Genomic DNA, 288,358 nt, shown 5'->3' with positions numbered 1-288,358 from the left:
GAGAGAGAGAGAGAGAGAGACAATAGGCCAAACAGTACACGTGGGACATGGAGAATGACCGTGTATTGTTTGGGCTATTCAGTGCGTTACCCAACGTTAGACGTTTCGGGTCTGTGTTAGGATGTAGAAAGCATGCAGTTTTGGGACAGAAGAGCATTAGATCAGGTACAAAAAGGTCGTGCATTGGGTAGGGCGTCCTTTTTGTGTCGTCTTGCAGCGCTAGTCCATTTTCATGCATCGGGCGTGACGTGGTTCCAGATCCCTTACGATACTCTAATCGGTATTCTAATGTAACCTGCAGAGGGAAAAAGGAGGGAAAGGGGGAGGTGGGGGGACAACATTCGAACACATCAAATGTACGGGCGCGAAAGTCCTTTACTTACCGCATACTCGTACTTATCTCTTCGGGATATAATCCCTTAGGGTTTTGGTTTCCGAAAGTCAAGGGGGCGGGCAATGTGATAGGTGGTTCATGGGGAGGTTCGAGGATGGCATTAAGGATCGTGTGTAGAGAAACGCTTAAAAAGGAATCAGAGGTGCCTAGCGTGAGGTACCCGGTTTTGTAGATGTATCCGGCCTTCGGGATCCTTAAATCATTCCCAAAGCTGTGAGGTTCTAAGGCATATCAGTTCTTCGTTTAACCCGGTACCTTAGTACCTTCGACCACCATATCTTAATAACATTTTATCAATCACCCCGCTTTACTTTACCCATTCTCAGAAGTCGTGGTCCTTCTTCATACGTTAGTTCCTGAGCTTAGTCGCATATTTTGGAGGCAACGTATCATACCTGGGATCCGATCATCAATCCGGGGCCGAACAACCATTTCTCGGATAACCTTAAAAAAGAGCAGAACGGTTGCGCACAGAAAAACCCTCCCTCCGATACCCGCATTTACAAAAGTATGCGATGCCTATTCATAGTTTTTAAGACCTTTATTTGTATAATCATTCAGTACGTAAAATGTGAGAGCACAATCATAATTTGGCCTGACATGTCGTCGATGGAAGCACATACAGTAGGGGATTATTTTGTAGCACAAGAACATGTAAAAAGGCCTAATTTATTATTTGCAAGTAACTAAAAACATTTCATTGCGTGACGAGGGAATCAGGGGCATTTTAGTTCATAAATGGAAACACAGTCAAGCTCATCGGAATCACATTTCCTAGATGTAAACCGTGGGTGTGCATCATAAGCGACGTTATGTACCAGTTACAATAAATATCAAAAATAAATCGTTCATTGAAATCAACATTTTTACGGAACCCCTCTCAAACGTTCGCCAAGTGAACCCTCCTCCCTTTCTCATCGAGTGCACAATGGTTCGTATATATATCTTAGTACATCAAGTTTCATTAGCTAAGGAATACCACGAGGCATCCGTTAGTTTCCATTGATACCGGCGCCATTTTGGGCGGGGCCGGTTTAGTTCGGAAGTAGCATCAGAGGAAAAAATGTCCCCGACGATTGGCGGTTGGACCAGAGTCCCTTTCGGCAGTTCAAAAAGAAACTGTGCTAACAGAGGGGCCGGTGGCGTGGACCGTCAATCAAGAGAGGGAGGGGGTAGAGCCTTTCTTACCGGGTCATGTTGATGCTCAGCCGGAACTTACTCGAGTTCGTTAGCCCATAATGTTCCTGGGTGGTTCAGACGGAAGCTGATGCAGACACGAGAGCACCGCCATCTTGTTGCTGTGCCGTGGTCTTTTCATTTGAGATGAATGCAGCTGTTCCTCACCGGAAGCCTGAAGGGGCTGAGGGCTCTCGGGACTTTGGTAGAATCTTCAAAGTCGAGGGGACGTTTGTCGATGGTGGGGGCTTGCGCCCAGGTGGGCAAGTGCCCGAGTTGCAATTTCGGACAAAGTTACTCCAGCGGCCTAGACCCGCCTTTCGAGGGCCCAGACGCCATTTTTAGACCCTGCGGCAGCCACCCTTTGTCGTATCCATCAGGAGTGGAAGAAACTTCTTGTGATGGCGAAGGACAGAGCATCATGCTGCTGGAGCAGGACATTTTGGTTCGGGGCGCCAGGGTGCAGCAGTGGAGCCTTCATCTGGGGAGGTGAGGGGGGCTCGCCCGTGCCGTCTCCCTCTCCCGGCGCATCCCACGCCGCCCCTTTGAATCAGGGGTGCACATGATGACCACCCTACACCCCTGATTCCGACTCTTGGGGGACCACTGTACATCCGGTGCTCCGTAAATATGCCCGTCGGACATTGTATGTCCTGTACTATGCAAGTATACCAGTCGGGCATTGTATGTCCTGTGTTGCGGAAATATACCAGTCGGGCATTATATTTTCCTGTGCAGCGTAGGTATATGGCCGTCGTCCGGCTGGAGGACATTGGCGCCGGACCAGGGCAGGGAAGCCTCCTACCTGTGGAGGTGGAAGAGGCTCGTCCGCGTCGCCTCTTCCTCCCTGCCCACCCTGCATCCGTTCGATGGAGGAATTCGTGATGGCCGGACCAGGAGATACGAGGGAGGGGGTCATTTGCAGCCGCCCCCTCCCTACTCGCGGCCCGGGGGACGCCATCCCTGGAAGGGTAGTATGGGAAGACCATTTCACTGCCTGCTTTGTGGAGCCTCCAGTACCTTCTCGCCAGCGATCTCTTTTTGGCCCATGGTTGCTGGCAGGCCCCGCCCCACACGTGCTATGTGTTTCGGATGGGCGGGACCATCGAACTGTTACATCTCGAGGACTTCCGGAGTGAGCATAATATGTTTTGTATTTTTCCTATTAGTAAAGTTTGTTTTAGAGAGAGTTCTACTAGTTATTCTATTTACCGTTGGTTGTGTGTTTTCTTTATCGTAATTAAATCCTAAGTTATATAATAGACGCTTGGCTTCCTTGAGTCCTTTCTCTAACGGGGGTTGTTTACACTGATCTGTAATTGTGTTTGGTTTTCAGAGTGGGGGAGCAACAGAGAGCAATTAGTCCCAGAACTCTAACATGTCGTTAAAATTGGTCTGACGAAATCTGTGCCATCGAGCATAATCAAACGGGGTGGTCCTGTCTGTTCTGTCTGCACTAGTCTGGTTGGTTTTTATCTCGCGCCTTTTTCCTTTCTGTCGGCCTGTCCTTTCTGTCGACCCTCCGTTCTTACCTATGCTCTGCAGAGTCGGGCATTGGGCTTTCCAGTGCCCGAGGCATTTACAGAAAGCACATTGGTTCTGTTTTAAATCTATTCGTCCTGTGCGCAGTGTCGGGGGGTTACCTTCGGGTCGTTGTGTTCCGGGGTTGACTTGTCGGCACACCCCTTTACACCGCTCTCTTTTCATATCTACTCCTCGGGACTGTGCCATCGCTGGCCCTTCCCTTTGCCTACTAGACGTTTGGAGGGTTGTCCGTCGTGTCCCTTCACCTTTTCTAAATTCGTCGCCTTCCCTTCGTCGTGTGGCTTCTTTGCGCCACATACCGAGACTATCGAGCATAATAGGTGTTGTTTCATTCCTACGAAGGGCTATTTCTACCGTTTCTATTTTGTCAAGATCAAAGGATCCTCTCAGTGGCCACTGACTTTCTCGATCCTTTTTCGTATATTTATGCCACAGCTCACTATAGGCTATAGCGATTAATCCATGCTTCATGAACATGTCCTTATTAGGGGTGCCTTCCAGCGGAGCCGGATGGTTCATCTCTAATAAGCGGTCCGGGCTAAACAGGCTACTAACCAGTGGGGAGAAGACAGGCATGACGGATCACAATGGGATAATAGTCAGCACTACCTATCTTATCACTGCGCGCAAAGACTAGACAGAATATTTCTATTCTACGTTGTTTGCACGTAGTGAATACCTCATGAACCAATCTTGAGCAATCAATGTTAGGTCAAAAATAAAAAATCAATATGGTCAATGGGAAGAATAAGTAGGCTCGCAAAGGTTCGCGTCACCTACCCTTTCACTATCTGCAAAGAGGGGACCTATTCTTCCCTGTTTGCAGACAGAGAATCTCCAGAAAACAATCTATAACAGTTAATCAATGTTAGGTCAAAAATAAAAAATCAATATGGTCAATGGGGAGAATAAGTAGGCTCGCAAAGGTTCGCGTCACCTACCCTTTCACTATCTGCAAAGAGGGGACCTATTCTTCCCTGTTTGCAGACAGAGAATCTCCAGAAAACAATCTATAACAGTTAATCAATGTGGGGTGGGGGGCAATTGTTCAATGGGGGAGAAAGATAGGTCCGACGGGTGCGTACCTATCCTTCGCTGTTTATAAAGGGAGAGCCTGTTGTTTCTCCGTTTGCAGACAGCGAATCTCCAAATAAATTAACAAAAAGTAATACTAGTATTTTCTCAACAATTATCAATCACTTTCAATTATCTATCACTTTCGCAATTCATCGTGTTTACACGACCTTACCCGGACCGCATGGACAGTTTCCTGTCTTCCGAATCCAGCGCCCGATCGTCCTCTTCTCTTCGTACTTCTCGTGGCACTCCTGATGGTTCCCAGTCAGGACCGCAGATCACTCGAGAGAGGTCTGTTCGGAACCAGTGAAGTTCGGATGATCGGCTGTCAGACGAGGGTCTATCGGACAGGGTACCTTCCGATCGTTGCAGTCGTTCACTCTGTCGTCAGGACCTCTCCCACTGGATCCACGAGTCGCTGATGGGCCCCACGTTTGGGACGCCAATTGTTAAAAAGGGGTTCCAAAGACAACCAGTAACCAAAGACCCTTTTTGTTGCCCGGCGGTATCGCCTCTATGACCCACCAATGTTAATCAATGAAGAAGCAGGCGCTGGAGACTGGAAGGCAGGAAACGAGGATTTTATTCTCTCCGGAGGAGAACACATCAATTCAGACAGCAAGTATCGTCACGAGGTGCTCTAACCACATCTCTGAGGCCTGGCCTCTTATACTAGGGTTTATGACCTTTATTGCACATAACACATTCTCGCAACACGTTGATAGTTGAAAGAACATCCTCGGAATCTCCCCTTCAGGCCCGTTCCCACATACATTTACAGTTGGATTCCCCACCCCGGTCACAACAGGTGATGGTTGCCGCACAGCAGGGCATTCCGCCGATTCACGGAATGCATGGGGTTGATCGGATCTCATAGGGTGGGGGCTTTGATCGGCTCGAGGGTCTTTTGATGGGGAGGGGAAGCTTCCTACTGTACGGGGTAATAAACGGTATCCGCAGGGCCAGGTGGCGGCCTGGGAACAAGGAAGACAAACGGGGACACAGGAAAAGGGGGTTTGCATCAAAAGGATCTGTGGCCATGAAAGGAATGAGGGGAGGTGTCGCGCTGGGAACAGGATGGGATTCTGTGGTGAAGCTGCGCTGAAGGGGGGTTTATGACCCAAGGCATGAGAGAGAGCGGGGGTTGCCAATGTGCGGGGGGATGCTTGCGAGGTTAAGAGGGAGAGACGCACTGGCTATCAGCGAGGGGCAGGGAGGCCATGGTGTTCAAAATGGCTGCCGCTTACGCGCACGAATGGGCTTGAAAAGGGGCAAGATGGCGCCGATAATGTTCACCAAGTTTGTGTTAATTTTCCACAGTTGAACAGGACTTTCTCTTGCTCCTGGGTCGTTGGGGACTATTTAAATTATTGAGGCTATACAAACAATATTGTGTCTCTGCCTACATTTACTAGAAGCAAGAAGTCAAATTCTGAACTCTTCATGCTGGGATAGTGCTTAATTTAAGTCAACCGTAGCCTTCATTTACTTGGAATTTTATGTTATCAGCATTCATATGGTGACGGTGTCAGATGTACTCATTGAATAGGGTTCATGACAAGTGTGTAGGTAGTTTGCATGCCATCATTCCTGTTGAGGGCGCACTAATTCATTGGTAATGACCAGTGGAGATTGAATGGATCACTTCAAGGCACAGTCCTGATGCTCCCAGCCCTGACTTCGAGAAGTAAAAGTAGAACCGGAGTGGTGGTACCTCAACACATCACACCACTGTGTTCTGGGATGCCTTATCAATGACCCCTAAACAATAGCCCGGAACCAAAGCCAGGGGTATAACACAAGTTCACCCACTCCCACTACACTGATCATAATGTCCACCTGGACACTTTCCTTGTGCCAGAGAATGTTGGACTGAACAGTAATGCTCTGGTGTGCTGATTCACAAGATGTATATCTAAAAGTGACCACAGGCTCTCTGGAAAACTCTTAATTTATTCACGGCCAGAGTTCAGTGCTCTTTTGTCACCGCACTCAAGGTCTATTTCATTTAAGAGATTGTGACTCACAAAAATCTACCTAGAGCAAGAACTAAAAGGCATCTCTAGAATTTGGCACAGGCCTGTAGAAGGAGGAATTCCCTTATGGTACTCTCTGCAGGGAGATCAAAGTTAATGAAAATATATTGGCTTGTGTCTCAGAATTAGGTTTCATAGGAAATGAAAACTGCTCCTTTACTCCAGAAAGGAGGTAAAGGTAAGCCACACATTGCTGTTACTAACTTCCATTTACAAGGTCAAATCAGCAGTGGGTCCTTGAGGGAGTGCTGCCAGTCAGTGAGGAGGGGCAGTGGAGGGGCAGGGTGGGGAGTAGTAGACTCCGGCATACGTCAGAACAGAGGTAAGCAAATAAATAAATAAATAAAACTAATTACATTGCGCACGCTGCATCGCCATTACTGTCCCTCCCCCGCCCCGCCCCACCGCCCGCAGCACTCTCTCGAGAAACCGCTGCTGGGTCAAATGATTGAGCAAGATGCTTTGGGGACACAAAGAGAGGGCCACCAGGATACCAAATGCAGCATCCATAACAATTCCTTGTCACGTTTTGGGTGTTGTTTCTTTCACATATGAAAGAATTCATCCATGCTCCCAGTTTTCATACTAGTAACACAGGATGAATTAAAAAAACATACAAAAAGAAAGCCCCTGTAGGAACGAATACCAAGGCAGGAAAACAGGGGATACAAAGCAAAAATCCTGCCTGATCTATTTATTATACGGAATATCTCACCATATCTGGGAGTCACAATATATATAACAAATTGGTAAATTAGGAAAAACATCAACATTTATATCAATATATTGGTTTCTATCAAATACTTTATTTCTTATACTAATATTCTTTAAAACTTAGTTTTAGTCAGTAACATCAAAAACACATATTTAAGAATCAATAAAATATGTGGACTATTATGTACTAAACTTTGTGATTGCACGGCGCCACACATTTTATCACTGTACTTAGAGGCATTTCAAATGATCAGTAGACGCTGTGTTTCCCGTTGCATTGTGGAAGCGCCTGTGTTAAACTTTAGTAAATAAGGGCACTATGTTGCCAATGGAAGAATTGATTGTTTTTGTAATGGTAATGCAGAAACTGTATCGCTGTAAAGCTAAGAAAAAGAGTCAACGTTATAATAAAGGACTATCTGGAGATTGAGGGCCTGATTCTGATGTAGTTAGGAAAGCATTCGTACCTAGGGTCTGATTCTGATGCGGTTAGGAAGGCCTCCTAATTGCATTTGCTCCTTCCAAATTGGATCGGGAACGTGTCTTCCCTACCCAGGGCCCAATTATGATGCGGTTATGAACATATGCTCCTATTGAAGTCAATGGGAGTCCAACCAAATCGTATCTGGAAGCATCCAGACGCATCATACTCTGTCGGTCGAACTCTCCCAATCTGAGGGGGTCGGAAACCATTTCCAAACCGATTGAGTCAGGAAGCTTTTCCAACCCACATCAGAATGAGGCCCTTAGTAGGGATCGGGGATTTGGAATGAATTGCAGTAGCTCAAATTTTCAATAAAGACTGATGAAAATGTCCTGAATTCCAATAGCATAAATGCAGTTTAAACTCTATATGAGGATGAAGACACCTAGGCTCTCATTCCATGTAGGCCCCAAATATTGATTCGACCAGTACCGGCCAAATCTGGAAATACCACTACTACTGGAAAACGATGGCTCCTGTTAGGCAGTATTCCACCATCCCACTAGTTCCAAAACCCATGGTATCGCTAACAAAAGGTATAGGAATAACAATGAGAACCTCCGCATATTGTATAATCAGACCACAAGAGAGACGTAAAGTGATTGGAAACTGAGGGGTCACGATGGAAGCTTTTTTACACTATGGTCAGATGTGTGACTACATGACAACATCTTTCTCATATTCATGGAAATTGAGTCATTCTGACTACTATTTCCGTAGAAGTTCGACCCCTTTTGAGAAGAATTAAGATGACTGACACAAGTTGGGGGCACAATGAATTCAACTCTTCTCGACTGTGTAATCAAACTGACATTGCTTGCAAAGATCTTGTAGGTCTGCATCTCTACTACAGAAAGGGTTTGGAATCTATACTAATGATCGTTTCTCTGAACCGGAAGTCCACGATTTACTGAAATGTCTGGTGTAATTTAGGGCCTGATTTAGATCTTGGCGGACTGTTTACTCCGTCACAACGGTGATGGATACCCTATCCGCCAAAATATAAATCCCATTATATCCTACGAGATTTATATTTCTGCATAAGTGATATCCATCACAGTTGTAACGGAGTAACCCGTCCCTCAAGATCAATATCAAGTCTGAAGTGTCAAAAAAGCACCGCAAGTATTAAGGAGGGATCGGTGTCAGTATTAAATATGGAAAGGAACCACAGCAAAATCGAACCCGTGCCTCTACTGACATACAGAATATAAATGACCCAGAGCCAGGGTTAAAAGATTTGCTTCTCTACAAACATAATGAATGGAATCGACCCAATACAGGCATTAGTGATCTGTTCTAATAGGGGCATGATGAAAATCCATCTGTGTGCACGGCTGAGAGGTGTATGTAATGGAATACGCCCTAGGGTAGGGCTGAGGGATCAGCGCCTCTCCTATATGTGGTAAGTAATACACCAAGGGCAAGGTCCAGGGGTCTGATCTCAATTGCAAATGGGATGGATTACACTCTGTGGTAGGAGTGAATCTGTATCTCTCATAAGAGAAGGGATGCAATCTTCCACCCTAGGGAATGGACAAGGGATCACTACACGTCCCACACAATGAATGGTGCTCACTCGGTTTCCGGGCAAGTGAACTCTGTCTCTTTTACTTGTGGAAGGGAACCCCCATCGGACAGGTCGTTCAATCTAATCCTCTAGTCAGTGAATAGAATGGACCTAGGGAGAGGAGCGAGGTAGCTGTGAACCTCTTGCAACAGAGAAAGGAATTTATTTATGTTAAGGCTGAGTTAGCTTTGTTTCATCTAAAGGACAGCAACACGGCGTGCTTTTCCTCTGAACTAGGAAGTGCTGTTTACTCCAGGTCACGGAATAGTGATTATAATGGAATTAGGAGCCATTTAGTCATTTGATTTCCACTCTCTCGATCCTTATGGTTTGGCTTGGAGGCATTTAATAGAGGCCCTGCTTAACGTACAGCGTAGAGATGTATGAGGTACTGCTTCGGCTGCTACCCACCCCCCACCTTCCCAGCAGTATGCAATTTCCTATTTTTATAGCAACCTTTCAGCATGATAAGGTATCTGCCGGTACGTTAGTTATTAAAGGTGGTCCTTATCGGCCTGTGGAAGCAAGCAGCCAGTCACACCATGCCCTGTGCGCGGAAATGTGAAACATTGTTTATTTCCGGCTGGGTGGTCCTGAGATGGCTGAGCAGGCCAGCAGAAGCGCCTCTGGACACATGCCACATCTGCTCTGCTTGCTCGGCGTATAAAGTTGGCATCTAGCCTGAGTGAAGTAGGTAGAGGTGGTTGAGCTTACAGGGACTCTGTCTGAAAGAAGACATTGTGTCTTAATCTTATTAGCACCTTCTAGAAATAGCCTGTAAAGGTGCCATTGCAGAGTGAAATTTAGTGACAGGGCAGTAACTAGGAAGCAGAACAGTTACTTCAGTCTTAATGCTTTTTAAAAAACTAAAGACCACCTCTTCTGGCGCTGAGTGCAATAGATCACTGACCCAAATCAAACATTTTAAGTTGTTACACATTCCACCAGATCCACTGGCACTCATCTTAGAAAAATAAAACAACTTTGTCTAATTTTGTGAGTTATTTTCTTTTCAAACATATGTCAATTTTGCAACATTACTTAATGGAAATAACCCCCTTACACACTGCATCTCACTTTACTCAAAGTGAACACGTCCCAGCATTGCAGCATTAATCGTGTTCAACTGGAAATGTGTAACTCTTGTACCCAGTGGTAACCAGGCGAATATTTTACTATCGTGCTTTCGATGATTAATGGGTTGATTGTTTCATCGTGAAGTGAAATTTGCACATTCACAGCTATGTGATTTTTTTTTTAGAGTGCTTCCACCTACGACATCAAGGGAAACCCTACTACATTTTTTTGCTAGGCAGCTGAAAGAAATATTCCATATGCACAGCAAAATGTTTAAACAAATTGCTCCTGCTAGCTTTTCTGGCAAGGGAAAAACGCCAAGGAAAATAGCCCCTCCATTGCCAGAACTTCTCACACCAGCGGAAAGCATAAGAGCCCCTCGGACCCTACGCTGCATAGCAAACCTTGCCCCCGGACCCCTGCAACGCGAGACTTTTCATCTCCCACTGGCACTCCCACGTATCCTGTTCCCTCCCAGGCACCGATGCTTACCACCTCTCCCCCAGGCCCTCCTGCTTTCTCTAAGTTTCTCTCAGACACTCTAGCTGGAATTGGTATCATCTTCAGAGAGAAGCTGGGTCTTTTTCAGCTTAAAATTGGTGAGGTGTCAGGTTTTGAACTGATGGGGTTCTCCATTAGAGTGCTGGAGAGAACGCTGCTCTCAGGTGTGCTCTGCTATCGCCCACCGGGCTCGGCACCCTCCCTATCAGATTTTCTTGACCTAATATACGACCTATCCAACACTCACTCTAAGCTGCTGGTCCTGGGAGACTTCAACTTATGGCAGGGGGGTCCATTGGATGGGGCGTTTACAACACTTTGCCAGGCCTTTGGTGACATTCAGCTGCAGCAACTGGTTTGCTCAGCTACTCATAAGGGAGGTCATATCCTGGACTTGATTTTTGATGACGCTCAATTAGCTGTGGTCACCGATATCTTATGCCAATGCTGGACGGACCACGCACTTGTGGCCTTCTCTCTTCGTTTAGGTGATTACTCCTCTGAGACAGCCGGGGTAGGAGTGGCGAAAATGGGTAGACCTTGGTCTCGACTACTCAGCCTATCTCCGCTGCCTTCTCTATTACCAGACAATTATTGTCTGAGTAACTCAGTGGAGGAAAGCTACTTGACTTTGTGCCGGTCGTTTACTAACACGCTGGACAAGGTTGCTCCTTTTCGGAAGTCTCGGGGGAGAGTGAACCGGGCTTCTCCCTGGTACACGGAAGAGCTTCGACAGCTGAAGCTGAGCTGTAAACGCGCTGACAGGGCTTGGAGGAAGCAATATTCACCATCAGCAAAGGCCGCGTTTAGACTCGCATTGCAAGGCTATAAAGTGCAGATTAAGCTTGCTAAGGCGACTTTTTTGGAATCCACCTTGAATCAGGCGCCTAATAAATCGCAAGCACTGTTCAAAATCGTCAGGGACATGTCCCATCCTATATGTGTGGCTAATACGGTCCCCGCATCGCAAGCCCTGTGCGATTCCTTGGCGGATGCTTTTGAAGAGAAGACTGCTAAGATTTTAGAGGGCTTAAAACACCCCCTGCCCGCTGCGCTCGGTTTGGGAGCTCCGGTTAGCCCGCTCAGTCGACCCCGGCCAGTTGGCTCTAGTCCTGGCTTGGGAGCTCCGAACAGACTATCCAGTCGACCCCAGCCGACCGAACTGCGTCTTCCAATAGCAGCTCTTGAGCTGGGAGCTCCGGTTGACCTGTCCAGTCGACCCCAGACAGGTGCCTTTGGCCCTGGTCTGGGAGCTCCGGACGGCTCACCCAGTCGACCCCAGTTGAGTAACCCAGTTTTTAGCTTGGGAGCTCCGGACTTTCTCTCCAGTCGACCCCAACTAAAATCTTTTCCTCGTCCCTCTTTTGAGGAATTCTGCAGTTTGGCAAACACGGTGTCCTCTGGGTCTCCGCGTGACCCACTGCCTCCCAAATTTTGGAAGGCTTTTCAGGCGGAACTTTTTCAACCGTTGCATTCCATCTGCCTCCAGTCTCTGGAGTTGGCATCTGTCCCCGAGTGTTGGAAGCTAGCAGTAGTGTCACCTCTGCTCAAGAAACCAATGCTGGACCCGACCTGTCTTTCTAATTATCGGCCAATCTCCTTGCTCCCTTTTCCTATTAAGATTATGGAAAAATGGGTGACCCGCTCGCTCTCAGGTTTCCTGGAAAACATCGGTTGGTTCGACGAGGCACAGTTTGGCTTCCGCCCCGGGCACGGGACGGAGTCCGCGCTTGTAACCATATTGGACAACCTTCGTTCGCGTGTCGACAGTGGTCGGGCAGCCGTTTTAGTGCTGCTTGACATGTCGGCCGCGTTCGATACGGTCTGCCACCGGACCCTTATCAGGAGACTTGAAGAGTGTGGGGTCACAGAGGATGCAGGAGACTGGCTCATATCCTATCTTGGCAGTCGGCAACAGCTGGTCTCGCTCCCTCCATTTTGTTCTCAGCCAAGGAAAGTAGGTCAGGGGGTGCCACAGGGCTCGGCCATCAGCCCAATACTTTTTAATCTGTACCTCCACCACTTGGTCCAGCTTATAAAATCTTTTGGTGTCTCTGCTTTTAACTACGCTGACGACACCCAGCTGGTCTTTTCCTTGGAGGGCAATAATGCGGTCTCGCTGGAGACATTCCATCGCTGCATGGCAGCCACAGCAGACTGGTTGCGGGCCAACTCCTTACAATTTAACAGCGCTAAGACGGAGGTCCTCTACTGTTCCACAGATCGGATCTCACGGGCACTTCCAGAAAACTTTTGGCCTGCCTCCTTCCCGAGCCAGTATCGGCTGCAGGATCTGCTCGCACCTTGGGGGTGATGTTTGGCCCAAATTTACAGCTTGACCTGCACGTCAATAAAACCACGTCTACGTGCATGATGCTGTTACGCATGCTGCATAAAGTTCTGCCCCTTCTCCCCGCCCAAGCCAGGCCGGAAGTAGTTCGCGGCACCATACTTAGTCGCTTAGACTATTGTAATGCGCTACTTCTGGAGGCCCCAAAAAATCTGGTGGGGAAGCTACAACGAGTGCAGAACATGGCCGCCAAGTTGGCTCTCTCACGCCCTAGGTCCAGTTCTTCTACCCTAGCTTTGAGAGAGTTACACTGGCTCCCGGTACATCTAAGAGTGCTGTACAAAGCCGCCTGTTTGGTGTTCAAAGCAGTACATCAGCTGGGCCCAATACCTCTGCAGAATATGTTCACCTGGTACTCTGCCCCACGGCTTCTCCGTTCCTCTTCGGCGCACTTGCTGGTAGTCCCGAGGTTTCAGAGAGTCAGGATGGGTGGCTGCTGATTCAGTGTGGCAGCGGCCAAACTTTGGAATTCTCTGCCACTCTCCTTGAGAAGCCACAGTGACTACCTTCCGTTCAGGAAAGCGTTAAAAACGCATTTGTTCCCTAAAATTGCTGTATAAGTGAAGAGTGCCTCCGCTCAAGTTCAAGCGCCAGGATGCCCTCTGGGTGACAGGACTGCGCTTTATAAATATACTAAATAAATAAATAAATAAATGACCATCCCTCCCCCAGGCACTGCAGCTTGTTATTTCTACCCCAGGCACTCCTGCTTGCACTCTTCCCTTTCAGGCACTCCCGCTGGTCTGTTCCCTCTCAAGCACTGCTGCATGCTATATCTCCCCCAGGCACTCCTGCTTTCTCTGGTTTCTCTAACACTCTAGCTTACCATCCCTCCCCCAGGCACTACAGCATGGTATCTCTCCCCCATGCACTCCTGCTTGCTCTGTTCCCTCTCAGGCACTCCCGCTGGTCTGTTCCCTCTCAAGCACTGCTGCATGGTATATCTCCCCCAGGCACTTCTGCTTGCTCTGTTCCCTCTCAGGCACTCCTGCTGGTCTGTTCCCTCTGAAGCACTCCTGCTTACTATCGCTCCTCCAGGTACTCCTAGTTGCACTCTTCCCTTTCAGGCACTCCCGCTGGTCTGTTCCCTCTCAAGCACTCCTGCTTACTATCTCTCCCCCAGGCACTTCTGCTTGCTCTGTTCCCTCTCAGGCACTCCCACTGGTCTGTTCCCTCTCAAGCACTTCTGCCTACTATCTCTCCCCCAGGCACTCTTGCTTGCTCTGTTCCCTCTCAGGCACCCCCGCTGGTCTGTTCCATCTCAAGCACAGCTGCATGCTATATCTCCCCCAGGCCCTCCTGCTTTCTCTGGTTTCTCTAACACTCTAACTTACCATCCCTCCCCCAGGCACTGCAGCATGGTATCTCTCCCTCGTGCACTCCTGCTTGCAGTGTTCCCTTTCAGTCACCCCGCTGGTCTGTTCCCTCTCAAGCGCTGCTGCATGCTATATCTCCCCCAGGCACTTCTGCTTGCTCTGTTTCCTCTCAGGCACTCCCGATGTTCTGTTCCCTCTCAAGCACTCCTGCTTACCATCCCTCCCCCAGGCACTACAGCATGTTATCTCTCCCCCAGGCACTCCTGCTTGCTCTGTTCCCTCTCAGGCACTCCTGCTGGTCTGTTCCCTCCCAAGCACTCCTGCTTACTATCTCTCCCCCAGGCACTCCTGCTTGCTCTGTTCCCTTTTAGTCACCCCGCTGGTCTGTTCGCTCTCAAGCACTGCTGCATGCTATATCTCCCCCAGGGACTTCTGCTTGCTCTGTTCCCTCTCAGGCACTCCCGCTAGTCTGTTCCCTCTCAAGCACTCCTGCTTACTATCTCTCCCCCAGGCACTCCGGCTTTCTCTGTTCCCTCTCAGGCACTCCCGATGGTCTGTTCCCTCTCAAGCACTCCTGCTTACTATCTCTCCCCCAGGCACTCCGGCTTGCTCTGTTCCCTCTCAGGCACCCCCGCTGGTCTGTTCCCTCTCAAGCACAGCTGCATGCTATATCTCCCCCAGGCCCTCCTGCTTTCTCTGGTTTCTCTAACACTCTAACTTACCATCCCTCCCCCAGGCACTGCAGCATGGTATCTCTCCCTCGTGCACTCCTGCTTGCAGTGTTCCCTTTCAGTCACCCCGCTGGTCTGTTCCCTCTCAAGCGCTGCTGCATGCTATATCTCCCCCAGGCACTTCTGCTTGCTCTGGTTCCTCTCAGGCACTCCCGATGTTCTGTTCCCTCTCAAGCACTCCTGCTTACCATCCCTCCCCCAGGCACTACAGCATGTTATCTCTCCCCCAGGCACTCCTGCTTGCTCTGTTCCCTCTCAGGCACTCCTGCTGGTCTGTTCCCTCCCAAGCACTCCTGCTTACTATCTCTCCCCCAGGCACTCCTGCTTGCTCTGTTCCCTTTTAGTCACCCCGCTGGTCTGTTCCCTCTCAAGCACTGCTGCATGCTATATCTCCCCCAGGGACTTCTGCTTGCTCTGTTCCCTCTCAGGCACTCCCGCTAGTCTGTTCCCTCTCAAGCACTCCTGCTTACTATCTCTCCCCCAGGCACTCCGGCTTTCTCTGTTCCCTCTCAGGCACTCCCGATGGTCTGTTCCCTCTCAAGCACTCCTGCTTACTATCTCTCCCCCAGGCACTCCGGCTTGCTCTGTTCCCTCTCAGGCACTCCCGATGGTCTGTTCCCTCTCAAGCACTCCTGCTTACTATCTCTCCCCCAGGCACTCCGGCTTGCTCTGTTCCCTCTCAGACACTCCCGCTGGTCTGTTCCCTCTCAAGCACTCCTGCTTACTATCTCTCCCCCAGGCACTCCTGCTTACTCTGTTTCCTCTCAGGCACTCTCGCTGGTCTGTTCCCTCTCAAGCACTCCTGCTTACTATCTCTCCCCCATGCACTCCGGCTTGCTCTGTTCCCTCTCAGGCACCCCCACTGGTCTGTTCCCTCTCAAGCACTGCTGCATGCTATATCTCCCCCAGGCCCTCCTGCTTTCTCTGGTTTCTCTAACACTCTAACTTACCATCCCTCCCCCAGGCACTACAGCATGGTATCTCTCCCCCATGCACTCCTGCTTGCACTGTTCCCTTTCAGTCACCCCGCTGGTCTGTTCCCTCTCAAGCACTGCTGCATGCTATATCTCCCCCAGGCACTTCTGCTTGCTCTGTTTCCTCTCAGGCACTCCCGATGTTCTGTTCCCTCTCAAGCACTCCTGCTTACCATCCCTCCCAGAGGCACTACAGCATGTTATCTCTCCCCCAGGCACTCCTGCTTGCTCTGTTCCCTCTCAGGCACTCCCGCTGGGCTGTTCCCTCCCAAGCACTCCTGCTTACTATCTCTCCCCCAGGCACTCCTTCTTGCACTGTTCCCTTTCAGTCACCCCGCTGGTCTGTTCCCTCTCAAGCACTGCTGCATGCTATATCTCACCAAGGCACTTCTGCTTGCTCTGTTCCCTCTCAGGCACTCCCGCTGGTCTGTTCCCTCTCAAGCACTCCTGCTTACTATCTCTCCCCCAGGCACTCCGGCTTGCTCTGTTCCCTCTCAGGCACCCACGCTGGTCTGTTCTCTCTCAAGCACTCCTGCTTACTATCTCTCCCCCAGGCACTCCGGCTTGCTCTGTTCCCTCTCAGGCACCCCCGCTGGTCTGTTCCTCTCAAGCACTCCTGCTTACTATCTCTCCCCCAGGCACTCCGGCTTGCTCTGTTCCCACTCAGACACTCCCGCTGGTCTGTTCCCTCTCAAGCACTCCTGCTTACTATCTCTCCCCCAGGCACTCCGGCTTGCTCTGTTCCCTCTCAGGCACCCCCGCTGGTCTGTTCCCTCTCAAGCACTCCTGCTTACTATCTCTCCCCCAGGCATTCCTGCTTGCTCTGTTTCCTCTCAGGCACTCTCGCTGGTCTGTTCCCTCTCAGGCACTCCAGCTGTACTGTTCCCTCTAAGAAACTCCTGCTTACTATCTCTCCCCCAGGCAGTACGGCTTGCTCTGTTCCCTCTCAGGCACTCCCGCTGGTCTGTTCCCTCTCAAGCACTCCTGCTTACTATCTCTCCCCCAGGCACTCCGGCTTGCTCTGTTCCCTCTCAGACACTGCCGCTGGTCTGTTCCCTCTCAAGCACTCCTGCTTACTATCTCTCCTCCAGGCACTCCTGCTTACTCTGTTTCCTCTCAGGCACTCTCGCTGGTCTGTTCCCTCTCAAGCACTCCTGCTTACTATCTCTCCCCCATGCACTCCCGCTTGCTCTGTTCCCTCTCAGGCACCCCCACTGGTCTGTTCCCTCTCAAGCACTGCTGCATGCTATATCTCCCCCAGGCCCTCCTGCTTTCTCTGGTTTCTCTAACACTCTAACTTACCATCCCTCCCCCAGGCACTACAGCATGGTATCTCTCCCCCATGCACTCCTGCTTGCACTGTTCCCTTTCAGTCACCCCGCTGGTCTGTTCCCTCTCAAGCACTGCTGCATGCTATATCTCCCCCAGGCACTTCTGCTTGCTCTGTTTCCTCTCAGGCACTCCCGATGTTCTGTTCCCTCTCAAGCACTCCTGCTTACCATCCCTCCCAGAGGCACTACAGCATGTTATCTCTCCCCCAGGCACTCCTGCTTGCTCTGTTCCCTCTCAGGCACTCCCGCTGGGCTGTTCCCTCCCAAGCACTCCTGCTTACTATCTCTCCCCCAGGCACTCCTTCTTGCACTGTTCCCTTTCAGTCACCCCGCTGGTCTGTTCCCTCTCAAGCACTGCTGCATGCTATATCTCCCCCAGGCACTTCTGCTTGCTCTGTTCCCTCTCAGGCACTCCCGCTGGTCTGTTCCCTCTCAAGCACTCCTGCTTACTATCTCTCCCCCAGGCACTCCGGCTTGCTCTGTTCCCTCTCAGGCACCCCCGCTGGTCTGTTCCCTCTCAAGCACTGCTGCATGCTATATCTCCCCCAGGCACTTCTGCTTGCTCTGTTCCCTCTCAGGCACTCCCGCTGGTCTGTTCCCTCTCATGCACTCCTGCTTACCATCTCTCCCCCAGGCACTCCGGCTTGCTCTGTTCCCTCTCAGGCACCCACGCTGGTCTGTTCTCTCTCAAGCACTCCTGCTTACTATCTCTCCCCCAGGCACTCCGGCTTGCTCTGTTCCCTCTCAGGCACCCCCGCTGGTCTGTTCCTCTCAAGCACTCCTGCTTACTATCTCTCCCCCAGGCACTCCGGCTTGCTCTGTTCCCACTCAGACACTCCCGCTGGTCTGTTCCCTCTCAAGCACTCCTGCTTACTATCTCTCCCCCAGGCACTCCTGCTTGCTCTGTTTCCTCTCAGGCACTCTCGCTGGTCTGTTCCCTCTCAGGCAGTCCAGCTGTACTGTTCCTTCTAAGACACTCCTGCTTACTATCTCTCCCCCAGGCACTCCGGCTTGCTCTGTTCCCTCTCAGGCACCCCCGCTGGTCTGTTCCCTCTCAAGCACTCCTGCTTACTATCTCTCCCCCAGGCACTCCGGCTTGCTCTGTTCCCTCTCAGACACTCCCGCTGGTCTGTTCCCTCTCAAGCACTCCTGCTTACTATCTCTCCCCCAGGCATTCCTGCTTGCTCTGTTTCCTCTCAGGCACTCTCGCTGGTCTGTTCCCTCTCAGGCACTCCAGCTGTACTGTTCCCTCTAAGACACTCCTGCTTACTATCTCTCCTCCAGGCAGTACGGCTTGCTCTGTTCCCTCTCAGGCACTCCCGCTGGTCTGTTCCCTCTCAAGCACTCCTGCTTACTATCTCTCCCCCAGGCACTCCGGCTTGCTCTGTTCCCTCTCAGACACTGCCGCTGGTCTGTTCCCTCTCAAGCACTCCTGCTTACTATCTCTCCTCCAGGCACTCCTGCTTACTCTGTTTCCTCTCAGGCACTCTCGCTGGTCTGTTCCCTCTCAAGCACTCCTGCTTACTATCTCTCCCCCATGCACTCCGGCTTGCTCTGTTCCCTCTCAGGCACCCCCACTGGTCTGTTCCCTCTCAAGCACTGCTGCATGCTATATCTCCCCCAGGCCCTCCTGCTTTCTCTGGTTTCTCTAACACTCTAACTTACCATCCCTCCCCCAGGCACTACAGCATGGTATCTCTCCCCCATGCACTCCTGCTTGCACTGTTCCCTTTCAGTCACCCCGCTGGTCTGTTCCCTCTCAAGCACTGCTGCATGCTATATCTCCCCCAGGCACTTCTGCTTGCTCTGTTTCCTATCAGGCACTCCCGATATTCTGTTCCCTCTCAAGCACTCCTGCTTACCATCCCTCCCAGAGGCACTACAGCATGTTATCTCTCCCCCAGGCACTCCTGCTTGCTCTGTTCCCTCTCAGGCACTCCCGCTGGGCTGTTCCCTCCCAAGCACTCCTGCTTACTATCTCTCCCCCAGGCACTCCTTCTTGCACTGTTCCCTTTCAGTCACCCCGCTGGTCTGTTCCCTCTCAAGCACTGCTGCATGCTATATCTCCCCCAGGCACTTCTGCTTGCTCTGTTCCCTCTCAGGCACTCCCGCTGGTCTGTTCCCTCTCAAGCACTCCTGCTTACTATCTCTCCCCCAGGCACTCCGGCTTGCTCTGTTCCCTCTCAGGCACCCCCGCTGGTCTGTTCCTCTCAAGCACTCCTGCTTACTATCTCTCCCCCAGGCACTCCCGCTTGCTCTGTTCCCTCTCAGACACTCCCGCTGGTCTGTTCCCTTTCAAGCACTCCTGCTTACTATCTCTCCCCCAGGCACTCCTGCTTGCTCTGTTTCCTCTCAGGCACTCTCGCTGGTCTGTTCCCTCTCAGGCACTCCAGCTGTACTGTTCCCTCTAAGACACTCCTGCTTACTATCTCTCCCCCAGGCACTCCGGCTTGCTCTGTTCCCTCTCAGGCACCCCCGCTGGTCTGTTCCCTCTCAAGCACTCCTGCTTACTATCTCTCCCCCAGGCACTCCGGCTTGCTCTGTTTCCTCTCAGACACTCCCGCTGGTCTGTTCCCTCTCAAGCACTCCTGCTTACTATCTCTCCCCCAGGCACTCCTGCTTGCTCTGTTTCCTCTCAGGCACTCTCGCTGGTCTGTTCCCTCTCAGGCACTCCAGCTGTACTGTTCCCTCTAAGACACTCCTGCTTACTATCTCTCCCTCAGGCAGTACGGCTTGCTCTGTTCCCTCTCAGGCACTCCCGCTGGTCTGTTCCCTCTCAAGCACTCCTGCTTACTAGCTCTCCCCAGGCACTCGCGCTGCTCAGCTCTCTCTCAGGCACTCCAGCTTGCTAACTCTCCCCCAGTCTTTCCCGCTTTCTCTTTTCCCTCTCAGGCACACCCAATTACAATTTTTCCCCCAGGCGTACACTCTTGCTCTGTTCCCTTTTAGCCACTCTCGTTTTCTACCTCTTCCCCAGGCACTCGCTCTTGCTCAGCTCTCTCTCAGGCACTCTTCTTGCTAACTCTTCCCCAGGCTTTCTCGCTTTCTCTTTGCCTCTCAAGCACACCCTCTTGCTCTGTTCCCTTTTAGGGACTCTCACTTGCTACCTCTCCCCCAGGCGCTCCCACAGACCACAAGGGGTCCTTCTATCCACCCCACCCACCTGGTAGAAGCAATGATCAGGAGCAGTGGCAGGCCGTGTGTGGTAGAGAACTGCTGATTCTGAGCAGCAGCAAGAGTCAAGGCGCAGAGCAGATGGTACTATAGACAAGCATTTGCAATGCAATTGGTCTCGCCATTGGAACATGCATTTAGCTATGCAGCACATTAGCCTGGGAGCTGAAATATCTACTGTTCTTTAACATGGAGGGAAAGTAAGCACCAAACTGAGTGACACACCAGGTGTGGGAACACATGGAGAGAAATATTGCCTTTCAGCGGGAAATGGTATAGTCCGAAACTCTGTTTTTAATATAGAATCAGGGCTTTTGGAGGTCATATCACTGAAAACACAAGATTTGAAAAAAATATTATTGTCTACCGGTGCTCGTGGAGGACAATTTCTATGGACTGGAATCTAGAGAATGCTAAAGTGATTATGGTATTTTACTGACCTCTGCTGGTCGTTTTTTAACAAGAAACTTAAATAGAGGCAGTTGCAAGAAAAATTAAACAAGCATTTGCAATGCAATAGGTGTCGCGTTAGGAAAGTTTGAGGTATTGGTATTGTAAATGACAAATTTTGTATTTATGGGTTGGTTTGAAAATAGTGAAATTAATAGCTTTGTCATTTACAATGCCAATTGTTATAACTTTCGCAAATGTGACACCTATAGCATTTGTAATGCAACATGTGTTGTATTTACGTGACTTAGATGTATTGATATTACAAATAACAATGGCTTTTAATTTTTTTAAATAATTAATACTTAAATAAAAGTTATTGTAATTTATAATGGCAATAGCTGAAACTTTTGTAAATAACTTTTGTGAAGATTATGTTCAGTGTATTTTATTGTGACGAAAATCCAAGAACAGAAGTGAAATATTAACATCTTTTTGTGACATTTGTAATAAAGCTTGAAACATTGAGAGAACATATTTGAACCAGTTGTTGTTGAATGGTTGCACAGATTGATGCTGTCGTGGCGCTGAGTGATGTTGTGGTGGCGACGAGTGATGCTGTGGCGTTCAGTGATGCTGTGGTAGCGCGTTGTGGTGCCCCTGAGGGATGCTGTGGTGGTGCTGAGTGATGCCGTGTGATGCGATAGATAGATAGAGTGAGGGCGATAGATAGATAGAGGCAGGGCGAAAGATAGAGGGAGGGAGGGAGATAGATAGATAGATAGATAGATAGATAGATAGATAGATAGATAGATAGATAGATAGATAGATAGATAGATAGATAGATAGATAGATAGACAGACAGATAGATAGATAGATCGATAGATAGATAGATAGATAGATAGACAGACAGACAGACAGACAGACAGACAGACAGACAGACAGACAGACAGACAGATAGACAGACAGACAGACAGACAGACAGACAGACAGACAGACAGACAGACAGACAGACAGACAGACAGATAGACAGACAGACAGACAGATAGATAGATAGATAGATAGATAGATAGATAGATAGATAGATAGATAGATAGATAGATAGATAGATAGATAGATAGATAGATAGATAGATAGATAGATAGATAGATAGATAGATAGATAGATAGATAGATAGATAGATAGAGTGATGGCTATAGATAGATAGACAGATAGATAGAGTCAGGGCGATAGATAGATAGATAGATAGATAGATAGATAGATAGATAGATAGATAGATAGATAGATAGATAGATAGATAGATAGATAGATAGATAGATAGATAGATAGATAGATAGATAGATAGATAGATAGATAGATAGATAGATAGATAGATAGATAGACAGACAGATAGATAGAGTGAGGGCGATAGATAGATAGATAGATAGATAGATAGATAGATAGATAGATAGATAGATAGATAGATAGATAGATAGATAGATAGATAGATAGATAGATAGATAGATAGATAGAGTGAGGGCGTTAGATAGATAGATTGAGTGAGGGCGTTACATAGATAGATAGAGTGAAGGCGATAGATAGAGTGAGGGCGATAGATAGATAGATTGATAGAGTGAGGGCAAAAGATAGATAGAGGGTGATAGATAGATAGATAGATAGATAGATAGATAGATAGATAGATAGATAGATAGATAGATAGATAGATAGATAGATAGATAGATAGATAGATAGATAGATAGATAGAGTGAGGGCGTTAGATAGATAGATAGAGTGAGGGCGTTACATAGATAGATAGAGTGAAGGCAATAGATAGAGTGAGGGCGATAGATAGATAGATTGATAGAGTGAGGGCAAAAGATAGATAGAGGGTGATAGATAGAATGAGGGCGATAGATAGATGGATAGATAGATAGTGTGAGGGCGATAGATAGAGTAAGGGCGATAGACAGATAGATAGAGTGAGGGCGATAGATAGATAGATAGATTGATAGAGTGAGGGGCAATAGAGTGAGGGCAATAGATAGATAGAGTGAGGGCGATAGATAGATAGAGTGAGGGCGATAGATAGATGGATAGATAGATAGTGTGAGGGAGATAGATAGATAGATAGATAGATAGATAGATAGATAGATAGATAGATAGATAGATAGATAGATAGATAGATAGATAGATAGATAGATAGATGTGTGTGTGTGTGGTTGTGTGTGTGGGGTTGTGTTTGTGTGGGGTTGTGTGTATGTGGGGGCATTGGGTGTGTGTGTGGGGTTGTGTGTGTGTGGGGTTGTGTGTGTGGGTTGTGTGTGTGGTTGTGTGTGGGGTTGTGTGTGTGTTTCACCTGGGATACCTACTGGCCAAAAGATAAACTGTGCGGAAATGGGAAAATACTGACAGACCAAGAGTGTACGGCTGGGCGAAGGAAATGTAGAGGTGTCAAGCCCTGGAAAAACTGGTGTACAAAGGCTGGGGATGCCCCAGGAATTTGTGAAGATGTGGGATGTCTGGTGCACGGTGGAATGCCAGTGAACGCAGCTGAGGGGGGTGCAGACCAATAAGGGATGGGGGGGGCGAACACGCGGACGACCGGAGATGTGTGCTGGGGGAAGATAGTGCACAGTTAGTGCCAGACAGGCAGGGGGTGTTAATTAAGTCCCTTGTGAGAAGAGCCTGTTGAGGGCACTCAGTGTGGCATCCCACGGGAGGGAAGAAAACACAGGAACATTATTGATTGCAACTAACCCCCTCCCCCATTCAGCTTGTCCCCTCCCCAATCTCTCCCTGCCCCCGTGGCTTCTGCTTCACAAAGGAAGAAAGACAAAAGCAAGAGTGTGGGAGGGGGCAAGGGGTGCGCTTTACAGATGGGTGCAGTAAAGGGTGAGCGCTCGGAATAAGTGAACAAGAAGGGAATCAGATGAGAAAGGGGGGACACAGGAGGGGCACAAGAAACAGAACTAGAAAATGGAATTTAAAGTGTGAAATGGTATAAAATAAAGGAAGGGAAAGAGAAACACAGTAGTAAGCAAACAGATAAACTGACATAGAATGAAATAGAATGAGAGATTGGATGAAGTCAGGTACGAGAAATATAAATAGTTGGGGAGAAACACAGAGGAGGAAAAAATGTCAAGAGAAGTAGAGATGGGGGAAGGAACAGAAGGGGATCGACTGAAAACGAGAACGCTACGAGCCAAACAGTTTAAGTAAATATCTTTAAAAAATGTAAATCACAGTGCGACAATACCCATACCAAATAGAACGACGGGCAGGGGGGTGTGGGGGGATGGAGACGGCACACACGAGTGAGGGCGCAGGACATGGCTGATGGAAACATCTATTATATCAAGTAAAACCTCCCAAAAAATGTTGATGAAAATGTGCAAAGGGATGTATTGATTAAGTGCCATGCAGAGGGTTAATAATCATAGAAGACATCATAAATTAAGTGTAGTCCATAATACCTATGTACAATGTTGAACATTCACTTGTATATTTCCTTTCATAGTAGGCCAATTTGGCGTTCAGTGAAATTTCTGTTTTCAGAGAACTTCAACAAAGCCTTGCTGTGTTGTTGTGAATGCATGTAGCCTGTGATGTAATGTATTTACCAGAGTTTGCACCCCCTTCCACTCCCCCTCCTCCACACGCTAAGCGTGCTTGCCTACTGGAATGGGAAAAAAATCAGGAAATCAGAGAGAAATAGTATAAGTATGTCTATATCGATTTAGGACGGTATAGTGATAACTTTTATGCTTCGCTGGATGGAAGACAATTACTAAAATGCCTTTACAACCTAGAAGGTAGTAACTAGGGCAGGGAGGCACGGGAGGCAGAGATTCATAGGAGAGAAAAGACATAGCATAGATGCACAGGAGACAGGTGGAAGAAAGAGATGCACAGGAGATGTATGGAATAGAAACACGGGAGACAGAGACAGATCGATGAAGGAAAGATAAATAAAGTGAGGACGATAGATAGATAGATAGACAGAGTGAGGGCGATCGATAGATAGATAGAGTGATGGCAACAGATAGAGTGAGTGCGATAGATAGACAGATAGAGTGAGGGCGCTAGATAGATAGACAGATAGATAAAGTGTATTTATGTTGCATTGAGTAGAGTGTAAGTATTAGGTATGTAATTATATGGCACTGAGTGGTATTCTGTGGAGTGCATTTACGTTGCATTGAGAAGAGTGTAATTATGTGGCGTATAATTATGTGGCACTGAGTGGTAATATGGGGAGTGTATGTTGTATTCAGTAGAGTGTAATTTTGTGGTGTGTAATTATGTGGCACTGAGTGGTATTTGGTGTGTATGTTGCATTGAGTGCAGTGAATTTATGTAGCATATATTTATATGGCATTTAGTGGTATTGTTTGGAGTGTATGTTGCATTGAGTGCAGTGTAATTATGTAGCATATAATTATGTGGCACTGAGTGGTATTGTGTGGAGTGTGTGTTGCATTCAGTAGAGTGTAATTATGTGGTGTGTAATTATCTGGCACTGAGTGGTATTTGGAGTGTCTGTTGCATTGAGTGCAGTGTAATTATGTTGCATATAATTAAGTGGCACTGAGTGGGATTATGGGAAGGATATGTTGTATTCAGTAGAGTGCAATTGTGTGGCGTGTAATTATGTGGCACTGAGTGTTATTATTTGGAGTGTATGTTGCATTGGGTGCAGTGTAATTATGTAGCATAGTATTATGTGGCACAGTTTGGTATTATGTGGAGTGTATTTATGTTGCATTGAGTAGAGTGTAATTATGTAGTGTGTAATTATGTGGCACTGGGTGGTATTATGAGAAGTGTATGTTGTATTCAGTAGAGTGTAATTGTGTGGCGTCTAATTATGTGGCACTGAGTGGTATTGTTTGGAGTGTATGTTGTATTGAGTGCAGTATAATTATGTAGCATATAATTATGTGGCACTGAGTGGTATTGTGTGGAGTGTGTGTTGCATTCAGTAGAGTGTAATTATGTGGTGTGTAATTATGTGGCACTGAGTGGTATTTGGAGTGTATGCTGCATTGAGTGCAGTGTAATTATGTTGCATATAACTATGTGGCACTGAGTGGTATTTGGAGTGTATGTTGCATTGAATGCAGTGTAATTATGTGGTGTGTAATTATGTGGCACTGAGTGGTATTTGGAGTGTATGTTGCATTGAGTGCTGTGTAATTATGTGGTGTGTAATTATGTGGCACTGAGTTGGATTTGGAGTGTATGTTGCTTTGAGTGCAGTGTAATTATGTGGCGTGTAATTATGTGGCACTGAGTGGTATTTGGAGTGTGTGTTGCTTTGAGTGCAGTGTAATTATGTGGCGTGTAATTATGTGGCACTGAGTGGTATTTGGAGTCTATGTTGCATTGAGTGCAGTGTAATTATGTGTTGTGTAATTATGTGGCACTGAGTGGTATTTGGAGTGTATGTTGCATTGGGTGCTGTGTAATTATGTGGCGTGCAATTATGTGGCACTGAGTGGTATTTGGAGTGTATGTTGCTTTGAGTGCAGTGTAATTATGTGGCGTGTAATTATGTGGCACTGAGTGGTATTTGGAGTGTGTGTTGCTTTGAGTGCAGTGTAATTATGTGGCCTGTATTTATGTGACACTGAGTGGTATTTGGAATGTATGTTGCATTGATTGCAGTGTAATTATGTGTTGTGTAATTATGTGGCACTGAGTGATATTTGGAGTGTATGTGGCATTGAGTGCAGTGTAATTATGTGTTGTGTAATTATGTGGCACTGAGTGGTATTTGGAGTGTATGTTGCATTGGGTGCTGTGTAATTATGTGGCGTGCAATTATGTGGCACTGAGTGGTATTTGGAGTGTATGTTGCATTGAGTGCTGTGTAATTATGTGGCGTGTAATTGTGTGGCACTGAGTGGGATTTGGAGTGTATGTTGCATTGAGTGCAGTGTAATTATGTGGCATGTAATTATGCGGCACTGAGTGGTATTTGGAGTGTATGTTGCATTGGGTGCTGTGTAATTATGTGGCGTGCAATTATGTGGCACTGAGTGGTATTTGGAGTGTATGTTGCATTGTGTGCAGTGTAATTATGTGGCGTGTATATATGTGACACTGAGTTGTATTTGGAATGTATGTTGCATTGATTGCAGTGTAATTATGTGGCACTGAGTGGTATTTGGAGTGTATGTGGCATTGACTGCAGTGTAATTATGTGGTGTGTAATTATGTGGCACTAAGTGGTATTTGGAGTGTATGTTGCATTGAGTGCTGTGTAATTATGTGACGTGCAATTATGTGGCACTGAGTGGGATTTGGAGTGTATGTTGCATTGAGTGCAGTGTAAATATGTAGCGGCAATTATGTGGCACTGAGTGGGATTTGGAGTGTGTGTTGCATTGAGTGCAGTGCAATTATGTGGCGTGTAATTATGTGGCACATTGAGTGGTATTTGAAATGTATGTTGCATTGAGTGCAGTGTAATTATGTGGAGTGTAATTATGTGGTACTGAGTGGTATTTGGAGTGTATGTTGCATTGAGTGCAGTGTAATTATTTGGCATGTAATTATGTGGCACTGAGTGGTATCCTATCAGTATTTATCCATATTTGTTTTGTGAATAAATGAAGTTGTAATTTGTATATTTCTGCACTTATTTATTCAATAAATGTGCACCTATACGTTCCTGCATGCTGGGTTTAGCTTCTTACAAAGCCCCAAAAAATAGCACCCACATGAAAATATTAGCATTATAGCATAGGTTTATATTGAAGCATGCAAACATTTAAGGAAATCACATACTGTTTTTTTTAACTCCCCCATGCTGTCAAACCGAATAGCTAATGACATAGAATTAGTGAATGACAGCAATGGAGTCAATCCAAAGATACACAATTTTCTGTATTTTTCCACTTTAAAAAAAATACAGATAGGAAACACAACGATTTCTGTCAGTATTTTACGGTAAAAATCAGTAAAAACGGAAAACTGGGAGCCTTTTGCATAACGATGCGAACCGTCATAGCATTGCAAAAGTGACAGTGGAAATGCGTGTCAAGCTATATGCCATCGAGCTTTTAAGCGTGTTGTTCAAATTGTCATTAGCGTCTGCTGTTATTATCCTCATTCAAGATGGCGGCCTTTTCTAACCTGTTTGAACGGAGTGCTTTCACAAATGTCTTCCGACTAAAGTATGGTAATACTTCCATCTCAGTAAGGGAACTCAGCCCGTTCCAAGATGGCCCCATTTGGCAAGACTGGCGGCTGTGACCTGAGTGTTAAAACGGTCACTGAGCGAGTGCACGGGCATCTGAATAGTGCTTTCAGGATGATTTGCTGAGCCCGTCCCACCTGTGCAGCTATGTTTGAGTCATGGACGTATTCTCTGTGTATGAAGGACTTTTCTTGTAGTGTTACAACTTGATGGAAACCGGAACCTTTGTTTCCGGGGGATTTTTGTGTGAGTCGCACTGCTTCCTGTCCAAGCAACCACATGTGTTAGGACAGGAGAAGGCAACCGTTCTCATTAAGGAATAAAAGTCTACTTTTGTCAGTAAGAGGTGACTATTTGGAACGCCTTGTTGGTGTCTATCAAAACAAGCTCTCGGCATTGCATGGCAAGGGGGGAGCGGTATGGGTGCTTGTTGCCGGTCGCGTTAGGAACAAGCTCTTGGCATTGCGTGGCGGAGTAGCGGTATGGGTGCTTGTTGTGGGTTGCGTTAGGAACAAGCTCCTGCATTGCGTGGTGGGGGGGGGTAGCGGTAGGGGTGCTTGTACACGAGAGCGAGGCCAGCAAGTTCGGGAGCGCATTCCTTTGAAGTCTGATGGGGACATCAAAGGAAAGGTGGGAGGGAACGAGCAGACCTGCAGAGCGCGTGAATGGGAAGAGCGGTTGTGGGAGGTGGGAGGGGATGTAGGAGAGTGGTGGTGTGCGATGTGCACGCGGGGGCGGGGAGCGGCAGCCTTTGAAGTGTGATTGGGGGGAGCAGCAGCCTTTGAAGTCTGATGCGAGGCACAAACTAATGGTGGTGTATGAGGTGGCTGGCCTCGTGCTCGCGCCTGTCTCACATGAACTGTGTCTAATCCGCCGGTTTGGTAGACTGTTCTTTTGCCCTTACTATAATATAATCTCGCCAGCAAAGCGCAAGAGCATTGTCAGGCGAGACCTAAAAAAGAAAGTCGCTCAGCAGAAAACAATTCTGGTATTTTACTGACCTCTGCTGGACGTTTTTGAGCAAGACTGTTAAATACAGGCAGTTGAACAGAAAAAAGTCCCTTAGCGGACGCAGACAAGTCCTATGGCTGATCTTCAGAGCCCACATAGTACAGTCACATATAAGTATATACTAAAGTATGTACAAGAGGTTTCAAATGCTCGACCTAAAAATGTAGTTGGTGTGTGCTCGAGTGCATATCTGCAGTGGCGGTTAGCACAGGTAAGAGCATGGGCAGGGCAACGTGGGGGTGGTGGAAGTCAACAGACGATGGGGTAAGTAATGTTAAATAAATAAAACCACTTACTTACGCTCGTCACATCGCCGACACGGCGAGAACAAAATAAGTGGTTTTATTTATTTATTTAATCTTACTTATCCTGTCGTCTGTCGACTTCCACCCCCCGGACCCCATTGCTCCACCTCTGTTACCTGTGCGAGCTACTACTGCATATCTGTCTGTGTGCATGCCGAGCTTGTCTGTCTACAAGTGTGCGCGTGTGATTCCCAATAACCACCCATGGTAAAATATTGGTCCTCATTTAATATTGGCAACTTGATGACATTCATCTGATGATCTGTGGAACTGCCCAAAAATCACTTAAAATCACTAAGCAGCTGACAACATAGTGATTCAGCTATTTTTATGATGATTTTCTATTGTGACCGTATTATACATAATCGATTCTGATCTCTCTCTTCCACATTTCAGCCTCACCCTCGAACTTGGTGCGTCTAAGTGAGGATTTATGAATGACTAGTTCTGCGTCTGGTAGATCACGTTTCTTGTATGTTTTTCGAGGTCCTGTTTTTTTGTTCTTCTCATTAGTAAGCTATTCATCTGCTAATCTGTTTTTCCTTCCTGCCATATATACTCTCATTTGAAGTAATGCTCGAAGAAAACCTATAAAAGTCGTGCAGATTTGGGAGAGGTTAGCATTAGATGCTCACTACTATGGAGGGGAGGTCATCTCTTCAAATTGCAATATTGCATTTGCTGTGTATGTATTTTTGCCACATCTCTGACACCCCCTTAAAAACAATCTCCCTGGCACAATGTGATAATTCTTTTGAATCTTGTAGACATCTAGGGACTGATGCCCGTTTGCACTCTGATAATATGCTGTCCATCAAAACAATCTAGCGATTTCAAATGTCTTTATCTCTGAACTAGTTACCTGGATACTCTGAAAGGGCCGGCGGTAATTCAATCAGACTTCAGTCCTAGATTCTAGTTTTTAGATTACGTTGAGCTAAAGAGATCACAAATAGTGCCACAAGAGACAAAAGTATTTCATCCAGACCAGTTTATTACTCTGCATTCTTAGCACCGTGGTCTTGCACCTATAAAAGGAAAAATAAATTTACAGAACTGAAAATGCAAAGAATAAATTCAGGACTGGCTAAACTGCTGACACCAAACAAGAAAAACATAAGAGCTTTTCTGCTTTGATATGGTAATAATGGGAAACGGCCTTTATAACCACACCTGCCTTTTCCCCGCTAGCCGAACCACTCTTGCCGTAACCAAGCATATGCTTTAACCACGCATGTGCATTGTTGTGGCAGTGCGCTGCCTAGATGCTAGAATGGGCGGGCAGGAAGAGGAGGGATCGGGAGAGGACGCGGTCAGGTAAGTGGGGCTGACTTTTGGTGGGGTGGGGGTTGTTTACGGGGGAGTGGGCTGGGATTTAGGGCTCAGGGCAGGGGGATCAGAAAGTTTTCAGGGGTAGGGGTCAGTTTTTAGGGCTCAATCGGGGGGCTGTGGTCCGGGTAGTTTTTAGGGCATGGGTCAGTTTGTAGGACTCATGGAGGGGCAGGGGGAAGAGATAGTTTTCAGGACTGGAGACAGCTTTAGGCAGGGGGGCTGGGGCTGGGTCTGGGTAGTTTCTTTACAGGGATAAAGATCAGTTTTAGGGGTCAGGGCCGGGCAATGGGGCCTGGGTAGTTTTTAGGTCTTGGCCTGCGTATGCTGTGCTTCCGCAGTCTCTCTGCCGAGATTTTATGTTTTCTAGAGTAGGGAGGTAAACAAACTAGCTTCACTCCATTGGCTGGCTTCCTAAACGGTGTCCAGCCATTGGAGAAGAGCTGTGTCAGTCACTTTAAGCCCCATCAGTTGTGGATTGAGGGGCGTGTTTTTTGCTATCCTTTCTCTCCATGACGTCTTCAGTCATTCAACAAAAAACACGCCCCCCAGTCTGAAAAGGACGGGGCTTATCCGCAGCTGCTGCCACCATTTTGCTTGTTATTTTCAGCCAGTGCTTGTTGTAACATTTCTCTCATGTAACGTAACTGGTTCTGTTGTACAGTGCTCTGACACCTTTGGGTAAAGTCTGCACTATATAAAAATGTATTAAATAAGAATAAATGCTACCAGGTCTGAGATTTGCAATGACGTATATTGTTGTCTCTGATTCTATGCTCCTCCTAGGAACCTCTGTTTCCAGAACTAGATGTGCTCGGCTCAAGTGGAGGGAGGAGTAGCAGACCGAGCACTCCTGCACTTCCTGTCTCCCATGCCGAGGCCTGTGCAGAGGTGAACGGGCAGAAGATCGAAGGGGACGGCCTGGTCACCGTGCAGGATGAATGCGGCCAAGGCGGCAGTAAGGATGAGGACCCAGGCGAGTGGAATGTGGGAGAGATGCGGCATGTGAAGGCAGCTAGGCAGGCAGGCGCGTGCTGTGCGGGCTCTCAGTGGGATTTGGAGAGCGGTAACTTCTGCTTAGGAGGCAGACCTCGAGTGAACATGGATGACAGCAATTGGGGTTCTGTAGCAGATCTTCACATCCATGTTATTGTAAAATGCATGAGAAGCTGCCGCCGGTGCCTCATCGACAAACCTGCGACACCTAGCATGAGGGTAAACTTGGTGGGGGTGACTTAAACTAGGCATCCCGTGTTAGGTGTGAGTACTCACCCAGTCCTATTTGTGTTTTTTTTTTAAATTCTGTAAAACCTATAGGCGCTATTCAGGAATGCACAACTGGTAAAAAAAAACGGCAGGCCCACGCAGCGTGCACTTAAGGACACACACCGGGATTAGCCTGTCCCCGAAGGACATGCTGCTCGCCCACGGGATGTCTGAGAGTTGCCTGTCTCTGAAGAGCCCGCTCCCGCTTTAAGCTTGACTCAGGAGGGCACTCCGAAGCCGCGACTCCTCACATGTGTGAGGTGAGGAACCGACGGACACCCTCTCTCGAGAGGTGCCACTGCCCTTGGGACCATCTCCACGTGGGAGCCCGAGTCGGGGCTGCCATCTGCCGCCGGATAGTTGGCGCACTCTCGTGCCAAAGTTCCGTTGCCTTCTGCCCTCTCCTAGTGGTGCTGTCTACTGTGGATGTTGGAAGAACCGCTGCATTGTCTGAGGAGAATAGGGAAGGGTGTCCAGAGAGTGTGAGGTAAGTCGGGGCTCGGTGGGAACACTCTTAATTTGTAAAGTTTTCTACAGAATACCGGGCTTGCTGAATACCAAAGCGGTTGGTCTTGATTTCTAATCGTGTCCTTTTCTTCCATCAAATTCCTCTTCATGTCTCTATCTCTCTCCAGCATGTTATTTTTTTTCATTTGTTTTGTGGCTCTGTCTGTGTGTGTGTGTGGTTTTGTCTGTGTGTGTGTGTGCGGTCCTGTGGGTGTGTGTGTGTGTGTGTGTGTGTGTGTGTGTGTGTGGCTCTGTGTGTGTGTGTGGCTCTGTCTGTGTGTGGCTCTGTCTGTGTGTGTGTGGCTCTGTGTGTGTGTGTGTGGCTCTGTGTGTGTGTGTGTGGCTGTGTGTGTGTGTGTGTGGCTGTGTGTGTGTGTGTGTGGCTCTGTGTGTGTGTGGCTCGTGTGTGTGTGTGGTTCTGTCTGTGTGTGTGTGGCTCTGTCTGTGTGTGTGGCTCTGTGTGTGTGTGTGCGGCTCTGTGTGTGTGTGTGCGGCTCTGTCTGTGTGTGTGCGCCTCTGTCTCTGTGTGTGTGGCTCTGTGTGTGTGGCTCTGTGTGTGGGTGTGTGTGGCTCTATGGGTGTGTGTGGCTCTGTGTGTGGCTCTGTGTGTGTGTGTGGGTGCAAATGCATTAGGTCTTGTATTTGCGAGAGATTAAGCTATTGGCATTGTAAATGACAATGCCATTGATTTATATGTTTTAAAAACAAAAATAGTGTCATGAGCGAGCCAATAGCTCTAACTTTAACAAAGACGAGACCATTGCATTGTAAATGCTTGTTAGGGTGAGGGGACAGCCTTTAGGGCTCAGCGCGGGGTGGTGGAATAGGGACAGCTTTCAGTGCTGGGGCAGTTTCAGACCTGGTGGGCTGGGTCAGAGTCGTTTACAGGGGTAGGGGTCATTTCTTCGGAGTCAGGGTGGAGGGCTGAGGTCAGAGTAGCATTTAAGGCGTGGGGACAGATTTTTGGGCTCAGGGTGGGGTGTGGGAAAGGGACAGTTTGCAGAGCTCGGGCAGTTTGAGACCTCAGGGTGGAGGGATCATGGTAGTTTACAGGTGTAAGGGACAGTTTGTAGCGTTCCGGGCGGGGGGCTGTGGTCAAGGTATTTTATAAGGAGCAAGGACAATTTTGTTGGCTCATGGTGGGGCCGGAAAAGAGACCGTTTTCAGGGCTGGGGGTAGGGGTGTGATCTTTATCACACATGTCCCTTTACCAATCATGTCTTTACCACTAAATTGTGTGGTAAAGGCATGCGTGGAAAAGATGTTGCTGTGGTTGAGACCGCGCAGTTCAAGCATGCGTTGTTGTGGCATGCGTTGTACCATCATACAACCGGTGATAATGATATTGCCCTCCAAGGTCAATCAGGCCACAGTATTGTTATAGGTTTGCATGAATATGGTCTGTAACAGGCTGACATATTTTTACAGGAGCCCGTCTACTGGGCAGTAACTAAGCCTGGATCCCACACACCCAGGGTGGCAACTGTTTACTCTTGATTTTACATTAGGAATACCTATTTTAGAAGAGCATGTCCTTACTTTGGATGTTCTCAAATGTCAGCCTTGGATACTTTTTCCGCTGCAAGGACACTTCAGAAAGCTTACTGTGGAAATAAATGATTCATACTGTGCGACGGTGCAGGCCACCGAGCAGTCGTGTACCCCTCTGAGGGTTATCCCATCCTTTAACCTGGACTTTGACAGACGGGGAACCCTGGAAGAAAGTGGCCTGCACACCTTAGTGAGAGTTGGCCTCTGTGTTCACTCTTTGACCTGGCTCTGCCCTAAAACAGCACAGGGAGAAGTTCAGACGTGGCATAGCGGCCATCGCTGCTGCAGTTTTAATAATGTGATGGCTGCTTTAAGCCCACCAAGTTTTAAAGCTCCATTCGGCTCGGTGCTACAGTTCAGGTTTACTCCTTGCATTTCGGGGGCTTTCAGTCCAGATTTTATTCCGGGATAATCAAGACTAGAAGTAAGACTCAGAATTCAAACAAAACCTTTACCGGAGCAGCTACTCATGCACGGACCCTCGAAACTGGGAAGGACTGAAACAGTAGCCACATTACTAAAACGTCAGCATGAGAATCCCTCTCTGATGAATGGATTGTGTCAACACTTTATTGGAGCCATTTGTCAGTATTTCAACAAGTGTCTTCATAATGATGAAATGTGCATACTTTATTCAATCATTTATTGTAGCAAGACGTTCTTATCTTACTTTGAATTCATCTATTAAATTGCAATTGTATTGGAATTGGGAACACGTGGAAAGCCACATTGTCCTTTTACAGTCCTGAAAAGATCAAACTCAAGGCAAATTTAATAATCAACTTTTTTGCAGGGGAAGCTTGGTGGAATCAAGATATAGTAAAATAAATTGTGTAGATCGGATTATGTCTATTTACCGTTTCCATAAAGTTCAATTAATGTCATGCTGCCCTTCACCGAAGACACCTGCTGCTGAGAACGGATTCTGGAGGGGTTCCAACCATCCGTAAATAGATGGAGGTCTTTGTGTCAATAGCCCTATGTCCGAGACTAGGCCTCTGTCAATTCTGGCATTTGCTGTAGGCCTTGAAGTGTTCCTCCTGTGTCCACCTTTTCCCTGGCAAGCAGTGACAACTTACAGGAGGCAATACGACTACGATCAATCCATCCACTGCACAGGGTACCAGTGCCGCGAAGGAGAGAGTCAGTGTGGAGGGGAAGAGGAATAGCTCTGTGGCGTCAGGGAGGCTCATGGGGCTTCTGGGAAGCTTTGGGAGGGCAACGCCGAAGTTGGCAGCGCATAACATGTGAGGAGGCAGGAATCGTGGGCTTTGCCTCTGGTAAACTGAGAGATCAGCACAGGAGGTGGTAGCCAAGCATCAACCAACTACCTGCAGCCTTTTCTGCGAGTAGAAAAGGTCGACCACACTGTGGAAGTATTCCTATTGGAGTAGATATTTAATTTTCCATAGGAGAATATGTTCACCATGAGATACTTTCACGTTTCCATTAACATTCTGGATCAAGCTGTGATAGATAGTAATAAGTCACAAATTATTTTTACAAGGTTGGTTTTGAAATCCCCAGTATGATTCTATTCCGTGCCTATGCTGCACTCAGGTCCGCATGAAAAACTACATTTTTTTGCTTTGTATTTATTTATTTATGTTAAAGCTGTTTTATGAAGTGTCTAATGTGCCATGGAGCATTTCAGTAATTAACATAAATACTGCACAACTTATACAAAGTTCAATCAAGCCGTCAAAGGAAAGCAAACTGAGCAAAATAGAAATGGGGGTAGTAATACGGTAGAAGTTCAAGACCACTGACAAGTTACTCATACAACAGGTACCAACACCTGAGAACAAAGTACAACAAATAAGTACGTAATAGGGAGCAGTACCATGTGAACAATAAAGTCTGCAAACATCGGAAAAAAGACGATACACAGCTTGGCATGCCTATATAGCCATGTACAGGAACTCTGTCCTCAAGGCTCTTTCTGGACATGACTGGACATCCCATTTACCAAGGCTTTAATCTGAAAGCCAATGGAGGTCAAACTTGCCACCACAGAGGACTGCAGCTTCTATCATCTGAAGGCAAATGACTATTCAGACTCCCACCTTGTGCATAGAAGATAATCCTACTTCATGTAAAAAGATAAAGTCAACATTAGTTTGTAATAAGAAAGTTATCCAGCAAATTTTTTTACCTACATTATAGGCTGAGGCTTAATTGAAAGAAATAGGGTGATGATGCCAAGGAGTGAGTGCGCTCCAACATGAACACTGAGGGCATGCTGTGCAGACACGTTAGTTTCTTGAGGAATATCAGGCAGTTATTTATTTATTTTTTCACCTCCAATCAGTATATCAACTCGAATTTATTTTACAATAGCATTCACAAAATGAAACATAATTTGACTTACATCACATAATCAATTTACTTTTTTTTTAGTTTAGTATTTTGCAGGGTAGGTGTTTTGCCGCCCTAGGCAAGAATTGAAAAATGCTTCCCTCCCTTTCACTAGCATCACTCTCTCCCCCGTCATTCAGGCTAGAAGATTGAATGCATTAGATATAAAAAGAACTTGTATTCAACATTAAACAATAAAACACATCAACAATAGTATTGAAGTAGAACAGGTTTACATATGTACAATGGGATTTTTTTCATCAGACCTAGGCAAGCTCTGTGTATAATAGCACTTAAACATATTCCATGGCTTCAGCTCGACGCAGCCCTTTATTTCCCTAGCAGCTTGGCCTCTGAGAGCAGAGTCTAAAAATGGTGCCACATTGTGCCAAACTTCGGTATGGCGGTGGCATGTGAACGTGTACCCACGGGGACAAGCTCGGACCACAAATTAATTTTTACCGGGGACAGCCGATATTGTAAAGGCTCACATTATCTTTCGGTTCAAGGATGTTATCATTTTTTGCACATTCCAACTGAGGGGTGGCAAGGAGAATGTCTGATGTAAAATTATGGCGTCTCCTGACAAGACGAAACATGTGAGAGGTGCAAGGTGAGAGCAGGTGATTTATTTTATGAAACGGATAGTGATAGAATGCCGTAGATTCTTGGCTGTTTAAGCATCTAAGTGGCAAAGAGTATTGCATACTGCCAAACTGCTTCCTTTACCTAACCCACATATGGTAGTAGCTTTACCTCAGATAGGTGTGATTCTTTGTTATTGCAGTATCACACTCACTAGTATTCATTTGAATATTTTTTAGTTATGGGAGCGTCCTATCTGATCTATCCACATCAGAGCCACGATATCACGTTGAAATCTTCGACCACAATATTTAGAAAACCATGGGGCATATTTACAAGCCCCTATTGCCACAGGCACATCACTTTTTATGACGTTCCTGTGGCAATAGGGGCTTTACCTTATTTGCAAAGCAGCTTTATGCAACTTAACGCTGCCTTGTAAATAAGGCCTCTCTTACAGTGTGAGGGGCTGGGCAGACGTATCCCCCTCTGAAATGTTGGTTCCTTTCTCTGCAATTTTGTCATGTGTACTTATCTCCGGCCATAGGGTCTGCTTATGAATTGCACTCCAGCAATTTCCACTGTCAGCCTCTACTCCACTCTCAGCACTACCTGGGGTCAACACTTGAAATTGCAGTGAGCGGGATGGACGGAGATCCCCTGGAACTTAGAGCTGAATAAATCGGAGCGGACATTTGTGTAGGCCTCACATCGCCTCATATCTTCATTTTTTTCTAATTAGACACTCTCTATTTAGGTGTTATTTCTCGGTGAATCCAATATTTGGTTTAAAAACTATCTATGTGTGGCACAGACGGAAAGCCTTCCAATTGGTAGTAAACTGCCCTGAAATGTGAGGCTATCTGAAGAATGTGAGCAGCCGGAAATGAAAAGTGTACATTCGTTTTTTCACGGTGGACAGACACTGCTTTGGTCTTTTTTTTCATACATTACTCCAGATTTATTCCTTACGACAGAATCCTTAGCTATTGATTGTTATTAAGGGGATTCCCAAACTCGTGTTTTTTGCCGCCCTCCCCCTTTTGGCGCCCTAGGCCGCCGCCTAGGCTTGCCTAATGATAGAAACGGCCTATTTTGTAGTGCACTCAGTTACCCTCAAGGGCATCCTGGCATAGCAGCCTACATGGAGAACATGGCCATCCCATTAGCCCCTGGCTGGGCCAACGTCCCGACCAATCACAACGCTGCTTAAGGCATTGTGATTGGCTTAGGGGAAGGTCCGGAGGGAGCCTGCCTGCCTGCTTCCTGTTCCTGTTGGAGGCAGGAGAGCAGGAGCTGAGAAGACACGGGACCCAGCGGAAAGGAAGGTACGTTTAATTGATTAAAAAAAAATTACCCACAACCCCCACCCAGGACACCCCCTCTAATTCCCCTCCACCCGTGACCCCTCGCACCTATCCCCCCAATCGCAAGAAATGCCGGACGCGACTGCGTTGTGTTTCATGTGTGTTCTGTTCTGCAATATGTGCTAATTGAAAAACAAAAGAGGGACCCTGAATCTAAGGATTAGTAAAAAAAGGGGAAACAACCCGCCAGGGCGAGAATACTAGGGAGAAACATGGAAATGGGTGTTCCCTAAATACAAAAGGAACCAAGTCCTAATCAAACATTCAGTTAACCCACACAACCACAAAGAAGATTTATTTATTCAAAAAAGCTTAATTTTTGTATTTTAAAAAAATATATATATATACACATTGCTTTCATAGAAAAATGGTTTCATTGAGACAGTGAAATAGTATCTAGAAAACTTTTTATAATCATATACAGAAAATCAGAATTATAATATAAAAACTAGGACACGCAAATATAATTCAAAAAAGGGCACAAAGTACATGCACTCATACAATCAAACACACCTTTTGTACAATCAAATACATACACAGACATTCACATACATATCACCACACACAAAAGCGCCGACGCGCGTTTCGGACAAGTGCCAATACAGGCTTCCTTCATCAGGGCGCACTTGGAGTAGAAAACAGGCAGACACAATAAATGACGTCTGGCACAAGGTCCTGAGGAGCGGTCCTAGTAGCAGCAAGGGCTGAGAGTGGGTATTCTAGGGGCCCTCGAGAATGGGGCCACTGAGATGTTTCAGAGGAATAGCAGGTAGTTGACAACAACAAGAATAAACGGAATCCAGTAGGTGCAAGCGCTCGCTGGTTAGTCGAGATTCAGAGCAGCACAATTTCAGGGGCCTGTAGAGAATCCAGGCAAGATTCAGGGAGGGAGCAGAGGTACCACTGCGGGTCAGGGGGGCACAATAGACCAGCCCAAAAATCTTTTAAACGGGTTCCAGAAGAGCCTAGTAGAAACTCCCCAGATAGAAAACTATAAAATAATAATAAGGGCCATTCATCAATGTTCGGTGGACCTCAGTAAGACGGTCGGCTCATATCCTTTAAAACGGGAAGGTAGCATCGATGGGCACAAACTTCAGGCGGAGTTAGGACAACAAAGCAGAGAGCCTGAGACGACCCGAAAGTCCGCAGTAGATAAAGGACCACAATGGAGGCAGCGGTAAGACTCCTTCTCCCTGCTGCGGTAGGATTCACAATTCTGCAATATGTGCTAAACATATTATTTGTGGGTAGGATAAATATGGCCTCAAAGCATTGGGCCCTGGAAAGTTCTGGACAAAGAATTTGCTAACAGAAGCAGACAGTCAAACTGTTTTGGAGAGAAGGTTGTCGTCTGTCAGTGCTGATGCTCGTCCGTTCTATTTAGAGACACTTGAATTATTGATAAAAAAATTCAGCTTCTGGGCATTGTGTCGTTATGGATACCTCCTAAAGATTCTCATGTAGCAAAGGGAACCATTGTCCTAAGGAAGGACACCCAGATGTTGCACTAAAAATTACCAACGATTGAGGAGGAGGAAGAGAGGTTGCGATAAAGAATTGCACAGCAGGAAATGTCCACTGATACTCTTATCTACCAACCTTCTGCGCAATCCTAATATTTAGACTGCAATATCAAGTTCTCAAACAACACAGTACGTAGACAGTGTTGAAAAATAATTGATTAAATATAGATTCCACACTTTCCAAATATTACTTCATATCCAATTGCATTATAAAATATGCCTCTCAGACTACTGCTCAAAAAAATACTTCTATTACCTTAATAGAGGTCTCCTTTATTCCCCTCTTCTCCCTTAAAGGCATTATATGCTCAGTCTGCCACTCAACCTCTAGAATATTTACAGTTAGCATAATGGTTTGCAGGATGTTTTGGAAGCACCTGTTGGCCTTCTGAAAACTCCCCCAACCTCCCCACATGCCATCTCCCAGGGGCAACAGCCTGCTCACTCTGGCTCTGAAGGGGCCCTACGCTCTCACCAACCAAATAGTGGTCTGTACCTAGCCTGCCAAGCTCTCTGGTGCATCATGCCACTACCACTCCTTCTCCCTCCTGTGTGAGTCCTGGATATACGATGCATGACTAGTATATACAGCCAGGGGCAAGCCAAAAAGGTAATTGGGATCTGTGATGTTAACATAGGGATCAGGGAACACATCACAATTTTTCCAGCTTCATGCCATGTTGATGTGGGTTACCTAGAGAGGAAATACATGTTACCTTGAAGTTACCCTGACTTGTGAACTACATCAAATGAGAAGGGTTTCAGAGGTCAGAACAATCGATAGACTTTTTCATATTTTTATTGTGAGACCACCATGTCAATTGAGTGGGGTCAGAGAAAAGGTTGCTTTTTTGGACTAGCGGAAGAGAAGTCTCAAGAGACCACTTAATTGCCATATATTTCTGTTGAATTATTGTACAGTGTTATTTTTGTGGCAATTGTTTGTGGCTTATTAAAAGGACAGGATCTGCTGCCAAGACTGTTTGCAGAGATGTGAAAGCTCTCACAGCATCAGATGAACATTGAACTTGATTCAGGATGTTTTCTTTACCAACACTGTTAATGGGGCAGAGTTTCTGTGAAGTAGGGACTGGGCCTACGATAATATCTCAGATGGCCAAAAAAAGCTCTTTTTCCTCAGTTGGTTGTTAGGCTAGCACTTTCAGTAGGGCTGCAATTTTGCCAGATTGTGGTCAAAGAACTACCATTGCCCAATGTATATCCCACCCATTCAGCCCAGCCTAGGTTACTGCAGGGTATATTTTGATGGGCTGACTGTAAGACTAACTTCCTCCAAGGTGGTGGGTTCAGCACCTAGAATTTGATTTTGTAAGAGTCAATCAAGTCTTGAAAAACAATGTTATCTAACTATGCTGCTGCATAGTCGACAAGAGGTGTTAATTACCTAGTCATCAGTCTCTGTTAGGTGGTGGTCATTCTGTGAAGCTCAAAAGTCAAAATACTGAATTGTAATAATCCATTAGTAGTGGGAAAGACTGTCTTGTGCTGAATGTGGATCTTCCTTTGTTGGAAATGGCCCATTTGCAGGGTTGCTCCCAAACATTTTGCTTCTTCCTCCTATTTTTTCTGAACTGTTTTTGTTGGCTTTAGGACTCTCGGCACTTTACCACTGCTTATCAGTGCTAGAGTGCATATGCTCTCTGTGTAAATTATGAACAAAATTGGTTATCCATGATTGGCAGATATGATTTACTGGTAAGCCCCTAGTAAAGTGCACTGAGTGTGCCAGGTCCTGTAAATCAAATACTACTAGTGGGCCTGGAGCACTGATTGTGCCACCCACATGAGTAGCCTTGAAAAGGTATCTCAGACCTTCCAATGCAGGGTCTACGCGCAGTTGTGTCGACCTGGCAAATGCACCCACTTGCCTGGCCCTAGCCTTCCCTTTTATTACATGTAAGGCACCCCTCAGGTAGGCCCAAGTTACCCCATGGTAAGGGTGCAGCGTATGTGAAAGATAGGATATGTACTGGTGCACGTGACATGTCCTGATAGTGAAATGCTGCCAATTTCGTTTTCACTATTGAAAGGCTATCTGTCCCATGAGATAGAATGGGAGACACTTTGCAACATCTTACAAGTATAACTTGCCATTGGGATGAGATACAAAATTAAAGTTTAGGCTCCCTGCACTCATGATTTAACAACAAATCTATTAGTAAAGATGTTTTTTAAATTGTACATTTGAAAATGCAGCTTTGAGAAAGTAGGCATTTTCTTGTTTAACCATTGAGTCTGCCTTTGCCTGTTTGTGGATTGACTGTCTGGTTTTGGAGTGACAGGGGCTAGGCGTTTACATTCACTGTAGACAACCACTAAGGGGGTGGTGTTAAGGTATACCTGGCCCTTCCTGGATGACTCAGAGCTGAGCAGAATAGAACTTGGCTGCATTTAAACTAGTGGAGGGAGGGAGTTTTCCTTGTACAATGCTGTCTCCACCCACTGTGGTCATGCTGCACCAGTGAGTAAAGACTTTGGTGGTTTGTACTGGGCTTAGAGACCCTTGCACAAAGAAGAACAAAGATAAAATGGGGTATAAGTAGTGGACCTTAAACCCCAGAACTTTAGATTACTTCTGGACTCAAGAGGAACCTTTACCAAGGAGACGAGCTTGAGAGCTACGTGGAGGAGTATTGCCCCTTTGCTGTGTGCTGTGTGGGGTTGGCATTCAGTTGCTGATTCTGTCAAGGAAAAGACAAAGACTGGAACTTTGCTGAAAAACCTGCTTGAAGAAGAATATCCAAGGGTTTGTGTGTGCTGGCTTCCTGTTCTGAAGTCTCAGCGACACAAAAACTTTACCGCCAGCTCCCCTGAACTCAATTGCTGAGAGTTCTGACCTGCCAGCAGTGCCTGTTCCAGTTTAGTAATCAACAAGAAACAAGTGCCAATACTGATCATATATTCATGATATTATTCTAACAACCAGAACAAAGACAGTTTTTCAAAGCTGGGATATACTAATTAATAGCTTTTTATTACAACTAAGTCATCAAGAGAGTACATTTGTTTTAATCATATACTGTCAAAAGAAACAGAACATTTTTAACAATAACAAAAACAGTTTTGGACACAAACAGTGAAGCATTAAGATCAAACATGCATGCCATACTCAATCATATCTCAATCATACCATTCATTCATACACAAACGACATACAAATACTCAGCCCTATTGAATATGAATAGACAAGCGGGTTGAGTATTAGGTCTGCTGCAATATATACAATTATTTACATAAAATTATAATGTGAACTCTTATTTATAGGTCTGCATCAGATAAGTCATGAAAATCAAATCGAGCAATCAAACAATGTAAATAAAGCAATTCTAAACCAATAGTGTAACAGTATATTAACACTAAGGGAGAAACAAGAGGAGCAGACACTGGACATGAAAGGGCCTACGCGTTTCGAATCCCTAAGGGTTGGCAGGGATTCTCATCAGGGCCGGGTAGCTCTGAAAAAAGAAAAGGAAGAAAACTTTGTGTACATCCGTTTAAAAGGGAGAATCTAATGAGCACTATAGCACCCAAAGTTACCTATGCTTACCACTATGAAGAATATCCAGAGATAAATGTCACCTGTGTTGACAAGGAAAAGAATATATACAAAATTAAAAAGTGTATATCTAGCCTACTAGTCTCGATTTTATGTAAAGCCTACGTCATGATCATGTACACAAAATTACCTTAGGTGTACACGGAACAGAAGCCAAGCCTGTCTTAGTTGGGGCAAGTAAAGCTGGGTGGCCTGAAAAAGATATAGGCTATTTAGTATCTAGAGAGTTCCATGGAAATGCCCTAACGGTAAAATACAGGGTCATTCTTCTTACCGGAAGATCGTGAACATCCACGTCCAGAGAAGGGGATCGATGAAGGATCAGCTCGAGTAATAATTTCAACCAGCCTCTATTGAAAGGAAGGGGGAGGAAGAGTGTCAGACCTTGACTGGGGACGCAAACGTTATCGGTCTCTGAAATGCGGGATCCAGTGAAGGCTTACCGGCTGGGGAATACTGTTGTTGAAAGGTAGTCGCCGGCGTCTCCAGTAGCACTAATCTCTCGCGCATGCGTAGAGTGCAATACGGCTGTGTCTTTTGACAGTATATGACTAAAACAAATGTACTCTCTTGATGACTTAGTTGTAATAAAAAGCTATTAATTAGTATATCCCAGCCTTGATAAACTGTCTTTGTTCTGGTTGTTAGAATAATATCATGAATATATGATCAGTATTGGCACTTGTTTCTTGTTGATTAATAATTACGCCTTACTGATTACGAGCCAACCCCAGTTGTTCTCATGTTCCAGTTTAGGGCATCTGGAGGTTGTCTCTGCTATTGGAAGCTGGAAGAAACCTAAGAGAAGCAAGGAAAATGTCTCTGACACCACTGTGACCTGCATTGAGGCTAGGGGCACTGTTCGTGAAGTGCACATCACACTGCCTTGCCTGCACCGCAGCACCTACGTCCTTCAACGCCTGGAGTTATTGGCATTCTGGATGCCAGTGCTCACACCAACCTGGTCACCGCCAGCGCCTGCATCCTGTTATCAGGCGCCAATAACCACCAAGGTTGTCTCCACGCACGCGCCAACTGAGCATCGCCTCACCGGAACCAGAACCAACACCTTACTGCAGATGGAAGCGACTTCCCCTGTCCTGGATTCGACATGTTGCCTCCTCGCTGACAAGACGCCTTGCCTCCCCCATGGCAACCAGGGAGCCAACCTCAGCACCAACGCCTCACCTCCATGATGCGGCGCATCGTCATAGACTATGCTTTCCAAGGGATAAGCCTGTCTGCTCATGCCAAGCTACCAAGAGGGTGAGCAGGGGTTATCTAGATCTTACCCCGACTAGAAGCAAGGGTCCCTACTTGCAGAAAGGTGCCTATCTCTGCTAATTAGAGACCCCCAGTTCTAACATCCTTGCATAAAGGTATTTGCCAAGTAGCCTTTATTTAGATCAAGTGCAATTGTATGTTTAGCCTTCAACAAGCACTCTACAATCTCATTCATGTGAGTCACAGGATAGGCATCAAAGACATTGGTTGCAATGGTCCCCTTGATACTTTTTGAAGGTTCCCTAGTTGTCAAACAACACACTCTTTTGACAGTACTTCACTATTTTCACATAAATGCGAGAAAATGGAATTTGCTTAATTACCTTATCTTGAGTCTTTTTTTAACTTATGTGACTGCCTGTAAGGTAACTATGAGGCAACAATAAAACAGTATTGGTTTGGATATTATTAGTTGCTTGACACTGGGTTTTCCTTTTTGGTAATTTTTCCTTTGGAAACTATGTTCACCCAGGGATAGGATCCTGGGTATTAGCTGGATAACCTATCAAGCAAGCCTTTTGAAGAGTCTCGTCCCTTTCCAAGGCTGAAACTGAGGCTGTCTTTTGGGGTCAAGTCCATCGTTAGGTAATGACCCTGGAATACCAATTACTAGGAGTACTTTGGTAGTCCTGGAATTAATTACTCCATTTGGGGAAAAGGAGCTTGCTTCTATCACTTTGTTAACGACTGAAAACCATATAGAAATTGATAAAAGTTAGGGATGTCTGTATCCAGGCCTTCAGGCTCCGGTACCTAAAAGAAAATTCCTGCTCTGATGGGAAACAACTTGTCTCCTATTTGCAGATTCACTAAACAAGAATGGCGTGGCATAGTGCCTCCATGAGTAAATGTACTATGTTCTACCTGTACTGCTAGCATATGTACTGTACACATACTGCAGAAGTAATCACAGTTTCTAGGCAGCCATTACCAACTAACACCTTTTACATCACATAGATGGTGACTGGGAGAACACCCTGGCAGTGTTAACTCCCTCTTCTAAAATTCTCATGGGTTCTCCTTTCGGTTTTGAGGACACTGCCTAGCGTGTGATCCCAGTGTCTGCATTTCAAGTACCTTAGGGATGATACCTCTTTTTACACTGCTTCCAAGCTCATGCCCCACCTTCATGAAAGTCTCCCTTCTCCATAAGCCTTTTGATGGTTGCCTGAATCTACTGTCACTTTTTGTAGGTATTGGAAATAAGTGATTTTCCCACATCAGCATGACAAAAGGCAGGAGCCAGATCCACAGACCCTTGTAAGTCTGGTCAAGGGTTTATTGCACCCACCACTGCATGGGATGAGGCGGTGCCTCCAAGAACCTTTCAAAGATGTTGCGACTTATCTCTGCATGAGAGCTTTATTCACCTAAAGCCACGTGTCTGTTAGGTCTTAAATTCTGAAGTATAATTGTCTAGGAGTCTCAGGTATGCACACGCTGGAGTAAAATAGTTATTGGTGATAGGCCTCTTAGTCCTGTCCGAGACATTCTAAAATTGCTTTGTTAATATCCACATAAGAGGCTTGGCAGCTTTATATACCAAGTGCATCTCAAAGTCAGTAGACAAGTCATTTTTTAGTTTCTGTTTTTTTTCTCTCGTTTTTACCTCTTTCCCTTGTACCTTTGTTTCTTTGTTTTTTTTCTCTCTTGTATTTGCTTCCTTCTCTCTGCCTTTTTCTCTACTATGCCTCTATTTATCTACCTCTTTTCCTCTGTTGTATCTCTGTTCGCTTTCTGTCTCTTTTTCTCCCTATTTCCTCTTGCCCTCCCCGCTCCCTCTTCCCACACTCCCAGCTGCAGCTGCTCCTGCAGCCCCTCCCCCCAGTGTGTCATTCCCGCTCCTCCTCCCAGCTGACCGCCCTCCCTCATCCCCTACTTAATGACAGCCGCATGTAGCGGTTGCGCCGGCGGCGCACCAAATGTAAGCCCATCTGCGACCAGCGCCAGGAACCCGGGTCCCCCGACGCTAGGACCCCAGCACTCTCCACGCACTTAACCCCAGGTGCAACAACAAGTGCCAGCTCTCTACGCCAATCAGCACTCAAGGCACAATCTCCTGCTGACACTGCTGCACACCTTCACCCACCTCTGGACCCCAACAGTAGCCTCCAGCCCATCGGACGCCAGTGGACACAAACCACTGGACTGTATACTCCTCAACTTACACTTCCTGCACAGACACCTTGTAAAAATCTGGGACCTCCTCAACACCCACACGCCCAACGTCACCTTCCTCACAGAGACCTGGAACAATGCCAGCTTCACACCCTACATCGCAACTGCCATCCCAGATGGATATAAGATCCTGAGGAAAGACCCCCCCCAACTGCCCTGGAGCGGGCCTCGCCTTTGTCCACAAAAGCTCCCTCCGACTGACAATCACCAACTCGGACAACGGATCGCCCCCATGGAACACATCCACTTCAGATCCAACCACAGAATGACGCTCTGCAGAACACTCGCCTACAGATCACCTATAACCCGCACCCCCTTCACCAATGTCATCCTGACCACATCGTACCCATGCCCTCACCTGCACTGACTACTTACTAGTAGGATACCTGAACTTCAACCTGAACAACCACAGCGATCCCAATACCACTGCCTTCCTGGAGAACCTCACCAACATAGGACTGTAGCAACTTGTCTCCACCCCCACTCACACAGCAGGACACACACTCTACCCCATCTTAGCCAGAGGAAACAAATTACGCATCAGCCACACCACAGAACTACCTTGGACCGACCAACACTGCATCCATTTCTCCCTCATGAAAACCATTGCACCTAAGACCATGCGACGCCTCCCACGCAGAAGCTGAAACGAAGTCTCCAAACAACTCCTCACCTCTGCCCTCACCTGCACTCCACCCCCTACTACAACAGACACCAACACAGCAGCAAGCAACCTCCACCAATGGATCAACAACTGCGCCAACACTCTCACCTGCCGTAAGAACACCACAAGATGACACAACAAGAAAGCCAAGTGGTTCCCCACAGAACTCCAAGAATCCAAGCGCTCCTACCGATGACTGGAGAGGACGTGGATAAACAGTGGAACCCCGGAAGCACGCGCCCCCGCCTACGAAACAGCGATCACAGCTTACCACCAACTCATCAACTCAACAGAGAAAAACAGAATCCAAAACAGAATCCTCGCCAATGCCCATAACTCCATGGAACTCTTTGCCATCATACAGGAATTCACCAAGCTTAACAGGGACACAACCAACATCCCTCCCTCTAAAGACCTCTGCCACAAACTCAGCTCCTTCCTTTTTCTCAAGACACTCTACAACAACTTTGATGATCGAATAGGCCATGGCACCGCCTCAACCCCCAGCCCCAACGATCCCACGCAGCAGTCCCATCATACCTGGACCACTCTCACCACATAAGACACCTTAAACACAATAAAGAGCATTCACCCTAGAGCACCTTCTGACCACTGCCTGCCACACATCTTCCACTGCCATTGCACCCGAGCTACGCTGCACTATCAACTGCTCCCTCGACACAGCCACAATCCCCAACAACTGGAAGCACGCCAAGGTAAGCCCTCTTCTAAAGAACCCCTCCGCAGACCCATCGGACCTCAAGAATTTCAGGCCCAACTCACTGCTTCCTTTTGCCGCCAAAGTCATCGAAAGGGCCGTCAACACCCAGCCAGCACGCTTCATAGAAACTCACAGCAACCCAGTCCGGATTTCACAGCAACCACAGCACTGAGACTGCCCTCCTTGCTGTCACCGATGACATCCACACCCTCCTCGACCAAGGCCACACGGCAGCCCTCATCCTCCTGGACCTATCAGAAGCAGCAGCCTTCAACACAGTCTCCCACTGCACATTAGCCACCAGAGTCCACAACACAGATATCCAAGGAAAAGCCTTAGGCTGGATAAGTTCCTCTCTATCAGGCAGAACACAGACAATTAGATTCCCGCCCTTCCTCTCAGAGCCGAAAGAGATCAGATGCGGAGAACCCCAAGGATCCTCCCTCAGCCCCACACTGCTCAACATCTACATGGCTCCCTCGCAATAATCGTCAGAAACCACACTCTCAATATCTTCTCCACATCCTCGGCTCCACCCCCTCCACATGGAACAACACCTAGTGGCCCTGGGACACCCACCCCAACAGACCATGCACACAACCTTGACATCATACTCAATTCTTCACTCACCATGAACCACCTAATTAACACCATATCTTCCATATGCTTCAACACCCTCCGCTTACTTCGAAAGACATTCAAGTGGATCCCATTGACTCCAGGAAAACCACCACTCATGCACTCATCACCAGCAGACTGGTCTACAGCAATGCCCTCTATGACGGAATCAACAGAAACCTCCGGCGCAAACTCCAGACCCTCCAGAATGCCGTAGCCACGATACGACCACATCACCCAACAACTCCATGACCTCCACTGGCTCACCGTAAAAAAAAAGAATCACATTCAAGCTGCTCACACACGCCTACAAAGCCATCCACAACACCGGACCCCAATACCTCAAAGATAGAATCTCCTTCCACTCCCCCAAGAGAAACCACCGCTCAGCCGACCCCGCCCTATCCACCGTCCCTTGTTTCTACAGGACCAGAGCTGGTGGAAGATCCTTCTCCTACCTTGCCGCCAAGACCTGGTACAAACTCCCACTTCACCTCAGATGGAGCCCAACACTGCACCAATTCAGAAGTAACCGCAAGAACTGGCTCTTTGAATGACCCTAAAGGAGCTGCTCACTCCCCCCACTCCCCAACCCCTTGCACCCTTGCGGGTGAGTAGTGCACTTTACAGAAACCCTGATTGATTGTGCAAAAATGAAACTGCGGTGAACCTCTAAGAAACATTTCTGAAGAACTGCTGCCAGCATGCTGGGTTGTGCCCTTGAAGAGGCTATCATGTCTTCCACTGTTGCAGGGTCTCAACCAGGTGTTTTTATTGAGCCAATACTTGTTAGGTCCTCTGTAATTAAACAGCCTATTGGAATACCCTGTGATTCGCTTGGGCTTGCTGTTGTTGAATTTGTATTGCTTGTTACAATTGTTATTATCCTTTTTTTATTTTATTTTTTATTTGGCAAGCATGTCATAGAAAAAACAATAACAATATACAAAAACTTACATTTTTAGAGTAATATCAGGGAAAAGGTCATATAGTCAGAGTGTCAAAATGTTCATCATATAATACAGCTTCGGCCTGAAAAGAAAAAAAGAAAAACAACGAAAAGCATTCCATCTTTAAACTTCAAAATCAAAAGGTTCATCTTGTATCTTTTAGAAATTATACAAAATGAATCCATATCTTTTCCATATCTTTTCCATTTTAACTACAGACTTTCGACTTCTATTCTTAGCAAGGGCCTTTTCCATGGTATATATTTCATGTAATAAAGTTAGCCACTCTGTCCTACAGGGTGGGTTCCGTCAGATCCAGGCTCTAGCTACCACCAATCTAGCACAGGACAACGCTATGTTTAGCCAGCTTGTATTGTTGTTGCCCGTCGTATGTGAAGAAAGTAAGACCATAGGTGCTGTGAGTGGAGTAAAAATCAGTTGTTTTTGAAGTAAGGTATTTTCTATTTCTTGCCAATACTTTACCTGCCTAGGGCATGAGTAAATCATATGAATGAGATCTGCTGCCACCAGATCGCATTTGGGACATTTAGTACGGTCGTTGTTTAAATAGAGCTTTCAGGGGGAAACAGCCCAGCTAGGAGTGCCAGAGAACTGCTGAAACCACCCAATTTTCAGCAGAAGAAAACCTATGACAGAGCTTTCTCCGGAGCTGCCCCCAGAATCTGGAATTCACTCCCTTCAAACATTAGAAAAATTCCAAACATAGCAACATTCAAGAAGGAAGCGAAGAGCTTCCTGATGAGCAAGTTCCTTCCATAAGACTAGACTTCTCTTTAGCTGTTTAATACCAAACGTCGATCAGGAACCGGTCCTGTGGTAGGACTCACAGAAAGCACTACAGACCCTTGTGTACAAAAATACTTTTATTTTTACTGAAACGGATAAGAATGTCTTTTACATGAATATTATATATAATAATACTGCAGTTTTTTGCTGAAACTGATAAGAAAATCTTGTACAGGAATTTTATATAAATGAAGTGGGTGGGTGAGAGGAGCACCCACCCACTTCATTTTGAGATTTTGTCTATACGGAGTGAGCACCCAACCATGTCTTTTGATCAAATTTCAAGTATTACTGAAAATAGAGCCACCACTCTAGCATATACCAGCGAACAAGCAACTGATATTTATTCTCTAATCCAGGATGTCAGGTCTTCGGACATACTAGGCAATACTATCATACAACAACTAAAACAGCTGGAATACTTGGCAAAACGAGAAGTAAACCAAAAACTGCATGCGTCAACTTTGGTGCAGTACCACAGAGTGAAAAGGATCCCACGAGGATTGAGAATGTCAATCAAACCCATGTTGTATAGATTCCACCTCAACAAGGAGTTTATGGAGAAGTGGTACTCAATTCTTAATAAATGCTCCTTGGATTTGATCCTACTACTGATTGAAGAGTTAGCCAAAGTAATCAATGAGCTTTCTCATGAAATTGATGAAATAAAACACAACCTTGAATCAAGAATGGACAAAACAGATTGGGAAAAATCCTTGAATGATATCAACATCAAGCTCGAAAAATATTCTAAAGAGTTGCTAGAAGGAAAACTGAGGAAGTTCAAAAGGGACACCTTGGACTATGAACTTAATGAAGTATATACGTGGGCGGGAGTTTATGCCCAAAGGAAGGTATATCCAAAGAAAAAAGCTCCCACCACCTCAGAGGAGAGTCTTGTTTCAGATACAGATTTAAACATTACTAGACCATCTGCTCAAACTCACATAGATTGTGCTTTACAACCAGCTCAAGCAACTATATCAGAAGCTGCAAGGACAACAGGACCAAACCAGCCTTTTTTAGCCCAGGTAGGGGATCTCAGCCAACCACCAGGAAAGCAACCTCCAAAAAAACCCGCAGAGGACACAGAAGGAGCACGTACAAGAAGCAAGAGGCAAACATAGTTCTCAACATTTCAAAAACTCAGTTAACTCAGGATGAGATTAAAGTCCTAAATAAAGGTCTTGGATTCGTGCCCACTTATGACACTAACAAACTGGAATGTGAAATCTCTTTCTTCAGATTCATGCGAGTCCTGAAACTCAAACACTTTTTCACAAATATTGTTCCACCTCAGTCCAACAAAGAGGAACCAGAGTTCCTAGAATTCAAACCAAAATCTAAATTTCAAGCACCGGTCACCCATAAAATTTTGGATGCTTTTGAAAAAGCGGTACTGAATGACCTTGAACGATTGAATTTAAGTAAGTCTAAAAAGAAAAACCTATCAGTTTATGATATAAACATTCTTAAGAGCTTACAGGAGTACACCGAAATTCAAATACAGAAGGCGGATAAAGGAGGAGCAATCATTGTCATGGATGCTTCCATGTACAAACAGAAAGGTGATGAGCACGTAGCAGACACATCCACTTACTATCTACTTGATAAAGACCCGACAGAGGACCTTAAAGCAACTCTCCAAGACATCTTGATACAAGCACTTAAGTCAGGTCATATTTCCAACACGACCAAAGCATTTCTTACAGTGCAGTACCCTAAGAGACCACTCCTCTATATGCTCCCAAAGGTGCATAAGAATTTACAAGACCCTCCTATGCATCCAATTGTGACCGGGTGTGGCACTATTTTTGAGCCACTCGGTCAGTATATTGACACATTTCTCCAGCCATTTGTACAACAGTGGCCCTCGTACATTAAAGACACCAACGACTTTTTGAGAAAATTGCAGGACACACAAATCAGTGATCAAGTACTTCTGTGTACAATCGACGTCAAGGCGTTGTACACTTCTATACCTCACCAGTCCGGCATGGAAGCCGTAGAATGGGCATTGTTGCAACAACCATCAATTAAAGCAGATAAAGTTTTTGTCCTTGAGTTGTTACATTTTTGTCTGTATCACAGTTATTTTCAGTGGTCTTCAAAATTCTTCCTCCAACAGAATGGAACATCCATGGGATTTGCGGGTGCTCCCGCGTATGCAAACACCTTCATGGCGAAATTTGAAGCCGATTTTGTTTTTGGAAAAGAATCTTGGAAGAAACATGCCATCATTTACCACCGCTTTATTGGCGATATCTTTGTACTTTGGTCTGGCACTAAAGAAAGTCTAGAATTTGAAATTGGAGAACTTAACAACTGTTTAGAACAGATCGAATTTACTCATACCATCAGTGAAAAAGAGATTTCTTTCCTGGATGTTAAGATCAATATTCAAGATCAAGAAATGTTCACTACTCTATATCGCAAAGATACCGATGTTAATAATGCACTATCCTACAACAGTTTTCATCCGCTGAATTTGAAGAACAACTTACCTGTGTCTCAGTACATGAGAATTAAGAGAATATGTTCTACGAATGAACAACTTGAAATGAAATTGACATCCCAGCATCAGAGGTACAAAGAAAGAGGGTATCCTGATGAGATACTGGATAAAGCCAAATCGAGGATCCAAACTACCAATAGGGACAACCTGCTTATGTTGAAGCCCAAAAAATTTAACGAGAGGCATGTTTTTGTCTCAAAATTTTCTACATTATCACAGAAAATCAAGAATTTAGTTAAAAGACACTGGGAACTACTACAGAACGAATCAGATTTCAATGGCATCTTTATTCACAAACCAATCTTCGCTTATACCAGATCCAAAAATATTAAGGAACTCCTGACCACACCAACAAGAAATACCGATGGTCAACATAGAGGAATGAAAAAATGCCATAATTGTGTTCATTGTTCTAATGTGATTGTAGGAAATAAGTTGCATCATCCTTTAAATGGCAGAGAAATCTCTTTACATTATGACGGTGATTGTAACTCCAAAAATCTGATTTACTACATCAAATGCCCCTGTGGTAAATTATACACAGGTAAAACTGAGAGAAAACTTAAAACCAGAATTTCTGAACATAAAAGCATGATAAGGAATAAAAACTTCAAGAGCAATCTTGCTAAACACTGGGCAGACAATAGTCACAACATTTCCCAGCTTAGGTTTTCCATACTGGAACTTATAAAAATCCATGAGGGGGTTGATCTCACTAGATCCCTCCTCCAGAGAGAGATCCACTGGATAACATTTCTTAAAACACAGGAACCTGCTGGTCTTAATGAAAAAATAGATCTTTCATGTTTCTTGTGATCCCTCTCAGCACTGTGGTCTGTAATCACGGTTGTGCCTGCAAATTATAAAATGTCGTCTATTTCCTATGTTTGTATGAAATGTTAATGTGCATTATCCTTCCATTATTTCTCTCACTTTCTCACAGTCCTGCCAACTCACCCTATTTTTTTCTTGTTCACCCTCCTGTTAGTGTATACATGGTCCCCATTTCAAGATGGCGTCGGTTTTTTCATTGGCTCTGTTCACCTTTTTGTTTGTGTATACATGGTCCCCACTTATAGATGACGTCGTTTTTTTCCGATCGGCAAGTTCATTGTTGAGTGATTCATACAGTATTAGGGTGCTTTGCATTGTCAGCGCGCGCCTAGATTTTTGTCTAGTTGTGTTTCAGTCCGTCGTTATTCCCCTTGAGTTAGAGTCGAGGTTTACATTAGTCCGTTATTAGTTTCTGCAGTTCTTCTGTTTATATCCGCAAGAGGTATTGCCGAGTACAGCTGCTTCCGGCTAACACTCGAACGCAGTCAGCCCGTGAGCTTTAGCAGTCCTTCGTTGCGACGCGCCGTAGATAGAGGTAAGGTTTTAGAAACGATGAGTTTTATTCCCTAAACTCACCAACCGTTTGAGTTCGGCGCTCACAGTTGGTTTTTGTTTCACAGATTGAGGCTGCCGTTTGGTCCAGCATTAACTTCTCCAGTTGTTACGAACCTTGAGCACTTTGAGAAGCATTCAGCGTGCCAGGTACTTGGATTTCTCATCCCCTGTAATCAGTTGCGTTCTCTTGTCCTGTTGAACCCTCCCCAACCGTCACATGTTTTGTTCTGCAGGTCCTGATTTTTAGGATTCTTGCCCACAATCGTTTTGGGATTGTGAGTATGTTCTACGTTCTCTTTCAAACACCATGGTGTGGGCTAAGGTTATCACTATGACTTTTCACGTTCTTTACCACATTTTTTTAAGTGAACTTAATGCACTAAACTGTTTGCCATGTAGAGTCTGAATCGTTGTACATCCTGTATTCGAGTTAGTTGACACCATGTTTATTTCAGTTTCAGGCCCCTGATGAAGAGCTTGTTAAGCTCGAAATGCATTGGGCACAAGAGAAGATGCAAGAATGTGATTTTTTGTTTTACTAATGTTTTTGAAAATTCGCCTTAAAATGTATCAGAATGTTGAGATGCTGTTTATATTTTTGTGAAGTGAAAAACTTGATAACTTTCGTTCTTTGCTAAACATAGAAGTTTATTCATTTATTTGTGTGAAAATTGTAGAGCATGTAGTGTTGTTCAATTTGTGAACCACCTATAGCAACAGTGCAACGAGGTTGAGTGTGTTGCACGCTCAAGTTAGGACAGGAATTTTATATAGCCATTCGCACTGTATCTCAAATGTTCCATATGTAACTTTGAAGCGCTCTGATACCCAAGGATCAAGTCCTCGCTATATCAAACTATATAAATAAAAACTAAAAAATGAATGCAGTGGGGATCTCCTGGGAATCCACAAAACTCAAATCTACTTTTACCTCATGGAACTGCCACCCAAATGCTTTATGATGGAGACAGATAGACAAAGCCTTTAGTTAATAGATAACAAATGCATAGCATCGAGCTCAGTGAATCACCCAAAAAAAAACAATTTAAGTGCACTACATTAGTTACATTTGCTATTTCATGGATAAGGGATACCAATCAGAGTGGGAGGTAAAATGCACACAGCTTCTAGTCCCTGTGGTTAAGTAACTGGATCCATGTGAGATCAGAATATCCTCATGAAATAAATTACATGAAGCAAATCTAAATGCCAATCATTTACACAGTTAGCAGTTTTTCTTAAAGCCTTTCGTGGATCCCACCCATGATAACAAAAATTGGACATCTTACTCTATGGAGAAAAAATCATGGTATCGTCTGGATATCTAGCACTTTCCGTGTTTTTTTTCTCTGGTCGTGTATACATCCATAAATAAGGGGCGAGGTTAGCATGCACAGTATGTGAAGACTCCATGGGTGTCACTGGGTAGAGGTGGATCAAGTATCCTCTACTTTTGATTATGCGCTTCCATCCTCCATGACGTAGTGTCAGCAGGGTGTTGTAGGCAGTAATGAAATTAATGTTTTTCAAAGTTGTATTTAGGCATGCAGCCCCTGTGCCCCCATTTCCTCACTTGACACAATCCTACACTTCAAGTGATGGCCATCGAAGGATGCATTTTTTCTTGTCCTTTTCACCAAAGAAGCCTGAAAAAATCTTCACTTCTAAAGCTGTAGCAAAACAGGTCTTTTGAGCAAAAATGCTACATGTAATGAACTAGGAGGAGGAGTGTTAGCAGTTTCACCAAATTGTACTAAGCATACGAACCAAAACCTCAAGGGAAGTCCAAGGGAAACCACACACCTGGGAGAAAAGTTTGGGGAAAATTATGCATAATTATGCAAAATGTAAATCTGTCACTTTGCGCTATATTTTACCGCAAGATGCATCCTTGCATCTATTTTTGGCACAAGGATGCACTTAAACAAGCTTTCTGTGAACAACTGTCAGTCGCGTTCTCTTGGTCCTGTTTGTTAGCTGTAAATTTTTAATTTTTACCACAAATTACTGAAAATTGCAGCATTCGGGATACATTTTTTGTGTGATTGGCGTGCAGTTACACAAAGTGGCGTAATGTATAATTTTGGGAATTTTAATTAACATGCGTACAAACAATTTACAAGAATTATGTAAATTACACCGGCATAATTTAAATTTCACCAAGACCTAGTGGGAAGTCTTTTGGCGCCCCTCATGTACTGCAGAGGATGCAGCTGTGTAAACGTGTGAGAATAGATGTGGACATGCTTGCATGGAATCCTTACCTTATTTGGACTGCTCCGTATTATACGTTAAAACCACCTTGACTATGAAGCATAGTATAAGGACGTATGTGAGATATGCTACCCTTTTGAAATACATGTTTCCATTTCAGTCTCCATTCTGGAGTCCACACAGTAGCATCAGAGGATTGACCCATCATGATAGGCATTGTGCACCCAGTTGTTGTCTGTGCTCTGGATGTATACCCAGAAGCAACAGAGGAGCAACCCATATGATTTGGCATTATGTAACCAGGCATTGCATGTGCTTAGAGGAGTCCAGTCAGGCACTGAGGTGGTACAAACCATGTGAATGTAGATTATACAACCACGGATAGCATAAACTCCAGCGGGTTCACTCAGAAGTGGAGAGGAACAATCCACAGGAGTAGAGAATACAGGATCAGCCACAATGTGTGATCCAAGTTTTTGGTGCTCCCAAAAGAACTTGTGACTGTTGCCAACAGCTGTGGAGAAAATAGTTGGGCTGGATTGGAAGATAAAGAAATAGGGAAGAAAAGACGTTGAAGGATAGAAAATTGGACTATAGGCTCAGTGGCTTAGGCTCTTTTCAGATTTTATGTACACCTAGGGTACCAACCAATAACGGGAATTCCCACTGGTTTATCTTAAGGTATTTTTAATATATGGATCCCTGCTCTATCCAGCTGCCATACTTTATCTAAGAACTCCCTCACAAAATGGAGGTTGAGTTCCCTGGCTGTATCATCTTACCAAGGTGGGGTAGGAAACCAACGAGGAAGCATGCCAAATGATGTGGATGAGGCTTCTTTATCCAGATCCACTGGATCTATTTTCATAGCCCGGGGTAGCCAATACGGAACAACAATTATTGTTTTGTGTCGTCACTGGGCCTCGTATTTTGTGTTTCAATGAACAGACTGGTGCAGCTCACACAAGTAGGTGGTGCTAGGGCTGAATTGTGGCATTAGTTGGAGACTATCTCTATTGTAGAATGTAGTTAGGTTAGCAGGCTGAGAGGGCGAGATGAGAGCAGGTGAGCGAAAGAAGGGGCATAGAGAAACTAGGGCAGGGTTTACTTAACCCATGACACGATGGAACTCTTGCTGGAACAAACAGGAAAAATGATGTTAATCTCCCCACCCCTCACTTGGACATATGGACAGTGTGCACTGGTGGGAAATCTAAGAAGGGTGAGATGGAAGAAGTTTAAAATCGATTACTCCAAGATGGAGTGCCCAATGCAATGAAGATCAAGGATTAGGTGGTGGAAAAGAGCAGGAGTGACAAAGCCATTCTCAGGTGGGGGTCCACAGATTGTAGAAACAGAAAAAACAGAGGATGCAGGCATTAAACAGTTAGACGAAACTTGCACAATTCGGAGACCTGACTCAGTTCTGCACCAGCGAAATGGTAAACATAATCACTTTATGTAAAATCAAAACATGAAAAACCAAGGGGCATATTAGCAAGCTGAAGTATCGCCGCTTTTTCAGCGAATTGTGCAGAGAAAGCGGCGATACTTCCAGCACCCTATTAACAAGGGCATGCTAACGCCTGCCTCAAGCCCACTTTGCATGTCAGCGAGAAACATCACTACTGACATGCAAAGTGGGCGTTACCACGTCCAACCACATGTAAAATGTGGTTGGAGGTGGGAACACCTTATTACCATGGCAGGCGTTGAAAGAAGAAGACCTGCGATAAACTCGTTTATCGCAGGTCTCCCAACACCTGCTCTGACCAGGTGTTAAGGCATTGATAACATGGGGGTGTGGATCATAACGCTGAATCCACCCCCCCCCCATATTATCAAGGCACACATTAGCGCATGAAAACAACGTTTGTTTTCATGCGCTAATGTTCCATATCGCCGACTATCGCCGGATTGAATTTCACCTACGTGTTGCGCATGGATAATTACGCGCTAACACGGCGAAAAAATCCGGCGATAGCCGGCGATTTGGAAATGTGGGATGTGCGTTATATAACGCACATCTTGTTAATATGCCCCCAAGTGAGACAGGTGGGAAAATGAGGACTGGGATCAGCAAGGGGGCCTTCTCCACATTGTCTCTGGTCCCACAATATAGAGATTCTGATGTTACTCAGCACTACCAGTTCCACTACCGGTCAGAAACTAAAGAGCATCACAAGCCAACTGAGCTACTGTGTATGCCAAATTGGCCCTGGTGGCTAGCACCCTCCTCTCAAATCACGTGCCATTATCGGGGATGGATATCAATGTTTGCATCACAACCTGGAACATTTCGCTTTTATTTTCTATGCGGTTTTTGAAAAATCCTGTTCTCTAGCATAATTTTTACAGAATGATTTTGAGCATTTTTACCATACAAATTGGTTTTGAATAAAGCAGCAATGCAAACTTATTAGTGCAGGCATTTCATCTCAATTATGCCTAACAAAGAAATGCAAGAATTGCTAATTTTCTCCCGCTCGCGAGGCCATGTGCTCCAAGCATCTGGCTTTCTTAATTATACTTTTTCATGTTGCTGGCTTTCTGAAGGCAATCCTTTCACAATATTACAGCGATTTGAATATTAATGCATTTTTTCGTACTGATGCGATTATCTGGCATTGTACTGCCGAGCGCGTTGGTTAACATCTGCGAGATGGAGTGCATATGTCTAAAAAGTTAGCAAACTCAGGGGAAGTCTTTTTGTTAGGCTGCGCAATTTCTGAATATCTCGCTTATATTTTTACACAGACTCAAGTAAATATTTTGTTCTGTTCTAGGCCCCTCTTCAGAATAGGAATTTGGTCGTATGGACAGCAACTGTGTATGAGTAGGAGTAAGAGAACTTGGAAGAAAGAACTAACACGTTTATTTCGCATAATTACGTTAAATGTACTTTGAGGTAAAAATGAATTACCATGTCATGTTACGCACGCCACACAAGGCATGCGAGATAATGGCCCGATACTTGTTTGAGGAGGAAATGTTTGTGGTTCACATCTTTACTGTTCCGGTGAAAGGCATTTTCTGCTCGAACCTATTTCAGTGAACGATATGGGAAATTGCACTCCCCTGAAACTACAAGAATTAAAAAAAAAATCCATAATGTAAACCACATATTTTTCAAGATTTCATATGGATAAAAATATTTACCCACTCTCCCTTCTTTAATAACAATGATTAACTATACATAAAAAGGCTTTTCCGAGCTGAACTTGCATAATAAAATACACAAATCGCCCACATTCAACAATAATATATGGTGTATTGTTTATAAAGTTCTGAGTGAAGAATACAATCAGAAGACTATTTGCGAGTTCCTACCGATCCTGTCTACCTGTTTCTGATTTTTTTTACCTGCGTGTTAACCAATTGCTAATCTAAGATACAAAGGAGCATATTCTCAAGGACACATCGCCGATTTAGTGGCACGTTTCTGCCACGAAAGTGGTGATAGATTTATCGCCCTATTTACAAGCCTGCGCTAACAGCCGACATCGCCAGTTTACCTGCGATAGCTGCCGCTAAAATCATCGCCAAGGCTGACAGCGACAACTAACGCTAATCATATTCATAGTAGGCGTTCCCGTCAAAAAACTTGCGATGACACCACTTTGCGATATTCTCAACAACCAGCCAGATCAGCGATGTGGTCCAAAAACAGGCAATAAGGCACGTTAGCAGCAGGGACTTAAGACCTGCTTTTTCTGGTCTTAAGTAATATTGCCAAGTCAGAACGGTAAAATGTAGCTGTCTCTCTGTCCTATCCTCCTCCTCCGCTTATTCTTAACTTTCCTTTACTTTCCTAACCTAGACCTAAGTCTCTATAAAAAGTATAGCCAGCAAAGGGAGACCTGCACAATTTGTACCCTACTAGTGTGTCTATGTTAAAGGCGGTCAACCCGTGTATCAACCGTATGCTTAATTGCATATAAACCTTTTAAAAAATAAAGAAAAAGTAAAATAAAAAAAGAGAAGATAAAAAAAAAGTAGGACAAAAACCTGCAGTATAAAGATATAAAGGGAGCCCAGCCCAGAGCCACATCTGAAGACCAACAGATGCCATGGAGCTACTAACCATGGAAACCCAAAATGGCCTCAACACCCACCGCCACCACCCCCAGTACCACCCCCACCCCCAGGACCACCACCCCCCGGAGTACCACCGAGGCAGCGCAGAACAAGACAGCGGACCTTCTGCGTGTGTCTCTGTGTCCGCCATATCCTGACCATTTGCCTACACACACGTGGTTGACCACCTTCAACAGCCAATTTTACACCAGCGATGAGGTGGCTATGTCACAAGCCACCCGGAGCACATCTCGTGATCGCCTGCAGGGGCGTGTCTGCCAGGGCGGCGCACCTCACCCTGCCGCGAGACCGCCGCTGTGACTGGTGGCCAGCGTGATCCTGAGCACCTGCTGTACACCAGCCCCCTGGTCCCCAAGCCCATCCGGTGCCCAGCGGGGATTGCCCTCCCCTGTGCTCTCAGGTCTCACTGCTCACCTAACGCCAGCGGCGTGTCTCCAAGAGGGCCCACCATGTGTCGGAGCAATCTTCAAGCCAGAGGCCCGCAAGGCTGGCAGCCTCCTCAGCCAATCGCTGGCTTCCGCGCAACAGGCCCCCACTGCACCCTGCGGCGCTGCACCTCAGAGTTCTATGTGTGCTGTTCCCTTCGGCTTACACTGCGGTGCAGCAGGTCTCACAGAAATCCATTCCAGTCCGGCCCAACAGGCCTACGTCATCATCGCAGGCTGCACCCCCGCTCAGCTCTTCAGGTGGGCCTACCCCAGTGCACCGCAAGTCATCGCCACATGGTGGTAGGCCTGTGCCGGATGCAGTGCCTCAGGTGCCACTACCTCTGTGCACCACAAGTCACCGTCCAGCCTCCAGGCCACTGCATCATCGCAGGCTGCACACTGGCTCAGCTCTTCAGGTGGGCCTACCTCAGTGCACCGCAAGACATTGCCACGTGGCGGTGGGCCCGTGCCGGACGCAGTGCCTCAGGTGCCACTACCTCTGTGCACCACAAGTCACTGTCCAGCCTCCAGGCCACTGCATCATCGCAGGCTGCACACCCGCTCAGCTCTTCAGGTGGGACTAACTCAGTGCGCCACAAGTCTGCCTCCAACAGCCAACAGCATGTCCTCTGTAATGCCACAGGAGCCCTTCAAAGTCACAGGGCCACCCCATCCCAGGCAGGCCGCTGGACATCCTAGGTGGAACGTCTGGAGATATACTCCGAAGCGCATGACATCTCAGCGCGGCGGCGGCCCACGTGTAGGCTTGTGAGGAGTGTGAAGAAATGGCCTCGGGCTCTGGGTGTGGTTCAGTTCTGGCATCTGGGCGTGTTTCAGTCATGGGCTGGCCACAAAAGTAACTATAGCGTACGTCTCTGTTGTAGTGTTGGCGCCACTCAGGCCCTAATTGCCAATGTTGCAATATAGCATGCACCCGGAGGGCGGGCTCGCCCAAATGGAAAAGTAAAGGAGCGCAAGACCACTCCGGTCTTGGCTCATACATACCAACTGTTGTGTGTGTATCTTCATTACTGCAGCATAAGCCAAAGGCCTAGCCTCAATTGCATACTTGCTTGATCATAGACATGACATAACTGTGTGAATTAGAATGCTTTAATCACATTTGGTGGAGTGTTGAAGCTGGACCAGTACACGGCCATGCAAACCCCACTTTACATTTTGCCCCATGGAGGGGCAGCCAGAGTCCTTTAGGGATTGACAAGTTCATCGGAAGAGGAAGAGTTCAATCTGCAGTCTGATTGCTGTGTCATTGTTAACCAAACTAAATATGGTAGTCCATGTCGAGGGCTCAAGGTTAGTGTCGCAGAGTGTATCAGGGACAGTGGAAGATGTTATTCCAGGGCATGATGCAGAGGGCAGAGCTAAGCTGAAACAGGCCATATGGCAGAGATGAATGCTACCGCTTTCCTCTTATCAGAATAGCAGATTCATCCACACCATCGTCCTCTGATGTGTGATCTGCCTCACATGTGGGTGGTGGTGTTTTGTCTGCAGTACTGTGTGGCACTGACACATCAGGGGCCGGAGTTGAATGTCTACCGCACTGTGTGGCAGTGCCACATCAGGGGCCAGAGGTGGAATGTCTGCCTCACTGTGTGGCAGCACCACATCAGGGGCCGGAGGTGGAATGTTTGCAACACTGTGAGGCACTGACACATCAGGGGGTCGAGATGTAGATGGAGTAGTAGCAGCAACATTCATCTGCACAAGGTCTTGTGGCAGCAATGCCATGATGAGGATCTAGAGGGCATGGAAGATCCCAGCGACATCTTGCTGCTGTGCAGCATGGCAGCCATTCTTTCCGACTGTATCTGCTCCATGCGGTTGTATGGGATTGGTGTCAGTACAACGCGATGTATTACAACGCGTTCCGTTACAACGCGTTTTTTACATCGCAAATACCATTACAATGCATGCCATTACAACGCATGGCATTACATAGCAGATACTTTTACAACGCATGGCATTACATCGTAAGTATAGGTAAGTATATTTTTTTTAAAAAAAAAAGTAATGAAGTTAATTAAATTAATTTAAAATAATAAAAATAATATAACATTTTTAAAACAGTAATTAATTTAATTATAGTAATTTAATTAATATTAAAATTGATATTAATGTAATATATTTAAAATAATATAATTAATGATATATAAAAAGTTTATAAATAGAAAATAATATAATGTAATTAATAACAATAAATATAATTAAGTTATAAATAATACATAATATAATTATATTTAATAAAATTAAAAGAATTTAATTAATTAAACATTTTTAAATAATATAATTTAATTATAATCGTTTATTAATACAATTAAATTAATAATTGTAAATATAGTTATTATTTTAATTAAATTAAATAAAAGTAATTTAATTAATTTAATTTATATAAAGTCGTAATACCCCTGTACCCCAAAAAACAAACCCAGCCCTAAAACCTAAAAACACCCCTATACCCCAAAAAACAAACCCAGCCCTAAAACCTAAAAACACCCCTGTACCCCAAAACCCAAACCCTGCCCTAAAACTTAAAAACACCCCTGTACCCCAAAACCCAAACCCTGCCCTAAAACCTAAAAACACCCCTGTACCCCAAAACCCAAACCCTGCCCTAAAACCTAAAAACACCCCTGTACCCCAAAACCCAAACCCTGCCCTAAAACCTAAAAACACCCCTGTACCCCAAAACCCAAACCCTGCCCTAAAACCTAAAAACACCCCTGTACCCCAAAACCCAAACCCTGCCCTAAAACCTAAAAACACCCCTGTACCCCAAAACCCAAACCCAGCCCTAAAACCTAAAAACACCCCTGTACCCCAAAACCCAAACCCTGCCCTAAAACCTAAAAACACCCCTGTACCCCAAAGCCCAAACACTGCCCTAAAACCTAAAAACACCCCTGTACCCCAAAACCCAAACACTGCCCTAAAACCTAAAAACACCCCTGCACCCCAAAACCCAAACCCTGCCCTAAAACCTAAAAACACCCCTGTACCCCAAAACCCAAACCCTGCCCTAAAACCTAAAAACACCCCTGTACCCCAAAACCCAAACCCTGCCCTAAAACCTAAAAACACCCCTGTACCCCAAAACCCAAACCCTGCCCTAAAAATTAAAAACACCCCTGTACCCCAAAACCCAAACCCAGCCCTAAAACCTAAAAACACCCCTGTACCCCAAAACCCAAACACTGCCCTAAAACCTAAAAACACCCCTGTACCCCAAAACCCAAACACTGCCCTAAAACCTAAAAACACCCCTGTACCCCAAAACCCAAACACTGCCCTAAAACCTAAAAATACCCAAACACCCCAAAACATATACATCAGTACCCCAAAACATATACTCCTATACTCATACTTATTTTAAAAAATAGTTAAATTAATATATTTAATTTATAATATTTAAAAACGAAATAAATATTTTTAAATAATTAATAATAATTAAATCAATTATAAAATATTAAATAAAATAAAAAAAAATTAAATAAAAAGGGGTGGTGAGGGACAGAGTCTCTGAATTAAGCAGAAAGCTCTCACCCAGTCGAGAGATCAGGGCTAGATCCAACACCGTTTTTTAGCTCACTGCACCATCCCAGTTTCAGAACCTGGCTGTATGCAAATTAGTCTGTTCCTGTCCCAGTGCATGATGGGAACAGGGCAAACCAAACTACAAAAGCCAATTCTTACACTGGGAAGGAAACAAGCTCCCGGGGACCGGTTTCTGGCATTACAGCCGTCTTCGGCCCGGTTTGCTTGAATCCTGATGGTGCAATGAGCAAGGGTCTCACATCTGAGAATACCCTTCCACGCTTAGGGTGGGCAAAAATATTTACAAAAAGGGGTGGTGAGGGACAGAGTCTCTGAATTAAGCAGAAAGCTCTCACCCAGTCGAGAGATCAGGGCTAGATCCAACACCGTTTTTTAGCTCACTGCACCATCCCAGTTTCAGAACCTGGCTGTATGCAAATTAGTCTGTTCCTGTCCCAGTGCATGATGGGAACAGGGCAAACCAAACTACAAAAGCCAATTCTTACACTGGGAAGGAAACAAGCTCCCGGGGACCGGTTTCTGGCATTACAGCCGTCTTCGGCCCGGTTTGCTTGAATCCTGATGGTGCAATGAGCAAGGGTCTCACATCTGAGAATACCCTTCCACGCTTAGGGTGGGCAAAAATATTTACAAAAAGGGGTGGTGAGGGACAGAGTCTCTGAATTAAGCAGAAAGCTCTCACCCAGTCGAGAGATCAGGGCTAGATCCAACACCGTTTTTTAGCTCACTGCACCATCCCAGTTTCAGAACCTGGCTGTATGCAAATTAGTCTGTTCCTGTCCCAGTGCATGATGGGAACAGGGCAAACCAAACTACAAAAGCCAATTCTTACACTGGGAAGGAAACAAGCTCCCGGGGACCGGTTTCTGGCATTACAGCCGTCTTCGGCCCGGTTTGCTTGAATCCTGATGGTGCAATGAGCAAGGGTCTCACATCTGAGAATACCCTTCCACGCTTTGGGTGGGCAAAAATATTTACAAAAAGGGGTGGTGAGGGACAGAGTCTCTGAATTAAGCAGAAAGCTCTCACCCAGTCGAGAGATCAGGGCTAGATCCAACACCGTTTTTTAGCTCACTGCACCATCCCAGTTTCAGAACCTGGCTGTATGCAAATTAGTCTGTTCCTGTCCCAGTGCATGATGGGAACAGGGCAAACCAAACTACAAAAGCCAATTCTTACACTGGGAAGGAAACAAGCTCCCGGGGACCGGTTTCTGGCATTACAGCCGTCTTCGGCCCAGTTTGCTTGAATCCTGATGGTGCAATGAGCAAGGGTCTCACATCTGAGAATACCCTTCCACGCTTAGGGTGGGCAAAAATATTTACAAAAAGGGGTGGTGAGGGACAGAGTCTCTGAATTAAGCAGAAAGCTCTCACCCAGTCGAGAGATCAGGGCTAGATCCAACACCGTTTTTTAGCTCACTGCACCATCCCAGTTTCAGAACCTGGCTGTATGCAAATTAGTCTGTTCCTGTCCCAGTGCATGATGGGAACAGGGCAAACCAAACTACAAAAGCCAATTCTTACACTGGGAAGGAAACAAGCTCCCGGGGACCGGTTTCTGGCATTACAGCCGTCTTCGGCCCGGTTTGCTTGAATCCTGATGGTGCAATGAGCAAGGGTCTCACAACTGAGAATACCCTTCCACGCTTAGGGTGGGCAAAAATATTTACAAAAAGGGGTGGTGAGGGACAGAGTCTCTGAATTAAGCAGAAAGCTCTCACCCAGTCGAGAGATCAGGGCTAGATCCAACACCGTTTTTTAGCTCACTGCACCATCCCAGTTTCAGAACCTGGCTGTATGCAAATTAGTCTGTTCCTGTCCCAGTGCATGATGGGAACAGGGCAAACCAAACTACAAAAGCCAATTCTTACACTGGGAAGGAAACAAGCTCCCGGGGACCGGTTTCTGGCATTACAGCCGTCTTCGGCCCGGTTTGCTTGAATCCTGATGGTGCAATGAGCAAGGGTCTCACATCTGAGAATACCCTTCCACGCTTAGGGTGGGCAAAAATATTTACAAAAAGGGGTGGTGAGGGACAGAGTCTCTGAATTAAGCAGAAAGCTCTCACCCAGTCGAGAGATCAGGGCTAGATCCAACACCGTTTTTTAGCTCACTGCACCATCCCAGTTTCAGAACCTGGCTGTATGCAAATTAGTCTGTTCCTGTCCCAGTGCATGATGGGAACAGGGCAAACCAAACTACAAAAGCCAATTCTTACACTGGGAAGGAAACAAGCTCCCGGGGACCGGTTTCTGGCATTACAGCCGTCTTCGGCCCGGTTTGCTTGAATCCTGATGGTGCAATGAGCAAGGGTCTCACATCTGAGAATACCCTTCCACGCTTAGGGTGGGCAAAAATATTTACAAAAAGGGGTGGTGAGGGACAGAGTCTCTGAATTAAGCAGAAAGCTCTCACCCAGTCGAGAGATCAGGGCTAGATCCAACACCGTTTTTTAGCTCACTGCACCATCCCAGTTTCAGAACCTGGCTGTATGCAAATTAGTCTGTTCCTGTCCCAGTGCATGATGGGAACAGGGAAACCAAACTACAAAAGCCAATTCTTACACTGGGAAGGAAACAAGCTCCCGGGGACCGGTTTCTGGCATTACAGCCGTCTTCGGCCCGGTTTGCTTGAATCCTGATGGTGCAATGAGCAAGGGTCTCACATCTGAGAATACCCTTCCACGCTTAGGGTGGGCAAAAATATTTACAAAAAGGGGTGGTGAGGGACAGAGTCTCTGAATTAAGCAGAAAGCTCTCACCCAGTCGAGAGATCAGGGCTAGATCCAACACCGTTTTTTAGCTCACTGCACCATCCCAGTTTCAGAACCTGGCTGTATGCAAATTAGTCTGTTCCTGTCCCAGTGCATGATGGGAACAGGGCAAACCAAACTACAAAAGCCAATTCTTACACTGGGAAGGAAACAAGCTCCCGGGGACCGGTTTCTGGCATTACAGCCGTCTTCGGCCCGGTTTGCTTGAATCCTGATGGTGCAATGAGCAAGGGTCTCACATCTGAGAATACCCTTCCACGCTTAGGGTGGGCAAAAATATTTACAAAAAGGGGTGGTGAGGGACAGAGTCTCTGAATTAAGCAGAAAGCTCTCACCCAGTCGAGAGATCAGGGCTAGATCCAACACCGTTTTTTAGCTCACTGCACCATCCCAGTTTCAGAACCTGGCTGTATGCAAATTAGTCTGTTCCTGTCCCAGTGCATGATGGGAACAGGGCAAACCAAACTACAAAAGCCAATTCTTACACTGGGAAGGAAACAAGCTCCCGGGGACCGGTTTCTGGCATTACAGCCGTCTTCGGCCCGGTTTGCTTGAATCCTGATGGTGCAATGAGCAAGGGTCTCACATCTGAGAATACCCTTCCACGCTTAGGGTGGGCAAAAATATTTACAAAAAGGGGTGGTGAGGGACAGAGTCTCTGAATTAAGCAGAAAGCTCTCACCCAGTCGAGAGATCAGGGCTAGATCCAACACCGTTTTTTAGCTCACTGCACCATCCCAGTTTCAGAACCTGGCTGTATGCAAATTAGTCTGTTCCTGTCCCAGTGCATGATGGGAACAGGGCAAACCAAACTACAAAAGCCAATTCTTACACTGGGAAGGAAACAAGCTCCCGGGGACCGGTTTCTGGCATTACAGCCGTCTTCGGCCCGGTTTGCTTGAATCCTGATGGTGCAATGAGCAAGGGTCTCACATCTGAGAATACCCTTCCACGCTTAGGGTGGGCAAAAATATTTACAAAAAGGGGTGGTGAGGGACAGAGTCTCTGAATTAAGCAGAAAGCTCTCACCCAGTCGAGAGATCAGGGCTAGATCCAACACCGTTTTTTAGCTCACTGCACCATCCCAGTTTCAGAACCTGGCTGTATGCAAATTAGTCTGTTCCTGTCCCAGTGCATGATGGGAACAGGGCAAACCAAACTACAAAAGCCAATTCTTACACTGGGAAGGAAACAAGCTCCCGGGGACCGGTTTCTGGCATTACAGCCGTCTTCGGCCCGGTTTGCTTGAATCCTGATGGTGCAATGAGCAAGGGTCTCACATCTGAGAATACCCTTCCACGCATAGGGTGGGCAAAAATATTTACAAAAAGGGGTGGTGAGGGACAGAGTCTCTGAATTAAGCAGAAAGCTCTCACCCAGTCGAGAGATCAGGGCTAGATCCAACACCGTTTTTTAGCTCACTGCACCATCCCAGTTTCAGAACCTGGCTGTATGCAAATTAGTCTGTTCCTGTCCCAGTGCATGATGGGAACAGGGCAAACCAAACTACAAAAGCCAATTCTTACACTGGGAAGGAAACAAGCTCCCGGGGACCGGTTTCTGGCATTACAGCCATCTTCGGCCCGGTTTGCTTGAATCCTGATGGTGCAATGAGCAAGGGTCTCACATCTGAGAATACCCTTCCACGCTTAGGGTGGGCAAAAATATTTACAAAAAGGGGTGGTGAGGGACAGAGTCTCTGAATTAAGCAGAAAGCTCTCACCCAGTCGAGAGATCAGGGCTAGATCCAACACCGTTTTTTAGCTCACTGCACCATCCCAGTTTCAGAACCTGGCTGTATGCAAATTAGTCTGTTCCTGTCCCAGTGCATGATGGGAACAGGGCAAACCAAACTACAAAAGCCAATTCTTACACTGGGAAGGAAACAAGCTCCCGGGGACCGGTTTCTGGCATTACAGCCGTCTTCGGCCCGGTTTGCTTGAATCCTGATGGTGCAATGAGCAAGGGTCTCACATCTGAGAATACCCTTCCACGCTTAGGGTGGGCAAAAATATTTACAAAAAGGGGTGGTGAGGGACAGAGTCTCTGAATTAAGCAGAAAGCTCTCACCCAGTCGAGAGATCAGGGCTAGATCCAACACCGTTTTTTAGCTCACTGCACCACCCCAGTTTCAGAACCTGGCTGTATGCAAATTAGTCTGTTCCTGTCCCAGTGCATGATGGGAACAGGGCAAACCAAACTACAAAAGCCAATTCTTACACTGGGAAGGAAACAAGCTCCCGGGGACCGGTTTCTGGCATTACAGCCGTCTTCGGCCCGGTTTGCTTGAATCCTGATGGTGCAATGAGCAAGGGTCTCACATCTGAGAATACCCTTCCACGCTTAGGGTGGGCAAAAATATTTACAAAAAGGGGTGGTGAGGGACAGAGTCTCTGAATTAAGCAGAAAGCTCTCACCCAGTCGAGAGATCAGAGCTAGATCCAACACCGTTTTTTAGCTCACTGCACCATCCCAGTTTCAGAACCTGGCTGTATGCAAATTAGTCTGTTCCTGTCCCAGTGCATGATGGGAACAGGGCAAACCAAACTACAAAAGCCAATTCTTACACTGGGAAGGAAACAAGCTCCCGGGGACCGGTTTCTGGCATTACAGCCGTCTTCGGCCCGGTTTGCTTGAATCCTGATGGTGCAATGAGCAAGGGTCTCACATCTGAGAATACCCTTCCACGCATAGGGTGGGCAAAAATATTTACAAAAAGGGGTGGTGAGGGACAGAGTCTCTGAATTAAGCAGAAAGCTCCCACCCAGTCGAGAGATCAGGGCTAGATCCAACACCGTTTTTTAGCTCACTGCACCATCCCAGTTTCAGAACCTGGCTGTATGCAAATTAGTCTGTTCCTGTCCCAGTGCATGATGGGAACAGGGCAAACCAAACTACAAAAGCCAATTCTTACACTGGGAAGGAAACAAGCTCCCGGGGACCGGTTTCTGGCATTACAGCCGTCTTCGGCCCGGTTTGCTTGAATCCTGATGGTGCAATGAGCAAGGGTCTCACATCTGAGAATACCCTTCCACGCTTAGGGTGGGCAAAAATATTTACAAAAAGGGGTGGTGAGGGACAGAGTCTCTGAATTAAGCAGAAAGCTCTCACCCAGTCGAGAGATCAGGGCTAGATCCAACACCGTTTTTTAGCTCACTGCACCATCCCAGTTTCAGAACCTGGCTGTATGCAAATTAGTCTGTTCCTGTCCCAGTGCATGATGGGAACAGGGCAAACCAAACTACAAAAGCCAATTCTTACACTGGGAAGGAAACAAGCTCCCGGGGACCGGTTTCTGGCATTACAGCCGTCTTCGGCCCGGTTTGCTTGAATCCTGATGGTGCAATGAGCAAGGGTCTCACATCTGAGAATACCCTTCCACGCTTAGGGTGGGCAAAAATATTTACAAAAAGGGGTGGTGAGGGACAGAGTCTCTGAATTAAGCAGAAAGCTCTCACCCAGTCGAGAGATCAGGGCTAGATCCAACACCGTTTTTTAGCTCACTGCACCACCCCAGTTTCAGAACCTGGCTGTATGCAAATTAGTCTGTTCCTGTCCCAGTGCATGATGGGAACAGGGCAAACCAAACTACAAAAGCCAATTCTTACACTGGGAAGGAAACAAGCTCCCGGGGACCGGTTTCTGGCATTACAGCCGTCTTCGGCCCGGTTTGCTTGAATCCTGATGGTGCAATGAGCAAGGGTCTCACATCTGAGAATACCCTTCCACGCTTAGGGTGGGCAAAAATATTTACAAAAAGGGGTGGTGAGGGACAGAGTCTCTGAATTAAGCAGAAAGCTCTCACCCAGTCGAGAGATCAGAGCTAGATCCAACACCGTTTTTTAGCTCACTGCACCATCCCAGTTTCAGAACCTGGCTGTATGCAAATTAGTCTGTTCCTGTCCCAGTGCATGATGGGAACAGGGCAAACCAAACTACAAAAGCCAATTCTTACACTGGGAAGGAAACAAGCTCCCGGGGACCGGTTTCTGGCATTACAGCCGTCTTCGGCCCGGTTTGCTTGAATCCTGATGGTGCAATGAGCAAGGGTCTCACATCTGAGAATACCCTTCCACGCTTAGGGTGGGCAAAAATATTTACAAAAAGGGGTGGTGAGGGACAGAGTCTCTGAATTAAGCAGAAAGCTCTCACCCAGTCGAGAGATCAGGGCTAGATCCAACACCGTTTTTTAGCTCACTGCACCATCCCAGTTTCAGAACCTGGCTGTATGCAAATTAGTCTGTTCCTGTCCCAGTGCATGATGGGAACAGGGCAAACCAAACTACAAAAGCCAATTCTTACACTGGGAAGGAAACAAGCTCCCGGGGACCGGTTTCTGGCATTACAGCCGTCTTCGGCCCGGTTTGCTTGAATCCTGATGGTGCAATGAGCAAGGGTCTCACATCTGAGAATACCCTTCCACGCTTAGGGTGGGCAAAAATATTTACAAAAAGGGGTGTTGAGGGACAGAGTCTCTGAATTAAGCAGAAAGCTCTCACCCAGTCGAGAGATCAGGGCTAGATCCAACACCGTTTTTTAGCTCACTGCACCATCCCAGTTTCAGAACCTGGCTGTATGCAAATTAGTCTGTTCCTGTCCCAGTGCATGATGGGAACAGGGCAAACCAAACTACAAAAGCCAATTCTTACACTGGGAAGGAAACAAGCTCCCGGGGACCGGTTTCTGGCATTACAGCCGTCTTCGGCCCGGTTTGCTTGAATCCTGATGGTGCAATGAGCAAGGGTCTCACATCTGAGAATACCCTTCCACGCTTAGGGTGGGCAAAAATATTTACAAAAAGGGGTGGTGAGGGACAGAGTCTCTGAATTAAGCAGAAAGCTCTCACCCAGTCGAGAGATCAGGGCTAGATCCAACACCGTTTTTTAGCTCACTGCACCATCCCAGTTTCAGAACCTGGCTGTATGCAAATTAGTCTGTTCCTGTCCCAGTGCATGATGGGAACAGGGCAAACCAAACTACAAAAGCCAATTCTTACACTGGGAAGGAAACAAGCTCCCGGGGACCGGTTTCTGGCATTACAGCCGTCTTCGGCCCGGTTTGCTTGAATCCTGATGGTGCAATGAGCAAGGGTCTCACATCTGAGAATACCCTTCCACGCTTAGGGTGGGCAAAAATATTTACAAAAAGGGGTGGTGAGGGACAGAGTCTCTGAATTAAGCAGAAAGCTCTCACCCAGTCGAGAGATCAGGGCTAGATCCAACACCGTTTTTTAGCTCACTGCACCATCCCAGTTTCAGAACCTGGCTGTATGCAAATTAGTCTGTTCCTGTCCCAGTGCATGATGGGAACAGGGCAAACCAAACTACAAAAGCCAATTCTTACACTGGGAAGGAAACAAGCTCCCGGGGACCGGTTTCTGGCATTACAGCCGTCTTCGGCCCGGTTTGCTTGAATCCTGATGGTGCAATGAGCAAGGGTCTCACATCTGAGAATACCCTTCCACGCTTAGGGTGGACAAAATTATTTACAACAAGGGGTGGTGAGGGACAGAGTCTCTGAATTAAGCAGAAAGCTCTCACCCAGTCAAGAGATCAGGGCTAGATCCAACACCGTTTTTTAGCTCACTGCACCATCCCAGTTTCAGAACCTGGCTGTATGCAAATTAGTCTGTTCCTGTCCCAGTTCATGATGGGAACAGGGCAAACCAAACTACAAAAGCCAATTCTTACACTGGGAAGGAAACAAGCTCCCGGGGACCGGTTTCTGGCATTACAGCCGTCTTCGGCCCGGTTTGCTTGAATCCTGATGGTGCAATGAGCAAGGGTCTCACATCTGAGAATACCCTTCCACGCTTAGGGTGGACAAAATTATTTACAACAAGGGGTGGTGAGGGACAGAGTCTCTGAATTAAGCAGAAAGCTCTCACCCAGTCAAGAGATCAGGGCTAGATCCAACACCGTTTTTTAGCTCACTGCACCATCCCAGTTTCAGAACCTGGCTGTATGCAAATTAGTCTGTTCCTGTCCCAGTGCAGGATGGGAACAGGGCAAACCAAACTACAAAAGCCAATTCTTACACTGGGAAGGAAACAAGCTCCCGGAGACCGGTTTCTGGCATTACAGCCGTCTTCGGCCCGGTTTGCTTGAATCCTGATGGTGCAATGAGCAAGGGTCTCACATCTGAGAATACCCTTCCACGCTTAGGGTGGACAAAATTATTTACAACAAGGGGTGGTGAGGGACAGAGTCTCTGAATTAAGCAGAAAGCTCTCACCCAGTCAAGAGATCAGGGCTAGATCCAACACCGTTTTTTAGCTCACTGCACCATCCCAGTTTCAGAACCTGGCTGTATGCAAATTAGTCTGTTCCTGTCCCAGTGCATGATGGGAACAGGGCAAACCAAACTACAAAAGCCAATTCTTACACTGGGAAGGAAACAAGCTCCCGGGGACGGTGATGGATCAAGCCCTGATCTTTGGACTGGGTAAGAGTGGTCTGTTTAACTCAGACACTCTGTTCATCACCACCCCCTTTTTGTAAATCGTTTTTGGCCACTATAGGTGTGGCAGGGTATACTCAGACATGAGTCCCTTTCTCACTGCTCCATCAGGATTCAAGCAAGCCGGGCCGAAGAAGGCTGAAATGCCAGAAACCGGTCCCCGGTAGCTTGTCTCCTTTCTGGTGAAGAATTGGCTTGGTAGTTTAGTCTGCCCTGTTCCCATGATGCACTGGGCCAGGGACAGACTGATTTGCATATAGCCAGGTTCTGAGCTGGGATGGGGCAGTGAGATAAATAACGGTGATGGATCAAGCCCTGATCTTTGGACTGGGTAAGAGTGGTCTGTTTAACTCAGACACTCTGTTCATCACCACCCCCTTTTTGTAAATCGTTTTTGGCCACTATAGGTGTGGCAGAGTATACTCAGACATGAGTCCCTTTCTCACTGCTCCATCAGGATTCAAGCAAGCCGGGCCGAAGAAGGCTGAAATGCCAGAAACCGGTCCCCGGTAGCTTGTCTCCTTTCTGGTGAAGAATTGGCTTGGTAGTTTAGTCTGCCCTGTTCCCATGATGCACTGGGCCAGGGACAGACTGATTTGCATATAGCCAGGTTCTGAGCTGGGATGGGGCAGTGAGATAAATAACGGTGATGGATCAAGCCCTGATCTTTGGACTGGGTAAGAGTGGTCTGTTTAACTCAGACACTCTGTTCATCACCACCCCCTTTTTGTAAATCGTTTTTGGCCACTATAGGTGTGGCAGGGTATACTCAGACATGAGTCCCTTTCTCACTGCTCCATCAGGATTCAAGCAAGCCGGGCCGAAGAAGGCTGAAATGCCAGAAACCGGTCCCCGGTAGCTTGTCTCCTTTCTGGTGAAGAATTGGCTTGGTAGTTTAGTCTGCCCTGTTCCCATGATGCACTGGGCCAGGGACAGACTGATTTGCATATAGCCAGGTTCTGAGCTGGGATGGGGCAGTGAGATAAATAACAGTGATGGATCAAGCCCTGATCTTTGGACTGGGTAAGAGTGGTCTGTTTAACTCAGACACTCTGTTCATCACCACCCCCTTTTTGTAAATCGTTTTTGGCCACTATAGGTGTGGCAGGGTATACTCAGACATGAGTCCCTTTCTCACTGCTCCATCAGGATTCAAGCAAGCCGGGCCGAAGAAGGCTGAAATGCCAGAAACCGGTCCCCGGTAGCTTGTCTCCTTTCTGGTGAAGAATTGGCTTGGTAGTTTAGTCTGCCCTGTTCCCATGATGCACTGGGCCAGGGACAGACTGATTTGCATATAGCCAGGTTCTGAGCTGGGATGGGGCAGTGAGATAAATAACGGTGATGGATCAAGCCCTGATCTTTGGACTGGGTAAGAGTGGTCTGTTTAACTCAGACACTCTGTTCATCACCACCCCCTTTTTGTAAATCACGTTGACAGTAGGGAAGGTGTTGGATAGAAAATTAAACTATTCCCTATCCAACAGCGCCCTCCAGCGAAAGTCGCTGTAACGACTTTCGTTATAATCCCTGCGTTGTAATGGCATTGTGGGGTAATTCCCACGTTGTCAAGGCTGTTCCCCGCTCCATGCTCTCCATGATCCTCTGCATGTGTCCCAACTCCTGGGTGACATCGCTGGTACCACTCTAACTAAACAGTTGTTTTTGTCTCAGGGTCATGACTCCAGCTATGTCAGCCATGGCTTGTTGGAGAGCATGGAGCGGATTGTAGGTGTCCGTTAGGGACTGTAAGTGGTCCCTGATGGGACTTAGACACTCACGTATGGCATCTAGTTTGGCTGCCATAGGTCGAACCCCACCCGCACCTGATGAGTCATCTCCTTCTGGCCCTCTAACACACGGCATTGGAATGCCATGTGTTGGTTGTGGGGGTCCTGGGAGACCACCGTGGTGGTGGGTGCTTCCTACTGTGTGGTCTGTGCAGGGGGTGGGGTCTCCTCAATGCAGCTGGGCTGCCCTGCTCCGGGCTGATGAGAGGTGTTACCTCGAAACCGGTCCGGTCCTCGGATGCTTTATTCCGTTCTGGGAAGGACATGGCTTTTGTAGTTCGGACTGGACTGTTCCCATGGGGCACAGGGTCAGAGCTGATTTGCATATCGCCATTGTCTAACCCAGGGTGGTGTGGAGTGCAAAAAAACGATGGATTTAGGCCCAGATCTTTGGACTGGGTTGAGTGTGTGACATTGATCCACATTCGGTCCATCACCTGTTGTGTTTGCATATTCCGCCCTGCTCCTGGGGGTAGGGTGCTGAGGGTGTACATGAGCTGTTGGAGGGTGACGGTGTTGATGGTGTGGAGGTCCTCTTCATCACCAGTGAAGAGATGTACGGTCTGCTCTGCAAGAGGTGTTGATTCTCCTTCAGCAATGTAAAGGTGAGATGCAGTTTAACAGTGTAATCCATGTATGTTCACGCATTGGACAAGTTTAGAAACAGACTTCATGACAATGTACATTGTGACTGTTTGGGAGGAGATTCCTATTTGATGCGGGACAGTGGACATTTCTACACCTTAATGGATGTGAGGCTGTACTTGTACATTATCATCTCACAGTTTCCTGCTATGTCAAATGCGATTGGCCTGTTTCTACACACAAGCGACATCAGTTGTGTCCTCTGTTCTGTTGTGAAAGTGTTGCAGTGTGTACCAAATTGTTGTCAATGTTGATGTGCTCTGATTCTTATGTGTGTGTGCTGCATTGTGAGGGAGTCGCCCCTGCACCTCTGATTTTGCTGGCCCTTATCCCTTTCCGGTGGTGTGCCTTTCACTTCTGTGCTCATACAGTGCTGCGATGTTGCATACTTGGGTAAATTGGGCTCTTGGTGGGAGTTGGGACTCTTGGGCATGGTTTGACTGAAGATGTCTTGTTGACATCAGGGGTTGTTTGTGCACGAGGATGTGTCAGGGTGTGACCTGCTTGTTAATGCATGTGGTCCACACTCAGCCACCTCAGTGTTGTGGCGTGCACCATGTCATGATAATTGGACTGCAGCCATGGTAATCGTCATGCAGTGTCACTTGCATTGTCAGTATGGCTCATGGACCCGCAGCACATGTGCATGGGTTTGTTGTGAGATTAGTGATGTGGGGATGGCCCCCTTTGGGCACAGTGTTGATGGGGGCCTACTTGCTGTGTCTATGTGTGCTGCAGTATGCCAAGGAGATCAGGGACATGATCCAGAGTCATTGTGGGTGTGCACTGTGCTATGCTTAATTGTGCATGCGTGCCATTGTGCCCATCTCCCCCCGTCACCCCAGTCCCTGCTCGTTACTCACCCTGTTGCTGTTGGGTCAGGTCATGTTGAGCAGTGTCCGGTCCCCTAACTCCTGCCACCGTCTCCCCACTGATGACTGTAGACACCATTTCCACCATCTCATCCAGCTTCTCCTGTGGCGCTGGACTCCCAACTCCAGTCTGCATTGCGGCTTTCCCGTTGTTGACAAGTTTAAACTTGGTTTGCGCTTCACATCATTCCAGCGCTTCTTGCAGTCATCCACTTCCCTTCTCTTCACTCCGACTGCATTCACCTTGGCCAAGATGGACTGCCATATTGCATTTTTAGTTTCCAATAACACAGTGGAGGTGATGAACGGGGAACATCGTTTACAATGCGGTGTTTACACCGCACTACCTTAACAACGCTGCCATTACAACGCAAGCCGTTACTACGACTTGCGCTGGATGGCGCTGTTGGTTAAGGAATATTGTAATTTTATATTCCTGCACCTTCCCTACTGTTACGTGGACTGGTGTTGGAATATAAATGTATAATATTCCACAATCCACGCACTCCAAAGCAAGTCGTTGTAACGACTTGCGTTGTAATGGCAGTGTTGTCAAGTACCGCGATCTAAAAGATCGCGTTGTACTGACATACATCCTGACGAACAGTTGTTGGTGGTGTTCTATCACCTCCGTAATCAGGATCTTGTTTTCCTGCTGAATGAATTGTGGGTTCCTCTTCTTCTTTTCCTTGCCCTTCTCCTTCCCCGAGGTCCCTGGCTGGTCCTCCGGGGGGTTTGTGGGGTGCTGGGATGTCTCTGTAGTTGCTCCAGCTTCCTCCATGGTGCTTCTCAGTAGTTTGGGTTTCTTTTTTTTTTTCCAGCTTTTATGGTGATTTTTCATGCCTGACATGGGAATTAAAAGCCTGGCGCTGCTTATTGCTGATGTGTTTATCGCTGTTGGGCCTATCCCAACTTTTTTCACGTTTGGGCTTCCTTTTTTATCGGCATCCCAGTAATTTTAACGTGGACATCTGACGTGTTATCGGGAAACTATCGCCTGTTGCCGGCATGTTGAGAATACGCTGTTAACACAGCGTTAGTTTTCCACGATAGACGGTGTTATATAAAATTGCGTTAACCTGGGTTGGTGATAATTATCGCCTGTTTTTGAGAATATCCCCCAAAATGTCTGCTTGCTGAATCGATGATTACAATAGGTATGCATGACATACAACAACCATTTAGAGAAAATGTGTTATGATTGTATATTGGTGTATCTTGGTTACATAAATATAAATAAGTTGTGCAGTGCCCACTGCAATCCCACCCAATATACGGCCTGATGCAACAGAGTAACAAGGCCTTGTGGATCCCTGGGCCCAGAGTGACACATCCTTCCTATGTAGAGAATGTGTGCGCGTCAGGGTCGGACTGGTTTGCATATGGCCATGTCTGAACTGGGGTGGCAGAGTGGGCTAAAGAACTGTGATGGATTAAACCCAGATCTGTTGACTGGGTGTGAGTGTTTGATTGGTTCAGATGCTCCGTCCATCACCACCCCCTTTTGTACCGCTTTGCTCGCCATAAGTTGGCAGGGTATGCTCAGACGTGAGTCCCTTGCTCACTTTTCCACTGGATTCAAGCAAGCTGGGCTGAAGACGGCTGAAATGCCAGAAACCGGTCCTCGGAAGCTTGTTTCCGGTCCAGGGAAGGCATGGCTTGGCAGTTTGGGCTGGACTGTTCCCATGAGGCACAGGATCAGACTGATTTGCATATGGCCATGTCTGAACTGGGGTGGCAGAGTGGGCTAAAGAACGGTGATGGATTAAACCCAGATCTGTTGACTGGGTGTGAGTGTTTGATTGGTTTAGATGCTCCGTCCATCACCACCCCCTTTTGTACCGCTGGTACACAGTATTGGCCCGGGCACCAAAAAAATAGGGGACCCCATTAGTAAACATGATATGTTAGAAAAATTGCCTGGTTGCTCTATAGGCCAGACCAACCCTGGTGTACGAAGTCTAACACAGAGGTTCTTGCCAGCAGAAGGCTTTGTGAAGACAGAGATTTGCACGTCTCCCTACTCATTTCACGAATCATGTGGCAGATTTATCACGCACTGAACTTTATCACCAGACCCATTACCACTGAGACCATACCGAAAATGGACTTCCTCCAGCTCCCCAATCTAACAGATCTCACTTCCTTCTTCAACGCTCTAAGTGCCTTCTTCAACATCCTTCCCTCTCATAAGAAATCCTTCTCAGGAGATGCATTCATTGCTATCTTCAACAATGTAAACAGGTCAAATGGATATTGAAAATTCCACTCTTCCGTCTCTTGTGCCTCTTGGTATAGGAAGCTGGAGGGTTCTTCTTAGAGTGTCTTCCACTGTCAGTTTGATTGCATCTGGCATCTGTATGAGCAAAAAGAAAACCAGATACATGTATCTTCATACTCACAGCCTGTTATATGAAGGAGTGACAACTCACAGACCAACATTGGTCACTCCACAAGCACCAAGGATAATGAATGCACATAGATTCCTACGACAACACATACAAAGAGTGATGAAGCTTATCACCACCACATCGTCTGAAAGTACAAATCAAGCCCATAGCAGTGACCCAAGTGAGACGAACACTGAAACGAATTGCGTTGTGTGCACTGCATCGCATCTGGGAATGCAGTGCGCGCAACGAAATTCGTTTTATTTGTTGATATGTTTACTTACCAGTAATCCTCCGTAATCCATAAATTACTACCCCCCACCCTGCCCCTCCCCCTCCCCACGTCACCGCCCGGCAGCTATTCCCAGCACCGACCGCTACAGGCTAACAATAAGTACATTCCCTGAACGACTGTGCCTAGCCCTGCAAATCTTAAAAGAACCTATTAACACAATCCCATAGCAGTTTGGGGAACTATTACATGCAAAAGCAACAGAGTACATCTTTATGGAACGATTTACATCATCGTAGGCACATGGCGCTTATGACAACTTGGGTTACACCGTTCCTTGAGGAGGAATCAAGCTGAGAGGTACTAAAACTTCTAAAAAAATTAATACTGTTCCCTCGTTGCTGAAGTGACTTATACCTCGGCCACAGATGGAGTTCCAAATGACTTTCCTGGAATTCTAAATGCTAAAAAGACTTTGGGCGCTTTAATCTTTTTTCCAGAATTTAAATCTGCAACGCAGCTCTGTTTGACTGACCCCCAACTGTGACCTGCTGTCCCCCATATGACAGCCTCTGAAGGCACAAGTCCATGTCTTGAACCCATTGCTCTGGGAAATAATATCATCCTTATACTCAGTTTGGATGAAAAGAATGCCTGTTTCTCACTAAGGATGATTTTATATATTTTTTTACTTTTAAACACTTATTAATAGTCTTATTGCAATTGATTCGCTTTTAGCTTTATTTCAAAAACTGCTTTGGATCAATGATCTCCAGGTAGATCGCCTCTGCTTGCTAATTAATTGTTAGTACTACACCGTTATTTTATTTACCAATAAATGACTTAATTTGAAATTATATTTCAAAGACCTACACAAAGCATTATCTCATACTAGACCACCAGATTAGTCAAAGTGCAGCCTTTGTTTTTATTTTAAGGGAGCTATAGGAACTTGTATATTTGCTGTATAATGCATCATGTGTGCCCTTTTCGTTACTTAGGGAAACCTTACTATCCACTTCGACGAATATAAACTGGTCATATCTGTCAAAAGAGCTGTGATACTTATTGGAAGGAAACAATTGGAGCTCGGCTGTGACACTCAGCCTGGACAACTCCTGACAGACCTACACAAGAGAATGATTAATAATATTAAATTCAATACACAGTCCATCGGTAGGATAAATGAAGCAAAACAATAGATCAGAAAAAATCAAAATGTGTTAAAGATAAACAGCAAATCCAAAGTGTATGTATGCATTATTACTGTGAATTTTCCAGATATGGATCTGATGATGCCTCTAGGAGAAAGACAGAGTTGACACTCATCAAAAATGTATATAAGAAAGGTGTCCTGGCGATATATCTTCAGATTAATCACTAAGGGCTTTCAGCAGGCATAAAGTGTATCAATAGTATCAACAAGAAGAAGCGCCTATAATATGATGAATTGTGCAGAGATGACTGCACAACATATAACGTAGATAGACAATACTTTATATGCAAGATTACCTTTCCTGAGGTCTCTTGCAAGAAGCACAAATTTCCCATGCTTCGTACAACGAAACTGGAAATATGGTTATTCAGCAGTAAAGTTCTGAACAAAAAAGTAATTTGGAGAAGAAGCTTCTCATAATAGGTAGTATAAACTTTTCAAAAACATCTTCCACTTTCGGAAACCAAGGTATTTTGGAAGGCTGAGAAAAACAAGAACCAGAAATCTCACAAAACTGGTTACCTTTTCTAGAAAGAATAAAAATTCTATGTGCTGTACCTCCTATTACCATATGTCTGTATGCAATGGGAACAAAAATATTTATTCAAACATTTTGGCTAGTCAGTTTAAGCCATTACTGTACTTATTGGTGTCTATCAGACAACATGGATGCATCGAATGTTGTCATACAACCTTGCAGTGCATACAAATGTAATCATTGAACATGATCCTTGCAGGAGGAGATTAAAAATCCCTTTCTGTGATACCACTGAATGCAAAGAAGGACTTTGATAGGGGCATGTATTACTTTCTTAAGACCCCATGAACAATTTTAATTTCCTGCATTGTTAGACCTGGCATCTTTTGGCGTGTTTCCCCTGTCTTTTTGACCCCCTGGTTTTGACAGTGTTTTGCTGGTTTAGTGTCTCTGCGCACTCTCACTGCTGTTCAGTGTTAACGTGCAAGTGCTCCTATTGTGAATTGGATTATGGATTGGTGTTTCCAAGATTTGCATATTTCATTTACTGGTAAGTCCCTAGTAAAGTGTACTGAGAGTGCCAGGGCCTGTAAATCCAATGCCACTAGTGGGCCTGCAGCACTGATTGTGCCACCCACACGAGCAGCCTTTCAAAGGGTTCTCAGACTTGTCACTGCAGTGTCTGCACGCAGTTATTACTGCCACGACAACTTGGCAAGTGGACCCACTTGCCAAGCCCTAACAATCCCTTTTATTACATATGAGTCACCCCTAAGGTAGGCCCAAGGTACCCCTATGGGCAGGGTGGAGTGTATTTGAAGGATAGGACATGCACTAGTGTGGGTGACATGTCCTAATAGTAAAATACAGTGTATTTTGTTTTTCACTATGGAAAGGCTATCTGTCCCATAGGATAGAATGGGAGATACTTTGTAACATCTTACAAGTATAACTTCCCATTGGGACAAGATAGAGAAACAGAGTTTAGTATGCCTGAAATCAGAATGTAGAAAAGCATATTTTAGTAAAGATTATTTTTTTATTCAGTGTTTGAAAATACCAATTTTAGAAAGTAGGTATTTTTGTGTTTAGTCATCGTGGGTCCCTCTGCTGGGTTGTGCATTGACTGTCTGGCTTTGGAGTGACAAGGGCTGGAGATGTGCATTCTCCTCAGGCAGCCTCGGGGGGGGGGTTTGAGGTGTGTCCTGCCTTTCCTGGATGAGTCAGGGCTGGTCTGAATAGACCTGGGCTGCATTTAGACTAGTGGGAGGAGATTTCCGGACACCTGAATGGGCCTGGTCTGCCTTCTGCTGTCCCCACCTCCTGGCAGGAAGCTGGGGGCCAGAGAGGGCAAAACTGGTTTGGACTAAGTACAGCCACTCTACCCAAGAGAATAAAGAGAAATGCAGTGTAAATATTGGGGCCCAGACCGAAGAACTTTAGAACTCAGTTGGATCAAGAAACAAGCCAAGAAGAAGAGCTGGAAGAACTGCAAGGAGGAGAACTGCCCTTTTGCTGTGTTGTTGCTTTGTTGGGTTAGCCTGCAGTTGCTGCTTCTGCCTTGGACAGTGAAATGACTGGCTGATCTTTCTTCACTTGTTGCTGAGTATCTCCAATGGCTTAAAATAGAGCTTGCCTCCTGTTCCCAAATTCTCAGGGATAGCAAGACTTCACTTACCTCTGGGTACCACCTCTGGTGGAGAAGTGTGGCTCAATGGTTAGAGCGGCAGACCCTGATGCAGAGGTCTGGCCTGGGATCAGGGTTCAATTCCCCGCCTCGGCGGGTCTTGGGCTCAAAATTCCACGGACCTGATAATTCTCGCCTCGGTGCCTATTCCAATCATGGAGTCCCACTCTGCAACTCTGGACAATAGCTTGCTTAATCTCCACAACGGCCCCCACAACGCTAATGATGCCTGGCCTCCACCTTGGGGGTGTCCAGGAGTGGACGCCTCACAGGAAGAGCCAGGATGGGTTCCACAGCGGTATTCGTACAAGCGCCTTGAGACCCTTGCGGTATACAAGTATCAATTTACATTTTTACCGTGGCTTTCATTTGCCACAGAGGGGGAAAGCAGCCGACACCGTCATGGACACTGCTGTGGGCTCCGTGTCCCGAAGGCACAGCTAACCTGGGCTCACAGATGACCGTCACCTAGCCGCTGCTTGCAGCGCGACCTGTGGTCATCACACTCAGCACAACATCACTTCACTCCGCCGCCCTGGTCTCACAGACGACGTCACTGCCTGCTGACCTCAAAACCGGTGATCGCATCCTGGTTTGGGGGGCACCGCTCGTGAGTCACATGGTGCTCCGCCCCATCCCACACTGCTGTCTGGGCCGACCCACGCCAGCTTCCATAAACCTGCACTGACGCTTGCACCATGACCTGCCAGCACCGCAACGAGCACTGCCTCACTCTGAACCGCAGCCCTGATCTCATCGACACTGCTGGATGACCGTCACCGAGCTGATGCCTGCACCGTGACTTGAGGGCACTACACGCCACACTGCCACGGTTCACATCGCAATTACATAGTTGCCACGACCAGCCCGCACTGATGCGGTTGGCTAGAACCAAAGATCGTGTTTACGAGTCTGCTGACACAGGCGCCAGTCCGCACCGACACAGTCATCTAGAACTGTTGGATTCTGTTTTTCTCTGCACCTCAGTAGCCCTGGAAGGAGCTACCGGCTTCAAGGACCTGCAGTTATTCTTGCAAAGTGCATATTTTGGATTACTGTATGTTGGCTTTTTATCGTTTAGGTCTTGTGTGCACAGATACATATTGGATATTTTCCAAAAACTGGTGTGGTGTCCTTTTGTAGTGTTTTCACTGTATAACTGTTGGTTTTGTGCAAATGCTTTACATACTGCCTCTGAGATAAGCCAGACTGCTTGTTCCAAGCTACAAAGGGGGTGAGCAGAGGTTATTTCAGGAGTGTATTCCCTTTATCCTGGCTAGAAGGAAGGGTCCCTATTTGGACAACGGTGCAAACCATTGCCAAGTAGAGATTCCCCATTTCTAACATGCATCTTTTAAAAATGCAATTATAAAATGTTACCATGCTTCACTTGCTGTCCTGAAATGAACCCTGGACCCTGAATAAAGTTTTCCCATCAATCCATGCTCTGGGCAGATATTCCCCCCAACCTCTTTAGCATTTTGTTTACTTCTGGGTCCTATTGTTTCCAGGTGGTTTGCATGTCAGGATATGGAATAGAAAATCATTGTGGGGCAAAGATACTGAGGCCAAAATATTGAGGTTTAAACTTATCGTGAAGATGAGGACAGATACATAAGTATTGATTTACTATCCTTAATTCTGCATGTGTGCATTGAAGATACGTGTTTTCAAGGTACTTACTTTTGAAGTTAATTAAAATTAATTATTCTTACCTATAAACTGCCTTCATAGTGTAAAACTTCTTGATATTTAGGCCTCAATATTTTGGCCTCACAATATTTGCTAGTTAACATTGTGGTAGAACATAGTCAACATTCTGGTAGAATGCCTCCAAAGTGTTAACAGAATAGCCTTATTTTCATTATTGAGCCATTAATAGTAGTTACTAAGAAATCAGACGGGCAGTCCTCATAGATAATATTACAATATATTCGGAGATACGAGACCCACCTAATCGCAAACACATTCAATGAAATACTTTCTACTTTTGGGAAAGTATCAGGTTATACATTTCAGTTATCTAAAAGCCCGAGTTTGACAATCAATATACCAAATTGCAGCCCGATTAATTAACAGAAAATAAAATATATAGGGGACAGCTATTCCCGGTTCTTAACACAGAATGCAAACAAAAGTGTCTGATTCTCTTCAGTGTTCCCTGTACATTTGAAAACTTCGACAGGCATGGAAATCGAATGTCAACACTTGGGCTAAAGCGATTATGGCCTCAAATCTGCCTGTATACTCACGAGTATGAGAAGTATCGATAACACGAACAAACCTACATTAAGGAGATCTGCTCCTCATGCAGTTTCAGCATTTGCACATATGGTCGTTCATTCCCTAATTTAAGTTCATCTTCCTTTGTCCAGGAGGAGCTAAAGGCAGCATAGTGTTAGGCGGTATCTGACGACTTCTTATAGCTCAGATTCAGTGCTCACTATAGCAGGGCATGGTTTGATGTTAGAGACATGTTCTATATATCTTTAAGTATGTATCCGTGTTTGTCTCTCTTAAATTCCCCATTGACATTCCTGGCTCATTTCGCATATTTGTTCTCACGTAATCTGAGTGAGAAAGACTTGTTTCACACTAGGGAAGATGTCTTCATAATATTATGGAATCTGGAAATCCTTTTTAGGGCTCGGGCCTACGTCACACTGCGTAGCTCAAGAATCCTTTTCTTAGCGTCTCCGAAAAGCTACCTAACAAATTCCCTGCTGCTCGTGATTCTTCGTCTTTTTTTTTGCCAACTGCATTTCGATTGGCCTTCTCATGCGTGTGTTTTTGGAAGAGAGCACGCAATAGGCCATAGGCGCTAGAGTAGCTCCGCCTAGTGTATATTCTGTGCGGACACACGCAGCAGAAGGGCATATTTCTTCAATTATTGCAGCTGTCAGGGCCCGCGGTAATTGAAGACAGATGCTGGGCGCACCTTTCTTTTTTTTAAATCCATTTCACGGAGCTCTCCCTGTCAGCGCCTCTTCTCTGTGTGTATGCTTTCCCCATCGCGTAAGAGAGAGGGACGCTCGGGACCGCGTTATGACAGACTCTGGGTTCCATGTGTGAGAATGTGAATGCATACATCATTTATTAATTGCCGTTTGTATGTTCTAACGCCCAGAGGCCGGCTGCTTGCGCGCCTCGGCAGGAATAGGTGCGTGTGACTGTGTCCTGGTAGTGCTGGGTGCGCAAAGCAGCCTTTGCCTTCCTGCAGTGAGTCCGTATTTACAAACCTGTGAGTTCTGCACTGGTGGGCATGTGGAAAGGTGTCACGCAGATCTCTCCATATGGAAAAATACACACATTTTAAAAGCAGATAATTTGGGCCCTGCTTCAAACTGTGGCAGAGTTGGCTGGTATGTAACTGTAGCTTCTTTCCATGTATATGTGTCATGTGCGCTCTGCATCTCCTCTCTGAGCCCGTGGCGTCCCAGTAGTGGCGCAGCTCTGGCTTTCATTAGAGCAGTCTACACAAAACCATCAAAAAATGCCTGCTCAGCAGTTCACGTCTACTGCCACACATGGTACCCGCTGGGAACACTGCTTTTTAGACAGCAGCAGCACACATATGATGCTTACACAACTGCTCCCTTCTTTCAGAGGAGCCGGGGCCGATGTACCCCACCGCAGACGCCCCCCCCCCAAAGTCAGCAGGGCCCACTTCGTATACTCTTCTTTACTCACAGACATAACAAAGAGGTGTGCTTTTAGATGTAGATCACATACCTACAGCCACCCAGGACGCAGACTGCTGACAGACACGTACTCTTACACATACATGCACATGGACCGACAAACATGCAATCACGCATACGCAAAAATCAACACATATCCAGAGGCATAAAAACAGTTCAACATGCATGATGCATATATGCAGATGTGTACACAGACAACACACAGATGCACATTTACACATAAACAGCACACATGCACACAGTCACAGACAACACACCGGCACACACTTACAGACAGACTGTGGAGTGACAGTGAGTGCAGAGTGAGTGCGAGAGTGACAGTGAGTGCAGAGTGAGTGCGAGAGTGCCAGTGAGTGCAGAGTGAGTGCAGAGTGACAGTGAGTGCAGAGTTAGTGCAGAATGACCGTGAGTGCAGAGTGACAGTGAGTGCAGAGTGAGTGCGAGTGACAGTAAGTGCAGAGTGAGTGCGAGAGCGACAGTGAGTGCAGAGTGAGTGTGAGTGCAGACTGAGTGCCGAGTGAGTGTGTGCAGAGTGAGTGCGAGAGCGACAGTGAGTGCAGAGTGAGTGCGAGAGTGACAGTGAGTGCAGAATAAGTGCGAGAGTGACAGTGAGTGCATAGTGAGTGTGAGAGTGACAGTGAGTGCAGAGTGAGTGCGAGAGTGACAGTGAGAGTGCAGAGTGACAGTGAGTGCAGAGTGAGTGCAGAGTGACAGTGAGTGCAGACTGAGTGCGAGTGACAGTGAGTGCAGAGTGAGTGCAACAGTGAGTGCTGAGTGAGTGTGAGTGCAGAGTGAGTGTGAGTGCAGAGTGAGTGCGAGAGCAACAGTGAGTGAAGAGTGAGTGCGAGAGTGACAGTGAGTGCAGAGTAGAGTGAGTGCGAGTGACAGTGAGTGCAGAGTGAGTGCGAGATCAACAGTGAGTGTGAGAGCAACAGTGAGTGCAGAGTGAGTGTGAGTGCAGAGTGAGTGTGAGAGCGAGAGTGACAGTGAGTGCAGAGTCAGTACAAGAGTGACAGTGAGTGCGAGAGTGACAGTGAGTGCAGAGTAAGTGCGAGAGTGACTGAGTGCAGAGTGAGTGACAGTGAGTGCAGAGTGAGTGCCAGAGTGACAGTGAGTGCAGAGTGAGTGCGAGAGTGACAGTGAGTGCAGAGTGACAGTGAGTACAGAGTGAGTGCAGAGTGACAGTGAGTGCAGAGTGAGTGCAGAGTGAGTGCAGAGTGACAGTGAGTGCAGAGTGAGTGCAGAGTGACAGTGATTGCAGAGTGAGTGCAGAGTGAGTGCGAGAGTGACTGTGAGTGCAGAGTGAGTGCGAGAGTGACTGTGAGTGCAGAGTGAGTGCGAGAGTGACTGTGAGTGCAGAGTGAGTGCAGAGGGAGTGCGAGAGTGACAGTGAGTGCAGATTGAGTGCGAGAGTGACAGTGAGTGCAGAGTGAGTGCCAGAGTGACAGTGAGTGCAGAGTGAGTGCAGAGTGACAGTGAGTGCAGAGTGAGTGCAGAATGACAGTGAGTGCAGAGTGAGTGCAGAGTGAGTGCGAGTGTGACAGTGAGTGCAGATTGAGTGCGAGAGTGATAGTGAGTGCAGAGTGAGTGCGAGAGTGACTGTGAGTGCAAAGTGAGTGCAGAGTGAGTGTGAGAGTGACTGAGTGCAGAGTGAGAGCCAGAGTGACAGTGAGTGCAGAGTGAGTGCCAGAGTGACAGTGAGTGCAGAGTGAGTGCAGAGTGACAGTGAGTGCAGAGTGAGTGCAGAATGACAGTGAGTGCAGAGTGAGTGCAGAGTGACAGTGAGTGCAGAGTGAGTGCGAGTGAGTGCCAGAGTGAAAGTGATTGCAGAGTGAGTGCCAGAGTGACAGTGAGTGCAGAGTCACAGTGAGTGCAGAGTGAGTGCAGAGTGGCAGTGAGTGCAGAGTGAGTGCAGAGTGACAGTGAGTGCAGAGTGAGTGTGAGAGTGACTGTGAGTGCAAAGTGAGTGCCAGAGTGACTGTGAGTGCAGAGTGAGTGCAGAGTGACTGTGAGTGCAGAGTTTGTGCCAGAGTGACTGTGAGTGCAGAGTGAGTGCAGAATGAGTGCAGAGTGAGTGTGAGAGTGCCTGTGAGTGCAGAGTGAGTGCGAGAGTGACTGTGAGTGCAGAGTGAGTGTGAGATTGACTGTGAGTGCAGAGTGAGTGCAGTGTGAGAGTGAGTGCAGAGTGAGATTGAGTGCAGAGCGAGCAGGATATGCATGTGCGCTTACACGGTGCACTGACACACAGGAGCTAAAACAAAGAACAGCTGAACACATGTCTTGGGAGCTTCATGGAGGCAGCTGGCCCTCTGTGAGGGGAGCAGCAAGGAGGGGATGCCCCAACCAATCAAGCGCAACTACTCACAACCTACTGTATGATTAAAACACAGGCCAAAGGGCAGAGCTAGGTCTTTTCGCATTACGTAGGGTAAGCAGTGGGTGAGCGTGCAGGGTGAACAGTGTGTGAGCGTGCAGGCTGAGCAGTGTGTGAGCATGCAGGGTGAACAGTGTGTGAGCGTGCAGGGTTAACAGTGTGTGAGTGTGTAGGGTGAGCATTGTGAGTGTGTAGGGTGAGCATTGTGAGTGTGTAGGGTGAGCAGTGTGTGAGTGTGTAATGTGTGAGTGTTCAGGGTGAACAGTGTGTGAGTGTGCAGGGTGAGCAGTGTGAGAGTGTGCGGTGAACAATGTGAGTATGTAGGGTGAACAGTGTGTGAGTGTGCAGGGTGAACATTGGGTGAGTGTCTAGGGTGAACAGTGTGTGAGTGTGCAGGGTATGAAAACTCGAACTAAGTCCACCGCACACACACATAACACCACACACATAAGACCACACACGTAAGACCCCACACATAAGACCCCAAACACTCACCACCACACACTCAGTGCAAACTTACACACACTCACCACCACACACAACCACACATGCAACCACACACGCAAGCACACACACACACAACCACACCGTCAGTGCAAACTTTCACCAGACACAGACACCATAAGTCGTCTGTGCAGGCTTCCACCAGGCACACACCACCAGACGTCAGTGCACGCTTTCACCAGGCACACACACCACCAGCCGTCAGTGCACGCTTTCACCAGGCACACAAACCACCAGCCGTCAGTGCACACTTTCACCAGGCACACACACCACCAGCCGTCAGTGCACGCTTTTACCAGGTACACACACCACCAGCCGTCAGTGCACGCTTCCACCAGTCACACACACCTCCAGCCGGCAGTGCACGCTTCCACTAGGCACACACACCACCAGCGATCAGTGCACACATCAATTGTTAATGCATCCACAATTAACTATTGTAGCAATCGCAGTATGGTGCACTTTACTTTTAAGAATAACCCGGGGTACTCTTGAGCACAATCTGTGCTATATATCAGTAAACACAAGTCATCCAAAGTAGAATTAATTCTTTACTTCATGAAAGTTAGCAGTTTCTTCAACAATTTCCAACTGTTGTCATCATATTCAATTCATATGACAAAATCAAGAAGATATATTCCAAATTAGTTCTCCATAGTCGATATGTCAATGTATATCCACATTGTTTTAAATCCCCAATGCATTTCGTACAAAAGCGCGCTTCTTCAGGGGGTCTGTAAGTAAAATGAGGAATATATGTAATCATACTGATGCCCAGGAGCAAGGCAATGCAAGAGAATACAAAAACGTGCGTGAGGGAAAAATGAGTCAAACGTACATCGGGTAGTAGTGATAGATTCATGCGAGGTGATCAAAAGTGAATAAATGTTGTCATACCTTTAACACTGGCTTGTAAATGTCTATCAATATAAGCTCCAGTAGGTGCATGTATGGAATTGGTGGTGCTTACAATGGGTCTGAATGGGTGGAGAGGCGCCAGTTTGCGTTAGGCCTCATAGTTTGAGCCTGCTGCCTAAAAAACCTCCGGCCAGGCTGCCCTCTAGGAAGAAAGAAGCCATTGCATCTGGGGATAGCGTCCATAGATAGTTGGACAGCTTTCTTGAGGGTCTCTCGAGCGTCCCTTGAACTGGGGGGGGGGGGTTGCTGTGGCATTGGCTAGTATGCGGGGAGGGGTCGTCAACCCATCCTAAAACTGCATGCGCGCAGCCCTGATGCCTTTCAGGCTAACTGAACGGAACAGAAATACTGTAAACTCCAGCTTATTGGGAGAGGGAAATAAAAGGTTAATGAAGGTTAATTCCATCGACAATAATCACGGAGTAAACAACGAGCAATCGAGTGAAAAGGCGCGGGAGTGCCGAGCGCAGTCCCAGAGAGGCCTCGGATTTACAACCAGCTGCTTGGGAAGAGAGGGAGTGAAGGAAGGGGAGCCGGGTGATGGTAGAGAGGCAAAGGCGGGCAGTGCAAGGCTGCAATAAAGCGCGGGGTGGTGAAAGAGACATGGAGCGGGAGAGAGAGGCAAAGAGCGACACTGAGAGAGAGAGAAGGAAGGGAGAGAAACTGGGGATACAGTGAAGGAAAGAAAAGCTGGTAGATCATGTCAAAGATAAAGAAGAATAGAGCGAGACAGCAGAGTAACAGCTGGGGCATAAAGAGTGACATACTAAGGGCTTGATTTATCAGAGTTTTACTCATACTGCCTCTATTGGGAAATGCGTTCGTCGGTGCACTGTGGCCTGGGGAGAGCGGTGGACGGTAAGCAAGGGGTGGAGTTGGAAGGAGATGAGGGGAATGAAATGCAAACGAGAGAAACATGTAGGCAGAGATGGATTGCAAGAGGGAGCGGGTGAAGGGGGTGGAACTGGGAGAGCACAGAAGAGGGAGTGAAAAAAAGTTGGTGAGTGAGAGAAAGAGAGACAGCTAGCAAGAAGAGGCACTGTAAAGGTGTAAGAGAGAGAGAGAGGGGGGGGTGCTCGAGATGCACACAGTGCTAGAGAGAGAAGGGCAAAGAGAGGCAGACAATAGGAAACAACATAGAGGTGAGCGGAGAGATAAAGGTATAGGTTGGGAGAACGAGGGTGGGGGAAATGGGGCTAAAGAGAGCCAAGAAACGGGAGCACTAGCCAAAGGAAACAGAAAAACAGTGAGAGAGGGGAAGACGTAGAGGGACAGTGCCTGGGAGAGAGAAAGACGCAGGTGGAACGAAAAGGGGAGCCAGAAGCCATGTGGATAATACGCGACTACAAAAAGGGGTCGAGAGAGAGAGTAAGGGTCCCGGGAGAGATAAATTGCAAAGGAGAGAGGGAGAGAGAGACAGATGGAATGTGGAGCAAGAAAGAGTGAAAGAGAAATGGACAGGATTAGAAGATAGGTTACATTCACAATGTTGATTGTCACTGTGATTTCAGTTTACACCTCAGTTTCCAAGAATAATTCACATGGGGGGGGGGGTGCTTTTTGAATCGAGCTATAAGTGAATAAGAGTAAGTGTTTGTAGGTTGAACTTGGAAGAGAGGCGTGTGGAGGAAAAGGTGTGCGTGAGCATGGAATAGAGAAAGAGAGGGGGGATCACGATATATTGTAAAGTGACAAGGATTCAACTACTATAGAGACACAGAGGATCTTATACACAGCGTCTCAGATGTAGACATAGAAACAGTACGTGAAAGAATAAGAGGGGTGGGAGACAATGGAAGAGAAGGTAAATTGTAGAAATGGACAAGGGGGAAGTACACGGTGAAAAGGAAGCGGGAAGAAGGCTGGGTCGCTCTGCTCCGTCGAAAGCTTCCAGTCCCAGCCCCGCAGCTCCCCACAGACGCTCCCCGTTTTGTTTCAATCAATGCACTTTTGAGGGAAGCGCGAGTTTACTGCTCGGCGATAAAATGAAATGAAGTGCGCCACTTTGTACAATTCAATCACGCTCGGAGGTTTACTCTCCTCCTTGCAGTCATGTTACTAAGTACGGTTCCCATTATTGGAGATTATTTCTTGTCGAGAAATGCGTTTGAGGTATTTCTCCTTCAAATCTGACTGCGGCGCTTCAATCATTCCCTTCAGGGGCGCCGCGGGTACTCGCTGCTGAACACCTAAGTCCACAGTCTGCGGCTCTCTTTGTGAAGGGCTTTCAGCCGTGTACATTCGGCGAGGAAGAGAAGGTTCTAGAATTAGGTTTGTGTTTAATGTGCGTGTCCTCAGCTTCACATTAAACCTGAGGGTGTGCGTAGAGGGGCGGGAGCTGGGCCGGCTGACATTTAAGGTTTCATAAATGCTTCAATATTTCGTTTTATCTAATACTGTGAGAAGATTATATTCTAAGTGGCCTACAAATTCACGTTTTTGAAAAAAACTCCACCAGTCTTGCAGTGGGCGATGCTGGAAAAAAGCATTGGCAAATCCAATAGGTCTCATCTTGCGGTGGACAACGGGGAAAGTGACGGTAAAAAAGCGCTATGAAGTGGTCAGTGCAGGTTACGTCATATCGATGTTTTTTGTATATGGTGGTTGGGGAGTGGAAGGGAATAAGCAATAGGGACATTGAGTGGATAGGAGGAGAATAAGAAACACAACTGTGGCTGGAGTGGGGTGGTTGAAGAAGAAAAATCGACGGGGGAGGTGAAAGGAAAATAAGCAACAGGGATGGTGGTGGTAAAAAAATAAGCAACATGGGGTGGGAGAGAAATAAGCAACACAGAGGGGGTAGGAGAAAGGTGACCAACTAGCATGAGTACAAATTCAGGACTGTGAGTGTAAACATTCAGGGCAAAGGGTCAAAATTCAGGACAAAAAATCAGGATAGAAGGTCAAAATTCAGGACAAAAATTTGGGACAAAAGATACATTTTACAGACACATCAGAGGATGTTGTGCAATACTATATATTATACTACATTAGTAACTAGACAACCAACATAAGCACAAGTCAAAACAAGTTTATATTAGGTTGAGACAATCGTGCACTTCACGTTTTTTCAGAATGTTTGCAGCTTTGAGCAACTATGCAGGTCTTTTTGTGGTATTTCATATGATCATAATCTATTTATATGGTTACTGCACAGGGTTGTCCAGTCTGATATTTTGTTTGCAGTTCATGGTCCTGAGCAGGCATGCTTGGTGAGAGAAGTGGTCGGGAAGATCTACTCAGAAGGACTTTGTTACTAGCATCTCCTTTCAGAGTGTCCTTGTGAGATGTAAAGCAGCACACATAGAATGTAGCTATTGGGGCCTGCAGTCCTGCGAGTAGCCAGCTTTGTGTCAGATCGCTTCAGGTATTGCATGTCTGTTCAGCTGGTGATGGCTGGTTTAGGGGATTGCACATTACTGAGTGATGGATAAGGCTCATATTGGACAGGACTTGTGTGAGGGTAAGAGCATTACGCAGGAAAAGGGAGTTATTAACGAGCCTGAATGAGCTATAATTGTCTGCACACTGCTGAGTGTTATGGTATTATTGTGGGCCAGATGGTTAGATAGAAGTGGACATTACTATATAGGGTCCTGGCTAGCCATATATCAGCCCTCCTTGTTTTACCTGTATATTGGAAATAGCTTACTGGTTGGGCTATTTCATTTCTGTGAGCTGTAAACTGCAGATACTCATTGATGCACAGAAGTGTGCTACAGACTAGAAACTGTATACAATATTGAGGTATTATTGTAGGTCAGAAGGAGTCACCGTCTTTCACATACAGAACATTTCATATTGAAATGGCAGCAAAATTCCAACATTCAGTTTTACTGATAAAACTGTATAGCGCACAAACAATAATGCATGGAAATGTGGTTTCAGGAAATATGTATCCTTTGATCATCACCAACTACAGTGTCTTAATTGTTTTGATCCTATTAAAACTCTGGGGCTTATATACAAGGAGTTAACACTACCAAAACATCTCTTTTTCCAACGTTCTAGTGGTGTTAAGTCCTTCGCCTTATTTACAAGGTGGCGTTAAGCCACTTAACGTGGCTTAACACCGCCTTGTAAATACTGCCCCTAGTCACACAGCACTTAGCCTAAAAGGGGCAGGCAATATGTGTTGCAGTGGGCATTCTGGTGCAACACCCGTTGCTTTTTGACTCTGCCCCATATTTACAAAGTACGGGGCAGTGCCAAAAATATTGCCAGGGAATACCTTGTCTTAAGCAGGCGACAAGAGGAGAAATTTTTCATTTCTCCTCATATTTTGCTCTTTTCATATGTGCTGCATTCTGCAGCACAGATAAAAACTGCAAATCAACTGTAAAGATTGTTTATGTGCAGGAAGATTTCCCTTCATGGTCATAAATATTCATCCCTGCAGCGCGGCACCCTTGCAGCATGGCGCAAGGGTGCCGGTGCGGGAGCTAGTCAGCTTTTTTTAGCATCGGCACTAGAGGAAATGCAGGGGTGCACCGCATTCTTTTACATATGGCACATCCCAGTGTTTTGAAACGGACGGAGCGTGTCGTTACCAATTTTTGGGTAACACCACACTCCTCCAGTTTCTAGAAAATATGTCCCCAAATTTCAGTACACCTTTGAATTACAAATGTGGTCCCCAACTGCTGTTATGTTTAGAAACATTTGGCCGGTTCCTTTACAGGTAATTAAAATTTGTTGTGATTTACAAAAAAACTGACAGCGTACAGCCTTTGTTTTCACATATTCTTTACCTCTACAACAAAACTGTGAACTGATCCACTTTACTATTCTGTCTTTGACTGCAAAGTAAGAGAATGGTCAGGTAGGCCTTACATGGATGGTGCATGGGCATTCCCATGCATCTCAATGTAAACACATATCGACAAAGACTAGTACACAAGGGTTTGTGCCAAAATGTGTGTCTATCTGAGGTAGGTGTAACAAGAAGAAATATCTTTTTTCCTCCTTGTTACTTCCTCTTTGAATGAGTGCTGCATACTGCAGTGCAGATGCAAAGAGGAAATAGCCGCAAAAGATAGGTTTCCCTTCCAGTACAAAAAGGTTACTTGTCCACGATATTTTGGCACAAGGCAGCCACAAGTACTCCAGCACTAGGAGAGAGCAGAACTGCACATATATTTCGAAAATCCATGTGCTGTTGTGCTCTTTCTGTTTCAGGAAACTCAGTGCAGAGCTTCACATGCCACACTATGTTGCATGAAATGTTATTAAATATACCCATCATAAATTTGGCACAGGTTTTCTGACATCAATTTTGTATTGGGCATTGTACAGAGCTCCTCTGCCTTTTTGGCTACGGTCACACTACAGAAATAGCATATACATACATACAGATAGAAAATAGCAGTTTGTTAGGAAAAAAGGCTATTTTTCAAAGAATGAGGAATAAATGTATCCAAGGCTGCAGCTCAGAGAATTTGTCTGGCAAGTCACAGTGGGGGTTCCAAGTTTAAATATCGAAAACAAAAATATTGATTACAAAAATATCGACTCCCTATACTCAAACAGGTAAGTAAAATAATATCGACTCAAAAATATCGATGTAACAAATATAGATGTAAAAAATATTGACTTTAAAAAATGATATAACAAATTAAATTAATTAAATATTATTATTATTATTATTATTAACTAATTAAATTTAATTTAATATATATTTTAACTAATTATAACAAATAATTTAGTAAATATAAACACAAAAAAGTGTTCATATACATATATTTACTTAAATACATTTTATAAAATATTATCTTCATTTAATTTATAAACTTTATTAATTATATAAAAATAACATAAACATATATATAAATAATTTAAAATAAAATAAAATATTTTATCTTTAATTAACACATTAAACTATTAAAAAAATACATACATTTAATAGCAAAATTAAAAACATTAGTAGTTAAAACATTGGATAGCGGGAGGGTAAAAATTACTATTCCCACTCCAATGAGTGCAACAGTAGGGACAGCGCTGGATAGCGTAGGGGTAAAAATTACTATTCCCACTCCAGTGAGTCCAATAGTAGGGAAAGCGCTGGATAGCGTACGGGTAAAATTTACTATTCCCACTCCAGTGAGTGCAACAGTAGGGAAAGCGCAGGATAGCGTAGAGGTAAAAATTACTATTCCACTCCAGTGAGTGCAACAGTAGGGACAGCGCTGGATAGCGTTGGGGTAAAAATTACTATTCCCACTCCAGAGAGTGCAACAGTAGGGAAAGCGTTGGATAGCGAAGGGATAAAAATTACTATTCCCACTCCAGTGAGTGCAACAGTAGGGAAAGCGCTGGATAGCGGAGGGCGTCAAAATTTCTATTCCCACTCCATTGAGTGCAACAGTAGGGAAAGCGCTGGATAGCGGAGGGGTAAAAATTACTATTCCCACTCCAGTGAATGCAACAGTAGGGTTAGCGCGGGATCCCAAAACAATAAAAAACAAAACTATCAACATTTTTATTAAATTTAATTTCCAATTTGAACATAATTAATATACAAATGTAAATATATTATTATTAACAAAGATAATAAAAAATGATTAATTACACATTATTTAGCACTATATTATCCACAACAAACACCTAAAATTAATTACACAATTATAATTAATAATGAATAAATAATTAATAGTGATTAATTTTGAAATATGTAATAATTAATGAATAAAAAATTACTTACTTACCACCCTTCACGCCATTTACACATATAAACATCACAACACACACCTAAAAATAATTAAACAATTAACACAATTAATTATTAATTAAATAATTGAAATTAATTAACAACTAATTATTAAACTATTATTAATTAATACATTATCACATTAATTAATCAATTAATTTTATATAATCAAATTCCTTCCCATCCTATTCCCTTATAAACCCACAACCCGCTACAGAACTAATAACGCAAAATTAAACTTAAAATAAATTAATAACTAGAAAAATTCTAAAACATATAATAAAATGACAAACAATTCTTATTAAAACACTAAAATACATAACATTATTAGGAAATCAATATTTTTGTCAACTATATTTTTGTAAACGATATTTATTACAACTATATTTTTGTAGTCGATATTACTTACCGGTCAGTCGATATTCTTGTCAACTATATTTTTGTTGTCGATATTTCTTCCAAACGATATTTCTGCGATGATATTAATGTCCCACAATATTTCTCTGTCGATATTCCTGCTCTGCACCATAGTGGGGCACTACAAGGTTTTTGCATTAGTGCACACCAGTTTTGTTATGTCAGACATTTCTAATTTTGCTCTTTGTTCTCCATTAACTGGAAATGGGGAGATAAAAACTGAACATAAACACAGGTTATATAATATAATAAAATCCCTCCATTGATAGCTTATGCCTTCCTACTAGTCTGTCCTACATTCAACTCCTGGAGTGCTTTTACCTCAGGGCCTGTGGCATAGCCCAGGCTTCAAAAATGATAGCTGCGATGCTGGCAGGACCTGCTTAAGTGCCTATGGCACTCAGTGTGACAATCTTTGTTGGTGCAGCCTCCGCAAAAGTAGTGGCATAACGCAAAACTATGGGAGCCCCTGCAGAATGAAATGAGGGGCCCTTGAGTCTCCCATATGTCACATACACATTAACTTGTAGCTGTATGAGGCCTCCTGAAGGTTTGTGATTCCCTAGAAGGGTTGCCCACCACACTGCAAGGGGTGTAGAGGCCTTCATTACACGCCTTCTCAAAAGACCTCCACAGGCAAAGATTCCCTCATTATCATCCTCCAATGGTGCCCCGCATCTCTAAATAGACCCTCGCTCTTGTGTATTTTATTTCTTTAAAGTGCTACTCTGCACTGTGTAGGGTGTTGAGAGCTTTAGCTCACACACATATTGTTTAGAGACAATGACTCATATAAGTATGTAAATCAATGTATAGGAAATGTTACTTGAGCTAATGAAGGCTGCAAGGTATAGGAGTCAGGTCATCCCTACTGGTAGGCAGTAGCGTATCCTGAAGGGAGTGGTGGAGGGAGTGGTGTGGGGTGGTGGGGTGGAACGGGGGAGGGGCCGGGTAGAGTGTAGTAAACTACGGCACAGGCCCGAACCAAGGTAAGTACATAAATAAAGAAATAAATAAAACAAATTACATTGCGTACGTGCAACACCAATGGCGATGCAGCGTGCGCAATGTAATTCATTTTATTTATTTATTTATGTACTTACCTCAGTTCGGCTGTGTGCCGTAGTTTACTACCCCCCACCTTGCCCCTCCCCCACTGCACCGCCCACACCGCTCCCTCCAGGAGCCGCTACTGCTGGTAGGTAATACATGCAGGGCCACTGGAATTAAGCAGCAGAGGAAGGCCAAATTATACTGCAGGGTTGACTATATTATTTGTCAAGAAAAGGGAAATTATGCAGCATAAGTCTACAAATTTTGTGATGGTATTACTACATTATTTTCTAATTTCTACACTTTTGAACTCTTTCCGGGCATATGTTGCAAGTCATTAGTACCAGTTTAACACCACAAAATAGTAATATGCAAAAGAAAGGTGATCAGTCATCCTTTGCAAAGGGCCTTTGCAACACATGTCACTACGGGCCTCATTTATGAGAAATGATGCATCGCTGCGTGAAAGCAGCGATGCGTCACTTCTCAGTGCGCACTCCTTCCGTCATGATTGATGCGTCATATTTATAATGTGACGCATCATGTCGCAAGGAGTTACAGGCGTAAGATTTTGACGCATTAGCGGCCAAGAAATGGCGCAGTGAAATCTTATAGGTTGCACTGCGTCACTTCCATGACCCTTTCTTGCGTCAAAATGCCCCCCCTTGCACACATTATACCTGGCGCAGGTATAATGTGGAGCAGGGGTTTACAAAGTGACGCATCTACCTAGATGCGTCACTTTGTAAATATCGGGCAACAAGATGCATTTTTTACGCCGCTGGTGCATCACAAAAAGTGACGCACCGGCGGCGTAAAAGTGACGCACAGCCTCATAAATGAGTCCTTTCATGTTTAGTTATTTATTGAACCATTTGAGCTAGAAACTATTTTTAAATTAGAATCTTCAGATGAGGGAGCTGATGATGGATTATATGCAAATGCCGAAAATCATAATCCAGTCAAAAAACATTTTAGCTTCACAATCTCATAATTCCAGTGGACCCAACTACATGTTAAGAGTGCTTGCCCCGGAGAAATACTAACTCAGGATTTCAGACATAACATAGTGGTTCTGGTTGTCCCTACTAAAATATTTATCATTAACCAAATTAATTCTTTGATCTGCATGTTATGCTTTGCGCTTTGCAACGGGCGCATTATCCCTCTGTGCTTCTTTATGATGAGACAAAACTGGAATTAGTGAAAACTCACATCTCTCCAATAGATATATTAATAACCAGAGTTAAATAGTCATTTTTGTTATGGCCTGAAAATTGCATGCAGGCAAAGTACTCAGAAGTCTTTGCCTTGAAACCTGTTCGATATTTCAAAATGCAGTAGTCCTCCAGCATGCCTCCTCCATAAAAGCAGAATGGCGTTCCATAGGCCTATGCATGAGTAGGCACACAACCAGTCGCTGCCGGCAATATCGCGGGGGAGGAGTGTGGGGGGGTCGCATGGGCGGATCGCATGGGGGGTTTAATAAATGTAAAAAACGTACCTGTCCGCGGGTCCCGCGTTTTCATGCTCTCCTGCCTCTGGCAGGAACAGGAAGTAGGCAGCCTCCATCCCCTCCCCTAAACAATGCTGCAATAGCAGCGTTTGGATTCGTCAGGACGCCAACCAGCCAGGTGCCTATGGGAGGCCATTTTCTCCATGTAGGCTGCATACAGCCTACATGGAGAAAAGGCAGAGTGCGCATGACTGGTTTGGTCGGCCCCAGAGGGGTGACCAAATAGTCAGTGCCCTCAGCAGTGGGCAAGCCACTCCTCCCCTGCCCTAGAGCAGACCCGCCCACCTGCCTGCAGCCAACCAAACCCTTCTGCTTTCTCGCAGTGCGAGAAACAGAAAAACAAATGGCAGTTTTACCATTTTATGCTACTGCTTCTCGCACTGCGAGAAAGCAGTGGGGCGACGCTCCTCCGCCGTAATGAAGGACCCGCACCTGCACACCACATGATGTAACTACACAAGGGCCCATTGCAAGGGTGTAGCCAGGAAAATAAAATACTCCCCGCTTTATATGGCACTTAAAAAATTAGCAACATGAGCTATCCTAGCCTTTCCTTTTGAAGCCAGTGAGAATTGTCCCGTGATGAAACTTTGCATAAAATATTATAAAATTATGCTTTTTACAGCGTGAATGAAACATGGCCAAAAACTGCATTTACCTATATTCACATCTTTCTTTTATTCTTTCAGTTTTTGAATTGTCTTTCTTTCCTTATGTTCTTCTTTCATCACGTCCTTCTTTCTATTCACCTTTGTACTCTACTTTCTCTTCTTTCTTCTTTCCAGCGTCCTTTTATTCCTATTTCAATGTTTCTGTCTGTGCATCCTTTCATTTCGACGCTCATTCATTCTCTCTCTTCTTTAAATTAATATTTAATTTTCCTTTATTATTTTTATATTCCAAATACCTATTTTTTCCCTTTTTTCATTTGATCATCCTCTTGTCCTTCCTTTATTATGAAATCTTTCTCTCCTATCTTTCCCGCTTTCTTTTATTATTTGCTCTCTATTCTTCCTTTGTTTTCTCACTCTATTTATCTCATACTTCTTTTATATTTAACATTTTAATAATTTCTCTTTTTGTCGCTGTTTTCGTCTACTTCAGCACCCTTTAGCCCCCTACCCAGAGCTGCATCATGGTGATTATTCTTATTTTGTTTATTAGCTTCTTTTCTGTGCTGACCTGGGAGCCACAGATCAAAGCTAGGAAGGGCTAGGAAACCCTTTTAACAGACCGAGTGACACCACCACTTAGTGGGTCCTTCAGTACACCCTTGGCCCAACGTTATTCTTTATGTGATAATCAGACACAGTCAGAATGACAATGGGCCAGTCCACAGTCTGTGCAAGGTCCGGAAGGGCCTGCCACAGCCTCTACAGTTCAAAACAGAAGTGTGAGCTGGCTGCGATTGCCGCAGGGGAACAGCAAAGCCTGCTGCAATCCCAAAATTATGGACAAAAGGTGTGCGTTAATAGAATAGTGATGGACATCGGACGTAACACCAAAATAATGGACGCCCATGAAATTTACGGATGTTTGGTCACCCTATGTACAACACAAGAGTGCTCCTGAGAGGACTGACAGCTCTGAGACTCCTCAAAGCACCACCTGGTGCCAGATTTCTGAAGTTAGTAAGCTCCGAAACTCAGAGGACTCTGCAGGGGTGTGTCAGATCTCCCGAGAGAGGGTACCTTCACCCCTCTTCTTCCGCATGTGAAGCACAGTCCAAGTTACATGATGTCTCTTGGGCAGATTCAGGCTAAATCCTTTTGAGGTCCTGAGCCTAATACTTCTTAGTTTTTTTTTACGCATACAGCACACATTTTCATGTATCTAAGCGCAAATCAGCTCACAGCCCAGGGAAAGTTCCTTCATATAGATTTACACGTAACCGGCAAATAGATGATGGGGTTGGGGGAGAGTCATTTTAAGAAAATATTGCTATGTGATGTACTTCAGGTTATTGTTAATTAGAACCCGGATAGTGCCCCTTCAGCTATTATTACCGCTTTTCGATTGATGAGGAAAAGCTCAGATCTTAGTGTCCGTGCAAGAGCTGGGCCTTGACAATATTTGCTATGTAAATCATACAACAAACACCATCTAAAATATGGTCAAAGTCTCATTAAAATTCGAAAAAGTGTATTTCTTTAACATGTGGAAGCTTTAACATTAATAAGGCACGTTATAGCACTGCAGTGAGAAATACTGATTAAGAGTGGTAGTTTTGCACAACTGGTAGTCTGAATTCACATATTTGTAAGTACTTTCAAAGACAAAAATGAAGAAAAAGAAAGTTTTGCAAAAATTAAGTATCAGATCAGCGTCAAAGTGCAAGTGCTCCCTGTATAAAGTGTTATGGTAATTGGTTGTCCATAATTGGTGTATTTGTCTCACTAGTAAAGTCCCTAGTACAGTGCACTATGTGTGACGGGGCTGGCAATGCAAATGCTACTAGTGGGCCTGTGCCACCCACATAGTTAGCCCTAAAAAGAGACCTCAGGCCTCCCACTGCAGTGCCTGAGTGCAGTTTGTTAACTGTCTTGCTGTCCTGACAAGTGCACCCACTTGCCAGGCCTTACCATTCCTTTTTTATGCACACCAGACACTCCTATAGTAGGCCCAAGGCACCCCCCTGGGCAGGGTGCAGTGTATGTGAAAGGTAGGACATGTACTGAGGCGTGTACCATGTCCATACCGTGAAATACTGGCATATTCGTTTTTCACTGTTGCAAGGCCATCTTGCCCATAGGACAAGATGGTCAATGCTGTGTAACATGTTTCCAGAATATCTTCCCATAGGCATATGATGGAGAGATGGAGTTTTGTGTGCCTGAACTCAGAATTTAATAACACATGGTTTTGTGGAGATGGTTTTTAAATTGTGTGTTTAGAAACCACGCATTTAGAAGTGGCTGATTTCTTGTCCTAACCATCCTGGTTGCCTCCGCCTGGTTGTGTATTGACTGCCTGGGTTTGGATGAGGCAGGGTCTGGGGAGATGTCCTGACACCAGGGAGGAGTAGGTGAGACAGCAACATGCTGGCCTGCATTTGGTGTGGTGGCAGGAGTAGCCCCCTGGATGTGAAGAGGGCCGGGCTGCTCCACAAAAAGGATGGCTCCACCATCTGCGGAAGGCCTGAGGCCCAGACCCTCACTATCAAAGGAAGAGGGTGTGAACTGGCAGGAAGACACCCAGAACATTTTTGGACCGGGCTCAGAGCCCACTGAACACAAAGACTCCAAAGGCATTTAGGGGTATAACCTGCATTCAAGACTGAACTCAAGACTGAAAAACGATAGAAACTACTTCGTGATCAAGAGGAACCTCTGCCAAAGAAGAACAGCTGAAGAGACTGAAGAGAAGGACTGCCCTTGCTGTGTGTTCTGGGGCTGGCCCGCAGTTTGCTGATTTGACTAGGAAGAGGACAAGGGACTTTGCTGTGTGCTGTGTCCCCCTCCATGAAAGGACTTTGCTGTGTGCTGTGTCCTGAAGTAACTTGCTTCCAAGGGCCCGAGAAGAGATGGTCCCTTGTTGTGGAAACTCAGGAACATCAAAGTTTCCAACCGTGCTTCAGCGACAATTGGTGCATGTGCTTTTGCACGTCTGAGACTGCTGTGTGGTCTGTGGTACTGTTTCGAGGTGCCCCATGACCACTTTGCCCCTGCAGCATAAAACATCGTCCACTCTGCTGCATTGCTGTTTGTGGCCCGAGCCGTTATCGTAACTGAGGCTGTGAGTAAGGATTGCTGCCGCTGGCCCGAGCCACAACGTGCTAAAGGATTTCTGGAAGCTAAGGAAGCTGCAAGATGAAAGGGATCAGGAACGCCGTTTGCCAAGAGGAATCTGCCCAAGATCGTCAATGAAGGAGAATGCAGTGCCGTAACCTGTGCGGCTACAGTGTTGCCTAGCAACGGTGCTGCAACATCATCAGGACTGCTCAGAAGGACGTCCGACGAGCGGGGAGAGAGAGAGAGCGAGGCAGCGCATCACCCAGGTAAGGCTTGGACTCCGGTCGGGAGCCACAAGCATGTGTGGCCTGGGGAGGCGTGCAGGAGGAGTACAGGAGTGCCCAGATCTCTCTCCCGCTGCACCGCGTTGAACGCGCCAAGTCCCCGAGCGGCCCGTACCTGCTTAGCGGTACCGGGGCCTCCCCTTTAAGTTTACGACCATTGTCTCTGTTTTTGGGGCCTAGTGGTGCCCGAGCTGACCGTGCAGATTGGCTTATAGCATTATTCCCTGCATTATTCTTGCATTACGAACCTCATTATTCTTGCATTACGAACTGCATTATTCTTGCATTACGAACTGGATTAGTACTTGCACGAGCAATAATGAAGCCGATGAAAGGTAAGCAAATGTCGTAAAATACAATATTTATAGCAAGCGAAAGCACATATGCTGGAGGAGACAAGACCTAAAAATCTGCCGAAAATTTTCCTTAGGTGCAGTTCAAATATTTCCGCTCCCACACAGGGTCATAAGTGTACCGCTCAGAAGGCACAAGCTGGTGTGTTCCAATGAGGTGCGATCTTCCACTTCCACTTCCCTTGATGCCAAAAGACTATGGTTGGGAATTCGGGCAGAGGGAAATCAAAGTATAACGTCCTTTCAGTGGCACCAATGTGTTTTCATGCTGTCCTTTATGGCTTATGACTAGAAGTAAAGAGATTCCCAGCAGTGTGATAGCCTGCAGAATTTCTGACTCCAGGGAACTTGGACAACTTTTCCCTTGTTTGAGAAAGATAAAAATGTCAGGCGCTGCCCAATTATGCGAACAAAGTTAAAGATTTGCACACCCAAACATTTATTTTCTCTTTGGGAGGCAGGGATTAAATGTGAAATCTCATAGTGCTATGGCTAAAACCTTGAACTTTCACATGTCTAGCGGTTGAGGTTGGGTGTTTGTGTCTGCCCACCTCAGGGAATTGCACACCTTGTTGTAAGGTCTTTTTATTTTTAAGCACTTACTACCTTAACAGAGTATATTACAAAGCACTTCTAATGTTTTCAGATAAGAAGAAAAAGGTGAAAGAAGACTGTAATGCCTAAGATTTAAGATTTAATGGAATTCCAATTCAGTAATCAAATGACTTTCTTTGTGCACTTGACTCATCACAGATAATGCTAGCAAATAGAAAAGTCTTACCCCATGATGTGGTAGAGGCATAGTGACTCAGATACAGCATTACAGAGTATTATCAAACCTACTACTCTTCTAGAAACTTGAGGCTTAATTAAGAGGCGAGTATGGATTGAAACCTCAAAATAACTGCACACACTGTGTTCACCATGTATATGATTTGCTCCTCCTACACTGACCTCCCCCCTCCCTCCCACCCGGCCCCCACCCTGCTGGCATCAATGGGGCTCTCGGTCACACCACAGACCCTACTTTCTGGCCACTGGTAAAATGTTTTGGACTATCCATGTTGTGTTCAGTGGGGACCCCTTATCCTAATGAAATATTTTTAATTCTTAAGAAATTCTTTTAGAATTGTTTGGATTAAACAATATTTATAATCACGGAACTGGAATGTTCCTGATTTTTCTCCAGTCAGATAGAGAAATAGCATGATTTATCACGTGGTTTAGCACTGGGTAGAACCATCTCCCTGTGTTTACATACGTCCATTCATTGTCCAGTCAGACATTTCATTATGTCTTGCAATTCTGTAAGTCCTTTTCACATAATTGCTACCCACTTGCCCACCACTCAGTATCCCACTATCTCACTGCAAACGACAGAGTGTGAGTGCACAAGCTTCCGTACATAGGCAAATATCAAACTGAGCGAACGATCATGAAAGCAATTAAGTCAAAGCTAGCCTTATTGAAAACATGCTTAAATATGGAAAGGTGGGTTTATCCCTCATTGAACTGTCCACCGCATTTACCTTCACCTTTAGAGTTCCATGACACTAATCCAAAGAAATGAAGTGAAACATTATGCAAAAGAGCAAGACAGCATGTTGCATGAAATCCAATTCCCACTTCCCCTTGCCCAACACTATGTGACATAAGGGCCATGATCCTAGGAAACAAGATGTCCTCATAATAAGCACATAATGACTGACAAGTGTAGCTCAGTTTTATATACACTATAAAATCTAGAGTACTGTGCTGTGAACACAAACACATGGTCAAAATGTCTCTCAAGCAAAAGGATGTGTTGGTTCTATTGCTGACAGTGTAGGGCCTAATGAATCGGATCCCCAAATCAGCAAACTCCAAATTAAAGATTATTTTTGATTAAGCAATGCTGTCTATAAAGCATTCATACACATGAATCAAGAAAGAATCGTTTCTGCATTATCTCCTATGTAATGCTAATGCTCATTGTACACAACAACAGAGCTTCAAGTGAAAAGAAAACAGTTTCTTCCGGTACCCAATCTTAGATCATCAACAACCACCACCAACAAGGGTTCTCACAAGGTCTTTCTTTTATAACATCTGGTTGGGTTATAAAACCGATTGCAGCATCATTCACTGGATCGCCCTTTTAAGTGATGAGATTGAATGAAGAAGAGACAGAGAGCAATTGGGACTGGGAAAGCCATAAGGAACAATTAGCTAAAAATTGATAAACTAGAGGTGTGTAATTAATGAACTGAAAATTATGGCGGGCTAAACTTAACCACCACATAGAGGATGGGCAACCTAATAACCACTCTGGAGCCAGGTTTCAATAATCATTAAGGTAAATGCTAGCAAGGTGATTATTTATAATGCAGTTTGAGCATAGATTAACTTGGTTGCCAAAGGTAATGAATCCAGAGTTATACAAAATTGAAAAAGCAAATAAATGTGGTAGACAAAGGAGGAACAGGTGTACACAACTCAGTTTAAAAAAAACACTTATATTGTTTGTACGTGAATAAATCAAAATTGTAGGATACATTCCGTATCGAAAGCCCAGCTACATTAACCATGTGAACTAAATCAGAAATTCATTAAAACCTCATAGATTAATGCATGTCAAGTCCACTCTCTTGATGAATGGAATCAGTCCTTTGTGCATATCCATCAACTCAGGGTTGCAAGCATTATCATCTGAAAAAGCGAACAACGTAGACATTTCGGTCTCTTATGTCACAAATATGTGAGAACATCCACACGACCATGAAAGTATCATCAAGAATGATCACTCAGTTCAAAATTATGCTCGCCAACATCGTCCGATCACACAACCTCTACACCATCTCATATGCCGACGACACCCAGATCATCCTTTCCATAACCAAGGACCGACCACTGCCAAAACCAACCTCCTTTGAAAAAATGAAGGCCGTCATCAAATGGATGAAGAACAGCCGCCTGAAGTTGAACTCAGACAAGACGGAGGTCCTCATCCTCAGACCCATCCCCTCTGCCTGGGAGGACTCCTGAAGGCCGGCCAATCTGGGAGTTGCACTGACACCCACGACCACGCATGGCACCTGGGATTCATCCTAGACTCATCCCTATCAATGACCCAGCAAGTCAACGTCGTCTCATCCTCCTGCTTCAACACCCTCTGCATGCTCCGCAAGATTTACAGATGGATCACAACCGAAACAAGAAGGATGGTTACCCAAGCCCTCGTCAGCAGCAGACTGGACTACGGCAACGCCCTATACGCAGGAATCATGGCCAAACTCCAGAAGCGACTCCAACACATACAGAACACCTCTGCTTGCCTCATCCTTGACATCCCTCACCACAGCCACATCACAGAACACCTGAGAGACCTGCAGTGGCTCCCCGTCAACAAGAGGATAACCTTCAAGCTCCTCACCCACGCTTACAAGGCACTCCACAACACCGGACCAGCATACCTCAACACACAACTCACCTTCTAGACCCTGAACCACCAGCTCCCCTCCGCCGCCCTCGCCACCGCCCCACGCATCTGAAGAATGACTGCCGGTGGCAGATCATTCTCCCACCTCACCGCCAAGACCTGGAATACCCTCCCCATCGACGTACAGCAGACCCAGGACTTACTGACCTTCAGGAGAATCTTTAACACATTAAAAGACTCTGGTAAATTTAGGTGAAAACTAGATGTCTCTTGAGTAATATTTAAACTAAGGACCAAAGAACATATTCCCCTTACAGTTCAGGAACTCTGGATCAGTGCATATAGTTTACTCTCTCTGATCAATACAGGCAACACCATCAATCACTCAAACAGCCTCTTTTATGACTTTCTGTTAGACCGTCTCAATGATTTAACACCACTCAAAAGCAAAAAGAAAATAGCAAAATCATCAGTTCTCTGGTTCAATAAAAATCTGCACGAGCAAAGAAAACCCCTGAAATCACTTAAGAAGAACTGGAGACAGTCGCCATCCACCACTAACCTCACCTGCCTCATGACAACAACAACGATATATAAAAGGAACATATTTATTATGAAGACAATGTATTTTTAGACCGCCTCTCAACTCAGCCAAAAACCACCCCAAATAACATTTGGTTTTAGGTAGAGCTACTAACATTGCCCCACTTCTTTAGACTTTGATGACCCAACCATAACAATCTGAGGAATTTGGACAATTTGTGGAAGCTAAAGTGAACTCAATTGAAAAGTCACTGGTAATTCCTCCTTACTTCCCACACAATCTGATTACTGCATTCAAATCTAAGAACACATGGTTACATTTTGTCAAAATTGGGGAGGAATAAATACAAAAAGTCATTATGAAGACTACCCCATCCAATCATTTTATAGATCTGAATCTCCAGTATTGCCAAAGAACTTGCTTAACACACACTTTCCTACTGGACAAAACTAGTGAATATTTCTTTCAGCCAGAAAGTGATTCATGACAGCCTCAAGAGTGGACAAGTCTCCCTACTTCTCGAAAAACCCGTTGACAGACCCAAACAGTATCTACAACTATTGCCTGTATTCAGCCTCTTACACAAGTCATTGATAGCTGTCTAAAAAAGCAACTTGCACAAAACATACAAGACATAGCCCTCATAGATGAATACCAATCAGGATTCCATCAAGTTTGCATCACATAATCAATTCTTCTCCATGATGTCGACGATGTGCTTTGCAGATTGGATTTGGGCAAGTCTTGCCTCTTGATCCTGCTCAACCTATCTGCGACACAATATAGTGAATCTCTATGCTTCCTGACACTCTGAAAAACTGGATGGGCATTGATGGAGTGGTCCTCAAATGGTTCAATGCATAGCTTGTGGACAGGTTGCAGAAGCTGAAAAATGTTTCATGCTACTCAAAACGGGTTGCCTTAACACAATGAGAACCTCAGGGATTTATCCTAGTTCCAATTATATGTAACCTATATATCGAACTTCTTGGAGTCACACTAAAGAACTCTGGTGTACTCTATCATCAATACTTGAGTGATACGCAACTGTAAATGTCTACTCCCCAAATGACATCTTCCATCTTGCCATTACTTCTAACACGAGCAACAAGACTGGGTGACCGCCAATCATTTACAACTTAATCCAACACAAACAGAATTTCTCCACATTTCCTAATCCTTTTCATATCTACTAGGTGCAATCAACAGCCTAAACTGTAATCCTTCCACCAACAACAGTGCTAAATCTCTAGGAGTCATCCTTGACAAAAAACTCAGTCTACAGTCACAAGTCAACAACACGGCCAAAAATGCATGCTTTCAACTACATGTGCTCAGGGAATTTCATCACTTAGTGCTAGATGTAGGTAATTTTATTTGACCACTTCTTAAATACCGAATTTTACCGATTCGGTATTTAAGAAGTGGTAAAATAGAGGGAGGGGGGGGATGTAGGTATTAAAGAATCTGTAAATACCGAATCGTTAAGATTCGGTATTTACCAATTCTGTAAATACCGATTTGGTAATGCCCATTGATTCCTACGGGCATTGAAGCCCATAGGAATCAATGTTTACGACAAGGGGTGGTGAGGGACAGAGTCTCTGAATAAAACGGAATACTCTCACCCAGTCAAGAGATCAGGGCTAGATCCAACACCGTTTTTTAGCTCACTGCACCATCCCAGTTTCAGAACCTGGCTGTATGCAAATTAGTCTGTTCCTGTCCCAGTGCATGATGGGAACAGGGCAAACCAAACTACAAAAGCCAATTCTTACACTGGGAAGGAAACAAGCTACCGGGGACCGGTTTCTGGCATTTCAGCCGTCTTCGGCCCGGCTTGCTTGAATCCTGATGGTGCAATGAGCAAGGGACTCACATCTGAGTATACCCTTCCACGCTTAGGGTGGACAAAAATATTTACAACAAGGGGTGGTGAGGGACAGAGTCTCTGAATAAAACAGAATACTCTCACCCAGTCAAGAGATCAGGGCTAGATCCAACACCGTTTTTTAGCTCACTGCACCATCCCAGTTTCAGAACCTGGCTGTATGCAAATTAGTCTGTTCCTGTCCCAGTGCATGATGGGAACAGGGCAAACCAAACTACAAAAGCCAATTCTTACACTGGGAAGGAAACAAGCTACCGGGGACCGGTTTCTGGCATTTCAGCCGTCTTCGGCCCGGCTTGCTTGAATCCTGATGGTGCAATGAGCAAGGGACTCACATCTGAGTATACCCTTCCACGCTTAGGGTGGACAAAAATATTTACAACAAGGGGTGGTGAGGGACAGAGTCTCTGAATAAAACAGAATACTCTCACCCAGTCAAGAGATCAGGGCTAGATCCAACACCGTTTTTTAGCTCACTGCACCATCCCAGTTTCAGAACCTGGCTGTATGCAAATTAGTCTGTTCCTGTCCCAGTGCATGATGGGAACAGGGCAAACCAAACTACAAAAGCCAATTCTTACACTGGGAAGGAAACAAGCTACCGGGGACCGGTTTCTGGCATTTCAGCCGTCTTCGGCCCGGCTTGCTTGAATCCTGATGGTGCAATGAGCAAGGGACTCACATCTGAGTATACCCTTCCACGCTTAGGGTGGACAAAAATATTTACAACAAGGGGTGGTGAGGGACAGAGTCTCTGAATAAAACAGAATACTCTCACCCAGTCAAGAGATCAGGGCTAGATCCAACACCGTTTTTTAGCTCACTGCACCATCCCAGTTTCAGAACCTGGCTGTATGCAAATTAGTCTGTTCCTGTCCCAGTGCATGATGAGAACAGGGCAAACCAAACTACAAAAGCCAATTCTTACACTGGGAAGGAAACAAGCTACCGGGGACCGGTTTCTGGCATTTCAGCCGTCTTCGGCCCGGCTTGCTTGAATCCTGATGGTGCAATGAGCAAGGGACTCACATCTGAGTATACCCTTCCACGCTTAGGGTGGACAAAAATATTTACAACAAGGGGTGGTGAGGGACAGAGTCTCTGAATAAAACAGAATACTCTCACCCAGTCAAGAGATCAGGGCTAGATCCAACACCGTTTTTTAGCTCACTGCACCATCCCAGTTTCAGAACCTGGCTGTATGCAAATTAGTCTGTTCCTGTCCCAGTGCATGATGGGAACAGGGCAAACCAAACTACAAAAGCCAATTCTTACACTGGGAAGGAAACAAGCTACCGGTGACCGGTTTCTGGCATTTCAGCCGTCTTCGGCCCGGCTTGCTTGAATCCTGATGGTGCAATGAGCAAGGGACTCACATCTGAGTATACCCTTCCACGCTTAGGGTGGACAAAAATATTTACAACAAGGGGTGGTGAGGGACAGAGTCTCTGAATAAAACAGAATACTCTCACCCAGTCAAGAGATCAGGGCTAGATCCAACACCGTTTTTTAGCTCACTGCACCATCCCAGTTACAGAACCTGGCTGTATGCAAATTAGTCTGTTCCTGTCCCAGTGCATGATGGGAACAGGGCAAACCAAACTACAAAAGCCAATTCTTACACTGGGAAGGAAACAAGCTACCGGGGACCGGTTTCTGGCATTTCAGCCGTCTTCGGCCCGGCTTGCTTGAATCCTGATGGTGCAATGAGCAAGGGACTCACATCTGAGTATACCCTTCCACGCTTAGGGTGGACAAAAATATTTACAACAAGGGGTGGTGAGGGACAGAGTCTCTGAATAAAACAGAATACTCTCCCCCAGTCAAGAGATCAGGGCTAGATCCAACACCGTTTTTTAGCTCACTGCACCATCCCAGTTTCAGAACCTGGCTGTATGCAAATTAGTCTGTTCCTGTCCCAGTGCATGATGGGAACAGGGCAAACCAAACTACAAAAGCCAATTCTTACACTGGGAAGGAAACAAGCTACCGGGGACCGGTTTCTGGCATTTCAGCCGTCTTCGGCCCGGCTTGCTTGAATCCTGATGGTGCAATGAGCAAGGGACTCACATCTGAGTATACCCTTCCACGCTTAGGGTGGACAAAAATATTTACAACAAGGGGTGGTGAGGGACAGAGTCTCTGAATAAAACAGAATACTCTCACCCAGTCAAGAGATCAGGGCTAGATCCAACACCGTTTTTTAGCTCACTGCACCATCCCAGTTTCAGAACCTGGCTGTATGCAAATTAGTCTGTTCCTGTCCCAGTGCATGATGGGAACAGGGCAAACCAAACTACAAAAGCCAATTCTTACACTGGGAAGGAAACAAGCTAACGGGGACCGGTTTCTGGCATTTCAGCCGTCTTCGGCCCGGCTTGCTTGAATCCTGATGGTGCAATGAGCAAGGTACTCACATCTGAGTATACCCTTCCACGCTTAGGGTGGACAAAAATATTTACAACAAGGGGTGGTGAGGGACAGAGTCTCTGAATAAAACAGAATACTCTCACCCAGTCAAGAGATCAGGGCTAGATCCAACACCGTTTTTTAGCTCACTGCACCATCCCAGTTTCAGAACAGGAATCAATGGGCATTACCGAATCGGTATTTACAGATTCGGTAAATACCGATTCCAGCAAGGGTGCAGGGGGTGCCACTTTGACACCCTCTAGCACCCCAAATACAGGCATGTGTGCCTTGTGGCACACAGACATGCCATAAGGGCATGTCTGTCTGTCACATGGCATAGGTGTGCATGCACACATGTGCATGCACACCTGGATTCGGTATTTTACCACCCAATTGGATTGGGTGGTAAAATACCGAATCTGAAAGGCCTTTGGGACTCAGAAGAGTCCCACCTACATCTGGAAGTTACCGATTCGGTAAAAATACCGATTCGGTATTTTACTGATTCGGTAAATTTACAGATTCAGTAAATTTACCGAATCGGTAAAATTGTCCCCCTACATCCCAAAAACCCATTTACCGGTCAGTAATGGCCGAAATCGGCCGTTACCGGACGGTAAATGGCCACTTATATCGGGCCCCTAGTTCCTAAATGTGATCTCAAAACCCTGACACAATCACTAGTGCTGTAAATAATCGATTCCCGCAGTTCTAGCTTGGCTGGTCCTCCCACAATTAATTGCAAGCAACTGAAAGCAGTTCTACATTCAGCAGCATGATTTGTTTCTGGAGCCAAAAGAAATTAACACATCTCACTGGTTCGTTTAAACTTTCACTGGCTTCCCATTGAAGGTAGTTACAAAATGGTCGTGCATTTAGTCACAAGGCCCATATTTCGACTTCTTGATCATCAACTGCACAAAATCTGGATGGAGGGGACTTTTAAGGAATGCTGAAGCACTGCTTTTAGAACCTCGACTTTTAAACAATAAGTATTTATGGCACAGTCTTTTCAGGGAGTGCTACCAGAATATGGAACTCCTTACCACCGGTCTTAGACACCACTACTTCAACTGCAGTCTTCAAACCTCAACTGAAAGCCATCCAATTTGAAACGCATTTTCAGTTAATCACTTGTTGCCTTACGACCCTTTCGGACCTGACATTCAGCCCAATGCATCCTTCATCTAAATCATTCCCTAGCATGAACATGTTCATATCTTCCACTAAATATTCCTGAATGATCTAATTTCCGATGCTTATGTAATGTTGTAGCTCTACTGTGAAGCACTCTAACACCTACAACTGGTGTTCCTAATGGGGGCCCTTTTGTGCTCACAGGTCACGTCCTGGCTGAATTCCTCAGAGCAATGACCAGCCTGGGAACACACATTGACCCTTGTCCCTTCACATTAATCACTTATTCTGTCACTGAACTGGAAGTGAGAATCCATGGGAAGGGCATGCGTGGGAGGGAGAAGAAAGGGGACCTGGGAGAAAGGGAAAAAGAGGGAATCTAAGAAAAGTAACGGACACAAGGGGGCATATTACCAATAACTAGTGATAATTATCTCTATGTTGGTTTAGCGGCGATTTTTTTATCGCCGAGCTGCGGCGATTTTTATCGCTTAGGAACCTTGCTATTATCAAGGTATATCTCCTAAGCGATAAAAATCGGACGAAATGCATGAATATCGCTGAAAAGATAGCGATATTCATGCATTATCGAGCTAATGCTCTTAGCCATGTTATCCACCTACCATTGGAGAACATGGCTAAGAACTGCTCAGGGACAGGTGTTAGCTTTTGGAGATATTCGCGCTTAGCGCGAATATCTCCAAAAGTTGGTAATTGGAGATAGCGATGTTAGCGACTGTTTCCAGTCGCTAACTTCTTGGCACGCCCACTTTGCATGTCATTAGTGATAAATATCACTGACATGCAAAGCGGGGCCCAAGATGGTCGCTATCTCCTACTAGCTGTCCCTAACTGGTGTTAGCGACAGCTAGGTAATAGGGAGATAATTCTATCTCCGCTTTGTTGGCTTTTAAAGCCAAAAAAGCGGAGATAAACCCCCTTGATAATATGCCCCAAGATTTTATAGACTTGCAGGCGGTAAGGAACTGAAAAAGTGGCCTTGAGTGAAAGCATTATGCAAGGGAGCTCGTACGGTCAGCTATGTGTGTGCCCCTTTAAATCTAGGTGCCCAGGGCCTGGGCCAGCCTTCCACATCAAAAGTCGACCCTGGTGTCAGTATTTGTGTTACATACATCTGCCTCAGCACTGTTGACAGTCTGGGATGTATTGTAGCGAACATGTGACAGAAGGACACACAAGCATAGTTGAATTTCTCTATGATTTGGGCTATTATGTATTATCATGTTTTAGACAGTTTACAAAATGCAACGTATATTCCAGCAAAACCACAAAGTGCACACATGAAGAACAGCTTAAAGCCATTTGCTTCAGAAAAAGACAGTGCTTTGGAATTTTTCTTTTGCTTAATGCCAACTCCAGCATTTCTCCGGTCTATCACCACAGGCCACCTGGCTGTGTCAGTATTTATGGGTGAGGGCAGCAATAAAGCACAGCTTCAATGTAACTTCTATCAAGCTTTGTTGACGGCGCAGTCCAACTAAATTTAGCACTGTGCTTCTTGAAAGGCAAGTCAAATAGCTTCCAACCGCAGTCTTAATTAAAAGTTATAATTCCTAGCTGAAAGAGATGCAGTGCATGGCAAGACAGGCAGCTGGCCATGGACTGTGAAGTTACTGAGCTTGCTGGGTCCGGCAGTATAGGGTGAGAGTATATGTCCACCGAGAGTCTTGTGAAAAGGGCAGCTTTAGATGAAGGATGCTTCAGGCCTGCCTACATCCCATCCTTTTTAAACCTTGATACATAGTGAGAAAGGTAAACTTCAAGGCTGCTAATTAGAAGCACAGCTTATAAATGGTGTGGGATTTAAACTAAAAATGGGTCATTAGTTAGGTATTAGGTAATAAGGTAAATACAGTGTATAAGAAAGGAACAGCAAGGCAATGTAATCTAGAAATGAGAGCTGGACACCCTTTCAATATGGACCGTTTGGCATTCATTTTTAGGACTGGCCTCCACATAGCTGCAGCTTCATGTAATCAAAACAATTTGCAAATAAAAATCATGCATACATAGGGGAACTATGGCTCAATCTTTTAATCTGTTCGTCTGTTCAACTGTCATTTCCATTTTGCTTCTGCCCACTGCAATATACAGCATGGGCAATGGAACAGCCCACTTGAGTCATTTGTTCTCTTGCTCTGTGAGTGACAGAATATTTGTTTGATCACATGTGCACATCCACCAAAAAAGAAGCGTGATTCTGTGCTAGGACTAACAGAACCATAGTTTGCCTTCCGAAGTTTTTTTGTTGCATTATTTATCATTTCTTTTAGCCATCCAGGTATAATGGGTTTAACCCATTCGGTGCTGCGGACGACCCCCGGTCGTCCCACGTGATGGTGGGCGTGTGCGGGGCCCGCCGAACACTGCCCACTGATTAAAATGCCAGCACCGCGGCGGATTTCGCGCCGCGGTCAACGGGTTAAACTATTGTTACATTTATATATGCTTTTTAATTGAGAGTTTTTTCTTTCAATTAGTGTTCTGATTCTTTAGGAATGTTTCTTGTAGAATACCAAACTGCATCTTAGTCAGTTTGACTTGAAACTTTGTACAGGCTCAGTGTGTGTTGCTGTGCTGCCTCCCCTTAAAAGTTATGTTAATTAATTTAAGTTTAGTTCTTTTAAATTGGCGATGAGGGAAGAACACCTCTCACAACAGCCAGAAGCAGCACAGAGGAGTGGTGTTCTAGATATTTTATATTTAGACAAAAGAATTGTTTTGGAAGAAAATCGATTTATGAGGAAATATCTTTACTGAGGAAAAGAAGAAAACGACAAAGGATTAAGACATACTCATGAGGAAGATTTCTTGTATGCTGTTACCTAATATAAAAAAAAAACGGAATTGGAGAAATTTGTAAAATTACAACGTAAGGAAATCGTCTCTGCAATTACGATTTTAAGGAAAAATTGACGTGGAAGCAGTTTTCTGGAGTCGTTTAAGGTACTGTGCATTATGTTAACACCTTGGCTGCTGTGGTTATTTTTCCCCTGTGCTGTAAAATTCTTGATGCCATATATTCATGACGAGCTCAGCTCGTCATCAGCACACGACCACCGTGACTGATGACGAGCTGAGCTCGTCATCAGCATCGAAGGGGTTAAACAATTGTACTGTTTCCATTATTTGGCGATAGCGGAGGCTCAGAAACGAAGTACAGTTCATTTTTTTTAAAATCACTCACGTGTGCACACGAGGGCCATTGCCGAACTGGAGATGCGCGAGTGACTCACTTCTGTTGCCAGGCAGGCATCTTCGTTCGGTCCTGCAGCAGGAACCTCGTCAGAAGCCTGACGCGTCATACTGATGCAAGAAATTCTGGGAAGAAATGGCGTCAGCGAGCATAACGTGGTGGCCATCTTAGTTCACCATGGATACAGCATAGCAACGGTAACGCTAGCTGTAAAGGTGAATAATTAACTGTGCTACATCGACGAAGGGACTTCGCATTGAATTTAAAATTGAGGACTAACAAGTAAACTTTGCTTTATCAACATCATTATCTTTTTGAGCAAGTTTAGTAAATATATTTGGGCAATTTTCCAACAAAAAGAAGGAAGGCAAGTCAAGTACTTGTTTATTTGTATGTTATGGATTGTCATTGTGTGCAATCATTTCTCAGTGAAACCTGAAGAGAGAAATAAAAGAGACACATTACAATATATATACATAGGAGTAAATAAAAGGAATAAGAAGGAATTTAGTACAGTTTGGAGACAAATTCATATATGTACAGAAGGGCTCATAAAAGGAAATAAGAAGGAATTTAATACAATTTGTACTATATAATTAAATAAAAAATGCAATTTGATCTTCCAGCGAAGTTTTTACAGTGCAAAGGAGAACCACCAATACCTTGGTCTAGGTGGAAAGAAGAATTTATGAACTATACGAAGGCAATAGATGGAGAAAGGATATGAGCAGAAAGGAAAGAAAGTATTTTGTTACATTGTCTGGGATCCGAAGGTCAGATGGTGTTTAGAGCTCTACCTCAAATTTTGGCAAATGATAATGCTGATGCAACAAATGTGTATAATGAGGCGTTACTTAGAATGGAGAAAAGATTTAAACCCACGAGTAATATTGCGTTAAATAGGTTTTAATTTTATACAAGGAAACAAGAGGAAAACTAATCGTTTGATGATTTTTTAACTGGTTTACGCACTTTGAGCTTACATTGTAATTTCGGAAATATTGCGATGAAATGATCAGAGATCAGATAGTTGTTCATGTCAGATGTAAAAAAAACACAGGAACAACACAGCAATTTCAACAGCCAAAGCTACTGCTATCCACGGAGACTTTACGGAAATATGCGGATGAAGGCCAAACGGCGGCACTGATCCTGCTAGATCTTAGTGCCACATTCGACACTGTGGACCATCACACGCTGCTACAGTGTCTAAATAGGGGAGGAGTGGGGGAGGAGTGGTGGACAAAGCATGGGAATGGCACAGGGACCCTTCTGGTCCAAAGACATCGGCCTGAAACAGGGGGTGCCACAAGGGTCCAGTCTTAGCCCAACCCTTTTTAACCTGTATGTGGCACCAGTAGCAGAGATCACAGAAAAATTTGGGGTGGAAGTCGTGTCCTATGCAGACGACACGCAACTGGTGGTGGCTTTGACACAGACAAAGGAGCAGGTCGCTATCAATTTCAGTTCATGTCTGCAGGAACTAGCGGCGTGGATGGCAAATAACTGCCTCAAACTGAATGGAAACAAGATGGAGGTACTGATTGTGGGGAAGGCTCCGTCAGTGTGGATCTCGACATGGTGGCATCCAGCGCTGGGCCCTCTACCCATTCCCAGCGATCAAGTGAGGCACCTAGGGGTGTGGCTCGATAACAAGATCTCGTTCGAGCACCACACTAAACGGGTGACAGGCGCCTGCTTTGGCATTCTGAGGGTCCTCAGGAAAAATTGGACTTACTGCCGCTGACAGCCAGAAAGACCATGGTCCATGCATTAATAACATCGGGTCTGGATTATGGGAATGTCCTATATATAGGAGCCAGTGCTAAGTGCACCCAGAAGCTGCAGCGCATACAAAATGCGGCGGCCCGCCTGGTCTTGATGATGCCCAAGAGGGCTTCTTCTAAGAGAGCACTGAAAACACTGCATTGGCTTCCGATAAAGGAGCGTGTGACATTCAAAGCCCGCTGTATTGGCCACAGAATCCTATAGGGGAAAGGACCCACATACCTTCATAACCTGCTAACCCCGCACCACCTGACCTGTCTACTGAGATCTAGCGGGAAGGGGGAGGTTCAGGTTTCAAAATTCAGCAGAGTGAGAATGGGAGGTCTTTCCTTTCGTGTTTCGTGTTCTAGCAGCTCAACAGTGGAACAGACTCCCTCTGAGGCTCCGGCTGGAGAAGTCAGAGCTGGCATTCCGCAAAGAGCTAAAAACTCACTTATTTCCCAAAGATTAAGGCGGGGCCAGGTTCTGGTCGGGTGGACAGTAATAGCAGTTGAGTGATTTTCTGGCTTTGCCGTCCTACAGCGTGGGGACACACTAGTACAGTGTAACCAGGCGCTTGATAAATGCCAATAATAATAATAATAATAATAATAATTTGAGCAAACGTAAAAGTGGATGCACACTGTTAAAGGTATTAACAGTAAGAGTGGAAAATCTGAAGAAGTTTCTGTAATAAAGTGTGAAGATGAAGTAAGACATGACACACAACGTATGAATGCCATTCAGGGAAGAAATTCTAATTCTAATGCTAGTAGAAGTATGGAAATGAATGGGAAAAATATATTTTGCTATAGATGTGGTAATAAAATCATTTGTCATCCTCAAATGCATGTCCTGCTATCAGGAGGGAATGTAAAAACTGTGGAAGAATAGGACACTTTGCTAATATGTGCAGAGATCAAAGAAGGGTCTACGCAGTTCCGTCCAAGAATTTCTTCCATCGTAGAAGGATCAGTTCATGATGGGAACTCAACAGGAATTGGAAATGCACCAATCCATGGAAAAACTTCAGATTTTGTAGTATCTCTTAGGAACAGTATTGCAAAATTGGATAATTCCAATGACGATCAGGTGATTAATTGACCTATGTGTAATGTTCTAGTTGCCATGGTGGAATTAAGGCTCATGGCTGATTCGGGATCGCCATAGACCATAATTTCAAAGCAATATTTCACAGAGAAACTGGATAAGGTTTTAACATAAATGAAATTGTTCCACCAGACATTAATCCTGTTAGTTATGATGGGTCACGGATTGATATGTTTGGGTGTTTTGAGATGATGCTCACTTTCAAAAGTAGATCAGCAAATATAAAACTGTACATTGTTGTGAAAGGTATAAATGTTCTTGGTTGGAGGGATCAGTACAAGCTGGGTATAATGTTGAATCCGAGGCTAAAGGATCCTGTGATTTTGGATGATTCTGTAAGAGTTAATTACATTTCATTTACAGGTGTAGAAGACATAGAGGAGTTTATAGAAAGCTCATTCAAGGATGTATTTTCCGATACATTGGGAAGGCTTAATGATTATTCAGATCAGATTAAACTAAAAAAAAATGTTAGACCTGTTAGACAAAAAATAAGACCAGTTCCCATTAATGTGAGAGAAGAACTTAAAGAGATGTTAACGGAACTTGTAACAGAGGGTTTAATAGAACCCATTAATTCATCGGAATGGGTTTCTCCAATTGTTTTGGTAGGGAAACCGGATAAAAAATTGAGACTGTGTGTTGATTTAAGAATGCTAAATTCAGAATTTGTTGTGGATTGTCACCCACTACCGAACATCAATGAGGTCGTTTTGATGTTAGAGGGTGCCAAGGTGTTTTCAACACTTGATTTGAGATCAGCATATCATCAGGTGCCACTGACAGATGATTAAAAAATGTTAACTGCTTTTATAACCCCACAAGGTTTATATCAATATACGCGGATGCCTTTTGGGTTGGCCTCTGCGGCTTCTGTATTCCAAAGAATAATGTTCAAAATTTTTAGGGATATGGATGGTTGTGTAAAATGCTTCCAGGTTGATATTCTTATATTTTCTTGTGACAATGAGAATCACTTAAAACATTTATCTAAGGTATGTGATAGGTTAAGAAGGAATGGTTTAACCTTGAAGGCTAATAAGTGCAAAATGTTTAAGAAAAGTGTGGAATATTTAGGTCATACCTTGACAGGAGATGGCGTTGCACCTAAGAAATCCAATGTAGAAGCTATAATGAATGCTCCAGCTCCAAAAACGGAAGATCAATTACTTTACTTTGCAGGTATGTGTGAATATTACTCTAAATTTGTCACTAATTTTGCATCTAAAATGGAACCATTAAGGAAATTGCTAAGACATAATGTCTGTTTTGAATGGACAGACATGCAAGAAAATGCATTTATAGAAATCAAAAGAGACATTGCTAATGCTCCCAATCTCAAGCCATTTTGCATGAATAAAAAGTGTATTATTACAGTTGATGCAAGTTTGTATGGGGTTGGAGCTGTATTGTCACAAAAAGTGAGGGAACTCCTTACGTGTGTGTGGGCTATAGAGTATTACAGGAATTATATTTGGGGATCAAACTTTATTCTGAGGACTGATCACAAACCATTAGTTAATATTTTGTCACCTGGGGGTGGATGGAATTCAACAGCAAAGGAATATTGTTTCAAGATGGAATTTGTGCCTGGGAAGAAGAATGTAACAGCTAATTTTTTGTCACGACTTCCGTGTGAGTCAGATGTAAAGACAAAGGATAATGATTTGGGGGTGGTTACTTCTATACAGGATGTTGTTGTTGGGGCATTTTCGACTATTTCAGAAGAAACATGGAAGGATTGAGATGATAAGGATGGGATAGCTAATTTGGTTAAGAAATATATTCTGGAAGGTTGGCCCAATAGATATAAGGTACCGGAGGAAATCATGCCTTGGTTTAAAATATCTGATGAGTTAGTGTTGGACGGAAACTTTATTTACAAAGATGGAAAATGTGTTCCTCCCCTTGGTGTCAGAGAGATGATTTTGGAAATGTCGCATAAGTCTCATCCAGGTATGTCTGCAATGAAACGTTTAATCAGAAATTACTTTTGGTGGCCAGGAATGGATTGAATGGCAGACAGGGTTGTAAGAGATTGTGTTGTTTGTAATTCTAGTGATAAGGTGTGTATAGTTAATGTTCCTCCTCTCAAGAGTGTAGATTGGCCACATGAACCATGGAAGAAACTAGCATTTGACATTTCTGGTCCTTTTATAGAGTTACCTGTGGATTCACGTTTTGCATTAGTTTTTAGTGGATTATCACTCAAAATGGCCAGAAGTGAAGATGGTTCCAATGGCTATCACCCATAAGGTGTTAGGGTTTTTCAAAGAGGTCTTTGCCAGAGAAGGATCCCCTGCTTTAATTGTTACTGATAACGGGGTGCAACTAACTTCGTATGAGATGGAAGAGTATCTCAGAGGTATGAATATAAAACATATCACAACATCCTTGTATTCGCCACATGAAAATGGCCAAGTGTAACGTTTCAAAAGGGTTTTAAAGGGTTACATCACTGAAGTCAGGAAGGAAGGGGAATCATGGAAAGATCTTTTTAGAGAAAGATTGTGGACATACCACATTACGCCGCATTCGATTACTGAGATTTGTCCTTTCCGGTTGTTGAAAGGCAGAGATCCTGCCTCAACTATTTGTCCATGGTGGCTTAAAGACAAGTCGGGTAATAACATTAGAACTCCTGTTAACAAAGAAGACACAGCTTTGAGAGTGAGAGAAAAACAAGATAAGTATAAAAACTGGTATGATAAAAAATGGAATGTCAAACAACACCGTTTTACTGTTGGTGAATGGATTAGAATTAAGAAACCTGGTTTAGTAGGTAAATGTGCGAGTAAATTCTACAAACCTATCAAAATCACAAGAGTTTTTGAGAATTCAGTTATAACCCAAGATGGAAAACTATGGAATGTTAGACATGTGTCAAAGTGTCTTATTATTTTCAGGGTCAACAAGTTTTCCAACAATGACACTCCCATTAAGTTTAATGATTTTCAAACTTATGCTTTTAATGATTCTGAGGGTCATTCTGATTCTATTGCTAATAGAGTTAAAGATTCTGCATGTTCAAGACTGTTACCTGCAAAACCTGTAGATTATGTTAGATAACACTTCAGTGTTACAATCCAGGTCGTTTATGTATCTGTGTCCATATAGTAATTCCTTTTCATGTTAATAAGGGAGATATGTTACATTTATATATGCTTGTTAATTGAGAGTGTTTTCTTTCACTCAGTGTTCTGATTCTTTAGGAATGTTCTTGTAGAATACCAAACTGCATCTTAGTCAGTCTGACTAGAAACTTTGTAAAGGCTCAGTGTATGTTGCTGTGCTGCCTACGTTTATATTAAAAAGTTATGATAATTAATTTAAGTTTAGTTCTTTTAACTATGCCTTCAAATCGAAAGATAACAGCACTTTTTCTTTTTGGTAACAAGTACATTTTTTCCAACATTGTGAATTTAAAATACAAAGAGCTTCTATATCTATTTCAAGTACACCTTACTGCTAGGGAACATCCACACCATTAAAATTAAATGTATAAGCAATGGTCAACCTTGCAGTCATATCACCAACATATTTAGGCAGCGTGCTTTCTTTTTCAGTTTGATTTTGTGGTATAAGCTTGCAATACAATATAAAAAATGTAACCTATGCAGCTGCTTGCCAAGGACATACCCATTGGCTTTGCCAATTCCAGGTAATATTTGTGCTAGGCAGGGTAAGGGATGGTGGCAGAATAGAAGGTAGGTTTGTGTCAGGAGGGGCGTGACTTGACCCTTTGTGGTATGGCTGCTCTTTGCTGATGCTCAATTAAGATCGCTGGGAGAGAGCAAGCAGATGCCTCCACATGGAGGATATTGAAAACGTGTGCCTAATCCAGAGGGTGAGTTGCGGTACTTGCTTTCTGACGCATTAAGGTACTTTGCAGTGTAAAACCGCCAGACGTGTTGAAGAGAGGAATGTGCCGGCCATTTTGTTTTTAGTACTTGTCTTCCTTACAGAGCGATTCTCTTTAAATTTCTACATAATTTCACAGGCTGGAGATCACTCTTTCAATGATGTAAGTGATACTTTCCTGGAAAAACGATTTGGGCTGTAAATACTTCAGTGAACAGTTCTGCATGAAACTTTTCTTGGTTCTGATCGACATCCTGACTGGAATTTCATGCACCATTTTCTTCCTCATATTACAATTTCAGTAGAAATGTTTTATTGCAAGCAGAACCATGTGGACAGGGAACTGCTGTAAGAAATAGTGTTAATGCTTCTTTTTTCTAATCGTGATATTACTTCTTTGTTTACAATCAACAACTGATTACTCAAATTGCAATTTCTGTCTCAAGACTGTCTTTGCTATATTTTTATTGCTGATTCCGGGTAGTATATCATCAGTAACCTGCTGTAATATTGACACAATTCACCAGCTGTTTATTTACATATAGCTCCTGTAATTCAACAATCTTCTGGTGGCAGTTTCTTTATTAAATATGTTGATAGCTCCACACATGTGCAAACCCGTGAATTCAATTTACATGCTCCTACGATGTCAGTTTCCAAATCGACTGCAAACGGTCATACATTTAATTCTTATTCTGTAATAGAAACTATGGAGGAAACTATAGGTACCTGTCATCGATTTCCAGCATCTTCCTCTGATATGTCTGCTGTATCCACATCTAATACTAAGGTGTCTTCTAAGCTTACGTCTAATCTTTCTGCATCCAAATTTTTTTTATAAAAAATCAATTACATTTAACACAACAATATTAATATATATGGGCCCGATTCACAGAACTAACTTAAGACAAAATCCTAAACTTACTACTTTTGGTATTCACAGAAGGCATTTAGTAGTAGTAAAGTTAGGATTTTGTCTTAAGTTTGACTTAAGACAGACTTAAGACAGTCTGAAGACAAACTTTAATAAAACTTAGGACAGACTTAAGACAAACAGTACAGACTTAAGACAGACTTAAGACAAAATCCTAACTTTACTGCTACTAAATGCCTTCTGTGAATACCAAAAGTAGTAAGTTTAGGATTTTGTCTTAAGTTAGTTTGTGAATTGGGCCCGATGTTTCTTGAATAGATTAGGACACTTAAGCATTATATGGATGATCCTAATAAACAGCTCCAACTTTTAGATGATAAATGGTCTTTAGTAGAAAACAGAGTTAGTCAAGTGCACTGGAAAGGTTGAAGGCGCCTACCACATTCCCTCAGACGAAGAAAACTACATTTCCCATGATGCCCGGCTGGGCGCTTGGGTATTTCTTCCAGAGTGAGCATGCAACCCGCGTGAATAATTCCTTCTGGTTCAGGATTCAGACACCGGACTTGGCAGTGACGGAGGCTTGGGTTGTTTCTTGCGGGATGCTGAGAGTGTGATCCTTCGCTCCCACTCCAGGTATCACATCAGTTGTTCGGCATGTGTGTGGGGATGTACGCACACGCACTGAGTGAAGACAGGAGTCTTCAAGTCTAGGCTCCGTTACGATTACCTCTAAGAGTTGGATTTAAGGAAATCGTTTGCGTTCTCAGTGACTGTCCTGCAGGCTGCTTCTTGCGGATGTCTAATTATTTACTTCCTGGTACATTGTGTATATGGAACTTACGAAGGAAGGATTCTCAGTAATAATTTTCCATAGAGTGACGTAACCTTATTGGGGAATAGTTTTTTTTTCCCGTTTGGGTTTTGTAGTCTTGATACTTTCCTTCCTACATTTCATTTTCACAACCAATATTGAATTAGCGTTCAGGTGAACGTGAAGAGTTCTTTTGTTGCATCTGGGGATAGGGTTCCGTGGTACGAGACTTTGAGAATTATCACTATGGACCTCACCCTAGGATCTTGTTCTTTCCAGTTGATTTCATTGATGTATGTGGTATGTTAAGGGATGATTTACAGTTGACGTGTTTGGGGCATGTATGCATGAAACAGACTACTGAGGTAACCATTTGTGTTTCTGTTTTAGAAGTAAACAACGAGGAAGAAAAAGATTGGATGGTTTTTAGTCCAGATGGAAGTGCTTCTATATAGATGCTGTTTATACCTTTGATGGTATACAGCATTCCTGGCTTTTAGCGAGAATAATGAGGGTTGAAAGCTCAATATTGAAGTACTAATGTGTTGTTTTCTATCAGAGCTTCCTATTCCTTGTAGTTCCTTTCCCTATTCCCTATCCCTCTCCTGACCACTTCACTACTCTATGTATATATCTAAAACCCTAGAGTTGGAGATGTCAGGAGGTGGAACACTTTGTGCGGCATTCCTGTTCTGAGGTGTTCACATTGGCTGAGTCTGACAGAACATCTTCAGGATTCAGTGTAGAATATTAATGCACTGCAAGAGGAAGTGTTAGCTTTAAAAAAAAAGCAAGCGGAAGACATGAAAAATCGCAATAGGAGAAATAAATTACGCATTTATAGTTTGGTTGAAGGATCGGAAGGCTTGGACCGCATCTCTTTCAAAACATTTCTCCCTCAGATTTTGGATCTTCCTCCTTTTTTAAACATACAGGTTATCCCCTCATTATTCTCACACAAACCCAGAGGCGTCATCATATACTTTTTGGAGTACCCTGATCTTCTTACAGTTATCAAAGCAGCAAAAGCTAAAGGTCACATTTCCTGGTCTGGATATATATATATTTTTTTTAAAAGGTTTGGCAGAAGCCACATTAGACAGAAGGAAGAACTTTCTTGACATGCACCCAGCTCTACATTCTCTCAATGCAAGATTTGGTCTTCTCCACACTTGTCTATTCAAAGTGACTCATAATAATAAAACTACCACTTATGAGGACCATTCTCTTCTTCAGAACTTTATTGATACCAGCAGAGGAGCAACGATGGATACTTCTAATATATAATTACACCTGATGTTATTAGTTTCAAATCGTTCTCATTCTGATTTACAATGATGTTTCAGAATGTTAGTTTTCCAGTTTGTGATGGATTTGGAATTTGTTAACTGTTTGTTTTATATATATGTTCCTTTCATTTGTTAATATAACGTTTTTCTTTCCCTTCCCTAGAAATACTCCATATGTACAGAAGAATTAATTGAAGTCCTTTTCTGTGGTCTTCTTCTTTCCCATGAGTCAACTGCTTTGAGTCTTAGGTTTATTATACCCTAGTGTGGTTTCACCACCCACAACTATTTGTTTGTTCTATAGGTATGATAGTTTTCTTGTTTTTGTATCCATTTTGATCTTTCCTGTTTGCTTTCTCTTTCATTCTCTCTTTTCTTCTCCCTTCACTTCTCTCTTGGCTTTCTTTTTCCTTCCCACTTGTCTTTTTAATATCTATTCTATACGTCTTAATACCCTTTCATGTTCCTTTTCCATTGATTATCTCTTTGAGTCTTTTACGAAAACTATTCATTTATTTTTACTTAACTATTTTTATGATCATCAATCTGTTTTAAAAATATTTTTTAGAATATAAATGCCTCTAAGAGGTATTTCTTGGAAAATTAAAGGTTTGGGTTCACCTATAAAACAGCAGCAGTCGGACTGACCATCCGACTGCCATGGCTGTGGCCCTATTTTGACTGCTGAGGCCCAAAGTTACCCCTGCTGTATTACGATGCATGCAGCCCGAACCGCAGATGACGGCAGTTGGTGTGTTCTCCGTATGGGCCACGGCGGTCGAAAATGTTGCTGAAAGGGACTCAGATGCCATTGTACTGGAAGTCCCTTGCTGTTTGTTTAATGATGACACTAGACCACCACACTACTGCTACCGACAAACAGCACAACAGTGCACATTGGATGCAGAAAAACTCAACACAGCTGATATTCAAGGCCAAAGTGGACACACCTACAAATAAATCACACTATTAAAACACACCACATCCCAGCAATATTAGTCAGTTAAAGTGTTGTGTATTTCTTTCCAATCCGTAGGAGCAGTGCATTGTTTGGACAACATAAACTAAGGGATTAGTGTCAAGACTGTTTCCGGACATCCCGCAGGATATGTTGGCATATAAACCAGCTAGCTCTCAGTGCCACGTAAGTAAGCATGGGTGGAAAATCCGTTCCACTCGCGGATTTTGAGGATTTTCGGTAAATTCGCAATCCGCGAACTCTCTCGAATTTACCGAAAATCCGCAAATGCGCACGCAGCGGATTTTTTTGCTTGGTGATACAATATTGCGGCGTGCGGCATTCACTTACCGTCATTCAGCATTTGCCGAGTTGTTTTTCTCGATATTTTGCGAGTGCTGCGCCATTTTGGATCTTGCTGCGGGATCCCGCGGGAGTTTGGCGACGCATCGCGAGAGTTCGCAATTGCGAACATGTAGATGCGGCGGGCAGCAACATTCTCGCACTCGCGAAATTACTAAATTTGCAATTCTGCACAAGAAATCCACCAGCAAGCAGCATAAACCTTCTGAAAATTATGATTTTTATCAGAATAACTCCTCAGGTTGACATTTGCCTGCACTTTTTGGGATTTGAGGCCTTTTTGACTTTCTTTGGATCACTTTTGGATTAGAAATCAACTTTCACAAGTAAGTTTGTTTGGGGCATTACAGTTGCTGTTCTGCAGAAAAACGAGTTTTGCAAAACTGAAAGCACTCAGCAGGTGCAAAAGTTCACTCATCATTAGTAACCATTCCCTGTAGTGCTTCCTGAGGGGCCCCTCCAGAGTTCAGTTGCCTACGTACAGTTGCTGTTCTGCAGAAAAACGAGTTTTGCAAAACTGAAAGCACTCAGCAGGTGCAAAAGTTCAAACTCATCATTAGTAACCTTTCCCTGTAGTGCTTCCTGAGGGGCCCCTCCAGAGTTCAGCTGCCTACTTGCAACTATTCTATGGCCCTGCTCTGACCCTCACAGCAGGCTCATAGAATAGCTACAAGTAGGCTACAAAGGTCCTGGGAAAAAAATTGCACTGCAACAGAAAGCAAATTACAGATAAGGAAGCAGGTGCTAGACAGGAAGTTTAAATTCAGTGACACATTAATCAACCCCAAATTAATTCATGTTAGTTGAAGCAGGGCAGGTGTGCTTGCTTCCCCCCCCCCATAATCTACAGTGATGAATCAGAGGGTGGCAGTGATGTACCAGAGGGTGGCATGGGTGAATCAGAGGGTGGCAGTGGTGAAACAGAGGGTGCTGTGAACCTGTGATGATGAACCAGACGTAGAAACAACAAAGTCGCGACCGTTGCGAGCAGACAAGTAAGTTCGCAATTACGAACTGGTACAAACCCTCGCGAACTGGCAGAAACCATTGCAAACACACAAAAAAAACACAAATTCGCGAGAGTTTGCGGATTTTGCGGATTGCGAGTTCGCAAATACGCAAATTCGCGAACGCCAGATTCGCAAAATTCGCCCATGCTTACACGTAAGCCCCCCTAACCTACCAGGGAGCAAAAGCCTTTCTGGCAACAACTGAACATGACAACCATGACCCCTCAGAGATTGTGGAAACTGTGCAAAACGTTTTGCTCATCACTCATGCTCAGTTATTCTCCAAAAAATATACAGAGAATACACAGTGGGATGCTTTCAATAGTATTTATTGAACCAACTTCATTTTAGCATAAAATACGTATGCTGCAATGATTAATAGACAGAAGCAAATAAAAGTGATTAGAAGCACCAATAGCATAAATAGTAGATATAGTTCTATCATGGTGCTAAACAATATATACATTCAGGCCAGCTGCAGCTGGCTCAGGTAAGCCTATTGGGGTTTGGCTGGGAGCAGCAGGGGCGAAGCTGACAAACAATGGAATGGGTATCATTTGTTTATTTAAATATACCTATTTTGCCGTCTGTCAACTTCCTCCCCACGCCGCCCCCACCCTGCCTCAACACCGCACTGCGTTAACCTGTAACAGCTGCTGCTGACACAGGCATATAACAAGACAGTAATCTAGCATATTCCTACTATGCGGACCCTACTCCAAGTGTGCCTAGAGTGTGTGTAGACGTAGAGCCAAGAATCCTCCCAAATGGACCATTCAACCAAGGCTGGGTGGAGCTGGCAGAGCAAAACTAAGCAGAGGTACACCCGCCTCCACCCCCATATTAAAAAAGAATTAAAACTACAATAACAAGTAAATAAAAAAGACTTACCTTCACTGTGCCGTCCCCAGGCTGCCGTCCTCCTCTTGCTCAAGTCTCAGGGTGATCTGCTCATGCGTGCGTTCCTAGACACAAAGAAGAGGACGGCAGCCACGGGGACACTGCAGTGAAGGTAAGACTTTTTTATTTACTTGTTATTGTAGTTTTAATTTAATATGGGGTGGAGGAGGGTGGTGGGTCAACTCTTCTCTGCATCGGAGTGTGCAGAGTTTTGCGTACTCCGCGTTCTCCGCGGAACGCAGAGTAGGCAAAACTCTGCACATTCCGCAGGCGGAGCAGAGCTCTCCTCCCACGGTTAGATTCAACCCCATTACCTGATGGGATAGAGTGAAGACCGTCTTGGTCATGAACTGGACACCCTTCAAACGATGTCAGACCTCTGCGTGGTGATTTCTCAGCATGCAAGGACCCTCGGTGTCAGCAGAAGTACCTCCTCTGCTATGCAGATAGCCCTGTCTCCCCATGGATGAAGATAGTGATGACATTTGTTCGTAGTGTGAGATAAGACCTTGTACATGATGTTTAGGGCGTTGTGATAATGTTGTGTGAAGCTAGGTGTAAAAACAAGTTTAGTTTCAGAAGAACTAATCCAACATTGTCCTGCGGGCAAATGTGTGCAAAAGATCATAGCTGGAAATGTTATTTTTGAGGACAATGTAAGAAATAAGCTGCTTCGCTACATGGGTCAAACTCGGGAATATAACAGAGGCAGCCCTTTTCACACAATCACAACACACACTCCTCACACTTTTTTGCACACTTTTCTACATAATTCCTTGTTGATAAGCCATTTTCCATTTTCTTCACTGGCATTCAAATTATTTAATTAACATGTCACCTGCCAAAAATCCACACTTCCCTGACACTGAGTTTGTCAGTGATGGTGGTCAAAATCATTAGAATAGTGTCACAATTGTTTGGAGCCAACACATTTCTACTGCTAGGAAGAATAAAATGTGGGATAGGATAGTCAACAAAGTGATTGCTGCAGGCACAACCCTGTGCACAAAGGAGGACATCAGGAAGAGGTGGCACAACCTGAGGACAGGGTGAAGAACCTGACCTCCAGGCACCTCCTTGTGGCACAGAAGACTGGCAGTGGTCTAAACTGCACACCATTAGAGCTCATGCCCTGGGAGGAAAAGGTACATGCCATTCTGCACTCAGAGGGCTTGACAGGAATACCTGTGGGGATAGAGTCTGGTAAGTAACACCTCACCAACTGTCACAGCATATCATTGTTCCTTTTGCACACATCTCAGCTATTACTATGGTGTTTCCCATCTACTTTTCCTATATGCAGTAGCCAAGGTATCAGAGATGTGTCATTGGCAGTTACAATCAGTAACCCTTCACATAAGATCCCCTGTATCATTCTCCATTACATCCCACATGTGGTAATCCTGTCTGTAGTTTCATTACCATCAAATCATCATCCCAGGACCCATAATATGTACAAAATGTCTAAAAGTATGGCCCAGCCCAACTGCATTTTGCAAATAAATATGTAGCACAAACCATTTTTTTCTAGTCTTGGCAAGTTACAATTTAAATAACTACAACTACCATGAGGCCCTATACCTCTAGCTTTAACCCCTTCGTGCTCATGATGAGCTCAGCTCGTCATGAGTCACGGTGCTCGTGTGCTCATGTGCTCATGACGAGCTGAGCTCGTCATGACCACACCCATTATCATTATGGCCCAGCAGAGGAATAGCCTGCGCAGCCAAGGTGTTAATCAGGAGGCACCACTGTTGTTTGTCCTTACTCACTTGTCAGTCATGTGACTACTGGGGCTCAGGTCACAGACAGTTAGCTATTGGTCAAGTGTGGGGCAGGAGAGAATGAAATTACTACAACTACCATGAGGCCCTGTTGCTTGAATGCGTAACAGGAGGCACCAGTGCTGTTTGACCTTACTCACTCATCAGCCATGTGACTACCAAGGTTAACCTCGCAGGCAGTTAGCCATTGATCAATTGTGGAGTAGGAGAGAATGAAATGACTACAACTACTATGAGACCCTGTTGCTTGAACACTTAAAAGGAGGCACTAGTGTTGTTTGTCCTTACTCACTTGTCAGGCATGGGACTACCAAGGTTCACCTCACATGCAGTTAGCCATTGGTCAAGTGTGGGACAGGAGGGATTGAAATGACTACAACTACCATGAGGCCCGCTACCTCTAACTCTGAACAGGCGGCGCCAGTGTAGTTTGTCCTTACTTGTCACCCATGTAATAATCTACTCTATGTCTGAACAGGTTGATCTGGCACAACATCTGGCCAGAGTCAGGACAGCGCCCTGACTCCACCTCCCCCCTGGATTAAGCTTCTGGTGATGCAAAATCTCCTGGACACGTGGACCTGGAGAACCTACCTAGCCCCTTCTGGACATCCTGAGCAGACTGCAACATTGAGTCCCACTGCGCCCACAAGCCACCTCCCACCCCAGCTGCAACATCTCAGCTGACCTCTGCCCCAATTACCGTTGGACCTAGCATGGTCAGAAAAATCTCCTGTACCCCAACCCCACTTCCGGAGCTGAGGATTGACATCACTCTTACCGAGGATGGAGAAGCCAATGGGAGGGGGCAGGCTGGCCCAAGGTCACAGGCCTATGGGGGAAGGGGTGGTGGGAGTGTAACCGTAGGCCTGCAAAGTGAGGCCACTGGTGCCACTGTTGCCCAGGCTAACATCACCCACGTCCTGGGAGCCTACAAGGGCTCCCAAGAAGTGGCGGACCAGGTACTTGAGAAACTCTGGAGATGAAGCAGATGCAGAGGCCCATAGACCTGAGGCTGGAAACATACAATGACTGCATGGGACAGCTCATAGGGGTGCTGAGGGACATTAACACCCCACTCAGCCAGGCGTTCCCCCCACCAGCTACCCCTTCCTGTGGTCCATCTACATCTGGCCCTTCTAAATCTGCGGCAGTTACAGTAAGGGAGATCCTATCAGCAAATGAATTCTCAGACATCCCTGAATCTGTAGCACTGGGTCCCCCTCCATCATGGGCTGAGACATCCAAAAAAACATCCAGGAGATTCGGTTGGCAAGGCACCTGCCACTGCCAGGAAGAAACATCACACCTGAGGTCCTTCTTTGTGAAAAAAACTTTCATTGTGTTGACTATTCCTGTACATGTTTCACTTTCTGATGGTAGGAGTATGTTGGCATTTAGAGTTTAGACTTTAGACAATGTGGCTTCTACAGCAATGGTTTCATCCACCAGCCCTGACTACTACACTCCTGTGTTGTCACTATTTGTCTGTATATTGCTTTTTGTCACATTGTGCACTGCAATCTATTTACTGGTCACAATATCATTAGTTTATGTAGCATAATTCACATCTAGCAAGTTATGAAGTTATCCCCTTGTGAATTACCCAATGTAAGTAGAAGCTACTTAGGGGCCGATTCCGATCCGGTAAAAAGCGCTCCGAATAGCCGTTCGGAGCGTTTTTCCCGTATGAATCGTACCCTGCAACGTCCCCCGTACGTACGACAAAGTACGATTCGTACCAGGAGCTGGACTCCGTACGAATCGTGCAGAGACCGTACGAATCAAATCTTCGTACGAGTCGGTGCGGCCCCCCTGTGTACGGCGCTTACCTCCCATGATCGCAGGGGTATGGCGCGTACCCCTGCGATCATGGGGGGTACGCACCGTATACCCAGCGTAAATGGGGTATGCGCCGTACCCCTGCGATCATGGGGGGTACGCGCCATACGGTGTGTATGTGATTGTGCACTTTTCCGTACGAATCGCCCTTACCTGACGTGGACCGTACGACTCGCGTCCTGATACCCCGGTCTGGATCGTACTCGTCGGGTCGTACGGCGTGTGTACGAGTCGTACCGAGACGGCTCCGGATGCGATTCGTACGGACAGTAATTTTACCGGATCGGAACCGGGCCCTTTGTGTAAGCATGGACATGTGGAATGTCAACAATGTGCAACTGAGTATCACAACCATGTCACCCCAACACAGATATACAAGTGTGCAGTCTCATGACATCTTTATTCCTTAGTTCCAACCTTAGGCAGACATAAAATTAAAAACAGAGCTAAATAATGCATCACTGAAATGATCTGTGTCAGTGACCACAAATGGTATGTGCAGACCTCCACAACACGGTACAAGGGGATGCATCAGACATTGTTATATTATAGAACATTTCTAATGTGCACATACACCATCAGATTGACAAAAGAGATCTCTGAACTGAGTAAGTTTGGCTTGGAAAATGGATGGCTGAATGAAAAAGAAGCAGCTTTCCTCACAAATAAGACAACGACAGTCCCGGCAATATATGTGCTCCCAAAAGTGCATAAAAATGTTGATAATCCTCCTGGATGCCCGATAGTTTCGGGATGCAATTCCATACTTAAGCCACTTGCCCAGTACTCAGACTATTTCATCAGGCCTTTTGCAATAAACCAACCCTCATATATAAGAGACACTACGGTGGTCTTTAATACTATTGAAAATCATGAATTTGACCCCCTTACAGAATTACTCGTCTCTATGGACATAGAGAGTTTATACACAAATATACCTCAACAAGAGGTGCTGAACATCTTGACAGAACTGTTAGAGACAAGACAGAGGCCTCATGAAGTTCCGACCAGCTTTATCATAGACTGTGTACGGATTTCGTTATGCAAGAATTTATTTCTATTTCAAGCCACATTCTACCAACAACTCAATGGGGTAGCAATGGGAGCAATTTACGCTCCAGACATTGCGAATATTTATGTATCAGCCTTTTCAGAATCGATGCATCTTCAGTATATCTAATCCATTTTCCAACAACATCCGGAAATGGCTTAGATATATTGATGATATCTTTCTCATTTGGCATGGTGATGTCGATGAATTAAAGGCTTTCCCTGTCTGGTTAAACGGGAGTTCACAATGGAACATGACTCAAAGGAAATGAACTTCCTTGACATTACTATTAGAAATGATGCTACAAACCATTTGTACACTACACTTTTTACTAAATCTACCTCTAAGAACACGCTTTTAAAATACGATAGCCACCACCCACAAGACTTAAAAGACGGCCTCCGCTTTGGGCAATTTCTGCGTTTGCGCAGGAATTGTACCTTGAGGGAGAACTACTTTATAGAGGCGAAGAAATTGAAAGACAAACTTCGGTCTACAGGCTATCCAGCGAAATTGCTCAAGAGGAACATGAAACGTGCCTGGTATAATGACCGAGACGCACTGTTGGTTACTAAAGAATGACCGAAAGAACCAAAACTTGTGTGTGTATCCACATTTGGGACACACACAAATAACATCAAGAACATTTTGTTGAAACATTGGAAGTTACTTCAAGCCATTCCAGAATTGATACCAAAACCAATGTTTGCTTTTAAAAGAGGTACCAATTTGCAGGACCGGCTGGTCCATGCATATGATAACATTGACAGCAAAGACATGGTGGATAACATGCGTCAATTGGTTCTTATCCTTGGTCATTATAAATGTAATACGTTCAGGGCATGTAATACAACTGAAACAACGAAGACCTGCAAAATGAATGATATGAAATTCACAAACAAATCTTTTTCAAACTGCAATACCACTAACGTGGTTTATTGCATCAGATGTCCGTGCAATCTACATTATATAGGCAAAACGATTCAGCCTATTAAGAAACGTATCCTCCAACACCAGTCCAGGATAAGATGTGAAAAAGAAAATGCCCCCCTAGTGGAACACTATCTACGCTTGGGACACACCGAAAATGACATGGTCTGGTGGGTGATTGAGGTCTTTAAACCCACTAAGAGACAAAACAATGTTGACAGGAACTTGACCCTTAGGGAAGGCAAACTGATTTGCATGGCGGACAACATAGACCGGGTCTGAACACTGCCACTGAATGGCATGCCTTAGCCTGCCTACAATAAATAAATAACATGAATGTTTGCCTTCGTACTAATAAGGGTCGTAATCAAAACTGATGTGATCTTATATCACCTAGGTGGTACAACACATGAACCTTCAAGCCTTGACTATAAATATTGAACAAGAAAGAATTGCTGACCCCCACTCTAATTTCTTGTCTCCAGATTTAAGAACGCACAAACAAAGAAATTATCTTCTGTTTGTAGGGGTATTTTATTTGAACCCTTTTGGAATTTATCAAATCTTTTATATTTTCATGAGTGAGAAAAACACTTATATACAACGTTTATACATATATACAAAACTACTACACAACAAACATATATACAAATATAAACAATTTATATACAATCTTCTTTTCAAATGTAGCGTTTTTTTATCCACAAATAATTAATCTTTGCGAAATATTTCTCCACTACAATTACCACAAAGTGAAATAGCAACAAAAAAGGCAACAAAGTTACTTTAAGAAAGATCAACACCAACTTTGAAAACAAAGTCAAAGTGATAAACAATAAATTCTTGTTAGCTTTGTTTTAGTGCCTGCCGACGCGTTTCGAATCTGGAGTTAAATTTCAGATTCTCATCAGGGCTCTTTCATTGCGGGTAATCTGAACAGAAAATGCAAAAGAAGACGATTCAGTAACTGAATCTATGTATAAATTAATCCCCCTTTAAGAGTTGGATGTCACAAAGCGAGTTACCTTTAGCAATGGGCGACGCGGTCCCGCGGGTCCAATTATTCTAACGAAGCTAGTGAAATCCTAGGTCTTTTAGTGCAACTGTAGACCTAGTATATGGAGTAAGGAATATTTACTATTTCATCAAGGAACAGAAATGCCAGCCTCGTTCTTAAACGTAAAGGCAATAAATTCGTACCTATTATGGTGTAGTCAGCGTAAGGGGGAGTTCAATTGTTTTGGTTTCGCACTTCAAACACATACAGAGGTTCTGTGTGGGGCTCCAAATTAATCTGCAAAGCACAAATAATAATGCTAATGAAAGCCCATTAAATTATGATGGTGTACAGACAGGCGTTTCCATCTGAGGACAGGACGTACCTGTATTGCTTTCATTTACTGCGGAGATCGCGTTTAGCCTTCTCCGTATGTCGCACAACCACTGTTTCAGTTCTGCAGCGGGGGAAAGTAATTCAGGGTCCTCCGCGATGTTGAAGACAGCGTATCAAAGTCGCGCTGTGGGCCTGCATTGAGGATATCATAGTTTAGTGGGAGCAGTACTCAGGGATCGCGGTGATATTGATCAACACCACACACACTCACCTTCCTCTTACTGCGACTTTCTCGGACAGCGAACCTTCCACCATTACGGCAGCCATGTTTGGCTCCTCCACTATATCAAACCGCCGCTAAGCATTATGGTTACTGTAGTTTATGGGTCGTTGTTGGGAGCTGGGTGCTCCTCACAGCCTAGAAATCTCTGACAACGAATTCAAGCCTGTTTGTGTACTATTAAATTTTAAAATCAAGTAAGCCTCCTTCCTCAATAACACTTGTCCTGTGTTAATGCCGGGTTTGGCTTGATTCATACTGAATAGGACGGTCAACTGGAATTCATTTTCCTCATGATTGCTCTCAATTAAATGTTGGACCAGAGGTGCAGTTAAGACTTTATTTTTAAGGCGTGATCTATGTTGTGTCATGCGAGTATTAACTTGTTGATTCATCTTTCCTATATAGACTTTAGGGCAAGGGCAAACAATTGCATACACAACATTTTTAGCCCTACAGTTAGTGAAGCAGGCATGAGACCAGATGACATTCGCGTGTTGGAAGGTTTTACCCTCAATGGTCGAATCACACGCCACGCAATTACCACATCTGTGGTGGCCTTCAATGGGCTTTAGACCCCATTGTGTTAGCAAATCACTTTTGGGTTTGGCTAACCTTATGTCTGCGCGGACAATTTGTTGTCCAATGTTTTGATTTTTCTTATACGCAAAAATGGGGCGCGGAAATGGCACTTCAAGTTCTTCAAGGAGATGCCAGTGTTTAAGGACCATTTGTCTTATGTTGTGTGTTTCTGCACAAAGGGCCCGATGTAGGTACCAAATACCGGTCGGAAACGGCCGATTTCGGCCCATTCCGACCGGTATTTGGCCTACTGAGATGTAGGGGACCTTTTTTTGTCCGATTCGGTATTTTACCGAATCGGTAAAATTACCGAATCGCAAAAATACCGAATCGGTAATGTTACCGATTTTTTAAATTTGGGATGTAGGTAGGACTACTTTCAGTCCCACAGGCCCTTCAGATTCGGTATTTTAACACCCAATCCAATTGGGTGTTAAAATACCGAATCCAGGTGTGCATGCACATGTGTGCATGCACACCTATGCCATGTGACAGACAGACATGCCCTTAGGGCATGTCTGTGTGCCACATGGGTGGATGTGTATCCAGGTGTCAATGGAATACAACATCTTTGTTTAAATACCCCTCACACACCAAAAGGGCCCTTGGTGTCATGCTTCATCATCGGGGTCTTCCCGTCCCGCTGCGGGGCGGGGCAGTGCTGCGACAAGCGGATACGCTGGAGCACCTTTTAGATGGAGGTGCTATGTGTTGGGAGTGAGTGTCAGTGGGGTCAGGGGTGATATCTGGTGTGAGTTTAAAAAATACCTGGCCTAGTGGAAAAAATAATTTTATTAAACACTGGCTGGTATTATTAAAAAAAGTGAAACGGAGAGATAGAGCAGGTTAATGGGCTCTCTCTCCTAAGTGGGTCAACATGTTTCGAGGCACGGGGCCTCTTCGTCAGGACCAAGGGGAGATCCCCCTGTCACTCACTAATGTATTCTCCACATAGGTAGAAAAAAATGTGTATGTACAAAAAAGTGAAAAAAAGAACTATGTGAGTAACTACCAGTTAATAATTACAGCACATATATGCTACCACACTAATAATGTAGTATGCCTGCAAAATAAAAGTAAGAGATTAAAAATGCGCCGATCCCAAAGTGCGCTTAACTCTAAATTATCTGTAAGGAAAAAAATGAGAGAAACACACAGAAATATTTTCAGGTAAGGGATCCAGTGTAAACATGTAGGATTCTTGAAGAGTTCCTTCAGCACACACACAGTCAATCACACACAGGGTAGATAATATACATGGGTTCTAAGTAGCCCGAGGTTGTAGATATGGAAATGCATACTTATCAATAGGGGGATCAATGCCTCATGAGCCAGCATAAGACTGAAGGGTATGGTGGGGTGTCAACTGCAAAGAAGAAAAATGGATACACTGTAATTCTGCCTTAGGAGTGGTATAAGGTGACTCAACTAGGTTGAGTAGAAATACAGGTTTTGACCTCCTCGAGACGGCTATGCCGTACTTACTGTGCCCCTAGCACGATTGTGCTTCCTCCTTCGTCCGCGGCTTCCCATTTTGCCACTATGGGACACACTGTACATGACCTAAAGTGGACCGTTATTGAGATCTTCCCCAATGATAGAGAGCTTCTATCAAAAGAACAACGTTGGGTGTTCCGCTTGGGGTCACATCGCACTGGCCTGAACGATGACATCCCATGGTCTCAACTGCACACGTGAGGCGTGTTAAATTGTGTGACAATGCAGACACCTCTGTCTCCACAAATGGACTTTTTCTGTTTTATATGTATATAAGAAAGAACCCCCCTTTTTTGGTTGTAAGAATGGCCCCGGCAACATAGACTTTCCACATTACAGGTTTCCCATATGTATTCTCACCCCTTCCAGCCAACCTGGTTTCTGTGAGATATACATATATGGGACCCTGTCATAATATTTGATATACCTTCTTTTTTCTCAAAACCTCCTTCTAACTCAAACTCCTCGAGGCTACATATAAAACGTACTTCTCTACTCCTCTGACAGTCTGAATGTATACAACGCTAATAGTCATGAAACTGTCCATTTTTCACGTGTGCTGGTCCATTCTGAGCATGAATGGTGAGATCTAGGATCCGAACAAGGGAATCAGGGTGCGCACGCGCACCACCATCAGTGACTGCCAAATGCGCATGCGCGGAAGTGTGCTAACTCCGGCGCATGCGTAGTGATCGACCGCAGAGCGCCGAGCGCCGCTGCGGTGTTTTCCTCCCGGTCTGGCTGGTTTTGCATCTTTTACTAGCTTTAGACCCCAGGAAAGTACCACCGATCGTCATTTAATGAGCACCACAGCCGAGGAACCAATACCTATGGGCTAAATTTAACCATCCGACATGGCCGCCCCCGTAATTCCCCTGCTGGCCACACATACCCGGCGATCGTCCCGCCAAGGTTTATTGGATCAATTATCCAATTACCATTGAGTATATATACACGCCGCCCACTTCCCCCTTCATATCCACGGAAGCCGCGGACGAAGGAGGAAGCACAATCGTGCTAGGGGCACAGTAAGTACGGCATAGCCGTCTCGAGGAGGTCAAAACCTGTATTTCTACTCAACCTAGTTGAGTCACCTTATACCACTCCTAAGGCAGAATTACAGTGTATCCATTTTTCTTCTTTGCAGTTGACACCCCACCATACCCTTCAGTCTTATGCTGGCTCATGAGGCATTGATCCCCCTATTGATAAGTATGCATTTCCATATCTACAACCTCGGGCTACTTAGAACCCATGTATATTATCTACCCTGTGTGTGATTGACTGTGTGTGTGCTGAAGGAACTCTTCAAGAATCCTACATGTTTACACTGGATCCCTTACCTGAAAATATTTCTGTGTGTTTCTCTCATTTTTTTCCTTACAGATAATTTAGAGTTAAGCGCACTTTGGGATCGGCGCATTTTTAATCTCTTACTTTTATTTTGCAGGCATACTACATTATTAGTGTGGTAGCATATATGTGCTGTAATTATTAACTGGTAGTTACTCACATAGTTCTTTTTTTCACTTTTTTGTACATACACATTTTTTTCTACCTATGTGGAGAATACATTAGTGAGTGACAGGGGGATCTCCCCTTGGTCCTGACGAAGAGGCCCCGTGCCTCGAAACATGTTGACCCACTTAGGAGAGAGAGCCCATTAACCTGCTCTATCTCTCCGTTTCACTTTTTTTAATAATACCAGCCAGTGTTTAATAAAATTATTTTTTCCACTAGGCCAGGTATTTTTTAAACTCACACCAGATATCACCCCTGACCCCACTGACACTCACTCCCAACACATAGCACCTCCATCTAAAAGGTGCTCCAGCGTATCCGCTTGTCGCAGCACTGCCCCGCCCCGCAGCGGGACGGGAAGACCCCGATGATGAAGCATGACACCAAGGGCCCTTTTGGTGTGTGAGGGGTATTTTAACAAAGATGTTGTATTCCATTGACACCTGGATACACATCCACCCATTGTGAGGTGGCCCTTTCTGATTAACCTGAAACCCTGACAAGAGGAGGACGTGCCCACCTCGGTGCCCATCGGCATCACCTCTTCACTCCCCCCTTTTGATTTCCTTAGTGTGTGCCACATGGCTCACATGCCTTTTTTGGGGGTGCTGGAGGGTGTCAAAGTGACACCCCCTGCACCCTTGCACAAATCGGTAATTACCGAATCGGTAATTACCGATTCGGTAATGCCCATTGATTCCTATGGGCTTCAAGGCCCATAGGAAGCAATGGGGGATACCGAATCGGTATTTACAGAATCGGTAAATACCGAATCTTACAGATTCGGTATTTACCGAATCTGAAATACCTACATCTCCCCTCCTCTAATTTACCACTTCATAAATACCGATTCGGTATGATTCGGTATTTATGAAGTGGTAAATGTAGATTTACCTACATCGGGCCCAAAATGTGGTGACACACACCAAATTTTCAAGATCACGTTTTACTTTGGTTTCAAAGAGGCACTCTCTGGGAGTGTAACGTGCTCTCTTGTAGGAGTCTTTTAATAGCTTCCTAGGGTAACCCCTTTGACCCATCTCCTCACAGAAATTCTGTCCATGATGGTCAAACTGCTTTATTTCCGAACAATTTCTTCTAATCCGAAGAAGTTGCCCATATGGCACATTAGCCCTTAAGTTTCTTGGATGCGAACTCTTATAATGGAGAATTGCATTTTTGTCCGTTGCTTTCTTATGTAAGGAGGAATTCAATCTACCTTCAACATTTGATATTTCGACATCCAAAAATGTCATTTTCAAATTACTGGAGTCCACAGAGAACTTTATGTCCTTATGTCTCGCATTCAGCCAATGATGAAAATTTGTTACCTCAGTGTGGCTCCTCTGCCACTGGAGCCACACTTCGTCGATATATCGGAACCAGTGGATTATATGGTGTTTGAAAGGATTATTCTCTTCCACGTATTTTTTCTCATATTCGGCCATAAACAATACGGCCATCTCAAATGCATAAGGGCACCCCATTGCGGTGCCCTTGATTTGCATGAAAAAGTCATCGTTAAAGCGGAAGTAATTTCGTTTCAGTGTAATTTCCGCTAGTTTGAGGATAAAGGACGTAGGGACTCTGTGAGGTCTTTCCCTAGAGTCCAGATAAAGTTCTATCACCTCTAACGCCTCGTCCTGTGGGATCTGCGTGTAGAGTGACGTGACGTCCATTGTCACCATAAGTTGTGTGGTTTGGTCAAACAGGGTCCCTTCGACTTTTGTTAAAAAATCAGTTGTATCCCTTAGGTAAGCATTCACTTTGGCCACAAATGGCTTTAGGAAAAAGTCCACATATTTGGACAAGGGCTCAAGACACGATTCACAACCCGAGACTATTGGTCGTCCCGGGGGATTGGATAAATCTTTGTGTGTTTTGGGCAAAAAATATGCCACTGGGGTTCTTGGGAACTTTTTCATTAGAAACTCACTCTCTTTCAGGCCCAAAAACCCGCTGTCCTTCCCCATTTGGACGACGTTTAGAATTGATGCCTGAATCTGTTGTAGCGGATCTTCTTTCAGCTTCCTGTACCATTCCTGATTGTTGACCTGAGAAAGTCCTTCTGCTAAGTATTTTTCTCTGGGCCAAATGACAAGAGCACCGACTTTGTCGGCCTGTTTTATTGCCACTGAAGAATCTTCCTTAAGAGTCTTCAGTGTGGCCTGTTGTCCTTTAGTGATGTTATGTTGAACACATTTTTTGTTGTTTTCTAATTTATTGATGGATGACAACATAATTTGCTCAAAGGCATATACCTGTTTAGGGATATTTTGACTAGGAACAAAAGAAGATTTGTTCCGTAGGCCTGTGGTCTCAGTAATGGTATTAGGTGGTTGGTTAGCAAAGAAAGCTTTGAGTCTGATCTTGCGGCAGAATTCTATTGTTTCCAATTTAATTTTTGTAAAATCTGTCTGCCTAGTAGGTACAAATTTTAGACCTAAATTTAGGACAGATTCTTCATCTTTAGTTAATGTCCTAGTGGCAAGGTTAACTATAGTGGAGGAGCCCCCTACGACTTGTAGAAGTTTTTCTGAGTTTGCATTTCCCATGGTGTTTTGAATCGTACTTTTGACTGTTGGCCTTTCTCTAAAAAAGAAGTTTGTTTTTTATTGTTATTGCCTCTTGTTTCTGAGCCTGAGGATTCAGAGGAAGAGGTTTCAGAGAAAGTTTTGAACCTGTTTCGTGACCTCCCTTGGAAATTTGAAAGTGCTCCGCGGGATTCCGTTTGAGAATAATAATCGTCTTTAAGAAAGGGGTAGGCCCTCTCTAACGTGAAAGACTTAAAATCCCTTTCGTACTGGGCGGTCTTACTGTTGATAGTATTATCTTTAAAAGTCTGTATTTCATTTTCTAGTTTCTCTAAGAGAGCCTTAGAGTCCAGAAACACCTGGCTATCCTTGATCGCTTGTGTTAGATCCTCAATTTTCTGTAACTCCTTAGCACGTTAGAGAGAGCCTACCCCTTTCTTAAAGACGATTATTATTCTCAAACGGAATCCCGCGGAGCACTTTCAAATTTCCAAGGGAGGTCACGAAACAGGTTCAAAACTTTCTCTGAAACCTCTTCCTCTGAATCCTCAGGCTCAGAAACAAGAGGTAATAACAATAAAAAACAAACTTCTTTTTTAGAGAAAGGCCAACAGTCAAAAGTACGATTCAAAACACCATGGGAGATGCGAACTCGGAAAAACTTCTACAAGTCGTAGGGGGCTCCTCCACTATAGTTAACCTTTCCACTAGGACATTAACTAAAGATGAAGAATCTGTCCTAAATTTAGGTCTAAAATTTGTACCTACTAGGCAGACAGATTTTACAAAAATTAAATTGGAAACAATAGAATTCTGCCGCAAGATCAGACTCAAAGCTTTCTTTGCTAACCAAACACCTAATACCATTACTGAGACCACAGGCCTACGGAACAAATCTTCTTTTGTTCCTAGTCAAAATATCCCTAAACAGGTATATGCCTTTGAGCAAATTATGTTGTCATCCATCAATAAATTAGAAAGCAAGAAAAAATGTGTTCAACATAACATCACTAAAGGACAACAGGCCACACTGAAGACTCTTAAGGAAGATTCTTCAGTGGTAATAAAACAGGTCGACAAAGGTGGTGCTGTTGTCATTTGGCCCAGAGAAAAATACTTAGCAGAAGGACTTTCTCAGGTCAACAATCAGGAATGGTACAGGACGCTGAAAGAAGATCCGCTACAACAGATTCAGGCATCAATTCTAAACATCGTCCAAATGGGGAAGGACAGCGGGTTTTTGGGCCTGAAAGAGAGTGAGTTTCTAATGAAAAAGTTCCCAAGAACCCCAGTGGCATATTTTTTGCCCAAAACACACAAAGATTTATCCAATCCCCCGGGACGACCAATAGTCTCGGGTTGTGAATCGTGTCTTGAGCCCTTGTCCAAATATGTGGACTTTTTCCTAAAGCCATTTGTGGCCAAAGTGAATGCTTACCTAAGGGATACAACTGATTTTTTTAACAAAAGTCGAAGGGACCCTGTTTGACCAAACCACACAACTTATGGTGACAATGGACGTCACGTCACTCTACACGCAGATCACACAGGACGAGGCGTTAAAGGTGATAGAACTTTATCTGGACTCTAGGGAAAGACCTCACAGAGTCCCTACGTCCTTTATCCTCAAACTAGCGGAAATTACACTGAAACGAAATGACTTCCTTTTTAACGATGACTTTTTCATGCAAATCAAGGGCACCGCGATGGGGTGCCCTTTTGCACCTGAGATGGCTGTATTGTTTATGGCCGAATATGAGAAAAAATACGTGGAGGAGAATAATCCTTTCAAACACTATATAATCCACTCGTTCCGATATATCGACGACGTGTGGCTCCTGTGGCAGGGGAGCCACACTGAGTTGACAAATTTTCATCATTGGCTGAATGCGAGACATAAGGACATAAAGTTCTGTGTGGACTCCAGTAATTTGAAAATGACATTTTTGGATGTCGAAATATCAAATGTTGAAGGTAGATTGAATTCCTCCTTACATAAGAAATCAACGGACAAAAATGCCATTCTCCATTATAAGAGTTCGCATCCAAGAAACTTAAGGGCTAATGTGCCATATGGGCAACTTCTTCGGATTAGAAGAAATTGTTCGGAAATAAAGCAGTTTGACCATCATGGACAGAATTTTTGTGAGGAGATGGGTCAAAGGGGTTACCCTAGGAAGCTATTAAAACACTCCTACAAGAGAGCACGCTACACTCCCAGAGAGTACCTCTTTGAAACAAAAGTAAAACGCGATCTTGAAAATTTGGTGTGTGTCACCACATTTTGTGCAGAAACACACAACATAAGACAAATGGTCCTTAAACACTGGCATCTCCTTGAAGAACTTGAAGTGCCATTTCCGCGCCCCATTTTTGCGTATAAGAAAAATCAAAACATTGGACAACAAATTGTCCGCGCAGACATAAGGTTAGCCAAACCCAAAAGTGATTTGCTAACACAATGGGGTCTAAAGCCCATTGAAGGCCACCACAGATGTGGTAATTGCGTGGCGTGTGATTCGACCATTGAGGGTAAAACCTTCCAACACACGAATGTCATCTGGTCTCATGCCTGCTTCACTAACTGTAGGACTAAAAATGTTGTGTATGCAATTGTTTGCCCTTGCTTTAAAGTCTATATAGGAAAGACGAATCAACAAGTTAATACTCGCATGACACAACATAGATCACGCCTTAAAAATAAAGTCCTAACTGCACCTCTGGTCCAACATTTCATTGAGAGCAATCATGCGGAAAATGAATTCCAGTGGACCGTCCTATTCAGTATGAATCAAGCCAAACCCGGCATTAAGTCAAGTCAAGTCAAGTCAGAAGATTTATATAGCGTGCTACATACCCAGAGGGTCTCAAGGCGCTTGAAGAAGGGTGGGGAATTATTTGTCGAATATCCAAGTTTTAAGTTGCTTTCTGAATGCTAGATGGATCTGAGTGAGACGAAGGTGAGTGGGGAGTGAGTTCCAGGTTTTAGCTGCGAGGTAGGAAAAGGATCTACCTCCCATGGTGTTTTTATTGATGCGAGGTACGGTAGCAAGGGCTTGGTTGGAGGATCGTAGCTGACGGGAGGGGGTGTAGAAGGAAAGACGTGTGTTGAGGCATTCGGGTCCAATTTCATAAAGTGCTTTGTGTGCGTGGGTTAGGAGTCGGAACGTAATCCTCTTATTGACGGGGAGCCAGTGGAGGTTTTTCAGGTGACTAGAGATGTGGTCTTTACGCGGGATGTCAAGTATGAGTCTGGCTGATGCGTTCTGGATGCTTTGGAGTTTATTCTGGAGTTTTGCGGTGATACCGGCGTATAGGGTGTTTCCGTAGTCCAGGCGGCTTGTAACCAGTGCATGGGTGACCGTTTTTCTTGTTTCGGTGGGGATCCAGCGAAATGTTTTTTTTGAGCATGCGGAGAATGTTGAAGCAAGATGATGAAACTGCGTTTACTTGTCTGTTCATAGAGAGTGAGGAGTCCAGGATGACGCCCAGGTTCCGTGCGTGGTCCGTCGGGATGGGTGCTTTTCCAAGGGCCTCTGGCCACCAAGAGTCGTCCCAGGCAGAGGGGGAGGTACCTAAGATAAGGACTTCTGTTTTGTCTGAGTTCAGTGTCAGACGGCTGTGTTTCATCCACTCGGCTACTTCTTTCATTCCTTCGTGTAGGTTAGTTTTGGCGGTGCTAGGGTCTTTGGTGAATGATAGGATTAGTTGAGTGTCATCCGCGTAGGAGATGATGTTGAGGTTGTGTTGGCGTGCGATGGCCGCGAGGGGGCTCATGTATACGTTGAAGAGGGTGGGACTGAGTGAGGACCCTTGGGGTACGCCGCAGATGACTTCAGTGGCCTCTGAGATGAATGGTGGGAGGCGGACTCTCTGGGTTCTTCCGGTGAGGAACGAGGTGATCCATTCCAGTGCTTTTCCTTGTATTCCGATGTTTCTGAGGCGCTGTAGAAGGGTGCTATGGCAGACTGTGTCGAAGGCTGCGGAGAGGTCAAGGAGGATGAGGGCGACTGTGTCTCCATTGTCCAGGAGAGTTTAAATGTCGTTGCTGCGATGAGGGCGGTCTCCGTGCTGTGTTTGGCTCGGAAGCCGGACTGTGAGGAGTCGAGGGATTTGTTTGTTTCGAGGAAGGCGGCAAGCTGGTTGTTGACAGCTTTCTCGATGACTTTGGCCGGTAATGGAAGGAGCGAGATGGGGCGGTAGTTTTTGAGTTCGGTGGGGTCCGCTGTGGGTTTTTTCAGAAGGGCGCTAAGTTCTGCTTGTTTCCAGCTTTCCGGGAAGGTGGCGGAGTTGAGGGAGCAGTTGATGATGACTCGAAGGTGTGGTGCTATGATGGAGTCTGCTTTGTTGAAGATGTGGTGAGGGCAGGGGTCTGTGGGGGATCCTGAGTGGATGGAGTTCATCAGACGGATGGTGTCTTCAGTGGAGATTGGGTTCCAGTCATTTAGGATGTTCAAGGGGGGTGAAGGTCCTGCAGAAGGTTGGGTGGGTTGGTCTCCGGGTCGGTTGTCGAAGCTGTTGTGGATGTCTGCGATTTTGTTGTGGAAGAACGAAGCTAGGGAGTCGCAGAGGGCTTGAGAGGGGGTGATGTCGTTGGAGTTGGCTGAGGGGTTGGTAAATTCTTTGACGATGTTGAATAATTCCTTGCTGTTGTGGGCGTTGTTGTCTAGTCGGTCTTTGAATGCGGTTTTCTTGGCAGATCGGATAAGTTGGTGGTGTATGCGGGTGGCGTTTTTGAAGGCGTCCCTGGTGCTGGTGTTTGGGTCTTTTTTCCAGGCCTTCTCGAGGGAGCGACAGAGTTTTTTGGATTTCTTAAGATCCTCGTTGAACCAGGATGCGTTTTTGCTGCCTAGTTTGATTTGACGTTTTTTCAGCGGTGCTAGGAAGTCGGCGCTGTTGGATAGCCATTGGGTGAGGTTAATGGCTTCTTGGTCGGGGTTTGAGGAGTGGGCAGGGGGGTTTTGGAGAAGCGATGAGGAGATCTGGTCGATGGTGATTTTGTTCCAGTTTCTTCGCAAAGTAGGTTGAGGATGGTTGTGAGTTGTGGTCTTTTTGTAGATAAAGTGAACGCAGCTGTGGTCCGTCCAATGGAGAGAAGTGGTGTAACTGAAGGAGACATGTTTGCTGGAGGTGAAGATAGGGTCGAGTGTGTGCCCAGCGATGTGGGTGGGCGTAGTGACAAGTTGTTTGACTCCGAGGTTGGCGAGATTGTCCAGAAGGGAGGTGGCGTTGCTGTCATTGCTCTTTTCTAGGTGAAAGTTGAGGTCTCCCAGCAGAATGTATTCCTCGGAAGGGAGGGCGTGTGGGGTGATAAAGCCAGTGATAACGTCGCTGAAATGTGCACGGGGTCCTGGAGGTCGGTAAAGGAGGGTGCCTCTGAGTGTGGTTTTGGGATCGGTGTGGATCTGGAAGTGAAGGTGTTCGGCGCTGGTAAGGTTGACGTCTGAGCTGGTTGGGATGCGGATGGAGTTCTATGGACGATAGCGATGCCTCCTCCTGTTTGGTCGGTGCGGTCCTTACGGATGATCTTGTATCCTTCCGGGATGGCTATGGTGATGTCTGGAGCTGATGAGGCGTTCATCCATGTTTCTGTAAGGAAGGCGACATCGGGAGAAATGGTGTCTAGAAGGTTCCAGAGGTCGATGGCGTGTCTGTGGACTGAGCGGGTGTTGAGCAGGATGCATTTTAGGTGGTTGGAGTCAGATCTCGGTTGTGTGATCGTGGATGAGGAGTTTTTCTTGGTGCCGTCGAACTTGCAGGAGTAGCAAGTGAAGGGTCCATGGGTGTATCCAGGAGCGGCTTGGACGCAGTTGGAGAGTCGGCCGGGGTTAAGGGCTAGGAGGGTGGAGGCGTCGTAAGTAATGCGGGTGGGGTGGGTGGGATGGGGGCCAGGGGGTCTGGCGCTGGGCGCGGGCCAGGCGCGGACGGGCGTAGACGGGCTTACCTTTGGCACACCTTCGGCGTGGCCGTAGCGCGTGGACGCTGCGCGTTGGGACATTTGTCATAAATGGATAGTGGAGGGGGCGGAGCGTGGGAGGGGCAGCAGCTGGGAGGCGGTGGCGGGAGGAGGGGCGGACCAGGGGAAACAAACAATAAAATGGAGGGTCAAAGGCAAACAGAGACAGGGGCAGCAAATGCACAACAGCGCTGAGTGTGCAGGCTAATTATAAGTAAACACACCAGCCTCAGTGTAGCAATATTAATTCAACCAGCCTCAGCAAGGTCGCGCTAATAATTAAATAATTAAATAAAATAGTGCGGCGCTACGCGAGCAAAGCGCTACAAGGCTGCGAGGGACAGCCAAACACAGCTGTAAATGCTACTGGAATAACGATACCGCCAGGAGACAGAGCGAGGCAGCTGCAGTTCAGCAGGAGCGTGGGGGAGCAACCGATCTGAATGAAGGTCCAGGCGGTCACAATCTGCTTGGGGGAGAGGAAGGATAGAGATCGTGGGTGGGAGGGGCAGCAGCTGGGAGGCGGTGGCGGGAGGAGGGGTGGACCAGGGGAAACAAACAACAAAATGGAGGGTCAAAGGCAAACAGAGACAGGGGCAGCAAATGCACAACAGCGCTGAGTGTGCAGGCTAATTATAAGTAAACACACCAGCCTCAGTGTAGCAATATTAATTCAACCAGCCTCAGCAATGTCGCGCTAATAATTAAATAATTAAATAAAATAGTGCGGCGTTACGCGAGCAAAGCGCTACAAGGCTGCGAGGGTCAGCCAAACACAGCTGTAAATGCTACTGGAATAACGATACCGCCAGGAGACAGAGCGAGGCAGCTGCAGTTCAGCAGGAGCGTGGGGGAGCAACCGATCTGAATGAAGGTCCAGGCGGTCACAATCTGAACAAGTGTTATTGAGGAAGGAGGTTAACTTGATTTTAAAATTTAATAGTACACAAACTGGCTTGAATTCTTTGTCAGAGATTTCTAGGCTGTGAGGAGCACCCAGCCGCCAACAACGACCCATAAACTACAGTAACCAAAATGCTTAGCGGCAATTTGATATAGTGGAGGAGCCAAACATGGCTGCCGTAATGGTGGAAGGTTCGCTGTCCGAGAAAGTTGCAGTAAGAGGAAGGTGAGTGTGTGTGGTGTTGATCAATATCACTGCGATCCCTGAGTCCTGCTCCCACTAAACTATGACATCCTCAATGCAGGCCCACAGCGCGACTTTGATACGCTGTCTTCAACATCGCGGAGGACCCTGAATTACTTTCCCCCGCTGCAGAACTGAAACAGTGGTTGTGCGACATACGGAGAAGGCTAAACGCGATCTCCGCAGTAAATGAAAGCAATACAGGTACGTCGTGTCCTCAGATGGAAACGCCCGTCTGTACGCCATCAAAATTTAATGGGCTTTCATTAGCATTATTATTTGTTCTTTGCAGATTAATTTGGAGCCCACACAGAACCTCCGTATGTGTTTGAAGTGCGAAACCAAAACAATTGAACTCCCCCTTACGCTGACTACACCATAATAGGTACGAATTTATTGCCTTTAGGTTTAAGAACCAGGCTGGCCTTTCTGTTCCTTGATGAAATAGTAAATATTCCTTACTCCATATACTAGGTCTACAGTTGCACTAAAAGACCCAGGATTTCACTAGCTTCGTTAGAATAATTGGACCCGCGGGACCACGTCGCCCATTGCTAAAGGTAACTCGCTTTGTGACATCCAACTCCTAAAGGGGGATTAATTTATACATAGATTCAGTTACTGAATGGTCTTCTTTTGCATTTTCTGTTCAGATCACCCACAATGAAAGAGCCCTGATGAAAATCTGAAATTTAACTCCAGATTCGAAACGCGTCGGCAGGCACTAAAACAAAGCTAACAAGAATTTATTGTTTATCACTTTGACTTTGTTTTCAAAGTTGGTGTTGATCTTTCTTAAAGTAACTTTGTTGCCTTTTTTGTTGCTATTTCACTTTGTGGTAATTGTAGTGGAGAAATATTTCGCAAAGATTAATTATTTGTGGATAAAAAACCGCTACATTTGAAAAGAAGATTGTATATAAATTGTTTATATTTGTATATATGTTTGTTGTGTAGTAGTTTTGTATATATGTATAAACGTTGTATATAAGTGTTTTTCTCACTCATGAAAATATAAAAGATTTGATAAATTCCAAAAGGGTTCAAATAAAATACCCCTACGAACAGAAGATAATTTCTTTGTTTGTGCGTTCTTAAATCTGGAGACAAGAAATTAGAGTGGGGGTCAGCAATTCTTTCTTGTTCACTATAAATTTGTCCAGCTACCCCTTCGTCCCAGGACCAGACTCCTTTTCTTCATTGACTATAAATATAACATCTTGGTTCCTGCTGAAACTCTCTAGGCTTGAAAACATTTCATGTATTCATGTCGGATAATAAAGATAATTTATGTTGGTATTTTCTTTATATTCTATTGATGAGCATAATTATTGGAAGTTTGTACAATATACGGACTATATATTGATGTCCGATAATAAAAAAGATGTATGTTTTCATATTTTGTATACTTTATGGATTGGTATATTAATAGGAAATATATACAATGTACCGATTTTGTTCAAAAAAACATTTTCTTTGAAATTGTAAATTTACTAGAAATATTTTGTTGTTAAGTATACTTTAAAAAATCAAGCAATGTCACCCTTTAGTGATGTTTTATATTTTTCATTATTAATATTTTTTTACGCTGTAATTCGGTATGAACATCTAATTGTAGCCATCTCCTACGAATTAATACTGTATGACTTGAGGCTGAATGTGAAACCATTTACGAATATAAAACATTTATGCCAAAATTGGATACAGTCATAACGTAGTTTTTGATTGTTTCGTATATAGCTTTAACCATGGTAGATTCACCATCAACAACAACGCATCCTTCACTAGCTAAAGATGGCGGCCATTAATTAACTCCTTTTCAGTCTTTCTTTGCGCCTCAAATACGGCACTAGTCTAAGATGGCGGCCATAAGTTTGGCTTCAAGTCCTCTCTTGCGCTCCAAACACGTCTATAAAGTAGCGCCTTGGCAACATTATAACTCTTTGGAAATCGCTGCCGTCTGAAACCACGAAGCCCTTAGCTGCCAATAAGGTATGTCTACATACGCGGCCCTAAGAAACTAAAACTGAGACCAATTTCCTAAACTTTATAATTAACCCAAGCCATTTTTGCCTCATTAGATTGTCAACTAAACTGACCCGAACCTAGAACGCTCTGACAGTAAATAACAAGGCACTGGTAAAGATACGCGTTCCCATGCTGGGCCATTAAGGTGATTGTTCGCTATTTACCTCTTTCTTAAAAACTTGACTTGATTAATAGTGCTGCTAGAATTTTGAGCTCTTCATTTTTTCTTATTTAGAACTGAATTGCACGCTATATTTCTGAATTTAAACATCACCTGAATTAAATAAACAATTGGACCACTGAAGAAAAACCTTTGAGGTGACGTCTGGCGCTATATATGACTATCTATTTTGCCTAATGAGTTTTTTAGTTTTAATCTCTGTCTATAAACAACTTCTGCATAGAATAAACAAATGACTATATGGTTCCAAATATACCTTGCTTGATATCCTTTACTGGTTAACTTTCTTTCTCTATTAAAGTATCACTATAGAGCAATGATTGACGTTTGCTGATGGATATGAAAACGAGGCTGCTACCTAAATATCGCTTTACCAGCCTCCCGTTAGTGAACATACACTTATAGAATGTTGCCATCTGTTTTAAATAGATGGTCAATCAAGTGGTTTTAACTATAGATACAATCAAGACCTCACATACATCCAAAATGTTGTTGTACTTTAAACATAGTCAACATAAATATACACCATTAACAATTTATCACATGTCCGTTGATGGTTTCAGATTCGACATAAAATTACTCAAATACATCTGTATGACGTTTTCGAATACGGGTGTCACCACCTGATATCAGGTATTTACCTGTATGTTTCTGTCTACATAGGTACCTAGGGGCATTTTTTAAGTTAATTATGCCCATCAAGTGAAAAAATGTAATTTAGGACAATGATCTGGAAAGATATGTCTGAACATTAAGAAAGCCGTAGAATGATTTATGTACTCTTGTTTGGTTTTGTAAATTTGTTTGTGATATGAATTAATTTTGCTTTGCACAGTTTATCCGGTTGTTTTTACTAGATCAATTTATCAAGAATTGAACAGTAATTATGTATTGTTTTACCTTATATAGGGGTCAACTTCTGTATATTTGTATAGTCCTGGAGATGGTCTCTGTATTGGAACGGTAGAGACCGATTCGTCGACCCACGCTTCTTCTTGGATCATTTGTCTGTATTTAATTTTAACAAAAGAAGAAAAGCGTTACATAATGTTACAGTGAAGGTGTCTTTATTGTGTACTGTTTCCCTTCTTGTCACATTGTTCATATACACTTTAGTACCCTCTTTAAAATACAACTATAAAGAAAAATATTTTTATATACACCGGTTTCTGTGCTCTTCTTCGTTTTTTATGCTTTTTCTTGATGTAGTGTTCAGTAAGCATGGGCGGAAAATCCGTACCGCTCGCGGATTTTGCGGATTTTCGATAAATTCGCAATCCGCGAACGCTCGCGAATTTACCGAAAATCCGCAAATTCGCACGCAGCGGATTTTTTTTTCTTGGTGATACAATTTTGCGGCGTGCGGCGTTCACTTACCGTCATTCAGCGTTTGCCGAGTTGTTTTTCTCAATATTTTGCGAGTGCTGCGCCATTTTGGATCTTGCTGCGGGATCCCGCTGGAGTTTGGCGACGCATCGCGAGAGTTCGCAATTGCGAACATGTAGGTGCGGCGGGCAGCAACAATCTCGCACTCGGGAAATTACAAAATTTGCAATTCTGCACAAGAAATCCACTAGCATCCAGCATAGACTTTCTGAAAATCATGATTTTTATCAGAATAACTCCTCAGGTTGACATTTGCCTGCACTGTTTTGGATTTGAGGCCTTTTGACTCTCTTTGGATCACTTTTGGATTAGAAATCAACTTTCATAAGTAAGTTTGTTTGGGGCATTACAGTTGCTGTTCTGCAGAAAGCATTCAGCAGGTGCAAAAGTTCACTCATCATTAGTAACCATTCCCTTTAGTACTTCCTGAGGGCCCCCTCCAGAGTTCAGTTGCCTATGTTTGTTTGGGGCATTACAGTTGCTGTTCAGCAGGTGCAAAAGTTCAAACTCATCATTAGTAATAGTAACCATTCCCTGTAGTGCTTCCTGACTGGGGCCCCTCTAGAGTTCAGTTGCTAGTTGCAACAATTGTATGACCCTGCTCTGACCCTCACAGCAGGCTCACAGAATAGCTACAAGTAGGCCACAAAGGTCCTGGAAAAAAAATTGCACTGCAACAGAAAGCAAATTACAGATAAGGAAGCAGTTGCCAGACCGGAATTTTAAAACAGTGACACATTAATAAATCAACCCCAAATTAATTCATGTCAGTTGAAGCAGGGCAGGTGTGCTTGCTTTCCTCCCCCATAATCTACAGTGATGATGAACCAGAGGGTGGCATTGATGTACCAGAGGGTGGCATGAGTGAATCAGAGGGTGGCAGTGGTGAAACAGAGGGTGCTGGGAACCTGTGATGATGAACCAGATGTAGAAACGACATAGTCGCGACCGTTGCGAGCCGACAAGTAAGTTCGCAATTGCGAACTGGTACAAAACCCTCATGAACTGGCAGAAACCCTTGCGAACACAAAAAAAATCTGCAAATTCGCGAGAATTCGCGGATTTTGCGGATTGCGAGTTCGCAAATACGCAAATTCGCGAACGCCAGATTCGCAAAATTCGCCCATGCTTAATGTTCAGTGCTTTATCTAAATCAAAAAGTCACTGCAAATTTATATGGTGATTGTCTATTGTTTAGCTTGGGCTAAAAGTATTTGGGCCTATGATTTATTCCTTATAAATAATTTGTGGAATATTTCGGTCAATAAAATCCCTTGAAGGCAACCCCTATCTTATCACATACACCATCAGGTCTCTTGGCGCTGTGTTACAAAATCAACATTTATGGAAGTCTGTGTCTCACTATATGCTTGGGTAAAAAAGCCAAGTTTTCAGCTTTTTCCTAAAGCGCATTTAGTCTTTCTCTTGTTTAATAGTGGTGGGCAGAGAGTTCCAGAATTTGGGTCCTTGTATGGAGAAACCCGATCCTCTTGTCCGTTTGTGTCTAAATCTCTGGGACCACCAATAGATTCATATGTGCAGATCTAAGAATGCCCTGAGGGGAATATCTGTGAATCCTAGAAGATATGTACTTGGGGCCTGTGCCGTGGATTGCTTTGAAAAGGATGCAGTCTATCTTAAAAATGGATCGCTACTCCACTGGAAAGCAGTGGAGCTCCTTCATCAGCGGCCTGACATGACAGCGCCTGGGTTGTTGGTAGATGATTCTAGCAGCTTGATTTTGTATCAGCTGTAGTCGTTATTTTTGGTTGCATGGAAGGTCTAAATAGATTGCGTTCACATAGTCAATTTTCAACCGGATCATGGCAATAATAATCTGAATACTGGCCTCTGCTGAAAAATCTTCAAATTTCAACACTCCGCCCATCACCTTTTTGTGTTTGATTTGTTTACCCTAAGTTGCCAGGGTATGCCCAGATGTGGTTCCCTTGCTCAATTTGCCACTGGATTCAAGCTAGCCTGGCTAATGAGGGCTGTTAGCCTGAAACCGGTCCATGGATGCTTTTTTCCAGTCCAGGAAAGACATGGCTTGGCAGTTCGGGATGGACTGTTCCCATGTGGCACAGGGTCAAGACTGATTTGCATATAGCTCTGTCTGAACTGGGGTGGCGAAGTGACCTAAAGAACGATGATGGATTCAACCACGATCTGTGACTTGGCGTGAGTGTCTGAAAGTTTCAGTGCTCCATCCATCATTTCCCAGTGTTTGCTTAATTAAAAAGACAGCGCGGTGCAACAGGTACAATGAGAGTTAAAAAACAAGGTTTACAAGTTAAACACAAATTTGGAAACAGTGTCTCTTAACCATGCCAAATAGAATCATAAAATGACAATTGGTTCATGGAATCAGCTGGAGCCACATCGACAACCTCACAAAAGGCATCCCATATCATTGAAAAAAAGAAACCAAAACATGGCACAACAGTTTCTGAGCACATGTTCATTCCAATCTAGTGTTGCTGCTTCTGGTGGAATGTCACAAACATATGTAAGTGGTGTGCAACAAGCACGTTGGCATACAATGATGAGACACACCAACAGCTACATCCAGTTCATACATATTGAGGACTTAGCCAATGTGAAGGGATACTAGCATGATTTAGTTCAACAACCGCATTGTGTATAGAACATGATGGCACACATAATGCAATAGGACCACCACATGATATGGAATAAGTCCAATGGAGTCTTAGCAACTTCCATTCTATTGCTATGCAAGCTGGCTTGGTACCGTAGTAGTACGCCCAAAGTCTGTGCTAGACAGTCCCAGGAACAATGCATGTCAACTTTGTACTTAAAAACAGCAACATATACCTGATTATGTCGCAACTCTGAAATGTCCAAAAGAAGATGACATAGTGAACGTACCTACCACAGATCAAGACAAAGAGATTAGCTAGGAAGTCATACATATGACACTAATCACTGACAACTCTGGAGTACACAGTACTTGGGTAAATGTCACCTGCTCAAAGCAACATCAACATGTGCATGTGTCAAGACCTTCCTCCACACATAGCTGTGAACAGATTTTGCCACAGCTGTTCATACCTAACATGTACCCATAAACGTCCTCCTCACAGTATCACAAAAACAGTCACAGTAACAGTCAAAGCCCTGAGATCTCACAGCATACTTACACTTATAAGAAGGAGTTGTTGATGAGCTCTTGACACATGTTAACTCCTTCTGCTTCACTACTAGCATAATCATTTGGAATGTTAGGCTCCTCACCTGATGGCTCCTGCTGGTTTCCATTCTTTGTGATAAGAGGGATGTTCCATCGCAGTACAAGGTTGTGGAGCATGCAGCAGGCTATGGTGATCTGACACACCTTCTAGAGTGAGTAGAGGATGGCTCCCCCAGTCTTGTCCATACTTCTGAATCTGGACTACAGGAGTAAGCATGGGCAAATTTTGCGAATCTGGCATTCACGAATTTGGGTATTTGCGAACGCGCAATCCGCAAAATCCGCGAATTCTCGCGAATTTGTGGATTTTTTTGTGTGTGTGTTCGCAAGGGTTTCTGCCAGTTCGCGAGGGTTTTGTACCAGTTCGCAATTGCGAACTTACTTGTCGGCTCGCAACGGTCGTGACTATGTTGTTTCTACGTCTGGTTCATCATCACAGGTTCACAGCACCCTCTGTTTCACCACTGCCACCCTCCTTTTCACCCATGCCACCCTCTGGTACATCAATGCCACCCTCTGGTTCATCACTGTAGATTATGGGGGGGGGAAGCAAGCTCACCTGCCCTGCTTCAACTGACATGAATTAATTTGGGGTTGATTTATTAATGTGTCACTGTTTTAAAATTCCAGTCTGGCACCAGCTTCCTTATCTGTAATTTGCTTTCTGTTGCAGTGCAATTTTTTTTTCCAGAACCTTTGTGGCCTACTTGTAGCTATTCTATGAGCCTGCTGTGAGGGTCAGAGCAGGGTCATAGAATTGTTGCAACTAGCAACTGAACTCTGGAGGGGCCCCAGTCAGGAAGCACTACAGGGAATGGTTACTAATGATGAGTTTGAACTTTTGCACCTGCTGAGTGCTTTCAGTTTTGCAAAACTCGTTTTTCTGCAGAACAGCAACTGTAATGCCCCAAACAAACTTACTTGTGAAAGTTGATTTCTAATCCAAAAGTGATCCAAAGAAAGTCAAAAGGCCTCAAATCCAAAAAAGTACAGGCAAATGTCAGCCTGAGGAGTTATTCTGAGAAAAATCATCATTTTCAGAAGGTCTATGCTGCTTGCTAGTGGATTTCTTGTGCAGAATTGCAAATTTTGTAATTTCGCGAGTGCGAGATTATTGCTGCCCGCCGCACCTACATGTTCACAATTGCGTACTCTGGCGTTGCGTCGCCAAACTCCTGCGGGATCCCGCAGCAAGATCCAAAATGGCGCAACACTTGCAAAATATCGAGAAAAACAACTCGGCAAACACTGAATGACGGTAAGTGAACGCCGCACGCCTCAATATTGTATCACCAAGAAAAAAAATCTGCTGAGTGCGAATTTGCGGATTTTTGGTCAATTCGCGAGAGTTCGGGGATTGCGAATTTACCGAAAATCCGCAAAATCCGCGAGCGGAACGGATTTTCCGCCCATGCTTATACAGGATTTACAAAAAGGGGGTGGTGATGAACAGAGTGTCTGAGTTAAACAGACCACTCTTACCCAGTCCAAAGATCAGGGCTTGATCCATCACGGTTATTTATCTCACTGCCCCATCCCAGCTCAGAACCTGGCTATATGCAAATCAGTCTGTCTCTGGCCCAGTGCATCATGGGAACAGGGCAGACTAAACTACCAAGCCAATTCTTCACCAGAAAGGAGACAAGCTACCGGGGACCGGTTTCTGGCATTTCAGCCTTCTTCGGCCCGGCTTGCTTGAATCCTGATGGAGCAGTGAGAAAGGGACTCATGTCTGAGTATACCCTGCCACACCTATAGTGGCCAAAAACGATTTACAAAAAGGGGGTGGTGATGAACAGAGTGTCTGAGTTAAACAGACCACCCTTACCCAGTCCAAAGATCAGGGCTTGATCCATCACCGTTATTTATCTCACTGCCCCATCCCAGCTCAGAACCTGGCTATATGCAAATCAGTCTGTCCCTGGCCCAGTGCATCATGGGAACAGGGCAGACTAAACTACCAAGCCAATTCTTCACCAGAAAGGAGACAAGCTACCGGGGACCGGTTTCTGGCATTTCAGCCTTCTTCGGCCCGGCTTGCTTGAATCCTGATGGAGCAGTGAGAAAGGGACTCATGTCTGAGTATACCCTGCCACACCTATAGTGGCCAAAAACGATTTACAAAAAGGGGGTGGTGATGAACAGAGTGTCTGAGTTAAACAGACCACTCTTACCCAGTCCAAAGATCAGGGCTTGATCCATCACCGTTATTTATCTCACTGCCCCATCCCAGCTCAGAACCTGGCTATATGCAAATCAGTCTGTCCCTGGCCCAGTGCATCATGGGAACAGGGCAGACTAAACTACCAAGCCAATTCTTCACCAGAAAGGAGACAAGCTACCGGGGACCGGTTTCTGGCATTTCAGCCTTCTTCGGCCCGGCTTGCTTGAATCCTGATGGAGCAGTGAGAAAGGGACTCATGTCTGAGTATACCCTGCCACACCTATAGTGGCCAAAAACGATTTACAAAAAGGGGGTGGTGATGAACAGAGTGTCTGAGTTAAACAGACCACTCTTACCCAGTCCAAAGATCAGGGCTTGATCCATCACCGTTATTTATCTCACTGCCCCATCCCAGCTCAGAACCTGGCTATATGCAAATCAGTCTGTCCCTGGCCCAGTGCATCATGGGAACAGGGCAGACTAAACTACCAAGCCAATTCTTCACCAGAAAGGAGACAAGCTACCGGGGACCGGTTTCTGGCATTTCAGCCTTCTTCGGCCCGGCTTGCTTGAATCCTGATGGAGCAGTGAGAAAGGGACTCATGTCTGAGTATACCCTGCCACACCTATAGTGGCCAAAAACGATTTACAAAAAGGGGGTGGTGATGAACAGAGTGTCTGAGTTAAACAGACCACTCTTACCCAGTCCAAAGATCAGGGCTTGATCCATCACCGTTATTTATCTCACTGCCCCATCCCAGCTCAGAACCTGGCTATATGCAAATCAGTCTGTCCCTGGCCCAGTGCATCATGGGAACAGGGCAGACTAAACTACCAAGCCAATTCTTCACCAGAAAGGAGACAAGCTACCGGGGACCGGTTTCTGGCATTTCAGCCTTCTTCGGCCCGGCTTGCTTGAATCCTGATGGAGCAGTGAGAAAGGGACTCATGTCTGAGTATACCCTGCCACACCTATAGTGGCCAAAAACGATTTACAAAAAGGGGGTGGTGATGAACAGAGTGTCTTATACAGGAGCCCAAATGCCCACTCCACTGACCGCCTTGTTCTTCCATGGGCATCATGGGAGCGGACTCCCCCTGGCGTTGTTGGATTCCTCAGCGTTGTCAACAACCATGGGCAGTTGGGATACCCTGAGTCTCCTGGATGGAAGACACGTATGTGCAATAATGTGTCACACACTTTCAGAAGATATGACCCGACATCACAAACACAAAGGTTGGACACATCATACTCACCAGCAAGCCAGTTCCCTCCGGTAGTAGTTGTGACATCAGCTGGGGTATGATGCTGTTCCACAGTATGAAGGAGTCATCCTGGGAATCTGGCACAGACATGTGAGATGTATAAATCCGGTAAACAAACAACCTGCAGTGCTTCCTGCCCCTGTAAACCTGTTCTCTGGCTTGTGATGATACTATGGTAATATATGTGCCATCAATAGTTCCAACCACAAGTGGGATGCAACCAAATCCATAAAAGTCACCCTTCACATTGGCCTAATCTTCACGTCTGGGGAACTAGCTGAAGTTGTTCATGTGTCTCATCATTGTTGAAAACACATCAAGTAGTACACCACTGCACATAAGTCATGACATTCCATCAGATATATCCACAGTGTACTGAAAGGAACCTATGGCCAGGAAATGCAGTGCTGCCACGAGTTTCAGAATTCATGTCAGAGATGTGGGATTGTTGTTTCGAGGACCTAAATGAGGCTCCAACTGGTCACATAAATCTTGTATTGTCTGCCTATTGATATTAAACTTCCTGATGAAGGTCTGGAAGTGCCGGTATACTGGAGGCTATTGTCTCCTCCCTCTGCCAGGGTATCTTTGTGTGGAGTGTACCGCCATGTGGATATTGGTCACAGTGTCCACACTAATTTTTACCAAGACACACCCAAAAGTCATGTGAGCACACATACCAGCATATGTCATCAGTAAACAGCAATTCCCATAATAATTGTGTGATATACAATAGCATAAAGAGCAACTTCTTGGATGAAGAAAGTGGAAGAGATACCTGAGAGTGATCTGGATGATGAATTTCCCCCTTTGACCACTATTGTATCGTTTTATTAATTAAATTGTTTACTTACCTGCAATTATCCATATGCCGGTTTTTAGCAACCTCCACCCTGCCCCTCCCCCTCCCCACCCTCCTGCCCCACCGTAACTCCCTCCACGAGCCGTCGCTGGTAGTAATACTTTTTGCAGTGTTCAGCATGTCTGCCTTATAAATAGTGTATGCAAAATTGAACAATGGTTATGCTAGCTGTCTACAACCTCTGTGTCACCCGAGCAGATAACCTAATCTCTTCATCTATTGCATTCATACAGAAGGTGTCCATGTGGAAAGCCATTGTCTGGAAGGTGCAAAGCCTGGGGTCGCTCGTCGGCAGTGTTCACAGCAGGAAAAGGTGGGAAGACCTAAGTCGCTGGACTCGTAAGAACGTGGGGGTCCAGCCAGGTATGTCCTCGGAAGGCAGAAGGGGTACGCGCTGGGCCCTGATCTCCCTAATGGCCTGCATATTGGCAGTGGCATTCTCAGAGCCCAACTGCAGCTTGGAGTGGGTAAGTATTGGCCTGAGTGATACATTATGCATGATCATCTATCTTTTGTTTCAGGCAGCTATTTCCCCATCAAGCTTGAAGGTGACTCCTGTCCAATGCAAAGGGAGATTTGGTGCATGTGTAGTTCTGGCAGTAGGTGCATAGTGTTAGCCCCAGACTATTGTCCATGTAACCAGGAACTAAACAGGGTCCAGTCAAATGTGAGTACTCAGATTTGAACAGCCACATATAACCTACATTATCTTTTTATGTCATGTGTGACAGTGGTCCCAAACTGCCCACTTGTTATCCACTTGTTGTTTGGAGTGATGCTCCCTCACTTCTGTGTCTCATTTGATGGTGGGCCATGTACTTGTGGCATGGCATACAGTGTACTCTGTAAGCAGAAACTGAGCAGTACTTTACCTTGGTAAGAGGGGAATGTACAGTTTCATGAGGTGGCTAACACTACTGGTACCATCTCGTTTGATGCCTACACGCTGGCATGTGTACCTTTACATGTTGTGCTGTTACATGAACAACTGTTCTATATATGATCTCAGGGTCTACAAGGTTTTCATTCAGATTGCATCATATTTGTAAGTGTTGGTTAATACGTACATGACAATATTATTCTGTGATGGGTATAAAGAGTATGTGTAACCACAAGCAGGTGTGTGTGTGTAGACATGGGTGGTTGAGTCACACATACCAAATGACATTGATGGATGTCATTAGTCAGGTCAAATTGCTGAGGCAATGATACACATGGTAGGACTTCCAGTGCTTTCTGGCAATGTGAGTTTGCATGCCATTGAAAAGTGTGTATTCAGTTAGATGTGATGCACATGTGCATTTGTGGAGGGCTATTAACTGGCTGGTGATATGCACCAGGAAGTGGCATGCTGACATGTTGGGTTCATATGTGTTTGTGAGAAAAGAAAGGTACGGTGAATTTCCTTCCCTTCTGGACACAATTAACACCTCTTTATTGACTGGCTATCTCCTTAGCCTCCTGTACTTTCAGAGTTCTTATAGCATTTAGATTTGCAATCTGAAAAAGGTGTGCTCACAGGAACCAATCTTGATTGGGAATTTTCAAAGGCAGACTCATGTACAATGGTTAATTGTGCTGAAATCTCACACCATTTGGAGCCACATTGTCTCCATTCTGCTCTTCTGTACTACATGTGAAACTTAGCTACTGATGTGCATCTTTAAACTACATCATCTGGCAGTGGACAGATGCAAAAATGTCCCTAGGGAAGTGGAAACAGTGTGGAATGGGCACTTTCATGTCACCTTATCCTTGGTAGCCACGTTTGTGCCCATTAGTTATACATGCCTTGGGTTAGGGACACCTGCCCATTTTCTGATTGCAGGGCATTGTGTGGAGAGTTATTAATGCATTCCATGTCGACATCCTATTTGACGACATAAGGTAACTATGGTATGCTACCAGGGCCAATGTTGACAGGGTGATGATATCTCCTGCTACCCACATGAGGATGGATTTGGAGAGAAGGTAACACATGCAGTTGGAGAAGACTGTGGTTATCACACTATTATGTGTGACTGTGTATAGGCCATGTAGCATTCATGCATGTGCTCATGCCAATGTTGGATCCAATGTAATCATCTTTGTATGTGCTGTGATCTGTGCAATTTATAACGTGATGTTAGGATTTGTTTGTCAAGTGGGTTCAAGCAATTGCAAAAAACCTATTTCCACTATTATTTTACCATCAACCGTGGTTACTGTTGCATCAGTGGCACAGAGGGATCCAGTGACCAAGAGGGTGATGGGAGTGCCATGGAGGAGCCAAACAAAACATAACATCATCAACATCGTCAACATCAGAGTCGAGCTCCAGTGGCCACTCCCTGGTGGTGGCGGACCTCCCTGGACCACTGCCTGCAACAACTATGTCTACCAACTCCTGTTCCATCTCCACCTTCCCTGCTGCTACCCAGCCAGCTGTACGGGCCCTTCTCCCCTAAGAAGAGAGGAGTCTCCTTTGCATTGGGCACCTCAACCCCTGCCCCTGTCTCCTCTGTGTCCCCTGCTGCCCTGAGTGTGGACGCAATTGACATCCTGAGACAGATGTCTGTGGGTCAGACCGCAGTGATTAACGCTATCCAGGTGCAAAGCCCCCAGCCAGACACCACACCACCAGACACAGCCACTGCTGACATTACACACCCAAACACCACACCCACACCACTAGGCACAGACACATCACACATTGGCAAGGCACAAAAACATTCATCAACCAAACACACACAGAGACATGCAAAAACAGCATGCACATCCAGACCTCAGACTACACATCCCTCTACCTCCAACACCCAAGGCTTTGGCTTACCTCCTCCCCAGTCTCCCAAAGAACTTACCATGTTTGCCTTTGACCTCTTCCCTGCCACCGCTGCCCCCAAAGCCAAAATGTCTTCTTTCCATCTCCTACCCTTCCCTTCCCTTCCCTTCAACTTCCAACTCTACCCCAAAAACACAAGCCCCCCTCCCTACTAAACCAATCCTACCCCACAAGGTCGTAAAAAAAGGAAAACTACTCATTCAGAAACCGAAAAGACCTCTTCCCCACCCCAACGCAGATCTTCTAAGGCAAACCAAAAAACTACTAAACCTGTTCCCCCTCCCTATATCCACCACTACCCTTCATGTTTGGCTCCATATGGTCAAACCAAACCCTCCCAAACCCGAGCTCAGCCCTCCCACAGACTAACCCAACCCTCCTAATCCCAAGTCCAGTCCTCCCAAAAACCAACCCATCCCTCCCTAACTCAACCCCACCCAGCCAAAAAACATAATTCAAGTACCTGGACTGCCCACTAGATGCCCCTTCCTTGGGAGGTTTACCTGGCAGTTTTCATTAGGTGAGAGAGCAGTGTACTGGACCACATACTGGATTTTAACTGAACATTGGCCTCTGTTTTTTCATCCCAATTTGTACGCCATAATAAGCAACTTTTTTTGAAGGAACACCTATGTACGGCCATTACTAATGATGCTACTTGTTATTGACTAATTTGGTATATGTGACAACTACTGTTTGTTTGATCATGATACCGGATCCATTTGCAGTGGTAAGTATGATCAGACCTAGGACAATTTATGGTGTTACAGAGGACGCGGTTAATATTCAATGCATGTATATGTGGGATGAGTTCCAATTGGGGCTGACATTGCATTGGGTGGAATCTACTAAGTTAAGTATTGCAGCTTGACTTTGCCATTGTCCACGTCTTTTGGCTTTCTATACTACCTGAGATGTAGGGTGGATATGTGTTTAATGTGTTTAATGTGTTCATACCTAATTGGTACTTTTGATGGCCATGTATCATTTTTCATGTGTGTTCTTTCCACATACTTTTAATAGAAGTCTGACAACTGCTGTTGCTGAAGTGTTTATTTTTCAGGACTTGCACGTACCCATTAGCCACATTTTCATGCCACTTTGCCAAAATATTCGTTGTCCCTGATATACCTCATGCCACAGGCCGTATGCACATGGAGACATTGAAGCAGGTGCAACATGGACTGTGACCATCCTGAAGTCCCCCTGGTCTGGGTAACCCAAATCTGCAGGTAGTCTTTACATTGTGGCCTTTACCTGTATGAGACCATGGTTTGAGAAAATTAACCCCTGGCGGAGACCTCCACTCTGCCCGCGGAGTGTGCGGGGATTTGCCTACTCCGTGTTCCGCAGGGAACGCAGAGTAGGCAAATCTCCACACACTCCACGGCGGAGCGGAGTTAGCCAGCTCCGCCTCCCACCCGCCCTATTAACAATTGCTTTGGAGCCCATAGGAATCAATGGGAAATACTGAATCGGTATTTCCCGATTCGGAAAATACCGAATCCAGCAAAGGTGCAGGGGGTGTCACTTTGACACCCTCTAGCACCCCAAGTGAAGGCTTGTGTGCCATGTGGCACACACACGTGCCCTAAGGGCATGTCTGTGTGTCACATGGCACAGGTGTGCATGCACAGATGTGGATGCACACCTGAATTCGGTATTTTACCACCCAATAGGATTGGGTGGTAAAATACCGACTCTTAAGGGCCTGTGGCACTCTGTGGAGTGCCACCTACATCTTGATTTACCGAATTCGGTAAAATTACCGATCCGGTATTTTACAGAATCTGTAAATTTACCGATTCGGTAAATTTACTGATTCTGTAAAATAATGGCCCCTACATCTCAATCACCAATTACCGGTCGGTAACGGCCGAATTCGGCCGCTACCGACCGGTAATTGGCGACCTATATCTGGCCCTAAATGTCTACTTGTCCGTCGGACGAAATAGACATTAAGGGCCAGATGTAGGTCGCCAATTACCGGTCGGTAACGGCCGAATTCGGCCGTACCGACCGGTAATTGGTGATTGAGATGTAGGAGCCATTATTTTACAGAATCGTTAAATTTACCGAATCGGTAAATTTACAGATTCTGTAAAATACCGAATCGGTAATTTTACCGAATTCGGTAAATCAAGATGTAGGTGGCACTCCACAGAGTGCCACAGGCCCTTAAGAGTCGGTATTTTACCACCCAATCCTATTGGGTGGTAAAATACCGAATTCAGGTGTGCATGCACATCTGTGCATGCACACCTGTGCCATGTGACACACAGACATGCCCTTAGGGCATATGTGTGTGCCACATGGCACACAAGCCTGCACTTGGGGTGCTAGAGGGTGTTAAAGTGACACCCCCTGCACCCTTGCTGGATTCAGTATTTACCGAATCGGGAAATACCGATTCGGTATTTCCCATTGATTCCTATGGGCTCCAAAGCCCATAGGAATCAATGGGGAATACCGATTCGGTATTTACCGACTCTGTAAATACCGACTCTTACAGATTCGGTAATTCAAAATAAAAAATTACCTACATCTCCCTCCTTCTAATTTACCGATTCATAAATACCGATTCGGTATGATTCGGTATTTATGAGTCTGTAAATTAGATTTACCTACATCTGGCCCTCTATCTTCTTGCCCACCGATAAAAACAACTTGGTTCGGGCATCAGCGATATGATTCCCCCACCCCTGGCTCCTTTGCTATTACTATGGAGGATACATGCAACCAAGACCGAATGTAGCCTTCCTTTATAAAAAATCTCTGACTGATGTCTCCCTTCTGAGGGAAGAAGGTTTAATCCAAAAAAGGCAGGACCTCCCCTTGGGGTAAGGCCGTCTGTCAATTGGGCAGCTTAGTGCCTTCACTCCTTACTATACAGTGCTTGCCCCGCGCGTCTAGTCTATCATCCTTGTCCTATGCGCTTCCTCCCCTCACCGTCTCTCGCGCCCTGAACCCAAGGGGCTGACTGCGGCTGTGGTTCGACTCAGAATTGCCATTAGAAAAGCGAGGTTAATTGCAAGTGTAAGCCTGAAGTTATTATTTTGTATGAGATAACTCTGCACTAAGGTACATTTTAGCTATTTGGCGCACAGCATGCTGACAAGGGTTTGGAGTGATGTTTCTGGTGCTCCTTCGATTCTGCATGTGTTTACAGGGCAGGAGGGATGCGTATTCTAACAAAAACAAATACATACTTTATGAGAGTATAAAAATAGCACACATTCCTAGAAAATAAGCTTATACTTTGCAAGGGAATCGGATTTGTTCAGGCAAGATCCATGCAAAAGCCATATTACCACGAGGGACATGATTCGTTCATACTTCATTCATGAAAGAGAAATAGAAGCAGGACGAAGGAAAGACAGAAGGGAAGAATGGATTACAAACGAAGAATGACAGAGACAGGAAAGGATGAAGAGACGAATGTAAGGGAAGGATGGAAAGAAGATTGAAGGAAGGATGGAGGGATTGTAGAGAGCTAGAGATGAACAAACACAAATGGAGTGAAGTAAGAAATGGGTAAAGAGGGAATTAGACAGAAAAGGTGGAAATAAATATGGTAAGAAGTAAGGTGGAAGCACAGAAAGAAAAGATGGAATGAAGAAAACATAGAAGGTGGTTCTGGAGAGAAAGGGAGCGACTATGATGGAAGGAGAGGCCTAGACCATAGCTTTAGGGCTGCGGCACAATGTGCTGCAGTGAGATTAGAAACACGCTAGTTGACACTCATAAGATCAGTATCACAGGGTAAGAGACGTTTGAGAAATGTGACTCGGTAGGCCAAACATTAGGCCAAGGGAATATTTAAATCCCACTGACGTAGCTCTCCACATTTCGGAAATTTTACATCCCTCACAATGCGAACAATGTATTATGTCTTCAGGAAACCCATATCTCTTGGAACAATCGAGGTTGGCTAAAAGATCTGGGCCTTGACCTCCTTGCATGCACTCGACAAGCTACGACCACCCATGGGGTAGCTATAATGGCAAAGCACGACATATTAATGAGTAAGCTTGTTAAGGAAGACAACTTAGGTCGATGGACAATTTAGAAAGCAAATATCAGGGTTACATCATAAACTATTTGCTCTCTGTATGGTTCAAATTTGGTCAATCCTTCTAGCTTGGATTTCTTGAATATTTAACTTGCTTTATGGCCCTCTTCGATAGTTTTTTGCGGGGACTTTAATATCCACTTGAATGGCAATTTCAATCTTCATAGTTATATCCCATATTTGGGCAGGAAGGGTTAGAATTTAAGGCTCTACAGGGGCTCTGTCAGGAACATGGTATGGTTGATATCTGGCAAAGATAGCGACAGCCCGAGCCCGGGTATACGTACTTCTCTGCCCCTCACTGTAAATTTGTGTGATTAGACAATTCTTTTTGCATCTGATTTAATTGCAGAAAGGGTTAACTGTGAGTTATTCCCTAGCTTGATATCGGACCACAATCTGCTAGTAATTCAACTTCCATCTAGTAGCCCGACACAAGCTGTGGCAACCTGGACACTTGATAGGAAGGTATTACTAGATCAGGAATATTGTATATATATGGCTAGTTGGATCGCAGAATTTTTTGCCAGGAATAATGGCACTGCGTCTGAGTTAGTAGTTTGGGATGCTTTCAAGTAGCGGTGAGGGGGGAGACCATCAGTGTTTCCCTTCATCGGCAGATGACGATAAAAGAGAAGATTAATGGTTGGGTGGCCCAGCTTTGGAAACTGAGGAAGAGCTCATTTGGGTAATTGGACATCTGCAGAAAAGAGAGGAATGTCAACGGCAGATCGCAGCTGTAAGAAATAAGATACACAACACTATGGGCAGGAATTTGCTATTAAATTTACTAAGTATGGGCGAATTTTGCAGATTCGCGATCTGCGAATTCGCACGAAATGTCAAAAAAATCTGCGAGTCTGCAGGAAAATACGCGAACTTGCGGATTTGCACAAACGTGTGTCTGTAACTTTGCCACCGCACCGAAAGGTGCCGAGGTCCCTCGAGTGAGCTGTCCATCATAGTGAGGAAAGGGCAGGAAGACGTTGCATACCCTAGTGTGTGTGTGGCGGGGCTTCTATGCGAGTTCACATGCCTCTTGTTTATAAAGGGTCAGAGTTCGATCAGAGCAGCAGATGAGAAGAAAGCAGCCTCCTGGTCACAGTAAGTACACGGGATTGCGCTCGAGAAATTCGTAGATGCAAAGACCTTCATCAAGGATTACATCTAATTGTAGGCGGTAGATATGGGGAGGAAGCACACCTGGACCGTGCTCACTAGTTGTTTGGGCTGATTATAATGCGCAACTGAATTTGAGCTTCAACTCGGGCACCTGCTTATATCTGTAGGTGCTTCCTGTTGAGGTTTAATTTTTGTGACAGAAGCATCGTGCCAGAATGAATCCTGCCTGCATATTTATCCACGATGATGCCACTGGTTGTGCCATACCTCTACTCAACTGGAGTACTTTTTACTGGCTAATCAGTAAGTGCTACCTCGTTGGGTAAATGTATAGTGCTTTTGTTACACTACAGCTGTGTAAAGGCCCAGAAGAGTTGTCTCCAGTGACCACCTGTGTCTGTAACTTTACCACTGTGCCGACAGGCGCCGCGGTCTTTCAAGTGAGCTGTCCATCATAGTGAGGAAAGGGCAGGAAGACATTGCATACCCTACTGTGTGTGTGGCGGGGCCAAACGGGCGGGGTTTCTATGCGAGTTCACAAGCCTCTTGTTCATAAAGGGTCAGAGACTGATCAGAGCAGCAGATGAGAAGAAAGCAGCCTCCTGGTCACAGTAAGTACACAGGGATTGCGCTCGAGAAACTCGTGGATGCAAAGACCTTCATCAAGGATTACATCTAATTGTAGGCCATAGATATGGGGAGGAAGCACACCTGGATCGTGCTCACTAGTTGTTTGGGCTGATTATAATGCACGACTGAATTTGAGCTTCAACTCGGGCACCTGCTTATATCTGCAAGTGCTTCCTGTTGAGGTTTAATTTTTGTGACAGAAGCATCGTGCCAGAATGAATCCTGCCTGCATATTTATCCACGATGATGCCACTGGTTGTGCCATACCTCTACTCAACTGGAGTACTTTCTACTGGCTAATCAGTAAGTGCTACCTCGTTGGCTAAATGTATAGTGTTTTGCTTTTGCTACACTACAGCTGCTTAAAGGCCCAGAAGAGTTGTCTCCAGTGAACACGTGTGTCTGTAACTTTGCCACCACGCTGACAGGCGCCGAGGTCCCTCGAGTGAGCTGTCCATCATAGTGAGGAAAGGGCGGGAAGACGTTGCATACCCTAGTGTGTGTGTGGTGGGGCCAAACGGGCGGGGCTTCTATGCAAGTTCACATGCCTCTTGTTTATAAAGGGTCAGAGACTGATCAGAGAAGCAGATAAGAAGAAAGCAGCCTCCTGGTTACAGGAAGTACACGGGGATTGCGCTCGAGAAACTTGTGGATGCAAAGACCTCCATCAAGGATTACATCTAATTGTAGGCGGTAGATATAGGGAGGAAGCACACCTGCCTAGCCTAGACCGTGCTCACTAGTTGTTTGGGCTGATTATTTGAGCTTCAACTCGGACATGTGCAAAAAAATCCACCTGCATGCGAATTTGCAAATTTTTCGGCAATTTCGCGAGATTTGCGGATTGCGAAAGTGCCGAAAATTCGCAAATCCCGCAAGCAGAACGGATTTTGCGCCCATACTTAAAATTTACACAACATTGGGCTGATATATACAAATTTGGTGAAAGCACTGGCAGACTGTTGGCTAAACATTTACAACAAAGGGGAGTTTATAATAGAATCTGTCAAATAAAAGATCAATGGGGCAAGGGTGTTGGTTTTTTTTTTAGGATTTTTACCAGGGGCTCTATTCCAAGAGATGGATGCCCCAGCAACATTGGGGGAGGAATTCCTCCGTGATTATGTAACATCTAAGGTCACTCCAGAACAGAGAGATATGCTTTCCTCCCCGATTTCGGGGAGGAGACCGAATCTGCCATACCCTTGTTGGTGGCTAGTAAGGCTGCAGGCCCCGATTCATTACCTTTGGAATTCTTTCGGACGTTTAGACAAAATCTTTATGGCGAGCTCGAATCCCTGTTTCTACGAGCTCAGAAGGGTCAGACTCCCGACTCATGGCACAAAACTACTATTGTAGTTTTTTTTTTAAAAAGACAAACCAGAACTCAGCCCCTCATCTTACCAACCTATCTTTTTAATATGCGCTGATAGCAAGATCTATTCTAAAATAATTGCTTTAAGGCTCGGAAAAGTTATCGCTCCCCTGGTGTCTATTCACCAACACGGCCTTATCCCTGGTCGTGATATATCAGACCATGTCAGGCAGGCAATAGCCTTGTTTGATTGGGCCCAGGCCTCAAAGTCACCCCTGGGGGATGATCCTATTGGACGCAGAGAAGGCATTCGACAGGGTCTCCTGGGGGTTTCTCTGACTGATGCTAAAGACCAAAGGGTTCCCGCAGGAATTTATCGCAGCTATACAGGCTCTCTATGTTTCTCCTGAGGCCCCCGTCTGGAGGTCTGGACAAGAGTCGAATTCATCCTCTATTAGCAGAGGAACCCGCCAAGGGTGCCCTTGCTCCCTACTATTATTTTCAATATATATTGACCCTTTTCTTAGTAAATTGAACACTAATTTGCAGATTAAAGCTGCTATGGTCAATGGTGTTGCTTATAAAACATTAGCCTATGCGGACGATGTTGCCATTTTTACGGTCGATATAAGATCTGCGCTTCCTGTAGTGTATGATCTGGCGAAACAGTTTGGTTCTGTTTCCGGTTATAAGTTAAATGCTGACAAAACCTAGGTCATACACTTGGACATTTCAATGCCGGAAGATATTCCAACCATATTGGCATCAACTTATTTGGGTGTGAGGATCACGGCTGCGGTTGAGCAGATACCGGAGATTAATTTATTGCTGATTATAAAAAATACGAATCAGATACTTGCAAGATTAGATCACCTGCATCTTTCATTGCATGGATTGTGCAATGCTATTAAAATGCAGATTTTCCGCACATTTTTATATTTGTTTCGGACCATTCCGCTAGAATTCCCAGCTTAGTGCATCTCTAGAGTAGAAAGAGTATGTACAAGATTTTTATGGGGTTATCATAAAGCTAAAAGGGCAGCTAAATGGTTAATTCTTTGAAGACTCAGGGGGGGCTGGGGACTCCCGTCTTTAATGCTATACCACTGGGCAGCACTACTACAACAAATAGGGATTATGATGGTCGGGGCTAAGGCGGTAGTCCCTGAATCAACCAGACCTACTATTTACGAAGTCTTACTTGGGGAGGATGCTCAACATTGTTTAACTAAAATTATTGAACCAAGCTATTACAAGAAAACAACATTTAAAATCATTCAATCTGCTTATGCTATTTGAAAAAAATGTGGCACCGGCTTGGTATCTTGAATATAAACGCTCATACCCCTCTGTTTGTACATGGACTCCTACCGCCAATTTTTCAGGACCAGATAACTATTAGCTGGGGGGCTCTTGGAATTAATGTTCTGGGGGATTTTTTCTGTGATGGGCAAATTACCTGGTTCTCTAAACTGCACGAAAAATTTGGGATTCCCACAACACACTTCTTTAAGTTCTTACAGATGAGAAATTTCTTGGTTAAAACCTTGACACAGGGGAGGGTCAAGTTTGGGGAAATACCTCTGGTGGGAATTATAGAGACTCCCTGATGACTTGGCTATCCAGAATGATGGATGGGACAGGAAATTTGGACAGGAGGGCACTGATTTGGAAGCATCTCTCGAATTGGCTAATCAGATTTTAATAACTGGCAGCTTGAGGGCCCAACACTGTATGTCGGCCTTCGATTTATATTACACCCCAGGAAAAATCTCTAAGTGGTCTGAGTCATGTAGCAGATGTGGGGTACTGGCTGCTGATACGATCCACATGTTCTTTGCCTGTCCTAAGCTTGTTAAATATTTACATGATTTTTTATTATTTTTGGGCCAGATTCTTAGCAAGGCGATCACAATAACATCTGTCCTAGTGATCCTGGGGTAAGATGGACTCATAACATGGCAGGGTGGACTAGATCCGAAATAGACTTAGGGACAGATTTACAAGCCCCCTGCGCCATCACTACGTCACTTTTTGTGACGTACTGGTGGCGTAGGGGGGTCCTCCATATTTACAAGGAGAGGAAAAGCCACCCTGCGTGACTTTTCCTCTCCTCGTAAATATGGCCCCTTCACACGCAGCACTGTGCGTGGAAGGGTCGTTCCATGGGTTTCGCTGTGGGTGTTCCCACCCAACACCCATGGAAGAAGACACATTTCCAGATTTACGACAAATCGTAAATCTGGAGATGCGTGTGAATTCTAAGCCAACCTAGAGGTGGCGTAGCGAAGCGCAACGAGGAGAAATGTTTTAATTTCTCCCCGTTCTTTCCTCTTTCAATGCGTGCTGCATTCTACAGCACGCATTGAAAGAGGAAAAAGCCTCTTGTGATTGTTTTTTGCAGGAAGGTGCCTCTTCCTGCACAAAAACAATCTCCCCACTACACAAGCATCCTTGCATCATGGTGCAAGGATGCCTGCGCCAGCGCATGGCTGCAGTTTGTGCACCAGCGCAGGGGAGGCATAGAGATGCAACATATTCTTGTAAATATGTCGCATCTCTGTGCTTTCCAAACTAACACAGCACGGCGCAGCGAAATGACTTGCTGCACCGGGCTGCATTTTTTTGTTGTAAATCTGCCCGATTGACTTTATTGCAATGACCATTTTGAGAGCAGGTATTACATCTCAATGGATTAGCCCCGACCCCCCCACGTTTATAAACTGCAGGATCAGGTTACTTGCTATATATAGCATAGAATCAGCAGTATACAGATTAAAAGGTCGAAGGAGACGTGAAATGGGGAAGAAAAATGGGCGCCAGTAACTAGCTGGATAGGGTGAACAATGTTTGCTTTTGACATATCTGCCATTATGTTTTTGTGATTTTGTTTAGTTAGTAGGAAATGTATGACCTCTTCTACAGTTTCTGTTTTTTTCTTAGTACTGATTTGCCAATGAATACTTTGATGTATGTTTTGCTATAATTATTGTCATTGAGAATGAAAAAATATATAAATAAATACTCCTTTGCTATTACTATGGAGGATACATGCAACCAAGACATAACTCGGGTCCTGAGTTACCGAATGTAGCCTTCCTTTATACAAAATCTCTGACTGATGTCTCCCTTCGGAGGGAAGAAGGTTTAATCCAAAAAAGGTAGGACTTCCCCTTGGGGTTCGGCCGTCTGTCACTTGGGCAGCTTAGTGCCGTCACTCCTTCCTATATAGTGCTTGCCCCGCGCGTCGAGTCTATCCTCCTTGTCCTATGCGCTTCCTCCCCTCGCCGTCTCTCGCGTCCTGAACCCAAGGGGCTGACTGCGGCAGTGCTTCGCCTCAGAATTGCCATTAGAAAAGCGAGGTTAATTGCAAGTGTAAGCCTGAAGTTATTATTTTGTACGAGATAACTCTGCACAAGGGGAGATTTTAGCTATTTGGCGCGCAGCATGCTGACAAGGGTTTGGAGGGAGGTTTGTGATGTGGCCAAGGGTTTCTGGTGCTCCTTCGATCCTGTATGTATTTACAGGGCAGGAGGGATACCTATTCCAACAAAAAATACATACTTTATGACAGTATAAAATTAGCACACATTCTAGCACAAATTCCTAGAAAATAAGCTGATGCTTTGAAAGAGAGTAAGATTTGATCAGGCAAGATCCATATTACCACGAGGGACATGATTCATTCATACTTCATTCATGAAAGAGAAATAGAAGCGAGACGAAGGAAAGACAGAAGGGAAGACTGGATTACAAACGAAGAACGATAGAGACAGGAAAGGATGAAGAGAAGACTGTAAGGGAAGGATGGAAAGAAGGTTGAAGGAAGGAAGGAGGGATTGTAGAGAGCTAGAGATGAACAAGCACAAATGGGGTGAAGTGACAAATAGGTAAAGAAGGAATTAGACAGAAAAGTTCGAAAAACATATGGTAAGAAAGAAAGTGGGAGCGCCGAAAGAAAAGATGGAATGAAGAAAACTTAGAAGGTGGTTCTGGAGAGTAAGGGAGCAACTGTGATGGAATGAGAGGCCTAGACCATAGCTTTAGGGCTGCGGCACAGTGTGCTTCAGTGACATTAGAAACACATTCGTTGACACTCATGAGATCAGTATCACAGGGAAAGAGACGTCGGGGAAATGTGACTAGGTAGGCCAAACATTAGGCCGAGGGGATATTTAAATCCCACTGACGTAGCTCTCCAAATTTCAGGAATTTTACATCACTAACAATGCGAACAACCAAAGTGCAAGCAGTTGTTGCTTGTGGTACTTGTGTTGTTTGCTCTATTTTTTAAACTTAATTTCATGTAATTTTCCTGAAATTTCGTGTAATGCAGTAAAGGTAAAAAAAGCACATTTCACACACCTCCACCGAGCACACATAACCCTGAACTGTCAGTGGACCCTGCAGATTAAAGTATTAGTGCATTGACCAATGTGGGAGCGAGAACTCGGAGCACTGTAGGTTACAAAAGAAGTTCAACCGCACAATTATCCATATGCACAGGGCCAGTAGGTGCTTTGTGCACAAATACATGTACATGCTCCAGCACGCTCTTGGGTCAATCCAATGTAACTTTCACGGAGATCCTTACCTGCAACTTGTATGTTTCAGCAGACATCCTACCACCCTATCTCTGCCCCAGCTACCAGAAGTCAGCAAAAATGAAGAAGCCACAGACCTCGCCACAGCCTCCATGACTATCCCTAAAAAAAAATTCTTGAGCCATTTATCTATCCTGAAGATGCCTTCACTAAATCCATGAAAAAAAGAACTCCTAACCTTCCTAGGCAACATAGACATAATGCAACACACCCCTAAACCAATTGATTTCAGAAGAAACACCTTGTATTCACATTGAAAACAAATAAATGCCAGATGTCTACTGGTTCTGTATTCGTCTGGAAATGCTGCATTTACAATCCTCACCAACCAGCACTAGCAATTCATGATGTGCTGCCTAAATCCACAAAACAAAAATGCCACACATCAAAGAACTTTCACAATGAAAACCCATATGTAGATTTCTGATTTTAGCGCACTCACCCAAATGCACAGCAATTGTGGAGTCCCTCCTGACTGCACTTATCATCAACTTGACATTTGCATCCATGGAAACTATAGGGCACCTGCATCAACGATAATTGCATTCGCAAACGGTGCGAATCGCAATTTTAGGCCGTTTACGAATGCAATTATCAAAATTGGAATGCATCATGTATTTCGCAATTTTAGGAATCGCAATCATGTTTCGATTTCTAAAATTGCGATTGCATTTAAAAAATCGCAATTTCAGATTTCTAAAATGCAATGCATGATCATTTTTAAATTGCGAATTATCAATTTGGAAGCAGTAAATTAGCATGAGGGTGGATCTCCTGCTAATTTACCGAAAACCTTCAAACCTGCACAAAAATGCATTTTTGAATGTTGCATTTTACACACACACACATCCTTGGGACATGTATGTGTGTAAGTTGCACTTAAGTTTAATTTCAGGGGTGCAGGGAGGGGTTCTTTGGACCCCCCCCCTGCACCCTTGAAATTGCATTTTCAATTTGCGATTCACAAATTGAAAATCGCAAATTGTAAATGCCTTCCCATTGTTTCCTATGGGCCTCTTGGCCCATAGGAATCAATGGGAAGGGTTTTCCTTAATTGCGATTCGCAAATTGTGAATCGAAATTAAGGAAAATTACTCAATCGCAAAATAAATTGTGATTTTTTTCATGCTTTGCTGTTTGCGATTTCTAAATTGCGATTCCTTAATTTTCGCAATTTAGGAATCGCAAACGGAACCGTTGATGCATGTGGCCGTATGCTCCTTAAGATCCAAACCGACATATTAACCTAGAGCAAATATACCACCCTGAAAGTAGTAAACTAAGTGTTGGCCAAGGCTGTAGGTCTGGCCTTGACATCTGATATGATGGTTCCATGTTTTAATTTTTACTGACAGGACTATTCTTGTAGAATGCGTAGCGTAGTTAAGACATCTTACTCGGTAAGAAAGGGAAAAATCTTGAGGTTGAGGTATCTCGGTCAACCTATCTCCCTTCTGATGGTCACCTCCCTCATAAGTTGTGCATTTACAGGTGGCCAAGTCCTCTCTCTCCCACAGTGGGACCATTTATTGACATTATCTGCAGTTCTCTAGGTCAGACTGAGAAGATCACAGCCGTCAGTCAATGATTTTTCCGAGTCTGAACCAATGCTTCTACTGGCATGCGATACAGCCCAAGAGCAATCTTGAACTGGTTGACCATCCATCGCCTACCTACTTCTACTGCTGCAGCTCCCCCAGCCATTGCTGGACTTTGGGAAGGCTGTTTGATGTTGCTTAGTCTAGGGTTTCTTTTCCCCTGCTGTGTGCAGTTGGCAGCATCTAGGTCCACCCGTACCTGCTCCATGTTGGTCCAGCTAGTTCCAGGCCTCCTTGGAGTCTGTGAAAAAGAACTGCTTATCATCCATTACAATGTTCAGCTCTGCTGGATATAGCAGCACGTACAGCATGCCCACTTCTCTTAGGCGTTTCTCCACAGTCATGAAAGATGCCTGCTGCTGCTGGACTGTGGCCGTCCAGTCCATGAGAATGTATACTCTATTATTCTCCATTATGAGCGCTCTCACTGAGTGGGACATCTTTGCAAAGATTTCTTATCCTTGTAGTGTAGTTGCTGTGCCACCAGCGACCTTGGGGTGCTCCTGGGGTGCCCCTGCATTCCCTCTCAAGGGTGTAGATTTTGTCAAGACCTTGGTGTGCAATCGCTCAGGTCAGTCAATCTTCCAAATAGCTCGCTATTTTAGTGCCTTCATCTCCCACCCCTCAGGCCAACTATACAGATATTTTTGTATCTGGAATGCCCCTCGAAGTCTTCGGCCCTGTATTCAGGTAAGCATACTTCTTCAGTCATTTCAACAACCTGTTTTTGTAAGGTGCCTATATTCAGTTGACTCACCCTGCGTGGCTTCTGTCTGTTTGAACCCATCTGAGAGCTTCCTCTGGTCACCTCTCAGTAGACCAACAACTATTTGCATTGCATCAGTCTTGGCCTCCAAAGCCTGTATTGTTGCTGGGATTTTGGCAAGAATGATATTCAGCATATCTAATTCACTCCTTGAGGGTTGTCCATTTGGTTTTGCAAGACTGTGTTTTGGATCTGTTCTCAGTGGGCTTCGGCTCACGCAACAGAGAGCCCCCCAAACTCCCTCGGGATGTAAATTCCTTTTATATCTTTGGCTTGCGAATTCTTTTTCGGTCCTCTTAAGTGCCAACAAGGTGGGCTCCAATCAGGTATTTAGGCAGCAACTGGCTTTCAGGGTAGGCAACCCAGGTGCAGGGCCAGGTGCATGACCAGGGAGCGCTGTTGTAGAACTTTATGCGGTAGACATGGGCACGCTATATTGGCCAGTATGCGAGTCTATGATGTAGTAATTCAGACACAAAAAAACAGTAAGGGTCTGTTTAGTGTGAAAGTCCACCAGAGGTATTCAGAACGTTTGCTGCACTTGTAGAGTCACACTGGGACAAAAAGTGTAATATTCAGCCAGTATATCTTTTCTGCAAGATGTTGCACCAGTGTGGGGGTGTCCTTCTATTTCTGGGGTCCTGTCTGGCATCTCGATATTGTTAAGTAGTGCACTTCACTATGAGTGGTGAGGGCGAGCAGGAGACTCCAGAGCCTGCTTGTGGCTGCAGGACTAGAACCGCTGCTTGTGTGCCCATCTGTGTTACAAGAAACTCCTTCAGAGAGCCCAGTTACCCCACATCTGTCTGTCTATGCTCAAGTTGGGAGAAAACGAAAGGCCCACTTTGTTTTAGCACAAATGGCTGCCTCTGCGCCATCTCTCTTGGAGCTTTTGTACACTTCCACCGAGCACTGGGCCCAATTTGTGTCCATCCCTGGAGGGGGTCTAAGGGCTGTATTCTGAAGCCTCCATGGTGGCATTGCATCTGGAGCCTCCACAGTCTTCAACGCCTCGGGGTAGGTAGGGACTTCAGACTGCTGTGGAGTTCTTATCCAGCAGCAAGGTCCTTAGCTAGCCAAATTCTGCATGTATTTGGGCTGGTGCTGCAATTAAGCATGTCCTCTCATGAGGCAGGCCCCTCACCATGCCAAATCGTAAGCACAAATATAAGGATTCGATTACAAGAGGACTTTAGCCGGCCTGCTAGAGCTTTAAAAACATGTATAACTCCATGAGACACGCTACACCCCCCACACTTCCACTAAAACTTAACACATAAAGACATTTTACATTATTTTATTTTTAATTGTTTTATTTAAAGATGCTTTATAAATTAAAACAAATAATATTTAAAATGGTAATTTACCCTCTCCTGCTCTGTACAGTATAATTTGTGTTGAATGTGTCATATTACTGATGTATAGGGCTCCTGGTTTTATGGCATTTATTTTTTTAACATTCCCGTCTGTAATTATCCATAATTATATTTAGACCATCTTACTTGTTTTTATCCGTGTTTATTTTGTGTTTTATTTACCTGCAAAACATGCGCTTATACTTTGATGCCTGTCACATTTAGCAAAATAAGCAGCCAGATATAACAAAACACTACACCCACAGGTAAATATCAGCATTAAATACAGATATATATTAACATATGCCTGCATTTAAAGAAGTCTCATCTTGGTTTTTAACTGCCCATGCTGTATATCTTCTCAGCAGTTGGGCCAGAATTCATGAAGGACAGCATAAAGAGTTACTCTCGAGAATCACAATTTTCTGAAGGTATCCACGTTGAAAAATAAATACAGACAGGAAACGCATTGTTTTCTGTCTGTATTTATCTGTAAAAATGTGTAAACTGAAAACTGGGAGCCTTACTTTTGTATTACTGTATGTGAAATGTATTTTTATAAAATAAATAATTAACAATAAAATATATTAAAATGTTACGTATATAAAAAGTAATTACTATTTAGAAATTTAATTTTTTTTAAAATCATAATCAGAATAACAATCATTTTAAAAGTTTCATTTAAAATGTTAATTTTATGTATTTGACATGTTTCCCTTTGTGTTAATGTTAGTCCCTTCCTCCATTAATTTCTATGGGAAAGTGTTGCATCATCAGTGATTTTTCCATGTATGATGTTTAACTTAGTCCAAAAAGGAGCTAGAGTATATTTAAGACAGTACTGCAATTGATTTCACAGTGGTGGCTCCTCCGCTAAGGTGGAGGAGTGTCACCCCACTACTTTCGGCAGTGGAAATAAAGGAAAAATACAATTATAAGAACTGGCAGTAATCATCATTTTATTTGTTCCTTATGTAGCTTGGTGGGAAAGGCAGTTCTGCTCTGGTCTCGGAGCAGGGCAGGAGTGGTGGCACACTCTAAGTGAGCAATAACAGTTTGGCTGGCCTGACCAGTCATGCAAACTTTGCATGTTCTCCATGCAGGCCGCAATACAGCCTGCATCGAGAAAATGCCCAGGCCTCCATGCCCTGGCTAAGCGGCGAACCATGGCGGTCAGACCAATCACTATACTGCATTGCAGCGTTGTGATAGGTCAGGAGAGAATGGGTGCTTACCAATCACAATGCTGCATTGCAGCGTTGTGATTGGTAACAGTGGCCTGGGTGTGATTCCTGGTTCCTGCTGAGCGGAGGGACAGTGACGAGCGGTGAGGAGACAAGGTAAGTTTTATCTTTTTTTCATTACTCTACCCCCTTTCCCTCCTTGCCCCCTGCCCTACGCCCTGACACACCCAATCCATCCGTGCCAGCGCCACTGGTATTTCATCACTTGCAATTGTCTCACTCAGCTATGGGTGTTGGCATTGTATTAGCATATCCCTCGCTAGACCAAGCCTTAAATATGCCTTAACTTAGTAGTAATTACTCCACTTGTTTCCTAAACTCCAATTTGTCCCTCACCTTTTTACTTCTAAATCCTTTATTAGGTCTCGCCTGTCGATGCGCATGCGCATCGAGCTTGCAAGACTATGGGGGCTTATCCACTCTTTAACCAACTTGCAAGGAATCGTGGCGATTCCTTGCAGTGCACGAGAAATTTAAGCTCAATGTGCATGCGCATTGAGCTTAAAAGCGCGTGCACATGCCCCCAGCCGCCTGCCTTGCCTACTCTCTCTCTCACTGCCTCCCGCAGCTCCGCCCCCTCACTTCTTGATTGCACGGCCGCTAGGCCGTGCCTCCCCTACTCTCCTCCCCCCTCCTCCTCCTACTCTCCTCCCCTGCCTGCCGTGTCGCACCTCTCCCCTCTCCCCGCTCCGCCCCCTCCCCTGCCCGCCGTGTTACGGTCTTTGCAACTCCCCAGCCATATTTTCAAACCCCTCGCACTCCAGGCCCCCGCTCCGCCCCCTCCCCTGCCCGCCGTGTCGCATTTCTCCTCCCCCCTCCCCTTATCTGCCTTCCCTCCGTCTGTTCCCTCTCCCCGCTCCGCTCCCTCCCCTGCCCGCCGTGTCGCATTTCTCCTCCCCCCTCCCCACAGAAATGCCCTCCGTCTTCCCATTCTCCAGGCTAGGAGGCTGCAGATCTCCCGGTTTATTATTATTTACGCTTTCTCCCGCTTTTAAAGACAGTGCTGGAGTTTGTCTCAGTTTTCACCTTTTCAAAGATGGCCACCATGATGATAATGTCTTTAGGAGTACAGCTAAGCGGCACTTGTACATCTATGGAGCTTATTGCCTCATTGTTCCGGGTATTTCAGTGGGCTGGCCCATGGAGCCATGTCTGACAAAGCTGATCTCGGGGGCCCAGTATACAGCTTGCACACGAGGTAAGGAGCGTTTCCACGAGGTGAAGTGTTGTAGGTGCAGCCTCTTTGGCTAAGCAAGTCTTAAGATGACTGTCTGCCCTTAGTAGTAATGGATTTAGACATGTGTATTCCTTGCCATTCATTTTTGGATATCGGTAATTGACCCACTCGATACGAGTGGAAGAAAAGGTTGTGCGCTGCTTGGCCCTGTACACATTTATTATAGACACTTAGTTAGAGTAAGTATACATAGGTATATATCAGTGAACATTGGGAGATTGCAATTGCAGCGTGGATAAGTTTCAAGTTATGATTTTTTGTTCCTCACTTTGTGTTGGCCATTACAGAGTTGGTTAGCGAGTTTTTGGACCTGCCCCTGTAGTTTAATTATTACTGCACAGCATTAGGATTCCAGCGCAAGGGGCAGGATACTTGGAGGCTCCCAATATCTTGGCCGCACTAAATACTTACCCCATGTCCACCGCCGGCTTAGGACTTTCTAGGACTGCCATAGCTCTGTGATGTGTATATGTTTTTACTAGATTGTTTGGAGATACCTATATGGAGGAGTTCATCCATCTAAAACTCGTCCCTTCTGCTTTTGAGTTTAGAAAATTATGAGTGCTAAGCGTGGCATTAGCAATTCAGGTAGCGTCCATGGATTTTTTCTACGTCTTATAATTAGATTTCCTTCTTGTGCTCACCACTAAACGCTAATCCGAGTGTCACTGCATCAGCTGTGCACTGAAAGCTAGCCCTCTGCTCGCCTCTTCCTGCCTCAGCCCTCTCTTTCTTTTTCCACTTTTTCCTCCTCTTGAAGTCACTGTCGTCTCTTCCACCCATCCCCTCGCAGTATCTTCTTCCTCCTTTCGCGCACTCTGTGAATATTTCCTGCCACCCCCTTCCTCCACAGATCATTCCACTTCACCCTCGCCCTTCATTGGGCACCTCGTCCTCCCCTCATACCCTCCGCCCGCCGTTTCCTGTCTCCTCACCTACCCCCACGCCTTGCTGATGCACCGTGACTATTGGCGCCTTTACGACGGGGAGTGACTTACGTCTGTTTTTCTGTGGTGGGGGTCAGTAAGGGGCGGATTATTAATATTTTTTGTTGGGTGCGTGGGGGGTAAATACAACACACATTGCATTACAAATGCTATAGGTGTCACATTTGCAAAAGTTAAAACTATTGACATTGTAACTGACAAACCTATTAATTTTGCTACTTTCAAAACCAACACATAAATAAAAAAAGTGTCATTTACAATACCAATAGCTCAAACTTTACTAATGCGAGACCTATTGCATTTCCAATGCTTGTTTACGTTGGATCGAGATCTCCATACAGTAAAGACAGGAAAAGAGAAGGGGGGAATGGTAGCTGGAGATCTGTGATTTGCATTTTGCAGTCCAGAAATGAGTACTAGTTTATGTACTACAAAACAGTTTTTGTGAATTGACTCCACAGTGTCTTCTATAGGATTTACGCGGAGGTAAGCAGCACCAGTGGCTTATGAATTAGTGACTGGGCGAATTGAAGTTAGTACTTTGTATTGCAGAAGGTCTTATCTTGAGAGGAATTTTCTGGAGGTTTGCAAATAATTCAACGTTCATCCTAGAAGCTTTTGTTTGAAATACCATGGCTATCTGTGGAGACTAGAGGAAATAGAGTACATCAACTTTAGAGAAGCTGAAGACCAGAGAGTTCAAGGCTACCCGGGGAGAAGTGGCAATAAAACCGTGAGGAATGTGAGTTCCAAACGGGAGTGAAAGAATGGAAAGAAATGTCCTGGGTGCCATCAACATAATGATTTTAGAGGAAGATATAAGAGAACATTTTGGCACCCATAGGGCAAATATATCGTCACACAAATAAGGGACCAGTGATGGAGCATTTGGAGATGCTCTCAGGGAGAGACCTATGTGTGAACTGATCAGAGAAATGGCAACAGAGAAATGGTGTTGAAGAGATAATGTTTATGTTTTTGTTTGGAATTTAGTATAGGACACTACTCGTCCTCTCAAAGACATATCGACGCTTGTTAGCCAAACAGCCGTTCTGTGCCACTAAAAGAGCCAGGTCTTCAGATGTTTTTTGAAACGTGAAACCTCGGTGCATCCCCTAATAAAAAAGGGTTGCAGGTTCCAATGGAAAGGAACGAAGTATGAAAAGTAGAGACCCCCATATTTTATACTTCTAATACATTGTGACTGAAGCAGATGCTGGTTGCTTGAGCTAAGGTTTCTTTGAGGGCAGTAGGGAACTAGTCTGTCCTGCAGTTAAAGGGGACTCCAATCCTGATCTTGCTTTAAAGGTCATACAGAGTAGTTTAAAAAATGCTCTTTTCTTTATAGGCAGCCAGTGCAGGGACTTAAGGAGGGAGACAGACGGACTACATGGCGGCTGTTCATTTACCAGCCGGGCCGCCGTGTTCTGTACTACCTGTAGTTTAGATATAAGAGTTTCGTTGGATGCTACAAGTAGCACATTGCCATAGCCCATGAGACTAATTAGAAGTGCCTGGACTACGGTCGTCTGGGAGGATACTGGGAGCCACTGGAATATTTTCTTAAGAAGGCTCATTATCCCAAAACACAAACCACAAGTGGCGGTGACTTGATTTTATATCAATAGTTCAATTCAAAATTCAATTCAAAATTAGCTTTATTCGTTTGAAACAAACAACCATAAAAGCACACAGATTATACATAACAGGCTAAAAAACAGTTCATTATCAAAATGGAAACATGTACATCCAGATTCATACGAGAGAGCGTACATTTTAGTACTGCTCTTACTGGGTACCATTGTTAAAAACAGTTGGAGTGAAAGTGCATAGGTGTGGCATAATTCATCGCCTCATATAATCAATTTGACATTAGCAGCTGTTAGGGACAGTAGACATTGTCATTATTAGAACAGTAAATACATTATAAGTTTACACTATTAACAGATAAAAGCTAATAAAAACAGGCACAATCACAGTACAATAGGCCTCCAATTTTGCTGTAATATAATTACATAATTAGAAACTGAATAATATATACGATATGAAGTGCAAAGTGCATTTGCCATCCTGTCCACCTCTGGCTTTATAACAATTAAAAAGAAAGAGAAGTTCATTAAAACACTATACTCTTTCTGGCCTTGATTGAGCTGAGGATACATTATTAGAAACTGAGTAATATATTCGATGTGAAGTGCAAAGTGCATTGGGCAACCTGTCCACCTCTAGCTTTATGACAATTGAAAAATAAAGAGAAATACATTAAAACACCACACTCTTTCTGGCCTTGATTGAGCTGAGGATAAATGTAGCAGCAAAGAAACAAATCATCGGTTCTTCCATGGCAAGTAATAGTGACATAGCAGCTTTTATAGTTTTGACCCCATATTTTTTAAAAAGTGGTTTGAGGAACGCAATTCTGAAAGGTAAAAACAAGTCACACAGAAGTAGGAAGTGCATGGTACTCTGCTTTGAAGTCCCATCACAGGGACATGGGGAGGACGGATGCTTTTTCATTATTGGGAACGCAACCAAATGGTGCTCTAAACCTAACCTCATTCTGATCAGGACAAAACGGTGGGAAGATCTCGTAACAAAGGAAAGGTACCCTTGAAAACCAGACGTATCAGTGTACATTTGGTAAAACTGATATGTGTTCTGTTTCCTAACTATTACCTTTATCGATAGTTTGTTATCTTTCAGAATGCCGCAATTTCTTACTGTATTTTTTGGGCATGGCATTGGAGCCAATTCCCTTGGCCACCAATCTGCTGTCTATAGAGATTGTGCTTTTCCAAACAGTACAATATCTGTCTTTTCCCCTTTCAACTGAAGACAATTTGAGGCCAATACACTGGGTAATGTTTCCTATACATGTGGTGAAATAGGTTTTAACTTACTCTACTTCAGGTCCGAGTGCAATAATCAATTGTTTGCCGTCAGCAAATGAGAGTATTTCAAAACTGAAAGGCTTGGCCGGCTGAGCCAGAAGGGATACATAGATATTAGAAATGTGGGGCTTAAAGCTGAGCACTGAGGCACTCACCTTTTTAGGGACAGAATCTTTGATTGGAAAGAAACCCAGCTTGACTTTTTGAGTTCAATCCTTTTAGCCACTTCAGTGCAATACCGTGTATTCCCATCTCAAAAATATGTTGGATCAAAATGGGATGGAACACAGTGTCAAATGCTACTGACAGATTGAACTGGACCAATCATCATGGGTGTACCTGCATCTAAGGAGGCGCTGAGTGAATCGACTACCGCGATAAGAGTGGTTTCTGTACTATGAGCGGGGCGAAAACCCATTTGAGAGGAATCAAGCAGATGATGTTCTTCTAAGTATGAGGAGAGATGTTTATTGACATGAGATTCCATCAGTTTGCTAATCGAGGGCAACAGAGAAATAGGACGGTAGTTTGACACTTCCATAGGATTAACCAAAGGCTTTTTTTGAACAGGTGTAATAAAAACGTTTTTTCACTCTTTCAACAGTGTTGCTGATTGCAGAGATAAATCGCACAGAGCAGTGACCGCTGGAGCAAGAAAACTAGACAGCTATAAATCGCACAGAGCAGTGACCGCTGGAGCAAAACTAGACAGCAACAATGTGATTTAAGGGGGGGGGGGAGATCTGTTGGAGAGCCGAACTCCGTTTTAGTTCAAATCTTTCTAGCGTAGCCTGAAAGTTACCTCCAGATGCCTTGTCCTGATCGATATATGTTGGTGTCGATGGGTCACTGTAAAAAGTACTATAGTTGTTGCCTAGTTTTAGTTCAAAATATGAAGCCAAGGAGCCACAGAGTGTTTGAGAGGCTATGCTAGATGAGCTGCAAGCAAAGGGGTTGATGTGTTCCTTTACAACTTTGAACATCTCTTTTGCTGAATTTCCAGCTAGATCAATTCTACCTATGATGTAAAGCCTTCTAGCTGTTCGAATTTTTGTGTGATATGCCCCTAATGCTTCTTTATATTGATGCCTGCCCAGTGAAGGCTATCTTTCGAAGCCCTCCATCTACATTCTAGTTTTTTGCAGTTTGCTTTGAGAGGGGCGTTGGCTCAAGTCAATTTAGTCATATGGGTTATGAATGGGATGAATTTGTCAACAGCCTCAGCAAAGGAACCTAAGAACTCCTCCAACGCGGCAGTAATGTTTGGAGTATTATATATATCTGGAGTTTTAAACACTGCTTCGAAGCTGGCTGCCGTCAGCTGTTTCCAAGCATATAGCTTTAACTTTTTTTCCTGCATCAGATTTTGAAGTGAAGTGATTGATGATGATATTGAATTTGATTAGGTAATGATCTGTCTATATGTGAGGTTTAGGTTCGTCAGTATATGCATACGTATGTGGACCCCATTTTTATCAAATGGAGATCAAGAGTTAAACCACTCAAAAGCAACCCCTGCAAGATCAATTCAAGGTTATGGGAGAATGAGAAAGGATAGCAATTTTTCTGAGGAAAGCTGAAGTAATTTAACTAAAACATGAGTGAGGCTGCTGTAGTAGATAGGATATCATGGAAATATAACAGAAGTGATGTCAGGTAGGTTGGTAAAGTATACGTAGGGAATGGGCCTGCAAAGACAAGGAATCTGAGGATTTTAGAGAAGAAAGGTGGTAGGTGAAAATAGCTGAGGAGTCAGCCTTTATTTTACTCAGGAATACTTAGTTATTTGGAACTTTGACATGCTTCAAACAAAGGGGTTAGGCCCTTACTATACTGGAGAATGAGGTGAAAGCGTAAGAGGAAAGTGCAAGCAGTTCACCAGTTTGAGGAGTGGAAGAGGGTGCATGAGAGATTTCAGACCGGAGAAGTGCTTGGATGGTGAGGTTGATAAAAAGGCTGTTAAAGAAGCACTGTTTACCTCCTTACTGTTGTATGAAGGTAAGTGCAGATTGTGATTCTGTTTGTGTGAAATAATTAACAAATTAATTCGCTGCGAATGTACAGAATGTGACAGTGGAGCGCAGTGGTTAGATCTGAAATTGTAAGGTTTATCAAAGAGAGTAAGAGTGTGGTTGAAGGAAAGGGGTGAGATTCTAATAATGGATAGCTTTAAATTTATAGGTGAGGGAGAAGGATGGAGAGGGACTCCTTGTAAGTTATGGATTCTTTAAGTCATGGCACCTTTTTCATTTGCATATTTGGAACTACACACTGGTTTTCAGGGATTCAGTGGAAAGGGATAACTAAGGCTTCATGCTGGATGCTAGATGTGTGTGTGTGTGCTTTGTTGATGGGGCATGGGGGATAGCATATGGGACACTTGAATGAGTTCATGGTCAGAAGGATATTGGTTGAGGTTGTGGGGAACATTACAAATGTAGTTCTGGGATTCACTGGTCTAAATACATTATTTTGTTCACAAAATAAATTTATCAAGCTAATACAAAGGTTGATGATAAAAAAGAGACAGTACCATATAATAGGTTTAAAGGTTTCATCAGCATTACCACAGAAACTGCAAACTCTGTTCGCAGCTTTTATCTTGAGCCAGGTCTCAATAATACAAAAAGGATTCTAACATTGTCTTAAATACATTTGGGATAATTTGATAACAAATATTTGTCTTTAAAATAACTAATGTAATAAACCAGGATTATCCTTTTGAAAATACTTCTTAATTTATGTTTTGTCATAACTTTATCATAAAATCCTTTATTCAAGCCAAGAAACTAAAAAAAAAATGATACAATCTCCAAGATAATTTCGACAATTTCTGCTGTTTCTTTTGAAATTCAAACCATGTTCAAGATAACAGCGTATCTGTATGGGCGTGGGCTCTGCTGAGTTCAACAAACGAACAAAGGTTGGCGAGAAAGGCTCCACTCGACCTACAATGAATACCCATTTCATCTTTTCTTATGTTGATTGATGTATCATGCCTCAATGGCAGCAAGCACTTCCAGACTATTTAGTGCATCTGATGTTAAATGCAACCAAACCTCAGTCCCAAAGGTCAAAAAGGAACTGATTTTACTTTGTAAACCTTTACAGGAAGTTTGAATCCAGTAAACTTATGAAAAAGCAATGACTGTTACTTAATATTGTCATTGCTTTAGTACTATTTGTTAAAAATGCTCTCATTAACAATATTAGATTTTTGATTTAGATTACACAATTTCGACAGATTTTAGAATATCACTCTTGTACAGTTCTGCTCTTTCCCTAAAAACAACTTGGAATAACCCTTTTCTCCCTGATCAGAGCTCCCTGTGCCCATCCACAGGTGTGGCTGTAGAAATGGGCAAACAATCCCTTGCGGTTCCTCCAAACAGATTCTGGGGCAGCTCCTCCCCACTGGGTTCCGAGCCAAGCAGACTAGGGAGACAAAGGGTTGTAAGGCCTGGATGTGAGCTATATCGTCCTATGACAGGATAGTCATCCTTTGAAGCTTAGGAAGGGTCTGGATACAGTCCCCTGGCCATCAGCTCAAGGAGGAAAATCACCTCCCGACACCCACGCCTAATATTGACTGTCTCTCTACATGGGAGCCAATAAGCAATCAAGTAACACTGGACACTGGCAAAAAGGCACATTTGGCTTAGTCAGGAAAATTTCAACTTTCAAAAACTGTAATTTCCCCAAACGTTAGATTTCAAATTACTATTAAAATGAGTCCTTGAGTAGATTTCTAGCTTCTCTCAAACTGAATTGAAGCATTATAAGTGACTATAATGGGTTAAAATAACCCACTGTTTTCACATGGAATAGCAAGCCCTGCTACCCGGAAAAAAATGACTTTGAGTATTTTTCACTGCCAGGACATTAAATATACATGTCCTACTTTTTAAATACAACGCTCCCTGCCCTATGGGCATTTAGGGCCTACCTTGGAGGTGACTTCGAGATATTAAAAAGAAAGGTTTAAACCTAGCAAAAGGTTTATTCTGCCAGGTAGAAATGGCAGTTTTAAACCTCAGGGCATTATCTATTAAGTGTCAACACACAAGGAAGTAGCCTGGTCAAAAGACTGTTAGTGTGCCACAACTGAACTAGAACCCTAAAACCATTAGTAACACTAGAGGTGATAACCCAGGTCTGGTAAAGAAATTCCCATCAGCCCACCCATTTGGTGGAGTGTCGTCATGTGGGAGGTGTCATCAATCCAAATCTCAAACAATGCACCTAGTCATGGTGCGGAGATGGACTATCATGATGTAAATCCAGACCACTGGGCTTCACTGGTGATGCTAATGGGGTGCAGTGCAAGTGAAAAATTAAAGTGAAAAAAAGTGAGGATAAAATTGACTCCAAGAACCAAAATTGAGTTTAATGAGTATGGTGCTAGGGTCAACATTAAAAATACCCAAATAGTTTGAAATAATAACTATACATAGGCAAAGTGAGTAGAGGTCGACATGTTTCAGCTAACTGACTGTTGGTCTAAGCTTTCTTCAGGACCATTTAGAAACTGCGACTGCAAATCAAAACACAACTATGTTATTATTCACGCAATATGCATTGGATAAATCCTACCAGTTCCTCTGAGCCCAGATGAATACTGGAGGGAATCCAGCACTTTCAGTATCTCCTAAAGGAATGGAGGCATAGGCGAGAATCAAAAATAGTGTATAACAGAATTAGGGAAACAAGAACAAGTTAGTAAACACACACACACAGTGTGCGGTGGAGAAAGTCTCTCCCCGCCGACATAACAGATAATCAAATCCTGTCTATTTTAATACGTGTATACAATCACGCACATCAGTGAAAACGTAGTGACTTACCCAGCGTTATGTGGGAGTACGCCTCACCTCAACCGGCACCCACTCGGGAAGAAGGAGGCCCCGCTCTAGTTAGGATGGAGATGTAAAAAAGAACCTCAGAAAAATAGCAAAGGGACTTCAGTCCAAATTGTTTACATTCCCACTAGTCTCCTAACAAAACCTAGTAATATAAAGAAAAAAGACTCAACCTCTAATAAAGCAAATAGCCAGATTTATGCAGGAAAAGGATAAAACAAGAGTCTCTGAATAAATTCACTGCTCAAAGAACTCTATTAGGTGTTAAGATGGCTAAAAAAGGAAGGAAAAGGACTCCCATTGAAAGAAGGGCATGAAGATGCATTGCCCTACCTATCCGTCGGTACCTCTCCACCAGCGTCCGAGAGGGAGTGGAGGTACCGACTCACGGGCGCGCATGTCTATTTATATCCAAGTTAATAGGATAATTAACTGCAGCTGTCTCAAATATTTCAGAATCGCCGCGCTACTAGAATACTGAAACTAATGCGCGCATGCGCTGTGTCTCATGAATGAACCGCGCATGCGCCGGATTGAGATATGTAGTTATCGTGCAGCGCATGCGTAATGGAATCGGCTCGAATGAACCGCGCATGCGCCGATGTCAGGTCGCTAGCAGTCGCGCTGATCCCAGCGCGATTGTGTCAACAATAGCCATGTGTTGTTACAATGCTCTTGTCGCTATCACCATCAAATATGCACTTCTATGTTCATTCATGAGACACAGCGCATGCGCGCATTAGTTTCAGTATTCTAGTAGCGCGGCGATTCTGAAATATTTGAGACAGCTGCAGTTAATTATCCTATTAACTTGGATATAAATAGACATGCGCGCCCGTGAGTCGGTACCTCCACTCCCTCTCGGACGCTGGTGGAGAGGTACCGACGGATAGGTAGGGCAATGCATCTTCATGCCCTTCTTTCAATGGGAGTCCTTTTCCTTCCTTTTTTAGCCATCTTAACGCCTAATAGAGTTCTTTGAGCAGTGAATTTATTCAGAGACTCTTGTTTTATCCTTTTCCTGCATAAATCTGGCTATTTGCTTTATTAGAGGTTGAGTCTTTTTTCTTTATATTACTAGGTTTTGTTAGGAGACTAGTGGGAATGTAAACAAATTGGACTGAAGTCCCTTTGCTATTTTTCTGAGGTTCTTTTTTACATCTCCATCCTAACTAGAGCGGGGCCTCCTTCTTCCCGAGTGGGTGCCGGTTGAGGTGAGGCGTACTCCCACATAACGCTGGGTAAGTCACTACGTTTTCACTGATGTGCGTGATTGTATACACGTATTAAAATAGACAGGATTTGATTATCTGTTATGTCGGCGGGGAGAGACTTTCTCCACCGCACACTGTGTGTGTGTGTTTACTAACTTGTTCTTGTTTCCCTAATTCTGTTATACACTATTTTTGATTCTCGCCTATGCCTCCATTCCTTTAGGAGATACTGAAAGTGCTGGATTCCCTCCAGTATTCATCTGGGCTCAGAGGAACTGGTAGGGTTTATCCAATGCATATTGCGTGAATAGTTACATAGTTGTGTTTTGATTTGCAGTCGCAGTTTCTAAATGGTCCTGAAGAAAGCTTAGACCAACAGTCAGTTAGCTGAAACATGTCGACCTCTACTCACTTTGCCTATGTATAGTTATTATTTCAAACTATTTGGGTATTTTTAATGTTGACCCTAGCACCATACTCATTAAACTCAATTTTGGTTCTTGGAGTCAATTTTATCCTCACTTTTTTTCACTTTAATTTTTCACTTGCACTGCACCCCATTAGCATCACCAGTGAAGCCCAGTGGTCTGGATTTACATCATGATTATCCATCTCCGCACCATGACTAGGTGCATTGTTTGAGATTTGGATTGATGACACCTCCCACATGACGACACTCCACCAAATGGGTGGGCTGATGGGAATTTCTTTACCAGACCTGGGTTATCACCTCTAGTGTTACTAATGGTTTTAGGGTTCTAGTTCAGTTGTGGCACACTAACAGTCTTTTGACCAGGCTACTTCCTTGTGTGTTGACAGTTATAGTAAGGGCACGAGTGGTCTTGGTCGTTAAATATGCCCTTTTTGACCCTCCCTACATTTATTTTGTGCATTATCTATTAAGCCCTGCATCACATTTTACGCCACCGTTGAGTCACTTTCTCTGATGCTGGGCGGCATAAATAATGTCCCATGTTGCTCATATTTAATACTAGCAGCCCGTCCCGACCTTGTCCGGGAGCAATCATGCTTCAGGACCCCCACCCGCCCCTATGTTGTCCGTGGGTCCCCCGGATCCTTCCTTCATATATTGCAGTATTATACCTCTATGTTTCCTTTGTACGCTTTTGTAACCTGCACACGTCACATTTTGCTTATGTAATGCACCGTTTGCTAGCTGTTGTATTTTGTTCGCTCACGATTCTCACTTTTGTAATGCACTCACTTTTGTAATGCATGGTTTGCTACCTCTTTTGCTTCATTTAATGCTCACTGCTCCTCCCCGCCTGTATTTCACCTCGCTCACCGCTCCTCCCCGCCACTTTTTCCTCAAGTAATGCACCGTTTGTTACCTCTTGTATGTTGTTGGCTCACGATTCTAACTTTTGTGCGATTCTCACTTTTCTAATGCAGTCACTTTTGTAATGTCTGTGGGTCCCCCGGAGCCTGCCTTCATATATTGCAGTATTATACCTCTATGTTTCGTTTGTACGCTTTTGTACCCTGCACGTGTCACTTTTTCCTCATGTAATGCACCGTTTGCTGGCTCTTGTATTTTGTTGGCTCACGATTCTCACTTTTGTAATGCACGGTTTGCTACCTCTTTTGCTTCATTTAATGCTGACCGCTGCTCCCCGCCTTTATTTCACCTACGCTCACCGCTCCTCCCCGCATGTATTTCACCTATGCTGACCGCTCCTCCCCGCCTGTATTTCACCTACGCTCACTGCTCTTCCCTGCCTGTATTTCACCTACGCTCACCGCTCCTCCCCGCCTGTATTTCACCTACGCTCACTGCTCCTCCCCGCCTGTATTTCACCTACGCTGACCGCTCCTCCCCACCTGTATTTCACCTACGCTCACCGCTCCTCCCCGCCTGTAGCTTTTGTATTTCACCTACCTCATCCGCCGCTCACTGCTCCTCCCCGCCTGTCCGCCGCTCCTCGCCTCTCCTCACCGCCTGTCCGCTGCTCTTCCCCGCCTGTCCGCCGCTCCTCCCCGCGCTGATGTCCACCGCTCCTCCCTGGCTCCTGATGTCTGCACGCACGTCGCGGCCGGCCAGCGCTACTTCCAAGGGACTACTTTTTTTTAGGTAAATATTTTAAATAAAGTATATTTTTTTATTTTATATAGCCTATGTCCATCTACAGACCCTGCCAATTACAATGATGTATCGGGTGTTTGGATTGGCGCTGTGGTTCCCGAGTTTACCCGCCTCAAAGGTTCAAAGTTCTTCCTTTATAATAGTAGTATAGATGACACATCTAGACAGATGCGTCACTTCAAACCCCTGCACTACATTATATCTGCGCCAGGTATAATGTATGTAGGGTGAGCATTCCCTGCATCAAAGCCATTTGCATCAAAACCATATGACTGCCTCACGGCAGGCGTAAGGGTGACGCAGGCCCTTTCACACTGGGCTTGCCCTATGTGAAAGGACACATTGCTGGAGTTGCATCTGTTTTAAGACACACCCCAGCATTGCGTCACTTTTGCCCCTACAGATACGTCAGTAGTACTGGCGTTATCTGTAACTCCTTGCAACATGATGCGCCGTACAGTGTGGCGGGGTATGCTCAGACGTGAGTCCCTTGCTCACTTTGCCACTGGATTCAAGCAAGCCAGGCTGAAGACGGCTGGAATGCCAGAAACCGGTCCTCGGAAGCTTGTTTCCGGTCCAGGGAAGGCATGGCTTGTCAGTTCGGGCTGGACTGTTCCCATGAGGCACAGGGTCAGACTGATTTGCATATAGCCATGTCTGAACTGGGGTGGCAGAGTGGGCTAAAGAAAGGTGATGGATCAAACCCAGATCTTTAGACTGGGTGTGAGTGTTTGATTGGTTCAGATGCTCCGTCCATCACCACCCCCTTTTGTACCGTACAGTTAATATGGCGCATCCATGGTGTCACAAGGAGGGCGCACAGAGAAGTGTTGCAACGCTGCTTTATTGCAGCGATGCAACACTTCTCATAAATAAGGCCTTGAATGTGCAAGTTGCCGGGACAGGTTTAGAAAGAAACTTTACAGTGTTGCTTTAGTGGGTGGCACAATGGGTGTTGAAACCCATCTGAAGCATTTAATTTACAGGCTCTAGGCATATCTAGTACCATATAACAGTAACTTATTAGTAAATTAAATGTGTCAATTAGGTGTATCTCAATTTAAAAAAGGGGAAGCACAAGCACTTTACTGTCGGTTGAGAAGAGTAAAGTGTCAGCCAAAAAGGGTACAGCATAGTACCAAGCAAAAGAAGATCCTCTTCAACAGTGTACATAATGTACATTTACTTTGCACAACCTTTCCCCACTAAAAAATGTATAAGAGAGGGAGACCTAAGCAAAATTTAAATTGCACCCGCATAATTCGCACAATTTTGGGAATTTCGCATTATGTATGCTATGCAAAATGATGCCACTTTCCATGATTACTTGCCATTTGCACGTCAAAAACAAAATGCAAGCAGCTGTTCGCTGTGGTTTGTTTAAATCCAGCCTCTTGCAAAAAAAGTTGAGGCAATGACTATTTCACATTAAAAGATAGCAAGAAATGGCGGATTTGTATTTTGAGTAGTTATGTGTAATTTTGTTGAAATTAGGAATAATTGCGTGGAAGCAAATTACTCAAATTTCGCACACCCCTAAAGAGATGGCACCAAATTGTCAGCATTAATAACAAGGGTGTTGTGTCATGTGATAAACACGAATCACCTGTATCACATTCATTGATGCAAAATGTTACATATTTCCATTAGCCTTCATCCCTGAAAAGGTTTCAATCTGCGAAGGAACAAAACGCATTGGTAATTTTATTAACAAGGAAGAAAAAAGATTATAAACTCGATGACGGAGTGAGGATATGTGTGTTGTAATTACCCCCGAGTAATAGGTGTTTTGCTTTGTATGCACTAGTAATGTATATGCTGCAGCTGGTATTGTTTGGGGGCACCTCACTGACCTAGGGATTGCTGTCACTTTCGTTGACACAGCTGCTAATAGGACATTGTTCATCATACTTGAAACAGGTGTAGGAATGATTTTAGTTTTAATGCACAAACTGCAGAAAAGTTACAATTACTGACTGTCACAGTGGAGAAGACACAATGGCTGAAGAGGGCTGCCCATGGTCCCATGCTGTGGGACAAGTGAACAGAGCAGTTGAGGTAGAGGCAGACGCAAAGCCCCACTATGTTGTGTGTAAGTATTTATTATTTCGGATTTCTTTTATTACAGAATGCTCGGTAAACAGCCCATGCTGTCTCGCAGCTAGGCCTAAAAAAACGACTTGGTTTTTATCTCTACCACATACTACAATCTACACCTCACCATACTCATGGCAGGACTCAGACGCTCATTTAATTGTATTTTTCTTTGGATTCTATTATCTGCTGTTGGATTTGTATAAAATGTTAATGCATACCTACAAAAAGCAAAGAATAAAATCAGCTCTGGCGAGGCTATTCACTACTGAAACCACCCAAAACAAAATACCCACCTGTGTCTTGCCTTCGATTTCATATACGCAGCTGCACAGGGACGTTAAAGCACGATGTAGTGTTGCACTGAAGACATCACCATGATCCTCTGGGATCCGAAAGCAGTCAAAGCCGGCTCGGCTGGGAGCTCAACAGAAGTGTTATTTTGCAGGAATGAAAAGCGTGTCTTGGTATTTGGGCAAAGTTCCTAAACTTCGCTGGTGAAGTTTGCCGACGTTGCCTGATTCGTCGAGGATGTTATGTTATGTTATGTTATGTTATGTTATGTCTTATGTTAAAATTATTTCTACCGCAAACGGTCACCAGTCGGTTTCATGGCGCTCATAGACAAAAGCAGAGGAAGCAAGCAGCGAGGATTATTCGTAGGCTAGCTGGAAGAGATGTGTTTTAAGTAATTTACGGAAACAGGTGTAACTGGGACAGAGACAGATTGTGGTCGGGAGGGAGTTCCAGATTGAGGGGGCGAGGAAGGAGAAGCAAGAGCCTCCGTGCTTTTTGCATTTGAAACTGGGGATGGTTAGGAGGTTATGTGTGGAGGACCGGAGATTCCTTGAGGGAATGTGGCGCTTGAGGCTGAGGGAGGTGAAAGCTGGGGCAAGGGCAAGGAGTGACTTGAAAACAGTGCAGCCCAGTTTGAAAATGCATCAAGAGGCTACTGGAAGCCAGTGCAATCGCCTCAGCAGAGGCGAGACGTGTTGGTGCTTGGGCTGTTGAAAGACCAGTCTGGCCACCTGGTTTTGTACCAGCTGAAGCCGATGAAGGTGGTAAGCAGGGATCCCCACGTACAGAGAGTTGGAGTAGTCAATACGGGAGGTGACAAGGGCCATGATGACAAGTGTAAGAGCCTCAGTAGTGAGAAACCTGCGAATGTTGCCGATCCTGCGCAGATGGTAAAAGCAGGAAGAAGTAACAGCATTAATTTGAGGCCTCATAGATAAATCACTAGAGATGATAACACCGAGGCTCTTCACCGTATTGACAGGACAGGGTGGGGGGCCAAGGGAAGGAGGCCAGAAGCTGGAGCTCCAGGGGTTGGAGGACCCTCCTGTCAGCACCAACTCCGTCTTACTGGGATTGAGCTTCAGCTGGCTGAAATGCATCTACTCAGAGATGGCAAGCATAGTGGATTCGAAGTTGGCACAGGAAGAAGGGGAGGAGTCGATAGGAAAAATTAACTGTAAATCATCCGCATAATTGAAAATAGTGACAGGGGTGTGACGGAGAGAAGCTATAAGGGGTTGCTTATACAGATTAAGTAAGAGGGGCGAAAGAGCAGAACCTTGAGGGACACCACAGGAAAGTGAGGAGTAAGGGGCAGAGAAAGTGGATAAATGAACCGACTGGGAGCGCTGGTGCAGGAAGGAGCTGATCCATGTTAAAGCCAGGCCCTGAATGCCCGCGTTTCTGACACGGTCGATCAAGATTGCGTGATCGACGTGTCGAAAGCAGCCGACAGATCTAATAGAACAAGAGCTTGGGCCAGGTTCTTATCGGCGCCTTGTCTCAGCACATCCATTACAGCCACGATGACAGCTTCCGTGGAGTGGGCCGGTCTAAGCCCGGCTTGCTGGTCATCTAAAAAAGAAGACTCTTCAATGAAGTGCTGAGGCAGCGGGTGACATAAGTCTCCAGAACCTTCCCCAGATAGGGAAGGAGGGAGATCGGCTGATAGTTACTCAGGACAGATGGATCAGCGCCGTGTTTTTTGAGAATAGGAATGACAACTGCCTGTTTGAAAGCATCAGGGACAGAACCTGTGGCAAGCGAGTTGTTAAGGAGTGCTAACGGGGGACCCGGACAAGCCAAGAAGGCGGCTTTCAGGATTTGAGGGGGACAACAGTCGTTGGGGGAACCTGAGCTGACCGCATGTAGCAAGGAAGTGAACTCTGTCTGAGAGATGGGGGGAAACTCGTTAAAGCAGCAGAGATTCATGGGAGGTAAGGAGCAAGCAGTAGACGAGGAGGGAAGAGGGATATTGTTTTTGATAGTGGTGATCTTGTCAATAAAAAATGAATTAAGGGAGTCACAAAGGGCCTGTGAGGGTTGGGGTTGAACAGTGACGCGGTTGGGCAGGAAGAGTTCTTCTACAATTGAAAAGGTATCCTTGGTTTTAGAGGCTGAGCTAAGAATTGTCTGGGAACAGTAGGAGGTTTTGGCCGATAAAATAGATTTTTTGTACAGTTTTAAAAGATCAACATAGACAGTTTTTAATAAGGGATCATAGTTACGCCTCCAACGGCGCTCAGCTTGTCTGAGAGGTGATTGGTCCAGCTTTAGTTGGTCTGTGAACCAGCGCTGAGCATCATGCAGGCGTTTAGTTTTAGTGGTTCTCAGCGGGGCAACCACATCACTCGCCTGTTTCAACCATTCGTCGAGGATGTCTATTTGGGTAGATGTCATGGTCATGTCACTGGGGGTTGTGGTAAGTAAGATGGAATGAAATTCAGAGATATCGGCTCGCTTCCAGTTCCGTGCAGTGAAATTGGTAGTGAGTAAGGGGCGCTGGGGCAGAGCAAGCTCCAGTGAGAAGGAAATAAAAAAGTGATCCGACCAGGTGCAGGGATAGACTAGGGGAGGGGAGATGTCAAGATTGGCCGTCCATATTTGGTCAAGAGTGTGACCTTTAGTATGGGTAGCCACTGAAATGTGCTGTTTACAGTTCAGGCCAAGTAGCAGATCTGTGAATTCAGCAGAGAGACTGCTTTCCCGGGATCCAGCGGCCAGTAGTTAAAATCGCCAATAATGAGGATTTTGGCGGAGTTAATAACTAACCGAGAGATGAGGTCGCCAAATTGATGGGAGAAGAGAGACATATTATCAGGGGGACGATAAACAAGAACACAGATAAAGGAGAACTTGGGAGAAATGAATTTCAGCATAAGGATGTCGGTGTTGGGGATGGTGGTAGTTTCCAAGTTTGTGAAAATATATTGGGAGCGGATGATAGCAGCTACCCCCCCACCTATTCTGCCCGCCGCCCTGTTGGACTGTAAGATGTAGTAGCCTGAAGGGATAGCGGCGAGGATGTCGGGGGTAGAGTCATCTGTTAACCAAGTCTCCGAGAGGAGAAGAATATCGATATTACTGTTATCCAGCAGTTGAAAGATTTCAAGCTGATGCTTGGCCAGCGAGCGGGTGTTAAGGTAAACAACTGAGATGGAATGGGGAGCTGGAGGGCCGTCAGCGGGTGGCAAGTTGGAGAAGTTGTTACAGATGATGGGAATAGGCACATCGGGTGTACTAGAGGGGGAGCAGTAAGGTTTCAAGATGCCGCAGTCTTGAGCAGTGCCGACGGCGCGGAGGTCAAGGGGGCCAGGGTGTTGGAGGGAGAACAGGTCCTTGGAGGAATACGTGATGCGATGGGCATAGTGAGTGGCCGCTGGACGCGGCCGGCCACGGACGGGCGCAGACGGGCTTAACTTAGGCGCAACTTCGGTGCGAAGTCGGCGCTCCCGCTGCGCTCATCCGCTGCGCTTCCGCCAGGCCGCCATGTTATACTGGCCGGGAAGTGAGCCACTGGACCGCTAGCCTGCAAGGTGGAGAGGCAGGGCGGAAGTGGTGTCAGTGTCAGGAGCAGGAAGTGGCGCTCGGCTGAACGACCCTCCGCACAAACGGGCACAATGCCGGGGCGGAACGGGGTCAAGAGCGTAAGGAAGCAGGTAGGTAGGTTACCAAGCCCAGTATCCAGAAGCACATAACATTAAACAAATTAGCGCTAGCAAAATACATTTATAACACAGATAGTAAAATCAGCTATAAAATCAGCAGCGAGACGAGCACACACCCGCAGCCTAGATCGCCACGTTTGTCTGAAAAAAGGTGCAGTTGTCGCGCTTAAAATAAAGAAAGTTCTGCAGCCACTAGACCGCTAACCTGCAAGGTGGAGAGACAGGGCGGAAGTGGTGTCAGGAGCAGGAAGTGGCGCTCGGCTGAACGACCCTCCGTACAAACGGCACAATGCCAGGGCGGAACGGGGTCAAGAGCGTAAGGAAGCAGGTAGGTAGGTTGCCAAGCCCTGTACCCAGAAGCACAGAACATTAAACAAATTAGCGCTAGCAAAATACATTTATAACACAGCTAGTAAAATCAGCTATAAAATCAGCAGCGAGACGAGCACACACCCGCAGCCTAGATCGCCGCGTTTGTCATGTTTGAGGATACGCTTAAGCCTCTGGCCCGGGCTCCTATATTAATTAAGGAGAGTTTGTAGAGTGCCTGGTTACACTGACTAGTGTGTACCCGTGCTGCGGTCAGAAAGAGCTACAGAGAGGGATCGAAAAATGGTCCAGTGAAGCTCATAGGAAATAGTGTTTTAATCCTGAAAAAGCCTAGTTTTCAGTTTTTTTCTAAAGATGTTCTCTGACTGTTCCATACGGAGGTCAAGGGGAAGAGCTTTCCATTGCTTGGCGGCCAAGTAGCGGAAAGAACGGCCTCCTGTTCTCGTTCTTTTTATAACTGGGACATTCACCAGTCCAGCGCCTTGGGAATGCAGGGCTCTGGTAGGCGTGTAAGGGGCCAGTAGGTTGTGCAAGTACCCTGGGCCTTTCCTCAACAGAATTAGTTGGCTAATCCACAGAGTTTTAAATATAATTCTTTCCCTTATAGGGAACCAGTGGAGAGTAGTTTGGGCCTTTTTGGATGAGGCTCTCCTGGGAATCTTCAGGACCAGGCGGGCAGCGGCGTTTTGGATGTACTGTAATCTTTGCACGCTCTTTTTATTGGCCCCTATGTAGAGTGCATTCCCATAGTCGAAGCGAGAGGTGACAAATGCGTGTACTAGAGTTTTTCTGGCAGCTACTGGGAGCACATCTAAGATTTTCTGAAGGGCCTTCATTATGCCAAAGCACTTTCCTGCCACCGTTCTGGTATGGTGATCATAGGAGAGGGTGGGTTCTAGCCCTATCCCAAGGTTTTTAACCTCCTCCTTGGGGACGGGGGTGGTGCCCAGAGGGGACATTTACCACAATGAGGACCTCAGTCTTGCCGCCATTCAGCTTTAGACAGTTGTTAGTCATCCAGACTGAGAGCTCTTGAAGGCAAGCCGAGAAGTTAGTGGCAGCTTCTTCCTGGGATTGGGTCAAGGATACAACAAGCTGCATGTCATCCGTGTATGACACCATACTGATGCTGTATTTATCAATGATGTTAGACAGAGGGGCGATGTACAGATTAAAAAGCGTAGGGCTGAGTATCGATCCCTTGGGTACCCCCTGACCTAATCTAATATTCTTTGAGTAATACTACCCTTTGGATACTTGAAAGCTCCTGTCCTGTAGGAAGGAGCTTAGCCATTTCAGAACCAGGTTGGTCATTCTGCTCTACTTATGCCGCGGAATCAGTATGGGATGAGCCACGATGTCGAAAGCAGCGCTAAGATCCAACAGAATCAGTGCCACCGCCTGTCCAGCATCGACAAGCCGACGGATGGTTTCAGTGGATGATGAATTCCTGCTGTCAGATGCTGGGTCTGTAGGACTTCATGGTGCTGCAGATCCTGAGAGCCTCACACATTCCCACAGTCACATGGTAAGAGATGCCACCATTGTTTAAGGGGATCATAATAGGGATGAGAGGGCTTGGAATGTGAGTTTGAGAAGTTCTAAGGGGAGATAGTATTTTTTTTTTAGTTTTATATAGGCGAACTGAACCTGAATGTATCAAAGGGTTTTACATGAGCACCCGTTGTGTTATAGATGGACACATTCATTTTAAGGTCTCGCCTACGCAGCGCACATGCACTGCTTAGGAAAGAGACCTGTAGCCATTGAGTGCCTTTTTCAGGCTAAAACGTGCACGCGCTCCATTGCCTTCAATGGCAACGCATGCATGTGAGGGGGGATTCCCTTGCGGGAGGGAGCATCCCCATATGGGAGCAATTATCTCTCTCGCACGGGAATCAAGCAGCCCCCCCGCCTCCCCCACTCTGCTGCCGCGGGAGGCGCGCGTGCTCCTCCCCTGCTGCCGGCAGCCTGTCTGGCTTGTGCTTCTTTTTCTTTTTTCTTTTATTATGTTTACTGCTTTACTTTTTAACAAAACACAACTGTCCACCATCAATCGTAAACCTATCCAACGAGTCACACAATACGTTTCCCCTCTGTGGTTTATGGCAATCAGGTTGCTCATCCACATTTTCCATCAATGTCCTTGGTGCAACTGGGGTGGTTTTGGGGGAGCAAGTTTGTTACCGGGGAAGAACACATATTACCGCAGGCCAGTTAAGAAAGGATCAACGTGTGCCAGGATGTGCAGAAATCCTTCATGTGCGTGTATATTTCTATGCAATGCGGAGCGTTTGCGGGTGTAATCCAGCACCTCTGGCCGTGTTTTTCACGTTGTGATCGCTGACTAAGAAGTAAAAGCTGTAATAGTTAATGTTCATAGATGTGCCTTCTAGCTCTTCCTAAACAGGTGTTCAAAAAACTGGCGGCAGTTCTGAAGTACAGCCACAATGGGCCACGGGCCAGATTTATAGAATCCTGCTGCGGCATCTTAGAAAGAAACTGTGTTACCTCAACACGGAAGGCAACTGTTATCAAAAATGGGATAACCCAAATAGTCAAGGACCTGGGTGTAAATCAATATGAAGAAACAATGGTCCTGTTGAATTGGAATTGTAGGCTCGAAATGTTTTGGAATTATTGACTGTATTGATTGTTACAGAATATAAATTGAGGACTAGGACAACACGGAAGCCAGCCTGAGGCGACGCAATTTTCTTCCAGGCAGTCTACATTCTTTCAAGGGCTGCCCTATGGAACAAGGCCATCAATTTAACAATGAGGAATGGAATTTCTCAGGGGCAGGAATACTAGGCTTCCATCTTGAAATTCCTGAGGTCGCCAGAGTACAAACATTTCGAATTCCTCGCAGGATTTGCAGACTCCTGTCACAGCGCCAGAAAAGAAAGAAGCCATCTTTCGATGGATACAAATTTTCAACAAACTCCTGAATGCGAATTTCACAGTTAACAAGATCCAACACAACCAAAGCAGTACTAACCAGTGAAGAAAGGTAAGAACTGAGCAGTGCGCTCTTCTACTCTTCTCAGCCTGACCTCTACCCACAGTTAAATCTTCAATTTTTTTTACCAATACACTTGAACTAATGTCTGAGCCTTTTGTGTTTTTTTTCCTAAGGCAACCAAAGTGGCAAGTAAATAGTGAAGAGCTGTGCAAGAGACCTACTTCCACCTCGATTGTTAGGGTCTTCCTTTTTGCAGACACCCAGTAAGACAAAAACGAATTCTCCAAAAATAAATAAATCTACCCAATTTTAAAAAAAACATTGACGTAGCTCTCCCCTCCCCCTGCTGCCCGCCTTCGATGTTGGTGTTGCTTATGTGTGTTACCCGTGCAGCGCTCCTTTCACTCATTTCGTTCATTCCCTCTGTTCCTTTACTGCACCTTTCTGCATTCCGTCTTTCTTCTCTTTTTTTCTGGCTTGACACCTCCATCCTGCCTCATCTGCTTCTATTCTTCCCTCCTCCAATTTTGACCTCACTTGCTTCAATCATTTTTTAAAGCTGTTGACGCAGCTGTTTGAAAGCTGATTGGGTGCCCTGCTCTGTTTACCAGCTATCCACATTTTTTAAGAAACGTCTGGTTTCTGGCACGTAGGTCACAGTGAGGGATCATAAGACCGTTGAGTGTTTTAGAGATTCCTGACCTCTAAGAACACTGCCGCTTTTAAAACTGTTGTTGGAATGTACTTTCCTTTTCAGCCGCATGCAAAGGGCGTGTGATTTCAGAATTGGCAGCTCTGGTGATGCCTGGAGCACGACCTTCGTCAAACAAAACACGTGATGCACAAGCCAGTCAACGTAGTTTTACCAAATTCGAGGTATTGTCAAAATGAAATGTAACTGTCCAAAATACATGTGCACAGTTGCATATTTGACATTTTTGGACTGCCTCCTGTGGTACTGAAAATTCTGGACCCGTGTTATAAACATCGTCGTATCATGACGATTTTGGTATCAGCAGACCGAGAATGATTAGAATACTATGCACAAGCATTTTCGTCATATTCGGGTGACAAAATCACCCTGAAATCAGAGTTTCCGTCCTGAACCCTCGGGTTCCATTTTGTGAACGGCAGCCATTTTGTGATTGCCCTCACATAGGCCAAATGACTAAAGCCAAAAACGAGTCTGAAGGACACGTACACCTTTGCTGACTCCTCTGTGACCTGGGCAAGCTGAGTCCACTGCCTGAAGCCAAACCTGTTCGGCCAGTTCCTTTCCCAGTGGCCGAACAAGATTAGTATCAAAGCACAACATATCATAAACCTTTCATCGCACACAAACCATGCCTAATCTTACACACACCTGTCCCTGTTTCTTTCTTTATGACTTGCTTTACGAGGAGGAGGTGCCCGTTTTTATTGGGGGTCCGTCGATATCTGATGAAAATACTGGGCCTTGCCGGGTAATTGGTTGTGGGCTGAACAAACTGAAATATGGGCATGTCATCATGACTCTGCTTTTTCTTCGTAGTGAAAATATGTCAATGGTCAACTGTAAAAAAAGGAATGTTTGCCTAAAGCATAATATTTTGTATAAAAAAAGAAAGCTGGCTTTGTAAGATTGAGCAGTCTCCTGAGAATATACACTGTGTTGTACTTCTAGGATACCTGTTACTGGCTGCAGCCAATAAATACGATCTTTTACTTCACCAAGAAGACTCTATGTTTCTGTAGTCTGAAACAGGAAGGACTCGAAGTCTTAGGGTGTGTTCCCTGGCACCGCTGGGTTCTTAAAAACCCGGTACTTCAGTTGGCGCCCAACGTGGGGCGATTTCAGCGGTACCGGTCCAAGCCAGAGGTTCGTGAGGAGCTTTGTGTGAAAATTCTGGAGGAAGGCCGCCACTTCATCGACCCCTGTATGTCGACGTGGTCCGAAAGTCTTTGCTGCGAGGTTCCCCGCTTCCCGATGGCTAAAAAGGACTGCTGCCCTGACTATCGCCCTGTTTTGGACCCTTGATGATTGGTAGAGCGAAACGTTAGACGAGTCTTCTGGTGACGTCATCGATACCTCCGTTAAGTATGAGTGGAGCATCTCCCAGTCCTTAGTTTGGTTCTTATTTTTTGGGTATCCCCTTGGGATCGCTTTAATTTGGAACTTGCAAGTACCTAAGCCGAGGGACTCGTGTATTCACAAGACTATCGTATTCGATAATCCTTTGAAGTTTGAAGCTAGACTAGAGAGCGAAGATGCCTGGTCTTAGCAGACTTGGAAATCTGTTTTGTCTTGGTTGTAATAGGGATTCCCGATTGGAGGACTCGTGTCCGGTTCCTCCGATTGGAACTCCAACCTATGAACTTTATGTGACACATGGCGTAGGCCCCATCGCATATAATGAAGTATGGATCCGATACACCAGGAAAGATGGTGTTTTAAAATGGCCCCAATATGGTAGTTTTGACACGGAGATTTTGGATAATCTGGAGGTTAAACTTTTTAAGAAGAAAGCCCGGCCGGCAATGTTTGACTCTTTTCGCATATGGCGCAAAGAAGCCAAACAGAGAGAAATGAAATTAGCGAAGAAAAATAAACGAGAACGAGGTATGTCAATGGTACAAGCTGCTGTTGCGTTTAGGGATAATGAGGAAGAGCAAGAAAGCGAACAGATGCTTAGGGTGAAGAAGTTAGCGGTACATAGATGGTACCCAGTTTTGCCGCGTAAAGAACAGGAAGACAAGAAAGATCTTGAGAAAGATCCTTTAATGTCGCATCTCTTGAGTTCGCCACCCCCTTATGCACAAAATGCTACGGCACCACCGCCACCAGCTGTGGTTGCACAAAACCCAGTTGTTGCGCCACCTGTGATTCCCCCACAGCCAGATCCCTTTCCGTTGGCTACTATTCCTTTGGCGCAGCCTACTCAGGGGGCGCCACCTTTGCCTCCTTCTTCGTCTGCTACTCCTACGCCCGTTCTTAATGCTCCCTCCATTCCAACTTTGAATTCTTCTTCTTTTGTTCCGTCTTCTCTTATTCTTTCACCTTCTCCTTCTGCTAGACAACGAATGACTACTGCAGTTACTGGCTTCTTTTCCCCTTTGTTGGGACAATTGGGTATGTCCCCTGTTACTGAGCGTAGACAGTCACGTAGTCAGTTGCCGAATATGGATGAGCGTACGATTTAGGACCACATGGCGCGTACATGGATTATGTACGCTACACAGTATGATCTTGAGGGTGTTATGCATGTTTTCCTTCAATGGGAAGCACCGAAGCAACGGTACGTTTTTTATACAATGTGTGCTTTTCTTGTTGAAAAATGGGATGAGGAAGTGGGGCAAGCTCCTGATGAGTTGTACAGCACACGTCCTGAATTTGCAAAAGGAACTATTGTAAGTCCATCTGATGTTGGGAAAGCGGTTGCGATGTTGTTGTCATTTAGGAGTGAGTCTCCTTCTCGACAATTGTTCGGGCCTGATCCTTCAGTTGGGAGAAAGGCACGACAATATCCAATGAGAGAGGTTCCTCCGGTGTGGAAAGAATAAGTGGTTGCTGGTGCAGGCAATAATCCGCCAGCTGTACCGGCTGATTTTCAGCGTGTCTGGGTGCATGTTCCATGGAAATGTGCTGAAGTTTTAGCTATTAAGCAGTCTTTGCCTGATCCACGCAAAAATCCAGCAGGGTACTATAAAGAGTTGACTCAGACTGTGGGTTTGTGTATTATGAATTTGGCGGACATCGACATCTTGTTTGGCAATGTTGTTCCACAACCTAGTTGGTGTAAGATTCGTCATACGGATCATGCGGTTGAATTGGGTGATACATGGGTTAATCTTAGAGATGCCGACAATAGGCAAGTAGGCGGTGCTAAGCCTGAGGATTTGATTACTTAACTTCCTGATAAGATTATTACGTATATGAAGACTTTAATGCCCGAATTGCTTGTCAATTGGGACAAGTTGTCTGCATGTAAGCAGAAGAAAGACGAAACGGTGTCTGACTTTTTCACGAGGTTCGAAGAGACCTTCGTCGACCATAGTGGTCAGGATATGGCTACAGAGGGCGGTCAGAGATTGTTTGTTGACAAATTTGTACATAATTTGCTTCCTGAATTGTGCAATAAGTTGAAGGATTCTGAAAGTGCTTGGGCTGTTTTCACGTCAGCACAAATTTTGGCTACTGCCCAGTACTATGAAAATAGGCACAAAGATGAGTTAGAGAAAGCGGATAAGACTAAGTAATTGAAAACTAAGGTTCTTCTACAGCAAGCTTATCCACCCCGTACTAATAATCAACGTGATTATCAGCAGAATCAGCAGTATTCGAGAAACTCACAAAGAAACGAGTCTTCTCAACAACGATTTCCGTATGGTCCTAATCAGTGTGCGTATTGCAAAGAAGAGGGTCATTACAAAAATAGTTGTCCGGTTTTGTTGCAACGTATGAATGGTGTTTCTGGTGTAAGAGGTAGAGGTGCTCAACAAGCGCCTAGAGGTAGAGGTCGTGGACAGAATGTACTTTCTTTGCCTCCACAGAACTCGATGAATAGTTTTGATCAACAGCGAGGTTCATCTGGTAAGACCGCTCAGTACTATACGGACGATTACTATAATGAAGGTGAGGAAATGAATGGTAATGATTGTTAGGACAGCCATGTACAAAGAGAGGGAGTTGTTTCAGTTCCAGTAGATCAGAGTGGACCTTATGTTGAGGTGATTATATCAGGTGTGTCAGAGCCTTTTCTGTTGGATACTGGTGCTACAAAGAGTTCTATTATGCACTCAAAACTCCCTGGCGCACCTTTGTCTGGCGAAATGAATGTTTCAGTAGGTTTTTCTGGCGCCCCGGTTAGGAACCCGATTTCTAGTCCTATGTCTCTTTCTGTTGGACCTTATGAATTTGAAGCACCCCCTATTCTGTCGACAGGTTGTGGGGAGAACCTTTTAGGATTGGATCTGTTGAAAAGACTATATGCGACGTTGTATTGTTCTCCTTCGGGAGTACAACTTACACTGGGTAAGAAAGTGATCTCCCGATGTATTTGTCGAAGGATACACTTCCGATAGAATTGTCTTCTCTTCCGGATGCTCTCTAAGCTACTGGTCCTAACGACGTGGGTCTTTTGGAAATACCGCCATATATTGTAACATTGAAAGCCAATGTTAGAATGCCGCGCATTCCCCAATACAAGATCTCTAGCGAAGGTCAAAAGGCGTTGTTAGCGATCATTTATGGACTGATCGAAAAAGATGTAATTGAAGAGACAAGAGGCAACGTTTGTAATAGTCCTGTTCTGCCTGTTTTGAAACGTACCGACCCTTGCCAGCCACCTGTTTACAGGTTTGTGATTGATCTTAGAGAGGTAAATAAAATAGTTGTGCCACAGTTTCCAGTTGTCCCTGATATCACTGCCCTATTGACTATGATTCCAGCTTCAGCCACTTGGTTCTCGGTGATTGACTTGAAGAATGCTTTCTTCAGCATCCCTATTACCGAGGAAAGCAGGGATATTTTTGGCTTCAGTTTAGGAGGCCGAAGCTTCCGCTTCAAATGCGCTCCTCAAGGCTACTGTGAAAGTCCATCGATATACAGTCAGGCGTTAAAAACACAGCTTGATACGATTGTTTTTCCTGATGGCGCTACCCTTATTCAGTACGTCGATGATTTGCTAGTCGCTGCAGATACTGAGGAGATTTGTAAACAAGCCACCTTGTCGTTGTTGCGTCATTTGTATGATTTGCATCACAAAGTGTCTCTTTCAAAATTGCAATATTGTCGACAAGAAGTGACCTACTTAGGTCATCTCTTATCGAAGGAGGGAAGGAAACTGACCCCAGAAAGAATTCAGGAAATTGCAAAATTGAGTGTGCCAAGGACACAGAGAGAAGTACGTGCTTTCTTGGGCATTACATCATATTGCAGACAATGGATACCGAATTTTTCTTTGTTGGCCAAACCTTTGGTGGCATTAACTTGTAAAGATACACCGAATCCCATTCCGTGGTCTGAAGATTGTCAGAAAAGTTTTTCCGAATTGCGTGATGCATTGTGTTCGGCTCCTGTGTTGGGTACCCCCGACTACAGTAAGCCTTTTACACTGTATGTCCATGAGAAAGAAGGTTGTGCATTGTCAGTGCTGACACAGTCTTTCGGAGACAAACAGCGTCCATGCGCGTATTTTTCGACGACTTTGGATCCGGTAGCTAAGGCGTTGCCAAGTTGCTTGAGAGCCACAGCGGCAGCAGCTGTTTCTATCCGACAGTCTGCTGGAATAGTGATGAATAATATGTTGATTGTGATGGTTCCAAATGCGGTGGACACTTTGTTAAACAGGACCAAGACACAGCACTTAACTAGTGCTCGTTTGTCAGGTTACGAGTTGACACTGTTAGCGAGTCATGTGCACATAAAGAGGTGCAATACGTTGAATCCAGCCACATTATTGCCGATTTCAGTAGAGACAGATGATGTTGAACAGCACGATTGTTTTCTCAGGACAGAAGAAGAAACGAAAGGGAGAGTAGATCTAAAAGATACTCCTCTTGTGAAGTGTGACGGAACCTTATGGGTGGATGGTTCATGCTTCAAGCTTCCGAATGGTGATACGACTGCGACATATGCTGTCACGACTTTGCATACGATTGTTGAAACTGCACGTATCCCCAATAACCCAGCTCAAGCAGCAGAATTGATTGCACTTACGAGAGCGTGTGTGTTGTCGAAAGGAATGAGAGTGACCATATATACTGACAGCCAGTATGCCTTTGGCGTGGCTCATAGTTTTGGATGATTGTGGAAAGAACGTGGGCTCCTGACTTCGCATGGAGCTAAGATACAACATGGTCAGTTGGTGAATGAGCTTCTTGAGTCACTGACCTTGCTGTTACAAGTTGCGATTGTGAAATGCAGTGCACACAAAAAGGTTACTGATAATGTTGGTCGTGGAAATGCATTTGCTGACGAAATCGCAAAAGAAACAGCAAAAGATGTGATGAATCGAATGTATGTTGCAGGCCCTGCAAGATGGGTTGGTGACGTTGGAATGTGTGAAGATACGATAGAGAGTGTGAAGTCTATTCAAGCTGAAGCTTCATAGAAAGAGTTGAGTGTGTGGAGAGAGAGTACAGGTAAATTGGATGCAAATGGTTGTTGGGTTGAATTGTCAGAACATCAGCGATGGTTGTTACCCGATGCGAATGTGCTTGCAGTGGGGACAATGGCACATGGAATGGCTCATATCAGTGTGAAAGGGATTTGTAAGTTGTTAGCTCCAGTATGGCAAAATGCTGGAATTCCTAAGTGTGCAGAGAATGTGGTCAAGAATTGCATGGTGTGTCTGAAATACAATCCTGGTAGGGGAACCCCAACTCCAGCGGGTCATTTTGCGCCTCCAACGTATCCGTTCGAGGTTTTGCAGCTAGATTTCATCCACATGGAAAGGTGCAACAATTTGAAATACGCACTCGTTGTTGTTTGTACCTTTTCGAAATTGGGTAGAAGCATATCCCTTAAAAGACAACACTGCCATATCCACAGCTAAAGCCCTTGTTAAAGAAGTCTTCCCTAGGTTTGGAATGCCGAGAATGGTCTGGAGTGATAATGGGAGTGAATTTGTGGGTCGAGTGATGAAGAAAGTATGTGAAGGGCTAGGTATCCAACAAAACTTCCATGCTGCAAACCACCCCCAATCAGCTGGACTAGTAGAGTGCTATAATGGCACACTAAAACTGAAATTGGCCAAGATCCAAGCGAGTTCTGGTCTTAAATGGCCTGACGCTCTGCCTTTAGCACTCCTATCAACAAGAATGACTGTGCATTCGCGAGTGGGACTTAGTCCCTCTGAAATTGTGTTCGGCCGCACGGCCAACATATGGGGAGTGCCAAGGCCGACAAAATTCAGTGAAATCGAACACCCTGTACTGCTTGATTATTTGTATGAATTGACGGCTAAATTGCGTGTTTTACACCAACAGGTTCACGATACTCTGCCTCAGGTCTCTGAAGCTCCAGGACATCCTATCGATCCTGGATCATGGGTGCTGGTCAAGAACTTCCAGCGGACAAAGAATGACCAGCCCCGTTGGACCGGCCCTCACCTCGTCCTTCTCTCAACAAGATCAGCTGTTCGAGTGGAAGGGAAAAAGAACTGGATCCATGGGGTACACTGCAAGAGGGTCCCTTTTCCTCTACCGTACGACCGGTGGGTCCAGGAGGGGATCGCTGACTCTGAGACTGAGACTGTGCCTCATTTTCTGCCTTTTAGCGATGCACGTGTAAAAGGAACAATTTCTGAACAAGAAAGTGACAATCTTTTGCAAGAAGCTGTGCCACCGTCAATTCGATTGAACACTACAGAGCCTGAACTCTTGTTCCAGAACCAGACAATACCTGGAAAAAGCCGTTATAATTTGAGGCCGAGAACTATGGACAAATTAAAAAAAAAAAATTCTATTTTTGAAAGTGCAGCTCTCTCATCTGAGAAACTTTCTTATTTTTGTTTTTCGAACCGCCATCCGGGTTCAGCTGCTAGGGTCGTGGTTGCCCAAGTCTTTGGAGTGCATCTGAAGACGTTAGGTTGACAGTTCTGGTCGGTCTAAGGGAGTTGCCCTGGACTGACAGAAGCATTCCTTAGCATAGAACACCCTACCGCCGCGAGCAGCAATTAGAGAGGATGGAGTTTTTCGAGATGGAGAGACCTGCCAAACAGATGGACTTTAAAGCCAGAATGTGTATATTGATGACAAAGAAACGATTTTTGATATTATGTATTTTCATGTTGCTTAGTGTAATGACGTTTTTAATAGGATATGTTTTATTCTCTTTTCAAGTGACATTTGCACCCACTACACAGCCCATACCTCCTTCTACTGTTTCCTCGCATTCTTTTCACCCTCTGCCTGAACATGAGTCCACTAGAAGATTAGAGTTTATCAATAACTCCTTCATTCAGCTTTTACACCAACACCAATTAGTAGTGAACACAACTAATTGTTGGGTGTGTGGTTTTATGCTACATACAACAGATAAGGGTATCCCATACTTGGTCTTACCATTTAGTTACAATGGTTCTTTGTGGGCGTTTCAGACGATGCTCATATATGCCATCGAACCATATCCCCCGCGTTCCACGAGAAGTAACTCAAGCAACAAGGCATTGGTAGTGGGAATCACAAATATGAGCAGAAACATTGACTCGTATAGAACGATTCCCAGAGATGAGTTACAAGCTTACGCTAGATGGAATGTAACAGGATATGGAGTTACTCTGAGTGAGAACCAGCGAGCAAAGAGATCCTCCCCGATTTGGATTGTACCCCATCAGGGTCACCTATGTCTGCAAGGTAATGGCAAGAATCCCAGAGCTCAGTTAGGGAAAAGTATCTGCACTGAAACATATATTTTTGAGTCTCAGATTTCCCCTTCGATCCTTGCAGCTAAGGGTACCTATTTCATCTGTCATGATAGAGCCTATACATGGTAGCCCCCTGACTTCTCGGGCACATGTTTTGTTTCATTCCTGTTGCCTCCCACCTACACGGCCGCGGCAGATTACCATAAGACAAGGATAGTTAGAGGTGTCATCAGTAAAGAAGACACTGCAGGACCAAAATTTGGAGATTTCGTAAAGGGTTTTCTGCCGTTTTGGGGACCTATGGTTAACAGCAGGAACATAAGGCAATTGACAAGGGTGGTTGAATCCATTGTAGTTGAAACCGCCGGTGCCCTTAGTAATTTGACGGCTGAGCTCCAGTCGGATCGCCTTATGACTCTTCAGAACAGGGTCGCATTAGACGTCATACTTGCAGACCGAGGTGGATGATGTAAAGTGATCCAATCAAGTTGCTGTGTTTTCATCCCAGATAACGCTCCAACAGTCTACCAGGCCATTTCCAAACTGCATAAGATCTCTGAATCTATTCACGTGGATAAAGGAGATTGGTCATTGATGGGGTGGTTCTGGGAACTGATATCCGCCTAAGGGATGGAAGATTCTGATAGTCATTGGGATGATCTTAGCCATTCTTTTCCTGTTCTGTCTGTGTGTACAGTGTGCTCCTGCAATATGTGGCCTCTGTGCTACATCGTGTGTAAGGAAACCTGTATCAAGAAACGAGCTAAGTAATAGGATGATGCTACAGCAACATCTCAATGACTTTATGAATATAGATCTGGACTCAGATTAGCGTGAGTATAGGTTATTGCCTATGTAAGGGCAAAAGGAGGGTCGGTGGTACTGAAAATTCTGGACCCGTGTTATAAACATCGTCGTATCATGACGTTTTTGGTATCAGCAGAACAAGAATGATTAGAATACTATGCACAAGCATTTTCGTCATATTCGGTTGACGAAATCACCCTGAAATCATTTTGTGAACGGCAGCCATTTTGTGATTGCCCTCACATAGGCCAAATGACTAATGCCAAAAACGAGTCTGAAGGACACGTACACCTTTGCTGACTCCTCTGTGACCTGGGCAAGCTGAGTCCACTGCCTGAAGCCAAACCTGTTCGGCCAGTTCCTTTCCCAGTGGCCGAACGAGATTAGTATCAAAGCACAACATATCATAAACCTTTCATCGCACACAAACCATGCCTAATCTTACACACACCTGTCCCTGTTTCTTTCTTTATGACTTGCTTTACGAGGAGGAGGTGCCCGTTTTTATTGGGGTCAGTCGATATCTGATGAAAATACTGGGCTTTGCCGGGTAATTGATTGTGGGCTGAACAAACTGAAATATGGGCTTGTCATCATGACTCTGCTTTTTCTTTGTAGTGAAAATATGTGAATGGTCAACTGTAAAAAAAGGAATGTTTGCCTAAAGCATAATATTTTGTACAAAAAGAGAAGGCTGGCTTTGTAAGATTGAGCAGTCTCCTGAGAATATACACTGTGTTGTACTTCTAGGATACCTGTTACTGGCTGCAGCCAATAAATACGATCTTTGACTTTACCAAGAAGACTCTGTGTTTCTGTAGTCTGAAACTGGAAGGACTCGAAGTCTTAGGGTGTGTTGCCTGGCACCGCTGGGTTCTTAAAAACCCGGTACTTCACTCCTGCTTTTGAAAAACCATGTAGCACCTGTGGATGTAATACATTTGAGCATGCCTGTCTGTCACCAGAATGCAGCCCTACCCACGTGGACTTTCGTGGAAGTAGTCTCTTATGGCTGATGAATGTAATGCAAAACGTAACGCAGTCAAAGCGATGTTGCGCATGCGTATGGGAAATGATTGCCATTTAAATTCGGTTTAATTAGCAAAGTACTGTTACCAGTCTTGTGATCTTTCAGTTGATAAACATATTTTCTGGTGAGGCCATACAGAAATTTTTTAATTCTAAAGTTGAATTCTTTGAGCAAAGGGCCAGTTTACCCTCGTAAAAACTTGAGGCCGTTTGGCAGGATGTAAAGTAACATTTTAAGGTGGCTGTCCATCTTTACTTGCTTTTAAAAACAAGCATTGGCATAGGCAATAGGTTTCGCCTTTGGGACTTTATAAGTGTTTAGCCACGCAACACTTGATATTGTTGCACCAAGGATATTTTGCTAATAACTAAACACTTATAAGGTCCCAAAGGCGAGACCTATTGGCTATGCCAATACTTGTTTTGTTAGGATTGTTGAGTGTCCCTGCTGAGAATCGAACCTGGTTCTTCAGCTTTGTGGTCGGCGGGTCTAGCAGTTAGGCCACTTCCTTACAGTGAAGTCGGGAGCAGCATGGGGCCTGATCAGGCCTTGAGTGATGGAGGGGGTGGATCTTGACTGCAGGGAAGGCGTTCAGAGAAGGGGGACACGGGACAGCTGTCAGTCGGTTCACCATTACTTCCTGCAGCCTATTGAGGAAGCTGGAATGCTTCTTTCTGATGAGAAGAGTTACTAAAACTGCCTTTTTAGGTCTCGCCTGCGTAGCGCGCATGCGCTGCCTAGGAGGGCTTTTAGCCGTCTCTCTTCACTTTTTCAAGCACTGCACTCGTGCTTGTAGCGGCATCCACCTTAGGGAAGCGAGCAGGGGCGCGTACAGTGATTGAAAAGGGAAGACCCAAGAGTGCTCGCGCGCACCACTCGAGGGCTCACCTCCTGCTCCACCTCTCTCTCACAATAGTTAACTTTGTTTGTGTTTGTGTTTTAGCTCTTGTTTTAATAATCTTCCCCTTTTCCACCCTCGACATTGCAGCACACCGTGGCGCCATACTTACTACTTTAGCAGGCGTCACGTTTATAATTGTTTTTTTTGTCAAGAACTATTACTTTGAATTTTTTTCTACAGTAAGCAAACAATGGCTCGCTCAACTCTATGTCAATATCTCTGCTTTTATTTTCACAATACAGGTTCTGCTCTTTAGGTTGCATCCTGGCGCCTGCTTTTCTACACTTTGCTCCTCACTGTGCATGCTTACCTTTGAGAATTAACAACACGGACGCCACACTTTATACATTAGCAGGCTCCCGTTTTTATATTTTAAATCTCCAACAGGGTGCTTGAAACTGGCAGCCTTTTTTCTTTAAATTGGTCTGTGGTATTTTCTCCAGCTGAACTCCAACATCCAGGTTGGTGCGAAGAATGGGCATCGCACGCTGCCCAGTTGTGATTGATTTTCTGGAAAGACTGCCGTGTCTTCAGGGAGACGCCCAGTGAGTTTGCCTGAGCTCTACCCTGTGGTTCATTCTTCATAGCAAAGGGCAACTTTCAGGTGACTCTTCTCAGCTCTAAAATTTTCATAACACTTGATTTTCTCCTGTAATCCAATGTCTACCGCAAAGTTCTCGTGATGACTGCTCTGACTCTATTCACCATTGCTCAGCTTTACGTAATCTTGCAAATAAGCAGGACACGCTCTCTCCTAACACCATTTGCAATGCAATAGGTTTTACATTTGCGAATTTAAGCTATTGGCATTGTAAATGACAATGCCTTTTATTTATCTGTTTTAAAAACAACACATAAATAAAAGGCATTGTCATTTACAATGCCAATAGCCCAATCTCTCGTAAATGCGAGACCTAATGCATTGCAGATGCTTGTTTTTTTTTACTTTGCGACCTTTGAAAAAAATAGTCTCTCTGAAGTTACTGCTGCAGCGTTAAGATTTTGTTTTTCTTCACAGAAGATGAGGGCAAAAAGTGAAAGCCAGAGAGGGAACCGTCTAAGCACCTACTTTTCCCTGCGCCTGCAGGATCCGTCCCGCGATTATGATTGATTTTATTTACGATTCGGAACTCCAAAAAGTTCCACATAAAATCACACAAAAAGGTGAAAAGTTTACAGTGTCACAATCATAAGAATCAATAAATACAACTGGGGACATAGCAGTTATAAAATCATTATACATAGGAGAGTGAAGACTAACATGACCCCATATAATCACACAACCTAATGTATAAAGTGCAAGTGCACATATATGAAAGGCCTTCTCATATCCATCTTTGGAATTGTGCAAAAACGACATAGTACATTGTCCCTATTATTATTATTATTTTTTTTTTTTTTGCAGTGTCACAATCATCATGATCAATTAATACAATTGGTGCAGCCTGAATGGAGCTTGCATCATTTTCCAATCAAGCAGTACCACACCTTAAGCATGCTGCCATGGCAACCACATAAGTCGGAAGAAGCCCAAATGTGAGCCAAAGGGCCGATCTACTAGCTGCACGATTCAGATTGCAGATTTCGCGCCAAAGGTGCCCTTCCACCTTTTCAAATAAATCCCACTGTTGTACATCCATTGATTCATAAACATAACTCAAAGTTGGCTGTATTTTAATTTTATAGACAGATAAAATCTGTGCAAAATGTCTTTGCCCACAGCATGTTTATAGCCTACCAAGTGCCGAAGCCTGGGATATAGTTTTACTTCTGCACTAGTCAATGTGTTTATTACTGGAACACTGCCTGGAGAAAATTCTTCCCAGATAATGCTATTGCTTCACAACTTCATGTTTGTTTCTAACCCTACATCCCCGAGACTTAAAAATCATAATTTTACCATTTAAAATATTTATTTTTAAAAAAGGTATCATCAGATGAAGGACCTAACTCATTAAGTCACCTTTGCAAACCTATTGAGGTTAGATCCAGTAGGATAACATCATCTCCATAAAACAACCAACTTAATTCAATGGCACCTAATGTTGGTGAGTCTCCATTGCAATGCCCAACCTGGCTTGGCAAATCATTAATTTACAAGGAAAAGAGGAGAGGGGCTAATAGGCATCCTTGCTTCAGCCCATTGTGATTTAACACTTTGTTTGACAGGCCCTCGTTACCCTCCATCAACACATGTGTCCGTGTTGTGAAATGCAATAACAGATGCCCCGGAATCCCCATTGTGGCCAGTTTCCTCTACAGCGCCCCCCGGTAACCCAGGTCGGAGGTCGTGGAGAAATCTATAAAGACGGCATGTAGGGCCATTCCTCTTCGTATTGGGTATTTTTCAATCAAGGTCTGTATGACAGAGATGTTATCCAAAGTGCTGTTATGCTGAAGGAATCCCACATGTTCAATAGGTACGAGATCATTACCAAAAGCCCAGTCCTGGAGGTGGAGGAGTATGCTCTTTGCAAACAGTTTTCTGGTTGCACTCAAAAAGAAAATCTGCCTAAAACTTGAAGGAGAATTCTTAGGACCCTTTTTATATATTGGGACCACCATGCTTCCTCTCCAAAATGATGGAATAACTCAGTATGTGTAGCAGTAGAAAAAGACTGGGTGGAGAAATTGAGCTCATGACTGGCTATCTTGTTTAATAATGGCTATCGGGAAACCACCCAGTCCCATTGCACCAAAATACCTTGCCCCTTTAATAAGACTCTCTATTTTCTCGCAGGAAGGAGGGCCATATATATTCACCAAGGAGGACTCAAAACTTGGCTCCAAATTAAAACCGTTCCTAGTGTTCAATGCATATAGCTGTGAAATGTATTGAGTCCATTATACTTCAGATATTACAATAGCTTCTGTCTTAGTTCTATTATCACAGAATTCAGCGATTAGGGCCCAATATTTGTGGGAATCACCAGACAGTGCAACCTCTCTTAATTTAATCCATTTTGAACCCTCCCCCCTCCTACGTTCAGAGGCCTTAAGCCTGGTTCTTACCCGCTGTGACCTGTTCATATCCCTTTGCCTGGACAATGATATAGCTGCTTAAATTGGCCCCTTACTAAGGCATTCAGTTCCCGATTTAACTTTTTTATCTTCCACGATATAACCACTGAGTGGTCAATGCCAGTAGCTAGTTTTTTTACTTCCACAGAGTCTAAATAGAGCCACATACTTCTTATACCAACTAATAGGGTTTTCCTGCCCAGGGCCAGAGCTCACATTATTAACATATCTCCCTAAGCATACCAAATTGTTATTGGACTAAAAAGTACACCTATTTGTTCTATTGCATATAATACAGTCATTTCTCGGATTCCAGTAATCAAGCACTTAAATTCCAAGTTCACAACTACTGATAAAATACTATGGTCACTCAAATCTGTCCTCAGTATCTTAAACTGAGTACATGCTCCAAAGAGTTGAAACAATACCGCCATATAGTCAATTAATGACTGCCCCCAGGCAGCATGGAAAGGGGGGGGGTCATCAGGAAATCTCCCATTCACTATGACTTGGTCATTGGTTCTTAAACAATCCAGGAAACTCAGCCTCCCCTAAACGATTGAGTATATGCTGAAAAAATTATTTCATGAATAGACCATACATCTTCCAAATCACAGTACTAACAGCCAACAAAGAACAATTTGAGATTTTGACATTAAAATCACCTACTACAATTATCAATGTACAAACTTCGGAGGTACTGAATCAATGTACAAAAGAAAAAATTGAGTTAACATGAGAATTAGACACCCTACCAGGAGGAATGCATATGTTTATCAGTAAAAAGGTTGAGTACTGGCCTGGTGTCACATTACCCAAGCTCAGTTTTAAGCACATACAGAGTTTTGATGGCTGAATAAAAACCAGTGAGTTCCAATTTATACTGTTACTAAGCAGGATAGCTAAACGCCCCATTGAATGACCTTTTGGTGAAGGTTTTGCTGCACAACAGAAGACAAAAACATTTCCAAAACTAAAATCTGCACAGCTCCATGTTTCCTGCAGGCAGATCCCTGGATTATAAGTAATTAGTGAACTTAGCTTAGAACTTGGGTTTCTTACACCTGCCACATTCCAAGACAAGATCTTACCCTGGGGGTTACTCCTGCAACATTGGTAGATTTTTCTCCTTCATGAGCATTTAATTATCCCGCTACCCAACTCCACTGTGCAAATTCAGCTACCCTCCTAGATATGGTAGTCCCTTGAGCCTCATTACCTTTTTTTTTTTTTTTAAAGTATTTTTTATTTGCATCAAAAGTACACAAGAACCAAAAAAAAAAAAGCAAATCAAAAATATACAAAAGTCACATTTAGGCATTACATTAATCCCAAACGAAAATACGGTCATGTAAAAAAGAAAAGAAAGAGGAGAAAAAGAAAGAAAAGATGCCATTAATTTAAGACATAAATGTTCCCCAGATTTTGTCCATTTTTTATTTACCTCGAAGGCCCTTTGAGTTGGCAAGAGTGGTCTCCATAGCATAGATTTCTTTAACAAAGCTCCACCATTCCATAACAGTTGGTGTATTTTTCTGAATCCAAGCTCTGGCAATAATAAGTCTTGCTCACGAAATTAAAATGTTCAACAAATCAATAAATTCATTTTGACCCACGCATGTACCAATCAGTACATCAGTTGAGGAAAAAGAGATTGGTTGATTAAGTCTATCCGAAACCACCTTAAGTATACCACTCCAGTAATCTTTAAGCATAGGACAAAATAGAAACATGTGAGTGATATCAGCCCCGCTTAGATCGCATTTAGGGCATTTCGTACGTTCACTAAAATTATTATTCCTTGTCCATTTAAGAATTCTCTCTGGGGTATGATACAGTTGGCATATAGATTTAAACATTTGCAATTTAAGGCTAGAGGAATGAACTGACATATCTAAGCTCTTAAAAGATAAGGTAATTAGATCAGGTGGTATATTTGCAGCTAGCCTTGTATTCCATTTCGCAGTTAATTTTATTAAATCGCTAGTATAAAAGACCGCAAATAACTTGTATCCTATACTAATCAAAGCTTGGTCTGATTCTCTATAAATACAATCCCAAAAGTCTGAATCTATTATCATATTAAGTTCTAATTTTTTCACTAAATAATCCTTAATTTGAAAATATTTAAACCCAGCCAGTTCAGATAAATTATAGCATTGCCTCAATTTTTCAAATGTCATAAACCCTTGATGATCATACAGGTCTCCCAATGATCTAATACCAGATTCTGAATATAGTCTGCATATTGATTCATGAAAAATTGAAGGAAATCCTGGATTACCCCAAAGAGGTGTTTTATAATGAAAGTAAGAGGCATTACATTTCATCATGATGGAGCGGCAAATATTAACAGTATCTCGTATAGTCTTAAACTTAACCCTTTTGAAATAATTAGGGTCATTTAATCTGTAAATAAACATAGTGGCATCTTGTCCTAACAGAAATTTATGAAAATACAAACATTTATCCAGAATTGTTAAACTACGAAAGCGAGTTAGGAAAGCCGACCAATAATAGAGTTTGAAGTCTGGAAGAGCCAAACCTCCTTGACTAAAAGGAAACTTAAGTGAAGAGAATGCCCGTCGGGCCTTTTTATATCCCCATATAAAGCTACTAATAATCCCTTCTAATCTGACAAAATAAGAGTTATTAACACGTAGAGGAATTGCCCGAAATAAATATAGATATTTAGGCAGAATGAGCCTCCTTACCAACAATATTTATCACTCTTTTCCCTGTGTTAATACCAACCATGATTGTGATGGAATCTTTTAAATTTACAATTCCTTTGCTATTCAGTGTAACTCTATTAAGGCCTGGTGATATCTTCCAGGAGAATGTCAGACCATCTACTGGTTCCCCATGCAGAAATATGTTAATCCAATTTTTCCTTAAATGATATAAATTCCCCAAGACTAACATTGCAATTATTCCACAGCTAAAGGTAACTTTGGAATTTGGGAGCCCATTTCGCTGCACCAATAGCACCCTCTCAATATCTCTGCTTGTTATTAATCTTAAATCCTCAATTTCAGATAGTAACTGCAATAAGCAACATCTATTAAGTGAGCCCAGTTGTCTGTCAAACAAGGAAGCAAAGATCTGGGTATTTGTGGCTTGTTCTAGCTTACACCTTGCTACTGCTTTACCACCATGCTTCCATTCTACTCCCAGCTCCACTGCCTTGCCCTAGAAAAACGAGGGATGAGATGAGATCGAGTAATAGAAGAACCCACCCCCTTCATGCAATCTTCCTTGATTATGCACAACCCATTCATGCAGAGTGTCCGAGCAGGAAGGATTTAAGGGATGACTATCTAACATCCGCCCTACCTCTAATGGGGTATCATATGTTTTTTTCCCATGTCCTCCTTAACATCCTTGTCAAATCCTGGATTTTGGGTCTCTGTTCGAAACCCAATTCTAAACTTTCATTGTAGCCTCCTATCCTTTTTTCCTTGCAACTCTCCTCCTGCCCTGGCCCCCACAGTTTGGGCACTTCTATCATAATTGAGGGGTAAGGAAGGGGTTTTGTCTGGACACTCCAGGTCCTGACCACCATGGGAGCCATCAGCCTGTAACTCTTTTCCTTTTTGGGACAGTGAAAATGTCGAGTTCTTCCAGGACATCGGCAAACTCAATTTGTTTAGTTTGTCTTTTGTGAAACGCAAGTACTTTTTCTTCTTTCCCTTCCATGCCTTTACACTATTATATTCATATTGAGAGGCACCCTCCCCAGGGAGATCGAGAGCAGTTTCAACCTTAGAGTGTTTAATAAACGAAGGAACAGTTATACAGGCTTGATCAGAGTTGGCAGTACATTTTTCTAACAAAGTTCAAATTGATGAGAGAATCCTCTCTAAAGCACTTAATACATCTGAGTTGTCCCTCCCTTCCCTTTTCTACTTATCCCCCACATTCTCATTTGCACCCTCAGACATTAATTGCCATATATCATGTGCCCCTTTACTTAGGGACGCCTCAGAATACAATGACCCCGATGAATGAGAGAGAAGAACACTTGAAGGAGTACCGCTATACAAGGCTGGCAATCGTGGGCAACTAATGGGACAGTTCATAGACAGTCTCAAAACCGATTCTCGAGCCGTTGGTGATTTGAAGTTGGCTTCCATTACATTTTTTTTCCCATTGGTATTGCAATGTCTGGTAGTGTAATATCCTCTACATCCAAATGGTCAAAACTACATTTGACCCCACTGTGTTTGTTCTTGGGCATCTGCTGCAACTCTCCAGATTGAATCGCTTCTGATTTTAACTCTGCCGCTTTTATAGTGTCAGGTTTGACAAAGAGTTTATTAGCTTCAGCAAGACTGCAGATTCAAGTGACAGCTTTTTACCAGCGTCTTTTGCTTCAAGATTAATTCTAGTTACTTCTGTGTCCATTTCCATATCTTTGTCCTGTACATTTGACGGGCTTTGATCACTGGGCTGGGTAAGTTGAGTTGAAACAAAAGGTTCCACCAAGTTCTGTGGAATAAACTTACTTTGGTGCGTAACTGACAATTGTGAAATGACAGTATCCGCCCCCAATTCACCCACATTGACCACTCCAAGGGATGCTCTCCCTTCATGAGTCCGCAGTGTTTTACTCCTCAAACCCTTGGTGAACATAGCAAATACCGTTGGATGAGATTTCAGGAGGGACAGGTGGTCTTGGGGCTTCTTTCCCTGGATAGTTTTTGATAATTTAAGTGAACTGGGACAACTAGAAGTATTTCCAATTAGGCCAGCAGTAGGCTCTCATCCTGGCTCTGTGGGTGTAATTAAGCGGCCAGATAGTAAACATCTAGCGGGCATCTTCTGTCAATACCAGCTATTCTTAATCTTAATCTCCCTCCAGTCCAGTCCAGGGAAAATGGGCACTAGGCTAGCTCTTCCAATTTGTCAAAGAGACCAGCGGGAACAAGTAACATTACATGTGAAATTTCAATTAACCAAAAAGAAGACCTAGTCCCACTAGGCAATCGACTCACAACTGTCTGCTGATTTACAGAGTGTACTTAACTCACAGAGGCACCATATGAATTCACAGAGCTGCCTATTTAGAAAGCCTAAGATATGGCTGCCAGGTGTTATGTGTAACCCTGGGCATAGGACTAGGCTACGTTCTTGGAGCATGCGTAGTTTGCGCACCTACACACTAAGCGAATGGCATGTAGCACAGTGCAAAAACGCTTAGCGTAGCTGGCATTTTTTGCTTTCTCGCGATCCCCAACGTCAAGTTGGAGACCGTGAGCGAGCAAAATAACATCCCCACAAGACTTTTTCCTCATTCGCGATCAGCAACATCAAGTTGCAGATCGCGAGCGTGGAAAATAAACCTCCCGGCAAGATTCTCAATGCGGGGAAGTCAAGTTTCTTATTGACAGTGGTCGCGTTGTAGTGTAGTTAATATATTCCCAATAGGCTCTGCACATTGGAATAATATATCCTATAGATTTGACGTAGGACTGAGGTCAACTAGGTCTCTATCGAATATACTAAACTTAATTGTGTGTGTGCCAGCTAACTCAGAGGTCACTAAAAACTTTCTTGAATACACAAGAAGGGATTCGTTTCTGTGAACCGCATAAACATGACAACTTTGTTTCCCAAGAATAAGAATATATCTCTCAGAGTCGCGGAAACAATAGATAAGTATTTCACTCAGTCAATCGTGCATGCTTCCTTTCTACAGTGTTGCAGAGAAATAGTGAGATGGGCGTTTTCAATAAAAAGGTGTTATTGAACAGACTTCTTTCAAGAGAAGTCAACTGCTACAATCCTTATGCAGACTGCAAAGTATAATGCTTATGGGTTTGGTTGGGGGTGCACGTAGTAAAGAAAGTCCAAAGAGAATGATATTTGTATGCAAAAAGTTTCTTCTTTATTTGAATTTTCTTATCATAAAACAGCTTCTCATTTATCAAAATAAATCAGCCAACACGTTTCTCTCCCTCAAGGGGAGCTTCCTCACGACATATACATTTATACATTTCTTTAATGATGATACGTAGAGTGTATTGAAGTATAGCGTTCAGTATATCCTAGGCCTGGGATGAAAATAACGTTGGTCAGCCGTGGTCTTAGATTTGTTGTTCAGTTGGGCATCAAACCATGCAGAGATGTGCAGCAGAATAAGGTGTTCCCTTATTATACTTCCTTCATCAACAAAGTATCGACGGCGTGGAATAATTAGAAAGGCCAGTCTTTGTTTCAAAAGATCCTCAACGGAATGCCGCCTAGTGTTTTCTCCTTAGAGTCGGTGTGTTTTCTTAGCCCGGTCCCGTATAAAAGGACCGAGTTTCCAATTCCAGAGTAGTCGGAGCGGCAAGTAGCGTGGAGGACCCGCTGCTGCTTTCTGCAAAGTATAATGCGTACAGCGTAAACAGTAATATGAAATAATACTGTAAGAGAATTGTATGGTTTCTAATCCATATAAAAATACAGACATAAATAACATTGACTAAAATACTGAACTGGTGCTTCTAAAATACGCCTAGTCCAATGTACCTAACCTAAGTCTATTACAAGGGAAGAAGTAAGTATTGTGTAGCATAGGTTTAGTTTTTGCCAAGAATCTACCAAAGGTATCCCTAGGTTCTAATCAGCTCCATACCTTGCTAGAATGAAGGAGGTCTGGTATCTCTGTCTCAGGACTCGATTTCCCAACACCCCGCAAGGGGGAGCCAGGAAACACTGGAGCTGGATTCACGGCAGGAGAAGAGCAGCTTCCTGATCAGTGCGTCAGCTGGAGAGTCTGCTTCCTTCTGCACTTGCTGTAGGGAGCTTCTAGGTCTTTGAACTGCTCCGAACCACCGTATCTTGCTAGAGCAAGTGAAGGTATATTTATACCTTGAAGGTGTTTAGGAATGCCATAGTTTGACGTAAAGTCAGGCATATGAACATCAGGAAAGAATCCCTAGGGAATAGTTGTTCTTTGTAAAGTAACTGAGTTCTTGGAAAAATCAATATTCAAGCAAGGGGAAGTCCCTGACTGCTTAAGCTGGTGTTCCAAGAAGTCGTTGTGACGTTAGGTACAGGTGGAAGTAGCCATGCCTGTATTTGGGTAGCATGGGCTATGCCTAAATAAGGGCCTGATTTCTATGCCTATATAAGGGCAATGTGAATTGTACCTATATAAGGGCATGAATCGGGAAAATTCACTCGGAGCTTAAAACGCCACACAACAGCATATGCTTGCGACGGCTCGTGATGAGAAACCACCAGTCCAGGTTGAGAAAGCTGCTGCTCGAGTACAAATCTACTTGAGCAGCAGAAAACGACCGCTTGCACTGTGCAAGATGCGGTTTGCAATGATTGCACAGTGCGGACAAGCATCCGGCACTGTGCAATCAGTGCGAACAGCATTTTCCCTACCGCACTACGCAGTCCGTGTAGCTACGCGTATTGCTACTATGTGAACTACGCACAGGATTAGTTATGTGCCCCAAGGAGGTAGAGCCCCACAGGACTATGCAGAACTCCGGTGAGTAGCATGAGGGGGGCCAACTAGGACTACTACATTGCAAGCTGCACCCAGTACTTACTGGGCCGCTTCCAAGGGAGTTACAGGTTGCAGCCAGCACTCAAAAAGCAACCCTTGTGGGCAGTCGTAATTATACTAGCCTGTAGCAGCCGGCAGAACCTCTTAAAGGGTCAGGATCATGAATTACGTTTAGAAAATCATGATCAAAGAGCAGCGCCATTTGTGAGTCTTTTCCATGCTTTCGCACTCACGGTTACACTTCTTTTTGCTTGATGATTTTTCCTGGCAAAGTAGTGATGGACTATGGCTGCAGGCTGTACTATAAGCTGTGATCATAAACTGTGGTGAGACTGTAATGATTTCCCCAAGGGATGTTGTTTCCTTTTCTTCATGATTCTCAACTTCTGACCCCTTCTGACCCATCCAACACTGCACCATTATGCCTGCTTAAATGAGTGGGATCCCCCCATGTGGCCCGCAAACCGCACCCGATCCTAGCCAGGCCACCTCCGGTGACTGCCTGAGGCTCTCGCTCTGCGGCCACCAATTAACCGCAGCCACACTCGTCCATACGCTGAACCAAAACTGACACAATCCATGGCAGGCAGGCAGGCAGGGTGCTTGTGCTGTAATGCACCTGTGTGCCCGTACGATGTGCAGCTGATCTCAAGTCTCAGGGCTCGGGTTTCGGGAGTTTCAGGGGTCTCATGGCCCAGGTCAGAATGGGACTTAGACTACGAGGGCTACAAGAGGGATCAGAATGAGCTCGATCTGGCTGCTCACCTTGCCTATTTGCTCCACCTCACATCACATCCAGTTCTCTGTAATCTGCTCTGCCCCACTTGCTCAACTCAGCAGGAGAAAAAGAAGGGGACTGCTACCTGGCGCCACTGGCCGCTGGTCTCCAGCACCCCCAGAACTACGAGGGCATCAACAACAATGTAGGTGGCCGGGTAGTGGCAAAGGAAGGGAGTCTCGGCGCTAGCCCCACCCCACTCCTGCTCCCATCTCTATCTTCCTGGGGCTTCAGCCGATAACTCAACCCGGCTCATGTGTGGCTCCCCTGCAAAGCCAACCTCCGCAAAAAGGTAGAAGAGGGAGCCGCGGTCACTTAAAGCCTTGCTAAGTGTAGTGTTCTCCTAAAGTTTTGTGATGATCAGGCAAATCTATGGCGAAAAGGTTATCTACCGAAGGGTACACTGGCGCTTGGAAGAGAGCGGGAGATTCAAAGCACCACTAGGGAAAGTGACACAAAGGGATCAGGTTCACCAGGTAAAGAGTCCGGGCAGCGAAAATAAAAACTAAAGTGGAACCAGGAGTCCACATTAACTCACATTTGCTCTGAACGAAAGCTCTGCCTGTAAACGAAGAGTTGAAAAAGAAGTGCAACGTGAAAAAAGCGTACTTAACATTTCTAAAACAGTATGCCCTCCCTCACATCATATGTTCACTCTGACATTCTTGCCAGAAACCAAAATCACATTTCACTTCCAATTTGTCTGACATTTCTGCTCTCAGATAAGTGCCAACAAACCTAAAGTGCATTTAGATTAAAATAAAAAATAAAAAACAAGCACATAGGAAAAAAGAATAGACATCCAGGTTTCATCTGCAAAAGCACAGGAAACACGATGTGTATCACTGAGCTCCTCTCTCTCTCGCTTGTCAAGGGTTGTGCTGTAGGAAGATGATCAAAGCAAAACTCATGATTTGATATCTTGTACAAATAAATGGGTATTGTAAGCTTTTACAGTTGTACTGCATTTCAAACACCCTTCAAAACATCTGTGAGAGGCTTTTGCTAATGTCGCCTTGCACAGTATTAGTTGGCTCTCCTGCTCCTTATGGTCTCACTATCCCTGCTGAGAAAGGCATCAGATGTCTGAATTAAAAGGTGAATTGGTTGTAAATGGGACACAAGCACAAATGTGTTCAAGGTGATAGAGCGGCAGGAATATCCTGCCATACTTGCTGGTTTCCCTGCATGGTGCAAGAACAGTTTGTAAGATTATGTCTTGACACCAATACTGCAAACAGTAGACCTGTGTCTCTGAGTTATGCTATGGTCCTGCTACCACTTCAAAATGGAGAGGCAGCCATTGGCATAAAGAGGATAAATTTACAACTATTGCACGAAATAGACCTTTGTGACCTCTTCATTGCAAAGGAAGTACTCCTTTGGGTAGATACGGATATGTTATGAATCAAGATACTTCCTGCCAAACATTCTGTTCCATAAGATGCCCACCAGTAGTTTTCTCCTAGTGACTGTAAAGGGCCACCATGCTAAAACATTAGAATGAAGCCAGAAAATTAGGGTGGAGCCCTGTTATGTATTGTGACCTTTTGCACATATTTACGTGTGCAACAATGTTGAATTAATTTCTCTGAAACGACTCCTGTGTACACACCTAGCTTCGCATAACATTATCACGATGCCTTGAACACCATGTACAAGGGCTTTTATGCACAATGTATGAATGTTGTTCTATTTTAATCCACGGGGCAACAGGGCTAGCTACATATTCATAACTTTGCTAATCTATACGTTCTTCACAAGAATGCTTTCTATTATAAATAATGAGCATCCCAAAAGATTAGCAGAGGAGGCACTTCAGCTGACACCAAGGGTCCCTTCATGCTGAGACTTCACCACATAGAGGTCTGACATCTCCATGAGGTAGTGCCCAGTTCGTGATCAAGACGGGCTCCTACATTCTCTCCCACAAGGTAATGAGTTTGGATCGTCCCTTGGGGGGATTCTTGGCTTCACATCTACACACACTCTAGGTACATTCAGAGTATGGTTTGCATTGTAGGAGCATGCCTGATTACTACCTTGTTTATAAGCCTTTATATACACACAGCTATAGCACCATGGTAGAACTATATCTACTATTCAATATTTTGCTGCTTGCAGTCACTTTCATTTGCTCATGTCTACTGATTATCAAGGCACATGTCTTCTATACAAGAATAACAGTGGTTCAATAAATATTGAAAACAGGGGGGCCTATTGTAGCCCTGTGAGCTAGCAGGCCTCTAGGCCAACATATCTTGTGGCGGTGCCCGGAATCAGTTTAGGCACCTCATCCAAAGTTTATGTTATCCAACAAATGTGCAGATCCTACGGATTAGTAGGAACTACATGACAATGCCATAAACAATAGTTTAGACTCCTGTAAATGGATTAAAATAAGGGGAAAATAGTTTACATTCCAACAGCAATGGTTTAACTTTTAAGGGAAAAGGAGTAAAGATAGTCTGTCCATAAAACTGTAAGAGATTTATCAACTATGACATGTGTCTGTGACTCTTTGGCCTCCAATGTCCATCTAAAACCTAAAGGAGTATATAGGGATATAACTCTTCTTACAGCTTAACAGTGTGTGAGGATGCAACATCCCATCACGAAAGTTAGAATGAGCTCTGAGAGTCCCACTGTAACCAATTTTACCATAAAACAAGTAAAGGCCATCAACACAGTTGTCCACTGACTACATATCGCAGAAAATACCATATTGCAATTAGGTGTTTAATTTTACAAACCAGTGCAACTCTGCACTTTCATTCAATGAAAACAAACCAGGACAAAACAATAACTCCAGCTATATCATGATGCAACTCATGGTATGGAGTCTTTTAATAATTGGACTGAAAACGAGAACAGACATGGGCTGAGAGGATATTTCAGGGCCCTTAATGAAATGGCTGAATTGCTGTATTTTGTGTTTAACAATATATGTATCATAACTAATGACACTCCAGCAAACTTTCCTAAAAAAAAAATCAGATTTACATTCTTTCATTCACCAGGATAAATGCAATCTGGTATTTTGTAAAGGTAGTATTTGATGTTTCGTTTGACAGAGGTGTATACGACAATGCCACAATTTATTTTACATTTTACTTTATCTCATCTTTGTAGATGGCCTTACCCCTACCTCTCTCACTTCTGCATCAAAACTTTCTGTCTTCTCTGGACCTTTTTTTTGTAAATTTTGGTTGTCAAACTATGCCTTTGAAAGCCCTAACTTCACTCACTCTCCCAGCCCCCCCGCCTCAATAGCTCCTCTGCAACTTTTTGTTGTCGTCCCAGCACTGCTTTCTTCCACTGTGTTCACTTTGATTACATTTTAATATTCTGGGATGGTCAAGAGCTGGTAGGTGAAATAGAATTGGTGTAAAAGTTTCAGCATCTTTTTTTAACAAGGCCATTACTCATGTGTTTGCTTTAGACCTCATTTAGAAATAATTTAGACCATTCCCAAATACTTCTTAACTCAGTTTTTCATGTGTTTGGTCTTTTAGGTTTCATATCAAAAGGCAAGAATACAGGACCTCACTGCTACCCCCAAACCATTTTACTGGCACGGATATATAAAATACAGGCCAGAATGATAAAATGCCACCCAGGTGGCAATGTAGTAGCATCTACACCGTGGAATTCGGTTTGGATAAAAATGGAGATGAATCTCAACAGTAACACCAAATATCTTTTTGGCCAGTGGTTCTTAACCTGTGGTCCGAGGACCCCTGGGTTCTGCAATTCCTACTCAGGGAGTCCATGACTGTTTTACCACATTAAATGATATCATTACTAATCAGTGTAAAATAATAAAGTATTTATAAATAAATAAACAAAATTGAAAATCGGGAAACTTTTCCTATTTTTGAATGTGAATTAAACAATATATTTCAATATTTGAGCGTTTGTATGGGAGTATACTTGTCTTTGTATTTTTGTGCATTGTTTTAAGATTCAAATCATAGAAACTGCTTAGGCTGGGGGTCCCCAGCTTCCAATAATGACTCAGTGGAGGTCTCCAAATTCCAGTAATGATTTTGTGGAGGTCCACAGACGTCAAAAGGTTAAAACAGCTGTTTTAGATCATTGAGGGCGTGTAGGCACAGCAAACAGGGGACCGTGGATCTTCAAGGGAGGATGAGGTCGAAAACAGTGGAAGGGAAGTTTTCAAGTTGTTACTTATCATATCAGAAAAACTTGTGTACTTTTCTTAAATTCTTAGCCTTTTTGGAAATGAAGTCCTGCTAATAAAACCCAGACTGTGTAAACTCATCATTGACTTGGTACAAACTGACAGCTGTGTAAGTAATGGCCATAAAATCACACCAAAAGTGAATTGACAAAGATGGGCCACCTAAAGGTGAGGTAAAAGGACTCTGAAAACACTGAATAAAAAGGCAGATATATCACACATTAAAGAGGAGAGGATAAAGGGTGTCAAGATACTTGCTTGACCTACAAATAAAACAAGTACAGGCCTGATGACAATGGATTATGCAAAACCAAAATTTACACAATATCTGCAGAATGGATACAGAAAATTACTTGGAGGAAAACTGGAAAGCGTACAGAATCTGAGCAGCTCTGCAAGGAACTGGAAAGTAAACACTTCCAAGAAAAGAATTAAACAATAAATAAAAAATAACAATACATAAATAAATTAATAAGAACAGCAACAAAATACAAATATATAATAGAAAATAGAAAATAGAAAATAAAAGGGGCCACTCCTTCTCGGTGCCTGTAGTAGATAACATGCAAGGCCTGACTGAGGGCCAGGCCCTGTGGTCAAGCTCCGCCACACGCTGATATTTACTGACCAACTCTATTTACTTTGTTCCTTTTGTTGGATGTTGTTGAAATCTAAGTTGCTTGTACTAGGCGTAACTTGCTATCAACTTGTGGAATTTCATGCACATGCATTAAAATGTAGCCAAATATATCAGTAAACGACCACTCAACTGTACCTCACTTGGCAGATTTGCATGAAAACTCAAAACATCAAGAGTAAGCTAAACTTGGTGAGCGTCTGTGAAGTTTGGTGTAGATCCACAGAACTGTACCAATCTTGGTAGTAAATCATTTATTTTTTAACCACCCATTAAACATTGCCCGCTTATATCAGATATGCATTAAACCTAAAGCTCCTGCGCTGGTTTTAATTTTGCAATATCTTGCCGAATTCTGTGCAGATTCATTAAACTGCACTAAAGCTATTAGCACATGAAAATGTTTTTGACCTCTTTAACTCAGCCACCTTGGACAGAACTCGACATACTAGCAGAAATGTAAGCCTACTAGAATATCGAGTGCCTCAGGTTGAGAGGGTATAGGGAGTGCCTCGGCAACCTGAACTTCAATACCTTACAAACAAATTTGGCACAATTAGTAGCCACACAAGACGTGGACACATTTCATACAGATTGGAGTCCAGCTGGAAAAGTAAACTTGCACTGTATTATCAAAGAATTAAAGCTAGTCTCCATTGATAATATATTTCTCTTTGAAACTCAATAATGCATCCAGATGAAAGGCACCAGCAATGGGGGCCACTTGCACCCCTGCATATCGAACATACATCCAGGAGCATTTGAACAGAAACATACTGAAAATCAAACATCTCCCTTATTTTAAGAACATCCCTGCGTGGCCCTGTTATATTGATGACATTTATTTTCATTTGAGATGGACCAAGGAAGACAATGGAAGAATTTCAGATGTAGTTCAATTTGGGGAAACTTATTTGAAATTTTCTTTACATGTCAGTGAATAAAAAGTCCCTTACATAGATATAAAATTCAAGGACACGAAGAAGTAAAGATTTCCCAAAACTGACAAACTGAAAAAGTAACCTTTGTTCAGTTTTTACACCTTAGGCAATACTGTACCAATGTTACGGATAATTTCAAACAAGCTGAGCCTCTAAAATCTTGTAAATAAGCAAATATCGATTTTAGTACTTGCTTTTAGAATGAAAAGAAATAAAAAAAAAGGCATGTCATGTCTCACTTTGGAGCTGGATGAACATTGTTATCTAACAATCTCGGTTTGTTTTGTGATGCTTTTGAAAAGATGATTTTTTGTTTGTATAAATATGTCATAAACACCAATATATATGTACATCGATATACAATATAAGCATGGAATATCAATGGTGCCAGATTGAGTATTAGAAGTCCTGAATGACTCTCCAAAGATAGTTTTTTGCTAAGACTAAAAGAAAATATGACGTTTTTACCCTAAAGTAGGTTTAATTAGTTTCCCTAAAGTAAAAATACAGAAATCACTAGAATATGTCCTGCTTCAGATAAAATCAAGTAATAAAGAGTTGGAACTTACTAAATGAGAATAGATCAAGGAAATTGATCACCCGTAAATTCTCTATTCCAATATAGCGCTCACACTTATCCTTCATGAAACACTTTAGATCCATGATAGGATGGGTATGCTGCTCACAGAAATCAGCTCTTATGAAAAGGAACATTTAGAGAGGAAAGGTCTTTCATCCTCTGCAGAGTAGAAAATGAGATGAGTACCATTTCAGAAAAATGTAAACAAAGGAGAGTGCACACGTATTAAAAAGAAATGGCTAGTCCTTAGAATAAATGAAATAGAAGACGTGATGAGGGTAAAATTCAAATTCACTCATTGCAACATGGCACCCATGTTAAAAGCCTGTCTCTTCTTCAAGAGTAAAAACCTGGGATATGTCTGGTCCATGGGATGCCGTACATGCGGTTTCCAAAAATCGGCATTTCTTAAAGAGATAAAGAAACTGAGGAAGGGACACAACTGTACAGGCTATAGACTGGACATTACAAGCAAAGCAAAACTGGATAAAAACTATGACAATTTTTGTGCTTTAAATCTAACTATGTAAAATAATATGTTCAGCCGAAACTGATCTCTTCTCGTTTTGATAATTTTTATAGTTTTTCTTAAAATGTGCCATACTGCTAGAATAAAAATGATTAAAAACAAGACTATAATATCGGTAATGTATTAAAAATCCTGTATAGAACCCAATAAAAAGAAGTGGGTCCTAATAATACTTAATGACATCTTTGCAGAGCTAACAGGTTATAATTTGCACAATTGTTACCAACAATCATGATTACTTAAAATGATGACTATTAGGCATTACGCAGAGATTATTGGTATGTCTGTATTTCAAAGATTGTTTTGTTGTAATTTTTAGTATGTATTTTAATAGAAAATACGTTTAAAAACATTTTACTATTTTAAAATGATCATATTCAGAAAAGAAATTAATTTCCGTCTTTCCTGTTAGTGTTGGATGCAATTATTGTAACAATTCAAATTAATCAAATCAATAATGTTCTTAATTTTCTTACTTTATTTTGCCTAAACAGAAATTGTCAGTCCAAAAAATGGAGAGTATAATATTTAACGTATAAACATCTACCCTGTTCTTCTGTTAGATTGCAGATGGGTTGTAGGAATAATTATCTGATATCAAATATAATAAACAAATCAGGTTATGAAAGATTTGCTCTAACATCTGAAGTTCTTAGGATGAGCGGTATAAGACTTTCAAAATATTAAACCCACTATAAGGTAAGTAAACAAAAAGTGATTTGAGACACCATACAGGGCAGGGAACTATGTATGCCTCATCTAGGTGAGAGCAAAGGTACAAAGCTTATGAAGTCAATTCATGATGTTGATAGTTGCACCTTGCATGGGGTCATGAATGATGGTACAAAAGGTGGCAATTCTATAGTTGTCTTATTTTGATATACAGAATAGAAATTACAATGTAAAGAATCAACAAGCTGAAATGTTGTTCTAGTATAGATCCTTCCTAATGGTGATGTTTCTGTACAGTACAAAGATTTTCCAAAACTGTATGTCCTGAGTAAGGTGGCTGCACAAATATTAATGTTCATCAATATGCTTTGTCAATGTTCTTTACGATCAACCCATAGTTTAAAGACATTTGTCTCTATGACATGCAGATGAACAGTTAATGACGGTGTTTAGTTTGGAAGGTGTGTGTGTATGGAATAAACATTATGTTTGATGAATATGGTAGTTAGGTTTGATTAGTTTTAAAGAAATCTAGTTGTAAGTAGATAGATTTGAATTGACTCTTTTGTACAATGTATTATGATCTAACTATATGGAGTATATTAAATAGTTTGTGATAACAAATATACATTTGTTATATTCTCCACCTATTGACCAGTGTAAGGTTTAATTTATCACCTTGAATGAAGAATGAAAGTGAAAATGATCTAGAATAGAAGAAATAAATTAGCATAGGCATTTTTAGGTCTCGGACTAGCGAAGGCTGCGCTTTCGCAGTCTCGCTTCGAGACTTTATGTCTACAGTATGGGGGCTTGAATCCGCCCCTCTTCTCCATTGGCTGGCTTCCTAAACGGAGGCCAGCCATTGGAGGAGAGGGGCGTCACTCCGTTGAGGACGGGATTCGGGGGTGTTTTTACTTTCTTTCTGTTTTCTTTCTCTCCTCTTCCCATTGGCAGGAATTTTACATTCCAGCCAATGGGAAAAGGAGAGAAAGAAAACCACACCCCGAATCCCAAAATGACGGTGCCTTTCTCCGAGGCATTTCCGCATGACCTCCGAGAAAGATGGTGGTGTTTGACTGCCCTCCTGACGGCTTGTTTTTTAAAATCTCTCACTCTTAAAGTAAAGTATTTTTGCTCTAGTGTCAGGTTATGGACTTTATCCTTATTGTTTAAAATGTAAACAGAAAAAACCTTTTAAAAGTCATTCATTTTATATTCGGCATGGCTATGGTATATTTATTTTTTAATCTTCAGCCCAATTTCCACCATAAAATAAGTCTTTTTTCGCTTTATGCTTTTGCGTCGATTTAAAACTTAAATTTGAACTTAGTCGGTCACAACTTATTGTTGATAATGTTGCCATGCATGCGGTCGAGAGCACTAAATGATACGAGCGAGGCTCTTTACAGTGCTCAAACAAACTCAGACCTTTGCACTGCTAGTGTTTGCATTGTTAAGTGTTAACAAGTATAAAATGGCACACTGCACTTTCGCAGGCTGCAGAAAGGGGGTGAGAAGGGAGATAGTGCAGACAGTAAAGACGCTGTCCTTCCATCCAATCAGGAGACGTGTGCTTGCCATTGCAAACTCGCTAACCCCAAGAGTTGTGTGGCTGGCTGCCTCTGCTTTTAATATTTGTATATTTCGACGTTTTTTTTCTTCTTTTTTTCTACAAACGTTGGTGAATCTTAAACACCTTTTTCTCCGAATACAGACCATTGTAGAAAGTATGTTTTTTTATTTCCCAGATGATATTTTTAAGACGTTCGAATCCCCTGCTTCTGCCCAAGTATACGGCACTTCTTCTCTGTATTTTGCCAGTTGCAGATCTCGTTCAAGCCTACTTGAAAGGTAAGTTTTTGTACAATGCATTACGTTATTGTGTGTTATAGCCAAAAAATAAGCCATCGAAAGCGGACTGGATATTATTTCTCCAGTCTATTTTTTCTCACATATCGACTGTCCGTTCTTTCATAACGCATGTTGTAGATTTCCTTACCGTCTGTATTTTATAGCGTGCTATGAAAGATTATCTAATAAAATATTAACGTTCGCCCTTGAAATACTGTACATAACATGGCTTTTATTAAGTTATGGCTGGTACTAAATGGTGGCTTTTTCTGGATCAGTGCGCGTTAAGGCATTGCACATATACTAGCAGTACCCCCTGTCTGTGGCATTTCCAGCCTGGGCTTTAGGTATTGCTAGGTAAGATGGCCACCGTAGCCTCTCTTTGAGGTGGCCTCGCCCAGATCTCCTCAGTGCCTGGTATTTCCAGTCTGGGTCTCTGTGTTCCTCTACTGTCCTCAGCTTCTCAACCCCCCCCCTGGTCCCCGGGCACACGGGCGCCTTCAAAGGGATGCCCTGTGTTTGCTCTTGGGCAAGTTAGGCGCTATCTCTGAAGATCGGGCACAGCAAGGCCCCCGCGGTGCCAGCACAAAGGGCTGGTAACAGCTGGCAGGGCCCGGCGAGGAGGCACCTGAGCCTCTAACACAACACCAGCGCAGTCTTCCTGGAAGAGCGATGCCGATTGTGAGAGTCGCCCGTCAACCCTCACCTGCCCCCACCATCCTTATGGTTCCGGTAATTCCCCATTTTCAGTCCTCTGTTCTTTCTCACTACTTCAAATCCTCTGCCTGGTATACTCACCTCTGCCCCTAATCGTTTCTCCTTCGCCCGTTCCACCACTTTCTCTGCCTTCCTTACCCCACCTGTACCACCTTTTCTGTATAAAATTATTCTATCCCCCTTATGTCTTTTTACCCTTCTCGTTCCTTTCCCTGCAGCTTACTTCTGCTTCTTTCTTCCCCCAATCATGCACTTTTTCCATCCTTTCTTTATCCTGTACCTTTACCCCTCGCCCCCAGTATTTTGCCGTTTCCACTTTTCATATACCTTCTGTTTTTTCCTCTCAGGCCTGCCCGCTTTCCTGCCTCTTGTGCACAGCATTTCCAAACGTGTTTGTGAATTAAGTACTTTGAACAGTCCTGCTGTACGTGGTGTCATGTCGGTGATACTGAGAAACTGGACAACATCTTGACATCAAGCTTGGCAAAAAGCTTTTACAGGGCCCAGGCATAAAAAACTACACGAGATGCCCACTTCTACCACACTGTGTGTAGGAACGACACACTTTCCGCATGTGTGTGTGGCTCTGTGTGTGTGTGTGTTGCTCTGTCTGTGTGTGTGTGTGTTGGGCTCTGTGTGTGTGTTGGGCTCTGTGTGTGTGGCTCCGTGTGGGTAGCTTTTTTTGTAGGTGGGTCTGTGTGTGGGTGGCTGTGTGTGTGGGTGGCTCTATGTGAATGACTCTTTGTGGGTGCCTTTGTGTGTGTGTGTGGGTGGCTTTGTGTGTGTGGCTCCGTGTGTGTGGCTCTGTGTGTGTGGCTCTGTGTGTGTGGCTCTGTGTGGCTCTGTGTGTGGGTGTGTGTGGCTCTGTAAAACAAAAACATAAATAAAAATAATGTCATGAGCAATGCCAATAGCTCTAACTTTAACAATGCCGAGAACATTGCATTGTAAATGCTTGTTAAAAATTGTAGCACGTCCTTCTGTGGACCTATCCATAAAGTGGTGCAGCAGCGGCTGCCCATAGAGGGAGCAAGGGGCAGGGACCCGCTAAGTCATTACTCTTCACTCTGCATCTCTTTGCTTTAATATTGCAGCTTTTACATGAAAACAAGAGATCTCCCTGTTCGCTTGTTTGTTTGTAAAAGCTGTAATATCACATTGCCAGCAGAAGAGGGATCCACCACCTGTATTGCACATGTGTCAGGCAGGGATTGTTACAGGCCGCCCTAACACAGACACAATCCATATCCGATATGCTGCACTAGCATGAGGAAGTGCAGCATGTCAGATAATGGTCATTTAGGGTCTGTCCGTCATGCGCCCTTATGCCCTGTCAGAAGCCATGATCTAGGAAAAAGGACAGCCTCCCGCTCTGTCTGTGCTTCTGATTGGGCATAAGGTAGTGAGCCTTGCTGTGCCGCCGTTTGTTAGATCTCGAAGTTTGGTTGGGAATTGTGGTAGATGCTTGAAGTGTATCGCAAAGTGTGTGTCAGGTAAGTTTCTACCTCAGGGGTATGAGTACTTTTGTGTCTCTTTGCAAGTGTGCACCAGTGTGAGGGTGTATGGGTGAGTGTTCTTGTGTGTGAGGTTGTTTGGTATTTTTCAGTGGGAAAGAGGCGGACAGTGGAGGTGGGTGACCGACTGGTGAACAGGAAGAGTCATTACGAGCCTTTGAAATGTTTGGTATGCAGTGAAATAATGAGCATGGAGTCTGAGGAGTGGTGCTCTTGCTGGCGGCTTGTGGCAGGAGTTGTGAACTGAGACCATTAAGCTGCACACTTGACTTAAGGGGAGTTAGAAGAGCGTACAGTTGGAAGGAACCTCTGGACAGGTGAGACCAGCTCAGAGGCCAATTCATCACCATATTTTGGGCATGACATACTGCTTTCAGGGTGCAGCATTTCTGCCAGCGGAGACTACACGTGGTCAGGCGCGGCTTCTCCATTAGGGTTGAGGAGTGTCGCTCCACTGCTTTCTCACAGTGCGAAAAGCAGAAACATAAAATGGTATTTTACATACCATTTTATGTTTCTGCTTCTCACGCAGCGAGAAAGCAGAAGGGTATGCTTGGTTGGTTTTGGTGAGGGAGATGTGGCTTGCCCAATGCTGGGGGCCCTGACTGTTTGGTCAGCCTCTGGGGCCGACCAAACCAGTCATGCGCATTCTGCATTTTCTCTATGTAGGGTGTATGCAGCCTACATAGAGAAAAGGGCCTTCCCATAGGTGCCCGGTGTGGCGCTGTCCCCACCAATCACAATGCTGCCATTGCAGCTTTGTGATTGGCTTTGGGTAGGGGAGGGGAGGGAGGCTGCTTGCCTCCTGTTCCTGCCAGAGGCAGGAGAGCAGGAAAGCAGCAGGCAAATGCAGGACCCAGGCAGGAGCAGAGGTGGCGCGGGACCCGGTAAGGTGCGTTTTTTTCTTTTTTTTATCTCCCACCTGAGAGTCATGCCGGCCACGACTGCACATGGTGGGTCTTTTTTCTTGGCTCATGGGCCTCGGGGTGTAGGAGGCAACACAGTCACAGTTATGTGCTGCTCACGCTGTATCACTACGGTGCCTAGTCAAGGCTAGTGTGCACTATATGGATCCAAATGCAATTGCATTTACAATGTAGAGTCTTAGGGGAAAACATGTGGGTGAATTTTCTTTGAAGGGTATTTATTAGGGGTGGGGATTTTTCAATGTGAGCTTCTTGCTGCATTCACCGTTCCTTTCATCAATGTTGCTTTTTACTTTGAGTTCTTGGCTTTCACATTCATCAGTACAGTCTTTTACTTCGCGCTGATGCCTTTTCTCATGCATCGCTCTACACTACATGCAGCCTGATGCTTATTGTGCATGGAGAAAGTTTGTGATCAGTTGCATTAAACAAAAGAGTATTTTTTTCTGCAGCATATGCCCTGAGGTAAGTTGTTTGAAGGTGTTCTGATGTATGATAATGAATGAGGGGTGTTAGGCTCAGTGAAATAGAGTGTTTGCCTCACATCACACGGATTAGTGATGCAGAGAAGCCAAGATTTCTCAAATTGTCCATTTTCATACTGTGCAGTTTTGTCACTGGATACATGTCTTTTCCTGATACAAGGTTTGGTTCTTGGTCCTTGATTCTTGGAAATGGGATTGGAGTGTCGGACGAGAGACACCGAGTCAGAATTTTATTGCACAGGGAGATTAGCTCCCAATCGGGGCTGCTTCCCCGTGATTCATGTGTGTCAGCTGTATCGACTCCTATGGTTTTCGGACATGTCCCCTCCTGGCACCCCAACCCTGATGATGACGCCATTGGTGAGCTGATGGGAGATGAAGTCTGTTGTTGTACGCAGCCTGTGTGACCTAGATTCTCGTTGCACATGTAACAACATTATAGTCTATTGGATCAACCATAGGAGAGATATGTGTGTGGTGCTTATTCTGGGCTTGATTGTTCAGGGGTGCTCATGTCTGGTGATGGAAGAGGGAGAGGCTCACTGAGTTGGAGTGGTTTTCTAGGATCACACAGTTTGGTGCAAGGGGGGCAGGGATTTGTCTCAGGTTTTTTGCACCTACATTATGTGGTTCCACGTTTGGATGGGTGTCTCTTGCACTTGTTTTGTATCTTGGGGGTATACTGTGTGTTTTATTCTTGGGTTTGAAGTGTGGGTGGCAGGCAAGGGCTACAAGGTGGCTCGGTTTCTTTGAGCTTGAGGGTCAAGGAGAACCTCCAGCTAAATCTAATATCTAGCTCAGGTCTGCAATGGCTTGCCCACCAGCTGGATTTTTAAGTCAATGTGTGAGATCATTCTGCTGAGTTTTTTTTGTTCTTTTATGCAAAGTTTTTTTGATTACCGGAGTGATGTATTCCTATTTAGATATTGGCTGAAATGTGAAATGTAATTTTTTAATCCTAGTTGACTTTTTTCTGAATGGATCTGCATGATATTTGGCACATTACACCTCAGCCAATTTCGCCAGTGGTGGGCAAAGCTTCCAGTAGATTCGCTAAATGGAATCAAAGTTAGCCATCCAAAAAATGTTTTTTTTCATTGTAATGTATATTGGCTGAAAAAACAGAGTTAAAGTGAAGTTATAACAGAGTATTAATACCTTTCATTAAATGATTAGAACTCATAAATAGAAGTAGCTTACAATTTTTTTTAAATTACTCAGGAATTAGGTGAAAAAACAACAGTTAAAATTAAATGTATGGTTTCCTAACAAAAACTTTAAACAATTGAAAATCGCCAGATATGGTTGGGTAAATAAACACAGGTGTTTCTATCAGAAAAAAGACTCCCCTTTCCATCTCAAATTTGATCTGGTAAGACTCAAGGTGGAACTAGAGCACCTCTGAAGGACTTAATGCCAACCAGTCACACTGACACATACGCAACACACATCCAGATCCGTTTAATCTGAGTGATCTTGCATAATTTCGGGAACTTTGTGTTATGTTGGTAATGAGAAATCCCTGACATTATGCTACTTATATTGCTGGAGCCTGTGAAAAAATCAAACAACCAGAACATGAGTGGCTGTTGTTTGTGGCACTTGTTATTATTTTGCCTATTTTGTTTTTTTAGCACAAACTGTATCCTTTTAGATGTGAAGATGCATTTCATGGTTAAATATAGTACTAAGTTCCGGTTTTGCATGTCAAGTAGTTTTGCTAGCCTTTCGAGCAATTACACAAAAGCAAATTGGGCAAATTTCACACACCCACAACACTCTGTAGTCTGGTCCCCCACTTTAAAACGGAGAACTAAAAACCAGCATGGTTACAGGTCACCAACAGCATTCTTATATTTAGGCACTTCTCTGCAGAATGAAGGAGTAGTTCTATAAAGGTGTTCTACATGTGGAAAATGAGTACACTGATAGAATTCTCCTCCACTGTTCCATTGCAAATACAAGATTATAGTGCCTAGTCCAGGTCTTCTGGTAGCAGGAGGAGTGCAATCTCAGTACTTTGACTGAAGAATCTGAGATAAATAGGGACTTAATTATAACCCACAGGTACCTTGCCAACCCAAGGGTGTATTAAAGTATGGTCAATCCATAGCACCCACTTCTTGCTCAAGTGAAAAATGTCTGTAAACTTGCATGTTCTCTTGGCTAGCAGCAGCTACTCCTCATCCTACTATGGACTCCACAACCGACTAGGTTGTTATCTAGGGGACTCAACTCCAAATTCTCAGCAAGGGCCTATTGTCCTTCGATGTTCCACTCTGAGTAATGAAGACCGGGGTTTAACCCAGCGGCATCAGGGGCACGCCTAAGATCTTCGAGTTCACCTGTCTTGGTATGCAGAGACACTGAATACTTCTGGATGCCATCAGAGACCAAGTTTATTAGCTGCAGCTAATAACAGTGATCCTAGAAATACATCACGGTGTAAATTCTCAGGAGACTGCTCATTTTACTAAGGCGAGACGTCTCCTTTTATACCCAATAGTCACATTATAAATGTACACCCACTGTTCAAAATTCTAGCCAATAAGGTACATTTTCAAACAAAGTATCACATAACAAAGACTCAATTTACAGTATCCCAACCCAAAAGTTAATTATTAGGAATGTCCCAAATTCAATCTCCACAAGCCGGAAAAACCTATAATTGAAAGAATAACCCATGTAATGAAGAAACATAAAAAAAGAAACACTAACAGATGCTGAATAAGATAAGGCATGTGCAAGGAAACTAAAAGTTAACAATGTCCTGAACATTGATTGGCAATCTCAGACAAAGATTGATCAGGGAAATTGGCTGTGTGAGGTCAGTTTCAGGTGAAGAGGTCAGTTTTTTACAGTTCATTTCAGAGTCAAAAAGAAACCTTGTTAATGTTTACATGAACTAAGAAGGCCAGGGCACTTTGTTCGTCAGGCTACCTTCACATGCCTACGTGAGGGCAACACAAAATGGTGGCACAGAACAAAATGGAGTCAGACTCGAGAATTACAAAACCTCAGACCCTCCTTTTGCCATTACATAGGCAATAACCTAAGACTCATGTTAATCTGAATCCAGGTCTATATCGATATTCATTAGGTCATCAAGGTGTTGCTGTAGTATCATCTTATTATTCCCTACTTCTCTCAGGACAGGTCTCCGAACACACATAGTAGCACAAAGACTACAAATGGCGGGACCACACTGGATGCAAAGACAACAAGAGAAAAGGATGGTTAAAACCATACCAAGGAATGTCAGAGTCTTCCATCCCCATTTGGACAGCAGTCCCCAAAACCATCCCAAAAATGGCCAGTCTCCTTCGTCTACAAGGATAGACTCAGAGATTTTATACAACCTAGAGATGGCTTGTTACACTGTAGGGGCATTATCTGGTATGTAAACACAGCAACTGGATCCAATCAATTTACATACTCCTCTTCGATCTGCAAGTATGAAGTCTAATACCATACGGTTCTGCAAAGTCATAAGGCGGTCCGCTTGAAGCTCAGCTGTAACATTACTAAGAGCACCTGCTGTCTCATTAATAGTAGCTTCAACAACGCGGACAAGCTGTCGAATATACCTACTATTGATCATAGGACCCCAAAAGGGCAGGAAGCCCTTGAAGAAATCTCCTACTTCGTGTGCTGCAGTATCTTCCTGATTGAAGACACCTCTACCATATCTCGTTCTATGATAGTCTGAAGCAGTAATGTATGTAAGGGGAAGCAGAAACGCCACATAACACGTTCCTGAAAAATCAGGTGGCAACCATGTGTAGGCTCTGTCATGACAAACAAAATATGTGCCTTTAGCAGGCACACACAGGTGGAGAAGTCCGAGATGAATAGACATAGGTTTGAGCACACACACTCTTACCGAGCTGGGCTTTCGGATTCCGACCATTACCTTGCAAACAAAAATGCCCTTGGTGGGGTACAATCCAAATAGGGGGAGACCTTTTTCATCTCTCCTTCTCTGTCAAGCTGGTACTATATCCAGTCACGTTCCAACCAATGTAAGCCTGCACCTCATCCTTAGGAATAGCATTATATGCATCAATATCTCGGATCATAGCTACTATTCCCCTTATCAAGGCACTATTGCTCGAGTTATCTTTAAGGGAACGTAAGGGGCGTACCTCATTTGCATAGATAAACATGGTCTTAAAAGCCCACACACACCCATTCAAAGAAAAAGGCAAAACCAAATATGGCATACCTTTATCTGTCGTATGAGGCATAAGACCACAAACCCAACAATTAGTGGTATTTACTACTAACTGATGCTGATCCAACAACTGTATGAACCAGTTGTTGACAAATTCTGATCTCCTTGTCTGCTCATGTTCAGGCAACGTATAAGACTGGTGTAAAGAAACAGTAGTGAAAGAAAGCATAGGTTGGGAGGTGGGTGCAGATGTCTGTTGTGTAGAATAGACAGTCCAACCAACACAAGCTAACGTGATACTTAAAAACGTCAAAAAGCACAATATTATAAATCATTTGCTATGTATCACTATACAAAATCTTGTATTAAGATCTATTCTCTCAACATCTCTTTCAGTTACAACAGGCTCTATCCTCTAACGTGCTGCTCGCTGCAATTTTCCTTCTGCACTCAAGTGTGTGTCCCGGCGCCCTAGACGTCTCTAGAACCGCAGACCTTTTGTCAATACGCGGGCCACCCCTTAAGCCTTATACCGCGACCCTGCAGCTGAACCCGGATGGTGGTTCGAAAAAGAAAAAGAAAAATAGTCTCTTGTCTGAAAGAGTGTAATTCACAAAAAAAAACTGATTTTATTTGTCCTTTTTAGACCTTAAGTTGTAGCGTTCTTTACCAGGCACAGTTTGATCCTGAAAGAGTGTCTCTGGGTGCGTAGTATCAAGTCTCAAACACGACGGCACAGCTTCTTGCAAGACTTCATCATCCGCACGTTCTGACTGAGTCCATTCCAGATGTGCATCGCTAAAAGGTACAAATTTCAGAACCCTTTCACTCTCGGAATCGGCAACACCTTCCCGGACCCACTTATCGTACGGTAAGGCCAAAGGTATCTTCTTGCAGTGGGTACCATGTACCCAGTTTTTCTTGCCAAACACCTTAATAGCAGTCCGAGTTGATAACAGGACTTGGTATGGACCGGTCCATCTTGGTTCCAAGTTCTTTGACCTCTGGAAATTCCTGGTTAGAATCCAGTCGCCAGGTTGAATCGTGTGGCCTGCGTCTACAGAAACTGAAGGCAAAGTGTCGTGGACCTGTTGGTGAAGAACACGCAATTTAGCAGTCAAATCATGTAAGTAGTCAACCAACATAGGGTACTCGATATCACTGTACTTCTTAGACCTCGGCACACCCCAGCCATTCGTCGGACGTCCAAAAACAATCTCGTATGGGCTAAGTCCCACGCGAGAATGTACTGTAGTTCACGTGGACAAAAGTGCCAATGGTAAGGCATCGGGCCATGTAAAACCAGAGCTCTCTTGCACCTTGGAAAACTTCAGCTTCAGAGTGCCATTATAGCACTCGACCAGGCCTGCTAACTGGGGGTGATTCGCAGCATGAAATTTCTGTTTAATACCCAGACCCGCACATACTTTCTTCATAATCTGACCCACAAATCCACTTCCATTATCACTCCATACCATCCTCGGCAAGCCATATCTGGGAAAGAAATCTTTGAGCAAAACCTTGGCTGCAGACAAGGCAGTGTTATCCTTTAGGGGGTAGGCCTCTATCCATCTGGAAAAGGCACAAACAACCACAAGGACATACTTCAAGGTATTGCATCTTTCCATATGAATGTAGTCTATCTGCAGCACCTCGAACGGATACGTTGGAGTAGCAAAATGACCCACTGGAGTTGGGGTTCCCTTTCCAGGATTATGCATCAAGCAAATCATGCAGTGTTTAACCAAATTCTCATCACACCTAGGAATTCCACCATTCTGCCCTACCGGAGCCAATAACTTACATATCCCTTTTGAACTAATGTGACCAACCCATGAGCCATAGTAACCACCGGAAGCACATATGCATCCGGCAACAACCATCGCTGGTGCTCTGACAACTCAACCCAACAGCCTGTTGAATCCAACATTCCGGTACTCTCTCTCCACATACTCAATTCTTTTTCAGTAAATTCTGCCTGAATCATCTTCACACTTTCTGTTGTATCTTCACACATTCCTCCTTCCACAGCCCATCTAGCAGGACCTGCAACATACATCCGACTAGTCACATCTTTCGCCGTTTCTCTCGCTACTTCATCTGCAAACGCATTCCCTCGACCCACATCATCCCTAAACTTCTTATGCGCACTACACTTCACTATCGCAATTTGGGTCGGCAAAGTAAGTGATTCAAGAAGATCACTCACTAATTGTCCATGCTGAATTTTCGTACATGGGAAGTAAGAAATCCTCTCTCTTTCCACAAGCGACTAAAACTGTGAGCCACGCCAAATGCGTATTGGCTATCAGTATAAACATTCACTCGTGTTCCTTTTGACAACACACACACTCTAGTCAATGCTATCAATTCCGCTGCTTGCGCTGAATTCTGTGCAATACATGCTGTTTCAACAATCGTGTGCAAAGTTGTGACAGCATGTGCTGCAGTTGTCTCTCCATTCGGAAGCTTAAAGCACGAACCATCTACCCATAGGGTACCATCAGGATTCGAAAGAGGAGTATCTTTCAGATCAACTCTACCCTTCGTTTCCTCCTCTGTCCGGAGAAAACAGTCATGCTGTTCCTGAGCATCTATCTCTACAAAAATAGGCAACAATGTAGCTGGATTCAATGTGTTGCACCGCTTGATGTGCACATGGCTAGCCAAAAGCGTCAACTCATAACCTGACAAACGCGCACTGGTAAGATAGTGAGTCTTCGTTCTATTCAATAGGGTATCCACTGCATGTGGGACCATCACAATCAATGTATTATCCAATACCAAACCAGCAGACTGTCAGATAGAAACAGCTGTTGCCACTGTAGCTCTTAGACAACTAGGCAACGCCCTAGCTACCGGATCTAAAGTAGCTGAAAAATACGCACATGGGCGCTGCTTGTCTCCAAATTGTTGCGTCAACACTGACAACGCACAACCTTCTCTCTCGTGTACATAAAGTGTAAAACGTTTACTGTAGTCGGGGGTACCCAACACCGGAGCAGAACACAATGCATCACGCAATTCAGAAAAACACTTCTGGCATTCGTCAGACCAAGGAAGAGGGTGTGGTGTGTCCTTAAGAGTAAGTGCCAACAAAGGTTTCGCTAGCAAAGAAAAAATCGGAATCCACTGTCTACAATACGAGGTGATACCTAAGAAGGCACGCACCTCTCTCTGTGTGCATGGCACAGTTATTTGGCAATCGCTTGAATACGCTCTGGGGTCAATCGTCTTCCCTCCTCTGACAAGAGATGACCTAAGTAGGTCACTTCTTGGCGGCAATTACTGCAACTTCGAAGGTGACACTTTATGATGAAGGTCAGACAGGTGTCGCAACAAAAAAAGAGTAACTTCTTTACAAATCTCTTCATCCTCAGCAGCAACCAACAGATCATCAACATACTGGATAAGAGTAGCACCAGAAGGCAATGCAAGAGTATCAAGCTGAGTTTTCAAAGCCTGACTATAAATGGAGGGACTCTCACAATAACCTTGAGGAGCGCGCTTAAACTGGAAACTGCGGCCTCCTAAAGAGAAGCCAAAAATATCCCTACTTTCCTCGGCAATCGGAATACTTAAAAAAGCGTTCTTCAGATCAATAACAGAAAACCAAGTAGCTGAGGCAGGGATCATAGTCTATAAAGCAGTAATGTCCGGGACAACGGCAAACTGTGGCACAACAGTCTTATTGAGCTCTCGAAGGTCGATCACAAACCGATACACAGGTGGCTGAGAAGAGTCAGTACGCTTAAGGACAGGCAGAACAGGACTGTTACACACATTACCTCTCGTTTCTTCAACCACACCTTTCTCAACCAAATCATTGATAATCGCTAAAAGAGCTCTTTAACCATCACTGGAAATTTTGTATTGAGGAATGCGAGGTATTTTAGCATTCGACTTAAGGGTAACAACGTAGGGTGGAATCTGCAAGAGACCAACATCATTGGGACCGGTAGCCCAAAGTATATCAGGGAGAGAACGCAGTTCCAGTGGAAGGCGATCCTTAAACAGATACATCGGGGAAATCACTTTCTTACCCACCGTAAGATGTACTCCCGAAGGAGAACAATGTAATGTTGCATGCAATCTTTTCAACCAGTCCAAACCCAACAGATTCTCGCCACAGCCAGTCGTTAGAATAAGGGGAGCCTCCAATTCACAGGGACCAATAGAAAGGGGCAAAGGACAAGAAACCGGGTTATGAACTGGGGCGCCAGAAAATCCTACTGAAATATTGGTCAAGCCAGACAAAGGTGCGCCAGGGAGTTTAGAGTGCATAATAGAACTCTTTGCTGCGCCAGTATCCAAAAGAAAAGATTCTGCCACACCTGATGTAATCACTTCAACATAAGGTCCACTCTGGTCTACTGGAACTGGCACTACTCCCTACCTTTGTCCATGGCTGTCCTAACTAACATTAAAACAAGCACTCTCACTTCCAACATAATAATCATCAGAGTAGTACTGAGCGGACTGGACGATCGGAACATTCTGTTGGTCAAAATAATTCATAGAATTCTGAGGGGAAAAGTAACGTTCATTCTGGGGAAACGTACCACGTCCCCTACCCCTAGGTACTTGTTGGAAACCACCACGACCTCTCAGACCAGACATACCATTCGCACGCTGTAGCAAGATCGGGCAACTATTCTTGAAGTGACCTTCTTCTTTACAATAAGCACATTGATTAGGGCCAAGCGGGAGTCGCGAAGCAAAAGGCTCAGACTTCTGCAACAGAACTTTCATTTTTAATTCTCTAGTTTTCTTCTCTACTTTATACTTCTCATCTTTATCTCTATTCTCATAGTATTGTGCATTAGCCAATATCTGGGCCAAAGAAGAAACAGCCCATGAACTCTCAGAGTCCTTTAACTTATCAGAAAGTTCAGGAAGTAAATTAAAAACAAACTTATCTACAAACAACCTCTGACAACTTCTGTACTCATGTCCTGACCACTAATGTTTCCTCAAGCCTAGTGAAGAAATCAGACACACTCTCGTCTTTCTTTTGTTTGCATGCTGCTAACTTGTCCCAATTCACCCGCAGAGGAGGCATCATAGTTTTCATTAAATTAATAATCCTACCAGGTAGTTCTGCAACTAAGGGTTCAGGTTTGGCACCTCCTACCTTCCGACCATCTGCAGCAGTAATATTAACCCACGTATCTCCTAACTCTGGCGCGTGATCCTCGTGACGGATCTTCACCCACAAGGGTTGAGGAACTACATTACCCATCAACATATCTATGTCAGCTAAATTCATAACACACGCATCAACTGTCTGAGACAACTCCTTGTAATAACCAGCAGGATTTTTACGGGGGTCAGGCAAGGTCTGCTTAAAAGCCAGGACCTCAGCTCTCTTCCAAGGGACATGCAAGCACACTTGCGAAAATGAGCCGGTGCAGCCGCAATACCATGAGCGGCATCAGCCACAACTGCCTCTCTTCATACAAGGGGAGCCTCTCTCATAGGATACTGCTTCAATTTTCTGCTAACAGAAGGGTCAGGTTCGAACAATGACTGAGGTGGAAGTCTAGACCTAAAAGTGAGTAGTGTCTCTACCGCTTCCTCAACATCGGAACCCACTATCGTCCCTTTAGCAAATTCAGAGTGAACATTAAGCAATTCCAGTGGAATTGAACCCAACTCAATATCTTCCCACTCCTGACGAAAGAAGGTACACATGACATCAAAAAATACCTTTGTTTTGGTGCCTCCCACTGTAGGAAGATATCCATAACCACTTGTGGACTGTACTTGGAGGTATTCGAAACCCATATGCGAGCACTAACACTAACACTGTCCGCTATTCAGGACCTGGGAGCTGACTACATCTCTGCTTACGTTTAGAAACAGGGGTCATATTCAGTGACCAAAAGAAAGGAGACAAAATACTAGTGACAGTCTCAGTCATTCGCTGCCGAGCAGAAGGAGAAGAAGTTGACATGAGGACAGGGACAAAGTGTTTTGAGGCGACAGAGACGTAGGGACAGAAATAAGAGAAGTCGAAGATAAAGGAGTGTAAGGCAAAGGAGTTTGAGGCAAGGCTGGTGACAAGGCTGGTGGCCCTGTAGGGGGCTGCGCCGGGGGAGGAAGAACCACCTGTGTAGCAACAGGTGGCTGAACAACAACAGGGGTTGAACGACAACAAGGGGTGCAACAACTGGAGGTAACGGAGGTGCAGTAGCACCCTGCACATAAGGGGGTGGTAATCTCAGTAAATGTGACATCAGATCATTTTCAGGGTCTTCAGTAACATTTGAAAAGGGGGGTGGCAAAGCCAGATAATATTTGTCAATGGCCATGCAATGTTGTCTATCTGACACTTCAATCGCACAATCTTCTTCATCTTCCTTAAACTGCCTAGCAGCTTGCATTACCAATATATTCCTTTCCTTCCTATCTCTCTTAGCTTGCTAAATTTCTTGCTGTTTGGCTTCCTTACGCCAAAGGCGGAAAGAGTCAAACATCGCCGGCCGGGCTTTCTTCTTAAATAGCGCAACATCTGATTCAAAATTACCATGTTGGGGCCATCGTAAAACACCATCTTTCCTTGTATAACGGACCCATACTTCATTAAAGGTAATGGGACATACACCATGCTTTGAATAGAGCTCATAAGTTGGAGCTCCAACCGGAGGTATCGGACACAAGTCCTCCAATCGGGAATCCCTATTACAACTACAACAAAACCATTTCCTAAATTTGCTAAAACCAGGCATCTTTTAGCTCACTAGTCTTACTTCAAACTTCATGGGGTTATCAAAATTGATACACTCGCAAATATATGAACCCTTCGGCTTCGACTATGGTCGAATCAAAACCAAGAAACAAAACAAAGTCGTGGGAGCGACCCACTTATACTTAACCAAAATGTCTGTCACGCCACCAGAAGACCGTCTAATGTCTCGCCTTACAAATCATCACAAGAGGATCCAAGACAGGGCGACAGTCAGGGCAGCAGTGCTTCGCATCCATCGGAAAGGGGAAGCCTCGCAGAAAAAAAACCTTCGGTCCACGTCGACATGCAGGGGTCGATGAAGTGGCGGCCGTCCTCCAGAATTTCCTCATGGGGCTCCTCACAATCTTCGGGCTTGGACCAGTACCGCTGAAGTCACCCCACGTTAGGCGCCAGTTGAAGAACCGGGGTTTAACACAGCGGCGTCAGGGGCATGCCTAAGATCTTCGAGTTCACATGTCTTGGTATACAGAGACACAGAATACTTCTGGATGGCATCAGAGACCAAGTTTATTAGCTGCAGCTAGTAACAGTGATCCTAGAAATACATCACGGTGTAAATTCTCAGGAGACTGCTCATTTTACTAAGGCTAGACGTCTCCTTTTATACCCAATATTCACATTATAAATGTACACCCACTGCACAAAATTCTAGCCAATAAGGTACATTTTCAAACAAAGTATCACATTACAAAAACTCAATTTACAGTATCCCAACCCAAAAGTTAATTATTATTAGGAATGTCCCAAATTCAATCTCCACAAGCCGGACAAACCTATAATTGAAAGCATAACCCATGTAATGAAGAAACATAAAAAAGAAACAGTAACAGATGCTGAACAAGATAAGGCATGTGCAAGGAAATTAAAAGTTAACGATGTCCTGAACATTGATTGGCAATCTCAGACAAAGATCGATCAGGGAAATTGGCTTTGCGGGGTCAGTTTCAGGTGAAGAGGGCAGTTTCTTACAGTTCACTTCAGAGTCAAAAAGAAACCTAGTTAATGTATACATGAACTAAGAAGGCCAGGCCACTTTATTCGCCAGGCTACCTTCACAGACCTACGTGAGGGCAACACAAAATGGTGGCACAGAACAAAATGGAGTCAGACTCGAGAATTACAAAACCTCAGTAACCAAAGATGTTTGCCCCAGACCTGTGGGACTACAAATGGAGGTCCCACAGAAGACGTGCTCTGATTCAACTACACCTACACTGAGGTTCTTAACATAGTGGCCCCTCTCCCTATTCTATATATATTCTATATATTTTATACTCTATCTTCAAATTTAAAAAGCACCTTAGTCATTGTTTTCAAGTTTTTAAACTTGTTGCGACTGTTTTTTTTTGTTTTCTTTTTTTCTTTCTTGTCTGGTTTTGAATAGGAGCAATTTTCCCTTAATGAGGTATTTTTTTTTAGTTGTCAATGTTCTTCTGTTTTGTGAGGATATCTAAATGTGGGCACATACATCAATTCCGTAAATATGTTTTGCAGTGATGAGTCTTTAGAAAGGTTGTGCCGTGCAGTGAAAGAAGTAGACTACATAAAATAGTGGCATCAAGAAGTATTAGGGTATTCAGAATAATGCCAGCACGCTTCCAAAAAAATGTGTTAAGTGATCGGTTGTTTTAAATTTCTGAGTGTAGGACTCTTAATTGTACTTCACCTGGTGGTGGGTCACAGTGAGATTTCAAGAGCCACACAGAATTATTTGTCTCTGTCGAGGCTGGGTGAGTGTTAGAAACAAGCTCCAGGGAGATAATGGGGCATAAAATTAGGTCAGTTTAAGGACTTCTGTTTTTTTCACTGCTATTATGAGATTCACCAATGATGAAAAAATCCGGGAAATTGCTTATTCTCATAACGTTCTCCCGTTTATGCTTCTGTCTGGTGTTCCCCTCTTTTAGAGAAATTATCTCTCTTTTAGTGACGATTTGAAGTACTTTGTTTTATGAAATTCATCAAGCATTTTTGTTGAGGTCCTTCACCTAACTGCAGGTTATTTAGCCATTTGTCTTACAAAATCAATATTTGCCTATAATTTATAGGCTAGAAGTGTGTGGTTCACTCCTTTATTCACACAAATAGATTCCTGAGAAAATGACGGACCTCGATTTGTTACACAAATGGACTGATATTTGATTTAAAAAATCTATTCTTGAACACACGCGCAAAATGAACATATTTGTAATAAAAGCACTCTAAACCTCAACAGGTGAAAACAATGCCAAAAAGTGACCCAGTCCCTCTAGGGCATGGGTACTCACAAACTTTCTATCGGGGGCCAAATTTACAGTTTGGTTTGTGTCAGAGGGCCGCACTGGTGCGAGCTGGGTCAGTGGGAGAGGGGGTGGGGCTAGAGCAACAAAAAAAACTGACCATGAGGTTGATCACAGGTCCCTGCAGCAGACGCCTTCGTCCACTGATCCACCAGACCCGGCATACAGACATCTCTCTCTTTCTCTCTCGGTCTCCCTCCCTCTCTCTAGCTCTCTCTCCCTCTCTCCCTCTCTCCCTGTCTCCCTCTGTCTCACTCACTCTGACGTCTCACTCCCTCTCACTTCCTATCACTCCCTATCACTCCCTCTCTCCCTCTGTCTCACATACTCTGACTGTCTCACTCCCTCTCTCTATCCCTCTCTCTCACCCTCCCTCCCCCTCTCTCTCACTCCCTCTCCCTCTCCCTTTCTCTCCCTTTCCCTCTATTTCCCTCCCTTTCACTCCCTCTCCGTCTCCTTCCCTTTCACTCCCTCCCTTTCCATCTCCCTCCCTTTCCCTCCCTCTCACTCCCTCTCCGTCTCCCTCCCTTGCCTCCCTCTCACTTCCTCTCCGTCTCCCTCCCTTTCCCTCCCTCTCCATCTCCCTCCTTTTCTCTCCCTTTCCCTCCCTCTCACTCCATTTTCCTCCCTTTCCATCCCTCTCACTCCCTCCCTCCCTCTCCGTCTCCCTCCCTTTCACTCCCTTTCCGTCTCCCTCCATTTCCCTCCATCTCACTCCCTCTCTGTCTCCCTACCTCTCCCTCTCCGTCTCCCTCCGTCTCACTCCCTCTCCATCTCCCTCCCTCTCCCTCCCTCTCCCTCCCTCTTCCTCTCCGTCTCCCTCTCTTTCCCTTTCTCTCACTCTCTCTCACTCCCTTTCCCTCCCTCTCACTCCCGTTCCCTCCCTCTCACTCCCTCTCACTCCCTTTCCCTCCCTCTCACTCCCTCTCCATCTTTCTCCCTTTCCCTCCCTCTCACTCCCTCTGTCACCACACCCTGCCTATGTGCCAGCCTGGGCACACACACTCTCGCACCCGAGCACTTCACAGGTCTTTAAAATACCATTTGCATGTTAATGAAGCTTTGATGTATTTAACCTCTTCTTAGGCCCCTGCAGCTTTACTCTGGCCATTGCTAGGATCGCCCGGCCCCCACAGAGCAGCGGATTCTCTCGCCCTGCTGCAGAAACTCTTAAAAAAATTAAAAACACGGGTACGATGTCTCAAGGTCCGCGGGCCGCCACGGAAGGTTTGCCGGGCCGCTGGAGGCCCGCGGGCTGTACTATGAGTACCCGTGCTCTAGCGTGACCCAAATCATAAGGACGAAATGGGCATAGAGCAAGTTGGTCTAGAATGTGTGCACTATATTGGAGTCTTCTAGGCCCCCAAAATCTCTAGTTCGACCTCATTAGGGGGTATATTCACAAGAACGTGTGCTAAACATCACCAAAAAATGCTAACGCAACTTTACACATCGCATCCTATCGAGGGAAAATAACCCAGTGTCAACATGGAAATCACAACAAGGACGTACCATGCGATAGTCTGCCGAAACCGCGGCCAATGTCCATGATACAACCACCTCGACGGAGATATAAACACAAACCTCAACGCGAAAAAACATGCGATGGGCCAAAGCACGATGAGGAAATCAGCGATAAGCAGCTCAAGGCCTGCAATACACACATGGCAGGTGGGAAAAATAACTATAAAAGTAGAAAAAACACTCACACAAACTGACCAACACCCAAGCACCATGGAGGCAGCCAGAGCAGGCGCTTGGGATGAGCGCAACCCTGCATGCAACCCGGACGACCAGCCTGTAACAGGGAAGGGCAAGGACAAGAAGAAGAGGAAGACTAAGTTCAGCCTGCAGGAAAACAGGATCCTGGCCACGGAGGTGATGGAACACCATCAATAACTGTTCGTGACCTCCAACGTGTCATTGGGCACCAAAAATGGGATACGGCGGGACATCGTGGACAAGGTGAATGCCATTAGAGAGCACAAGAGGTCAATGGACTAGGCCAAGAGGCAATGGATTGACATCAAGCGCAAGACAAAGGAGAAACTCGCAGCCAACCAGAAGGCAGCAATGCAGACTGGAGGTGGGAGCCCAGCTCCACAGCTCGTGCTGGATGAAATGGAGGAGCTGGTGTCGACAGTCATGAGTAAGCGTTAGCGCAATATCCGTTCCGCTCGCGGATTTTCAGTAAATTCGCAATCCGCAAACTCCCGCAAATTTACCGAAAATCCACGAATCCGCGAGCGGCGGATCCGGGGGGCAAAAGTTCAAGCCTTCAAGCTTGAAGTTGTTGTTACTATTTTAGGATGGCGCCAGCAAGCTGCCAGCGCCATCCTAAAATAGTTACTAAGTTAGCTTCAACAGGAAGCACTAATAGATCAAATAAAGCAGGTGCTCGAGCACCTGCTTTATTTGATCTATTAGTGCTTCCTGATTAAGCTAATTTAGTAACTATTTTAGGATGGCGCTGGCAGCTTGCCGGCGCCATCCTAAAATAGTTACAGGATGATGGACAACTCACTCAAGGGACCCCTGCGCACAACGGTGCGATTGCATAGTAACACACACATGGTCGCTGGAACTAGTTGAAGCTCAAATTCAGTGACTCATTCATCAGCCCAAAAACAATCGTGAGCGTTGTCGAGGCTGGGCAGGTGTGCCTTCTTCCTGAATCTACCGTCGAAAATCAGCTGTGATGCTGGATAGAGGCCTTTGCATCCTTGACTTTCATGAGCGCAATCCTCGTGCTGTTCCTGTGACCAAGAGCTTCTTTCTCTTGATCTGCTGCTCTAATCGGTCTCTGACCTTTTATACACACAAGAGGCATGTGAACTCGCATGAAAGCCCCGGCCGTTTGGCCCCGCTCACACACTTGCGGTGTGCACCGTCTTCCCTCCATTTACCCACTATGATGGACAACTCACTCAAGGGACCCCTGCGCCCTTCGGGGCGATTGCATAGTAACACACACATGGTCGCTGGAACTAGTTGAAGCTCAAATTCAGTGACTCATTCATCAGCCCAAAAACAATTGTGAGCGTCGTCGAGGCTGGGCAGGTGTGCCTTCTTTCCAAATCTACCGTCGAAAATCAGCTGTGATGCTGGATAGAGGGTTTTGTATCCTTGACTTTCACAAGCGCAATCCTCGTGCTGTTCCTGTGACCAGGCGCTTCTTTCTCTTCATCTGCTGCTCTGAACGATCTCTGACCATTTTATACACACAAGAGGCACTTGAACTCGCACAGAAGACCCCCCCCCCATTAAAAAATCAGCAAAATCCGCAAAGTCGCGGATTTTGCGAATCCGCAAATTCGCGGATCGTGGATCCGCGAAATCCGCCCATGCTTATTCATCAGTGTGGAGACTGTGGCCGGAGTCAGGTTACCGGATACTGTTCGACAGGACACACCACAACCGCAACTGGGTGAGTGACCACCAGGTTCTGGGGGGACGGGTAGAGATGGCCACAATGGCACACATGCACGATCAAGCAGAGCACAGTGCACATCCACAATGAGTCTGGGTCATGGCCCGATCTCACAATGTACAATGCCATGCTGTCTGAATGTCAACATGCACCATGCGGCTACATACATGTGGACATATTGTAATACACCATCTCCTGTTTACATTGCAGAGGCATTGTCAACGCCTCCTGCACAGCAGTCCCAGCCACTCTTCACTGATGACAAGGAGGACACCCCCAGCATCGACACTCAAGCCCTCCAAGACATCATTGACATCATCCGCAACTCACCTCCAGGATCAGGGCAGCCAGCTGCATTGAGGAGAATGCACCCACTACCCAAACTACCCAGTAGGAGGCACCCACAGCCCCGGCAGTCTCCCAATACCCCCAGGAACAACCCATGGCCTTCCAACGCCATGTGCTAATGGGCCAGAGGGAGAAGGCTGAGCAGGTGCAGGCGAGGTTTGACCTCATGGCTACCAAACTGGATGCCATCCATGGGTGTCTAGGTCCCATCCAGGACCAGCTCCAGTCCCTAACGGACACCCATGGCCTGCTCCATGGTCTCCAACGAGCCCTAACTGTCATTGTGACATCGAGAGAAGAACACCTGTCCACTCACACTGGCTCCAGCAATCCCAGGCGTGAGCAGGCACATATGCGGAGGCTCATGGAGGACATGGTGAGGATGGAGGGGAAAGGATGGCAGCCACCGCTGCACATCAGCGAAATGTAGCTGGGATCTGCCATGCACTGCAGATCCTCATCATGGCATTGCTGCCACAAGGCGTGGCGCTGATGAATGCTGCTGCCCCCCACACCATCCACATCTCCTCCCCCTGATGTGTCAGTGCCTCACAGTGCAGCAGGCGTATCCACTCTGGCACCTGATGTGTCACTGCCACACAGTGTGGCCGACAATCCTCCTCCGTCCCCTGATGTGTCAGTGGCACACAGTGCCGCAGGGATGTATGACGTTAGCACGCATACATTTACCACGCATACCATTACCACGCATTTTTTACAACGCAGGACCCTTTACAACGAATGCCTTTACAACACATTACACTACAATGCAGATACTATTACAACGCATACCATTACAAAGTAAGTATAGGTAAGTATATAATATTTTAAAATAATGTAACTAATAATTATTTAAATATTTTAATTAATTATATTAATTTTTATTTAAGAATTTGTAGATATATATGTTAAAAATACCCCTATACCCCAAATCCCAAACCTAGCCCTGAACCCTAAAAATACCCCTGTACCCCAAAACCCAAACCCAGCCCCGAACCGTAAAAATACCCCTGTACCCAATAACCCAAACGTAGCCCTGAACCCAAAAAATACCCCTGTACCCCATAACCCAAACCTAGCCCTGAACCCTAAAAATACCCCTGTACCCCATAACCCAAACCTAGCCCTGAACCCTAAAAATACCCCTGTACCCCATAACCCAAACCTAGCCCTGAACCCTAAAAATACCCCTGTACCCAATAACCCAAACCCAGCCCTGAACCCTAAAAATACCCCTGTACCCCATAACCCAAACCTAGCCCTGAACCCTAAAAATACCCCTGTACCCCATAACCCAAACCTAGCCCTGAACCCTAAAAATACCCCTGTACCCCATAACCCAAACCTAGCCCTGGACCCTAAAAATACCCCTGTACCCCATAACCCAAACCTAGCCCTGAACCCTAAAAATAGCCCTGTACCCCATAACCCAAACCCAGACGTGAACCCTAAAAATACCCCTGTACCCCATAACCCAAACCCAGCCCTGAACCCTAAAAATACCCCAGTACCCCATAACCCAAACCTAGCCCTGAACCCTAAAATGCCCCTGTACCCCATAACCCAAACCTAGCCCTGAACCCTAAAATACCCCTCTACCCCATAACCCAATACCCCTAATAAATGTATTAAAAAATAAGATAAACTTACCTATACTTACGTTGTAATGGTATGCGTTGTAATAGTATCTGCATTGTAGTGTAATGCGTTGTAAATACATGCGTTGTAAATACACTTGCGTTGTAATAGTTTCGTTGTAACAGTGTTTCGTGGTAAAAGATGCGTGGTAACGGTTGTATACCTGCAACACCCACAGGTGGGCAGAGCACACATCCGAGGACGAGGACGTGGATGGGATTGAGTTCAGAAGGAGGCACTAGCATTCATTTCCGCCACCTGGTCTATGTCTGCTTGGTGCCGCACATGGCCCCATGTCCTTCCACTGACCCCCCGGTACACTTCGCTGCACTCATCTTGGACCGCAACATGGACGGTCATATCCTGTTTGATTACCAATGACATGGCGACCAGACTGCGGACTGTACCCTTCTTCTTCCGCAGCACTTGTCATCCCCGGATGGACTCTGGCTGGCCCTCCATGGGCCCATATTGTGTAGTGTGCTTGGCATGGATCTGTAACGCTCCAGCTGCAAAACTCCACTGGATGTGCAATAAACATCCACTAACGCACTGCTGTGTCATGTCATTCATCATTCATGTATGAATGTGTGGATGAATGTAGGGACAGTGCTTTCCCTTACGTCAATGATGCTTATCTAGTGGGTTGCAAGTCATAGTGTACTATATTGCCTATTGTGTTCCGCATGCCATGGACACTACAAAAGGGACACACGCATTAGTTACATCCTTGTCCAGGTATGTACTGAACCACGCCCAGGGCCCACGAGCCGTTGTTGTAAGCCCTGCGCTGATCCAGCGTATGCCTGGCCAGACCACTCTACTTAAGATCTGAGGGGGTCCCACATAGCTACTTGTCGCAGGCGGAGTCGCTGGTGGTGTGCATATCACTGGTCTAGTTGTAAGCATGTCACAGCCACTGCATGAGGGCAGGTTCGTACACACACCACACACATCCGGGGGCACTGTGAACCCGCAAATATAATGGGCAGACAACGTCACATTCCCATCTGCCCGTGGTGACTGGATTACGGACGCTCCTCGGTTCTCAATCACAAAGGGCCTATGAGTTGTTGTGCATAGGTTTAGTGGCACCTGAAGCCTTGCGGCCATCATGGGCCTACCACCATGTGGCGCTGAAAAGTGTTACACAGGGTTAGGGGCACTCGAAGCCTTGCGGCCGTCACAGGCCTACCACCACGTGGCGCTGACTGGTGTAGCTCAGGATTAGTGGCACCGAAATAGCTGAGCGGGTGTGCAGCCTGCGTTGATGACATGTGCACTGATGTGGAATTCGCAGTTGATGACGCAGGACACAGCGTCATGTGTGGGACCTGCTGGACCGCGGGGCGGGCCTGCATGATGTGGACCATGCCATGGTGGCGGGACCGGGACCTGGAGCTTGCCCAGAGCCTTGAGCAAAACTCCTCCAGAACTCTAGGGATTCATATCCAGACTAAGGATCTCTGGACCATTCTCTTCTTTACCTTAACAGGCACGTGGTGTGCCTACTGGTGGACACACCGGTGGCAGCAGGTGAACAGTGGGGCCTTTGTGCACAGGGGCGGCGGTGTCTCTCTCTCTCACTTCCTTTCCTTCCCTCTCGCTCACTCTCTCTCCCTCCCCCTCTCTCACTCTCTCTCCCTTCCTTTTCTTCCCTCTCTTTCTGGCTTACTTTCCTTCTCTGTTTCTCTGTGTCTCACTCCTCTGATGTGCGCATGACACCCATCCTGATTTTGTGCTTTATTTTCCAGGTTGTGACGTCGAGACTGTCCCTGACGGACCCAACAGGAGTCTTCCGCATTGGTGTTTTGTGTTGTATTTCAAAAAAGTTTTTGGTTGTTACTTCAGTGCTGTGTGACTGTTTCTCATTTTTCTGGCCACACGTGTGTATTTATTTTGGCAATGTGCGTCATCATGCGCTTTTTGTGGCTCTTGTGTCGTGCACGGCATGTGTATGTCCGGGAAACGGGTGGGCCAGGGGGGTTGGCAGGGATGGTGTGGCCCTCATGGGTATCAGAGCTGCATGATCATCGTCTCTATGGCATCTGTGGGTCTACAGGTGTGACTCTTGGCTGGGCTCCCTTTCAAGCTGTGGATAGTTGTCCTGATTAGCACCAGCAAAAGGCAGGTGTTAAATCCCCGGTGCTAACGCAGCTTATCGCCTGTTTTTGATGCGCTTCGTAGATCTGGTAGTTCGTTGTGAAAGTGGTGTTGTTTTTTTTGGTGTGTGTTTGCACTGGAACGCCTACTCTGCATCTCATTAGGGTTAGTTGATGGTCTCCACAGTGGAGATGAATTTTGGGGCAGTTATCGCTGGAATACTGGGGATGTCTGCAGTTTGCACCATCTTGTGAATGTGGTGTTAAATCTATCTCCACTTTTGATGTGTTCAGGTAGAGATAAGTTCTTGTGAATATCCCCCCGAATCTGGTGAAAGAGCATCACTACTTTTAAATAAATAGAGCAGGACTTCCACCCCCTCTGCTCTCCAGAAAACCCAAAAAGAGCGTTGCCAAGGCAGTGGGCCCAGGACAGATGTGGTGGTCACTGGCACAGTTCCTGAACTTACTCTGAATAACGTCTTTCAGGTTTCATGAAAGGGAAATTGTTTCTGCAGAGATTCAGCTAAACCCTGGGCCCAATCCCAGACAGTCTTAAGGGAAAGAGGCCAATTTGATAACGTTTCAGAAATGACTTGTGTACATCGACTCCCTATGGGCAGACATTCCCTCTGTTTGTGTAGTGATAAGATGACACGCCGCCAAGGTATTGCCAGTGTTCGGATTGCTTCCTTCTCAGCATTACTTCTGCCAGTTTTAATACGTGCTTTTTTATTATTTGTGATCCGTTATTACTATCTTTTTCATTTCTATTTTGTCTTTCTTGTTCCTTTTCTTTTCTGTGTTATTTAAGTAAATAGTAAGAGGCTCTCTTTGTAGTTCATGACGAAGATTAAGGAGATGCCACCAACACGTACAACTGGCACAGCAGAGACATTGGCACAGCGTCAGCAGGTATTCCTCTTAGTTGATCCTCACCCACTCTGCCTCCTAGATTATTATTCTAACCGAGTGGCACACACAAATTCGACAAAGACCACATCATTCTCTTTACCTTTTTTCTCCGACACCCTTTTTTTTGTGTGATCTTTGTTTTCTATTCACAGTGTTACTCTCTCCTTTCTTTGTTAGTGTCCTCATTTCTTCAACGGTTTTTCATCCAATCTCGCTTTTCATCCTTTTTCTACTGCTATCATTCATAATTTAGCCCAATTCAGTTCTTAAATGTTTAATATTCTGTCGTCACTTTAGATGTTGTCTTTTCTTTCTTCCTTCCTTTATACACTTGTGTTAATGTCTCATGTCTTTCTCCCATTTAAGCCACCCCTTCATTTATTTTCTAATACCACCTTTTTAGGTTTTGACTGGCGATGCGTACGAAGTACGCATGCGCCAAAAAACCTTTTGAGTTTTGTGTGGGATCGGGTCTATGCCCCCTCCTCCCATTGGCTAGCTCCATAAATGGAGGCTAACCATAGGGAGTTGGCTCTGTCCGTCAATCCCGGACCAGATTCGGGGGCGTTCCCGAGATTTTTTGGCTTTTGGCTACGTCAGCCGAAAGCCGGTTCTCGGGAACGCCCCCGAATCTGGTCCGGCATTGAAGGCACCCGGAAGAAGTCCAGGTGAGTGCTTGCTTTTTTTTTGTGCTTTTTTTTTGCCCGTTCCCACCCCCTCTCCCGCTCTCGGTGTCACCGGACCCGTTCCCGCCCCCCTACCGCTGCCTCGCTCTCCGTGTCTCCCCGGCCCCGTTCCCGCCCCCCTACCGCTGCCTCGGCTCCCGTTCCCGCCCCCCTACCGCTGCCTCGCTCTCTATGTCTCCCCGGTCCCGTTCCCGCCCCCCTACCGCTGCCTCGGCTCCGGTTCCCGCCCCCCTACCGCTGCCTTTATATATTGTTTCAAGCTTCCAACAGCAGTGATTGCTTAGACCGAATCCCGGTTTCTAATAGTAATTCAATGCAGTCCAGAGAAGTCAGTCTCCGTTGTTGTAAAGTTCCGTTGCCATCTAAACCACATAAGATGTTTTATTAAAAAAGACTACAGTGTGACAGCGGTCACTGCGGAAATCGTTTAAAATAAGCAATGAAACTACATACCCCATAATTCTCTGGTGCTTTGATTGGCAAGCAGAGACGTCAGAGACTAGGAGGGAGGTTCAAGGCGGTGGCTTCTGTTGTCACAGCATCTGATTGGCGAAGTAAGCTTGTTCGGAGAGTGTCGCCGTCTGAAGTAGAGAGTGGAGCCGGAGACATGGTGCTGCTTCCCAGACGCGTAGGCCCCTTGTTACCCCTTCAGTCCGCCGAGTGCGGCAGTACGCCTAGTCTGCTGTGCAGAGAGTCTGGGGGAGACCAGTATTTCAGGGCTAGGGAGCAGGTAAGGTCCCGAAGGGGTTTTGCTTATACGAGTTAAACTGAGGGGGGAGGGAGAGGGGGTGTCGCTTTCACAAGTTTAACTGAGGATCAGCACCGTTCCACACCCAAGCTGCGCCCAAAAGTAAATCCGTGGGGAGAGTCCTGGACTATAAGCATAGAGCGACCATCCCCCCTACCCCGTCAATTTAACTGGAACAGCACCCAGGCCAAGTCCCTCAAGGTCTGGACTGCACCCCTTTACCGCCACCATCAGGGTTAACAATTTCCGCATCGTGAAAAGCGTGAATGGCAGTAACACCCCTCCCCCTATAGAGTAAGGCCCAGGGCTAATTATCTTCCTTCGGTGGGGGAACAAGACTACCCCTCCCCCTGCTTGATTTGGACACAAAACCTCGAAGCCTTTCTGAGCCACATACTGTACTCCGGTTAGCCCAATCCTACATTTGAGCAGCCCTGCTCTGCATAATCTTAGAAGCAACACATTTGACTCCCTTTCTTTGCTCCCGTTTACAATTGCTCCCCCGCAACCCTCATCGATCTCCAGTGATCCGGACCCTTAGGGCACCTATCACCTGCATATCAATAAGTGGCCTTAACATTAGCCCCAGGTTTATAGGTGAGACCCCATGTTACCCTTGAAATAAAACGAATCGGGTGTACCCCAAAACTGGCGGTGATGTATAGAGGTGTTTTGAGCGGAGACGGATTGGGAACATTATTGTTACGCTCTCAGTAACTTTGAGCATTTGGGTTTGCCTTTGGACATTCTGTTCTTGGGGCTGCCCTGTGAATGGGGGCCATAAAATGGGCGTGGTAGATTTGCGGACCACGGTGCATTGGCTAATCTGTGAAGTGTTAATTAAGCCGGTCCACTGGAAGCATGCAGTGAGTGCATCATCATATATAGGTATAACTGAGGGAACAGTATTTATGTACAGATATACCTAGCATATCTTCACCCTTTCGGTTATGTCTGCAGCAGATCAGAGACATATTTTCTTTGCTGAATATATGCCTTTACTTTGGTGCGTCCAAGTCTTCCTAGGTCGTGTGTGTTTTTTTTTTTTGCTAGTGGGTATTCCAGAAACTTCTTCAGCGTCACTGACCCGCAAGGACATGCCCAGGCAGCCCCTAGGCACCAAGGGAGCCTGGCTTGTGGGGGCGCAGACACTGTTATGACCCCGCCCATTCATGGCTGGAAAGGTGACTACAGGACAGAAGGCAGCAGCCGAAGAGCAGTACTGGTCTCTTTGTGTGTCATGGGAGCAGCGTTTGTGTTGGACGAACACAACCAGTGAATGCCCTCTTTGCTGGTGATAGTCTGGGGAATAAGGAAGTGACCGCCAGGAACATGAAACGTCTATCAATAAACCGTTATGATTTATATCGGCCTGGTGATTGGCAGACTTTAAGTTTCACTATAAAACCTTGGCAACAGACGTCAACACGCATAGTAGTATTTAATATTCGGGGTTCCTAAATGTGTGCGTCTGTCTTTGGGATCTTCACATTTAAGTGCTTCCCCTTCCTTTGCTTAAATCACCCTACTTTTCATTTACGATATTTTTCTTTTGGAACATTTCAAGCTACGTGGTGTGTTAATTCTGAGTTGCCGGTCAACGGATAAGCTGGGGATAGTCACAAGATGTCCATTTCATGCTTGTACATTAGTGTCGTTATTATGTTGCTTGGGAGGGCCAACTCGTGTGGCAGTTGAGTAAATTCTGCTTCTAGAAAAGACCACCTATGTGACGCAATGCAGCACATTTTGTGATAGTAATACTTCATTATTTTGTCATTTTTACACTTCTTAACACTGTCTAGGCGCGCAGGTCACCCGGGTCACTGAGTTTACCAATTTTTCCACGCACTGGGCCCTGGCGTGCATCTGACTGCCAGTCTTTTAGATGAACCGGGTGAAATCCTTAGCACACTACTATGAGTAATTCGGGGGGTGACTTTACACCACTTACTGTTCATGTACCTGACTTACCACAGGCACATTACTCCTGACGGATCAGGAGCTAGCAGTGGATAGGTGACAAGATTCCTAAAGGTAGTAGAACTCTTATATACCTAGCACGTTTATCCACACTTTATGTTGTAAATGACCACAGACACCTGATGAGTTTTGAAGATTTATCAAGAAATTTCAGATTGAATGTGCCAAGAAAATGAGGCAAATACAAATCAACACATCAATTATTAAAACCAATGCCACAATGTAACTATGGATTAGGGCAAGTACCATTAGAATAATTGAGAACACTACAAGTCAATGGACTATTCACCACAAGTTTAAACTAGGGTATGGGACACGAACGGGACCTAGAATGAGAACTTAAACTAGGCTACTTGTGCTATTCTTACTAAAATCACTGCAACCATGCTAAAGGGAAGGGAAAAATGGAACACACTAATATAATATGACCATTTAATAATATCCTACAGGTAGGGAGAGAAGTGGAACATTTCTAATAAACAATTGCATATAAGTTGCTTTCAAAAGGTGATAGGGCAATATCACAGGCAAGAGTGCTTTATTAAGAAGAGAAGAAAGAGAGATAGGAAGACGTAAACCCACAGATTAATAATTACCTAGATAGGAATGAGGACTAACCCTGGCCACGGGTCAGTTTGGAAAGACGGGGACAGGGACCCTCAAGGATAGGAATACCAGAATGCGAGCAGGTACAGCTCACGGACAGTCAGGACAGGATACCCCTCAGGATTTGGATCAGGACTGGGCTCACCAAGGTACGACCAACACCCACAGCTTCGGATGCAACGCCTGCGTTACCCCTCTCTGCAAGTAATCCGCCAGTAACGCCGATTGGGTTTTCGAATTTCCCAGCAAAGTGCTCTGCCAGCACTTAGGACTATTTCCACCCCTAGGAGATTGTGGAAAGTATGGACAGAGTGCTCCGCAGCACTCTAGATTGATCACCTATAGAGTTCGTAGGGTCAGTGACAGGTCTGCTACTCGGACAAGTCGGACAATTTCTCTAAGCTACACTAGGCCAGTTATACGGTTTGGGGACCCTTAGACCACCCACAAATGTTGCAAGTGACAGTTTCCCACATTATGATTGGTCAGGAGAGGTGACTTTGTCATTGTCACCTCCTAGAATTCAGTGTTCTCATCATTAATAATACATTTTTGCATACCCGCCCCTTGGGTTCACGTTCCCAGGCATAGGAATATAGAAGACAATGCAAGTGCACAGTATATAGCAACAATGTAGCGCGGTCAAGGTAGCCTGCAGCATCTTCGAGGTGGGTTCCCAGGCGCATCGTGCTTCAGGAGCCAGCTGGCTTGTTTGAGCTTCTGCGCAGTGGGGTTTCTCCCATGTCACGTGACAGGGTTCAGAAGAGCTTCAAGTATGGCGCAGCTCCCGTTCCCCCCGGCCCACAGATACGTGGTACATGAAAAGTAAGCGAAAACAAATTAGAATCATACGAAAAAATTATCACACTGTATACCGTTATAGACTTCACTGCACCCCTTACTTTATAATATCTATAGCATTAAAGTTTAGTGCAAAAAGACAGATAGGCAGAAGCAGTGGTGGCAAGCAGAGAGCGTGGTGAGAGACAAGCGGCCATGTTGCAACAGTGCGCATGAGCAACAAAATCCCTCCAGAATGCGAGTGCGTCACATCACGTGAGTATGACCGACGCATGCGCAGACTGGATTTCTGCAAAGCAGCCATTTCCGTAGTGCAAGCATTGTTAGGATGAAAAGACACACAGGCAAGCCTCCTGGGGACACCCGCGTGTTGGGGAAAATGCTAAATAAATGACGGACAGGTTGAATTAATATGATTACAAGTTAGGCGAGGTTCTTGAATCAGAGCAAGTCGCTTTACGTGCGAATCCTTGCTCCATCAATCCCCTCTTTGATGATATTTACTATCATCACTATAAAGGAAACAGATGCCAACTTTCATTCTTCCATATCATGCATTTCGATTTCAACAAACTTATTGTTGAGTTTTCTTTCGGCTTCTCTATGAGAGTGGTGATTCTTTGCCTTTTTGTAGATTTGATTCCTCAATTCTTCTAATTCTAACTCATCAATATTTCTCTTCACTCCTCTCTTATTCACTGTGTACTTTTTGCATTTTTGACATTTACAGCAAATGAATATGATCAGTGCAACCACACCTATTCCAGCTATTGGCATCAGTATTTTCCACAGAAGATTTTTACCTAAGTTAGAAAACCAACTACCTATAGAGGAGAGACCTCCAGTCAGTCTCGTCCAGGCACTGTCAACCTCTAATGGTTTGAGTTCTTTTTCCAAATTAGTTATGTTCCTTACATATTTCTTAAGTTCGATACTTTTGTCAGGTATGTAGGTGCAACAATGTTGCGCCTTCAGCATTCTACAGACTCCGCCCTCTTTTGCCAATAAGGTGTCAAGAGCAAGGCGATTCTGCAAAACCATTGATCTGATCGCAACCATCTCAGTATTGACCAGCAGGAATCCAGCAGCAGTGTCAGTTGATAACCAATCCACTACTGTAGATAATTTGCAGATTCTGTGAGTGGTCAGAACTACCCCCATTCCAGGTATCAGTGCACTAAAAATATCACCTATAATTTCTCCTACACTTTCACGTTTTCTACGCGCTAAGCCATTAGTCTCTTCATTGCTTCCAGCAGCGTTATTCACATGGTATACTTTCGGGAAGACAATGCCAAAGTAGCAGCTTCCATACCAGTGATCCGGCAATTTGAAATAAGCCTTGTTCCCACATATATAATAAATTCCAGGAAACACAGGTTCTGACCCATTTTTGAAACCCCAACCTCCAATTACCTTGTAATTATGTTCACACTCGCTGGAACCGATGAATACATTGTTATAATATTCTGTCCTTTCTCTATGGAGACAAAGTTTTCCTTTCCTTTCAAAATCCAGCAACAAAGCAGGAGTAGCTTCGCCTTGCGAGGTGTTGTCCATGTGCTCTGCCCACTTAGGGACCCTTTCCTTTTCGTCATTTGCCTTTTTCTGAAACTTTTCCCTCCTTCTGTCTGCCATTTTTATAAACATCTTTTCCTGCTCTTGCAAAGAACAGGTCAGATTAGGTTGTCTTGCTTCATTTAAGTCTATGTCACCTATAGTCAGGAAATATTCTCCCATATAACGGGTCACCTCGCTTCTAACATGTACAAGGTTCAGGTGTCCTCTAATAGGAAGTTCAGAAAAGATTACGTCAGCATTTGAATAGTAGTACTGTAAAGTGCTTCTATAAAACAAGCTAGCTAATATACTACAGGAAATTCCATAGGTTAGGGGTAAATGGTGATATGTCACACCTTCAGCTACAGAAGTGGGTAGCTTCATGCAGACATAACAATCTTCTATTTCCATAGCCTCTACATAATGCACTAAAAGGTTAGCGAAAACATTTAAATGTGTCCGGTTTTTCATCTTGTGGAAATGTAGTCCACCCTCATCTGATGCTTCTAATTTAGGTCGTGTGTGTCTCAGGCTAACTGTATTGTCACGTCGTTCTAAACTTCGTGGTGTTTCTGCAGTCTGTACAACGTCTGTGTCTAACGTTTCAGGTTCAGTAGGGGACAAGTTAGGATCTTTGCTTATCATAAAAGGTATAAAGACAGTTAGTCCTATCCACATCACTATCAACATAGCTACACTACATAAGCATATTTTACAGCAAGTTTTGCAACACCTAAATCTGGATCTTCCAGTTACGCTTGAATCAGACATTATAGCTTACAGGTGGCTTTTGCAACCCCTCTTTGTTTCTTTACACCAAAGGTTCACTCGGCTTGGTCTCAAGGAGGGTCTTCGTCGGAACTCTGATCAGTACGGGACTCTTCGTCACTTTTGCCACTGTGGTTGGGCTCATCAATTTCTTCCAACACCAAGTATGTCCATTCAGGGCTCCGATACAGCCTGTTCTGTTTCTTTAACCTGTCGCTCTTTCTCAGAGACTTGCCTCGGGCTGCTTTTCTTTCACTTTCAGCCCTTTTTCGGTCTTTTAGTTTTTCTTCAACTGTCTTTATTCGGAGTCTCAGCCTTTTGACGTATCGGGGTTCACCCTTGCTTCTGTGACTTTCAGTGGTCGAGGAAACTTGGCCTTCCTCGTGCACTCTTTTTATTTCACTTTGTTTTTGTTCTTTGGGTTTGACAGTGTCTATTTCCCTTCCTGTCTGACTAGTTCCAGGTCTTTCATCTATTTCTTCTGCCTGGTTTCTAGGCTGGCCTTGTTCAGGTTGGCTTTGTATGTGTTCTTTACTTTCAGGCGATTTGGTTTCTACTTCCTGAACACGTCCATCTATTTCTATCTGCTCCTGTTCATGCACTTCGTTCCCTTCATTTTCTTCCGCATGAACTTCAACTTTGACCACTATCTGTCCCTTTCCAGACTCCGGAGTTTCAGGAGGAGTGTCGATGGCTTGATCTGTCCCTACTTGGCCTACTTCCTGATCAGGTGTGATGTGAGTCTCGCTGACCTGACCTTCGTCCTCTAGTTCTGTCTCACCTGGACTATCCCACTCACTGTCTAGGTAGGAATATTTTCTGGTTCGTATTGGATCAAGAACCTGGTCGTCGGCAGGGAACCAATCAACGTCTCGACTTGTGCTCGGCAGTTCGATGTCAGCGAGATCCGGACCCTCTTCAGGAGTCTCCTCAGCTGGACTGCCTTCAGCTTCAGTCGCGTTTTCTCCAGTTACCCGCTTCGTGTGGCTGGCATGGATCCACTTCGGTACACCAGCACACTTTACAGCAGTCGTAGTGACAAGGATCACTTGTCTTGGCTTTCCCCACTTTGGTCCAAGGCAACTCTTCCGGGTGTGTTTCTTTAACACCACCCAATCACCTGGTTGCAGCTTATGTGCTGGGGTCTTGGGCCAGTCGTCAGCTGTCTCTCCAATCTGGTGAGAGATAGAACGCACTTGGTCACCCAGTTGCTTGCAGTATTCTAGTATCAAATCATCAGAAATACTTAGCAGTTTGTGTCCAGGTACCCATGCCTGTCGCATCACTCTCCCCATTAGCACCTCATGGGGGCTCAGGCCTGTTTTTCGGTTCGGAATACTTCTCAAACTCATCAGCACAAGGGGCAAAGCTTCTATCCAGTTCATTTTGGTGGAATCACACACTTTTGCCAGTCTGGATTTTAGTGTCCTGTTTATCTGTTCAACTATTCCAGAAGCCTCTGGACGGTATGCACAGTGCAGCCTTTGCTCCATCTTAAATGCTGTACAGAGTTCGTTTAGGACATCGTTGGCAAAATGCCCACCTTGGTCTGTTTCAATCGTCTCAGGAATTCCAAACCTAGGTATCAATTCCCTGAGTAATAGTTTGGCTACAGTCAAGGCATCATTTTTCTTGGCTGGGTAGGCCTCCACCCACCTGGAAAACAGGCACACTATGACCAGGACATATCTATATCCCTTGCATCTGGGCATTGTTATAAAGTCCGCCTGCATCCTGACAAAGGGACCTACTGCCTTTCCAATGGTACTCTGTTCTACTACAGTCCTCTTTCCTGCATTGAATTGCTGACACACTAGGCACCTCTGGCAAAGCCTTTCCGCTTGGTTCCTGAATCTTGAATTATAGAACACCTTGTCAAACACACGACACATTGCATCCCTTCCCATATGTGTTGGTTCATGTATCATCCTGACCATGGGATCTATCAGGCTGTCGGGCAGTACAGGCACCCCAGTTGAGTTTACCACCACATCATCATTCCTCATTTTGCATTCATTCGCCCTCCATCTGCCTTTTTCTTCCCTGTCTGTTGCTTGTTGTAAGTCTCTCAATTCTTCCCACGTTGACACATTTTCAAACAACATCAGTTGGCAGCTGTTTCCACCACCCCATAACCCAATTTGGATGGACATTTGGTGTCGGGCACAAAACTGGGCGATTTGGTCAGCGTATCTATTTCCGGCTGTCACATCATCATTTCCGGATCTGTGAGCCGCACACTTGACCACAGCCAATTCTTTGGGCAATTGAATAGCTTCCAGTAAGTCTTGTACCACCTTTCCATTCCTGATAGGGGTACCTGAGGAGGTCATGAATTCTCTTTGTAGCCACAGTTGGCCGAAGTCATGAACAACCCCATAACAGTACTGGCTGTCGGTATAAACAGTTATTCTTTTGTTTTTACCCCTCTTACATGCTCTAGTCAACGCGATGAGTTCTGCTACTTGCGCAGATTTCACTTCGCATAGGTAAGATGCTTCCAGGGTTTTCGTCAATGTGACTACAGCATAGGCAGCACACAGACCTCCACTCTCATGTCTTAAACACGAGCCATCCACAAAGATTGTAAGATCCCCATCAAGTAAAGCTATTTCTCGGATGTCAGGACGGGGCTTAGTGCTGAATTCTGTTAAATCGATGCAGTTATGTTCCATTTCATCCTCGGCTTCTACATCCAGAGGAACAGGTAACAGTGTTGCAGGGTTTAAGACATTGCACCGGGAAATTATTACATTTTCAGCACCAATTAAAATTCTCTCATACTTAGTCAGCCGACTAGGTGTGAGATACTGGGTCTTGGTTCTCGTCAGTAGGATTACAACAGAATGTGGAACGTATACGGTGACAGGATGTCCCATGACAATATTCTCACTCCGCTCTAGACTGACGCAAGTGGCAGCCACTGCCTTCAGGCATCCGGGTAATCCAGCAGCCACTGGATCTAGAGTGGCCGAAAAATAGGCCACGGGACGCCTGACCAGCCCATGCTCCTGGGTCAGGACTGAGAGTGCACAATTTTCTCTTGTGTCACAGAACAGTTTGAAGTTCTTGGAATAATCAGGCATACCTAAAGCAGGATCGGTACATAAACAATTTCGCAATTTTACCCAAGCGGACATGCTTTCACTGTCCCAACTGACTGGGTCCTCCACTCCTTTCTTGGTCATTTTTATCAGAGGTTTGGCTAGAGCTGCAAATCCTACAATCCATTGCCTGCAGTACCCCACATCTCCTAGGAACATTCTTACTTCTTTCTGAGTTCGGGGTAGGTCCATTGTTTTAATTATCTTGATCCTCTCTGTAGTTACTTTTCGGATCCCTTTCTCTATCTGGTGCCCCAGATATTTTACTGAGTTTTTACAGAACTGTAATTTGTCTGGTGATACTTTATGTCCTCACTTTCCTAGGTGATTCAGCAAGGCAATGGTGTCTGTGACACAGTCAGTTTGAGTTTTAGATGCCACTAACAGGTCATCTATGTACTGCACCAAAACGGACTCTCTTGGCAGTACTAAAGATTCAAGGCATTTCTTTAGGATCTGGTTGAAAATCGAGGGACTTTCAGTGTACCCTTGAGGGACACGATTCCAGACATAGATATGGCTGTCAAATTCAAAACTGAAAAGGAACTTGCTTTCAGGATGCAATGGGATGGAAAAGAATGCATGGCACAGGTCAATGACAGTGAACCATTCCGCATTCCAAGGAATCTGATATAGTATCACTGCAGGGTTGGGCACAATGGGACAGCAAGGTACAACAATTTGGTTTACCTTGCGTAGGTCCTGCACTACCCGGTACTTTCCACTAGGCTTTTTAATCCCAATGATGGGCGAATTGCAGGGACTGCTCATCACTTCCTGTATTATGTCTGCTTCGAGCAACCTGTTAATTTCAATTGCGACTCCTGCTTTTACTTCTGCACTCATTTTGTATTGTCTTGTTCTGGGGTAGACAGCATTAGTTTTTATTGCTATTTTAACCGGGTCTACATTTGCCATTAAGCCTACATCTTTTCCCGTGAAATCCCATACTTCGGGTACCACTCTTAACTGGAGCTCTTCAGGTAAGTCTTCAACAGACAAGGGTCTAATATCAGTGTCAGGTCTCACTAACATCAGTTTGTACAAACCATCTTCATCGGGGGTCTGAATTTCGACACCTTTTGGTGTGCAAAAGATGGTGCAGTTCATTTTGCACAACAAATCGCGTCCTAACAGGTTCACAGGACTGGAATCACAGACCACAAATCTGTGCATTTCTTTAAAATTTCCTATAGAGATTTCCATGGGTTCAGTTACTGGAGTACTGATTATTTGATTGGAGACACCCACTACTTGGATTGCTTCTCCCGAGAGGGGTAGGTTAGGAACATCCACTGTTCTCACAGTGGACCGGGTAGCACCAGTGTCCAACAGAAAGGTGACGTCTTTTCCCTCAACCTTTCCTTCAATGTATGGTCCAGTCTGGTCTACCGGTAAGGAGGCGCCAAGCATGCACTCCTTGTCCTCCCCTCTCAGGCCCCGTCAATCTTGATCATCACAGAGGAAAGAATCATTTAACAAGTACTGCGGAATTGCTGCATTTCTCTCACTCTCTCCTTCCCATACCTCCGCCCTCTCATTCTGTTGACCCTGATTCTTATAATTCTGTCTAGGAGCGCGAGGTACTGGAGGTAGCTTTACCTGTTGCTGGTTCTTTCTTGTCCCCTTTTTCTGCACCTGTGGATTTAAACCATTTATAGGGGCATTACCGGCCTGTAGGTGTGGACACTCGTCTCTCCAATGCCCTATCTGGCCGCACCCGTGGCAGGGGAACTTCTTCATAGCTTCTTCCCGACTCATTTTTACCCGGGGCTTTCCTCCTCCCCCAGCATTGGTATTCTGAGCATTATTATTAGAATTCAGTTTACTTAACTGTTTTTCTTGCTGTTCAGCCAATTTCACTTGTGCCCACATAACTTTCTCTTTGAGGGCTTTCTTTTTATTTTCTATTTCATCCTCGCAGTACTTAGCGTACTTAAGGACATCATCTATGGGCTTCCCTTGCCAACTGATTTTATTGTCTCGAATCCATTGGGATATTTCAGGCCTTAATCCTAGTACGAATCTGTAACTGAAATGGGTCATGTCTTTCATGTCCACATTATCGATTCCACTGTAAGTTTTGAATACTTGCAGCAACCTTTCATAAAAAGAGTGGACAGTTTCATCCCGCTCTTGGGTAGTTCTATCTATCCAGGTCCAATCGGTTTCCTTTGCAGGCACCTTTTTCTTGAGGTATTGTATGACTTGATCATACTTCCTCATTACTTCGGGTGAGGGAGCCCCAGTTCTGGGGTCTCTGGCATACTCATCATTGGGCCAATCAATTTCAATTTTGCATTCGGTCCATAAATCTACAGGTACTACAATGTCGAAAAACCCATCCAGGTCTTTCAGAAGGCACTTCTGAACTTTTATGAAGCGTTCGACCTGTCTGTACCAATCAACTGGTTTCTCCCGTAATTTTGGAAAGTCATTTGTAAATGACACAATATCCTGTCGGGACCAAGGAACATGGACGTACTTTCCCCCAGGGACCTCTCTCATGGGACACAATTTTTCTGCGGGACTTACTTCTTTGAGCACGTATTCTGGAGTTTGGGACTTAGCCCTACTGTCTTCCTTTTTCTTTGCCCACCGGGTTCTCCATTTTCCTACATCCCCCCATTTCTGTAAGAGTTTCAGTAATTCTTTTATCTGGATTTGTTTTCCTATCACATTCAAGCTCTCTAAGTCTTTGTCTGAAAAATCTACTCTGTAGGGTTTCTGAAGGATTTTGGAGCGACTGACATCGATTCTCATCTCTGCGGCAGTGTCCATCAATCTCTCATGGAGTAATCTAGCGTTCCGGGTAAGGTTTTTGCTGATGAACAGTAACTCTTCTTCGTTAAAGGAGTTTAACCGATCCAATCCTACATTTCCAGCCATTAGTTCCTCTATTTCTATCCTTAATTTATAGATTTCTAAGTGTTTAGGTTGGGGTGTGGTCTCTTTTTCTAACTCTTTGGTCCATCTGTCCAATTCTTCTGGAGATACTACTGTGGCACTCCTAACCCCTGATGTGCTTTCAATCAGAACTTCTTTTGCCCTACTCTGACTTCTCGCCCCTGGCATGCTTGTTCTAGGTTCCCTAATGGGCATATCCATTAAGACCACTGATTCGCATTCGCTTTCTTGGTCATCATCTATGAGCACTTCTTTTCTCGGGAGTGGAATGCTAGGAGTAGGCATATTTGGGGTCATAACAGGAGGACGAGGACTAGCCAGTCTATCTCCGTAAAGAGGAATAGCCGGGCCAATAGTTACTGGGATAGTCAGTGAATCTGGATGGGGATGTATCTGGGCTATGGTCCGAACTAAATCATCTCGCTGTCTAGCTAGAGCTTCCTTCTCTCGCTCTCGTAAAGCCTTTTCTGCACAATTGTCATGCAACACTTGGGGTACCAAGGGAGGGTAAATACTTGGGGCAGTCGGAGTAACCAACCGAGGTGGGTCTTCTCCAAACGGGCGGTAATTTGGGACTGTAGAGCTAGGTTTGCAAAACCCATTCCCATCACTGGTTTTACTATCTGTTCCCGTTCCATCTGTCTCACTATCCCTCCGACATCTAGGATATCTAGAAAACGGGTTTTTGGAACCCAGGGGCTCTGACTCTGCAACATAGGGAGGGGGGTTTTTCATCAACAAATCCTCTAGGTGTTCATCTTCAGAGTCCCCCACGGCCATTAAGTGATGGGTCTTCTCTTTACATTTCCCTTTCCCTTGTTCTAGTACCCCCATCATTGGAAACAATCCTTCTACCATCATATTTTGTCTCTACTGTTTCATTTTCTGCTCTTTGGTTTCTCTATGGACCCTCGGATACCATTTGCTTACTCCCTTGTCCATCCGGGGTCTATCTCTTTCCAGAGCCTCAATTTCCCATTCTTCTAGGGCTTCGTACTGTGTTAATCTAGGTCTGGGATGTAATTCGTTCATGCGGGTCCTCAAGTTAAACAGGATCCTGCCATTAAACGTACCATCAATAGGGAATGCTAGGACTCCGTCGTCTGCAGTATATTTTACCCAGTTTTCTAACCATACACAGGTATGATACCCTTTTTCCAACATCATGAAAGAGGCAGGAGTATTTGGTGGAGGGATGATCATACCCTCCCTCGTTCTAATGGGCTTGTCCGTTTTAAAAAAGTTCTTTATTTTATCGGCAAATGACATTTTTCTTTTTACTCCATACATCCTGTGCGGTCTACCTCGTAAAATCTGTTCCTTATAGAAGCCTAAGTTTTGTGGTTTAGGTAAGAACTCAGGATACCACATACACCTTTCTAGACCCCTCTCAAGCTCCTGTTGATTAATTTTGTTTACCTTTGTACTTCCAATGCTAATGCGACTTTTATTTCGTAGTAACCAATCAACACTATGATTACAAAAAATCCTTGTCCAATGGGTGCGCGGCCTTTTCGCGAGATCGAGGTCTCACGCTCCGGCACTCACCCCTCCCTTACAATTTCAGCTTCACTACACACCCGCTGTCTCGACCAATACCAGCGCGGCACGGAGTGACGTCAGAGCAGTCTTCCGACCGACTCCCTCCTTCACAAGGTAACGGAAACTTTTAACTTTTCCTAAAGTGCGAGTGCAGATTTTAGTCAACAACACACAACGTTTGCCACTGTGTCTGAGTGTTCTAAATAGATAGAAAAATGTTCTTTCACTACAAGTAAACCACTTCTGTCTACTTTTCATTCACTCCGGATAGACTTCTCTGCCTAACCTCTCACTCGAGCAATATAGAACCTGTTACTCCCCTGACTCATCCACTTCTTTCCGGGATATATACTAAGTCAGGATTTCACCAGCGGACTATTTTACTTACCATTCAAGCCTCGGAGACCCTACTACTCCTTCCGTATGTGACCCTTACTAGGTGATATCACAATGGAAGTTTTAAGGACTCGTAGCTATCATTTATTCAGATGCCAAAGGATCCTAATTAGTACTTCCAGGTATTCCTAACCCTGTACTAGTGACTCACGACAAGTGACCTTACCAGCTAACCGGATTCTGCTCACCGTTAGCTATATATTTCCCCGGGGATTCGGACTACACTGAACACTTACAAACAATTTATGTTAATGTAACATGTAACACTTGTAGCAGCAATGCAAAATCATATACATATACATATAAATCCTTTAAACATTTGCGCAATATTTGAATCAATGCAATAGAAATTTCAGCAGCACATTTTATTTTCACGGTTTGTTTATCAAATATCCTGTCTACCTATCTTAACTAGTCCTAACCATACTACTGCTACCAGAAAATTACTGATAGAGCGCGCAGGTCACTCGGGTCACTGAGTTTACCAATTTTTCCACGCACTGGGCCCTGGCGTGCATCTGACTGCCAGTCTTTTAGATGAACCGGGTGAAATCCTTAGCACACTACTATGAGTAATTCGGGGGGTGACTTTACACCACTTACTGTTAATGTACCTGACTTACCACAGGCACATTACTCCTGACGGATCAGGAGCTAGCAGTGGATAGGTGACAAGATTCCTAAAGGTAGTAGAACTCTTATATACCTAGCACGTTTATCCACACTTTATGTTGTAAATGACCACAGACACCTGATGAGTTTTAAAGATTTATCAAGAAATTTCAGATTGAATGTGCCAAGAAAATGAGGCAAATACAAATCAACACATCAATTATTAAAACCAATGCCACAATGTAACTATGGATTAGGGCAAGTACCATTAGAATAATTGAGAACACTACAAGTCAATGGACTATTCACCACAAGTTTAAACTAGGGTATGGGACACGAACGGGACCTAGAATGAGAACTTAAACTAGGCTACTTGTGCTATTCTTACTAAAATCACTGCAACCATGCTAAAGGGAAGGGAAAAATGGAACACACTAATATAATATGACCATTTAATAATATCCTACAGGTAGGGAGAGAAGTGGAACATTTCTAATAAACAATTGCATATAAGTTGCTTTCAAAAGGTGATAGGGCAATATCACAGGCAAGAGTGCTTTATTAAGAAGAGAAGAAAGAGAGATAGGAAGACGTAAACCCACAGATTAATAATTACCTAGATAGGAATGAGGACTAACCCTGGCCACGGGTCAGTTTGGAAAGACGGGGACAGGGACCCTCAAGGATAGGAATACCAGAATGCGAGCAGGTACAGCTCACGGACAGTCAGGACAGGATACCCCTCAGGATTTGGATCAGGACTGGGCTCACCAAGGTACGACCAACACCCACAGCTTCGGATGCAACGCCTGCGTTACCCCTCTCTGCAAGTAATCCGCCAGTAACCCCGATTGGGTTTTCGAATTTCCCAGCAAAGTGCTCCGCCAGCACTTAGGACTATTTCCACCCCTAGGAGATTGTGGTAAGTATGGACAGAGTGCTCCGCAGCACTCTAGATTGATCACCTATAGAGTTCGTAGGGTCAGTGACAGGTCTGCTACTCGGACAAGTCAGACAATTTCTCTAAGCTACACTAGGCCAGTTATACGGTTTGGGGACCCTTAGACCACCCACAAATGTTGCAAGTGACAGTTTCCCACATTATGATTGGTCAGGAGAGGTGACTTTGTCATTGTCACCTCCTAGAATTCAGTGTTCTCATCATTAATAATACATTTTTGCATACCCGCCCCTTGGGTTCACGTTCCCCGGCATAGGAATATAGAAGACAATGCAAGTGCACAGTATATAGCAACAATGTAGCGCGGTCAAGGTAGCCTGCAGCATCTTCGAGGTGGGTTCCCAGGCGCATCGTGCTTCAGGAGCCAGCTGGCTTGTTTGAGCTTCTGCGCAGTGGGGTTTCTCCCATGTCACGTGACAGGGTTCAGAAGAGCTTCAAGTATGGCGCAGCTCCCGTTCCCCCCGGCCCACAGATACGTGGTACATGAAAAGTAAGCGAAAACAAATTAGAATCATACGAAAAAATGATCACACTGTATACCGTTATAGACTTCACTGCACCCCTTACTTTATAATATCTATAGCATTAAAGTTTAGTGCAAAAAGACAGATAGGCAGAAGCAGTGGTGGCAAGCAGAGAGCGTGGTGAGAGACAAGCGGCCATGTTGCAACAGTGCGCATGAGCAACAAAATCCCTCCAGAATGCGAGTGCGTCACATCACGTGAGTATGACCGACGCATGCGCAGACTGGATTTCTGCAAAGCAGCCATTTCCGTAGTGCAAGCATTGTTAGGATGAAAAGACACAAAGGCAAGCCTCCTGGGGACACCCGCGTGTTGGGGAAAATGCTAAATAAATGACGGACAGGTTGAATTAATATGATTACAAGTTAGGCGAGGTTCTTGAATCAGAGCAAGTCGCTTTACGTGCGAATCCTTGCTCCATCAATCCCCTCTTTGATGATATTTACTATCATCACTATAAAGGAAACAGATGCCAACTTTCATTCTTCCATATCATGCATTTCGATTTCAACAAACTTATTGTTGAGTTTTCTTTCGGCTTCTCTATGAGAGTGGTGATTCTTTGCCTTTTTGTAGATTTGATTCCTCAATTCTTCTAATTCTAACTCATCAATATTTCTCTTCACTCCTCTCTTATTTACTGTGTACTTTTTGCATTTTTGACATGACAGCCAATGTGGGCTGCAACCCTGTAACGACAAAGCCTTGATGACTATTTTATAAAAAAACAACAATAAAAACTATATTGTGATTAAAAATAGCAATAAGCAACGAGTTCCCAGTTGAGCTTTGCAAAGGGCCTTCCACTGCACATAAATGTGCATCACTGCTTTTATTAACTTCTGAACGGTTTGAACCAAAAACAAATTAATTACAATCTCTTGCTTATGAAACATCTATCAGAAGTAATCTTCCTGGTCCATGTTTATCACTTCTAGAACAAATAGATAGCCACCCCTCTGTTGACGGTAGAAGACACAGAATAATATCACTGTCCACCCCTTTCTCTGCTAGCTTGGAATACTCCATGTGCATTTTAATGTGTTTCCTGCAGGAACTCGAATCCTAACCTGTTCTGTTTAAGGAAAGCAAAACAAGTGATGGGTCGACTTCATGAAATAATGTCAGCCACCAGTAATCGTGTGCCCCTGTTGCCTGCGTGTGCCTCCGTGTGCCCCTGTTGCCTGCTTGTACCTCCGTGTGCCCCTGTTGCCTGCTTGTGCCTCCGTGTGCCCCTGTTGCCTGCTTGTGCCTCTGTGCGCCCCTGTTGCCTGCTTGTGCCTCCGTGTGCCACTGTTGCCTGCTTGTGCCTCCGTGAGCCCCTGTTGCCTGCTTGTGCCTCCGTGTGCCCCTGTTGCCTGCTTGTGCCTCCGTGTGCCCCCGTTGCCTGCTTGTGCCTCCGTGTGCCCCCGTTGCCTGCTTGTGCCTCCGTGTGCCCCCGTTGCCTGCTTGTGCCTCCGTGTGCCCCCGTTGCCTGCTTGTGCCTCCGTGTGCCCCTGTTGCCTGCTTGTGCCTCCGTGTGCCCCTGTTGCCTGCTTGTGCTGTGTGGGTGTGTGTGGAGGGCTCTGTGTGGCTGTGTGTGTGGGAAGCTTTGTGTGGCTGTGTGTGTGGGAAGCTTTGTGTGGCTGTGTGTGTGGGAAACTTTGTGTGGCTGTGTGTGCAGGAAGCTTTGTGTGGCTGTGTGTGGGGGGGCTTTGTGTGGCTGTGTGTGTGGGGGGCTCTGTGTGGCTGTGTGTGTGTGGGGGGCTCTGTGTCTGTGTGGGGGGGCTCTGTGTGTTTGTGTGTGTCATTTGCGAGAGATAAAGCTAGTGGCATTGTAAATGACAATGCCATTTATTTATGTTAAAAAAAACATAAATAAAAATAATGTCAAGAGCAATGCCAATAGCTCTAACTTTAACAAAGGCAAAACCATTGCATTGTAAATGCTTGTTTCTCCACGCCATTTTGAAATCTGGCTTGCCTTCGGAGACCCTTTTTTCCTGCATGCTTCTTATGAAATGGCAGAACATGTGACTACTTAACTCAGAGTTATGAGTATTATTCATGGCTGCGAGTTGAGGGTTCTTTGATTCCCAACCAGTGTGATAATATAATTTTGGCAAGCAGTGATTGCCGTTCTATAATACGCTTGTCGTTTGTGTGCAAGCCCTGCCTCGGCTGCTCTAATTGTAAATGACATGTTGCTTGAGTTAGTAAAGCAGCAGAGCACTTCGCCGTGGAGAAACCCCCTGGTACAACAAGCGCTAGCTGTGAAATAACACACTTTCTTTTCCGAGGATGGATGAAGTTATTACCAGGAAATGCAGACAAATCTAGATTTGCTTTAAAGACATAGAAGCAAATATTGCCTGCACAACCTCTTGTATTATATACCCTAGGTTTAAAAGGAAATATTGTGAGATTATATTTGATGCCTTTTTCCACACACTATAGCTCGTGTCTTTTACTTTCTTTCAGCTCTAAGGTCCAGGGAGGTGGCCCAGATGGAGGAAGGGCAGGATGGGGGAGATTCAAGCGGGCCCAGTTGTCCAGAAGTCCCAGCAACAGATGCACCAACAACATCACAGGCTACAGCCGGTGTTACACCAGCCTTACAGCAGTCACCTACATCCCGACGCTATCTAGCCACCAGGGTGTGGATGTCACAGCCAACACAGCAGTCCATACGGCATCTTCAAAGTCAGCCCTCTGATGGAGCAGCCAGTCAGCTTTTGTCTGGAGGCTTGGAACAGGTGATGTTGAAAATGGAGTGCCTGCAACAGAAGACACAGAGGTAAATGAATTTGAGGATGACACAGGGCTTCCACAACATCACAAACAAACTGAGTGAAAATCAGAGCCGGATGGAAGCAAAATTGGATGCCCTCACAAATACAATTGTTGACCTAACCAAACAATGGACAGAAGAAAGGGTGCAGCTTAGGCACATGGAGTTCAGCAGGGCCACAAATTAGATACTCTGACCATTTGTAGGCTTGCCCATGCAACAAGACAACACAGTAAGTGCACCCTGGGGCTCCAGGTGGAGATTGTCCACTACAGTTGGGATGTTGCTCGAGGCCTGGAAATAATCACTGCAGCAGTGGAAAAGCTGCAAACAAATATGATTGTTGGTGGAGGTGCTAATGGTGACACAGATAGTAAGGTGTCAGGCAGCAGTAGTGTCTCCGCTACGGAGACACCTGTAATGCCTTGTAGCAGCAGCCAGCACCTTGGATTGGGAAGCGGCAGCTCTGACCAGGCTGGACAGAGAGGCAAAAAATTATCTGTGTACAGTCACTGGCCAAGATTTGGGCCACATATCTTCCGTATGTTGTGGTGATGTAACCACAATGGAATTACTTTGTAGTTCAGGCCTAAATTTTCAGATGGACAGGTTGTTCTGTTTGTGGATGCTTGAACAGTAAAGCACCAATTGAAAGTCACAATTTGTTCTGTCTTATGTATAGGAGGGTGGGAAATTAATGTGTACGTACCTTTAAAAATAGTTATTGGCAATCTGGTCCCTGCGCCTTCTCCTCTCTGCTGCAGCGCTACCATTCCTTTGCTGTATTGTAGGTGGTCCTGGGTCTTCATCCTCCGATTCTGTGTCAGACACATCCATGGGCAATTCACCCCTGCAAACCATGTTGTGCAGCACAGCACATGTTCCATGATTTTACAAACTGTCTCTGGTGCATACTGCAGAGATCCGCCACTCTTGTGTAAGCATCTGAAGCGTGATTTCAGGATCCAAAAAGGGCGCTCAATCACACTCCTGGTGTGCCCGAGTGCCTTGTTGTACTGCTTTTCATGGACATTGTTGGGAGACAGGTACGGCGTGAAGATCCATGGCCGCTGGGCATACGCACTGTCACCTGTTGTGAGATATATGATGGTGAGATGACATGCATACAGACATACAAGTGCAAATGCATTCATCTGGGGACAGGAAAGATCATTACCTAGGAGGTATCCATCATCAAAGTCACCTTTTTCTAACCTCTGGTATATGCCACTGTGTCTGAAAATGTATGCATCATGGGTGCTTCCAGGATATATTGCTACCAGGTCGGTGATGATGTTTTTGATGTCACAGACTACTTGGATGTTGAGGGAATGAGTGCTTTTTCTATTACAGAAGATGTATTCTATGTGGGATGGGGGACTTATGGGCACATGGGTCCCATCTATGCACCCTATGACCTGTGAGAAGCTTGCTAGTCTGTAAATATCAAGTTTTTTAAATCAAGTTTCACATCATCCCTGGGCATGTATATGTGTTGATGGATGTGGTATTGCATGGCCTCTAGGAAATTATGGAAAAAACCAGAAAGCGCACTCTGCGACAGACCGCCAGCCACTACAATGACAACCTGGTAGCAAACAGTGACCAAGAGGCGCTGGGAGCACAACACATGCATATGTGTGGGACTTGCATTGGGTTATGCTTTCAAGTTGTGGCTTCAAGGTGTCTATGAGGTCTAGAATGACAGTGCTACTCAGCCTACACTGGTCATAAATCTCCTCCTCTGTCTTCTCAAACAATGGTATTTTAACTCTGAATATCCTCTCCTGTTTACTCCTCTGCTGGGCAGCCAGTATCCGCATCCTCTTCACTATCACATACAGGGCAGCCATTGTGGAAAGGTTTCTGATGGTTTCTGGGGCTGTTTTTATAGGTTGGGCCTGGTTGCCACCTTTTTCTGGTTAGTGGTAAATTGCATGAGCTATTCATTCACAGCACAAATTTGTGATTTGCGAGTGCCTTTCGAATTATGACTGATTTTACGCATGTAAAATGGTCGTACATCTGGCCCTAAAAGAATGTATGAAGCCAGTGTTCCCTTATTCTTCGCTTTAGAATTTCACAAGTACCTATTTTGACCACTTTTTCACATTGATTGTTTCAATTCTACTCACAGAACCAAAGACCCTGTTGTAACGACCGGATTTTCGGACCAGATAGAATCAGCTCACCAAGACACCACTAACCCAGCCGAAACGTAACCACCTCCCTCCTCAGGACCTACTTACAAAAGGCGCCTGGGTACGAAGACTTGGGGGGAAACAGTGGCAAATGCCTCATTTAAATTAAAGCAATGCCAAACTGTGATTGAGTGAAGCACGTTCACAACACCCTCAGACAAGGCACATATTTCTCGCAGAAGTGCTGTTCCTGAGAGCATCAGAATATATACCCACCACTCCATGGGGATTAACATACATGGAATTTACAACCTCATCTATACCTTACACAGCCTTGAAAAATTCACTCCATGACGAAACATATGTCGGCTGTTGTTCAGTTCCGCAGGATGAATATGTGAATGTGAATTTACCGAAGATCACAGAATCTTCTATATCTTTAATAAAAGTTTTGTTCAAAACAAGTCCTTACTGTTTGGACCTTACAGTATTTTTGAACTGATGACTGAGTGTTATGGTTTTTTCCTTTAAAGATAAAACATTTGCCTGGCTCACATCCCCTTCAGCACTTCATTACTCTACACAGTGCTCATAGAGAGTTGAGATCGAAGAACCTCTTCCTTCTTGCCATTCCCAGAATCAAGAGAGCAGGAGGTGGTGGTCGTTCATTAAACTATTTGGCTCCTAAGCTTTGGAACTTCTTGCCTATTTATCTGAGATTAAACAAAAACTTGCTAAGGTACAGGAAACATTTGAAAACTCTCCTCTTCATTTAAAGCAGCACATCTCTTCACCTGAATTGTCAGCATCAGGAAGCCCATTCTGGGTAGCTGTGCGCTCTATAAGAACTGCTTGATGATGATGTTAATTAAGAGAGGGAGGTTGTCTCAAAGGGTGGTAGTGACTACCTTGAGGATGTGGGTTTGTACAGTATTTTGGTCTGTATCAATGCAGGAGTTGTTTCGAAAGCAGGTAATGGTTTGGGCTGTCTTAATTTATGCTGGCATTATGCTGTCTGATTCATTCCCTGAGGAGAACATAGGAGATAATGGGGTGATGTAGCCAGTGTTCCCTTATTCTTCGCTTTAGAATTTCACAAGTACCTATTTTGACCACTTTTTCACATTGATTGTTTCAATTCTACTCACAGAACCAAAGACCCTGTTGTAACGACCGGATTTTCGGACCAGATAGAATCAGCTCACCAAGACACCACTAACCCAGCCGAAACGTAACCACCTGCCTCCTCAGGACCTACTTACAAAAGGCACCTGGGTACCTACCTAAGGATGGGGAATTAGCAATATACAAGCTTGGATCTTCTAAAACACCACACTCATACCTTATAGTCTTGCGGCAACATAGGCCCAGACTAGACTACCCTGAGGCAGTTCCGATTACCTACCATTACACACTGATCGCAATCAGTGCTCGGGCAAGCCACAATCTTGTGTGTATACGCACTGTGTCCTCCCAGTGCTCTCACTATTTTATACATACACAAGCCACCATCCTGTGGGTATACACATTGACCACAGTCAATGCTCTCATTAACGCTACTCTCCCTAGCAGCGATCTCATTACACACCCTATCCCTCCGGTGCTCTCGCAAGTCACAATCTTGTAGGTATACACATTGACCACAGTCAATGCTCTCATTAATGCCGCTACACAACGACGATCACTTTCCTATGAATACCTTCAGTTCTCTCTCTTTCTACATTGGGAAATTTCTTTATCCACTAGGAATACAATATTATAGATTATGTGATAGATAGACAGGTCAATCCTCTCACACAAGAATGGCCATATCACACTGTGTAAAGGTTATTCCCTATTTCGAGTGCTCCTCTACTCCCTTGCTCAGTTACCATTTACCTGGACGGGAGATGCATCCGTTCACATAACAGCATCTGACTAGAAGAAAGGTTAACTTTATCATAAGAAAGTAACAATTACACACTAGTTCACTAAGAACTAGGGTACCTTTATTTAATAATAATAACAACAACAATATAATATTGCAATATAACATATAGCCTGAAAAGCAAAAGAAAAGATTAGAATGTGTGTGCACACTAATAAGAAAGGGTCGACGTCACCTTATGAGTACGAAGTCTGGATTCAGTGGTCATCTGGGTTCCCTTCTCGTCTGTGCCTTGGCTCGTCTTAGGATCACCCCTGCAGTCACGGATACAAGTCTGCACCGCTATGCTCTGTCTCCTCTGCTCCCCTCCAAGTCACTGGAACCTTCCTCTTATTCTCTGTCTCGTCTGCTGCACTCTCGCTGTTCTGCGCTACTCCTCTCTCTCCTCTCAATCACGGACTATCTTCACCTTCCAACTTCGGTCTTATAAATCAGTTTCTGCTGCTCTAGTATTCGTTCGCTCCACTAACTGCTTCATTCTGCATGCTCTGATCTTAGTATCAAAGCTCACCAGCTGCTCCAACTAAAATAACCTCAATCTTTCTAAGAGAGTATTAGCCTTCGGTCTTTTTCAGACTTCAAAATGGCGACTGTCTGCCTTGAGTTGATTTACTGCAATAATGCTAACGACTAGCTGCCGCCTACTAACTGACTGTTGAACTCTTCGTGCTTTCGCTAATATGGAACCTTGTTCATGCATGGAAAGTTACGGCCAGTAACCTGCCGCCCACCAAATTCTTGTACCACCCCGTGCCAAGGACACGTTCTCAGCCGGCCGGCCTGATGTTATGTCTTCGACACGAAGAAAAATACAGTCTTTCGATAAGGGCCAGCCTGAGCCGGTTCTCTCCAAGCGAACAACACCTTATAACTAAAACATTACATTTGACCTAAAAGCATCTCAAGCTGCCGAGGCAGAAAGAAAGATGGAGTCTCTCCCGTTCGAGGCCTGCAAGGCCCGAAATAAGCATAACTCCATTAGATTATACTAGCAACCTTACAAAAGGAAGGATTAATACTAATACTAAGGAATCTATCCCTTAACATAAGTTTATAGGCCCTAGAATAATGAAAAGGGTAGGGAATTACATCAAACACCTTATAAATAGGCCAGGTCTGAGGTTCTAGTCCTCCTATTAAAATGATAGCAGGCTAAAGTCACCTTCAGTCACCTTCACTCAAAAAGAGGCAGAAAACCCGGTCAGAACACTTCACCCTTGACTTTAGACTACTAATCATTCGCTAAATGGAACTAACATCTGTCGAAGAATAATATGATACAAAACTAACTGATCTGTTTCTAGTACCACATCTACAGGTTTGAAGTAAAGAAGGAATACACTGAATAAAACAGCAAATAGCAACTAAAATGCAAATAGTAATCAGAATACCCCCTAATATCTGACGTAAAGAATGTAAATCTGGTAACCAATTAAAGAGCCAGTCAAACCAGCCCTGATCAATGTGTTCTCTAACTTCTTTGGTCAAGTCGTGAAGTTTGTCAATGTGAGCCTGAATAGATCTAGTAAGATCTGATAAATTGAAACAACAAAGGCCCTCAAAGTCAGAACAGGCATGTCTATGTTTGAGCAAAAGATAATCTATTGCGGCCCTGTTCTGCAAAATAGCTCTACGTTCACCCTGGGCGTCCAGTAGCATGTCAGATAGAATTGTAGAAGTGTGATTAATAGATTTAACCATCCAACAGGCCATTTTTCCAATGGATTTAGCATTATAGACTGCTAAGGCAGGGACACCCAGAATAGAAAAGGCTAAACTACGGTATTCAGATTTAGAATATAAATGTTGTGTAGAATCACAATTGTCTTTCAACATAACTGCATCACAGATAACACAGGAATTTGCATTAGGATGTGAAGAAAACATTAACAAACTCAATCTTGTGATGGCACAGGGTCCCCCGTTAATGTTTGCAGGAATGTAAGGCTAGGATGTATTGCCACAAGAGAAAAGCCATCCAGAAGGTAATAGCATTGTACGATAATGACTAAGGTTAACCACAAGACTTTT

This window comes from Lissotriton vulgaris, chromosome 1_1 (genome assembly GCF_964263255.1).
Source record: "Lissotriton vulgaris chromosome 1_1, aLisVul1.2, whole genome shotgun sequence".
In the NCBI taxonomy this organism is placed as follows: Eukaryota; Metazoa; Chordata; class Amphibia; order Caudata; family Salamandridae; genus Lissotriton; species Lissotriton vulgaris.
The sequence above is the reverse complement of the archived record's forward strand: the minus strand, read 5'-3'. Positions refer to the sequence as shown.